The sequence below is a fragment of the Lithobates pipiens genome, unplaced genomic scaffold, assembly GCF_037356315.1.
Source record: "Lithobates pipiens isolate NorthernLeopardFrog02 unplaced genomic scaffold, aLitPip1_a1.2 Scaffold_16, whole genome shotgun sequence".
In the NCBI taxonomy this organism is placed as follows: Eukaryota; Metazoa; Chordata; class Amphibia; order Anura; family Ranidae; genus Lithobates; species Lithobates pipiens.
Genome location: NW_027507748.1, coordinates 457,217,271 through 457,505,628, shown reverse-complemented (window position 1 = coordinate 457,505,628; position 288,358 = coordinate 457,217,271). Strand labels below are relative to the sequence as shown.

At 41.8% G+C, this 288,358-nt stretch overlaps 2 protein-coding genes across 8 annotated transcripts in view; one reads left to right on the top strand and one right to left on the bottom strand.

Moving 5' to 3' along the window:
• Positions 1–91,562: 91,562 nt before the first annotated feature.
• Positions 91,563–243,535, bottom strand: TUBGCP3 (tubulin gamma complex component 3). Of its 2 annotated transcripts, none has more exons than XM_077482881.1 (22): positions 243,336–243,535; positions 228,475–228,582; positions 227,227–227,294; positions 207,273–207,350; positions 203,540–203,757; positions 196,978–197,153; positions 191,994–192,112; positions 189,032–189,157; positions 184,896–184,964; positions 180,925–181,057; positions 166,595–166,761; positions 160,848–160,958; positions 152,646–152,754; positions 145,906–146,095; positions 144,007–144,142; positions 134,798–134,866; positions 120,915–121,050; positions 113,572–113,660; positions 113,355–113,486; positions 101,212–101,352; positions 98,493–98,609; positions 91,563–93,711 (listed from the first exon to the last, which is right to left on the bottom strand). In XM_077482881.1, the coding sequence occupies exons 1-22, from the start codon at positions 243,409–243,411 to the stop codon at positions 93,553–93,555; spliced, it is 2,727 nt and encodes a 908-aa protein (XP_077339007.1). In that variant the 5' UTR covers positions 243,412–243,535; the 3' UTR covers positions 91,563–93,552. The 2 variants fall into 2 exon arrangements, with proteins under 2 accessions (XP_077339007.1, XP_077339008.1); XM_077482882.1 differs by having other exon boundaries at positions 180,925–181,051.
• A 21,776-nt stretch (positions 243,536–265,311) lies between these two features.
• The window catches only part of ATP11A (ATPase phospholipid transporting 11A), a 241,603-nt gene continuing 218,556 nt past the window's right edge, over positions 265,312–288,358 (top strand). For 3 of the 6 annotated variants that reach the window (XM_077482876.1, XM_077482878.1, XM_077482877.1), the window contains exon 1: positions 265,312–265,782. In XM_077482876.1, the coding sequence (XP_077339002.1) occupies positions 265,744–265,782 (39 nt within the window). In that variant the 5' untranslated portion in view covers positions 265,312–265,743. The remainder of the gene's footprint in view (positions 265,783–288,358) is intronic. The other 3 variants (XM_077482875.1, XM_077482874.1, XM_077482879.1) reach the window with 1 other exon arrangement.

Here is a 288,358-nt window from a genome sequence, read left to right as displayed (position 1 = left end):
CGAGTCATTCTGTGTATTCTATCAATTTTCAATGGGACTGTAACTTCCTTGTCCAATAGGGGGTTAAAAATCTGTTGAGCTATCTCTCCAAGGGCGGAACCGTTATATGACTCAGGGAGACCCTTTATCCGTATGTTCTTCCTCCTACTTCTATTTTCTTGATCCTCCAACTTATATCTGATTGTTCTATTTGATCTCCGGAGGGCTGTTATCTGCTCTAAAATTCCATCCATTTTACACTCTTGAGTCTCCACTCTATTTTCTATCTCCTCCACTCTCCCCAAGACCAAACCTATATCGCTTCTTATTGTTGCGATATCCGCCCTTAGAGAGATCTCCATTCTCGAAAACATCTCAGAGAGCATCTCCCTAATTTGTGGGGATTGGGGGGTTTCTTTGTGGCTACCCGAGACCATTTCTTCTGCCTCTCTGTTAACCATCTCCACCTCTCCCCGGGGATTACTCTGATCTACTTCTTCATTCTGTAGATTTACTCCGCTTTTTTTTTTTAGCTCACTTGACTTTATGGTAGGATTTTTTACCCCCCTACCCTCTTCCCCCTTCTGTCTACATGTACCCGAACGGATTGGTTTTTCTGTTCGGGGGCTACCGGTCCCTTCCTCCTCTCTTATACTAGAATTTGCAGCCAGGTATTTCTGAATTCCGACCGGACTTGTAGCCGGGGTGATCGTCTTGTTTACTTTACTTGTCTTCCCCCTCATTTTCGCAAAACCAAAACCCTCCTCCCCTTATCTATCTATCACCAGGTGTTTCTCTTTACTATCTTCCCGCTCCCTTTCCTATCCTTCCCCCGCTTCCCCCCTATCTCCACCCTAATCTAGTATACCTCCCTCCCGAACCGGACTCCCCCAGGAGTCAAAAACCACCCTTAATGAGGTACAATTGAATCAGAGGTATCGACAGCAGCGACTTGCTTACTTTTCCAACAAACAAGGGGAAAAAAAAAAAGGAGGAAAAAAAAGATGGAGCTTAGTTCAATTGCTTTCCGCGCCACAGATAAATCATTAATCCAAGTCCATACCGTATATCTCAACGGTTTATCTATAGCATAGTAAACTAGGCAACGGGAAGTCGTTGATATTTGATATTAATATTATTACAGCTGTTATACTAAATTCATCTTACACTGATGATAAATTAAACCACCCTAAGATCATAAAGCAAAGGCAATATCAGATATATCCAGTCCTTTAACTGTTGAATGAGGGCAGGCAAATCAATCACATAACCAGGGCAAGATTTAAATGAGTTTTCCCTGCAAGAGAAGCTCTTGCGTCAGATATCAATCATTAAGATGCACCCAATGTCTTTTATACAAAGCAGCACAAGCTTCATCCTTTGGTTATATAGATGTATATTCAATTGTTCTTTTATGTTCAGAAAAGGGGGGGGTTGGCAGATAAAACAGGTTCAGCAGCAAACAACTTATCACTTTTCCTCTTCTTGTCTCTTCCCCTTCTCCTCTCCAACTACATTTATAGCCTAGCTGCAGCAGGTTTGGGGTGTACAGGAGAGGATACTATCCTTCGGGGGTCCGCATACAGAAGCAGCCTTCTTATTCCGTAAGAGGGGGGAGTATACAGGAGGGGATACTATCCTTCGGGGGTCCACAGACAGAAGCAGCCTTCTTATTCCGTAAGGGGGGGGGGGGTAGACACACACGTGAGCCCAAGCTATAGCCAGGGGGATAGAAACCTCCCTATCTGGAATACTGTCCTTAGCCACCTCCAGCTTTGGGCTGCCCCCGACCCCTTCTGACTGCTTATCTTACCACTGTCCCGCCATCATGGACCGACCACCCAGCACCGCCAAGCGCAGGCACAGCTCCTTGGGTCCGCAGCTCCTCTCCTAGCGCCGGATTTCAGGCTCAGCTGTCATCTGGTCAGGGGGTCTTCCTCACCGAGGGATAGGCGTCCGCCGGACCTTCAGCCAATTAGCCGCACCGAACAGAAGCTGGCTATGAGCATTTACTTAGACCGCGCCGGCCAGCCGACTCGCACATGTGTCAGGGTCACGGGAACCGCCGCAGCTTAGCTCAAATCTGCGCGGCGTTGCTGGAGCTCTCCGTGAGCCAATAGAATTACACATAGCCCGGCGTCGAGAGCACGAGGAGGGGGAGACAGAGCGAGGCTCTCGGGAGATCCGGCGTGCGGCTTGCTCCTACGTCATGGCGCTCCGCCGGTGTTTATTGTTTAACCCTTTCGGCTAAAGTGTGTCCAAACGATCAATCCAATAAACTTCTCGTTTCTTTAAGGTCAGTTCCCTGTCTCCCCCTCGTCTATTTACGGATACTCCATCAATGACTATATATCTTAATTGGGGTATAGTGTGTTTTTTCTCCAAAAAATGCCTCAATACTGGTAATTATTACCATTATCGAGGCATTTTTGGGAGAAAAAACACACTATACCCCAATATCCCAAGGCACTGCAGCACGCTGTAACGCGTATATTGTGCGATATGGTACTCTGCCATGTTAAGAAAGGGTAATTTATTGTTTTTATAATGAACAGGTCACCTTAACTTAGCAATTACTCACTTTAATGCATTTAACACGTGTTAACTTGTGTGAATTAACCAACCGCAACAGAACAAGTATGAATGGCCCCCTAAAGTTAAATTATGTAAAAGTAACAATTCTAATAATATTTATGAATCTAACATAGTATACATAACCTGCTCAAAATGTAAGTATCTGACATTTACATACATTTTAAGCTAAATGAGGATTCCATTTACAGAATAAAGAAATATATTAAAAATAAAAAAAATTGAAATTAAAGAAATATATTAAAAATTCACTCATGTATGATGAATAAATCATAGAGCTAATTATTTTGGGATACAAGGAAACTAAAACTAGATAATATATGTTTTTGGGGATGGACTGTAATATGTTGATTTTCAGCAGTTCAAAAAAAAAAATTCTGTTTATTTATATACAGAAATTAGTTAGCTATGTTTTATTTGCAACTCATTTAGCAATAGCATCTCTTTGTACCTTCTGTGAAGAGTAATGCCCTGTATACACGGTCGGACATTCCGACAACAAAATCCCAAACTTGTCTTGCATACACACGGTCACACAAAGTTGTCGGAAAATTGGATCATTCAGAATGCGGTGACGTAGAACACGTACGGCGGAACTATAAAGAGGCCAGTAGCTAATAGCTTTCATCTCGTAATTTATTCTGAGCATGCTTGGCACTTTGCCCGTCGGAATTGCCTACACACGATCAGAATTTAAACGATCAGATTTTATTGTCTGAAAATATTAGATCTAGCTCTCAAACTTTGTGTGTCGGAAATTCCGATGGAAAAAGTCAGATGGGGCCCACACACGATTGGATTTTCCAACAACACGATCTGATCGCACATTTTCCATCGGAAAGTCTGATCCTGTGTACAGGGCATAACTTTCAAGAATAAACTGGAGCTTAAGTTTGGCAACAGTCTGGTGTAGTATACTGGGTGTAGTAGATGGATGGTGTAGTGTACTGGTGTACTGTGCCTTTAGCATCTTAAATGCTAATATACTCTTAATATTAATTTTCTTTAATATAAATATATTAATGCCTAGTTGAGTATTAGTTTGTTATATTTTGTGGGACTTGAGTTTTTCAATATTCTTCCATTATTATGTCTGGTATGCATTATTGTAGGTGTTGTGCTTTCAAATCTATCGCTAAATATGTGCAATTCGTTTCGTTTTGAATTTTTTTTTTAACTGATTTTGACAAATTAGTTAATTCTGAAATTTCAGAATTTCAGAATTTTTGAATTCCTAGATTTTGAAAGTCTAGAATTTCAGAATTTCACATTTTTGAATTACAGAATTTCTGAAAATTCTACATTTCAGAAATTTGAAAATTGGAAATTAGGAAATTTGAATTCAGAAATTCAAAATTTCAGAAATTCTGCAAATTCGAAAAACAAAATAAAAAATTTTGGAAATTCAAAATTTGGAAATTCAAAATTTGGAAATTCAAAATTTTGGAAATTAGGAAATTAAAAAAAAAATGTGAAAACCCCAAAATCTGAAATAATAACTAACTAGTAATAACTTAACTATTGCTAACTATTAAATTATAGGTATTGGATTTTCTTTTCAAATTTGGCTGTATAATAAATATACATTTATCTGAAGTTTACGAATTATCCAAAATAACGAATGCCATATCTAAATGAATGGAACATAACAATCTAATAATAAATAACAATAATGATAATAAAAAACGTTTTATTATTATTAGTTATTAATTTGTTCCATTCCATTTGTTTAGATTCATTATTTCAGATAATTCGTAACTTTGGATAAATTTGTATTCATTACATTCACTAACAGCCAAATTTGATAGTTATTTTTAGATTTTCATTCTTTTGAATTTTACAGATTTTCTTTCTTATTTTTGGATTTTCAAATTTCCGAATTTTCTATTTAACAAATTTTCAGATTTTCGAATTTTCTAATTCTGAATATCCAAAAATTCTGACATTCGAAAATGTTGAATTTCTGATATTACAAATTTACGAATTCTGAGTTTTTGAATTGTGAATTTTCGAATTTCCGAATTTTCAAATTTCCGAACAAAAAGAATGAAACAAAAACAAAAACATTTTTCAGCAGTGCACATGTCTACCTATCACTTTAAATATTTTGTAAATGTGTTATATTTTGAACTTTTAAAATTATCATTGTATTCATGAATTAATGTGTTATCAAGATTACCTTGAATATTCCATTAAGATCGTACTAATGCATTATGTGAGGCTATCACCTTGAAAATTGTATTAATAGGATGTGAAACAAATTTTACCTGGAATTTCACATACTAAAATTAATAAAAAAAGAAAAAAAAAGTTATTAATGTTTTTCCATGAAATTATGAGACAAGATATCAGTTGTATGTTAAAAAAAAATCACAAACCTGAGTATTCAAGCTGAGAATTTATATTAAAAATAAATACAAAATCCATACACACACACATATATATATATATATATATATATATATATATATATATATATATATATATATATATATATATATATATAATTGATCTACAAAGAACTACTCAAAAACTATATTATACCAATAATATTAGTATAATATATTTATAAATAAAACCATCAGTGTTTGCAGGCCTTTTTTTATATGTATACAGAAGCACTGACAGTGACTCTTTTGTTTATACGGGTGTGGCCATCAAGACTGCAATAAAATTGGGATCTTTTTAAAAAAATGACAGCCAGGTCCCAGTCTGTGTTGCTGGAATTGACTCCTGTATAAATAAAGTAGCTGCTGTCAGTGTTCCTGTATAGTTATAAGCAAAACCTGTAAACACTGTATACATGAAGAAGCCACTGTCAACACTTCTGTTTAAGTGTACAGTGGGCAAAGTCGGATAACACTGTTTTCAGCCTTCATTAATACAAAAGCCACTGTTACTGCTCCTGTACCACAGATTTCACAATATGCACCAGCTGTAGTGGTGGAGGACAGGCTTGGTATACATGGCCCCTATAGGCCCACAAGGCAACAAGATAGTTATGTAGCCAGGTGCTTGGCTAAGAATGGAGAATGAGATAAACACTGGCTGCAGCTCCTCTTTGCAGCTGCTGCCCTGCGGTGCTGAACTGGGTAACAACTATATCAGCATGAGGAAGGAGCACTGCACTGTGGGAACTGTAGTCCGGAGGAGAGAGACTCTATTGTTATCAGGAGCTTTTGATTTATATTTCCCAGAGGTAGAGTGCCAGGAGTAGAGGAAAGGGCTGCATTTTCTTTGGCTGTATAATGGCGGCCTGAGCAGGATCCAGAGTGTTGTGTCCAGGTGTGCCGACAACTATAATCACCTGGGTGCAGAGCAGTGAGTGGAGTAATCACTGTGTGTGTGACCAAATAGTGAGCTGCAATATAACTGAGACTGGTGGGATACTGCTGTGGAGATTTACTATCTGCTGTTAGAGAGACTGAGCCCTTTAGGAACTGACCATACAGCAATCTAGTAGCCTTATTGCTGCCTGCAAGTTTGACTGGGACTATTCTCGTGTGCACCAACAGTACAACTGGGCCCCAGTGCTAGCTGGGTGAAGAGATAGAGCTAAAGACTGTTTTTTATAGCTGTTACACAGAGACCTTCACCTATTGCTTATGCTAAGAGGTACCTCTCTGGAGACATTGCATGATATCCTAGCCATTCTCCTAGGATACACTCTAGACTAGTTGTAGTATTATTATTCACATTGCAGTTAATCCTTATATGCACTGTTTATTGTTGACTTTGCTGATTTATGTGTTTATTCCAGTCTAGTGGTACAGAACTCTATTCTATGTTACTTTGGCATATTGAGTTTACTGTGTAGGGGACTGTATCTGAATTTTTCTTCTGAGATTGTTCATTTATGCTCAAACCACCATTTATTCTAACCCATACCAATACATTAATTTACTGCTAAATGGTCTTGTGTCTATTTCCTGGTACTAATTAACAACCACGTTAAAAGTGCTTGCAGTAACTTTCAGTCAGCAAGGTGTGTTAGAGGAGCTGTTGTTTTTGAAGTCAAGAACAGAGAACCCAAATTACCAGAAGGCTCCTTCGGGGGTAGCACCACAATTAGATGGAGATGTGTGGTGCAAGTGAAACACTCAAAGTCTGTAGTGCTGGAACAACCTTAGATGCCCAACCATTGGTGCAACCTATAGTTACAAGCCTACCATATCTATTGTAAAATCTGACCATGCTTTTGCCATGTAAAACATGTTGATTGTTTTTCCTAAAAGATATTAAGTTCAATTGTGCCTATTTAATCCAAAATCATGTTTTTAACAGTTGATTATAGTCTGAACAATAAAATGCAAGCTGTGTATAGTTGTGTCACGTTCATACACATCACTGACTTTTTATGTCACAAATTTTGGTAGCATTTTTCAATTATTACCGTTAGTAACAATTAATAACACAGTGTTTTGATGTGTCCGCTACAAAAACAATCATAGTAGTAACCAACTTCTATCAACTCATTATGGTCAAATATATGGACAGAGACCAGCATCAAAGTCTACAAGAAATATGGCACCATTATCCCTTTGGAGATAGAGAGAACATTTTGGAGATATGGGACTTTATGGGTGCATTTCAACACAGAATTTAATAGGGAAAGGTATGATAAAAATACAATAATAGAAAACAATTGCTTTTAAGTTTAAACAAAAATTATAACAAATAGAAAAGGAGAGCTTTGAAATACTTAACGCTGATGTCTGACCACAGGTAGGTGTATCGTGGGTGTGTTATCCGCCCTGTTTAATTATGGTCAAATATATGGACAGAGGCCATCATCAAACTCTACAAGAAGTATGGCACCAACATCCCTTTGGAGATAGAGAGAACAAATTGGATATATGGGACTTTATGGGTGCATTTCAACACAGAAATCACTCAAAAATATATGTAAAAATTTATACAAAATGTATTATAAAATTAGCAATATCATAAAACCAATGCTTGCAATACAGTCATAGCCATAGGTGTGCACAAAAATCCTATTATTGACAAGGGTAGATAAGGATAAAAAGGGGGGATCCTTGTCATACAGCATTTACAGTGCAATACAATCTGTTATAATACTTGATTTAATATGCAAATGCGAATTTATTATGCAAATTAACTTGCCTCAATATTAAATCAAAGAAGCCCATGGGTCAAGTTGTATTCCAACCAGCAAAGAAAAAGACAAAGAGGAAAAAACACCCAAATGACAAACAGTGTCTACGCCTGTTAAAGAGAGACACAGTATGGGTATTGCACTGCTAACGCTTGCTATGTCAAGTAAAATACTGCCATGTGGGTCCTTAAATGCCCCTCCCCATTGCATCAGAGCACGGTGCATACAGTCTAGCATGTGTATATATATATATATATATATATATATATATATATATATATATATATATATATATATATATATATATATATGTATATATGTATATATATATGTATATGTATATATATATATGTATATATGTATATATGTATGTATATATATATATATATATATATATATATATATATATACTCTGCATTCAGTGTAGCCTATATATACAGTGCATTTGGTGGTGTATAGTTTCTAATACACTTCAGGTGGTGTACACACTATATAATACAGTGTAGTGCTGTGTTGCAAAACAAAAAGTCCATCATGTCCGGAGGGTCACCAAGGAGAGGCAGATGCTCACAGGTCACTAAAAGAGGGCAAGCAGACTCCGTGTCTACAGTCAACAGTGATGGTCCCAGACATGAGGCATCCTCTACAGGTAGCAGTGGAGCACACTTGTCCGTTTTTTCTGTTGCTGGCCGTGTTATTGAGCCACAACATGCAGAAGAGTTGGTGGAGTGAATAACAAAGCCGTCCTCATACTCTGTTACCCAGGCTCAGAATAGTTTGCCTTCCAACACAGCTGCCAAAGCAGCCTATTCCACCGGCTCCTTGTCTACAATCACTCCTTCCATAGCCTCACCATCATGCATGGAGGAGTCTGAGAATAATTTGACCAAAGTGTCGGTTATATGGTGCTGGAGGATGCGCATTGATTTGAAAGCTCCGATGTTGGTTCAAAGGTTGAGGAAGTGAGTAACGTGAGCCTAGAGAGAGGGGGTGCCACAGAAGGACAAGAAATTGGCAGTCATGTTCCCCCAGCTGCAGCATATTGCCAAGTTTGCTCCAGTGACAAGGAGGGAGGGAATGATGAGGTTACTGACTGTACTTGGGTGCCTGAGAGAAGAGAGGAGGAGGAGACAAAACTCCAAGGAGGCAGGATGTCCTCTAGGGGGCAGCTACCCCATTGCATCACACCACAGAGCTTCCGCAGGTGCAGGGCGCTGCTGACTCCCCATTGACTTTTAGAGGTTCCTTGGTGTGGAGCTTTTTCGAAAAGTGCTTTTTCGAAAACATACTGTTTGCAACCTATGTCTATCAAGCATGGCCAGAACAGCAGCCACTTGGGCACCACATGCTTGATCAGACATATGACAACCTGCCATGTAATCCATTGGTAACAGCACTTGAAAGACCCACATCATAGAAAAAGGCAGACTCATCCTTGCTCCTAATCTGTGATCTCAAACCTCGACTATACCTCCAATCCTCTCAAAAACCTGCACTGAGAGGAATGAAGTTATAGCAATAGGTGTCCCAAGTACTTGCAGCCAATCTGCTAGCAGTACACCACCAATTGATTTTAGTAGGCAAATTTCCCTACCCCAGTTGCTGAACTGTAAAAATTAATTCAGTCCCGGCCATCCACATGCTCAGCGTCTAAATGCTAGGTTGGCTAAATTGCTAGAACTGCAACTGCTGCCTTTTCAGCTGGTAGACTCTACCCCCTTTCGTGAATTTGTGGAATGTGCTGTACCTCAGTGGCAGGTTCCAAAACACCTTTTCTTTTCATGGAAGACCATTCCGGCTATCTACCGGTATGTGGAAGGCAATGTTTTGGCTCCATTGGACAGGGCGGTCAGGAATAAGGTTTATATTACCACTGACTCATGGTCCAGCAGGCATGGGCAGGGACGTTACCTTTCCTTCATGGTGCATGGGGTAACTTTGCTGGCAGCTGGGAAGGATGTAGGGCATGGTTTAGTGTTGTTGGAGCTTGATCCGCTACCACGCCTCCAAAATAATAGTGATGATTCTGCCACAGCTCTCTCTCCTCTTCTTCTTCCTCTATGACCTCTTCTATAGATTTGTCCTCTGAACCAGCAATGCTCTGTAAGCTTTCAAGGGGTTACACAAGCAGTAAGGCTAAAAGATACCATGCAGTGCTTGAGTTCGTCTGCCTAGAGGACAGGAGTCACAATGGGGCAGAGATTCTGTCAGCTCTGCAGGGGCAGGCTCGGAGGTGGTTGACGCCACTTCAGCTTCAACCGGGAATGGGACAATGACACCAACCTTCTCTCCACCCTCCGACAGAGACACTTGACCCATATTCCATGTTTGGCACTTGTCCTGAATTTGGTGGTGCAGCGGTTGTTAACCAGGTACCCAGGATTACAAGATCTCCTGAGGCAGGCCAGAAAAGTCTTCGGTAATTTCCGCTTGTCATACAATGCCAGTGCTCGGCTGTCTGACATTCAAAGGGAATGCAACCTGCGCACCAACCACTTCATCTGTGACATGCCCACCAGGTGGAACTCAATGTTGGCAATGCTGCAGCGGCTGCACATGCAGCAGAGGGCCATTAATGAGTACCTGTGCCAGTATGGCACACGGACAGGGTCAGGGGAGCTTGGCTTCTTTTCACCACACCAGTGGCTACTGATCAAGGATGCATGCACTGTTCTGTCACCATTTGAGGAGACCACAAGGATGGTGAGCAGTGACAATGCCTGCATCATTGACACTGTCACTCTAGTCTTCCTGCTGGAGCCCACGCTTTGTGGAATCATGGACAGGGCACTTGAGGCAGAACAGCGGGAGGAAGAGGAGGACTTCCTTTCCCCTCAAAGCCCACTTTATCCAGATAGCATTCCTGCGGGCCCGCCAAACACACAGGAAGTAGAGGAGGAGGAGGATTGTGTCAACATGGATATAGACGATAACACTCAGCAACAGTCTTCAAGGGATGGCTTTCAGTCCTCAAAAACCCAAGGAGTTGAATGTGGCTGGGAGGAGGTAGCCACAGATAATGTGATCCTTAGTGACCCATACTTACATAGTTACATAGTAGGTGAGGTTGTAAAAAGACACAAGCCCATCAAGTCCAACCTATGTGTGTGATTATATGTCAGTATTACATTGTATATCCCTGTATGTTGTGGTAGTTCAGGTGCTTATCTAAGTTTTTTGAAACGATCGTTGCTCCCCGCTGAGACCACCGCCTGTGGAAGGGAATTCCACATCCTTGCCTCTCTTACAGTAAAGAACCCTCTATGTAGTTTAAGGTTAAACCTCTTTTCTTCCAATTTTAATGAGTGGCCACGTATCTTGATAAACTCTCTTCCACAAAATAAGTTTTATCCCTATTGTAGTGTCACCAGTACGGTATTTATAATTTGAAATCATATCCCCTCGCAAGCGTCTCTTCTCCAGAGAGAATAAGTTCAGTGCTTGCAAACCTTTCCGCATATCTAATATCCTCCAGACCCTTTATTAGCTTAGGTATGATTGGTTCAAACAACCACCGCCAGCATCTGCATTATGTGGTGCAGGAATATCTAGGGGCAAGAGCAGACAGGGAGACCTTTTCAACAGAGCAGCCACTGGGTTACTGGGTCTTGAGGATGGACCACTGGCCAGAACTTGCTCAAATATGCAATCGAGCTACTGGCCTGTCCTGTGTCCAGTGTGTTTTCTGAACGCACATTTAGTGCTGCTGGAGGGTTTGTAACAGATCAAAGAGTGCGTCTGTCCACAGACTCCATTGATAGGCTCACATTCATAAAAATGAACCAGTCTTGGATCAGCAGCTATTAAGCACCTGATGCTGATGTAACTGATTGAATTTGCTGTGGATCTGGGATCCCTTGAAGACTGCCTATGCTTGCTGACTATCCTATTCCTCCTCAATCTTGATGATGCTAGCTTCCAACAATATTTTTGGTTTGGGGTACCATCACCACCACCCAAGGCCCAATTTTTCTGCCCCTGTTTAACAGGGGCATGTAATTAGATTTTGATATAATATTTCAACGTAGGGCCCATTCCTGCACCCAAGAAGAGTAACTGTGAGGGGTTACAGTGTTCTGGCACCACCAAAACTAAAGGCCCAATTTTTCTGCCTCTGTTTAACAATAATAAATATAATTTTTGAAATAATAGTTAAGCAGGTGCAAAAATCCAAAATAATGAACCGTACAAATCAATGACAATAATTAATTCAAAAAAAGTCCAGTATATCAATAATGCACAAAATATTCATATGATGATATATTTAAATAAGTGACATCAGTTCATACAGAATCTTGGTGCGTTGTAAGGTGAATCATTCAGAAATTGTGAAATAAGAACACTTGACCACATGAGACCACCACCACAGGTAAAACAGGAGGCTTATCAGAAAGCCGGTAACCAACCTTATTCAGGGGGGTCATATAAGGCTTGTTGGGTCTGTGATCCATTTGGAGACACAATTGAAGAATGGAATGATCATTCTCAAGCGTCTTTTCTCCAGAGAGAATAAGTTCAGTGCTTGCAAACCTTTCCTCATAACTAATATCCTCCAGACCCTTTATTAGCTTAGTTGCCCTTCTTTGTACTTGCTCCATTTACAGTACATCCTTCCTGAGGAATGGTGCCCAGAACTGGACAGCATACTCTAGGTGTAGCCGGACCAGAGGCTTGTAGAGCAGGAGAATTATCGTTTTATCTCTGTAGTTGATGCCCTTTATAATGCATACCAATATTCTGTTTGCTTTGTTATCAGAAGCTTGGCATTGCATGTCGTTGCTGAGCCTATCATCTACTAGGACTCCCAGGTTCTTTCCATCCTAGATTCCCCCAGAGGTTCTCCCCCCAGTGTATAGATTGCATTCATATTTTGCCAACCAAATGCATTATTTAAAATTTTTCTACATTAAACCTCATTTGCCATGTAATTGCCCACCCCATTCATTTGTTCAAGGTTTCCACATCCTGGGGAGAAGCTATTACCCTGCTTAGCTTAGTATCGTCCGCAAATACAGAGATTGAACTGTTTACCCCATCCTGTTTGTGAACAAAATAAATAAGATTGGTCCCAGCATAAGTGACATCAGTTCATACGGAATCTTGGTGCGTTGTAAGTTGAATCATTCAGAAATAGTGAAATAAGAACACTTGACCATGTGAGACCACCACCACAGGTAAAACACAAGGCTTACCAGAAAGCTGATGACCACTTTTATTCGGGGGGTCATATAAGGCTTGTTGGATTTGTGATCCATTTTGAGACACGATTGAAGCCTGGACCGATCATCCAATGTGCTTAGCTCTCATTTCCAGAGACCTGGAACGAACATCCAATATGCTGAGCTCTCACCTTTGAGTGACCCGTTTGTGTGTCATTTCGTTTTTATGCAGCAGTGCATTTCCCTTCAATAAAGCACTCTTTGCAGCATTTCTGCACTATTGGAGTTTCCCTTTTTTTTCTTTTATATTCACTTGCACTTTTCACCGTAGATTGGAGCAGAGTATCGCCCAGTATCATTTGGAGGTGAGAACTCAGTACATTGGATGATCGTTCCAGGCCTCTGGAGGTGAGAGCTCAACATATTGGATGATCGTTCCAGGCTTAAATCGTGTCTCCAAATGGATTACAGATCCAACAAGCCTTATATGACCCTCCTGAATAAGGGTGGTCACTGGCTTTCTGGTAAGCTTCCTATTTTACCTGTGGTGGTGGTCTCACATGGTCAAGTGTTATTATTTCACTATTTATGAATGATTTACCTTACAATGCACTAAGATTCCGTATGAACTTATTCCAACAATACATTACAGCCGCAAGCAGTTTTAAATGACATTTGTTTTCCTTTAGAAATGTCATTTTGCTGTGGTACTCTTATAAACGTGGGAAAGATGCTGTACTTTAAAGGCAGACTAAGGAGACCCCCCCGACATGATATTTAAAGTTATATTTCCTTTTTATTGTTTCACTTTAAGCATCATTACAATCACTGCTCCCAAAAAAACTGCAGTTTTTGAAACTTTTTTTGCATTGATACATGTTCCCTTGGACAGGACCCAGGTCCCCAAACACTTTTTATGGCAATAACATGCATATAAGCCTTTAAAATCAGAATGTTTGATTTTTCATGTTTGTGTCCCATAGACTTTAACAGTGTTGGCGTGTTCGCACAAATTTGTTTTGCCTGTTCGTATGTTCTGCTGAAAACCGAACTGGGGGGTGTTTGGTTCATCCCTACTAGTCATTAGGGATGAGCCAAACACCACCTCTCCCCCCCCCGGTTCAGTTCACAGCAGAACATGCGAACAGGCAAAAAATTGGTTCAAACACACAAACACTGTTAAAGTCTATAGGACCCGAAGTGCTCATTTTGAAAGCTTATATGCAAGTTATTGCCATAAAAAGTGTTTGGGGGCCCAGTTCCTGCACCAGGGGACATGTATCAATGCAAAAAAAAAGTTTTGAAAATTGAAGTTTTTTCAGGAGCAGTGATTTTAATAATGCTTAAAGTGAAACAATAAAAAGGAAATATTCCTTTAAATATTGTGCCTGGAGGGTGTCTATAGTATGCCTGTAAAGTGGTGCAGTTTTCCCATGTTTAGAACAATACCACAGCAACATTTATAAAGGAAAAAAGTAATTTAAAACTGTTTGTGGCTGTAATGTATTGTCGGGTCCCAGCAATATAGATGAAAATCATTGAAAAAAACAGCATGGGTCCCCCCCAGTCCATTACCAGGCCCTTTTGGTCTGCTATGGATATTAAGGGGAACTCTTCACCCAAATTTAAAAAAACAAGACATGGGGGTCCCACAGTCCCCCAGGCACTATATAATCTGAACAGCAGTATATATACTATACGGCCTGCCCTATATACTCTGCAGAAAATTGGGACTTAGGTGTTGGTGGTATCAGAACACTGTAAGCCCTCACAGTTACTTTTGGTGAGTGCAGGAACGGGACCTGCTGTGAAATACTATATTAAAAAAATTAATTACATGCCCCGGTTAAACAGGGGCAGAAAAATCGGGCCTTTGGTGGTGGTGGTGGTACCAGAACACTATAAGCCCTCACAGTTACGCTTGTTGGGCGCAGGAACGGGCCCTGTCATAAAATATTATATCAAGAGTTGTAATTACATGCCCCTGTTAAAAAGGGGCAGAAAAATTGGGCCTTGGGTGTTGGTGGTGGTGCCACGGCACTGTAAACCCTCACAGATACTATTGTTGGGTGCAGGAACAGGCCCTGAGTTGAAATATTATACCAAAAATTTTAATTACATGCCCCTATTAAACAGGGACAGAAAAATTGAGCCTTGGGTGGTAGTGGTGCCAGAACACTGTAACCCCTCACAGATACTCTTGCTGGGTGCAGGAACAGGCCCTACGTTGAAATATTATATCAAAAATTGTAATTACATGCTCCTGTTAAACAGGGACAGAAAAACTGGGTCTTGGGTGGTGATGGTGCCCTAAACCAAAAATATTGTTGGAAGCTAGCATCATCAAGATTGAGGAGGAATAAGATAGTCACTCAGCTTAGGCAGTCTTCAAGGGATCCCACATCCATAGAAAATGCAATCAGTTACATCAGCATCAGGTGCTTATCCAAGACTGATTCATTTTTATGAATGTGAGCCTATCAATGGAGGCTGTGGACAGGCACACTCTATTATCCGTTACAAACCTGCCATGGAGGATGTGGTTAGGCAGCTGGTATTGGCTAATACACAAGTGCAGGCCCGCCATCAGGAGGCCCAGGCCCACCACCAGGTATCCGGAAGCGGTCCCTTTAAGAAATTGCTCATCCAAGGTCATCGCACGGGAGTTGTTTCAGATGTTCATGAGAACAGGGCTCCCATCCGAGATCTTGACAGACCAAGGTACCCCGTTCATGTCAAAAGTGATGAAGGAACTCTGTAACCTGTTTAAGATTAAACACTTGCGGACTTCAGTGTATCACCCACAAAAGGATGGGTTAGTGGAGCGGTTCAACAAAACCTTAAAGGGAATGCTAAAGAAAGCAGTTGAGGAGGATGGTCGGGATTGGGATTGCTTGTTGCCTCCCTTGTTGTTTGCCATAAGAGAGGTACCCCAGGCCTTCACGGGGGTTCTCCCCCTTTGAGCTGGTTTATGGGAGACACCCCCGTGGACTACTGGATATAATTAAAGAGACGTGGGAACAAGAAGCTTCCCCATATCGGAGTGTGGTAGAACACGTGTCTCAAATGCAGGACCGAATAACAAAAGTCATGCCCATAGTATGGGAACATTTGCAGGTTGCGCAAAATGCCCAGAGTCGGGTATACAACTGATCTGCCAAGATTAGAGAGTTTAAACCTGGGGATCGGGTGCTGGTCTTAGTGCCTACTGTCGAGAGTAAGTTTCTCACCAAGCGGCAAGGACCCTTTGAGATAGTTGAGAGAGAGGGCAAGGTCAACTATAAAGTCCATCAGCCCACCAAACGTAAACCCTACCAGCTCGGTGGCTCTGGTTTTATCCCATAGTCTCCTCTCCACAGTCCACACATGTCTGACTTCTCCCATGGCCCCCATCCCGGTGGTGCTTCTACTCTTGACTCCTCTCCAGACAACCTCAGAGACTGCAGATATGATACTGGAGATGGTGTCAAGAAGGACGTCCTGACCGCCCAGCTGTTTCCAGAAGACCTATCCGGAAAAAATCCCGAGCAGAGGAGCCAACCGGCGCACACAGGTGCGCATTAACGCAAGTGGGAGCATGCAAGTGCACGAAGGCACAAAGGGGCGCATGCAGGTGTGCGCTAATGCTGACGGACGCACGCAGGTGCGCACTAACGCTAATGGGCAAACGCAGGTGCGCGAGGGCACTAACGGGTGTATGTGGGTGCGCGGCAACGCAGATGAGCGTGCACGAATGTGCATGAGGGTGCACTGATCTTGGCGCCAAAGGGGCTATTTAAAGGAACCTGTCACCTTGCCTCCCTGCTGTCCAGTCTACAGCATTCCCGAGACCCCCTGCTATTACCTTGTCCATTTATCTGATACCTGTTACCCAGCCTGTCTCTTACCATTCTCTGTTTGCTGCCTGCCTCCGACCACCGGCTTGTCTTGCCTATTCTCCTGCCTGCTGCTTTGGTACGGATCCTGCCTGCCTGTGTGTGACCCGGGTTGATTACGACTATGCCTTGCCTGCCGCCTTGGTACTGTTCCTGACTGCTAGTGATCGACCCGGCCTGCCTGAGTTTCGCCTGTGTCCTCTGCCTCCAGCTCCCAGTCTGGTTGTGCCTGCTGTTCCTGCTACATGGCCACACCATCCTGCTGTCTAAAGTCCACGGCTTATGGCTTCCACTCCTGGACTATGGTGCACCTGCCTCTCTTATCCGGTTTGAGTGTTCCTGCTGTTCCTGCTCACCACTGGTCCCAGTTCCAGTCCGCATCTGGGTCTTCTTCAGCTTCCTGGAGTCCGGACCAGCCCTTTCATCTGTGACCTGTCAGGCCTTTGTGCCCCTTTGCACTCCTGAACCCCTGTCCGCTCTATCAGGGGTTTTTGAGCCAGAGGGATACGAAAAGCCGCTCCCTGCATTAGTGGGCTCAACCATCAGGTATGTGACAGATGGTCAGAAACTGCAGACTTGATGCAAGAGCTCAATGCAGCCTCACTAGTGCCCATCAAATGCAGCCTCATCAGTGCCAATCAAATGCAGCCTCACTGTGCCCATCAATGCAGCCACACTGTGCTCATCAAATGCAGCTTTACTCTGCCCGTGAAGCAGTCTCACTGTGCCCATAAATGTGGCCTCACTATGCCCACCATTGCAGCCTCACTGTGTCCATCATTGCAGCCTTACTGTGCCCATCAATGCAGCCTCACTATGCTCATCAATGCAGCCTCACTGTGCCCATCAAATGCAGCTTTACTGTGCCCATCATTGCAGCCCCACTGTGCTCATCAATGCAGCCTCACTGTGCCCATCAAATGCAGCTTTATTGTGCCGTGAATGCAGTCTCACTGTGCCCATGAATGCAGACTCACTGTGCCCATCATTGCAGCCCCTCCTGTGCCCCATGTCCCAGTCTGCAGTCCCTGTCTGTGGGAAGGTGTGCTGTTGATGCTCAGTACGGTATTTTGCATCCAAGCAGGATATCCATGATGACCAGCAGCAAGCATGGTCTGTTCTTGTTTTGGATGGGGACAGTGTTCCTTCCAGAGGATCTGTTTGCTCTGAGATGGAGTGGTCCCTGGCCACCTGCACCTTCAGCCGTCCTAATTTTCTGGCCCCGGTCAGCCTGTCCTGGGGAAGTGGAGAGCACTGGGAGGGATCTGGAGAGAAGGGGGAGTAGAGAGTATTGACAGGGTTGGAGAGCACAGTGGTGGGGAGTGGAGAGTTCTGGGGGGAACTTGAGAGCACTAGGAGGGCCAAAAAGAACAGGGGTGGAGAGAATGGGAGGCTGAGAGCACGGGGGGGCAAAGAGTGTGGGGAGGCGAAGAGCACTGGGGGGCAGAAAAACAGGAGTGGAGAGCACGGGGACTGGAGAGCACTGGGGGGTACAAAGGGCAGGGGGGAGTGGAGAGCAATGGGGGGGGACTTGAGAGCACCAGTGGGGGCCAGAAAGAACAGGGGTGGAAAGCACAGGGGACTGGAGAGAATTGGGGGCGGAGAGCACTGGCGAGGTTGGAGAGCACATGGGTGGGGGCAAAATGCAGGGAGGAGTGGAGAGTACAGGGGTGGGGAGAGGAGAGAGTGCTGGGGGAGCTTGAGAGCACTGGAGGGGGAGCCAAAAAGAACAGGGGTGGAGAGCATGGGGCAGAGAGCACTGGGGGGTGGAGAGCAATGGGTGGAGCTTGAGAGCACCGGGGGGCCAGAAAGAACAGGGGTGGGGAGAATGGGGGGCTGGAGAGCACTGGGGTGGGGGAGAAAGAACAGGGGTGGAGAGCACTGGGGGGAGAAAGAACAGGGGTGGAGTGCACTGGGGGGAGAAAAAACAGGGGTGGAGAGCACTGGGGGGAGTAGAGAGCACTGGGATGGTGGCTAGAGAAGGATAGGGAGAGCTAGAGAGAGGGAGGCAGAAATAACAGGGGTGCAGAGAACTGGGGGGGGCGGGCTGGAGAGTGTGGTGGGGGAAGGAGAGCACGGGGGGAGCCAGGGAGCACAAGGAGAAATGGGGGGCCAGTAAAAAAAGTTGAATAGGAAGATCGGCAGGGGGGCTGCATATAGAGGAAATTAGCTTTCTATATTCCTCCATGCAGCCGCTGAATGCTTGATTCTCCTCCTCTCCCTCCAGCAAGCATTCATTAGCTGCATGGAGGAATATAGAAAGCTAATTTCCTCTATATGCGGCCCCCCTGCCGATCCTCCTATCCAGGCACACAGGGCAGGCTGTACGGGCAAACATTTAGTACTATGGATCATAGAGCTGGCTGGGTCTGCGTTTGGTCCCGTCCCCCTAGGCTCTTGTGACAGGTGGAACACTGATTCTATCAATTATCGCACGAGTCGATGTAGGGGGTGGGGCGGGACTGTGTTACAGCGCCACCGCCGAACACAGACCCAGCCAGCCCCGTGATCTACAGGAGCAGGAGAGAGAGGGGAGCACTGCAGCCGCAACTCAAAGTGGCCCCAGGGCAGGTGGCCTACCGGGAAATCTCCCGGTATCTCGTTAGGCCAGTCTGGCTCTGGCTGCACTGTATTGTGTACTGTGTACACCACCATAAGTGTAGTAGAAACTGTACACACTGTATTAGATACTGTGTACAAAACCAGAAATGTAGTAGAAACTTTACTACGGCTGCACTGTATTGTGTACTGTGTACACCTCCAGAAGTGTAGTAGAAACTATACACACTGTATTAGATACTGCGTACACCGCCTGCACCGTATTAGCAACTGTACTGTGGATGCACTGTATTTTATTTTATAAAATAATAATAGGGTCCTGGGTGCTACCTCAATGGGATATTTTATGAGCTACACCAGTAATTTATGGAAGTGTTCTGAATCCTCTCTACTGCATGACGGTCTATGACCCGCCTACACTGAGGAAAGGCCACAGAATCTTCTCCGGTAGTGAGATAACACTAGTATGTCTTAACCACTTTCAGACCGGACCAATTTGCTGGTCAAAGACCAGACCACTTTTTGCGATTCGGCACTGCGTCGCTTTAACTGACAATTGCGCGGTCATGCGACGTGGCTCCCAAACAAAATTGACGTCCTTTTTTTCCCACAAATAGAGCTTTCTTTTGGTGGTATTTGATCACCCCTGCGGTTTTTATTTTTTGCGCTATAAACAAAAATAGAGCGACAATTTTGAAAAAAACGCATTATTTTTTACTTTTTGTTATAATAAATATCCCCCAAAAATATATAAAAAAACATTTTTTTCCCTCAGTTTAGGCCGATACGTATTCTTCTACATATTTTTGGTAAAAAAAATCGCAATAAGCGAGTATTGATTGGTTTGCGCAAAAGTTATAGCGTTTACAAAATAGGGATAGTTTTATAGCATTTTTATTAATAATTTTTTATTATTTTTTTTTTACTAGTAATGGCGGCGATCTGCGATTTTTATTGTGAATGCGACATTGTGGGGGACCCATCGGACATTTTTGACACATTTTTGGGACCATTGTCATTTATACAGTAATCACTGCTATATAAATGCAGTAATTCCTGTGTAAATGACACTGGCAGTGAAAGAGTTAACCAGTGGGTGGCAGTGTAGGGGTTAAGTGTTCCTAGGGGAGTGTTACTAACTGTGGGGGGGTTGGGCTTTCATTTAGTGTACACTGATCTCTGCTCCAATCACATGGAGCAGAGATCAGCGTCACTAGTTGCTAGGCAGAATAGACAAATGGTGTTTACACAGCATTTGCTCTATTCGGCCGCTCCGTGAGACGATCGCGGGGATGCCCGTGGCGATCGAGTCCGCGGGTCCCGCGACCGGACTCACGGGGGTCTCGACCAGCGCGGGAGCGCGCCGCCGGCGGCGCGCTCCCGATGGCAGGGCGGCCTCGAATATTGGACGTACCTGTACACCAATATGCCTGCCCGTGCCATTCTGTCGACGTACATCGTCGTGCGCTGGTCGGGAAGTGGTTAAATAGGACTAAATAGTCCAATTGAGGCTAAGAGGGTTATGTGCACTATTCCCTTCTATTGTGTGAATATACAGCCAACACTAAGGATAAACCGAGAAAGCACCCCCATTCTCTATATACACCTTATTGATATAGAACAGTACTGGGTAATTGGGATGAGTTAGGCCAGTGAGATGTAGTGCATAATTAAAGCATAAAAACCGTTTTAAAGCACAGAGAAAAGATTCCTATATAAATCAAATTATAAATGTGAAAATCCTCAATCAAAGTGTTCCTATGCAGTTCATTAAATCCACAGTACGTGTCTCTAAATATACAAAAAATATCACTAATAAATCCAATGTGACATTGGATACTGAATGATATCCACAACCAAGTATGCAAAAATGCAAAAAAATTTGCAAAAAATACAAAAAGACAAAAAAAATTGCAAAAACAATGTGCAAAAATGCAGTGCTCAGAGTTCCTTAAATTGCAATGTGCAAAATATGCAAAGTTTCATAGGCTAAATAAATATAAAGTGCACAGTTTAGTTTAGTACTCATTCAAAAAAGGTCCAGTGACTTCCATGCTCGCCCCCTCGAATCCCCACTAACCAGATCCCTGTACCCCCAGGGGGTTGCGTGCATGTAGTGTCTCAGTCTCCAGCCGCTTTACAGCCAAATCCTCCACCTTCTTTCACTCCTTTATATCTCGGATGGTTCCCCTTTAAAAAAGTTAAAGGCGGGACAGTGGATCCTCAGAAGGACAAAAAACAGCTCCCATAGTGCAGTACATTTGTCACCAAAAAATTCATTTTATTAAAAAATTCTTATACAGATCAAGCCAGAAAAAATCTGAAAAGATCAAGACAAAAAATGTACAAAAATAAAGATAAAAATATGTAATATATATAAAAAATATAAAAATTAAAAATTAATTAAATATAGTGACCGACAGTCAAAATGGACAAGACCAAAACCAGTATAGTGCATGAGGGCAAAAATTAAATGCACCTATTGGGTCCCAGGTACATACACTGATAGCATCATATCTCAGCGTGCTCTACTGCTGGCCCAAGTGCTGGATAAAAAACTGTCCTCATACGCTAGCACTGTATTTTATACTGTATACACCACCAGAAGTGTAGTACAAAGTGTACACACCGTATTAGATACTGTGTACACCGGCTGCACTATATTAACAACTGTACTACAGCCGTATTGTATTGTGTACCGTGTAGTAGACACTGTACACACTGTATTAGATACTGTGTACACAGCCTGAAGTTTATTAGAAAACAGTAAACCTCAGAATGCACTGTAAACATAGGCTACACTGGATGCAGAGTGTACATATATATATATATATATATATATATATATATATACACACGAGACTGTATATATATATATGTATATATATATATATATATATATATATATATATATGTATATATATATATATATACACACAATCAAATACACTGCCACTAACTGAATAACCTGCCTGCTTTTTCTAAATCAAAATATCTCTCAATCTATACCAACAACACTACACAGGGCCACTGTGTAGGCAGCCTTATATAGTGTGGGGTGTGAACCTGAACATCAAGCTCATCCCTACTAGTCATAAATGAGGGACTATATAAATATAAATGGGAAGTACCCTATGACTATTGACATGGTGTTCTCTATACTGGGCACAAGTGAGGACAGGCCTTCCACTTGGTAACAATTAGGTTATTTTTTTCAAAGGGTACTCTGTCCCATATAAGTTTAGCTCACACAGTTTTTTCTTATTATGTGTAGAAAAATAAAATCACATCCTTATGAATACAGCTTTTTGGTTGTACCTAATGATATTTTATGGTCCATTCTGTATTTCACCTTTTTTCTATGTAATGGGAATGCCTTTCCTCTTTCCAAATAAATTATTGACATTATTGTTATAAAAATTCTCAACCCCCTGCATGCTTTTTGAATAAAGTCAAAACCAACTAAAGCAGAAAATAAATCCCCTTACCTGGAGTACTAAGGCAATAATCACAGACAATTTATATTTGCTGTTATTATTTTTATGTGCATTTATATAAGAGATTTTGCAAATAATTCAAACAATTAGAAGAAACTGTGAATATTTTTTAGATCGTTCAGAATATACATTTGTGTATTTGTGTGTGCTTGTATGTGTAAACCAACAACGTTGATATACAGTATATATATATATATATATATATATATATATATATATATATATATACATATAGATAGATAGATAGATAGATAGATAGATAGATAGATAGATAGATAGATAGATAGATATAGTATCTCCCAAAAATGAGTACACCCCTCACATTTTTGTAAATATTTTATTATATCTTTTCATGTGACAACACTGAAGAAATGACACTTTGCTACAATGTAAAGTAGTGAGTGTACAGCTTGTATAATGGTGTAAATTTGCTGTCCCCTCAAAGTAACTAAACACACAGCCATTAACCTCCCTGGCGGTATGATTCAGTCTGGATTTAGGTGCTGAAAGCGGTACACTTATTTTGCATGGAAATTTGGCGTTTTATATTGTAGTCCTGTAATTCTTAGGAATAACTCTCTTAAATATGTTCAAACCAGAGTCTAGCAGACATTCCGGGTATGATAAAGTTTATAATATAATAAAGAATAATAAAAAATATTCAATAATGTAATCAAATCCTAAAACACTGAAAAAGGGACACGTTTTGGTTGCTGTGGACAATCTCCAAATTTCAGGCAGAAAAAACAGTATTTATAATATAAAAGTGGATGCAGGGCACTGCACAGGCCACTAGGGACAATGGGGGTGTGTAATTTTGTAATACAGTACTGTTATCTGTAAGATTACAGTGCTGTGTGTGTTTTGTGTACTTTTACTTTTTTGAATTTGCCGCCGTTCTCCGCCAGACTCGGGATTACCGCTAGGGGGGTTAATGTCTAAACGAATGCCAAAAAAAGTGAGTACACCCCTAAGTGAAAATGTCCACATTGGGCCCAATTATTCATTTTCCCACCCCTGTGTCATGTGACTTGTTATTGTTACAAGGTCTCAGGTATGAATGGGGAGCAGGAGTAATAAGTTTGGTGTTATCCCTCTCACTCTCTGATACTGGTCACTGGAAGTTCAACATGGCACCTCATGGTAAAGAACTCTCTGAGGATCTGAAAAAAAAAATGTTGCTCTACATAAAGATGGCCTAAGCTATAAGATTGCCAAGACGCTGAAACTGAGCTGTAGCATGGTGGTCAAGACCATACAGCGGTTTAACAGGACATAGTGCATGTGTTCAGCGTCATATCCAGAGGTTGTCTTTGGGAAATAGAAGTTGAAGGGGTGGGGGGTCAGCCTGTCAGTGCTCAGACCATACGCCGCATACTGCATCCAATTGGTCTGCATGGCTGTCTTCCCAGAAGGAAGCCTCTTCTAAAGATAATGCACAAGAAAGCCAGCAAACAGTTTGCTGAAGACAAGCAGAATAAGGACATGAATTACTGAAACCATATCCTGTGGTCTGATGAGGCCAAGATAAACTTATTTGGTTCAGATGGTGTCAAGCATATGTAGCGGCAACCAGGTGAGGAGTAAAAAGACATGTAGTGGCGACACTTTGGACAAGGTGTCTGCTATGTACAAATTTAGTTTTTACCTCAGAACAGTAAAGGGGTTCTGAGGGCTGTTTGTGTAGGTTTAACTTTGACATCAGTTTGTCTGGGCTGTGTAAGCCCTTGTACACACGGTCAGACATTCCGATGGAAAATGTCCGATCGGTCCGTGTTGTCGGATAATCCGACTGTGTGTGGGCTCCATCGGACTGTTTCCATCGGAATACCCGACGGACAAAGTTTTAGAGCTGGGCTATAAAACTTTCCGACAACATGACCCGATCGGACTTTGTCCGATTGTGTGTAGAGAATTCCGATCGGACAAAGTGTCACGCATGCTCAGATCAAATTCCTAGACCAAAGCTCCACTAGCCTGAACGTAGTCCCGTCCTAACGAAATAACGTCATCATGCTACATACGATCGGATTTTCCGACAACTTTGTCCGACCGTATGTATGCAACACAAGTTTCGTACAAAATACGTCAGACAAAATCCAACGGATTTTGTTGTCGGAATGTCCGACCATGTGTACAAGGGCTTAGAGTTCTGCCTGGTCATGTGTACAGTTAGGTGCACATGACAGGCCCAGAACCAGGCCTGGTTGGACGTTTTAGGTATCAGTTTCCCCTGAACCAATCACTGGGAACGCCAGACCCCGCTTAGGAGTCTGGGGAAGGGTACTTAAGATGTTGAAGTCACGTGTTCAGGGTGCGTTCTTGAGGCGAGAGCTGCCTGCTCCTGAGTCTGGACTGGGGTAGCCCCGCGAGGGGTCCCGGTCACAGGAGCATGTGCCACCCGCAACATGGTCCATTTAACTAGCCCCAATAAACCCGCCTGGTCTGTGGTAAGGATCCATCTGTTGCCGAGTCTTGGAACCGGCTGGTCCGAGGAGCAGTAACTGAGGGAGGATTCAAGGCGTCCGGGTGTGCTCTCAGCTTGGAGGGGCACCACAGCTCGTGTAAGCGACCGGGGACTACTCTTCGGAGGAGGGCCAACAAGCTGGCATCCCAAGAAGTGCCTGGTTGCTGGGTTGTTAAGGTCAAATCCATGTTTTTCCAGTACTGCCAAGGAGACAGAGAACGTTCCAGGTACTGAGGAAAAGGTTCCTGTTCACTTTCCGTTACAAATTGTTCAAGGTCAGGGATTTTACAAGTTCCGGATCAAAGTACTGACTGCCATAATCTCTGGCTAGAGATTTGTTTGAAGCGCCCAGCTGCGAGTGGCTACTCTCTGGGTTGTATTAGAGACTTTCTGATGATTATCAGTTCAAGGTGCCTGAGTTTCTTCACCGTTGCCCTCTGTTCCCATATGAGACTTTGTTTGTTGGATGTTACCCCTGCAAATAAAAACCTTTCTAAAGGACTTTTATGGTGTCAGCATCCAAAGTTGTTGGGTACTAACCCTGGGAACCCCTAGAAATGGAAGAACAAGCCAAGCGGAGGTAACCGGTAAGCCCAAAAGTCAAAGCCACCCTATCGAGGGTTATGGCTGCTACAGACACAAATTACCTGTGAACCTCTGGTGAACTCCATGCCCAAGAGGGTTAAGACAGTTCTGGAAAATAATGGTGACCACACAAAATATTGACACTTTAGGCCCAATTTTCACTTGCCAGCAGTTTAGACATTAATGGCTGTGTGTTGAGTTATTTTGAGGGGACAACAAATTTACACTGTTATACAAGCTGTACACTCACTATTTTACATTGTAGCAAAGTGTAATTTCTTCAGTGTTGTCACATAAAAAGATATAATAAAATATTTACAAAAATGTGAGGGGTGTACTCACTTTTATGAGATACTGTACATTGTCTAAATTTGGACTTCAGCATCAGTCTGCCTGTACTATGAGATGTTCAGCCTGGCCACAGGGGCCACTGTCTCTTCTGGCAGGTATGGAACTATGGTCTGGTTGGGTGCTTAAGTTACTCTCTCTCGGAGTCCACCCAGCGGGAGTGGCGTTCTTGCTGTGCTTTCTGGGAGAGTGTATTTAAGAAGCGGACGTCACGTGGTTGGGGGGTTCTGGTCCAGAATGTTGTACTGACTTCATGGTCCTGGTCCTCCTGACCAGCCCCCAGGAAGGCTATGGCCTGGGGCGTGGATCCACCCAATCTTTATGTCTCGGGGCTGGCTACCCCAAGGCAAGGAAACTAAAGGAGGATTCTGAGGTGGTTGGGTGCCGTCTCCGGTTTAGGAGAGACCCAGTAGCTTCAAGCATTCCAGGGGAGGACTCTTCAGAAGAAAACCACGTACGGGTTGGTTTCTTAGTAAGAGCCTGGAAGGGCTGAAGTACCCAAGAGAATCTGGTCTCGTGGATATCGCCAAGCTGGCTGAAAGATCCAGGTATCCTACGAGTGTTCTTCAAGTTTAGTTTCCCAACGTGTTCTACAACAACGTCTGTGGCAGAGACATTATCTTGTATGTTCTACAACAACGTCTGTAGCAGAGACTTGTTCCTGAGTTAAGCACCTTGTTGGCTGCTAGGCCTTGTGAGAGAGGGACTGTCCAACTTGAGTGAACATCCAGTTGTGAATGGCTATTCTCTGGATGCAGTCAAAGTAAGCAAGTTCTTCAACATTTTGACTTTGACATTAAGAGTACCTGAACTTCCTTTCCAACCCTCTGATCCCAATTTAAGAGACTGTTCATTGTCTACGTTTTGCAAATAAAATCCATTCAAGTGGATCTGTTGTCAGTCTCTTGGGTTACTGGGCCATCTACCATGGGACACCTCCTGTCACGTATCAGATAAGACCAGAACTGTGTGGACTGCAACAGAGGAAACCCAAACGTGTATAAGTGAAATATGATTTATTAAAGAAAGTGAATAATATAAATACAACCACACAGTGCAATAAACCAACCAACAAGACCCCCAAACAACAACAGACAGATATGTACAATAAATGGGTAATGCAAGGACCGTAAACGATAGGCAGGCCAGGGTCATACACAGAGGATCAGCAAATAAACAAGGGCAGTCCAGAATCAGAGTCACAAGCCAGGCCAAGGTCATACACGGGGAGATCAGCAAATGGGGTAAGGAACACAGGACAGGGAGAGGATGGACGGATCAGACTGCAGGACAGGGATAATGGTAACAGGTGGGACAGGGTAGGGACCAGGACAGGGAAACAGGATCAGAACCAGAGGGCACAGGAATAGGTTCAGAATCAGGATCGCCAGCAGCAGGTCAGGGCACAAGGAACAATACCAAGGCGAGGTGTGTGTGCACCTGCCGGGTATTTATAATGGCTGCTGTCAGTCATGTGACGCCTGACTGTAGAAGGCAAAACCTGCTCCACACTGCCAGGATCCCTCCGCTGGTGGACACCAGTACTGCGGACCAAAGATTACATAATTCCAGCAGGAGACACCTGCTGGTGGATCGTAGTACTGCATGCCAAATGATTGATATTACCAGCGGAGGGAACCTTTCCTGACACCTCCAGATGTGAAGCGAGTGGAGAAGAAGGTAACGGTAAGCCCAAATCTAACCAGCAGCTCCTTCAGGGGTTAGTGCTATACTAGCAAAAAAAAGTATGATTTTTTTTTGTACATGTTGGATAGAAGTGTCAGAATTGGCCTGTGTGGCAAGTGGTTAATTACCATAAGTAAGTAATATACAAATAATTATTATAGATTGTTTCTAAGGTAATGTACTATATTTTAAAAAACTGTACTCAAGCAGGTGGCTTAACAGACAAGTTATTAAAGTTTGAAGTTATAACTTCAAACCAGTACTTTCACAGTAAAATAGATAAATAATAAATGATTATGTTATAACATATAGCATAATAATATATGACAGGGATATGCAATTAGCGGACCTCCAGCTGTTGCAAAACTACAAGTCCCATCATGCCTCTGCCTCTAGGTGTCATGCTTGTGGCTGTCAGAGTCTTGCTATGCCTCATGGGACTTGTAGTTCTGCAACAGCTAGAGGTCCGCTAATTGCATATCTCTGATATATGATTTAGGTTGATTAAAACAGTACCTTTTCAACAGCAGCAGATTCTCATTTTCCCTCGTAAGGCTGCATTCACACCTGAGCTTTTTCAGCTCATAAAACACCTGAAAAAAAGCCCAACAAGCAAAATCCCATTAATTTCAATTGCACCTGTTCACATCTGAACGTTTTGTCACCTGAAGCAAAACACCCTCAGCTCAAAAAAGAACATGAGCTACTTTGGGGCAGAAAAATCTGCAAAATTGTGGTAAAGGTGCTGTAAAAATGCATGACTTTGAAATGCTGAGGTGTGAATTCAGCCTAACTGTGTGAGAAAAACATGGGATTTTTGGGAAACGTGGGTAAATTTTATAATCATAATCCCATGTTTTTCCTTGTAGTTAAGAGGGCTGGGCTGGAAGGGAGCATTTGTCTTTTAGACACATCCCCTTCTATGACTCTGCATTAAGAGGCGTGCCTCCACTGCAGTATTTTTATTGGACAGCTGGGTTTAATGGTACTTTACCATTGGTCCAAGACTCCAAGCTGTCCATTGAGATCAATGCCTCTAACAAGAAGTGAGGGGAGGCACTCTGAGCTCATCCTCTCAGTCTGCTGCAAACAGAATGTGCCAGCTTGTATTTAAACTGGCCGCTCTGTATGTAGCTTCTGGCAGGCTGTGCAAGGAGACTTGTATCTCCAGAATCATAGGTTATATGAGCCCAGTGGTGGGGTAGGACATCAGCTACATACCCCTCCAAATGTGGGGTCTCTACGACCCCAGGTTGCCGAGCTACGACCCTCGAAGCTCAATTGTTATTTTTTTTATTTTTTTATATGTTCATGGCAGGTGAGGCTCTGCTGCACCTGCCTCCCCTGACTGCACATCCCTGGTCTGTGCAGCTCACTATACACTATACAAACTGATTGTACAATCTCCTTTAGAGCTGGCATCAACTATGTAGTACAAGGGCCTGCCTGATAAGATAGAGAGTGATTGGAAAGATGGTGTGCCCTCCTGTTACATAGGTTTGGTAAAGCTAAAGGAGATTGTATAGTGTATGGCCATCTTTATATACCTAAAATGAACTGGTCGCACTTTTGGGCATTAATTGTTAACAGCATCCCAAATGCACAAGCAAACACACATTTTGCCATGTGAAAAAACAGGTGACAAGCACAGTAAACACAAAATGCACATTAACTACTTGCCAACCAGCCTCTGCAGTTATATTGTGGCAGGTTGGCTTGGCTGCACAAATCACTGTAGATGTACTTCAGGCTTGTACACAGTGATCTGTGGACGCGTACTCCCATTGGCCAGCGGGGGAGCAAATCAGTGGGTCTGGCGGACTTGATGTCCGCCACCCACGATCGTTCCCCATCGTGACAGAACGGGGATCTGCCTATGTAAATAAGGCAAATCTCCATTCTGACAGGGGAGATCACACAGATCCTGTCTTTCTGCTATGCAGGAAGACAGAGCTGTGTGTTGTCCCAGTGAGCCCTTCCCCCATACAGTTAGAACACACAGTGACGGAACACAGTTAACCCCTTGATCGCCCCTGATGTTAACCCCTTCCCTGCCAGTGTCATTAGTACAATAACAGTACATATTTTTATCACTGATTACTGTAGTAATGTCACTGGTTCCCAAAAAAGTGTAAAAAATGTCCGTTGGGTGTCCGATCTGTCTGCCACAATGTCGCAGTCCCGCTAAAAATCACTGATCCACATCATTACTAGTAAAAAATAATAATAATAATAAAAATGCCGTAAATCTATCCCCTAGAAATGGTAACTTTTGCGCAAACAATAATAATATACGCTTATTGGGATTTTTTTTACCAAAAATATGTAGAAGAATACAAATTGGCCTAAATTGATGAATAAATGTATTTTTTATTTTTTGGAAATGTTTTATAGCAGAAAGTAATTTTTTTTTTTTTTTTTTTAATTGTCACTCTTTTTTTGTTCATATCGCAAAAAAAAACCCCAAAGGTGATCAAATATCACCAAAAGAAAGCTCTATTTGTGGGGGAAAAAAGGACATCAATTTATCTGGGTACATGAGAGGAGAGAACAGAATTGGGACTTTAAATGAAGCACACATCAGTAAGAGAATAAGTCAAGTGACTATAATAAATATTTATTTTGTATAGTCCATGATATGTCATACAAACATTTTGGGCATCAACCTCTAAAATGCTCTGGGCATACAGCCTCCATACAATGAATCATGGACTAATATTTCACAATAATTTACAATCCAAAAAACATTCTCATAAAACACAAAGAACAGTATGCATGTATATACGTTATTTTGCTGTGGTTGAACCCAAAATGGCCAAGATAACCATGGTAACTAAATAATAAATAAATCGGTTAAAAATGCCTAAATAATAATTTATGAATCAAAAAGGATCATATGAATCTTGATTTTCCATGATTGGGATAGAGGATAATGGTTAAAAGCTCTACGCGTTTCGCGGTATTCCAACCGCTCATCAGGAGCATACATCATGGCATAATTCTACAAAATGTATGAAAATAATTTTTTTTATTTAATATATAAATTAGGTAAAAATTAGCAAAATAATTTAATAGTTATAATTAATTTGAAGGCTAGGCGTCCAACTCACGTCTGCATCAGCGGGCCAGTAAAACGGCATCAGGGTCCGCAGAAAGAGCCGCAGTGCATAGCCGCCAAGCACCGGGGCAGCCTGCAGAACAGGTAACCACCAAAATGTTTGTATGACATATCATGGACTATACAAAATAAATATTTATTATAGTCACTTGACTTATTCTCTTACTGATGTGTGCTTCATTTAAAGTCCCAATTCTGTTCTCTCCTCTCATATAATATTCATAGGCATGGAGGCAGGCATTCCTTTAGTGCCAGCCTCATTCAAAGTCTCGAAAATCCTCCTTCTATTTTCCTTTAATGATTATCAAATACCCGGGATGGAAGCACACATCAGTAGTTTGCACATTATTTTTACTAGTATGTATGGGCTGTTGTGATAAATGGTCCTATTGTTACTATTTATTCAGTTATATCTAGGCAAATGCGTCCTGCTTGGACTGCATCCGCGGGCCCTTGGCGGTGATTCGGGTCTCGCAGACCTGTCCGCCATTGCCAGCCTCTATGTGCGGAGGTATGCTTTGTGGATTTCCTCCCCTCTCCCCGCCTGTTGGTCACGTGGAGGGGCGGATACTTGGTCTCTTTTCATGGACGTCATGCTATATGTGCCGGGCACTAGGCGTCCTCGTGGCGCACTGGTGCCGTCGGATTGCCATCCCTTAGCGAACACACTGGGGAGATGGACCGGCGCTAATCGCCAGACGGCTGAGCCGCCCAGGTGAAGGCGGTCCTACTCTCCGGTAGTATGGTCACCAGCGTGACGCCCGTGTCTGGAACCAGGATGGTTCTCCATTGTGGGCACTTCACAGGCTGGGCTATACACCTTTCCTTCCCCTTCCCAGCACATTCACATATAATTTTGACACTAACTTCACTTACCTAATCACATTAGGTTTCCCCATAGTTCTCACTCCCCATTCCTTTTTCCCCTTTTTCTCTTGTTATGGTGGTCTTTGTTCTTTGTAAGTTTGATCATTTCATCACGTTTTCCCTTTTGCCCCTTTGTCACTTCACCACATTTATTTCTAACACACATATCTTATACACAACACATACACAGATCCATATGTGGTCTGTTTCTCATAGATCTCTCACATAGATATCTTCATTCATTTCACAGACCTTGCACCCTCTACCCACCCTGGGAGAGACCATTTTGGTGGTTACCTGTACTGCAGGCTGCCCCGGTGCTTGGCGGCTATGCACTGCGGCTCTTTCTGCGGACCCTGATGCCGTTTTACTGGCCCGCTGATGCAGACGTGAGTTGGACGCCTAGCCTTCAAATTAATTATAACTATTAAATTATTTTGCTAATTTTTACCTAATTTATATATTAAATACATTTTTTTCTTTTCATACATTTTGTAGAATTATGCCATGATGTATGCTCCTGATGAGCGGTTGGAATACCGCGAAACGCGTAGAGCTTTTAGCCATTATCCTCTATCCCAATCATGGAAAATCAAGATTCATATGATCCTTTTTGATTCATAAATTATTATTTAGGCATTTTTAACCAATTTATTTATTATTTAGTTACCATGGTTATCTTGGCCATTTTGGGTTCAACCACAGCAAAATAACGTATATACATGCATACTGTTCTTTGTGTTTTATGAGAATGTTTTTTGGATTGTAAATTATTGTGAAATATTAGTCCATGATTCATTGTATGCAGGCTGTATGCCCAGAGCATTTTAGAGGTGATGCCCAAAATGTTTGTATGACATATCATGGACTATACAAAATAAATATTTATTATAGTCACTTGACTTATTCTCTTACTGATGTGTGCTTCATTTAAAGTCCCAATTCTGTTCTCTCCTCTCATATAATATTGATAGGGATGGAGGCAGGCATTCCTTTAGTGCCAGCCTCATTCAAAGTCCCGAAAATCCTCCTTCTATTTTCCTTTAATGATTATCTGGGTACAGTTTAGCACAACCACGCAATTGTCAGTTAAAATGACGCAGTGCCGTATCCCAAAAAATGGCCTGGTCATTAGGTGGTAAATCCTTCCGGGGCTGAAGTGGTTAAAAAACCTGGAAACTGCAAAACACCAAAATGTTCCATGAGCTATTTTGTCTTGCGTAGGGCAACACAATGAAATCAACAGGTTTCTCTATGCATGTAGCCGGAAAAATGAGCCAAAAAAAGTGCACTCCCACTACGATAGATGTGAATGGGGCCTGAAAAAGAAATTGGCTTGTTTACACAATGAGGCTCAATTCTCAACAGTGTGTTTCTGAACGCATGGCAAACTGAACAAAAAATGCATGCTTTGCCATGCATTTTAGAAATTCTGAAAATGTGCATTGTGTTTGCGTTGTTTGTGTTGTGTTTGTGTTGAGTGAAAACGCTCCAAAAAAAAAGCATGAGTTTTTGTTTGGGTGCAATGTTGCATGACCACGCAATTGTCAGTTAAACTGTCGAATCGTAAAAAGTGCCGTGGTCAGGAAGGGGGTAAAACCTTCCGGGGGTGAAGCGGTTAAAAATTAAGTGCTTCAGGAAAATAACCTGTTATGGACACTAGATGGTGCTAAGTATTTATTTTCCATGCTTAACAACTCTATTTAGTAGTCATAATGTGGTATTTTCCTGTTCATTCTACTCTGTATGAATGGTCAACATTTGACCTAACAAGCAACTAGCCTAGCAACAGTTGATTTACCCCTATTCGCATAGAACAAATGTACGTGTTTCATAAAACAAATAGCTCTGCACACTTTTTTTTTATAAATACACCCCATAATGTTTTTGGTTATTTATTTTGCTAACAATGCTGATTTTAGTTGTGTGTCTAGAGTCTAGAAAAGGCTTTCTCAACCTTTTCAACTCAGAGGAACCTTTGAAATATTTCTCCGGTCTCGAGGAACCCCTGCTAAAAATTAGAAACTTACAACTAATGATACATTAGTGTGATGGTCAGTAAGAGAAATGGTCTTTACACTTGTGGTCATTGGGAAGAATTACCTCCTTACAGATAGCTAAAAAGATCAATGGTGTCAGTGGGAGGTGAGAGGCAGAAATTGCCCAATGCTGAAGGAACCCCTAGCAACCTTTGGGGGAACCCTAATTGAGAATCACTAGTCTAGACCATTGAATACATTTGGCTTTATTTTTATGCAATAGCATATCTACTGTGAATATATCTGTGATTGACTAATTATAAATGTGCAAATTTGCCCCTTCTTTATTTCCTCTCCAATCATTTGGTAAACTTTCAGGGGCATTTACTATTCTGTGTCAACTGGTTTTACATATATTTCCTATACATAAGTTTAAAAATCTCAATAATTTAATAAGGTACCTTTTATCCATTATGAGATTATGGTTTAAGACCTGAAAGCATAAATGGCTTCAGATATATACATATCTATACAGCGTAATAAATGTGTGTGTGTGGGTGTGTATATATCTATATATATATATATATATATAGTATGTGAAACCGTAAAGCTTTTAGTAACATCCTATTCAATTACAACAAATGCATGTCATGACCCTCTATTGCACCTGTTAATTAAAATTGCTAATCACAACCAATTATCTTGCCAAGATTTATGGCCAAGTGAAACTGTTTGACCTCTGCTTCATTAAAAGAAAAATGTTTGCTGTCTATTGATGAAGTGCTTAGGCAAAGCTCCGATCTTTAAGTAGCTGCTAATTGAAAGTGAACAAAAGCTGAAGTCTGGCATATGTGTAGAGGCCTGGAAGACCATGCCTTTTAGTACAGATGTCTTATGTGCCCCTACAAAGCATTATGGGAAAGTAGCTGGTGGATGACAAAGCAAACCAAATATATTAATTGATTATTCTTTTTCCCCTAATCAACATGTGCAAAAACACTTTCATTTCATAATCAAATATATTCAAGAAATGAAAAAGTGTAGCTAAACCCAAAAACAGAAATGTAACCTATTCCAGTATATCAATTCTTAGATGTGGAGTTGCATTTGTTTACAAATTCGGGCTCTTTTTTCCTTTATTTTCACCTAGTGATCCTGCTGGTTATATACTTCCTGTCCTAGGGTGAGAACACTCAAGCCGCGTACACACGGGCGGACTGTCTGGCCAACTTAGTCCGTCGAAACACATTTCAGCGGACAGTCCGCTCGTGTGTGGGCTTCAGCGGACTTTTTCAGCGTGCAGTCTGGCGGACTAAGTATTTCGGAATTTCCGTAATATTGTCCGTCCAACTTTGGTTTCAGCGGACAATCCGCTCGTGAGTAGGCTAGTTCGATGGACTAAGTATGGCGCATGCTCAGAAAGGATTTACACGGCGAAAGGTTGCATTGCTGTGTATTGGACTTCCTATTTCTAGTCCCGTCGTACGTGCTGTACACGTCATCGCGCAAGCTTTCGACGGACTGTTTGTACATCCGTGTGTGGTCAAGTCTGTTCATTCGAAAGTAGGACGGACTGTCCGTCGGATTGTCTGACGGACTAAGTTGGCCATACAGTCCGCCCGTGTGTACGCGGCTTTAGGCTCGGTTCACACCTAAACCAGCCACAGATCGCACAGGAATGCTGTCCTTCCTTGTTCTCCATTTCAGGAAGGAATCAGGGCCAAATCCTTGCCTGAATTCGGCCCTGAAACAGAGCAAAAAACGCATAGCGTTTCTGCACAGTGTGTTCCGCAGCCACCCTGGAGATATGTGAATCCATAGAGAGCCGGTCACATTCTCCTGCTTTGCGAATTGGATGTGGAGAAAGCCACATTCAATTCACATAGGTGTGAAACCAGCCTTACTCATGGCACCATATCTATGGAAGAGTAGCATTGTCACCCTCCTGATTTGCAACAGTAACTAAAAAAGTTATATAAAAGGCCATTAAAACCCTAAGACCCCATTCACACCTGAGCGTTTTGTCGCTTGAAGCCTGAAGCTACAAAACGCTGGAGGGGAAAAAATCCATTATTCTCAATGGAGATGGTTCACATCTCCACTCCAAGTCGCCTGAAGCCCTACGCCTGAAGCTCAAACAAGTTCCGGACCCTTTTTTGTTGCGCGAATCGGGCTGATTTGGGCGTTTTTAGTCCCATAGAGACTAATGGAAAAGCTTGATTCAAGCGTTTAGCACGACAACAAGCGTTTCTATGGACGTTTTGTCGCTGTATCTGCTCAGGAGAAAATATAATTTACATAATTTACATAAGGAAATGACAGATGAAAAGCAGAAGCAGAAAAGGAAGCAGATGAAAAAAGAGATGAATATTTTTCCTATTGGCTGAAAAAAAAAACGCAGAAGTTAAAAAACGCCGCAAAACGCTGTATGCAAACGCAATACAGCGAATACGCACGACAAAACGCCGGTACGCTGAGGTGTGAATGCAGCCTTAACCACTTGACCACTGGGCACTTAAACACCCTTAATAACCAGACCAATTTTCAGCTTTCGGTGCTCTCACATTTTGAATGACAATTACTCAGTCATGCAACACTGGACCTATATGAAATTTTTGTCCTTTTTTTCACACAAATGGAGCTTTCTTTTGGTGGTATTTAATCACCGCTGGGTTTTTTATTTTTTGTGCTATAAAAGAAAAAATACAGAAAATTCTGAAAAATGAATTTTTCTGTGTTTCTGTTATAAAATTTAGCAGATTAGTAATTTTTTCTTGATAAATTTTGGCCAAAATTTATACTACTACATATCTTTGGTAAAAATAAGTACAAATTGGTGGATATTATTTGGTCTTTGTGAAAGTTATAGAGTCCACAAGCTATGGTGCCAATATCTGAAAATTGATCACACCTGAAGTACTGACGACCTATTTCAATTCTTGAGACCCTAACATGCCAGAAAAGTACAAATACCCCCCAAATGACCCCTTTTTGGAAAGAAGACATTCCAAGGTATTTAGTAAGAGGCATGATGAGTTTTTTGAAGTTGTCATTTTTTTCCACAATTCTTTGCAAAATCAAGATTTTTTTTACTTTTTTTTTTTTTTTCACAAAATTGTCATATTATCAGTTTATTTCTCACACAGCATATGCATACCACAAATTACACCCCCAAACACATTCTGCTATTACTCCCAAGTAAGGTGATACCACATGTGTGAGACTTTTACACAGTGTGGCCACATACAGAGGCCCAACATGCATGGAGCACCATCAGGCGTTCTGGAGCACCCAGGACAATTCTGACATTTCTCTCCTACATGTAAAAATCATCATTTATTTGCTAGAAAATTACATAGAATCCCAAAACATTATTTTGTGCTTAAAAAAAAAAAAAAAAAACACAGTAAAGTTAGCCCAATTTTTGCATAATGTGAAAGATGAAGTTACACTGAGTAAATCGATACCTAACATGTCACTCTTCAAAATTGCACAGGCTCGTGGAATGGCGCCAAACGTCGCTATTTAAAAATCCCCATAGGCGACGATTTAATTTTTTTTTACTGGTTATATGTTTTGAGTTACAGAGGAGGTCTAGGGCTAGAATTATTGCTCTCACTCTAACGTTCGCAGCGATACCTCACATGTGTGGTTTAAGCACCGTTTTCATATGTGGGCGGGACTTACGTATGCGTTCGCTTCTGCATGCAAGCACATGGGGACAGGGGCGCTTTAAAAAAAAAAAAATTATTGTTCATTTTACTTTATTTATTTTAGTTTGACATTTTTTTCCCCCAAAAATATTTTTTTGATCACTTTTATTCCTATTACAAGGAATGTAAACATCCCTTGTAATAGGAATATGGCATGGCAGGTCCTCTTTACAGTGAGATATGGGGTCAATAAGACCCCGCATCTCACCTCTAAGCAGGGAAGCCTGAAAAAAAAAAAAAAGATTCTGGATTTGATCGTATTGGCGAGTCAGTAGAAGCACCGGAGGGCAGCGGGAGGGGGGGGTGTCTATGGCTGGGTATTGCAGGGTATCACCGACTATGGCTGGGTATGGCTGGGTATCTCAGAGTATGGCGTTGCAGAGTATTGCGTTGCAGAGCATTGCAGGATATTGGAGGGTGTTGCAGAGCATTGCAGTGTTGCACAGTATTGGCGGGTGTTGCAGAGCATTGCAGAGTGTTGCATGGTATTGGTGGGTGTTGCAGAGCATTGCAGAGTGTTGCAGGGTATTGGCGGGTGTTGCAGAGCATTGCAGAGTGTTGCAGGGTATTGGTGGGTGTTGCAGAGCATTGCAGAGTGTTGCAGAGCATTGCAGAGTGTTGCAGGGTATTGGCGGGTGTTGCAGAGTGTTGGCGGGTGTTGCAGAGTGTTGCAGGGTATTGCAGAGTGTTGCAGGGTATTGCAGAGTAATGCAGAGTATTGCAGAGTATTGCAGGGTATTGCAGAGTAATGCAGAGTATTGCAGTGTAATGCAGAGTATTGCAGTGTAATGCAGAGTATTGCAGTGTATTGCAGTGTATTGCAGAGTGTTGCAGGGTATTGCAGAGTAATGTAGAGTATTGCAGAGTATTGCAGGGTATTGCAGAGTAATGCAGAGTATTGCAGAGTATTGCAGAGTAATGCAGAGTATTGCAGAGTATTGCAGAGTAATGCAGAGTATTGCAGAGTGTTGCATGGTATTGCAGAGTAATGCAGAGTAATGGCAGGGTATTGCAGAGTAATGCAGAGTAATGGCAGGGAATTGAGGGGTAAATTTTCGGTGAGCAGCGATGTGGGCACTGCAGATGCAGCCCACATCGCTGCTGACACCGATCTCTTCCCCCTCCGCTGTTCCAATCAGTACAGAGAGGGGGAGGGAGGAACCGGCGTCATAACATGACGCCGGTTTGTTTACAAGTGATCACTCCGTCATTTGAGCGGCCGTTTACCGTGATCCGTGATGCGGTCACGGATGCTCTCGAGTGCGCGCCCCAGGGGGTGCGCGAGAGCGGAATTCTGAGAGGACGTCATATGACGGCCTCCCAGAGATAAGAAACCGCCCTGTAGCCGTCATTTGGCTATAGGGCGGTTGTTAAGTGGTTAAAGTACCCAGGTGCAATACAATGAGGGTTTACTGCTTCTGTTGGCTCTTCCTGGTTACCTGGAGTTCCCTGGTTAACTTCCTGGTTCGAAACACCTTACATTACATCCACCTGAAGGGGCTTGGTCACTATTGACCACCTGGATGGGCGCCACCTGCTAGAGACTTATCAATACACTTTTTAATATCTTGTAAATGTGAATGCATATTTATTGTTTTTCTTTTCTTGAATATGGTTTAATAAAAGTTATATTTAGGTAGTGGTACTCTTCTGATTTTTACTACAAACACCTCTCCTCTCTCCATTACATACAGAGAGATGTTTTGTAGTTCAAAGAAAATTGCAGGTAAGGCTGATAACATTATTATTTTTTAAAGGATTTATACAGGATAACAATACAATATACAGTGCCTTGAAAAAGTATTCATACCCCTTGACATTTTCCACATTTTGTCATGTTACAACCATAAATATACATGTATTTTATTGGGATTTTATGTGATATACAACACAAAGCTGCACATAATTGTGAAGTGGAAGTAAATGATAAATGGTTTCCACAATTTTTACCAATAAATATGTGAAAAGTGTGGCATGCATTGGTATTCAGCCCCCTTTACTATGCTACCTCTAACTAAAATCTAGTGGAACCAATTGCCTTCAGAAGTCACCTAATTAGTAAATAGAGTACATCTGTATGTAATTTAATCTCAGTATAAATACAGATGTTTTGTGAAGCCCTCAGAGGTTTCTTAGAGATCCTTAACGAACAAATAGCATCATGAAGGCCATGGAATACATCAGACAGGTCAAGGATAAAGTTGTGGAGTAGTTTAAAGCAGGGTTGGGTTATAAAAAATGACCCCAAGATTTGAACATCTCATGGAGCACTGTTCAATCCATCAGCTGAAAATGGAAAGAGTATGGCACAACTGCAAACCTACCAAGACATGGCCGTCCACCTAAACTGATCGGCCGGGCAAGGAGAGCATTAATCAGAGAAGCAGCCAAGAGCTGACATGGTAACTCTGGAGAAGTTGCAGAGACACGCAGCTCAGGTGGGAGAATCTGTCTACAGGACAACTATTATTTGTGCACTCCACAAATCTGGTCTTAATGGAAGCGAGGCACGAAGAAAGCCATTGTTGAAAGAAAGCCATATAAAAACGTTACTAGACCTACTGATTACCAACAATACAGATCTGATCACGGATGTGGAAATATGGGACAACTTAGGAAACAGCGATCACAGGTCAATTAGCTTCAGTATAATTCACACAAATAGGAAACATAAGGGGAATACAGACACTGAATTTCAAAAGAACCAACTTCCCTAAACTACTAACCTTGCTAGAAGATGGGTTTGCTTTAAGAGCATATTAAATAAGGACATTAGCCAGTGCATACCATTCGGAAATACATTTAAAAGAGCGAACAAAAGTCCTGGGTGGCTTGATTTTAATGTAAAAATGCATATAAACGCAAAGGAGAAGGCCTTCAAAAAATACAAGGCTGAGGGATCATCATCAGCATTCAAATTTTACAAGGAATGCAAAAACAAATGTAAGGGTGCAATGAAGGCGACTAGGATAGAACACTAAAGACAAAAAATGGAGGAGAGCAAAAAAATCCCAAGAAAGGATTTAAGTGTATAAACAATAAAAGAGGGAGGACAGAACATATTGGCCCCATAAAAAAGGAGGAAGGGAATCTGGTTACAAAGGATGGTGAGATGGCAAAGGTGTTGAATTTATTCTTCTCCCCAGTCTTCACAAGGGAATCGGGGAGCTTCAGTAACCAAAACTACAGTGTTTAGCCTCATGACAAATCATAGGAATCACCCTAACAGAGGACAGAATTAGGAATAGACTTGAAAAACTTAACATTAACAAGTCACCAGGATCAGATGGCTTCCACCAGAGGGTCCTCAGTCAAGTAATTGTCAGACCATTGTTCCTAATTCTTACTGACAGTCTACTGACTGGAATGGTACCAGCTGATTGGAGAAAAGCCAATGTAACACCAATATTTAAAAAAGGGCCAAAATACATCCCTGGGAATTACAGACCAGTTAGCCTAACATCAATAGTATGCAAGCTCTTGGAGGGAATGATAAGGGACTATATACCAGATTTTAGTAAAGACAGCGGTATCATTAGTAGTAATCGGCATGGATTCATGAAGAATCGTTCTTGCCAAACCAATCTATTAACCTTCTATGAGGAGATGAGCTGCCATCTAGCTAAAGGAAAGCCCATAGACGTGGTGTATCTGGATTTTGCAAAAGCAATTGACACAGTTCCCCATAAACGTTTATTGTACAAAGTAAGGTCCATAGGATGTACACACGATAGGATTTTCCAACAACAAACGTTGGATGTGAGCTTGTTGTCGGAAAGTCCGACCATGTGTATGCTCCATAGAACATTTTTTTGTCGGAATTTCCGCCAACAAATGTTTGAGAGCAGGTTCTCAAATTTTACGTCAACAAAGCGTATTGTCAGATATTCCGATCGTGTGTAAATAAGTCCGCCACACAAAAGCCCACGCATGCTCGTAATCAAGCAGAAGAGCCGCACTGGCTATTGAACTTAATTTTTCTCAGCTCGTCGTACGTGTTGTACGTCCCCGTGTTCTTGACATTCGGAATTTCCGACATTTGTGCGTCCATGTGTATGCAAGACAGGTTTGAGTCAACATCCTTCAGAAAAAAATCCACGGTTTTGTTGTCGGAAAATCCTATTGTGTGTACAGGGCATTAGAAGAACAACAAAAAAAAAAACAAGAAATGAAAGGCATTTGAAGCCTGGCTGCTTTAATTCTTTCTCCTTTTATGATGAATGTAAAAAATGTGTTGGCTGGCGTTGGCCTTTAAATGGATATTTTTCTAGTGATGTAATGAAGTGATAACACACGTTCTCCATAAGAATTGAAAATGTTTGTGTCTTTCTCTTTCACTGCACTTGGGAAATTATTCTCATCATCATCATCATCCTGTTTTTATCAGAACATTCTTACATATTCTCACATTTCTATAGATGATGATGTGATACATTTTCCATTGAGGCATAGAGGATTTTAGCTCCTCTTTGACCAGATCTGCCATTAAGAGGGAAAGGAATGGAATTTGCTCATAGGCCCAATACTCTTGAAGTGTCCTGGAGATCGTTTGTAAGCAGAGGGGTGTAGGTGGTTGATAGCAGACCTTCCTCCATGTTCCCCATTAACTCATTGGGCCCCAAGTCTGGCTCACATAAGAGGACTACCCCCGGGGTGGGTTCTTCTGGGCTATGCTAGGCATCTGTAACAGGGTTAATCTCCTCACACATGGGGTATCTTTACCTGAGTAAAAACATGAACAAACTAGTAAACCCTCTTGATGTATTAAGCATCACCACGATCAACAATATCTGCATCTTGGGCCCTCGGAACAGGTCGAGGGTATTAAACCCGCTGAATATGCCTAGAAGCCTCTGACTGATCTATTTGTCCTCGACAACATGTCGCCTACCTTTGTAGTGGAGTGGGCCCACAGGATACCACCCAAAACTGGGGCTCCAGCACGTCCTTTCCTGCTGTGTCTGCTGAACTACCGTGACAGAATACTGGCAGCAGCCCGTTCCAAATCCGACATACAATATGAAAACAGCAATCTGCTTTTCTTCTCGGATAATTCCCAGGAGGTCCAATGACAGCGCACGTCATTTACAGAGTTTCGCAAGCGGCTATGGGAAAAGGATACCTGTTCCAGCCTTCTCTTTCCCAGCAAGCTGAGAATTACAGATGACACCCAAGCCTGCTTCTTTGACACCCTGGAGGCTGCTTCTGCCTGGCTGTACACCTGTTGAGGCTCCTGCTGATTTTCTGCTACTGCCATTGTATGCTGAACTCCAAAATGCCAGCTAGTAGTGTTCCTCACTGTTTTACTCCATCCTAAGTGAGGAGAGGTGTCCTGTTTTCTTTTTTCTTTTTTTATGTTTGGATATATATATACTACTGCAGTGATGCGGGGTCCCTCTCCCCTCCCCTTTTCCAGTTATCCTATTGCTCCTGCTTACACTAGGAGATCCAGTGATCTATTTACAGGATCCACTAAGTTTATTGTTTCCACCATTATCCAGTTTTTCCCCCTTTTATTACTTCCTCAGACGATTGTCTTGTCTCACGTGCTGAGATGGTGTCTCTGCGTCCTCCGTGGGCACCCCCCCTTACTCAAGGTCTCCAGTTCTCCCACCTATATTTGCAAAACTAAGGATTTTTTTTCAAGTTTAGTGGACATAGTACATTACTGTTGCCTGATACAGTTTATGTTTTTTGGGTATAGGCCCTATCTACACTCTCCTATGTTCTGAGAGGATGTTGCTAGAAAATGGCAGGGTGGCCACTACGATGCCCATTGTGGTTATTTGTGTTGTTTTGCTTATGTTTTTGTTTACATTTGTTTTTACTGCTCACTGGTACTGGCTCCCATGGCATATGCTGCTCCTGGGATAGCCCAGCTAGCACCACGGTCCCCGATATGTATACATAGTTTCCCAACTAGAATATGGCTACAGGTGACTACGCCTCATTTACACTCCTGTCCTGGAACATTTGTGGGCTGAGTTCTAAGTTTGAGAGTGGTACTCTTTTGTTATATCAAATCGCACTCCCTCATGTACCGTAGTACTTTTACAAGAGATACATCTCATGGGCAGCAAACTTATGGCTCTGAAAAAGCTGTGGATCCAAAAGGCCTTCCATGCATCTTACTCCACCTTTGCTAGGGGAATGATCATATTGATTAGCAAGTCCCTTCCTTGTGTGGTGGGACATATCCATATGGTCCCCCAGGGCAAATATGTGATAGTGATGTTTATTTTATGGGGTCAACGTTACGTTATTACTGCTGTATATATATGCCCCCCCCCATTTTCCTCTGCTTTGCTATATAACATTCTGGAGAGGATCCCCCCGTATTGCCCCACCAAATTGCTGATTATGGGGGATCCTAATGCCATCTTAGCCCCCGAACTTGACAGACCTACGCCTTCAAAACACTCCTCCATGGACCTAGTCATCTGGGCTCAAGCGGCAGGGGTGAGGGAGGCCTGGAGATAGAAGCACCCTAAAACCAGATCTATTCATGCTTCTCCACTTGATACAAATCTTCTTCTCAAATTGACCTGGCCTTTGCTAACGCTTCTATGCTATCAGATGTCATTTACACTGTTTACTTACTCATTGTTCTGTCAGATCATTCTTTTTTGGCCCTTTACCATCCTTTCTACTAATTCCCGTAATGTTGCAAATTGGCACCTGGGGCCACACTGGATTTCCCATCCTGACCTTGCCAACAAAATGCCCGCCATTACTTATGGAGTACTGGAAAAATATTGCAACTTCCTTTCCCCTGCTCCTAGCCTCTCTATATTCCCAATGTTTAACCAGTGGAGCCCTACCTGCCTCCGCGAGCCATGCCCACGTTATTTTAATTCACAACCCACCTAAAGATCACACCTATGTCCCTCCTCTAGGCCACTTGCATGCCTAAATGCTGATTTTAAAATTCTGACAAAATGAATTACCCTGTCACTGCACCCTCTGCTGCCAACATTATTGAGACCAAACTGGTTTTATGCCCCATGGGGCTACGGATATAAATTTGCATAGATTGTTTACCAATATTCATACCCATCATCTTAATATGGGCTCTAGGGAGGTGGCCTCATTAGACTTTGAAAAGGCTTTTGACATGATTGAGTGGCCTTTCTTGTGGGAGGTACTTTGGAAAAAGGGGTTTGCCTTGGTCTTTACTACATGATTACAGGTGCTGTACAAACACCCTATGTCACCTATCAAATGAGGGGGGTCTGACACTTCCCCCTTTTCCCTGTCCAGGGTTACCCGGCAGAGCTGGCCTCTCTCACTTCCTTGTTTGCCATCGTTATTGGTGGTGGAAGCCCTCTGTTATTTTCCCCACATTAAAGAATTAGGAATCGGCTGGCTGGAGGAGAGGGTGGCCCCGTACCCAGATGACCTCTTGCTGTTTCTTAATGATACGGGGCTCATCGCTATAGGGCTCTCCAGGTTCTAGACTTATTTTTTACTGTCACAGGTCTTAAGGTTAACTGGGCTGCTTCCGATTGACCCTGAGGCTCCCACCACGGACCCTCCTAATCTCCAATTAAAATGGGTTGAACTTCAAATACCTTGGGGTTGAGGTCTCTCGTCAGGCCTCATATTTTTTCCCTTTAAATTTGAGCCTGGTCTTACAAGATGCTAGACTGCGCCTGAAGGCATGGGAGTCTCTACCCTTGAAAATACTCCAAAAATGTACCTATTTATTCTGATACTTCCCACAATGGATCTCTAAGTCCTTTTTCACATGCCTTAACCAACTATTTTCTTTCTTCATTTGGGATTCACAAGCTCTCAGATACAAACTGTGCACTTTTATGCATCTTCCCTCCCAATGTGGACAAGCATTTCTGGACTGTAACAAATATTTTTTTAGCCACTCAACTAGTCACGGCTGCTTGGTGGTTGAACCTTAACGACCCCTCCACTTTGGTAGAGGTGGCCATTGTAAACCTCTTAGGAGGCTTTAAAACTCCTCTTATTTAGAGGTCCCCATGCACCATACACATTGATGCCCTCTATGCTCATCACCCTCTGTGCTTGGGGGGCCGCCCTGAAATGTGAACATTGCCCCACGCTTATAGTCTCCCCGAAAGTCCCTTTTTGGTTAAATCCCACCTTGCCTCAACTTTACATGCTGCCAGAGCCTTATGCTTGGACTAAATACAATATTACGACGATATTATGTATTTATTTATACAGATATGTATGTAATAAGTGATGTTTAGTAAAGATATGTTCTCCATTATTTATGTAAACTTTTTTTTAAAGAAATTTAATTAAGATATAAAGTTAAAAAAAATGGTGGGTGTGCTACTTAGGTTTTGGCACTAAATGCCTGGACGACGAGCAGCACCTCCTCTCCTTGAGAACCCTGGTGTGACATTGGGAGTTTACCTGTGATCAGCTGAGTCTACACAAACCATCTTCTTGGGGACACGCCACTCATCTGGGACATGTTGCACTACAACCTTAATTTTGTACATCCAATGTACCAGGAAGTACTTGCTTGGCGATTTTTTTGCTTTTACACTCTATACTTATTTTCTTTGTGTTTATTTTGATATTCCTCATGGGTGAATCATGAATCGAGTTCCTCGTGGGTGAATCATGCTCTGGTTTCTTACCCCTTCACACCCGTTTACACTTTTTTCTTATCTGGGTATAAATGGTATTCAATTACTATATATCCTCACTGCTCTTTTATGCTCCCATTGGCTTTTGAGCACTCTGGTCACAATTGTATTACCCTTATAATTAGTTCACTGCATCTCACTTCTTCGTGGAGCTCTTTTTTTTATCCCTTTCTTGGTTCAGTATTCAATTAGCAATCACATTGTTCCTGCCATTTGGCATGAGTCTATTCTATTTGCACCAATTATTTTACAATTTATATATATATTTTTCATAGAATCCTTTTGAGATTGCTACTAATCTTATAATGCAGTTCTGCTTTCTCTGTGAGGTCCCCATCTGTGTCTTGGCGGCCCAGGACTATACCCCACAGTTCCTTGTGCTGCCGTTCCCCAGCAACCCGCTGTCCATAACACATCCAGGGCCGTTTTTAAGGCAGGGCAAAAGGGGCAGCTGCCCTGGGCCCTGTTATTGTTGTGGGGCCCAAAGCAGCTGTCTCATACTTGCCAACTATCCCAGTTTAAATGTACTTGTCTCATGCTGTGTCCTGATATCTCAGTGTGAAGTGCTGCTACTAATGCTGCCCAGCTCTGCCCTATTGTTGTGTACAGATGACTCCCCTGCAGACCCTGTGTTTACATGTAAATAACCAGCATTCATATGTAAATAGCTGCATAGATATGTAAATAAAGGCGGCATCCATATGTATAGCATGACCCCGGGAGTGAGGAGATGATGTGCTGTAACCTCTAGCAACGAATCAGTGAGCAGTATTACTGTACAGTAATCTCAACAAGCCGAAATCATGTGCTGTAACCTCTAGCAACTAATCAGTGAGCTGTAATGTGTGCTGTAACTTCTAGCAACCAGTCAGTGAGCGGTAATGATACACTGTAACCTCTGGCAACCAATCGCAATAGCTGCCTGATCTGATTCAGTAAACTGATTTTGAGTCTAGCTGCTATTTATTGTATGTCTCAGAGCAGGTGGAGAGCAAAACTGCATGGGGGAGCCCCTAGAAAAAAGTTTTGCCCAGGGTCCAATCAATATTAAAGACGGCCCTGAACACATCCACGTGTCATATCTAGAGCTGAGCTGTGAATAGATTAGGGAGGGGTATGTTTTTTATTGGGGGATTCATCCTTCCCCCTCTCCCCCTTCTTATTATTTTTTTTTTATTCATAATCAGACTACAATGTTGTGTCTATATTTTTTCTTTTTACAGCTCTACTGCATCTGCTCCTGAGGAAGTGGAATATTTCCACAAAACGTGTCAAGCTTTTAGGATGCATTTTTTACCACAATCGTGTGTTTGATATTATGTAAGAATTTTCACTAAGTGTGTAATTGTAATGTATTGTTTTAATCAATTTACATAAAAGCCAGATCTTAATCCTTATCTATGGGTCATTGTGTTATGGTCCAACCACATTAGTTATCAACGTATTGTTATAAACCATGTGTATATTGTTACTTGCTTTTTATGCTCTTCGATAAAATCTGCTTTCAATATTTGACATAGATTGGTTTGCATCATGAACCCACCTATGTGAATGAATATATATATATATATATATATATATATATATATATATATATATATATATATATATATCTTACATTCTTATACTTTCCAACTATCTACATGCCCCTCATTTAAAGTCCCAATCTCTCCCCCTTTTTTGGCCACATAAGCTACCATCTTGGTCACTTCCCCATTACAGCTGAAGACACACCCGTGAGATATTCAGGCTTGCATGCTGTTACATTATTTGTTCAATAGATTTTAATTGGGTATTTTTTAAGGACATTGTGTTTCCAGAAAAAAAAACACATAGTATGTTCAACCATAGTAGAAAGCATGAGAAATTTGTCTTGTACACAATAAGTTCTATACTGTAACAATTACAGAAATGAATGGTCTTAAGGTGGTTGTAAACCCTTACCCAGTGAAGTAACTGCCCTCGGGTGATACCCAGAGATGAAACAAATTTCCTACACAAGTTGTACCCGTTTATTTGCTTCAGATTGGGAAAAGTACACACTATAGTGGGATATGCTTTGTTCGAGTTTCATGTTAGTAGCCAACTAGGTGGTTGCTACCCCTGGTTTTATGGAAAGGAATAGGGCATACTATTACATTTTTTGCATTATCTGTGTATATTACACAAGGCCTACACATTTTCATTATAAATTAACATATAACAAACTGATATTATCAATGCTAAAAGAAAAAAAAAACAGATCAACACCAAAGTCTATAGACTATATTAAATAATTTACCATTCAGTAAATGATTTATGCTTGAGGTCATTGTAGCCGTATCAGTGCACTTGTAAAAAAAAAAAACAATTGAGTGCTGTCTGTGATAATTTTTAATTTGCAAAAACATTTACATTTGAAATTAATTTCATCATCTTATTGCCCGTAGCAAAAAGAAATTGTAGCAGGAAAAAGGGCATCCCTTTGTGGCATTTTGCCCTAAGCCCCCATTTGGCATTGATTTGGAATATCCTAAACCTTGATCCTACTGTACTCATAGCAATAAAGAAAGGTATATTTCATTACATTCCTAAAATAATTTGCAGAACTTTGATTTTTATGTATATAGAATACGGATCAGTGAACTATCCAAACGTATCTGTCTCTTTGTTTGTACCTTTTCAAAGTGCATGACAAATATGTCACATAGCACAATACATGAAAAAAAAAAGTATACAATAAACTTAGCTCTTTCTACTTCAGTAGCGGCTGGTGAAACTGTTTGTGCTGTGGTGAGTACAAATAATAGCTATTACATATGTTTATTATTAATTTTTTTTGTATTTGCTTTTCACTGCTTTTCAAGTGATATTTTGATTTGTGGGCAAGTAGAAAATGTTTTTGCTCGTTCTATTTTGTAATTTACCAATTAGATTTTTTTTTAGCAAACCTTTTTTTAGGCTGTCAGAATATATTTTAGAGCATAAATAGTTTAAAGTTATTTTATGTTAGATCCCATGATTCAATATCTCTTGGGGTTTTCAAATATGTATGTGATGATAAATTTAGGGGACACTGGTAATACAGTATCTCACAAAAGTGAGTGCACCCCTCACATTTTTGTACATAATTTATTATATCTTTTCATGTGACAACAGTGAAGAAATTACACTTTGCTACAATGTAAAGTAGAGAGTGTACAGCTTGTATAATGGTGTAAATTTGTTGTCTCCTCAAAATAACTCAACACACAGCCATTAATGTCTAAACCGCTGGCAACAAAAATTAGTACACTACTAAGTGAAAATGTCCAAATTGGGCTCAATTAGCCATTTTCACTCCCCGGTGTCATGTGACTCATTAGTGTTACAAGGTCTCAGGTGTGAATGGGGAGCAGGTGTGTTAAATTTGGTGTTATTGCTCTCACCCTCTCATATTGGTCACTGGAAGTTCAACATGGTACCTTGTGGCAAAGAACTCTCTGAGGATCTGAAAAAAAAGAATTGTTGCTCTAAATAAAGATGGCCTAGGCTATAAGAAGACTGCCAAGACCCTGAAACTGAGCTGCAGCACGGTGGCCAAGACCATACAGCAGTTTATCAGGACAGGTTCCACTCAGAACAGGCCACGCCATGGTCAACCAAAGAAGTTGCGTACACGTGCTCAGCATCATATCCAGAGGTTGTCTTTGGGAAATAGATGTATGAGTGCTGCCAGCATTGCTGCAGAGGTTGAAGGGGTGAAGGATCAGCCTGTCAGTGCTTAGACTATACCCCACACACTGCATTTAATTGGTCCACATGGCTGTCGTCTCAGAAGGAAGCCTCTTCTAAAGATGATGCACAAGAAAGCCTGCAAACAGTTTGCTGAAGACAAGGACAGGGATTACTGGAACTACGTTCTGTGGTCTGATGAGACCAAGATAAACGTATTTGGTTTAAATGGTGTCAAGCGTATGTGGTGGCAAGCAGGTTAGGTGTACAAAGACAAATGTGTCTTGCCTACAGTCGAGCATGGTGGTGGAAGTGTCATGGTCTGGGGCTGCATGAGTGTTGCCGGCACTGGGGAGCTACAGTTCACTGAGGGAACCATGAATGCCAACATGTACTTCGATATACTGAAGCAGAGCATGATCCCCTCTCTTTGGAGACTGGGCCACGGGGCAGTATTCCAGCATGATAGCAACCCCCAAACACACCTCCAAGATGACCACTGGCTTGCCAAATAAGCTGAGGGTAAAGGTGCTGGACTGGCCAAGCATGTCTCCAGACCTAAACCCTATTGAGCATCTGTAGAGCATCCTTAAATGGAAGGTGGAGAAGAGCAAGGTCTCCAACATCCACCAACTCTGTGATGTCATCATGGAGGAGTGGAAGAGGAGATGGGAAGCTCTGGTGAACTCCATGCCCAAGAGGGTTAAGGTCATGCTGGAAAATAACGGTGGCCACACAAAATATTGACACTTTGTGCTCAAGTTAGACATTTTCACTTAGGAGTGTACTCGCCTTTGTTGCCAGCGGTTTAGACATTAACGGCTGTGTGTAGAGTTATTGTGACGGGGACAGCAAATTTACACTTATACAAGCTGTACACTCACTACTTTACATTGTAGCAAAGTAATTTATTCAGTGTTGTCAGATGAAAAGATATAATAAAATATTTACAAACATGTGAGGGGTGTACTCACTTTTGTGAGATACTGTACAGCACAGAATCATTTTAAAATACCTGTGCTCATTTGTCCCCATCATTCCTGCTTTTGGTTAAAACAGGAGAAATAGATCATTCAAATAAAACAGAACAATGTGTATAAAGAGACCATTTTTGCTCTATGTAGTAGTACTCCTTATGCCCCCCATAACTGCTAGTCAAAGGGACAGAGTAATTACTTTTTCCTACTAGTACTACTAGTTCCTCTGTTCTAGACAGGGAGTATTTCATAGTAGAATAATCATTTTATATGATCTATGGGATTATAGCAAACATGTTCTCAAAAGAAAGTATTTTAAATATTTAAATTGGAAGAGCTTTTGTCACAGAGTCCCTTCTGTATTTACTAGATTGCCAAAGTGAGTGAGTGAAGACACCAAATCACTAATAAAAGTTGGCGTTGACTCATGTCTTCATAGGTGGTTTGGGCTTACTATAGACCAGGAATATGCAATTAGTGGACCTCCAGCTTTTGCAGAACTACGAGTCCCATGAGGCATAGCAAGACTCTGATAGCCACAAGCATGACACCCAGAGGTAGAGGCATGATGGGACTTGTAGTGTTGCAACAGCTGGAGGTCCGCTAATTGCATATTCCTGCTATAGACATTACAAATTGGCTTCTTTAGATTTTCAAAAATCATGTTATATGAGACACCACATACTGTAACTATCCAGTCAGGTGAATCCTTGCCTTACAATGTTGGTTGTAGATCCAATTGAGATTTCATAGTCAGATTGTAATGTGTGTTCTGAGCATTAGATGTATTTACATGAGACTGTTCTAAAAACAAAGCCATTACAGTAAAAATTTAAGCCACGGGTGTGACAAATATAAGCATGTATGGGGAATGCAAGAAAAAACTTTATCAGATGTTTCACCTGTCAATGTCTACTCCATTGTATACATGAATCCAACATGTTTTAGGATGAAAACACACAACTTCATTAGAGCTATAGAGGATCCCAGATACAACAATATACAGTATTAAATATTTTAACTCTGATAGTACTATTAGTATAAAAACATCATAAGAGTATATCTTCATGTGGTAAATAAAACAGTACACTGTATAGTCTACTATCACAAATTACTTTTGGCAGTCCACGTACGAACCTGGAAATGTTTAGAAGAAGGTCAACACTAAGCAGGAATGGCACAGCCCTATTAGAATCTTGACCTGGTGATGGTCAGAACAATTCTATGTATTACATTTATTAAGAATATGTTTACAGTATGTTTATCCAACTTGAGTTGATAGGGATTTTTGGGTAAGTTTGCATTACAGTTTTTTACCAGTACAATTGTTTCATTTATTGTATCCCATTCACTTTTAGAGAGTTCCCTGTTAATTTCTATTCTAAAACATCTTAATTTTAGGTTAAGAGACTGATATTTTGCAATAATTCTAGACACTTTTTCCACCAGACATTCTCTGTAAACCATGTGACTACACTTACTCATACCCTCTTTCAGTAAAGGATATTTCAGTTATAGGCAGAACCAGTGAGCTTTCTCAGCCCCTATCTTTTGGGGTACTAAAAGAGCTAAATTTCTCTGCCACAACCACATATTACATTTATATATTCCAGAACTTCTATATAATCTATAAAAAAATCAACAGGGAAAGTGGGAATACCGGATAATGGTCATAGCAGCCGAGTTGACCCAAGAAGTCAAGCACAAAGATTTTACCATGAAAGTCCAGGAAGGATATAAGAACTATGAGGCGGTTTAATTCTTTTTTTGTGGCCCGAATATATAACTTTGTTCATGTACCTGGGAGTTTTAGAAATTCCAGAACTTCTGATTGCACTTTCCAACCTATAAAATAAAAAATCCAGCAAGGGAATACCTGATAATAGTAATAGAGGATGCGCTGACCCAAGAAGTCAAGCTCAAAGATTTCACCATGAAAATTCTTGAAAGGTATAAGAACTGGTGTTTTAATGTTTTTTTTGTTTTTGTAGTCTTAACATATATAAATATTTGGCTTCAAAAGTGGAAGATGGGAGACTTGAAGAATTCTAACAAGGCAGAACCAAAGAGTAGGAAGAACTTTGTCAACAACCCAAATCTTGGAATTGAAAAAAACAACATTTGACAAATGTGGAGATTTTCTATAGGTTGCTAGGAATCTTTTAGATTCTCAATTGCTTATGTGTCTAATGGTAACTTCCATTCAAGGACAGAGGCATGGTATTATGTGTCCCTTCAGCAGTGATTAATAGTATCTAGTATCTTTAAGCCAGCTTGTTAATAAGAGACTAAAAAACATTTCCCATAACGCAAATAATATGAGGTTGATTTACTAGTGGAATAGAAAGTGTTCACTCAGCAAAGTGAAGTGAGTGAACAAGTTGAAGCTATGTCCACTTCAATCATCAAATCATGTGAAAGCAAAAAGGCAAAATCCATTTTTTATTTTTGTTTATTTTTTTTTTATATTTCTTTGAATAAGGCATTTGGCATTAAAATGAACATAGCTTAACCTTATTTACTGGTAAAGCAAACATTCATTTTCCAAAATGAAATTGCATTTTCAAAATGAAACATAATGTTGTGTTCTTGAACCTTAAAAATGCTTTATTACCAGCTGCTATGAAGTAAAAATTCAAGGGATTCCTGACATAAATTAGAATAGAGTGCCTACTCTATTATGAGTAGGCCAACTGTTATTAGAGGAAATCATAAGTATTCTTAACATAAACAAAGGGACTGCCCATGAAGTTATAAAACTTTGACAGCCTGCTGTAACAACAAATCTCAAGAGAATTGAATTCTTCATACAGATTTTGAAATGTTTATAACCAGATTTGGCCATTTTTGCTATTGTGAAATTTGAAATTATTTTCATGTGCTTTCAGCTCTTGGTCCAGCCTGCAGATTGGTAGCTGGAGGGACCAATCCTTTCCCCAGGGCATTACAAATGATTTAAAAGGATTGTAGAGCAGGCTGGAAGGGGTTAGGGTTAATCTTTAAAGAAAATAGTTGTTCTTTGTGTTTTGTGTGTGTCCACCTCCACCTCACATACTTATATTTGTATGCTTTCTTTATAAATAGACAATACTATTCAATTGCCCTATATTTACGGATTTACAGTTAGTGCTAACATTTTCTGTTTTGGGGTTCAGTAATTTCAAATTATTATGTTTAATCCATTACATGTCTTTGTTTGTGGTTTGCACAATCAGTATGTCTCTTTCTAAAGGTGCACTTACTGTACATAGCAGACACCTTTAGGTACTTGTACAAAGAATTTCATCCTTTGTAGAACATCTCAAGCCCCCCCCCCCCCAAACCCAGGTCACTGTTGAATGCAACTAAAGACAAAGTTACCAAATTGCTGGCTTTAGCCATGCTCCTTCCCTGCTTCATCTGCTTACTTATTGGCCAATCATTGTGATGGGCTGCCCTCCTAACCAATAGTAATGCAAATAGAGCAATTACAGAGCTCACCAGATTTCAGGGGTTCTTGGGCTCACTGTAGGAGAACAGAGTTGGTGTGCAGGCATGGAAGAGTCTACAATTAATCTTGAGTGCTGTTTTAGAAATAATATTTCTCCCCCAGTTTCACATAATGTTCACAGAAGCACAATAGCTAACATAACAATAGGCTGCTTTCTTTGCAAGGTAATTTTCTTTTAGCTTAGTGAATGAGGTAAAGCTCTGCTGACTTTCATCATCCAATCATGTGCAAGAAAATATACAGTTTTTTCCATTATTATTTTATTTTCCTTGCACTTGATTGGGTATTCTTTATACTGTGGAATTTTACCACATTCACTAAGCAAAGGAAAAGTTCAGTTAATAAGTGAACATTCCTACGTAAACAGCCTATTTGCCTTAATAAATCAACCCCAAACTTCCAAATGCTTACTATTCTTTGGAAACACTCATTACATAATGTAATTAATCAATATACTAGAGTTTAAAACAAGAATATTCTGAATTTTCCGTAGAGCTCTCACAGCTTTACAAATAGAGGTGCAATGACTGCACCCTTGAATCTAATGTTGTGATCATGACTAAACTCCCCTGAACCAGACCTATACCACATACTGTACTTCTGTATATGTTCATCCAAGACATGGAACAGATTATAGCTGTGGTATCCACTATATAATGTAATATAATTTTATCTAAAGTTACATGACTACAATTTACATAACTTATAATATAAAATGTGACCTGTACACAAGCATTTAAAGTTTGAAAATTTTTTAAACTTTTTTTTAGATTCTTGCACTTTTTTTGGATGTAAATAGCATTAAGTGCTATGAGAAAAAAAAATTCTTTGGTCTCTAATTTTTTAAGCTTTTTTCAACCAACTCTATATAATGAGATTGCACTTTGCATATTATTGGCCATGAAATTACATGGATATTGAATTAAATTCACTATTATGGTTAAGGTTAGGCTCACTATGGTTACATGTTTACATGTTTGCTTCGTTGAAACTCGAAATAATCGAAACATCCAACATGAAACACCATTGCAGCAACACAAATTTTAAAATTGAAGCAATATTATTTTACTCAATTTTATAAGCTATTTACTAGGTGTACTGTATCCTATTTTCCACTTGCAGTTTTTTGACTTGTGATAACATAATATGATAACATAATATAAGTATTACAAAAAAAAAAAACGAAACAAAGCTATATTATTAGATATATTTAAATGAAACAGATCATGAAGTAAGACTGTGCATGGTCTTTCACATCAATGGAAGGTTATCTCAAGCTGACCCCATCACCCGTACTGGAGGCCTTCTCTACTACAGGCAGGAAACGTAGCAAATACCTCTATTACTGTAAACATAAAGACTTCACATATTATGGCATAAAAATATACAAGACCATGTCCAGGAAATGTAGAATAGATATTTTTTTTCTTTTTGTACCTCCATGAAGATATTCCTTCTTGCTATGAAAGGTAACAAAGTAATTTCTACATTCACATCATATACTCAAGGTAAACAATCTCAGGATAGACGTAGCAATGATGTCTCTATTGACAGAGTTTAAAAAGAGCTCAGTGACCTTGCTTAATTAGCCATGTAATAAAGCAGAACTAAAAGAGCCTATTCCCACAAAACACAGCTCAGCAGCTCTCCACCCCCTGCTTGTCAAAGAAGCCATGAATAGGAAGTCAGCGGCAGCAGCAATGCAGAGTGCGACCACTTAGCATTGTACCCCCTTCTTTTCCATATACTTGGAGAAAAGATTAACAAAGAAATCCAACTGCTGATTAGAAAGCTTTCCTTTAATACAGGAGCTCTATGGTTAATTCCATGTCTATGGTTTCCTTTATTTCATTTGTTGTTTTTTTTTTTTTTTTTTTTTTTTTAATATGGTGTGTGCGTATTAAAAAAAAAAAAAAAAAAGCTCAAAATATGCAAGTCTGCTTTAAAATCAGGAATCAGAATTTAATATCAATTTTAGTTTATCCAAACGCACTTACAAATTCTAACCAGACACTTATAACATAAATCATGCTAATTCTGAGTTTTTCTAAGATAACAGATAATTGTGTATCAGTAGTAGATGACAAATATCAGGCAAAGCCGAGTTCTTTTTTTCTAAAATAAAATATTAGTTATCAGTAAAGTGTAGAAGAAGTATTGGAATGAATAACATCCAGTTACTTCTATCAAAAAATTATGCAAATTCTGTGTGCTTTTTTGGCACTAATCTGCTTATTTTGTATCTTGGGGGAAAAATATGTTAATCACGCATCATCATGAAAGTATGAATAAATATATCCATGATCTTTATGAAATTGTAAATGATATGCAATTGTAAAATGTCTATTAATTTGAATTGGTTATTTATAAACAAAGTGCAGTTCAGTCATTTGTAACGTATGAGCCATAGTTATATATAAAAATGTTTCCCAAATTTGCTTTTGGATAACCATAGCACTGTTAGCCCTTACATAGACAATAAGCTGTCCCAGGCAGACTTTTCATTAATTTCTACTAGAATGTACTGCAGATCGAATGCATGTACTATAGAGTTCTACAATGCTCCAAAGTTACATTTGCAGTACACTTTAGACTTAAACATCCATGTAAGGGTTTAAAGCATATAATGGTAATATGAAATTATTTAAATTATTTATATATCAATATACAGTATATCAGAATTAAAATGGGGATTGGGAACGTAATGCAGTAATGGAGTTTTAAACCAACAATATTCCTATATGACACAATGAACATGTTGTATAATGAAACACTGGGGGTTATTTACTAAAACTGGAGAGTGCAAAATCTGGTGCAACTCTGCATAGAAACCAATCAGCTTCCAGGTTTTATTGTCAAAGCTTAACTGAACAAGCTGAAGTTAGAAGCTGATTGGGTATCGTGCACAGCGGCACCAGATTCTGAGTGCACCAGCTATAGTAAATCTACCCCACAGTGTGTGTGTGTATTTGTATGTATGTATATATATATATATATATATATATATATATATATATATATATATATATATATATATATATATATATATATCAAATAATACTTTTAATAATGAAGCAACGAAAAATGTATTTACCTGGACTATGCTATGGGGTTCTAGGTAAAAGTATTTTCACAAGATCCATACAACTTTCACCAAATATTCCCACATTTTAATTGGATGCAACTGGAAATTGTTTGAATCCCAGGTGAAAATGATGCAAATCTTGTAAAAGACTTTTGAAATAGATCCCCCAAATTTAAATACTTGAATTAAAAGTCCTATTTTTTTTAATTGATGCTACCTTTATTAAGTAATCAGCTGTAAGAAACTTTTTTTTGTTCATATAGCAAAAAACTGCCTGGTGTCCAGAGCTCTCAGTACTATCCTTGCACATCACAAACAATGCTAGCCTACAAAAACACCAAAGTAACACTGTCTAATAATCCATGTTAAAGACAAAGGGTTAGTTGCACACATTTGCACTCATTTTTAAAGTAGCAATACGGATGTGTTTATATTACACTGGAACAGTAGTCCAGATATATACAGGTTCAACAAAACATATAATTATTTAAATAGCAAATGCTGCACATTCAAGTATTATTTTCTTTCTTTTTCTTGGGGAATATTAGATTTTAGTTAAAATATCCACTTATTATACCAATCAATGGTATTGAGGAATTTACTCAACAATATCCATATACTTAAGTGTGCCCTGTCACCTTAATGTGTATTTTATACATTTGAAATATTTACTTGCATAGGTGATTCAGTATTGATGACAAAACTTACATATGGACTACTTTCTATATTTGTGAGACCCGCAGCTAGGAAAAAGCGTCTCCATAAATGCAAATATCCTGCTGTTCAGTAATAAAACACACAAACTAATAGTTGTGCTATGCTTCTTATTTCCACTCAATGTGATTTCAGGTTTTTTCCTCCTTTTCCTCCTAGTACAAAGCATGGAGAAGAGGGCCCTCTGCTGGTCAAATGTGAACATTCCATTAAATCAGAACTGAGTTAAACTACTTTAAACTCTTGCATGGAACAAGAGGTGATGAAGTGTGATCGATAACATTAACTATGAAGTCACTTGCTTCATTATCTTGAAATACGGAATCCGTTCTGAGTCCTGAGTAGTGCATCCGGAGTGGATTTTGGCAAATAGGTCATAGGTTAGCCTTGCCAAATAGAACCTAACTTTCCTATGTTAAAGAACTATTGAATTAAATTAAATGGCAAAATATTGTTTGATATATATCTATAGATCTCTCTCTCTCTCTTAATATAAAATATTAAAATGTGTTTATATATTTATATATATATATATATATATATATATATATATATATATATATATATATATATAAACACATTATTTTAGGCTTTGATATACTGTTATATAGAGCTCAATATCTGATGTATATATTACTCTTTTTTAACAGCCATTTCCAAACTTTATACTAAAAGGATATACATAAGCATTATATATAAACTTTTAAAAATCTCCTAAAACCAATTTACTTCTTGAAGTTAAGTAAATGTATTTGCATCTCAAGAAGGTAACTACATGTATTTGCATCATAAAAAAAGGCACAGTAGTGAAAACAAGCAGTGAACTCTCACCCTGAATTTAGTGACATTAGCAGTCAGAGGCAGCAGTACCTTAGATGGTCTTATACTGCAGATATACAGCTGAGAGGCTGGATACTGAACAAGAGAACTTAAGCAAATGTTAGAAAAATGTTGCACTCCTATTTTTCAGGAGGAATTCAGAACAAATGCACATTTTCTGGATACCGTTTAAGCACAATTAAAGTGGTATTAAATCCAGAAGCACTCTCTCTCTCTCCAACTTTCCGCCCCTCCATTTCTACAACACTTTTGCGAAAGTTGGCACTAGTCCAATTCCTTGATGGTGTCTGTGCTTTTTTCCACCACTATGACTAGAGCATTGATTGTTCGCCCTTGTGGTCGACAAACAACTTTGCAAACACAGTTTCCCCCTTTTTTTTAACTATGTTGCTGCCTTTTAGCTATGTATGCTTCTTGTTACCTTCTTCCTGAGACTGCTGTATCTTTGTCTGTATATTATTGAATTGCTCAAGTGATATATGCTGCTTTGCTTGTATGCTGCATTATATTTAAAAAAAAAAAATGTTACCTGTTAAAAAAAAAAAGCAAAGGTATTATATTGCACCTTACCGATTCTTAGATGTGATGGCCGTATTCCTTTTTTTTTTGCTTTCTTTCTTCTATTGTTATCGGGTGATCCAGCCAGTCTGGTGTTTTCCAAAAAAACAAGCTCTCTTGCAAATATCTCAGATACATAGATGAGAAAAAAAACATTTAACACTGGCAGAGGTGCTTACAATGATCAGCTTCTATTTATGTAAAACCTTTGTCCCAAAGGGAAAAAAAACAGTTTGCTGTAACTGCTTATACATTATATTGATTTAAATTGAAGTTTGATCTCAATTTGTTTATGTATTTCAATCTGCTAGTCCATCTAAGACACTCCCCTCCTCGACTGACAATGCTACTGTCCAAATGTGCCCCTGTGCTCATTCATCCAGAGTGGGGCACATTAACTCAGGAGGTATACTGCTTTAAAATTGAATTCCAGATAGATATTTAAAAAAAATACAATTTAATGCAGCTCTGCATTTATTCATAATTCATGTGATATTTTGGTATAAATATATATATATATATATATATATATATATATATATATATATATATATGGTATATGTGTCAATCTTAAGACTGGATACACAAAAAAATCTATTTGCCAGGTAAACTGGCTGTTTTTGCTGGATGTGATAAGATACCAAATTTAAGTCCACTTTAGGACAGTATTTCAGTTGACAGTTGTGTGGTTCCTTTTGCCCAATTGCCATTATTTTTTCTTTATCCAATTAAACTATAAAAAAAACTTGCATAACAATAATACCGGACAAGAATAGAACTTGAATGCAATAAGTATGATCAATGACAAGACAACCAAACTATTTACATTGTTTTAAATTGCTAAGTATATCAGACCAACTGTTGCTGCATGATAGAGTATACAGTTCATTAACGTGCCACTAAACGAAACCTATAAGGCATTGTCTAACTATTATGTATTTAACCTTTCATTGCTGTGTTTTGTCTGTAAGCATGTTTAGTTCTTTTACTCAACAATTTTAATAACAATGTTGAAATTAAGCAAAATTATTTCTTAAGAAACACAATACATTTTAGCTGCATTGATGAATTGTGTCTATATGGCGGATTCTGGGAAACTCAAACGTACTTTCACAGCAGGCATTAAATATAAAATATCTTTAAAAAGACTTTTCCCTCATGAGTCTGCATAAGAATGAGTATATTACAGTTTCTCCTAGTCTGGGGAAAAAAAAATCACCCATATACCCATAATATGCATTATTACCTTACTCAAATAGGGGGGGGGGGGGGGCTACTAAAACTGGTGCAGAAAGAATATGGTGCAGCAAGAATATGGTGCAGCTGTGCAGAGTAACCAATCATCTTCTAACTTCAGCTTAATTAAATTTAAAGTGTTACTAAACCCACAACAGTAAAATCAGTGTGTATATGCAGTAATGCATGCTTGTTATACTCACTGTGGAGCCAGCGCAGTATGATTGAAAACTCCTCCTACAAGCTTTAACCAGGCACTGATAGTCACAAGACTGCTCTAACTGCTGATGAGAAAAGGTATTTAGAAGTTTATATTTACTAAAATGATTGTGTTTCCATGTTCTGTGTACTGTGGGAGACCAGCTATAGGGTATGCAGGGTCCTAGGTTTAGTAACACTTAGCTTTGACAATAAAACCTAGAAGCTGATTGGTTACTATGCACAACTGCACCAGTTTTAGTAAATCTCCCTCATAGTGTCAACTGTCAAGCACCCCATTATGAACGGTCCAACTCTGATCTACCCCAAAAATTCACAGAACTTACTCCACCATATATGATGGGTGACTATAGGATAATAGCTTTCTCTTTCCTAAGTCACTTCTCTTCAAAATGGATAAATAACCAGATATTTTATTTCCTTTTTTTTTTATTGACTAGAAATTATGCTTTAAAGTGATATTAAAAACATGTTGTTGTTTTTTTAAATAACAAACATGTTATACTTACCTGCTCTGTGTAATGGTTTTGCACAGAGTAGCCCCGATATTCCTCTTCTCGGGTCCCTCGCCGGGACTCCTGGCCCCTCCCTCCTACCGAGTGCCCCCACAGCAAGCAGCTTGCTATATGAACACCTGAGCTGAGCCACTGCTCTGGGTGTCCAGTCAGAGATGGAGCCACTGCTCGGCCCCGCCCCCTCCCTCTCCTCATTGGCTCACTGACTTTGATTGAAAGCAGCAGGAGCCAATGGCGCCCACTGTTGTGTCTCAGCCATTCAGGAGGGAGAGTCCTGGACAGCCAAGGCGCTAGTGCAACATTGCTGGATTAAAATGTGTCTCAGGTAATTATTAGGGGGCTGAGGGGAGGCTGCTGCACATAGATGTTTTTTTTTTTTTTTTTATCTTAATGCATAGAACGCATTAAGATAAAAAAAAACAAAAAAAACAACTTCTGTTTTTAGAACCACTTTAAGACCCAAATGACATAAAATCTCTTTGTATGTCAGCACTACAATAAGTTATAATGTGTGTGGGTGTTTTAAGGCTGGCCTGTCATAATTTTTATGACAAAAGGGCCAGTTCATTCAAAACTGTTGCACAGCCCCTGTGATTGTTATAAGACATTTCCACTCTCTTCTGTTTGATCTATTTATTTCGCATTATGAAGTCTAATGCCCCGTACACACGACCGGACTTTTCAACATCCAAAGTCTGACGGAATGTTTCCAGCAGACTATTCGATCGTGTGTGGGCTGCAACGGACTTGATTCGCAAAAGTCTGACAGACTTTAGAAATGGAACATGCTTCAAATTTTTCCGCCAGAACTCTGCCGGACCCAGTTCCTACCGAGAAATTCGCTCGTGTGTATGCTAGTACGACGGACTAAAACCGACGCTAGGGCAGCTATTGGCTACTGGCTATGAACTTCCCTATTCGAGTCCAGTCGTACGTCATCACCTTCGAATCCGTCGGAGTTTGGTGTGATTGTGTGTGGTCAAGTCCGCTCATTCGTAAAGTCCGTCAGAACTCTGTCAGAACTCCATCAGAACTCCTTCGAAAGTCTGTCGGACATAAGTCTGGTCGTGTGTACGCGGCATAACAGTGCAAGTGTAATCCCGCATACACACGATTGGAATTCTCGTCGGAAAAAGCTCTGATGGTTTTCCCGATGAAATTCCGCTCAAGCTGTCTTGCCTACACACGGTCACACCAAATTTTGATCATTTATAATGTGGTGACATACAACACGTACGACAGGACTAGAAAAAGGAAGTTCAATAGGCAGTAGCCAATAGCTTCCTTCTCGTAGTTGAATCTGAGCATGCGTGCCGGAATTGCATACACACGATCGGAATTTCTGATAGAAAGTTTTTACATTTGGAAAATTGAGAACATGCTATCAATTTTTGGCTGGCGGAAATTCGGACAGCTAAATTCCGATGGAGCATAAAACACAGTCGCATTTTCCGATGAAAAGCTCTCATCGGTCTTTTTCTGGCCGGAATTACGATCGTGTGTACACGGCATAACAGTGCTGAAGAATTTAAAGGTAGGTGGGCACACCAAAATCTTGGACTTGGGGCTTGGGAATTATGGCAGAGAAAGCATGCTGTTGGAGTACCCAAGACATATAAGATGTCAAGAACTACCCACCATATAAGCAAAATAATAATATTTTAAAAACAACACACGTACAGAAAGAATAATAGGACATAGAATCCAAATTCTTACCTTTAATAAGCATGGGTTTAACATGTGAAAACTGGGGAGAATGCCAGGCCATAGAATCTGATACTTTTTCTATACCTCCCAACTTTTTCGTGCTTTTTTACTACTATTCCTTTATACTGGCTTTTGGAATTTACAAATGCAACAATTTAGAAATTGGATGAAAGGTTTAGCACTGGGAAACACTTTGTGAAAGAGAAGAAGTGCATTTTATATACAATTATATAGATCAGACCAAAATGAGGGACACATGAGGATGAAAGAGGGACAGAGGGACTTTGTTCCAAATCAGGAACAGTTCCTTTGAAATCAGGGACAGTTGGGAGCTATGCTTTCTCCAATTAGTCAGCAATCCTTCTATGCACAGAACTGAAAATTAATTAACGGGTCAGTAAAAGACAATTAAACAAGTTGGCCATAATGGCTAGAAAGAGGGAAGAAAGCTGCACTGTTATTCATTTGTGCTCTGTAAATAGGGTTGTTACACATACCCTATACTGCTGTGAGTTTATTTTTATTTATGTATTATCAGTTCAGGAAACCAAGGCTGTTCTTTTAAGAACCATGTAGATGACTTTTGTTCTTTTAAAGCTATATCAGGGTAGGGTCAATAGGTAGTTATCCGGAAACACAGAGCCCAAATAAAGATAATATATTGCAGTCTTGCAGTGTCTTTAAAAATATAATGCCAATTCTGACAGATCCTTCCTCCATTAATGACAGATTTGCTTCATTCTATCGAGACCTTTATGGCTCTCGAATGAGGTGCACAGACGAAGAGCTGACGTCATACCTCGACGGGTGGAGCTCCACTGCCTGACATCCACGTTTAGAGAAGCTTTAGATGGCCCCATTCAGCTGGAGGAATTACAGAAGGCAGTGGCTTCCTTACAAAATGACAAAACGCCAGGCCCTGATGGAATACCCGCCGAATTCTTTAAAACCTATATAGAAGAAATACTGCCCTCATTTAAATCAGTACTGAAAAAGGCCAAGGAGGGGGAGCTACTACCCCCGACAATGGCTGAGGCAGTTATAGTGGTCATTCTTAAGCCTGGGAAACCCCCCGAACAGTGTTCCTCGTAACGCTCGATTTCCCTCCTTAATGTGGATGCCAAGCTGGTGGCCAAGGTGCTGGCGGGCCCACTGAACACGGTGATTACGGCGCTGGTCCATGCGGATCAGTCCGGATTTGTGCCGGGCAGAGGGACAGATATAAACATCTGATGTCTCCTGACACATCTCTCCAGAGTGGGGGGAGGCAGCCCGGAGGTAGTCGCTTCTCTAGATGCTGAGAAAGCCTTTGACTCGATTGAGTGGCGATACCTCTGGGTGGTCCTTCGCAAATTCCGGTTTGGTCCACGCTTTATCAGCTGGGTACAAATGCTGTACCACAATCCCATGGCTAGCATACGAATAAATAACACTCTGTCCCTGCCGTTTCCCCTATCTAGAGGTACTAGACAAGGATGGCCATTGTCCCCTCGACTATTTGCGTTAGCCATGGAACCCATGGCAGCTCGTATTCGGTCTGCTTCCTCAGTGAAGGGAATCCAAGTCGGAGTAATAACAGATAAAATATCCTTATATGCCGATGATACCCTCCTCTTCCTTCAAGACATCTCCTCCCTCCTGCCAGCACTCCAAATAATAGATGAATTTGGCTCTTTCTCTGGCATCAAAGTTAATTGGGGGAAATCAATTCTTTTTTCACTAAATGCGTCGAGCCATCACCCGCCCCCAGGTACCCCCCTAAGCTGGACATCCGAATTCAAATACCTGGGGGTAAGGATTGGGACTCCGCTATCCTTATACCACGAGTTGAATCTTCAACCGTTACTAAAAAACTTCTCACAGAAATGTGTAGCCTGGAGGACCCTTCCCTTATCACCAGTAGGTAGGGTTAACCTAATCAAAATGGTCTATCTCCCCAAATTCTTATATATTTTTCGAAACGCCCCTTTGATCCCCCAAGACTCGTTCTTCGCCAAAATAAAAAGCATAATCTCTTTCTTTGTCTGGAATGGAAGACCCCCACAGCTGGCCATTACCACCCTTCAGTTGCCCTTCACCCAGGGTGGCCTATCCTTGCCTGACTTTCAGATTTACTTCTGGGCGACCGTCCTGGTTACGGTCAGATGGTGGTTCTCCCAACCACAAGACAACCCGGCAGGGACTCTGGAGGCAGCCATAATAGGTTCATATTCCTCCCTAAGCAATGTGGTGTTCAGGGGGTCGAGATCCCACCCTGGCATTACGGAACTGATGAGCACAACTATTAATATATGGAATAAGGCCAGGGCACATTTTAGCTCCCCTGAAACATTCTCTCCTCACATCACTCTTTGGGGCAACCCCAACTTACCACATATGCATACAGTTCCGGACCTACACATTTGGTCAAAGAAGGGTATAGTTAAGTTGAAACATATAGTCAAGGGGGGTCAGCTGAGGACCTTCTCTGATTTCAAAAACACCTATTCCCTGTCGGGATGGATGTTGTTCCAATATTATCAACTTCGCCATGCATATAGAAAGCAATTCCCAGTGCAGCTCATACTGAAGTCAGACTCTGTGGAGGGACTACTTACTGCCAAGACCATAGATAAACCCCTCTCCTCCCTTTTTCACTTATCTGTAACCCAAGTGAAAAAGTTGGAAAAAACCTTGGCAAAGTGGAAACTAGACATCCCAGATCTGTCAGAGGATGAATGGGAAGCATGTGTATCCTCCTTTGTCACCAATATGATCTCGGCAAGAGACCGATTCCTGAAGTTCCTTCACAGAGCCTACTACACTCCCAAACGACTAACAATCATGAATTCTAACAATCCGGTGGCCTGCCCCAGGTGTGACCAATACTCTGCCCCATTCTCTCATATGATATGGTCATGTCCCCGTCTGGGAGACTACTGGTCAGAGATAGCTGCTACCGTTGGTTGAACTACCTCCCTGGAGTTAGAAGCAGACCCCAAATTGATACTGCTAAATGTTTTTGGTCCCAGAATAAGGGGCAAATATACTAGACTGTTTCTGAGTTATGCTACCTTTTATGCCCGTAGAAAGATATTCCTGCACTGGAAGGATGCTGCACCTCCCAGGGTGTCCTCATGGCGCCTTACACTGAACTCGGTGTTGCCACTGTATAAGCTCACTTACACCAATCACAACTGCCCGGGCAAATTTGATAAAATTTGGTCTGGATGGATAGCTGCCTGGGGAACAGAACTGGCAGACAATTACTAAAACATCACCGCTGGTCCTGCCCCCCCCCCCCCCCCTGAAAACAAAACCAAGGCTCCACTGCTAGGCTCCTTTGTCCAATCATTGTCTGAACTGAGTGAACTTGGTACAATGTATGAGGTCCCTCCTTTGTTCCCATCCTCCCCCTCTCCCTTTATGCCTCATCCCCCCTCCTTTTCTCATCCCCATACCCTGTCGCCCTATGCCCTCCCTCCCCCTAGGACCTCCTTATTTAGTTCTGCTGAGCACTACCTTCTCCAGCCTATATCATCATGTACTATAGCTTAACAACCTGACGTACCTTCTACCTGCGATAATGTACAGCTTATTTTACCCATGACGATTTATGTATGTAATATACTCCTGTGAACAACTGTGTATATGCATCGCTTGTACTGTAAAGATCGAATAAACATTTCTTCTTGTTAAAAAAAAAAAAATATATATATATATATATATATATATAATACCAGCCATTAGTGTCAGTAAATGTGTAATCCAGTGTTAGTAAATGTAAATAAAATGTATAACTGTAACAGTGACATCCTCAAAAAGTCTATTATCTATTGTCATCCACAGAGAACATTTTCTGTACATACAATTCGTATTCCATTATTTCCATTCATTCAATTGCCAATTGTGGAAATTTCTTAGCTGCTACAAGAGATATGAAAATTCCTTCTGCTATATGGGCTGCCTTTGACTTGCAAGCTGTTATGGTGATATGGCTTCTACTCATGCCTGCAAGATGATAGGTAAGGAACAACAAGCAAGAATCCATAGCATTGCTAAGTTTCGGTCTTAAGATAACCACCCTCTTCATTGTTCCTCGAAGACCTTTCTTAGCCAACTTCAGCCTGATGGTATTGTTTTTGTAGTTTCTTGATACATGGAAGCCATGGTTTTACTGTGTAGGTATTATATGTACTGTATCCTCCATGCAGTGACTAGAGCTGTCCTGTGATTTGCATTTTGTTGGATTTAATGGGGACACACATTTTTTCATAAATATACTGTATGCCCTCCTGGACACTCACCGCACAAATCATTGCCCTGCAAAACCTGCATAGTAGCAGACTATATAGTAGACTGGAAGGAGGAAGAGTAGGTACTCTGAACTCTTCTGCTAGGCTCAGATGAAATAAGAAGGAAGAGAGTGAAAGGGAGGGGTGGGGGGGAGGTAAGGGTGGACATCATCAGTGTAATGCTTTTTAATGGTGCAGTCAGCTTGCTGGGATTGTATTTTTTTTTATTCTTTATTTAAATGTAAATGTAAAAAAAGCTGAAAAAAAAATAAAATGGGTGGGGTGGTATGTGAATTGTACAGGGTTACCATTGATGGAACTAAGCAAAGAGAGAGGTACACTGGGGATGTGTTTTTATGTGGCCCAATGCATTTTGGGTAGTTCTAAAAACATATATGCAATTTGAATTGGTATGCAATTGTTTGCCTGGAGTTCAGCTTTATTACACAGGTGTTTCATATTTCCAGCATGCCTTAGTAAAGTTGTCTGAGAAAAAAAACCTTAGCCAAGTATAACCAGTGGCAGTCAACCACCACTTAGATATATCCTAATTTTGTCAATTTCTGAACTGGGCTCTAGTCTATTAGTCGTGGATCGGAGGGCACTTCAATATCCCACTGGTGGTTATTGCCACCTATGAGTGCGAAAACAAAAGAAAAAATAACCTTTTAATATTGAACACAGTTCAGCTATTTTCTAAAAACTGAAGTAATTGTTACTGTGCTGAAAGAAGATAGAAGCTAGAATTTTGTTGCTATGGTAAACATCTCTACTGTCTTTTTTACTATTTTTTTTCTTTTTTAAGTTCCTTTTTTTAAATGTCTAGGAGAAACATTGTTTTGTTAGAACTACAATGCATATTGCTATAGATGTACCAAAGTTGGTCAGCAAAAACAATCTTTTTCCAGCAGAGTGTGTTTACTTTTAAATGTTCTCAAATATTCCAAAATATTCTCTGATCACATCACATATCATTATGGCCTCATGCACACTGTATCTCAAAGAAGTTGCTCTCACAGGCTTTTGAGCTTTTTTGAGCTCTAATTTTTTTCTGTCTGGAAATTCCCCTCCATGTTAGCCAATGTCTCCATGCACTTACAGGCAGGAAAAACCCCCACCAAACTCGCATTTTTGAGAGGGGCTTTCGAGCATAAAAGACGCCTAAGTGCCCAAAAACGTGCGACAAAGGGTGAAAAAGCTCAAAAAGCTAAAAAACACAATAAAAAGGAAAATTTGACTGAGGGGAGGGTTTGTGGGAAAAAAAAAACATTTAGGCTCAAATAAGCACAATAAAAACATGCAAAAGAACACAAAAAAAAAACAAGCTGGCAGAGAAATAAAAGCTCAAATGCCTGTAAACGCAGATTTTTTTTTTTGAGCCACAGTGTGCATGAGCCCTAATACATATGCAATACACCATCATCTAGCGAATCATTATGCACCCAACCCAGAAAAATATGGCATCCTTTAGGTTGTTAGACGGAAACAGAACACCAGTGACACAAATGTTGACACTGGCACTTATACTAATAGTGACCATTACAAGGACACTTCCATTGACATTAGCTTACGATGACAGGTACACTGCCTTGGAGTGACACATAGAGTACATGGATGGATACATAGCTAGTTTATATTAGATTGCATAACCTTCTTTGCTGGCCTAGATGATTGAGGTAGAGGGGCCCATATTGTAAATGAGGAAGTTCCAATCTAAGATAAAAAAGTAATACTCCCTCATAGCAAGATAAAGATAACTGCAATTTCAATGAAATCCACAGCCCTACCTTGATAATCTGTAATAAAATTCATTACATAGGCAAGGTCTTTGCAACACCTTCTGCTTTTAACCAATTCCCACCAAGGCTAATTCAGCAATTTTTCCCCTACATGAAAAATCATATTTTTTTTTGCTAGAAAATTACAGAGAGTCCCCAAACTTTATATATAAACCGAGGCCCTAGATAATACAAAGGTGGGTGTTGCAATTTTTTATTTCATACGGTAATTGCACAGCTATTTTTCATATGCAATTGTTTTGTGAAAAAAAACACTTTAATGAATTCTAATGCAAAAAAAACACAATACATAACACAATGTTTTGATAACATAAAAAATATGATGTTACGCTGAGTAAATAGATATCTACCATATCACCCTTTAAAATTGAGCATGTTTGTGAAATGGTGGTAAACTATAGTACTTATGGTACTAAAACTCTCCATAGGCAATTTATTTATTTTTTATCGCTTTTATTCCTATCACAAGCATGGGATAAAAAAAAAGAAGAAAAGGCAGCGTTTACATCTGCAAGAGCTTAAAGTGAGGTCATGACATCCTTCCGGTCCACAGCCAGCTCTGTGGTAACGCGGCGCTGCCGCCGGATCACATCCCGGGGTCCTCAATCACACAGGAGAGCCCAGAGAGGCGCGGGCGGCAGCAGGAGGAGGAGGAAGGGAGTCCCCTTCCTCTGCCTGTAAAAGCAATCCAGTGGCTAATCAACTGCTAGGATGGCTTTACATTGTAGGGAATTTCACCCATATATCAAATTCATACATTACATAATAAAGTAGCAATTAAATATTTCTAAAAATACTATGTCTCAAGATTTGGTCTTTGTTTTGAAGGCCATCAATAAATGTCCCAAAACATTGTAACAATTACAATTGAATTGAAACACAAAGTACTAACTAGTTGGTATAGTTTTCTTGATAATCCTCTCCCTTTCCTCTTCTCATCCCCTACATGTTCCCTCCTCTCCTACAATATTGTAGTATATGGCAAGGATCCAATGCATACAAAGCACTACACTGAAGCACTACACTGATATCTATGCAATTTAGCAAATTTATCTTTACAAATTTCTTATTTTATGCTTTTTCCAGGGATCATGGGACCCCTCATTTTTTTTTTTTTTTCAGAAACTTGCAGTGTTTAGGGACAGCTAATTTAAGGCACTTCCACATTATTCTTGTTACCATTTCAGATTACGGCTGCTCACTAACCACTCTCTAACACTCCCAGGGCTGGAGCGAGCCTAGGAGGAAGGAAGGAACTGTAGGCATTGTCCAGTGGTAGGCAGTGACAACACCTGCTCCAGACATGCCCATGCATTATAGCAGTCTGAAGAGAAGATGCTTAATTAAGCATGTGACAACTCTGCTGGAATTTGAGAAGTGATCTTACATTGTTGTCATCCCTCAACAGAAAGTGATGTCAATTGAGGAATACTGGCAGACCTAACTGGTAAGAAGTACAGAAAATAAACAAAGGTGCAATTCATAATTTACATGGCAGTGATGATCAAGTAATGGACTTTAATGTTATATATATATATATATATATATCTATATATATATATATATATATATATATATATATATATATATATATATATATATATATATATATAAAATTGTATCCTTATATGATGACATTTCACAGTTATCCTTCATTTTAAATGTTATTATATTATTATATGTCATATAAAGCTCTCCTAAAATCTACTGCATATTACACAACATATTGTCATAAAAATAAAATATTTTATTATCTCAGTTTCCTTGTAGTCATGTGAATTAATCAGTAAAAAAGAAATTGAAATCTACAGCCTTGCAATGAGAAATCCATATGCTGCAAAAGTCTAAATAAAAACATGTCCAACAAAGAGAAAAGAAAAAAAACAGTTATTACATGCTCTTTGGGGTTATTCCAGGAAAAAAATATCCAAGCAAAATATAGCCTATGTCCTATAGCTTTGGAGAAAACAAGTAGCGCAGCTCATATGACCCCTCAGACTAGAACAGTCCGCATAGCAACTATAAAGAGATATCAGAGACAACAGGGTGCCGACCTGGTATATTACCACAATAAAACATTTATTCAATGCAAGAATAAAGGGCTCTTACTGTAAGGGTATACACTTGTCAAAGTGTCTTAGCACCCAGATCTGCCAAAAGACAGCTGGTGAGTGGTGGCACCCCTGGGGCTCCCAGGCAGCCTATGTCCAGATTACAGGGTTGCCTGGGAGCCACAAGTGCTTCACCACTCACCAGCTCTTCTGGCAGGTGTGTGCTCACTCACAGCAGTTCTCAAAGATGCAGTTCCCTGGCTACTCACAGGCCTTAAATCATATATGTCAAATACAAGGCCTGTGGGCAGAATCTGGCCTGCCAGGCCTTGTCATGTGGCCCTTGCACCCAGTTTTGCAGCCAGAACATGGCAGGGCAGTTGTGGGGGCACACTGTTCATAGGACATCCCAAACTCTGTATTCTGTATGTAGTGTGCTCCTGAACTCGGCCATCTGTACGTGACGCATTCCTGAACCCTGCACTCTGTACGTAGCGCAACCGCAAACGCTGCACTTTGTACATAGTGCACCCCTGTACCCTGTACATAGCACTGCTCTGGACCCTGCACTCTGTACATAGCGCACCCCTGTACCCTGCACTCTGTACATGGCATACCCCTGAACCCTACACTCTGTACACAGTGCACCCCAAACTCTGTATTTTGTACATAGTGTACTCCTGAACTCAGCACTCTGTATGTGACACACTCCTGAACCCTGCACTCTGTACGTAGCGCAGCCCTAAACATTGCACTCTGTACATACTGCACCCCTTAACTCTGTGCTTAGGGCACCCCTGAAACTGCACTGTGTACATAGCGCACCCCTGAACTCTGCACTCCGTACACAGCGTACACCAACTACAAATGGCCCCTTTGAGGGCAACCATACTGCTCATGTGGCCCACAATGAAATGGAGCTTGACACCCCTGCCTGCACGCACAGCCCTGTCGCTGGTCATGGAACGTGCTATCATACCTCTGACTGCTAAGGCTATGACAAGCACAAATCCTTCCAGGGTTTTGTAAATGCATTTTTTCTATGATTTAATAAATGTTTTATCGTGACATTAGAACAGCTCATTGCCCCCTGTTGTCTCCGATTTTTCTTCATGGTAAATACAAGTGTGTATTTTTATAAAGCATAATATTGTCTTCCTATTGTCAAGCTTATAGGGGCCAGCATAATGTTTGCACCCTTGGTGCTCTTAAATAGCACTAAAAGCAGGTTTGCTTATACTGAATAAAAGCCAGATCTGATACAGACAATGCTTATTATTGTTCTCTCAGTCTACGTGTCTACTCCACAGAAACCTCTTCTAATATGTTGGCCATCAACGCAGACATTTTGCTAGCAACCTCTAATCCTAATTTCTTCTTCTCAATTCCTCCGTTTTTCAAACCCAGTCAGTTGTTACTTTCTTTCTCCTTTACGTTGTATATGGGCATGGCACCCTTTAGGCTTGGCAGTGTAAATCACCCTTACTATATGTATGCTTTTATAAGCATTTGTTTTTAAGCTAATTATTCTGGAAATAATGCACGGTTGTTGCTGTACATCCCACGTGGTTGATTTAATGCACCTTCTGATCCCTCTTTATTTCTGTGTTTGGCTTTGAACACAGCGCCAGATCTCTCACTGCCTCTAATAGGTGTTCAAATCCGAACTTCAGGGAAAGAGAGATTGTGGCATAGACACACACAGATGCTACAGTGCATGCTCATTTTAATGCAGGGTAAAGCAAACTAGTGCCTAGGTAAACTATTTGCCACCCTTCTGCATTGTACTTGTAAAAACAAACAGAATAAAAGAGAATGTGGAATCTGCCACTAACAACACCTAAAAATACAGTATGCATTCAATAAAAAGCATCTAACTAGGCTGAGCAGAGAAAGCATTGAGCTTTAATGTCCTCTTTAGTTAGCTAGCCAGCCTTTAATACATAAAATTCCACTAGTGATCGATCAGGACTATTTGAACACCTAAATCACATTCAAGCCACACCGAAGTCCTTAAAAGGATAGTTCACCTTTACAAAAAATCTGCCTATGCAGGAAAGGGATGTTTGTAGATTAAAACAAACAGTGCAGCTCTGACTAAAGATGAATGATACCCTTGTTATAGGTGTGCCTACACCCATAACAAGGGTATTATTCATCTTTAGTCATCTGGTCATTATGAAGCCTGACTGGAATAGTCCCAGGATTTTGCTAAGTGAGGCTTAGTAGTCACTGCTCACCTCCACCATCACAGGAGTGAGCTATTTCTCCGATTCAAATCCCCTCACATACACTTTCTTTCCCCCTGTTGCAGTAGCTCTGAGCTCAGCACATGAGAGCTCACTCCTGTGATGGTGGAGGTGACCAGTGATGACTAGACCTCACTTAGCAACATCCTGGGAGTATTCCAGTCAAGCTTCATAAGGTATGTAAATGGCCTACACCTATGCAATGGTATTATTCATCTTTAGCCAGAGCTGCAGAGTTTGTTTTTATCTACAGATGCCCCTTATCTACATAGGCAGTTTTGTGGTAAAGATGAACTATCCCTTTAAAGAGAAACTTCAGCCTTTGCCCTCCCCCCTAATATTTCCCCCCTGTTTACCTGATACTGTGTTCTGCACAGTAAGGATACTCACCTTGCTAGTGGATCCAGCACTGACCTGCTGGGATCCTCCTCTCTGCAGCCCCTGCATGGGTCTGGCACTGCCATGTTGCTTCCTGACAGCTGGCAGCTCTTCCGGGTGCAGACGCCGATAGGCCCACTCCCCTCCTCCTTAATAAATAGAACTGCATGTCATGCATCCCAAAAGGCACTGGGCTACCAGTGTCATTCACCTAGGCCAGTGATGATGAACCTTGGCACCCCAGATGTTTTGGAACTACATTTCCCATGATGCTCATCTACACTGCAGTGTAGTGGAGCATCATGGGAAATGTAGTTCCAAAACATCTGGGGTGCCAAGGTTCACCATCATTGACCTAGGCGAATGCTGGAAGATAGAGGGTGGGCCGAGGCTTTTATATGGAAAAAAAAAAGTAAGTAGAAAAATAAAACAATACAATATCTGTGCTGCAGAGGGGGGCCGGGATGAAGAGGAGGAGAATGCTACAGTAGGGTAAAGGCCCGCTTTAATAGTGTTTGGAGCCTTTATTTTATTTTTTTTCTGGTATGGAAAAATCAAATTATTAGTCTTAGCAGTTTGGTAGATTATCCTAACTCCTATCATTCACTGAAATGTTTGCAAGTTCTGTCCCATTTGAGATGTTATTTCCTGCACCTGTTCTTTTTGCAACTATCATTTTCATTATCTACAAGCAGTCCATGCGCACCAAAAAGGCCTAGAATGTGAAGGTTTAACATTAAAGTGATGACTTCTGTCAGGTGCAATATCAGTCTATTTGCAGACAAGAATTATAAATAACGGTGTCTAATCGAAGGCAGTAACTTAACCTATTTAAATCTCTATCAAATTCATAAATCAATAATTATAAGTGAGAAGTACTCAGTATTAACTCAGTGACATGTTATTTATTTCTAACAATCAATGTTCCATTGAAATGAAATGCCATTCACTTAAAGTGCCTAGGGGAAAATTTGACTAGTACATATGACACGCTATTTAGAGTTAATTATCCTTTCTTACTCACCATACTGGAAGAATGATCTTGACACATGGAATAAATATAATGTTTCTCTGGTGGATTAGTTGCATCCCAATTATCGTACTGTTTCTTGGTGCAGGTAGAGTTTATTCCACACCAGCAACGCTAACATAAATGTTACTGCAATCAGCAGATTTGCTTAGTTAACATGACACCGGGATAAAGGGTAATAAAAATAACTTTTATGCCCACCATAAAATTCTCTTCACATAGTCCAATGAGGAACACAGCTTGATGTAACCTAGGAAAATACTGCTTTTCAAAGGAGAAGTGGTCTTTGGGTAAATTAAAACTGAAGGCCTTCCCACCTGCTTTGTTGTAGGAAGCAGTCCAAAGACAGGACAAACGATATGAGGGCAGGTAGTGGTGTTCCTTATTGGACTCTAAAGGCCCATACACACGATCAGACTTTTTGACAACAAACATGCAAATTAGCTGTTTTGGAGCAACATCCGACCATGTGTACGCTCCATCGGACAAACTTTTTTGGCTTTCATCGGACTTTTGTTGGCTGTGCGAACGGACAAACTTTCTGGCAACAAAAGTCCAATGGAGCAAAGTCTGATCGTGTGTACAGAAAACCATAGGACTTTTGTACAAAGTACAAACAGGCATGCTCAGAACCAATGCAAAAGATCAGACAACAATACAGAAGTTGACCAAAGGTGGCGGTAAAGAGCAGAAAAAACACGTGATTTGGTGAAAGTCGGCTGAAAAAGTCCTGCTGTGTGTATGCAATACAAGTTCAGGGCCAACGCCCTTTGTACAAAAATCCAAGGGAAAGTTTGTACAAAGTCCTATCGTGTGTATGAGGCTTAAGAATAATATTTTACGATGAGTATGACTTTACAGCACTGTGCAAAAGTTTTAGGCAGGTGTGAAGAAATGCTGTAAAGTGAATGCTTTCAAAAATATATATTTTAATTGTTTGTTTTTTTAAATCTATTTACAAAACGCAAAGTGAGCAAACAGATTTTTTTTTTTAATCAAATCAATATTTGGTTAGACTAACCTTTGGCATCAAACCAGCATCAATCGTTTTACTCTTGTACCCAATGGGGTTAATTTACTAAAGCCAAATCCACTTTGCACTACAAGTGTACTTGGAAGTCCAGTCACTGTAGATCCGAGGGGGACATGCAAGGAAAATAAAAAATAGCATTTTTGCTTGTACGTGATTGGATGATAAAAATCAGCAGAGCTTCCCCTCGTTTTAGATTTTTCCCCTCAGATCTACAGTGAATGCACTTACAAGTGCACAGTGGATTTGCCCTTGGCAAATTAACCCTCTTGTATGCTACACTAAGGCCTCTTTCACATGAACGATCCGTTCAGGTCCGTCTGTCAGTTTTTCAGGCGGACCTGAACAGATGCTCCATAGAGGTCTATGGAGCGTCGGATGTCAGCGGTGACATGTCCGCTGACATCCGACCCGCTCTGATCCGAAAAGTGTGACAGAGGAAAAACCTACTTTTCCATCCATCATCAGATCGGATCAGGTGACGGACACTGCGGTCCGTCATCGTCCGATCTCCCATAGGGGGGAGCGGCGCTCTGACAGGTCCGTCCCTATGCAGTGTGCAGAGACGGACCTATCATCTTCCTGCTGAGCAAGCGGATATCCACGGGGTGCCCCGTGTGAAAGGACCCAAAGTCAGGGTTTTTTAAGGATAAGAGTCAGGTGTATGATTAACCAATTATACCAAGCAGGTGCTAATGATCAGCATGTAGATTGAAACACGTCAATGAACTGAAACGGTTTTGTAGGAGGCTTAAAGTGGTTGTAAACCCTGTTACACCACTTTTACCTAAAGATAAGCCTATAACAAGGCATATCTGTAAGTACCTTGGATATCTCCTAAACTTGTACAGTTTAGGAGATATTCAGTATATGTGCTACTGCCGACGTTACGGGTGCATGCGCCGTCATCGGTGCATGTGCACATGTGCACTGAAGAAATGGATCTGTTTGATAGAGTCTGTTCCGTCTAAAAGGGGTCTAAATGCATGCAGAGAGCTGTATTAAAACACAGCGACCAAATGAATGCTATTAAACCTCTGAAGGCATGCTGTGGTATCTGGCAACATGCTGTTAGTCGCAGATCCTTGAAGACCTGTAAGTTGAGAGCTGGGGCTACCACGGATCAGACTTCTTTTTTCCAGCACATTCCACACATGATTGAGATCTGAGGAATTTTGAGGTCAAGCCATCACCTAAAACTCATTGGGGCTGATTTACAAACGGTTTGCGCCATGAGTTGCGGTGCACGCCGATGCGCAACAGATGTTTTCGTATTCACAAAACATTTGCGCTTGTAACAGCGCAATTCTCCATTTACTATTATCTTGCCAGCGCACGGGACGTGGCAATCGGTGCACCGCTATAGACATGGCGCACACATTATTCAACTCAGAATTAAAAGAAGGTGGAAGTGCCAATATTATGGGGGCGATGTGAGGAAGTACAGTTATAACTGTCCAAGTAACAAATATGCCCAAAATAGAATGGAAAAGTAAATTTTCTCTGAACAAGCCTGCTGCGCCTGCAAATACACTTAGAACTGCGCGAAGGTCAATTTACACACTGCGCATGCGTAAGCAGCATTTGCGCACGTTCAAATGCTTTGGTTCACTGCACTGGCAAAATCTTAGTAAATGTCAAGCAATGTAAATGCATTTGCATAAGTTGAACAGGCGCCCCTCTCAACTTCAACTTGACTTTTTTTTTTTTTTACGCTGGTTCACTTTTATGTTTTTCTAAGGCTATTTGCACACAGGTCATGTTAGCATTAAGGAAAAAAAAAAGCGTGGGGGTCCCCCTCAAAATCCATTCCAGGCCCTTCAGGGCTGGTATGGATTTTAAGGGGAGCCCGCGCCAAAAAAATGGTGTGGGGGTCCCCCTCAAAATCCATACCAAACCCTTATCCGAGAATGCAATATGGCAGGCCGCAGGAAAAGGGGGGGGCGAGAGAGCACCCCCCTCCTGAACCGTACCGGGCTACATGCCCTCAACATTGGGAAGGTGCTTTGGGGTACATCCAAAAGCACCCCATGTTGATGAGGACAAGGGCCGGTGGTTTTGGGGGTCTACGGGCAGGGGGCTTTTCGGAATCTGGAAGCCCCCTTTAACAAGGGGACCCCCAGATCCTGACCTCCCCCCTGTGTGAAATGGTAAGAGAGTACAAAAGTACCCCTACCATTTCACCAAAGTGTCAAAAGTATTAAAAATGACAAGCGACCGTTTTTGACAATTCCTTTATTAAAGTCTTCTTCTTTCCATCTTCTTCGGGTCTTTTCCTTCCTTCATCCTTCGGTTTCTTCTTCCATCTTCTTCTTCCTCCGATCCTCTGCTTCTTGCTCTGGTATCCGGCATCTTCCTCCATGGCTTCTCTTGTTCCTCGCTTCATCCTCGAGCCGCTCCGTGCAATGGGAGGCTCCCGCTGTGTGACGCTTCTCTTCTTCTGACACTTCTTATATAATGGTGACTCTCCTCTGACGCACGGTTCCATTATATAAGTGGATGAAGGAAGGAAGAAGACCCAAAGAAAATGGAAAGAAGACTTTAATAAAGGAATTGTCAAAAACGTTGTGTTGTCATTTTTAACACTTTTTTGGTGAAATGGTAGGGGTACCCCTTACCATTTCACACAGGGGGGAGGTTGGGATCTGGGGGTCCCCTTGTTAAAGGGGGCTTCCATATTCCAATAAGCCCCCACAACCACCAGCCAGGGTTGTCGGGTTGAGGCCCTTGTCCTCATCAACATTGGGACAAGGTGCTTTGGGGGTACCCCAAAGCACCCTACCAATGTTGAAGTTATGTGGCCTAGTATGGTTCAGGAGATTGGGTGCTCTCTCGTCCCCCCACTTTTCCTGCGGCCTGCCAGGTTGCATGCTCGGATAAGGGTCTGGTATGGATTTAATTAAAAAAATTGGCGCGGGGTTCCCCTTAATATCCATACCAGACCTGAAGGGCCTGCTAGGCTCTTGGAAGGGAACCCATGCCGTTTTTTTATTTTAAATTAAAGTCGCCTGGCCTGGGGGCGACTTAAAGTCGTGTTGTAAGTCACGCTGTGATTCATACTCAAGTCGTGCCCAAGTTTCCCCTGTGAGAATGGACTGTTAATGATACGGCGTGCGCTATTATCAATGGCATATTATTATCGCGTGTGCCAGAATAGTATCTGTTGCGCCGCTCAATTAATAATTTATCTGGCACACAAATTAAGGTATGAACCGGCACAGCGCATTCATCTTAGTAAATTACCCCCATTGTGTTCCTCAACCCATTCTTGAACCATTTTTGCAGTGTGACAGGTTGCAATTTACTGCTGCCATCAGGGAATACCGTTTACATGAAGGGTGTACTTGGTCAGCAACAATGTTTAGGTAGGTGGTATGTATCAAAGTACCATCCACATGAATGGAAGGACCAAGGTTTCTCAGCAGAATATTACCCAAAGCATCACACTGCCTAGGATTTGCCTTCTCATATTGCACCCTGGTGCCATCTCTTCCCCAGGTAAGTGATACACATGCATCTGGCCATCTACATGATGAAAATGAAAATGTGATTCACCAGAGCAGGCAACTTTCTTCCATTGCTCCAGCTCTGATGATTACATGCCCATTGTAGGTGCTTTTTACATGGGTTAGCATAGGCACCCTGACAGGTCTGTGGCTATGCAGCCCCATGCACATCAAACTGCGATGCTTGTTTTTCTGCTTTCCACATATTCATTTCATGAACAACATGTTTACTTGCTCCTAATATATCAAACCAACTTTCAGATGCCATTGTAATGAGATAATGTTATTCACTTTACTTGTCAGTGTTCTTAACTTTATGGCTGATCAATGTGTGTGTGTGTGTGTATTAGATCTGTGCAAACTTGTAGGCAGGGGTGAAAAATGCTGTAAATTAAGAATGCTTTCAGAAATAGAATTTTTGATTTGCTTATTTTTATCAATGAACAAAATGGAAAATAAATGGAGAAGAGAAATCCAAATCAAATCAATATTTGATGTGACCACCCTTTTGCCTTAAAAAAAAATAATTTTAGGTACAGTACACTTGCACACAGTTTTTGAAGGAACTCAGCAGGTAGGTTGCTCAAAACATCTTGAAGAACTAACCACAGATCTTCTATGAATATAGGCTGGCTCATATCCTGTCTCTTCATGTAATCCCACACAGACTCAATTATGTTGAGATCAGGACTCTGTGGGGGCCAAACCATCACTTCCGCGACTCTTTGGGGGTTATTTACTAAAGGAAAATCCACTTTGCACTGAAAAGTGCACTTGGAAGTAAAGTTGCTGTAGATCCGAGGGGGACATGCAAGGAAAACAAAAAACAGCATTTCAGCTTGCACATGATTGGATAATAAAATCAGTAGAGCTTCCACTCATTTCAGATCTACCCATTAGATTTAGAACAACTGCACTTCCAAGTGCACTTTCAGTGCAAAGTGGATTTGCCTTCCGTAAATAACCCCCATTGTTCTTTACGCTGAAGATAGTTCTTAATGACATTGGCTGTAGCAAAAACAGTAATGAAGGCGGAAACATCAAACTAAACACCACATCCCTAATTATTGAAAACAAAGAAAAGGGCAGTGGGGTAAACAAACCCCGCGACTTTTAAGGATATTCTACAGATATCCATAAAGTTTTTATTATTACAAATCCCTCTGCTGATCAAGTGGATAAGAGGTCCTTGTCCACTCCGCTATGTAGAGCAGACACAGCCCACTCTTCTCTATGGTGCGGTCAGATGGAATCGGACCGCCTGTCCATTTCCATCTGACTGTCATCTGATCGGTGGATGGGGAACGCCCATCCGTCTGTTTTTTAGTGGTTTGGATCAGATGCAGGCAGGTGAAAATAGACACATGTCCGTTTACATCCACCTCCCCATAGAGAATCTGAAAAACGGACAGGCAGACCCAATCAGTCCACTGGTGTGAAAGGGACCATGTTCTCCAATTTCAAACTGTAATAATTCACTGACATTTGCCTCTGTCACCACTGGTTTGAGAACTGACTGACAGTGGCAATAGATTGTAAGGTTCCCAAGGCAGACACTGCTATACATGGTGAGCAGTTACTTTGTAAGGATGATATTTTGCATGTATTTTTCCAGTAAAGTGCACTGGGCATGTTAAAGTTCCAATGTTGTGCATTGGGGGAAGGGGAGGAAGTTAGGGGGGTAACAAGTATTTCAACATTAATTGAATAGCTCATTTTTACTGTGCAGTTTGATTGTAAAGTTGGAAGTGAAGCCTGCATGTTTAGATCTGTGAATAACCTTGCACAAATGCATTGAAATGCATAGGTGCGTCCTATGAAGTTGTGCTGAGAGCGAAGAGCCCAAAGATACATATTTACTTACATACATACATACCTAACATGCCTGAAAAACAGGCACGTTAGGTATTTATGCAGTGACAATGTTACTAGGTGAAACAGTAAATCTAAGGCTCGGTGCCACCACTTTGATGCAATTTACAGTGTGTATATGTGGTGCAACTTTCATGCGACTTTTTGAATATTCTATGGGGCCAAAGTAGTGCAGGAACCTTTTCTAAACGTGCACTGTTATGAGTTGCACCACTGAAAACAATGAGATTTTCCTAGTCATGCGAATCTGTGCAATTCAAATAGCACTAGGGTGAACCAGGACTTAAAGAGTTACATAATAAGGCTTACCTAATAGGTAGTGTAAATATCTCCTAAACATGCACCGTTTAGGAGATATTTAGTGTACATGAAGCCAGTGACGTCACTGGCGCATGCGCTCTGACGGAATGGCCACCCGTGCCGTTTCTTCGGAGCCCTGTGCCATAAACATCGGCTCCCGCATGCATGGGAGTGATGTCATCACAGCTCTGGCCAGTCGCAGAGCCGAAGTCCATAAACCCAGAAGCAAGATGGGTGAAAATGAGTGTGCCTGCAGCGCCAACAGCAAGAGCTTCTTTTTAAGGTAAGTTTAACATAATGTGCTAGTATTCGATGCATACTAGCACATTATGCCTTTATCATGCAGGTACAAAAAAAAAGGTCCAGCGGTTTACAACCACTTAAATTAATCTATATGAGAGCAATTTTATAATTATCAATTAACTGCAGCGCCTGTAGGGTTCTAATGAGGAAAGATGCATTGTCTGCATTCCTTTAGACGTGATTTCCTTTTGGGAGTATCTCACCAAAAATTCAATTTTTGTTGCAGGGGATGGTAAAAAAAACTTGTATCTTGGTGCAGACTTCTGAGGAAATCAGTAAGTCAATCACACAAGCAGCAAATTACATTTCTGGGGGGCTTTCTGTATACCATATGTGCACAGAACGCCTCCAGGCTGCCGTATTGCTTTGCATTTTACAAAAAATTACAACGCTGTCGATTGAAACGAAAAGGTAATTTTTTCAATTACAATGTGACTTGTGTCGCAATTTTATACTCTATAATGTTATTTTTTTGTGTCTTTTTTTTTTTTTTTTTTTTACACGAAAGTGGAGTCTTCCTTTAATCAAACCATGAATCTTTATTAAAAAAAAAAAAAAAAAAAAAAAGCCCCCAATATTATGCTTGATGCATCAGCTACTCCAATATGCAAAACAGTTCAAAGCAAAAAGAGCCTGTATGAAAACTATTCTCTAACTCACACATTTAAACAAAAGTGTTTTTTATATTTTTATTTTTACATTTTGTAGCAAAGTAGTTTTAGTGATGTGATTTGTGAGAGATATATAATACAAAGGCAGATACAGCTAAACAGCAATATATAAAAAAAAATAAAAATGCACAAAAATCAAACAGGCTTATTTGGGTCTTCCTTATTCAGAGACATTTCAGTCTTCATTCATAAACGAGCAAGGAGGCAAATGCACAAGTCATCTTTGTGGTGCACTCAATTTGAGCATTGCTTACAATCATCAGGCTATTAAGAGCTTGTGCCGGCAGCAACAATTAGGCTGCCATCACTGACGTGCTTCTGAAAATGCTAGTTGCCTGGGTGACCCTGGCCTCAATACTTTGAGTCACTGATCGCTGCCAGTGATGTTGGAACTCATGATCTACTTTAATCAACAGTATAATGTCAAAACCTTTAGCTTCAAATTAGGAGGGCGGCACATGTTAATGCACTAACATGCCCATGGCAATACAGCCCCAGCACACTATAATGTGCTATTGTTCAATCTGTGTGCATTGGCAGACCTTCCAGAATTGATAGGCTGTCTTAACCACTTGACCTTCAGAAGATTTATTCCCCCCCCCCCCAGGACCAGGCCATTTTTTTCCCACAAATAGTTTTTTTTGGTGGTATTTGATAACCTCAGTGGTTTTTATTTTTTGCGCTGTAAACAAAATAAGACCGCTAATTTTGAAAACACAAAAAAACAATATTTTTTACTTTTTGCTATAAAACATATCCAATGAAAAAAAAAAAAAAAAATATCTGATTTCCTCATAAATGTACGCCAATATGTATTATTCTACATATTTTGGTGAACAAATAAAAATCCCAATAAGTGTATATTGATTGTAGATGCTATAACTTTTGCACAAACTGAACTATGGAATATTTATTTTACTAATAATGGCAACGATCAGCGACTTCTAACGGAACTGCGATATTGCAGCAGACATTTTGAGACCTTTTGGGAACCAGTGACACCAATACAATGATCAGTGCTAAAAAATCTGCACTTTCACTGTACTAATGACACTGGCTGGGAAGGGGTTGACATCAGGGGCAATAAAAGAGTTGTCTGCCTGGCCTGTGCTTTACTAAACTGTGGGAGGTGCTTTCACTAGGGGAAGATATGGATCCTAGTCCCTGCTTTTCAGAGACTCCACTAACAGAGATTCCTGTGATCCATGCCTTCCGTCCTGTGCGAACGGTGATCTGTCTTGTTTACATGCCCGATTATCAGAGGGTGCAGGTGGACATCGAGTCCGCTGTACCCACCACTGGGCTCCCACTGTGTGTGATCACAGCGGAAGCAAGCCGGCAGCAGCACAACCCCTACCCAGAAGAGCCGGATCACGTGGTCCCGAAAAGGAAGAGACAAATATGCCTCATCTGTGCCCACCAGTACTCCCTGCCAGTGCCAGCTGCCATTTGCCCACCAGTGCCACCTATCAATGCCCATGAGTGCCACCTATCAGTGCCCATCAGTGCCGCCTCATCAGTGTACATCAATGAAGGAGAAATTACCTGTTTGCAAAATTTTATAACAAAATATTAAAATATATATATATATATATATATATATATATATATATTTTTTTTTTTTAAAGTTGGTCTTTTTAAATTTTAACAAAAAATAAAAACCGCAGAGGTGATCAAATGCCACCAAAAGAAAGCTCTATTTGTGGGAATTTTTTTATTTTTATTTGGGTACAGTGTAGCATGACCGTGCAATTGTCATTTAAAGTGCATCAGCGCTGAAAGCTGAAAATTGGTCTGGACAGGAGGGGGGTTTAATTTCCCAGTAAGCAAGTGGTTAAAGGCTAAATTCACCTTTAGAAAAAAAAAACAAATACACATATTTTTGCAGGAAAAAATGTTATATTTTTTTCACAGAAGCCTGCAGATCAGTGGATCACAGGTGCATTGTCAGGCTCCTGCACACTTTTCCTACAGCTTTGTGTCTGTACCTCTGTACAGGCTGTCAGTTTCAGAGCTGTAGGAAGTATCAATGGACTATGAGGGTGCTGATCAGCACACTCGCAGTCCATTAAAATGACAGTAACAGACTTGTAGCTTATTCATTCACAGATCGCTGTAAATACATGATGCAGCTTTGCAGGCAGAGCCTTGCACAGCCACACTGATTCAAATGTGACGCCACCTTAAATACGGGTGTAAAATGTTCAATGGGTGAACCTATCCTTTAACTTGTATTCATATTGAAGCTGTTGGATCAGCACTAACAACTGGGCAATTATTTCCAAGTTAACAGAGGAAGCCAAAGTATTTCATAGTCAAGCTTTCTTCTAACTAAGGGACGGCAACTTGAAGGCAGTTGGGAATATTTTTTTGCAAACGGATGCCAACTGAACAGTTACATCACTAATATTTACTAGGGTCAGAAATAAAAAACTTCACACTAATGAATAAACTTCCTTTGTCCATAAAACAATCCCTAAAAGCATGTATAAACTACATGGTTGTGCTTTACAATAAAAGCATATTTAAAGGCAAATCTTTTCTTTTCGGATAGCGTAGGGGAGTAGGGTTGCAACCCCATCCCTTTAAACCTAAACACATGAATTACACAGGTTCTGAGGCTAATTTTATGTAGATAAGGCACCGAGTTTAATTACCACCTTAATCAGCCACAGAACCTGTGTAATTCATATGTTTTCGGGTTTAAAGGGATCCCTATAGGGGAGGGTTAAATCCACTGTGTTTTTCATAACCTGTCGTATGAGGGAGATTTTCCTTAATTTCCTGCCCCACAGATTGAACATCAAGAGCATATGTTACCAATAAGAGAGGAATCCTCCTCTACCCAGTTGTCATAGGAATGATTGTCCCCATCAGAAGATTCAACCTCTATTCCTTTTCTGGTGGCAACTCAAAAGTGTGAATCTCTCTAACAAGGTTACAGACAGGAATAAAAATCTGACATTGGTTCTAACCCCTCACCACTCTATCCAAATCTGTAAAAAAAAAAAAAAAGTATCTCCAGCACATTGAATTCAATTTCAATGTAAGTTGAGTCTGTGGGTATAGAGGAAAAGAACAGGATGATGGTGTGACTGACCAAAGACCTTATGTGTGGCCTTCACAGCAGCAGCAAAGTTCAGGCATAGCCATGTTTATGGGATGTAGGGCTAAGACCCCTTTCACACCACACCGCCCATTGCGTTTGCGGTAAAACGCCACTATTTTTATTATTTGCAGCGCATTTCGGCCGCTAGTGGGGCGCTTTTACCCCCCGCTAGCGGCCGAGAAAGGGTTAAAATCACCGGCAATACGCCGCAATAGCACACAATGGTGCAGCTTCTTTAGGGCGGATTGCAGGCGTTATTTCTAACGCTATAGCGACTGCAAAACGCCCTGGTGTGAAAGGGGTCTAATAGTCACAAGAGTTCCCACTAACATTATGCAATTCTCATGAAACTGTGTTGGATTCACTTAAGGGATAAGTACCTTTGGGAACATGTTACATGTTCCACCCATTTTTTAGGGTAGAACATGTAACATATTCCCACTCCTGCATCCACTGCCTCCTCTACTACCTTTAGTGACAGCAAGTGGGGGGGGGGGGATCTTCTGCGAATGGGAAAAACAGGTAGGGACATAATTTGTGTGTGTCAGCTTGTAGTTCTCAATAAACTACCATGGCGCTGTTGAGTGCTCTGGTAGTTCATTGTCTCTGTGTCAATGTGTATTTGCCTGCCCATATGATATATACATGGACAGATGCCCTAACAAGTCTGCAGGAGACCTGCACGGCATCTCCAATGCTTTACAGGCTCCAAGTAAAAAAAAAAAAAAAATTATAAATGCACTTTTTTTTACCTTCTAAAAGATGTGCATTTTATTTTTTTTGTGAATGAGCAGCTGAAAAAGAAAGCATTCTTTTACAAAATGGAGTGCTGCAAGCTAAAGTGTTGAGGACACTAATGTATAAATGTTAGTGGAGATAAAAAATAAAAAAAAATCAGTAAAGGCAACTAACCCTTTAAAGGCTAGATTCACCTTTGCCTATGCAATTTAGGGGCCCCAGTGGATAGTAAACTCTGCTGCTGTGTAAAATTTTTATTCATTTTATGGTCATACCTGTAGACCATTTGGGGCCCCTTGGGAGCCTGGCCGGTGAAAAAAAAAAAACCCTAGTTACAATCCCCACATAGTGTCTTGTTGCTAGGATGTGAAAAACATTGGTTTTTCACTCCTGTAATGTTGGATGGGAACATTTAACATTTGAAGCAGGCTGTGGGGATTACCAACAGGCAATTTCTCAGCCAGGCTTCTATGAGGGTCCAAATGGCCTACAGGTATGACATAATAAGGACATTTTCAAATAGCTTGCTCGCTTTTTTTTTTTCTTATACATCTACTGGGGCTCCTTGACTGCATAGGCTATTTTCTCGAAAAGGTGAACTTAGCCTTTAACCACTTGGGTACCGCGCTATTGCAAAATGACGGCAATAGCGCGGACCCACATTTCCGGGACTACGTCTATTGACGTAGTCCCGGTTACGAGCGGCCTGCGCGCCCCCTGAGGGGCGCGCGCGGCGCGCTCTGTGATCGCCGAGTCCGTGAGACTCGCCTGATCACCGATCCGTGTAAGGGGTCGATCCCGACCCCTTATCACGTGATCAGCTGTCAGCCAATGACAGCTGATCATGTGATAGAACGGAGCCGGTAATCGGCTAGTATTCCTCCTCGCGCTGACAGCGCGAGGAGAAAAAAAAAAAGCCGATCGCCGGCGGCCGTGTTCGGGACATCAGTCCCGATCACGGCCAGCAATTTAAACGGACACCTGCCCCCTGCCAGTGCCCACCTGCCACCCGCAGTGCCATCCTGAAATAAAGTAAGTGCCCCCCTGTCAGTGCCACCCAGCAGTGCCCATAGTGCCCACAGTGCCACCCAGCAGTGCCCACAGTGCCACCCAGCAGTGCCCACAGTGCCACCCACAGTGCCACCCAGAAGTGCCACCCACAGTGCCACCCAAAATCTGCCTCAAAGGTGCTGCACCCCAGTGCCGCCCATCAGTGCCCAGCAGTGCCGCCCATCAGTGCCACCTATCAGAGCCACCTATCAGTGCCACCTATCAGTGCCCATCAGTCCCATCTATCTGTGGTACCTATCAGTGCCCATCCGTGCCACCCATCCGTGCCACTTATCCGTGCCACCCATCCGTGCCATCTTATCTGTGCCCATCTTTGCCCATCAGTGCCGCCTTATCTGTGCCCATCGGTGCCGCCTTATCTGTGCCTATTAGTGCCGCCTTAACTATGCCTATCAGTGCCCACCAGTGCAGCCCATCAGTGCCCACCAATGCAGCCCATCAGTGCCCACCAATGCAGCCCATCAGTGCCCACCAATGCAGCCTATCAGTGCCGCCTAATCAGCGCACTTCAATGAAGGAGAAAAATGACCCGTTTGCAAAATTTTATAACAAACTATTAAAACATGATTTTTTTTTTTTTGCATCTTTTTTTGTTTGTTTAGCAAAAAATAAAACTCCGAGCTGTAACTAAATACCACCAAAAGAAAGCTCTATTTGTGGGAAAAAAATGATAAAAATTTCATTTGGGTACAGTGTTGTATGCCCGCGCAATTGTCATTCAAAGTGCATCAGCGCTGAAAGCTGAAAATTGGTCTGCGACTGAGGGGGGTTTAAGTGCCCAGTAAGCAAGTGGTTAAAGGGGTTGTAAACCCTTACAAACCACTTTGACCTACAGGAAAGCCTAGATTAAGGCTTACCTGTAGGTCCAATAAATATCTCCTAAACCTATACGGTTTAGGAGATATTTCCAAAAAGACAGCCGCCGCTGTCTATGGCGCATGCGCCGTAGACAGCGGCGCGCAGGCACACTGGGCAAGCCGCAGATCGTGGTGATATGGCGCGAGTGTCGGCTCCCGTGCGCATGCGCGGGAGTGACGTCATCGCTGCTCCAGCGAATCACAGCGCCGGAGCAGCGAGACCCGGGAGTCACTCCGGGATCCATGGCAGCGGCAGACATGAAGGAGGACCGCTTCGGGGGCTTCGTTCTCAGGTAAGTTATTCATTATGAGCTAGTATGCTATGCATACTAGCTCATTATGCCTTTGCCTTGCAGGTTGCTCCCCCCCCCCCCCCCATGGGTTTACAACCACTTTATGCCTCCTTTAGGGCCCATGCATGTGGCCTTTTAAACAGGGTTACCAAAAGAATGATGTATGTTAAAGGCCACAGCACCGATATACTGTATAATTCAATATACATAAGAGTTTACATTTAAGCCCAATTAAGGCCTTTTTTCCTCCCGATAGTGGGAAAGACTTGAAAACCTGACAAGATTCATTTTGCCTGTGTCCGTGACTAAGGATAAGCTCAGGTGTGTTGCATGGACCACGTGCAGAGGCCGCCAGGAAGTCAGCACGGCGCTGCGCTAATCACAGGCAGTGAGACATTGCCCCGATGTGCGGCTGCAGAGATCGGGCAATGTCTCACTGCCTGTGATTAGCGCAGCACTGCGCCAATTACCTGGCGGGCTCTGCACGTGGTCCATGCAAACACGCCTGAGCTCATCCCTATCCGTGACCTAACTGGGGATATTTTCCAGTTTCCATGACACCTGTGGAAGAAATAAAGATTGTGCTATTCACCAGAAAAGGAAAGCAGGGACAGAATTAAAACAGGCAGAAGTTTTAGCTCCTCCCCACAGTAATAAAAATGTGTTTATATTTTTGTTTCTGTCCCCATTTGAGAGATTTCTCATGACTTCCTATCCTGACAGGGCTTTATTCTCTGTGGTAAAGGTGGCCTGTACAACAAACAAATCACATCTTTGCAGGCATCTGATCACATCTGTGCAGACTATACAGCATGAACTAGTGTGTGTTCACATAAGAAATGATACAGGCCCTGGCGTGTATCAATCTATTTAAACTTTAAGCTAAGAAGGTGAATGCACAGATCAAATGTCTTGCTTAGCCCTTAGTGTATTTTGTGTTCCATCCTTAACTACATATATTATTACAGAAGGGGGCAGGTGTTGTGAGCCACTGTTGAAATAATCATTTTGAGCGTACAGACTACTTTGCCGAAATGGTTGAATACATAATTAGGCACATATTTAAATTGGCATTCCTAGATTGTATAGACAGTTAATTGTTTCACTGCCCCCACATGAATCATAGCCAGACAGTATTCTGATACCATTTAGTCATCTCAATATAAAATATGGGGGCACATTTATAAAATGTTTCTTGACACTTCAGATGTACTGACTAATGTAGCCTCCTCACTATAGCAACCCCTGCTATTGATGCTGTAGAAGAGTGGTTTGGCAGCTAAAGCCACATAAACAAGGCGTTCATTCACGGACTGTGGGTACCTAGCTATATATGTAGGTGGAATGGTAATTAAAAACGACAGCTGGATGTAAGATAGATACAAGGGTTAATACAGTATACCGCCAGCATATCTAGTGCTTTGCACAGTCCCAAACTAGCTCTTGTAGACTGATATATTGATTTTCTGATTTCTGACACTGTTTTTTCAGGAAGAGCTTTTGGCACCAAAAACAAGGTTTGGTGTAACGTCCCTGATTTCTACCCTATCCCTAAACATGAACCCAGCCATAACTTTAAAATGAGACCTTAAACTTAAATGAAGCCTAATAATAAGAACACATAACCCTCGCTCTAAGTGAATAATGCAGTCAGAATTTAAAATTTAGCCTTGAGAATCATACACATACTTCTATATACTGGGGCCGAGCTATAGACATTCAAATATGTAAATATTTGTAGTAATTTAGCTTGAAAACAAGCTCTCATTGACCTTGGTTGCTTCAAGCACTACAAAGAAATGAATCTCAACATTCACAAAAGAGGCACTGAAACCGCAGATCATCTCGCCTTGCTTTCTCTGGCAGGAGGACTTTCAATTATAGGCAAACGGCAGATGCTGTAAGCTTGCAAATGCTTTAAGTTCGGTCTGTTTACAACCAGTTTCTGGAGTCATTTTTCTGATCTTATGATCAGATGGCTGGCAGCCTACCTGTCAGCCCCTACTGCTAGAGGAAGCAAGGTAAGATGAGCTGTGATTTCAGGTAGTACATTCCCAGTGATCCTGTGAGCTGCTCTGCAATCTGGTTGTAACAGGTTAATCTAAATTAAGCAGACTTTCTCATTTTAACATTCATACTCGGCGATGTGGGGAACCCTGCAAATCCACTGACTTCCAGTTAGTGTCAATACAAAGTTAATGACACCCCCAGAATGGTTCTCATATCGCAGTGTGAACTGTCAATTTGGACAGGAATTGGATCACATGGGCGTGAACACCCATACGATCTGTTTTTGGTGCTGACAAAAAAAATAAAAAAGGGTACTGCGCGAGTTTGGTCCGAATGCAATGCGAATTTAGCAATACAATCTGTATGGCTGAGTTTGCATCGAACAGACATCTCATGTGATTTGCGCAGCAGTGCAAATCAAATGCGATGTCTGACATCGCACCAATGTGAACTGAGACTCAGACAGTGTTTGTTGGATTCGACTGGAAGACAACTGGTTGCATTTGACACTTGGAATTCCAACATTAAACCTATCATTTACCTTAAATTTACACTGCACTCATCTAACAGCACTACAGCAGGTACCTTCAAGTGTCTTAGAGCACCCTGAAGGCCTCCAATCCTGAACACTCTTATGCAAAACACAGCTCAATCTCCCAAGCCTTTTTGTACAGTACCTTATAAGCAAGAGGAAGCCTGGATAGGCGCTAGATGGATACTTCCTCTAGGAAGTGAAGGTTTGTATAACAGAGTGCCTTAGCTTTAACAGTTCATGCTTTAGATTATAAAATAAGTCAGCTATAATCACTTTGATGTGCTTGGTATTTAATGATATTGACCAGATAAAAAATTTATAATGGACACAGTTTGCTTGAAAATACATTCTAAACCTGAACCCTGACATTATTTAACACATAAAGTCAATCTGTCAGCTTAGAAATACAGAATCTGCCATTTCTTTAGGGATGTCATTCTTATAACTCATTAGTTGGCGAATCCCTATCCATAGACAAACATGATTCAGGGTTCCAACACCTGATATGCTCATGCCTATTCTAGGTCAGTAGCACCAAGTAGTGTGGTAAGAATAATGACACAGCCTTGGAGCATACAACTCTATAATGGCAGTGGCCATATTTCTGTCCTGAAAGGTTTCCTTTAATCTTACCTCAATATTAAACTTGCACATAAAAATACAAGATTTCCTTCTTCGGTGTAGATCACAGATTCTCACATCAAGATCAGCTTAAAGTGATACTAAACACTCAAGGTTTAATTTATGTTGTTCTGTTTCTGGGTGATGACACTGTAATTATTAAATTTTTTTAAAAAAAAGCATATTTTTCATTAGGAAACAGTATCTTTTTCCTAACCAATATACAGCTGTCACATGACCCAGATCTTTCCCAGCCTGTCCGCAGGGACACACAAGCAGGAGGAGCACCTAGTCCTGCTGGTCACACGTTTAAAATAAAAAATAAAACAGCCTTTGGAATACATAAATAAATATCAATAAATTGTTTTCAAATGGCAAATATATGTCAAATCACTATTTTGTGGAAAGAACATGGTGTGGGCGGATTTTTGCCAGTCACAGACTGTAGCACGTCCCTTCCCTCCCTGTCTTTGAATAAGAGGGAAGTGAAGCCTCCATCAATCTACATGTAATACCCCACTCCCATTGTGATTAGCTGGTAAGTGGGGATGGAGGAAGAGGGAGTAGGCTGTCATTTATAGTCACATGGGCTCAGCATAGAAACTCACTGAATACGGATCATGTGCAGAGTTGCCAACACTGCTCTGCAAAATCCCTAGCTGCTTTGGGGACATGAACAGAAGGTAAAAATAGAGAGCAGCAGGATCAACCAAGTTTTTTGCAGAATACAGAAAACGAATCTCAGTGACTGAGTAAGAACAGAATATAATAGAGCATTTATTGATATTTTTTATGATGTGGGTTAAGTGATGCTAAGTTTTAAAATCTAAAGCTACAGAACCAGAAATAAGTACTTTTTAAAGTGATGGGGCAAATATTTCTGAGCTTTCTAGACATTACTTAAACCAAATAGAATACTTCAACAATAACAAAAAAGTAGAAGACAAACACATTTCATCATAAAAATATACAATGTTATAATTTACAGTGTAAACAGTTGCACTAAAAAAAAAAAGCTTTTATTTCCTGCAGCTCTGCTGTATACACACTGAAATTCTAAGGACAGCCTGGATAAATACAAGCAAAGCATAGCACATTTGGTTGGATTGTTTAAATTTAGAAAACAATGGGTGAGGAGGGATACAACTTAGAAATAATCTAGATTATGTCTTCTAAAGTATGAAAAAGCTATAAGTGCTTTACTGGAAAAACATATGCAGATTTCTCTTGTGTATATTTATAAAGCCGTGAATGTGGCATTTACCAAACATTCACAACAGATGTATCTTACTGGTGCACACATTTTATTTTTTTGTAATTGAGTTACATGCAGTAGATGTTTGGAGGAATGTCACATTCACTGCTTTAGAAAAATGCCCCTCTTTTGCCATTCAAAGAGATTTTCTGTCAGACAAACAAAAAATGCAAAGAGAAAAAAACCTGTATATGATTTTAGATATATATACACACATACATACACACACACAAACAGCTGTGCGTAAGGTAAGTAGTAAGGCTCATTTACAGAAATGTGGAAATTTGATGCATGATGGATTATTCCAGTGAAACCGAGAGAACCAAAGTAAAATAAAGGTGTTCCTGGATAGTGTTATTTCTACTTCTCCACGGAATTCCATTTTCCTCAGGCGTGTAAGCTGCGTCTTCCTCTGGAACCCAGTGACATACGTAGCCTTGGCTCTCTAGCTTTATAATGTTCATTGAAGTCCAATCTAAAGCTCAGAAACCTTAGGCTTTCATCTGTACTCGTAGTCAGCAAAACTAGAAACTGCTGCACAATACCCTAAAGAAAAAGTGATACAGAAGATCAATGGTTTCAAGCATAAAAATACATTTTTTTTTAGTATTTGCCATAAAATCTGTTTCATAGGAATTCACAAACAGCTGGGGTTATAGTGCCCCCCCAACAGGAGGTTGGAACACTGGCATACAGAAAATTGGTAAGCCTCTTTTGTTGACAGATAAGTTCACCTTTAGTAACATGTTACACCCATATTTAGGGTGTAACATGTTACTGAGCAGCTATCGAAAACTGTCCCCCTTGTGACAGTGGGCTGGGGATCTTCTCCCTGCACCCGCTGAACAATAATATCAAAAAAAATGGCTGTGCAGGGCTCTGCATCATGACTATCAGCTATTGCAGCTGACGGCTTGTAGTTCTTAATGAATTACCAGGGTGCTGATGACCGATCATGTTATTTCAATGATCTTTCCTGTCATTCGGTAACTGCCTGTCCATATGAGGTATGGGCAGACAGTAGAGCTGCACGATTCTGGCAAAAATGAGAATCACAATTTTTTTACTTAGAGGATAGATCATGATTCTTGCGATGTAACATCATCTTTACATTAAAACAAAAACATTTGGGTTAACTTTACTGTTTTTTTTTTTCATTCATTGAAGTGTATTTTTTCCCAAAAAATTGCGTTTGAAAGACCACTGGGCAAATACTGTGCGACCTAAAATATTGCATCAATTGATATTTTATTCCCTAGGGTCTCTAAAATATATGTAATGTTTGGGGGTTCCAAGTAATTTTCTAGCAAAAAATATTGATTTGAACTTGAGAAACAAGTGTCAGAAAAAGATTTAGACTTTAAGTGGTTACACTTCCTGCATTTACAGTTGTTTAAAAACTTGGCAGACTGCCTGGATTTTTTTCCCCCACATAGATGTTTATCCCTTTGATCTAAGAAGGGAGAGTTCTACAATGTTTCATTCTGAAAATGTAGCAGACTGCCCGGATGTTTTCTTTTCACAACTGAGTGAGCAGATAAGTTTCTCCACTTGTTACATGAAAAAAATCAGCAATAGAGATCGTCAGGGGGGTTGAATCGAGATCACGAGTTTTTTAACGATTAATTGTGCAGCTCTAGCAGACAGCTACACTGACAGTCTGCAGGAGCCTAAGATTGCACCGGCGAACTATCTTTATCGCCCATTGAAATAAATAGGAACTAAAACAATTGGGATGTTCAAAGGCAATCCAACTAAGGGGTGAGCCACCACCACTGCCAGATCAAAGGTTTTGGGAAGTACCTATCAGAAAAAAAGACGCACCTGGAGGATCAATGCCTAAATGTGAACCAGATAAGAACCTTTAAAAAAACTGCCACAACCAGGGGAAAAGCCAAGGATCAATCTGGTGCACCGGACCAGGAGAAAAATATCACTAGAAATGTGTGTAACAATACATAAGGAAAACTAAGTCTGCAATAGGCTGAATGAACTCACCAGAAATCTACCAGAAAAAGTGGAGCAACATAACCTGAAAAAATTTAACTAGATCAACAACGAGGTGTGGTCAACAAACCACTGGGCTAAGTCCCAAAATAATAGATCCCTAAAGAGAAAGGACAAATTAAAACAGGTCCATAACAATAGACCAGCTGGTCAATATAAGACGACTCAAGCCTCAAAATTCTAATGAATTTCCTTGAAATCAAGGAAAGGAAGTTCCACAAAAAAAAAAGCAGAAGTTGCCCTGGTTAGGCAAAAAAACTCACTAAAAATATCAGGAAATGTTAGAGCCCTCACAGCATTATATCCAATAGATAACCAAATAACTCTTGAGACTGGCAGAAAAACTCCCAAGGGTACCCGCTTAAGACCAAATGACTGAAGAAGGGTAAACAAGAGACACCAGACAAGTACAGGCATGGATGAGGGCATACTGCTTTTAAGACGGGTGTGCATGACATCAGAAGAAACATAAGGACGAGCATGGGCTCACCCAATTAAGAACTGTAGGTGTCACTGACAGAGTTTGGCAGAGGTACCCTGCAAACCTGCCTATCCTTGATCCAGAAGCATCAGCTTGTTTGGATTTAGTGAAGCATCCTCACCTGTGAAGGACAGGAATCTTAGCCACACTACTAAAAAGGTTGAACTGATTAGCGACAAAAATTAGTATGCAGTCTGGAGGAACTTACTCAATAGGCTGCATATTAGCTTTATACCCATCTCCCAGTGATCAGGCTCCACATGGACCTTCAAAAGCACTTCATCTCCATCAGGGAATACTGGCAGAAGGATCGCTGGGTGTTCAGCCTGTTGACAATCCAGGGGAACAATAGATAACTCCCTGCCAATCAGGAGAGGAAGAGAGTGCCAAACTTCAGAATCCTCCCTCTTCTGTGTTGAGTCCACCAGTGAAATATAGCCATATAACTTTGCCTTGTCTCTAAGGATGATAATGCTGTCAAGTGTAGCACACTTTGGGTCATCCATCGTAGAAACCAAATCAACTGAACAGTCACAAGAAAGTTCACAGACCTTCCCAGAGGTGAAGGCCCAGAGGTGAAGGCCAAGCAACAATTTCAAATGGAGGCCAGGTAAAAATATTAAGTTACGGGTGGATACCCTGGGGAAACAGAACAACTCACCAAAAAAAAATGAAAGGTAGCTTCAGAACTTTCTGGCCCAGAGAGACTATCTGGAAGTCTCACTCCAAATTCAGGCTCTCAGACAAAGAAGGGGAAACAGAAAGGACCCAAAAACGAGCCACTGTTAAAGCGGATGTAAACTCCATTCATGAAATTTGACCTGGGCACATATCTGCAGTGTTTACTTATCTCTCTCCAAAGCACTAAGTCATGTGTCTTTCTGCTGCTCCGTTCCTCTGTTATCAGCATGATGACTTCTAACAAGTCCAACACAGGAGATAAAAGCAGCTGGAAATTTGTGTTGGGGTGGGTGTATAGAGATAGATAAGCAGAGAGATGGTCTATTTACAGCACAGCTCTGCATGTTTCTCCCTTCCTCTGCCTATGTGGAGGGGGGGGGGGGGTGTCTTTCCTCCAATCAGCTTTCACACAGTGTATGCCAAGACTCCACACCCAGTGCTGGAATAGGAAGAACACAATGATCACTTTCTAAACAGTGTAGAAAGCTTAAGACAGCAGATATACATATAAAACTTATGTAGGGAGATTTGTTTCATCTCTGTGTATCATCTGAGGCTGTTCACTTCACTGGCTATATGCAAGGGTTTACATTCACTTTAGCATTTCTATCCACCTGATAAGCTTGGTCCAGTGGAAGCTTGAAGCGTTAGGCCCCTCTGAAGGTTTTAAGCTGCAATTGTCCAGAAAATTGACTCTCCTCAAAGGAGGTCACCTGAGCACAGGGTTGCCAGGATAAAACACTAAGATGCACATATCCATCATTTGTTTACAAAAGCATCTCCCCGTTCTACCTCTCCGTGAGACGATTACGGGCACCCGGCGAACATAGAGTCCACGGGACCTGCGGTCAAGGTGACCACGGTGGGCGTGCGTGTGCCTGCAGCACCGCTTCTTAAAGGGGACTTACACGTAAGCCCTTTTGCCCACCAGTACGCTGGTCTGCAAGTGGTTAAATTTAAAATAAAAGATGAGGCTATTGTTATGCTATCACTTGAATTTTGTGTCCGTTACTTGGCAGCTTTGTAAGCTGTAATTTTGTACATCTTAAGAATGCTAAAAAAGAAGTTACTAACAAAAAAAGAAAAAAAAGAAAGCTAAACAGACTTTTTTTTTAAGTTTCTGTTCTCCATAGTCCAACCTCATGCAGCCGGAGGTATAACCCCAATCGTTTCCAATTCTAGTGTTCTTCAATAGCCAATGGAGAAATATATATTAAACTTTGGAAAAAATGCGATTTACTAAAGGAATAGAGACTATTTGGCAAAGTAAATGCTATGAAGCTGCGTGCACTTTCATCATCCAATCACATGCAAGCAAACTTTTTTTAATTAGTATTTCCCTTTACATAACTGAATATTCTAAGTGAACACAACTTTACCTTGGGCCTCTATTAGTTTAGGATATCAACCCTATTACCTATAATCAAACAAGAATGTTAAGCACTATATCTCCAGCCCTTGTTTTAGTTTTGGATAGAGTGGGGAAGGGTTAAGCCTAGTACACATGGGAAAAAAAAAATAGTGGTGTGTACTAGGCTTTAGGCTCTCTTTATTTTTTTAATGCTACCTGTGTCTAGGAAGATTCATTACCCCTATTTGTACTGTGACCATTGTCACTGAGAACAATAGGTGAGGCAACATGGTCTAATAAAGATACCTGTTTTAGGGACTAATTTTTAAGAGGGGAAATTCACTTTGGGAGATTTCCTCCAATTCCCTGTTGTGATTCTGGGACAGGAAGAAAAGGAAAATGTACTAAATGTTACATAGATATCAACAAATAACCAGGCAGGTGTATTAACCCTTCCTTAATCAATCCAAAACCAACATAAAAAAATATCTTAAACCCTCTTATTATCCGAAATATATTTATTACTAATGTAACAATAGTAAAAGGTAAAACAAATACTGTATGCTTCTGAGATTGCCATAGTTGTCTCGCCCAAGCATCTATATATGTCTATAGGAAGGGAAGACAGATGAAAAAAGCAAACAGACAACTGCACTAAATCTGAGGGAAAGAAAAGCAAAGTACTCAATCTCGTCAGTTTGATTTTTGTTCCAAAAGCACAAAAAGTGTACTTAGATTAGTACATGATATCTACATAAATCAGTACATAAATATAAGATGTCATGTGTCTATCAAATGGATGCTTACCTGATAGAAATGAGTGAGAATTCGTAGTTGAGAACGCATTTTTGGTATTGATTCTTGAAATTCCAAAACCCGTTTATTTTCTTCTTCCTCTTCAGCTTCTGTAACTCCCCACTTTCCCTAAAAAAATAAATAAATAAAAATACAGCAACATAGTAAGTAACAAACAATATATAATACTGCTCAAGGTCGGTCAATCCTTATCCATCCAATTACCAAAAATCAACTTCATTACTGTAGTTTATACAAAGAAATCAAACACAATATAGCAGAAGTGAGACCTATTAATGCGCTGCACACTGTAGTGTGCATAATCACAATGAAGCGATTGGTAGGTCTCACTTCTGCTGTATTGCATTTGATTTTATTGATACAACACAACAAAGAAGTTGATTTTACTGTAGTGCGGTCATCCACGATTAATATGAAAGTAGGCCAGTAAATATAATTTTAAAATTATTAGAAATAGGTATAACAGGATTTTTGTATTCACTGTAAAATCTGTTACTGGAAATACATTAAGGGATACAGAATTCAGTTATCCAGGGACAACCAAGAAAAGCCATTAGCCAGCTAGGTATGGCCCTTTTCACTCCCATCACACTTCAGTTTTGTAGAAAAGCAGTTTTAGGAGTAGATCACATATACAGAAGGTTTTGGACATTTAATCAACCCCAAGAAACAGATTTTATGTACAAAAATGCTGTTTTCTTTCTAGCTAATTAGAGGACACAAGATTCAGCAATGCCCAGCGGGGGTCTTTGGAGACTTGGCTCTGTTCTAGGCAAACCACAGCTCTAGACCTGTACAACACCCTGCAGTTAGCTCTACCCAATTCACTATGTGCCAAGGGGATTGCTCACAACAGGATCCAAGTGCAACATTACAGGCCAACCCTGTATTTTCCAGAAGGGAGAGTCTGAGTATTGCTTCCCAAAGATCTGCTAAGGATTCCACAAATCTAGAAGCAGCATGAAGAGCTGCAGTGGATATGGTGCAGCCAAGTGATCAAGGACTCCTCTATGAATAAAATCATATCCAGAAAAACCTTGAAAAGGGAAGAAGAGATCCATGAGGCCATCTAGGAGTGGGAAGTGTTTTAAGGGTATGCCCCCTGTTTTTTGCCAGTGTGCAACCACCTGAAAGTGGCTGCATATAAACCCAGTTGTAGTGATTTAAAGAAGCATGTGTCCTGTACAGTAATATCAGGAAACGTGTTTTTTGAAGCGCTGACAGAATCAAATTTGAATACTACCAACTTGTCCCTCCATGGTATTTAAAACCAAATGCATTTCTTGGGGTGAAATTTTCATTCCCCGCACCAAGTGAAGTCAGTCTTTTATGTGCAATAGAAGAAGTAGACTTCCTAGCTTTTAAAAGAATGGAAATGACCAGATCAATGACCTGTCTCTCAAGATCCAAGCTTCAACAACTATGCACTATTAAAATTGGTGGCCATGAAGCAGGGTGTTAAGATCCAGTTCATGTGGAAAAGTCAACTGGGTCAGTGTACTACATCCATCTGGACCAGTTAGGAGTATGAACAGAATGCCTCCACCATCTCAATCCTGTAGAGTGGTCGAGGTAGGCATTTTAGACACAGATCACGCTGTGCCGATCCTAAGGAGTCACCAGAGCATTTACTGCTTTCATTTGAGGATCTCTGCATTTGGAGACAAATCCGCTCAGTCTGTTGCTGAACCTGGAGGCCAAGAGGTCTGTGTCCAGTGTTTCATACTTGTGACACAGGTGCTCAAACACTTCCAGATGTAGGAACCATTCCTCCGGGTCAAGTCACTGCCGATTGATAAAGTCTGACTGACAGTTATCCACAACTGGAATGTTAATGGTGGGCAAGGCTGGAACGTGGAGTTCTGTATGTCTAGAATCCATTCTTCTTTTTTGCTGTGGCAAGGCTTTTGGCCAACACACCCTCCCCCCCACTACTTTTGTGGCATTGTCCAACCGGATTCTGATTAGATGACCCCCAAGTTAGGTTGTCTAGCTTTGTAAGGAAAAAACAAAATCACCTGTAGCTCAAGTATGTAGATTGGGAGATGAGATTCCTGTCAACCAGGTCTTCTGCAACAACAAGCTGTCTAGGACTCTCCCAGCCCTTCAGGATGGCATCCATTGACATCCGTTGTGGCATCCGTTGTGATAAACAGAAGAGAGGTGCAAAGTGGATCAGAAATCCAAAAACCCATTTTGTGTTTACCTCTAGGTAAGTCTCTGGGCTGCAACAACAGTGTATTTTATGGGTTTTTGCAAGTCTGCTTCTAATGTAAATAGTAATCACAGGGAGATAAAGGAATTGTGACCTCAGTGAAATATTTAGACTAGCGTTGATGACATCTTCTACTGAAAATGGTAGATGACTGTAATACATTCTAACCAAGTGGCTTTAAAACTTTCCAAGTTAGCCGATTTGCTAATTTAATTTATTTGCTTGTTCTAGCTCAGCAACCCCTGGAGGACTGAAAACTGCGACAGTCAAGCAGCCAATTTTTGCTGAGGACTAATAGCAATTGTAGCCTCCCCATACTACAGGAACTTTTTAAATTTAAATTTTTTTAGCGTCAGTAATATTATAAAAACACTACTACCACTTGGAGAACCGAGACACATGGGGCCTTCACTTAGAATAAAAATACTAGGAACAGCCAAACTTTCTCCATAAACCATGACAAAACAGTTGTATTACACTTTCTGGAAGTCATACCTCTGATTCTCGCTCTTTTTTTCGTTCCTCAAATTGCAACCTTCGTTGCAACTCTTCAAGAGAAGCCCTATACATTGCATCCTGGGCATTCTGAAACTCAATTATCTGGTCAAACACAGCACGAAGTTGATTTAGGAGGGCCTGGAGGAAAAAAAAATTGGAATATAAATATTACTTCATCAAAACCAGAAAGTGTCAAGTCAATGAACATGTACATATGGGTGGGGCAATTTAAAAAAAAGATCAATAAATCATTTAATTCATGCTATCCAGCAAAGATAAGCTAAGGGCCAGTTCATACCACAATTTGTGTTCTGGATGCGTTCCTGCATGTGTGTTTTAAATGCGTTCCAGTGTGTTTTTTTCCTTTTTTTTTTTCTCTTGTTGAGGACAGTTGATGACGTTTTTTTGATGCAGAATAAAAATGCAATGGACTGGTGTGAACCAGCCCTAGTAACTTTTTGTTGTAAGATCAAATAAAATGTTTTAACAAAGTGGAACTCCATTCAGATTGTTTTTGTAGCTTTGAATAAAACTGAAAAGGTTTGTTTTTTTCAATGCTAATATTGAGCTCCAATAAACTCCATCACTATATAATTATATTCTGATATTGCCCCAGCTGCTGCATTACCACACCTGAATGCCATGCATGAAAAACTTTTCTGTACTGTTAATTGCATTACAGAAACACTATATAATGAAGCCCAATCTTAATAGAGCTATATGGTAAAAAATAGGATTTTTTTCCTCATACTTACCTGTAAAACCCTTTTCTTTGAGTACATTAGAGCTGCCACGACGCATCGACATAATCAACTACGAAAATACGTTGACGTGCGTGAAAGACATCGACGCGTCACGCTCGTCTCATCTCGTGGGTAAACGGCGGCTGCTCCTGGGAATGGGGAAAGTTCCGGTGCAGGAAAAGCCAGACCACGACTTTCAAAATGTATGGCAATTCTTTAAACAGAGGCCAGATAAAATGGTCCTTTGTTCCCTCTGCAAAACCGAAATGGCATACCACGGCAGCACTACTGCGATGCACGAGCACCTCAGAAGAAAACTTCCTGACGCTCTACGACCTCAAACAGACGAGCCATCTTTGTAAGTAGTATTTTTTTAGTTTTGGGAGACAATGGGAGTAATTATTACAATACAAATTGTGCTGTGGATGTGGTCAATTAATATATGCTGCTAGTAACGAATTACGGATGATACATCATTATTAGTGCATGCTCAGGGGTACCTATATTTGTTGCTGTGTTTTGCTAATTGCTTTTTTTGTAGTGGCCATCTCATGTTTTTTTTTAAATGTTTCACAAGGCACTTTGCACTGCACTGCACTGCAGCCCTCAGTGTCTTGCTGATCTGGGGATCCCTCAGGGCATGGTTGACATTGACAACTAACTGCAATGTATGACCAGCACACCTGAGAGAAGAGATGCCAAAATACGCAGAGCAGCAACAATATAATAATATTAACTTATTGTAGACATTTACTACCCTACCTGTACCCTCTTTGAAATACTGTGACAGTACAAGTACATTATTAGCATTGAGCGCTCATAGATTGATTTCATGTTGGTTAAACTTGGTTCAGGTTCCTAAATGTTAATTATTATTGTGTGTGTTTTGTTGTTTTTTCTCAGGAAGAGGCAAAGCTGTGTATGGGAGTTCTTCTTTCATAAAAAGGATGTCACTGTTTGCACACTCCAAATGGTCGTTGCATATACCCATTACATACTCAACATGATTGTAAAAGATATGAGACCTCTTTCTATTGTAGACGGTCAAGGATTTCGTGAAATGATCAACACGTTTTACCCAGGATACACACTTTCCTTCAGGTCCCATTTCACTAAGCTGATGGAGAAGAAATATGAGGAGAATTTTGAAAGATTGAAAGAGTCACTCAAAGATGTGAAATCAAAAATAGCTCTCACCACAGACGCATGGACCAGTATTGCCACAGGGGCATACTTGGGTGTCACATGCCACTTCATCAATGAAGACTGGAATCTTACATCGTACAATCTGACCACTATGCCACTTGAAGATCGGCACACAGCTGAAAACATTGCGAACTGGGTGGAAAAAGCAGCTGAAAAGTTTGAGATATCCATGGCCAATGAAAAATCTAGTTGTCCATGATAACGCTGCAAATGTTGTCGCTGCTCTGCGTATTTTGGAACAAAAGCATGGCATCTCTTCTCTCAGGTGTGCTGGTCATACATTGCAGTTAATTGTCAACCATGCCCTGAGGGATCCCCAGATCAGCAAGACACTGAGGGCTGCAAAGTGCCTTGTGGAACATTTAAAAAAAAGGTGAGCTGGCCACTACAAAGCTTAAAGCAAAGCAGCAACAAATGGGTACCCGTGAGCATGCACTAATAAATTATGTATCCGTAAGATGGAACAGCACTTTACACATGATCAGCCGCCTGCTTGAACAGAGGAGGCCTGTGACTGTAACTCTTTCTGATCCTGATGTCACACCACAAGAGAAGCGCTTCCTGGATTTAAAACATTATCAGTGGAGCTTACTTGAGGAAGTGGAACAAGTCCTGAAGCCTTTTGAGTGTGCTACTGTTTTCTTGAGTGGAGAGTCCTATGTGACTGCTTCCGCTCTACCTGCTCTGGTAAAGTGCCTTAAGAAATCCATACAGAGCACAATTTGCGAGACAGCAGCAGTCTAGGCTTTCCAAAGTGTTGCTGCACAGGAGATGACATCAAGATGGGAGCGGGAAACTAAATTCAGAGATGATGGTGGAGAAAATATGTCTTATTGCAGCAGCCCTGGACCCCAGATTCCGCAAACTAAAATTCCTGCCAGAAGGGGACAGTTTAAAAGTTCACATCAAGTCCCAAGTTTTTGCTCTTGAAGTGAAAAGAAGATATGAGGAAGAGCAAACGCAACATCGATGTGAGGAACAACAGTCCGTCAGTGCAGACATGAAATTTTCTGAGAAGAGGCAAGTGTCTCTGTTAGACACTTTGCTCGGTTCTTCAGATTCAGATGACCAACACAGTAATGGCGAGGATGACATGACTGGTCACATCCAAGATCAAGAAACCCACAGTGAAGTTGTGAGGAATTAGATACACATGCATTTCAGTGAGCAGGCTATTCCAAAGGAAGAAAATCCGCTGAAATGGTGGAAGGAAAATGAAGAGAGGTTTCCCATCTTGGCCATGCTGGCAAAGAGTTACTTGTCTGTGCCTGCAACATCAACCCCATCTGAAAGGCTTTTCTCAGTTGCTGGCAACATTGTGACTAAAAAAAAGAGCAAGCATAACTTCAGAGCATGTCGATATGCTAACCTTCCTCCATTGCAATGCTAAAATATTGCATTGCAATGAAGTAACACAGGCCCCCAACCTTTTGCACTCATGCACTGTTCTTGTTGGGCTGTATTAGTGTATTTATGTTGAGATGGCTGCCTTGTATTGGCCATTACTTTTGCAGTGTTGAGCAGTGCTTTTGTTGGGCTTGGTTCCTTCCTTCCTTGAAATCTGTTACCTCCTCTGGTATGTTTTACATTACAATTGCAAATAACACACCACAAAAATACTGTTCAATCGACTCTACAATAACACTATGTAAGTAATAATTAAATTACATAGTGTTATTATATGTTGACCAGCATTTTTGTGGTGTTACTTTATAAACAACAAGACTTTAGGTCAACAGGCATATAATGCCATATAAATGCTGCCTAACACTTTGCAAAATATGCATTCTGAAGGCATTATGTGGTTGAGTAGTAAGGTTACCACATAATGCCTTCTGAATGCATCTTTTGCACAGTGGTAGGCAGAATTTATATGGCATTTTCATGCCTCATGCCCTAAAGCGTTACCATTTTTTTTGGCACTTTATTTTTGTATATGTCTGTGTTTTTGCACACACCGTGTTGAGCACCAGTTCAGAGCAGCAGTGCTTTTGTTGGATATGGCTCCTTGAAAACTATGTTACCTCCTCAGGTATGTTTTACATTACAATTACAAGTAACACACCACAAAAATACTGCTCAATCGACTCTACAATAACACTATGTAAGTAATGATTAAATTACAGTGTTATTGTATGTTGAACAGCATTTTTGTGGTGTTACTTTATAAACAACAACACGTTAGTTCAATAGGCATAATGCCATATAAATTCTGCCTAACACTTTGCAAAAGATGCATTCTGAAGGCATTATGTGGTTGAGTAGTAAGGTTACCACATAATGCCTTCTGAAGGCATCTTTTGCAAAGTGTTAGGCAGAATTTATATGGCATTTTCATGCCTCATGCCCTAAAGTGTTACCTTTTATTTTTTGACACTTTATTTTTGTATATGTCTTTCACGTGTTTTTGTACACAATGTTGAGCAGCAGTGCTTTTGTTGCATTTTTATATGGCATTTTTTAATGCTTTTGGCTCTGAATTAATGGCAATGCCATTATTCGTGCCTAATGCTAAAGTGGTGTTTACATTTTATTTTTGGCACTTTTTTATACTGTAAAAACTTTACCACATTGAAGTACTTTTTGAAAAAAATTTAATAAAAGTTGAAATATTATATTAGAAGTTGTACTTATCATTTTTTGTAAAGTTATCCAAAGGATTAATTATCTAATCCCAAAAAGAACACACTAGAATAATAAAAACAAAATAAAAAAATAATCGTATAGTCGATGACTAATCGAAAAAATAATCGATAGATTAGTCGACAGATAAACTAATTGTTAGTTGCAGCTCTAGAGTACATCATGGGACACAGATCAGGCTAATATTCATTACCTGCTGGGTTATACTTCAACATCAGGTGAATGGACACTGCTAGACCAAAGGTCTTCAGACAGGAAGTGATCCCCTATAAAACCCCTCCCATTCAGAAGTACTTTAGTTCTGTAGCAAGTACACTGCGGCTTAAAGTCAAATCCTAGGCTACTCGAACATCCACTTGATAAAATTTTTGTGAATGTATGCACTGAAGACCAGGTAGCAGCCTTACAAATCTGAGCCACAGTTACCTGATGGTGAAAAGCCCAGGAGGTTCCTACACCCCTGGTAGAATGAGCGCTCAGCCTAATGGGAGGAGCTTTATGTTTCAGACCGTAGGCCTGAATGACCAATTGAAGGACTCAATTGGCAACGGAAGCTTTGGAAGATGCCTGCCCCTTCTTGGGACCATTTGGTAAAACAAACAAAAAAAGGCTTGAATCTCGGCAGATCTAGATGAATAAACCTTGACTGCCTGGACAACGTCCAAAGAATGCAGCTGTCTCTCTTCTGCCGAACGAGGCTGAGAGAAAAAAGAAGGCAAAATAATGTCCTGATTTAAATGAAAGGCCGACACCACATTTGGCAAAAAGGATGGAACAGGTCGTGACACGACTGTAATGGTGAAGGATCAAGTACGGTTCCCTGCATGAAAGGGCCGTCAACTGACATCCTTCTAGCCGAGGCGATAGCCATCATGAAGGCTAGCTTGCGTGAGCAAGTCTAATGGAATTTCCTCAATAGGTTTAACACATATAGCACCAAGTTCAAGTCCCAAGGACATATAGGTGACCTAATGGGGGGAAGCAAGCAAGTTGCCCCTTGCATAAAGGTTTGGAACAGTGAATGGGAGGCTAAAGCCTTTGGAAGAATACTGATAGGGCGGAAACTTGACCTCTGATTGTACTCAAAGCCAATTTGATTTCCACAGCTTTCTGTAGAAAAGAGAGAATTCTCCAAATCAAATATTTCAAAGGATGCCATTATCTGGCTTGACACCAAGCAATACAAGTCTTCCAGACCTTATGATAAATCTTCCTAGTGACAGAATTCTTCTTCGAGACACAAACTGCTGTAGCTGCTTGTTGAACCTGGATGCCAGTAGGTCGACCTCTGGCCATCCCCAACGTTGGCAAATTTCCTGGAACACCTCTGCTCTAGGGACCATTCCCCTGGGCAGATATGCTGGTGGCTGAGATAATCTGTCCTCCAGTTCTCTAATCCCGCGATATTTCGACTGCCGATACAATTGGCACATGTCCCCCTGCCCAGGCTAGTATGCAGTTCACCTCCTTCAGAGCTGAATGACTCCTGGTACCGCCTTGGTGGTTTATAAAGGCCACTGCCATGGCATTGTCGGACTGAACCCTGATGGGGCAGTCCTGAAGCTCCACCGTCCAGGACCGTAGGGCCAGACGCACTGCCCATAATATTAGGATGTTGATGGGCAGGGTCTGCTCTGTCCCTGACCATTTCCCCTGAGCTGTGAGCTCATCTAGGGTCACTCCCCAGCCAGAGAGACTGGCATCTGTAGTCAGTACTCTCTAACTTACTGGGAGAAAGGACTTTCCCCTTTGCAGGTTCTGATCCTGCAACCACCAGATTAGGCTTAAGCATGCCTGAGGAAATAAGCACATTGGATAATCCAAATGGAGGGTTGTCTGGTGCCCCTTATCTGAAGTACCTGTTCCTTCAGGGCACAGATCCTTAAGGGTGGCAAGAATACTCTTGCTTGGACCATGTTTAGGATCAGACCTAAATACTTTAGACTTGCTGGTCTTAAGGCTGACTTTTCAGTATTTATGATCCAGCCTAAGCTTTTCAAATACTGCAATGTGTACATTATGCTCTGTTCTAGAGCAGTGATCATCAAACCTGTCCTCAGGGCCCACTAACAGGCAAGGTTTGTAAGATAACGGAAATATATCACAGGTGATATAATTTCCTGCTCAGTGATTGCAGTATTCTAGTCTGCATCTCCCCAAGGTAATACATAAAACCTGGCCTGTTAATGGGCCCTGAGGACAGGGTTGATGACCACTGTTCAACAGCATGTAGTGAGTGATCTCTGAGCAGGAGTTTGTCCAGATACCAGAGCCTCAGAATCCCTTGGGCCCTTAAAAGACCTATTACCGGTGCTAGGACCTTTGTGAACGCCCGGGGAGCTGTAACAAGCCTGAAGGGTAGAGCCACAAACTGAAAATGACATTCCTCTATTGAAAAACGTAGGAACCTCTGATGAGGCTGAAGGATAGGTACGTGTAAATATGCGTCTTTTATATCGATGGAGACTAGAAAGTCTCCCTTCTGGAGTGTGTCTACTACTGAGCAGACACACTCCATACCAAAGGACTGGATCAGTTCATACTGGTTCAGGGATCTTGGGTCCAAAATGGGCCTTGTGTCCACATTTGGTTTTTGAACCGTAAACAGGTTTGAGTCCCCTTTTCGAATGCGAAAACCTCTACAATCACTCCTTGATGCACTAGATAATGTAATGTAAGAGGATCCGAGGGAACGCTGGATCTTAGAAACCTCTGAGGGGGGAACCCCCCACAATTCCAGCTTGTAACTGCAATATATAATTGAAGTGACCCATTTGTCCTGAATTGTTTTCCAAATGTCCGCAAAGTGCAGGAGCCTTCCCCCCATCCGATGGAGTGGGGGTGTCCCCTCAAAGGAGGGCTTGGTGCTGGGTTTAGATGAATTTTGGACCCAGGGCCTTTTCTGGCCCTGGCCTTGCAGCTTGCCCCTGGCCCTAGCGCCCTGTTGGGGGCAGAACTGCCCTGATGCGGAGACATTTGAGCAGTCGCTGGGTTTTTAAACAAGGAAAGTCTGGTGTTTTTCTTCACAGGATGTAGAGAACTCTTCCCTCCAGAATTTTTTTGGATATATTTGTTCAAGTGATCACTGAATAAACATTCCCCATGAAATGGGAAACCTGCTAATAACTTTTTACAAGGAAGCACGGATGACCAGTTCTTAAGCCATAAAAGTCTGCGCATATGTACAGAAAAGAGAGCCAGACAAGAAACCAGCTGTATTGCGTCCTTTAAAGAATCAACAGCAAAACACAGTGCTCAAGGAATATCTGTCTTCCTTTCAGGCAGATCATCCTCCTGGTTAGGCCTATCAGGCCGTTTGACCTGATCCTTTATGGACTGGCAAATACCAATTGCTGCAACAGCTGACTAAATAGCTGAACTGGCCAAAGAAAAGGAAGCTTTTAATAATGGACTTGTCAACAGGGTCTTTCAAGCCCTGTGCATTATCTACTGGACTTCTACATCTACGATTGGCATGCTCCATTTTTTAACAAACTTTTCATCCATTGAATATAAAAGGTAAAACCTCTTTGGAGGAACAAAAGTCCTGTCAAGATGTTCCCAATCAGCGTACACCACCTGTTCCAACAAGGGGTGTAGAGGGAAAGTCTGTGCCACCTGAAGAGGCCTCAGAGATCCCAAAGAGGACCACGGGGCTCAGTCACCTCCGCAAGAAGCAACTTAAAGGCAGAACAAACCATTTTGGTCAGAGTCAGGATTAAAAGCCTCTGCGACAGAGGCAGACATCGACTGAATATCTTCTTGTCGATTGCTCGGAAGCAGACTGCTCTGCCAGGCACTCCATCGAATTCTGAGCTTTAAGCTCTTCCCCATCCTCAACCCATTCCTGCTCCAGACTAGGAGACTCCGGGGAGGGGGGGGGGGGGGGGGTCTGTCACGCTTCCTGCCATCCTGCAAGATGGAGGCAATCATGCCAGCAATCCTGTGCTCTAACTTGGCTAGGGCTGAGGACAGTTCATCCTTAGTGATAAAGGGTGAAACAGCAGCGTTGACTGTAGGCACAATACCAGATAGGCGCAGCAGCTCAGATTACTTGGAAACCTCTGGTCCTTCAGTGGATACAACACTGGGGATATGACTACAACAGCCACTAAAGCCATAAGTAGGAAAATCACAGGATCACCAAGTACTTTATTAATCCCTTGGTGCCAGCTGTATGCAAATATGCTGCCTCTCGACACCTGGTCCTTAGTGCCAAGGGGCCGTATATTTGCATGAATTGCTGCCAGTACACTGTTGCTGAGAGCGTGCGCTCTGCACGTTCCCAGCAGTTACCATCCCCTAACCGAAGGCAGTTTCAGATCACGTGACCGCCATGACAGCTAATCACAGCAATCATGTGATCTTAAGCCTGGCGTCATAACCCTCTTAAAGGGTCAGGGGGAGCCGGCGCTAAGATGTTAACTAAGGCTAATTTAAGGGAGAATACTGTGAGTATACATAGATTATGGGCACCAAGAACAACAGAGTTCTAATTTTTTTTTTTGCCTGGACAGACACCGTAAACTCTACATCATTACAGGATATTTTTATTTGCCTCTGCGTTAATTTGCTCGCAAATGTTTATATGGGCAGAAACTACTTTTACCATAAACTGTATTGCTGTTTTTTCATAAACAAATTTTTAAAACAAAAAGTAAACCTAGTGCAAATATAAAGTGATCTTGTGCAGTAAAAAATCATTAAAACATACAGTATGATGGTCTAAGAGATAAAAAGAAAAAGAGCCAAAATATTATAAATGAATGTGTGTATAAATGCAAAAAATAAATGAGTGCAAAAATGAATGCAAAAAATAAATAAGTGCAATAATAAATATCACCACACAATAGTGCAAAAGATATATATATATATAGAGTCAAAATATTCAGCCTCCTGGCTTCAAACGAATGATAAAACCACTAGATGGCGAATAGCAGTGAATAAATGTAATACCAACTAAATGTAGTCCTTCAAAAAAATGATAAATAGACGTGTTGAAAAACACTCCAAATAAAGATCAGTGAGTCCTATTCATAGATAACCAGATGGGCAAATATATATATTAAATTGTCCATATTCCACTCTATATATCTTCTCTTCAAACAGTGGTTTCCCAAAACTCTCACCTTCAGCCAATAGGGTATAACGCATCAATATATAATTTGGATCATCCTCCTATTGCACCCTTATATAATAAGCATATATGGCTGGTATCATCCTGGGAACTTCTCCACCTGTATATAGATCCACCACCAAAACTTCCTAATTTACCCTGAAATTGTCACAATAAAACCGGGGGGAAGAGAGAGAAGATAACTCCAGTGCTGTCCAATCCCTATGCGTTATGACACGTCACGTGTCTTCATCTGGGGTGTCGTAGCGCGTAGGGATTGGATGGCACTGGAAATACACCGGAAGTGACGTGAGAAGGCGCTGAGAATGTCGATGTTACTATTCACATGCTTGCTTGTTTCATTTTTATGCAAGAGTCCATCTATATGGCACGCCAATGAATGCTATTTTAGTTTTAAACATACTAAACCAGTGGCGGTATCTTCTCTCTCTTCCCCCTGGTTTTACCGTGACAATTTCGGAGTAAATTAGGACGTTTTGCTGGTGGATCTATATACAGGTGGAGAAGTTCCCAGGATCATACCAGCCATATATGCTTATTATATAAGGGTGCAATAGGAGGATGTGTAGAATCTAAATGATCTATTGATGCATTATACCCTATTGGCTGAAAGTGAGAGTTCTGGGAGACCACTTTTTGAAGAGAAGATATAAAGAAGTGGAATATGGACAATTTAATATATATATATTTGCCCATCTGGTTATCTAGGAATAGGACTCACTGATTTTTTTTTTTTAATGTTTTTCAACACGTCTCTTTTTTTTTGAAGCACTACATTTAGTTGGTATTACATTTATTCACTGCTATTCGCCATCTAGTGGTTTTATCATTCGTTTGATGCCAGGAGGCTGAATATTTTGACTCTCTATATATCTTTTGCACTATTGTGTAGAAATATTTATTATATTTTATATATTTGCACTTATTTTTTGCATTTTTGCACATTATTTAGTTTTTTGCACAAATTTTTGCGTTTATACACACATTCATTTATAATATTTTTGCTCTCTTTTTTATCTATTAGACCATCATATTGTATGTTTTAACGATTTTTTTACTGCACGAAATCACTTTATATTTGCACTTTATTCATTTGTGTACTGTGAACTATTAGGTTTTGCTGCAGTTTATTTTAATCATCATTAACCCCTTCCCGCCGAGCGTACGCAGATCTGCGTACTCGGCTTCCGGGGGGTATACCGGGATGATGCCCGCACCTGCAGGCATCATCCCGGTGCCGTTTTGTTCAGCGGGCGATTGGCTTTCCAGCCATAACAACCGATGCGGCTAAAAGCCGCTCGGCTGTTATGCCGGAGGAGCGGGAGGGGACGTCCCCCCTCCCGCCGCCTCTCGCCGCTGTTACCGGTGCTCCCGCTCGATCGGGAGCACCGATCAGTGGTCCGACGCCTCCGGCTGCTGCGGAGGAACTGGAACGAAGCCGTAATCGGCTTCGTTCCAGTCTCCTCATCGTAAACACGGAAGCGACGTCATGACGTCACTTCCCGTTTATTCGGCTGCCAATGGCGCCGGTTTAAAAAAAATATCCGGTATTCAGAATCGCCGTTTTCGGCGATCTGAATACATTGAAGTGTAAAGGAGGGGTGGGGGTCTTTTAGACCCCCGATCCCTCCATAAAGAGTACCTGTCACAAGGGATGTTTACATTCCTTGTGACAGCAATAAAAGTGATCAAATATATATATTTTTTTTTAAAAACAATTTAGTCGTTTTAAAATAAATAAAAAAAATAAAAAAAAAAAATTTCAAAGCGCCCGCCGTCCCCGCGAGCTCGCGAAGCAAAGAAAACGCATACGGAAGTCGCGCCCGCGTATGTAAACGGTGTTCAAATCACACATGTAAGGTATCGCCGCGATCGTCAGAGCGAGAGCAATAATTCTAGCAGTAGACCTCCTCTGTAACGCTAACCTGGTAACCGTAAAAATTTTTTAAAGCGTCGCCTATTGAGATTTTTAGGTACCGTACTTTGTCGTCAATCTACAAGTGCGCGCAATTATAAAGTGTGACATGTTTGGTATCTATTTACTCGGCGTAACATTATCTTTCACATTACGCAAAAAAATTGGGCTAATTTTACTGTTTTGTTTTTTTTTTATTCATGAAAGTGTCCCTTTTCCCAAAAAGTTGCGTTTAAAACACCACTGCGCAAATACCGTGTGACATAAAATATTGCAACAATCGCCGTTTTATTCTCTAGAGCCTCTGCTAAAAAAAATATATAATGTTTGGGGGTTCCAAGTAATTTTCTAGCAAAAAATATGGATTTTAACTTGTAAACACCAAATTCCAAAAATAGGCTTAGTCATGAAAGGGTTAATACTTTGTAAGATAGGAATATTTTTCACTACTCGAAGTAGCGCAAAGGACACATCTTTATTCAAAAAGTAAACCTACCCTTGAGTCACTGTCAAGTAGACAGCGAGAAATGATTGTATCCAAAAACACTTCATGAGCTGCAATGATGTGATCCAAATCCTGTGCTTGCTGCACCTTGTTCCAAAGTTCATCCCATGAGCATTCTAGAACCTAAGGAATACACAATCAGGGTAAACCACAATTCAAAAAGGGGTGAACATTAATATCCAAAGCCAAACATAAAACAAAAATGTACCTCAAATGTGATGTAATACTGCATCTGATGAATGAAATGGACCATTTCTGAAGCCAGGACGTGACACTGATGAAGCACCCCAGATAGCTCTGTAATGGAAATGAATAGTAAATATATGAAAAATGAGAGTACGTACATGATTTAAAGAAGCAGGAAAATATGGGGCTCCTATTATTGACCTTCTTTTGAATGCTAGTTACCTACTGTAGCTGTTAACTCAGTGCTATTGATCCACAAGTATGAAGATAAGGAAAATTGGAAAAAAACAAAACCCTATATCTGAATGCTTGTTCTGGCTTACAGATGCCAATAATTAAAACAGGGTGAGCATAGCAGCCTGACAACTAGCATTTTCAGTGAAAAAAAAAAAGGAGTGGTAGCCTTCAAGTTAGATTTCATAGAGATCTTGAAAGTTAAAATTGCTTGATAGCTATATTAATAAATGCAGCATATTTAACAGCCTGGTATAATATTTCATTATTCTGTGATGTCCATTTTCTGAATTAAATTCACAGATCTCACTTAAAGGTCAATTAAATGAAGTGCCTCCTAGGCATATGCACAGTTACAACAATGGTTTTGTCTAAATGTAATCTTAATTCACGTTCCATCAGGCTTTCTCCCTCAGGACTGTGAACTAAGGTAAGTATTACTCTCAGTCCCCCGCAGACAAAAGAAGCATTATCAACTGCATATGCTTGGGAAAGGGAGGGGTACCCACCTTCAATTTTTTTTTCAATCATAAAGTTTCTTTATTGAATACTAAAATGTCAATAAAACAATTACAAAATACAAACTGTGCATCTTACGTTTGCTATACAGTCAGGTATATTAAGAGTTTCAGCATATGGGTAATGTATCAGAAAGCATTACAGAACAGAAAATAAAGTGTTCAAGTCTCAATGTATTTTGCAGCCTCATCTATTTTCAAGTCATCCATAAGGCCTAAGATACATACACTATCTCACAAAAGTGAGTACACCCTTTAAATTTTTGTAAATATTTTATTATACCTTTTCATGTGACAACATCGAAGAAATTACACTTTGCTACAATGTAAAGTAGTAAGTGTACAGTTTGTACAACAGTGTCAATTTGCCGTACCCTCAAAATAACTAAACACACAGCCATTAATGTCTAAACCGCTGGCAACAAGCGTAAACCCCTAAGTGAAAATGTCCAAATTGAGCACAAAGTGTCAATATTGTGTGTGGCCACCATTATTTTCCAGCACTGCCTTAACCCTCATGGGCAGGAAGTTCACCAAAGCTTCACAGGTTGCCACTGGAGTCCTCTTCACGGAGCTGGTGGATGTTAGAGACCTTGCGCTCCTCCAAACCTTCTGTTTGAGGATGCTCCACAGATGCTCAATAAGGTTCAGGTCTGGAGACAAGCTTAGGGCTTAGATGGCACCTACCCACATTTTTTTGGGCTTATACAGTATGTTGCCACCGGACATAATAAAATTGCATGTGCTGTTACAAGGTGTATTGCTGCTTCAACACTGAGAAGGGTTTAAAGCCCAACTACAGGCATTTAAATAAAATAAAAAAATCAACCCTTGCATTGGGTCCACCCCTCCCCCGCTTCCTGCTGGTGTGCAGAATAAGGTAAGCACTTCACCTTACTCCGGCACCACTTGAGATAATAAGCACTTAACCCTTGCAGTGGGATGGGATGGGATGGGGGGGATTCCCTGCAGGAGTATTACTTTTGTTGCTATGCCTGAAGTTGGGCTTCAATACTACCAATTTGAATACTTGTAGTATGTATTGTATGTAATGTCCCAGACTTTATGCATGAGAGTATATGTGGAAAACAATTTATTGAGCTTACAAAATCTTTAGGCATCAAGTCCAAACTTGTGTAGGTTAAGTGGTAGCATCAACCCCATCGGCTTCTGCCTGGCTGGATTGCTTAAGACCTACAAATAAGTTGTAGCTTGGCTGCAAGGTAGTAGAGTCAAGGGTTTTGGAGAGCAACTCCTACTACTTGGTAAGTTGTAGCTGCTCTGGTTTGATTTTAGGCTGCCATCACTAACACCCCAATTATGATATTTTTGGAGAATGTATAGCTTTCAAGGCAGACATATTTTACGAGATGTGCTCTCCTAATGAAAGATAGAGAGGGAGCTTACTCCAGATTTTAACCCGGAACCTAATTACCCAGCAAAAATGGCAGATGTGGCAATATTTAGTAATATCTGGGGTAATTTGAATGCCTAGGTAAGTGTGTTTGTGAGTGGTATTGCGAAAGAGGGGGTAATTGGTTGAGAGCATTCACCATCCAGAATGTAATGCAGATTTGGACCAATATATTAAACCAGAGTGGCTGTCAAAGGATTCCATTGCTTCCATCACCCTCTTGAAGGGAGGAAATGGTATCACCCAACAGAAGCAAGGTAGCATCCGCATATACCGGCATGATATTTTCATGCATATCACCATTGTGAAAAACAACATTATTTACAAAGTTTGTCCCAAAACCAAATTTCTTGAGCACTGGCCAGAGGTACAGATATTCCATGCTGTCATACAGTGGCGGAATTATCAGGGTCGCAACAGTCGCAGTTGCGACTGGGCCCTGGAATTCCATCACTGTGGGGGGGCCCCGGCGTGGTTGCTATTCACAGGGCTGTGAGTGAAGAGCGTGTCTCATGTAAACAGCAGCACAGAGACACCGGCACTCGGGAGTGAAGTTTCATTTTCCCTTGTCCTCTCGCAAAACACACAGCTGATCCTGCTCCCCCTTCGGCCCCCCCTCCCCTCCTCTCCTCTCCTGTGTTCTCCGCGGGCATTCAGGTGTGAAGCTAACAAGCTCACATTTCCCGCGGAGAACACAGGAGAGGAGAGGAGGGGAGGGGGGGCCGAAGGGGGAGCAGGATCAGCTGTGTGTTTTGCGAGAGGACAAGGGAAAATGAAACTTCACTCCCGAGTGCCGGTGTCTCTGTGCTGCTGTTTACATGAGACACGCTCTTCACTCACAGCCGTGCTGACTCCTCTCCAGTGTGTGCAGAGACTCAGGAAGATCCCGCCGCCCATCAACATCATAGAGCTGCTGATCGCTGCCTCCCCCCAGGTGCGGGGGGGGTACAGAGATCTGCTGGGGGCCAAGGTGCACGGCGGAGTCCAGCAAGGTACAGAGAAACCTCTTTAAGGGGGGTGACTGTCTAGGGACCCTAAAGTAAGGGGGGCTCTCTGGGGACCCTAAATTAAGGGGGGGTATCTGGGGATCCTGATGTCCAGTACCACCGCCACCCCTCCTCCAGTACCACCACCACCACCGTGCTACCCACCTTCAGTACCACCGCCACCCCTCCTCTAGTACCACCACCACCACCGTGCTACCCACCTTCAGTACCACCGCCACCCCTCCTCCAGTACCACCACCACTGTGCCACCCACCTTCAGTACCACCGCCACCCACCTCCAGGACCACCGCCACCCCCTCTCCAGTACCACCACCATGCCACCCCCTCTCCAGTACCACCACCATGCCACCCACCTCCAGTACCACCGCCACCCCTCTCCAGGACCACCATGCCTCTCCAGTACCACCACCCACCCTCTAGTACCACCACCGCCACCCACCTCCAGTACCACCGCCACCCCTCTCCAGGACCACCATGCCTCTCCAGTACCACCACTCACCCTCTAGTACCACCACCGCCACCCACCTCCAGTACCACCGCCACCCCTCTCCAGGACCACCATGCCGCTCCAGTACCATCGCCACCCTCCTCCAGTACCACCACCACCCACCTCCAGTACCACCGCCACCCACCTCCAGTACTACCATCCCCCTCCAGTACCACCGCCACCCCTCTCCAGGACCGCCACCCCTCTCCAGTACCACCACCCCCCCTTCAGTACCACCACTGCCACCAACCTCCAGTACCACCACCACCCACCTTCAGTACCACCACCACCCCTCTCCAGGACCACCATCCCCCTCCAGGACCACTATCCCCCTCCAGTACCACCACCGCCACCAACCTCCAGTACCACCGCCACCCCTCTCCAGGACCACCATCCCCCTCCAGTACCACCACCACCCCTCTCCGGGACCACTATCCCCCTCCAGTACCACCAACGCCACCCACCTCCAGTACCACCACCCCTCTCCAGGACCACCATCCCCTCCAGTACCACCACCGCCACCCACCTCCAGTACCACCACCAGCCCCCCTCCAGTACCACCATCCCCCCTCCAGTACCACCACCGCCACCCACCTCCAGTACCACCACCCCTCTCCAGGACCACCACTGCACTGGTGACACAGGTTCCACTGGGGACACAGGTTGCACAGAAATGTTTTACTTTGTTGTACAGTGGAAAAAAATATAGTATCAAAATCATGCTTTTCGGGGGGGGGCCCTTCCTAATTTCTTGCACCGGGGCCCTGAGGTTTCTAGTTACGCCTCTGCTGTCATATATCTTGGCGGCACTGAGAGGCAGCAAGGCCCTAGTTGCCAGGTTATCAGATGGTGTTTGCATATTCAAAATCTACAGGGTGGATCAATGTAGATTTTTGAGGCATGAATTCTGCCTAATCTGGGTGGATCACTGACATTATGACCTTGCTAGGTCTACTACCTGGAACGCTTCTCAAAATCTTGATATTACATGGCAGATGAGAAATAGGCCAATATAAGTGAGGGTCCACAGACTCTTTACCTGGTTTCAAATTAGCACTTTATTGGCTTGTCAAGGATGGTGATATTTCTATGGAGAACGTTACTAAATACCTCTTAAAGATCTGACAATATTTGGGAAGGAACGAGGTACAGATTGGAGTTCCTCAAGTGTAAAGGGGGAGGCTAGAAAGTCTTCAGGATTTTGAAAAAAAAGTTAACTATGGGAGTGGTGAGATTGTACGGGTCTAGTAATTTTGAAAGGTGTATAGTTCAGAATTAAAATATACCAAGTCCTGCAAAATAGCATCTTGTGTATTAAAGGATAAGTTCACCTTTCATAACATGTTACATGTGACACCCATGACACATGTAACATGTTATGAATGCACCAGCCCCCACGTCCGCTCCTGATCCCCACTGTGACAACAGACCGTGGATCTTCTCCCTGTGTCTGCTGCCATCATTTTAAAAAAACGGGGCCACTTTGAGCTCCGCCCACCTGGCCGCATCACTCATTCACAGTCCTCTTTGAAAGGAAAACTACACGGTTCAGCAGTCTTTGCAACTGTCAGCTTGAAGTTTTCAATGAACTACTACAGCACTATAATCCAGGGAATATCAGAATGCCTCCTTGGATGATCAGAAAGAAACAAATTTCCCCTGCTGTAGCAAATTGGATCATGCTTTGCTGGGGTTTTTAGCCTTCCTCTGGATCAACTGTAGGTATAAAATGGTGTATATGGGATTGTACGGTTGTGTTTTATGTTTATTGGTTAAACTAGATGGACTTATGTCTTTTTTCAACCTAACTATACAACAACTGGCACTATAGAGGGTCTTTATTAAAGCAAATCAGTAAGCAACCTAATAACCCCCTCACCCTCTGTAATTCTTTTACATAATCAAATATATATAGTAGAATCCCCCAATGTATTATGTAATACACCACAGAGATGTTATTGGCTACCCAGTCAGAAGGGGAAGACTTGTATCAATTCCATTTATATGTATCAGAATAATGTGATTGATCAAATATATGAAAAAAATAAAGATTTTGAGGGGCGTTAATGCTGAAGTCAGTTTGTTGGAATAAAATGTTGCCATTGATGTGGTGTGGAAACCTCCCTAATTCTTTAAAGCAGACTTACATTTTTAATATAGACTAAAAGGAAACTTTACAAAGCACAATTTTGCACTCAAAATGAGCACACACTGACTAACTTTTTAAATGCCTTACTTTCAGATGAGTCTTGTCAATATTCCTATTGCACACCTTCCTGGAAACAGGGCTCATCATTAATGGGTGCTGCAGCAATTACAGGCTGCATACCGGAAACACCAAGTTAATGTACATATTCACCAGCACATCAGGAATCTTCAGTTATCATTCAAAGGTTTTTATTACAGATAGATCACATCACAAAGACAAGTGCAATGTTTTGGAGCCACAGAGGACCCCTTTGTCAGGGATGTGAATAAAGAGGTCCTGCATGGCTCTGAAATGTTGCACTTGTCTTTGTGATGTGATCTATCTGCAATAAAAACCTTTGGACGATAACTGAAGATTGCAGGTGTGCTAGCGAATATGTACACTTACTTTCAGATGACTCTCTCATGCCTATTAACTACTCCGTAGGGGTATAAAAACTGAATGAAATGCTCTGTGGGTATACAGAATCTGAACTGAAATGTTATTCAAATGTTTTGTCAGTCTTCCACCAGTATTTTATGGCTGAGTATTAACCATGAAACAAAGGTTCTAGTGACACAGTGTACAGATTGGTCTGCTCTAGTAAAAGTGGGCCAAAGACCCTGGTTTATAGGTGTGAAATGCTGGTTTGCATAGTAGTTGCCCTCTTATTTGAAGGTCAAAATTATATCTAACGATTTTTATGACTGCTCATTTTAAAACAACAGTGTTTTCCTTTTTTAAATTAGACTGCAGGCAATCTTAAAAAAAAAAAAAAAAATCTAAAACCTTACAGAATGTATTAAAAACAGGTTTATGCTATCAAAAACTGTTCATGGCTATGATTTTCTAATGACACTTAATTAAAGCACTTTGCAGGATTTTGCCTTAATTAAGCACTTGTAGGATTTGCCTGGATAATTCAAAGATTTATTGGATTTGGCTGCACTCAGAATGAAATGAAAAAAAAGAATTGTAATCTCTTTTCAGTATATGCCCACTTCAGTTTCTTGCCATAACCTCCATAAAATGTAATATTACATATGCAATGAGATTTTTAAAAGCCTCTTGCATCCAATTCCATGTATCAATATGTGCTTTTCTTAAACACCAAGTACTACATAATCCACCACATCATGTCTTGCAGATGCCTACTGGTCTTGGAAGCAGTTATAATGTACCTTAACTAAAAGTCTATTTGAGGTTCAATAGATAACAACTTAAAACCCTGGGTAAAATCCTACAAATCTGAATTACAGGAATACAGATCCAAGGGATCTGCTAAATGCTTGGGATCCAAGAACTAAATGCAGACTCCAAGAATTTAGGAAATACCAGTATGGTCTTTGGAACCCTAGCAGCCTCTGCTTTTTAGGGAAAGGCAAGGGACTTTTCTCTGAAATCAATTTACAGTACAAAATCCCTACACGTGAGTAAATAGCAGAAACAAATTTAGTCAAAGTTATATGAAAATATTAAGGTGGACATTTATAAAAATATAACACCAAACAATTCACCTGGCATGCTTTTCAACAATTTTGCATTGCACATATGTCCTTTCCAAATGTCTGTTAGAATGTATTCCATCCTCTTAGCACGCCAAAGAAAGTTGAACACTCTCAGATAATGGCTCATACACTCTCTGGTAAAGACCTAAAAAAACAAAAAAAGGTGTTTGATAATGGACAAACTGATGACTTTGGAATCAATAAGCTGGTATTGTGGAATAATGCTTCAGATCATTTATTCTAATCTATTGGCTTTGTGCGTAGTCTTTGTGGCCAAACTGTGTAAGCAGAACACAAGCTGGGCAAAATTATTTTATTTCTATCGAAACAGTGAGGTAAATATTGTAAAATAATGGTCTACAGCAACACACAGTATTATAGATACTAATGGGTATCATTGTTATTCTAATTTAAAGATAATGAACAGTATCTGATGCTTAAAAAATAATTATAAAAAAGTGTTCTTGACTTAGACAAAGTCTGGAAACAAATCCTGAAGGACCGTCAGACCATGAGAAACAAAATTCTCTGGTCTGTTGAAAAAAAGAGATTGAACTCTTTAGCTTGAATGGCAAGCGTCACGTCTGGAGGAAACCAGGCACTGCTCATCCCTTGGCCAATACCATCCCTACAGTGAAGCATGGTGGAGGCAGCATCATGCTATGGGGATGTTTTTCAGCGGCAGGAACAGTGAGACTAGTCAGGATCAAGGGAAAGGTGAATGCAGCAATGTACAGAGACAACCTTGATGAAAACCTGCTCCAGTGTGCTTTGGATTTCAAACTGGTGAAGGTTCGTCTTCCAACAGGACAACGACCCTAAGCACACAGCCAAGATAACAAAGGAGTGGCTATGGGACAACTCTGTGAATGTCCTTGAGTGGCCCAGCCAGACCAGAGACTTGAACCTAAAAATGGCTATGCACTAATGCTTCCCATCCAACCTGAGAGGTCCTGCAAAAAAGAATGGGGGTAAACTGCCCAAAAATAGGTGTGCCAAACTTGCAGCACCATACTCAAAAGACTTTGTACATGGGATTTTTTTTCATTTTTTATTTTTAATACATTTGCAAAGATTTACACTCCTTTGTTATCTTGGCTGTGTGCTTAGGGTCACTGCCCTGTTGAAAGATGAACCTTCGCCCCCAGCCTGAGGTCCAGAGCGCTGTGGAACAGGTTTTCATCAAGGATATATCTGTACCTTGCTTTTCCATGTACAAACTTCTTTCACATTGTCATTACGGGGTATTGTTCGTAGAATTTTGAGGAAAATAATTAATTTTATCCATTTTGGAATAAGGCTGTAACATAACAAAACGTGGAAAATGTAAAGCGATGTGAATACTTTCCGGATGCACTGTACATAAAAAGAACAATTTGCGAATTTAATAAACCCATATTTTATTCCTAGTAAAAAATAGAAAATATATCAAATGTTTAAACTCAGAAAATTTACCATTTTAAGAAAAAAAAATGGTAGCGTTGAAATTGGTAGCAACAACACATCTCCAAAAAGTTGGAACAGGGCAACAGAAAGCTGGCAAAGTAATGCCGCGTACACACGACCAGACTTTTCAACATCAAAAGTCAGACAGAATGATTCCGGCAGACCATTCGATCGTGTGTGGGCTGCAGCGGACTTTTGATTTGCAAAAGTCTGACAGACTTTAGAAATGGAACATGTTTCAAATTTTTCTGCCAGAACTCCGCCGGACCCAGTTCCTACGGAGAAATCCGCTCGTGTGTGTGCTAGTCCGACGGACAAAAAACGATGCGAGGGCAGCTATTGGCTACTGGCTATGAACTTCCTTATTCTAGTCTGGTCGTACGTCATCACATTCGAATCCATCGGACTTTGGTCTGATTGTGTGTGGCCAAGTCCGTTCATTCGGAAAGTCCGTCAGAACTCTGTCAGAACTCCGTCAGAACTCCGTCGAAAGTCTGTCGGACCTAAGTCCGGTCGTGTGTACGCGGCATAACTGGTAGGAAGGAAGAACATTTTGAAACAAATTTGCTTTACTGGAAACAGGTTAGTAACATGAGTATAAAAGTTATTCCTGCGCCTAATCAGGGAGGGGAATGGTTTTTTGTACCGCTGCACGCACTGGAACAGGGGGTACCTGAACCCCAAGAAATCAAAAAAAGCAAGAGGGTAGTGGTGCGCAGTACTGGCTCAGGAAATATTGTCCTACAAGGTCTATAGATACCACAGATACAGGTATTTAAATGCTAGGTGTGTAGCCACCCAGACTAAAGGGGTGATATGTAGGGAGCTTAATATATATGTTCTATGAGGGAACGTGGGAGACCCTCGCCACTATAACGTAATAGTGTTTAGAATAAATATAAGAAGGATGGAGCAATACGCAGAAAAGAAGTATAGTGATTAAAACCTAATAATTTCTAATGCGATTTTTTGGAGTTTAGCATAAAAACTATCAAGTGAAAAATGCTGAACAGTAAGTAAGTTCGTATTTACGTATCTTACAACATCCCGTAGATAAAATATATATATAAACATGTGATAATCAATAATGCGATTTGTGGCGACTAATCCAATCGTATGAAAAGTGCTAGTGCTAAAATGTGTCACAATGTCTACTACACCATAAATAGTAATATATAAACAAACAATAATTGACTTAAAAACAGTAAAGAAATGGCTGATAGTGACTAGCGAAAAGAAATCGCATGAAGTGCCAGTATTAAAGAATATAAATTAGATACGTGTAGGTGTCTCTCCACCATATAATAAATAATAAATGCGGTGAAGTGGAACCGTCACACTGGGCATCGCTGAGCTACTACCTAAAGAGACTACACAGCGGAATAGGCAGGAGATGGGGACACAGTAACAAGACCTCGTGGGATAAAGACCACCAAAGAATCCTGAGGATACACATGTTACATGCTGTTACCTTACAGCTGTAAGGTAAGGGGACATCCATATCCTGAATACACAGGACCACGCGGGATACTTTCACCACCACCACCACCGATCAGATCGTTATAGTTTATATAGAACCAAACACCAGCACTGTATGCGATTTTTTGCCTTATGCGACTTTGGATATAATCGCTTTTGGTTGTTGCATAAGCTCTGAATGGACACAATTCTAACACATGTTATTGTGCAACTTATATGCTATATAGTTTTTAACCACTGAGCACTATTTATCCTTATCAATCTTAGCGCGCATTGTTTATTTTTATTTCTATTTTTATTTCTATTTTTCCACTGGTAACACAAATATTACTTATGCGTTTTCTATGTTGCGTTCTGTATTCATCTTCTTTGACAATTTTGCATGATCTTATTCCACTTCACCGCATTTATTATTTATTATATGGTGGAGAGACACCTACACGTATCTAATTTATATTCTTTAATACTGGCACTTCATGCGATTTCTTTTCGCTAGTCACTATCAGCTATTTTTTTACTGTTTTTAAGTCAATTATTGTTTGTTTATATATTACTATTTATGGTGTAGTAGACATTGTGACACATTTTAGCACTAGCACTTTTCATACGATTGGATTAGTCGCCACAAATCGCATTATTGATTATCACATGTTTATATATATATTTTATCTACGGGATGTTGTAAGATACGTAAATACGAACTTACTTACTGTTCAGCATTTTTCACTTGATAGTTTTTATGCTAAACTCCAAAAAATCGCATTAGAAATTATTAGGTTTTAATCACTATACTTCTTTTCTGCGTATTGCTCCATCCTTCTTATATTTATTCTAAACACTATTACGTTATAGTGGCGAGGGTCTCCCACGTTCCCTCATAGAACATATATATTAAGCTCCCTACATATCACCCCTTTAGTCTGGGTGGCTACACACCTAGCATTTAAATACCTGTATCTGTGGTATCTATAGACCTTGTAGGACAATATTTCCTGAGGTTAGTAACATAATTGGGTATAAAAAGCACTTTATAGTCTGATTTTTTCAGAAGTAAAGATGGGCAGAGGCTCACCAATCTGAAAAGCTGCATCTAAAAACTGCCCAACAAAGTCAGAATGATGTTCCTGAACTTAAAATTGCAAAGACTTTAAATAGATCTTCATCTACAGTACAAATTATCATCAAAGTGTTCCAAGAATTTCTCTGGTTCAAAGCTCATTTAAATTGTTGCGAAGTGGAAAACTGTTCTGTGGTCGGACGAATTGAAATTTGACATTCTTTTTGGCAACCATGGGCTCTGTGTCCTTTGGACTAAAGAGGAGAGGTACCTTCTAGCTTATCAGCACTTTGCACATCTGGAAAGGCACATTAATGCTCAAAGATATATCCAGGTTTTAGAGAAGCATATGCGTCCATCCAGACAATGTCTTTTTCAGGGAAGGCCTTCCATATTTCAGCAGGACAATGCTAAACCACATACTGCATCTATGACAACAGCACGACTTCATAGTAGAAAAGTCCAGGTGTTTAAAGCGGAGTTCCAACAATATACAGGCTTTTGTTTTTTTAACATGCATATCTTAGCATCATAATATACATGGCACTCATGATTCTTATAAATTGCGCCGCTACATTTAATATCTTAGATCAAAAATGACCTTATATTTTTTTATATGTGTTGGCAGCATGCACCGCCCTTTCTCGCGCACTATGCAAAGCTCACATCGCATAAACCTTCTCAGGTTATCATCACGACGGGCATCATCGACGTCATCGTAATCTTGCGATGATGAGCAGCGGCATTCCACACTGAATCCTGGGAAACATGACACAAAGCTCCCAGGAGACAGTGCGCTGCCGGATATGATGGAGAAGATATCAGCAGGCTGGAGAAGGTGGAAGAGACATGGAAAAGCTTACAATCTAGGTAAGCGGACAGAAAAAAATAAAAAATAAATGTCCATTACTAAAAATCTGGCCAGTAATATTTGGATTGAGAAAAAGTTTATAAAGTGGGTGGAACTCCGCTTTAACTGTTCTGCCTGCAGTCCAGATCTTTCACCAACTGGAAATATGTATTTGGGTCAAGCTTTAGGAAGGAACTCCTGAAGTCCTGCATCTCTCCATATACTCTTCAATTCTCACAAGTAAAACTAATATGTAGCAACAATGAAAGCACTGTATCCAGCTCCAATACTCCTCCATTGCAAAAGAAGCCCATCTCTAAAGGTTTTAAAATGCACCTTAGCCTTGTCTTTAGGTGTAGATATATGTATTAATATATTTGTGCACACTGTTGTACTAGCATTTGCAAGCCAGCATGTGAAAATGTATATATTTTTCTTAAATGGGCATGCAAATTACCTCACACTTCACTACAAACATTTTCAAGCATTTTAAAGAGATGCCATTTGCTTCTTGAGTAAAGTAACATAATAGCTTCATTAAGTAAAATACCGATTTTAGGTGATAAAACTCTTTTGAACAATAAACCAGCTATTTTCTAATCAAACCTAATGAATCCTTCATCATATTTTATTTTAAATTGTATAAATATGATAGTACTTAAATACATTCCACAGTGCCTTGCAAATTATTTCAAATTAGTTGATAGTCTATGAATAATGGAACACAATGAATGAACTATTTTATTAAGGACATGCTTAAATCTCAAAGAGAACAAGTGAATTATTAAATATATAAGATGAGGTTTAAATAAAAAGCCACTTATCTGCATATAACACATTAAAAGAAACTGACACTGTAACCGAAATATTCACTGCCATGCCTTAAAGGCTAGCTTCACCTTTTCCAGAAAATAGCCTAGGTAGTCAAGGGGCCTTGGTAATATTTAGAAATTGTGACGTTTTGTAAAATGTTTATTAATTTTGTTACACAAGCCTGGCTGAAACTCAGAGTTTGCAATCCCTATAAGCGTTTTTGCTGTTTTGGTTTTCACGCCTGTGCTATGAGTGAGTGTAATGTTTTTTACATTCTAGCAACAAGGCAGGATGTAGGGATTGCGAACTAGGAGTTTTTCAGCCAGGCTTCTGGGGTGGGGGTATCCCACGTGGTTTACAGGTATGATAATAAAATGAATGAACATTTTACAAGGGTGCAAAGTTTTTTAATACCTACTGCTGGGGCCCCTTGACTGCATGGGATATTTTCTGGAAAAAGGTGAACTTAGCCTTTATTCAGATTCTCCACATATCCCCTACAAAAAAATTTTTTTTGTAATTATTGTTACATAGTTAGTAAGGTTGAATAAAGACACCAGTCCATCCAGTTCAACCTGAGTGAGTGTCCACAATTGTCCCTATCCCTGTACATTGCACACTCACATTGGTCCCTACCCTCAAGGAGCCCACAAGCCAACGTCCCCATTCATATACTAGGGCCAATTTTGTACAGAAGCCAATTAACCTACCTGCATGTCTTTGGCGTGTGGGAGGAAACCGGAGTACCCGGAGGAAACCCACGCAGGCACAGGGAGAACATGCAAACTCCATGCAGGTAGTGTCGTGGTTGGGATTCGAACCAGTGACCCTATTAACTGCAAGGTGAGAGTGCTAACCACTACACCACTGTGCTACCCTTGTATTGTAAAATCCTACTCTTGGACTTCATTATTTGGGTTATTTCTGAGGCAAGAGGATTATACTGATACCAACAGATTGGACACTAGCAACAAATCATCCATATATATAACCTCTCAAACTCCCATCAAGCTCCAGTTATGTGGGAAAAAAGTAGACCATGAAGACAGAGGGCTAGGACCGGTGTCTAATAATGAACTCCGAGAAAAAGATTCTACGTTAAGTACAAAATTACACTTTTTGAACAACCAATAGAACCAGGCTGAGGCTCCATGGAATCACAGGTGGAAGTACAGGGACATTCATCAGTGCGATTGATGCCCTATAGTAAGGCTTTAGCCAAGGAATAAGTGGTAAGCAATATTTGAAAAGCCAAGATCTGACTTTTGTTAGTAATCAAAGCCAAATGTAAATCCAGACCAGACAAGGCAGCCCCGGGCATTCCATGGATTACCTACTGGGATGGAAATAACTTGCTTCACACCATGTGAATTATAATTGTGCCTTTCAGGTGCAATTGTAGACCTTTGAGAAGAGCATTTCCTAGCTTTTAGGAGTGCAGGAATAAAAAAAAAAAATCAGATTGGCCCCTATATTTTAGGACCTGGGCTTCAATTGCCATGCCAGATAAAACAACTGTGAACAGGGTGGTAAATTGGTTCTTGGGACAGAAAATTAGGATGATTTCGGAAAGCCTGCAGACTATGATGAGGTTTGAATATCACACCTGCCTAAATGTGAAGTTCTGACCAAGCTGGATGATCCCGCAGTCAAGAGGTCCAGCAGTAAAGGAATAACAATCACTCTGAATTCCACTATGTTGACTGAGAGATGAGATTACTGGTGGACCAAGTCTTCTACAATGAAAAGGCATCCAGGACTCCTCTCCAGCCTTTCAGGCAGGCGATTGCCGTGAGAATCCTTCAGAATGACAGAAGGTTTTCCCAACTCTAAGGATGGATTTGTGGGGCCACCAGACCAGGTCTTGGGAGTCAGGTTCATAGAACTGAACAGAAACTGGGATTTTCCTATGCAGCCAGAATGTTGAGCTGCAATGGTCTGAAGTGGAATTAGGCAAACAGAACCTTGATAAAGGAGGCACTCATCAAACCCAGACCCTGCTCTTGAATTCTTGACTCCAAACCTTGAATTGGAGAGTTAGGAGTTATATTGCAGAAGAAAAACCTTGGACTGAGCTGTATTTAGGAGAACTAGATACACCAAGCTATGGAGTATGCTTCAGCACTGGTCACTGGTTTTTGAAGGTTCAGGACCTAACCAAACCTCGGTGGAGTCTAAACAATTTGATGGACACTGTCAGACAAGAACTGTGCAGCCAGTGTCAGCCAGGTTTTTTTCAAAATGGAGATGTCCTGTGAACAAAGCACAGCAAGCACAGGAGCTAAGGAAGAGTGCCATTCAAGGGGAACGAGCTTCATCCAGTCAGTCTTCACCTCTTCCCATCAGTTTACTCCCTAAGGAGTCTTTACAATCAGGGTTCCACCAACAGGTGGTACAGCAGACCTGGATCTGTAAAGAGCTCTTCGGCTGACTCACAGAGTACAATAACTTATCTTGAAGAGTGCCTACAGCAGAGTCCAGCGCACTAGAGTCACATTACAAGCTGTCCCCACATCTTTGCATGGCAGAATCCAGGTAGGACCTCCATAGCTTTGCCAAGCATCTACCAGAATTCAGAAAACTGCATAAATCAGCTCTCTGTCTTTGCAGTAATAAAGGATCTTGACTACAGAACAAGAAGATATTGGCATATAGAGACAAAAAAGTAAAAAAAAAAAAATTGTAATACATATGCACAAAAACTATAAAAAAATAAATATTATAAACTCCCTAGCATCATTGTTTAAACTTCTAACCTTACTAGATACCTACTGTATTTATGGGCTTCATCTTATATAAGAGATAGTGCAGAGCAAGATTTTACAAGGCATCGGGAAAGCTTCCATCAAACTTTAACCACTTTCAGACCGGACCAATTTGCTGGTCAAAGACCAGACCACTTTATGCGATTCGGCACTGCGTCGCTTTAACTGACAATTGCGCGGTCGTGCGACGTGGCTCCCAAACAAAATTGACGTCCTTTTTTTCCCACAAATAGAGCTTTCTTTTGGTGGTATTTGATCACCCCTGCGGTTTTTATTTTTTGCGCTATAAACAAAAATAGAGCGACAATTTTGAAAAAAACGCATTATTTTTTACTTTTTGCTATAATAAATATCCCCCAAAAATATATAAAAAAAAACATTTTTTTCCCTCAGTTTAGGCCGATACGTATTCTTCTACATATTTTTGGTAAAAAAAATCGCAATAAGCGATTATTGATTGGTTTGCGCAAAAGTTATAGCGTTTACAAAATAGGGATAGTTTTATAGCATTTTTATTAATAATTTTTTATTATTTTTTTTTTTACTAGTAATGGCGGCGATCAGCGATTTTTATTGTGACTGCGACATTGTGGGGGACCCATCGGACATTTTTGACACATTTTTGGGACCATTGTCATTTATACAGTAATCACTGCTATATAAATGCAGTGATTCCTGTGTAAATGACACTGGCAGTGAAGGGGTTAACCAGTGGGTGGCAGTGTATGGGGTTAAGTGTTCCTAGGGGTGTGTTACTAACTGTGGGGGGGTTGGGCTTTCATTTAGTGAATACTGATCTCTGCTCCAATCACATGGAGCAGAGATCAGTGTCACTAGTTGCTAGGCAGAATGAAGAAATGCTGTTTACAACGGCATTTCTTCATTTGGCTGCTCCGTGAGACGATCGCGGGGATGCCCGCGGCGATCGAGTCCGCGGGTCCCGCGACCGGACTCACGGGGGTCCCGACCAGCGTGGGCAGGGCTGGCAAATTTAAAGGGACGTACGTGTACGCCCATTTACCTGCCTGCGCCATTCTGTCTACGTACATCGTCGCGCGCTGGTCGGCAAGTGGTTAAGCAGTTTTCATACAGCATTTAAAACAACCTTCTACTTGATATTTTAAAACATAGATCCATGCCCAGATTATGATCAAAGTATTTACACTTTTTTAGGAAGCAGTAAATGAGAAAAACAAGCCCTAACTGACCTTTGTAGTGGTCAAGACTGTGGAGTAACTCACCCTTTAAGCTTAACTGTGGGCTAAGCAAATATTGTCTAAATACAACCGTCACGTGTAACCTTAAGCCTCGTACACACAATCCAATTATTTTTGGCAGGTGATTGTCTGTTGACAGACTGTTGTCCTAAAATCCGACCGTTAGTATGCTCCTTCAGACAATTGTCAAACTTTTGGCCAAATGTTGGATGGCAGCTTAGTAAATTTTCGGTGGACAACGGTCTGTTGTCAGATTTTCGGATCGTCTGTACACAAGTCCGTCACACAAAAGTTGAAAGTACAAACGTGCATGCTCGGAATAAGTGCTCACCAAACACAAAATTAGCAGAATGTGCCCAAAGGGTGTCGCTCAAGAGCTGAAATTGCTCGTAGTACATCACTACGTTCGTGTTTGTTGGCCAACAATTGTGTACCGTTAGTATGGAAGACAAGTTCCTAGCACACACCCTTTGGACAAAAGACTGATGCTCTTTTGGCCAACAATCCGATTTGTGTGTACCAGGCTTTTTTCTTCTGTCTCTTTGCAGGAGCTTATGTAATAAAGATCAGTCGCTATCTTGTCTCTTTCCCCGCCTGTAGTTTTTTTTTAAGGCAATATGCGGGGTCTGCTGGCCTCTTTAAACACCTTTGCTCAGGCTATGTACAACACAGCGATGATGTCACTGCTATTTTTACAAAGTAATATCTGAGTTTGCAAAGGCATTTGATGTACACAAAGTAGATATATCTACTTTGCGGTTATGAACCACATGGCGACCAACCACCGTCATCGTTTGACAGTGGCAGAACGACTCACCTGTGCATATCACCGTAGCTGTACGGTGGCCGCTTTCGGGGTATAGGAGGCGCAAACCCGCCAAATCATTGAGGAGCCGATGTACGTGCCCGGTGGCCGAAATATCAGCCGGGCATCTGCGATAGCTGACAGGGGATGTGTGTGTGTGTGTAAACACACTTCAGGTTCTGTCAGGGAAGAGGAGAAAGATCATGTGTTCCTAGTATATAGGAACACCGGTCTCCTCCCCCAGTCAGTCCCATCTCCCCACAGTTAGAATGCACAGTGAGGGAACACATTTAACCCCTTGATCGCCTCCTAGATTTAACCCCTTCCCTGCCAGTGACATTTATACAGTAATCGCTGGCTATTTATATAGCACAGTATAAATGTGAATGGTTTAAAAAAAAAAAAAAAAGTGTCATAATTATCTGATCTGTCTGCTGCCATTACTAGTAAGAAATTAAAAAAAATAATTAAAATGCCATAAACCAATAACCTATTTTGTAGAGGATATAACTTTTGCACAAACCAATCAATATACACTTATTGCGATTGTTTTACCAAAAATATGCAGAAGAATACATATGGGCCTAAACTGAAGGGAATTTTTTTTTTTTTTTTTTAAATTGGGATATTATAGCAAAAAGTAAAACATATTGTGTTTTTTTCAAAATTGTCAAAATTGTTTGGGTACAATGGTGCACGAGAGCGCACGTGTAGAGTCCCCCTGTAGACTCCCCTGGTGCCACTCGCACACCATGCCTGAAAACACATCCAACAATCAGGCTTCCAGAAGCACAAGTTATCCTCAACCTATTTACCTCTCTATTCAATACTTGGCCATCCAGCTTTCCAAGGAATGCCATTAACATTATTGCATAATTTTTGTATGAATTTGTGCTGTGCACGATATTGATGCAGGGTACTAAATATATTGAGACAGATTTGCTTTTTTTTTGGATAATGTTTTTTGTTTTTTCAAAGAAGTACAAAATATAATCCAAGGATCAAGAAAAGAGAGGGGAGGAAAAAAATAATATATGTATGAAAAACACAAAATGTACAAAGTAGATTCATTTTATATATTTTAATATAAAGTGCCTTGCAAAAGTATACACCCCCATGGCATTTTTCATGTTTTGTTGCCTCACAACCTGAAATTAACATGGATTGTTTGAGGTTTTGCATCATTTCATTTACAGAACATGCCCACAACGTTGAAGATTTTTTTTAAATTATTGTGAAGCAAACAACAAATAGGACAAAATAACAGAAAAAGTAATTGTGCATAACTATTCACCCCCTACAGTCAATACTTTGTAGAGCCACCTTTTGCGGCTATCGAAGCTCCAAGTCGCTTTGGATAAGTCTCTATGTGCTTGCCACATCTTACCACTGGGATTTTTAACCAATCCTTCTTGCTAAACTGCTCCAGCTCCTTCAAGTTGGATGGTTTGCGCTTGCAAACGGCAATCTAAGTCTGACCACATATTTTCTATTGGATTGAGGTCTGGGCTTTGACTAGGCCATTCCAACACATTTACATGTTTCCCCTTAAACCACTCAAGTGTTGCTTTAGCAGTGTATTTGGAGTCATTGTCCTACTGGAAGGTGAACCTCCGTCCTAGCCTCAAATCACACACAGAGTGGTACATGTTTTGCTCAAGAATATCCCTGTATTTAGCACCATCTTTCCCTCAACTCTGACCAGTTTCCCAGTGCCGACTGCTGAAAAACATCCCCACAGGATGATGCTGCAACCACCATGTTTAATTGTGGGCATGGTGTTCTTTGAGTGATGTGATGTGTTGGGTTTGCGCCAAACATAGTGTTTTCTTTGATGGCCAAAAAGTTAAATTTTAGTCTCATCAGACCAGAGCACCTTCCTCCATACATTTTGGGAGTCTTACACTTGCCTTTTTGCAAACTCAAAAACGTGCCATTTTGTTTTTTGCTGAAAGTAATGGCTTTCTTCTGTTCCTAGGGATCATCAAAGATTTGGATATTTTTTTTTATAACCTAACCCTGACTTGTACTTCTCAACAACATTGTCCCTTACTTGTTTGGAGAGTTCCTTGGTCTTCATGGCAGCATTTGGTTAGTGTTGCCTCTTGCTTAGGTGTTGCAGCCTCTGGGGCCTTTCAAAAAGGTGTGTATATGTAATGACAGATCATGTGACACTTAGATTGCACACAGGTGGACATCATTTCACTAATTATGTGACTTCTGAAGGTAATTGGTTGCACCAGCGCTTTTTCATAACAAGGGGGTGAATACATAGGCACATGCCAATTATCAGTATTTTATTTCTGAAAAATAGTTTTATGCAAATATTTTCCCATTTTACTTCACCAACTTAGACTATTGTGTTCTGTACGGATACGTCACATATAATTCAGATTAAAAAAAACATTGAACTAAAGGCTGTAATGTAACAAAATAGGTAAAAAGCCAAGGGGGTGAATACTTTTGCAAGGCACTGCAAACCTAGCCTAACTTGACAGCACTTTGCACAAGGAGGAAATGAACCAAATACAGATGTAACTATGTTGTATTTTACAGGTATTTGTTTCTCTGGCTCCAATATTCTGCCATTTTAACCCATGACAGTTTCATAACTAAATAGCCTTTAGCACAAACTTGGTAAAACTCAATAATATATCCTTTTTGGCTATAAATTTACTCAATAATGAAAACACTCTTTACATCAGGCTTTTTCAACTAGGGTGCCCAGGCACCCTGAGATGCCTTCAGGTCTCTTCAGAGGTGCCTTGGCAAAATGCCTAAAAATTGCCCAAAACTGTATACAAGCCAGGGGTTGATCAAGTCTGCCTTTAGTTGCACAAAGCCAAAAGGTTTTCATTGTGCACCATTACAACCTCCCACCTCCCAGCTTCCTAACAACCAATGATGTCATTGGTTGATAAGGATGACGTCAGGCCCCTGCACAGCATCCTTGTTTGTCCCTTCTCTATCATTCTCCATCAGCACTGGGGTCACATTAGCTGAGTGAGGAAGAAAAACTGAAAGAGAAGAATATTAGTCAGTATCAGCATGCAAAGGTAAGTTTTCTTCGGAAGAATAAATCACCTCTAATGTTGGGATCCCATGTGTGGATGTTGCTGCAATATGTAAAACTATTAGATTTTTTTTTTTTACCTTTTAGAATGGGGTGCCTTGAGACTGTGTATAATTTTAAAGGGTGCCTTGACTGAAAAAAGATTGAGAGGCACTGCTTTACATGGCAGGACCCTTATATAAAGGCAGCTTTATGAGCAGTATGATTTTTGATACACACACTTGTGTTTTTGTGAATTCTCTAAAGACCTTGGGGTACAATTAATGGCACATTATAACAAGAAGCCAGTTACAGTTATCTAAAACTGATCCTCCACAAGCTAGAGAGGTGTGCTGCTTTGACTCTAGGATAGATAAACGGCGATAAATAGAACAGATATTAACTTACAGTGGCTATAGGTCCATCCACATGGTAATCTAGACTAAATACATCCCATCCAGTGTCTCCAGGAGAAACCTAAACAGCAACAGAGATAAAAAGGTTAAAAACAAAACGCTCTCTGTAATTCCTTTTTTAGAACAAAAACAAACATGTCAAAAGGCACAGAGGTCACTTTATGTACCCTTTCTGAAATATTTGTGTGCTTTTTAAGTCAAATTGTCTACAGATGAATAAAATGAAAGAATAAGGTTAAAATTGTTTCACCATCACTGAACCGCTATTTTCCTGCAGATTCTCTCTGGAAATCCTTTCTATAGAAAAATAATAGCTCAAGAACAGAAAATGATAGAAATAGGAACACAATTTGCTAACATTTCATTTTGCATTCGTTTGCTGAATGAATCTGGGATTTTAGAAAACATTTTAGCAGAGTCATTCCTTTTTGGATGAAATAGAAACCAATATTTGTTTTACCATGTTAATTTTGAACAGATTTTTGAATGGAAGGATCTGTCTATCCATTTTGCCCTGTTATAAAAGAGTGGGCAGAAAGCCCTGAGCAGAGACCAGTGCGACATATCCACTCTACTAAACTTGAAGCAGAACATTAGTGAATATGGATATTCAATCAATTACAATATCAACACATAACATTTTTTTTTGAAAATGAGAATAGAATTATCTGTATTAATGTGTGACAAGCAAAACCAAGAAAACACAACAACAATAGTATGTCTTTTGTATTCTACTCCCAATAAATTGCACCAGGTGTTACTAGGTACCTAACAATTCTGTAGCTGAAATTGTGGCCAAATTGCAAAAATAAAGAATTTTGTTTTTAGGGGCATAGCATTCAATGAATCTGCTTTCTTATTAGCAATGTTACTTGGCTGTATTCTAAAAACAAATTTAAAAAAATAGCTAATGTAGGAATGAAAACTTCAATGCTACATTTAAGTCCAGGCATAAAAAAAAAAATGTATTAGGGTCCTTTCACACGGGGCAGATCAGTTCTGATCCGCCCCGTGGATATCCGTTTGCTCAGCGGGGATCACTCCGCTGATCCCCGCTGAGCAGGGAGATGACAGGTCCGTCTCTGCACACTGCGCAGGGACAGACCTGTCACAGCTCCGCTCTCCCCTATGGGAGATCGGATGACTACGGACCGCAGTGTCCGTCGTCACCCGATCCGATGACGGATGGAAAAATAGCTTTTTCCTCCGTCACACTTTTTCGGATCGGAGCTGGTCGGATGTCAGCGGACATGTCACCGCTGACATCCAACGCTCCATAGAGCTCTATGGAGCATCTGTTCAGGTCTGCCTGAAAAACTGACAGGCGGGCCTGAACGGATCGTCAGTGTGAAAGGGGCCTTATACACAGGCTGCTTTAAAATAAATTGTTTTTTTAGGGTTTACGTGTTTAAACAAGTTTGGATGTTTTGTTACCACATTGTATCATTCTTATTTTACACAAAGGGGCATAGTTAATAAATGGCCAGTACATATAAAAAGGGATGTGTTACATTTGGAACTTTGCCATCATTTTTTTACATAGGCGTTTTTGGCTTTCTGTAATCCTTTGCATGTTCAGCACCTCCTTGCAATCCCCCCCAAGTATGAAATACATGGGGTGTACTGACTCAGACAACTCAAGCGCAGAGATCCCATCTACAGCCACGTCCCTGCAAGGCAACTGGAAGTAACATTCATGCACCACCTGAAGTGACAATCTGAGTATTTTGAACTATCAGATCAGGGGAGGAATAACCAATACCTTATGTCCGCCGTGATGGGGTATCTCTGGCATCTCCATCATATGAACGTGATTTTATCTTGCCTGTTTGTGAGTATATTACCATTGGGCTATGTTTTTTAATAAATTTTATTTAACCTCCCTGGCGTTATGATTATTTCAGATTTTAGGTGCTGAAAGCGGTATCATTATTTTGCATGGAAATTTGGCATTTTATATTGTAGTCCTGTAATTCTTAAGGCCCATACACACAATGAGACTTTTTGACAACAAACATGCAAATTAGCTGTTTTGGAGCAACATCCGACCGTGTGTACGCTCCATCGCAACTTTATTTCCGGATCAATGGAAAAAAAGATCACCAACAACAACTTGAAAACTGCCTCAAATCAATAGAGGACTGGATGACCACCAACTCCCTCCAGCTGAACCAATCAAAGACAGAGCTTCTTATCTTACACCCAAATCATAAGCCCGCAACCAAAACCTCCTGGTCTCCACCAACCGTCTTTGGGCAGACTATCTCCCCAAAGACCAAAGCGAAGAGTCTCGGGGTTATTTTAGACGCACAAATGTCAATGGATGCGCAAATAGGAGCAGTAGTCAGTCGATCTCACCATCTGCTGCGCATGCTTCGCAGACTCATCCCTTTTATCCCAAAGAATGACAAAGCAGTGGTAGTTGGAACAATCATTAATTCACGACTGGACTACGCAAACTCGCTTTACATAGGATTACCACAATATCAACTTGCGCGATTACAACTGATCCAAAACACGGCGGCAAGGCTGATAACAGGAAAAAAACCCTGGGAATCCATTTCTCCTTCACTGAGGAGCTTACATTGGCTAACCGTAAAAAATCGGATCACGTTCAAGACCCTTTGCCTCACCCACAAATGCGTGCATAGAGAAGCTCCGCAATACCTAATGGAGAAAATAAATCATTACACACCAAACCGCAGTCTTCGATCAGCCAACAAAAACCTCCTCCTCGTGCCCAAAGCCCGGTATAAATCCAAGGGGGATCGGAGATTCGCTGTCCAAGGGCCTCGGCTATGGAATGCTCTACCAATAAACATCCGCCTGGAAGAAAATCACCTGGCTTTTAGGAAAAAACTCAAGACCTTCCTCTTTTAGCAGATGATCAAAGCTCGCCACAGCGCCTAGAGGCGATTCAGTTCGCATTGTGCGCTATATAAGTATTTCATTCATTCATTCATCGGACAAACTTTTTTGGTTTTCATCTGACTTTTGTTGGCTGTGCGAACGGTCAAACTTTCTGATCGCGTGTACAGAAAACCATAGGACTTTTGTACAAAGTACAAACAGGCATGCTCAGAACCAATGAAAAAGATCAGCCAACAATACAGAAGTTGACCAAAGGTGGCGGTAAAGAGCAGACAAACCACGTGATTGGTGAAAGTTGGCTGAAAAAGTCCTGCTGTGTGTATGCAATACAAGTTCAGGGCCGACACCCTTTGTACAAAAATCCAAGGGAAAGTTTGTACAAAGTCCTATCGTGTGTATGAGGCTTTAAGAATACCTCACTTAAATCTGTCCAAACCAGAGTCTAGCAGACATCCCGGGTATGATAAAGTTTGAAAAATTAAATCATAAATTATAATATAATAAATAACTATAAATAATTATACCAAATAATAATATAACAATAATAAAAAATATTTAATAATGTAATCAAATCAAAAACACTGAAATTTTCTCAGTTGCAGAATTGTCACTGTCATTACTTTTCAGTATTTGATGACGGATCTCCCCACAAATCGCTATCGCTCAATTCTGCGTGTGATTCCAATTTATTATCGCTGTTTTCTAGCTGGTCTAAAACCATTTTTGATGTAAAGGGACAGTTTTGGTTTCTATGGACAATCTCCAGTTTCCAGGCATAAAGAACAGTTTTCATAATATAAAACTGCATGCATGATACTGGACAGACCACTAGGGACAAAGGGGATGTAAAAAATAATTACATACAGCAATGTAATCTGTAAGATTACATTATACTGTATGTAATGTGTGTGTTTCACTTTTTGAATTTGGCGCCGTTCTCAGTCCCCGTGCGTCGCAACGCTCACAGGGAACGGAGCTCGGCTTCGTGATAGATCGAGCGGAGAGCGGCTCGCTCATACAGTGGGGGGACATCACTAGATCCAGGGGATCTGGCTCGGGGTTACTGCTAATGGTGCAAAATTTTCACCCCCAGCCAGACTTGGGATTACCGCCAGGGGGGTTAATGATATCACACTATTTGGAGTCTTATTTCTCCTATATTACCCACTGGGGAACGTGCACTAACGGAACTCATCTGAACACTATGGTGGTTAACTGCTTGATTGCCAAAACACGAGAGTGTGAGTCAAATCTTTCTGATGAGTTTACATCCAGAAAGGGGAGTGGAGACACGTTTTGGTCACATGGTGGGGTGTTGGATGAAGTTATCAACTGTTGACCCAAAGATTTGACCCTATCAAGTGTGATTTATGGACTTTAACCATTTCATGACTAAGCCTATTTTTGGAATTTGGTGTTTACAAGTTAAAATCCATATTTTTTGCAAGAAAATTACTTGGAACCCCCAAACATTATATATATATATTTTTTTTTTTTTTAGCAGAGACTCTAGAGAATAAAACAGCGATTGTTGCAATATTTTATGTCACACAGTATTTGCGCAGCTGTGTTTTAAATGCAACTTTTTGGGAAAAGGGACACTTTCATGAATTAAAAAAAAAACCAAACAGTAAAATTAGCCCAATTTTTTTGCATAATGTGAAAGATAATGTTACGCCGAGTAAATAGATACCATACATGTCACGCTTTATAATCTCACGCACTCGTGGAATGACGACAAAGTACGGTACCTAAAAATCTCAATAGGCGACGCTTTAAATTTTTTTTTACGGTTACCAGGTTAGTGTTACAGAGGAGGTCTAGTACTAGAATTATTGCTCTCGCTCTGACGATCGCGGCGATACCTCACATGTGTGATTTGAACACCGTTTACATATGCGGATGCGACTTCCGTATGCGTTTTCTTTGCTTTGCAAGCTCGCGGGGACGGCAGGCGTTTTAAAAAAAAATTTTTATTTTATTTATTTTAAAATGAATAAATTGTTTTAAAAAAAATAAATAAAATTTGATCACTTTTATTGCTGTCAACAGAAATGTAAACATCCCTTGTGACAGTAATTCCGCGTACACACGAGCGGACTGTATGGCGTACTTAGTTCGTACTTAGTTCGTACTTAGTGGCGTACTTGACCACACACGGATACCCAAACAGTCCGTCGAAAGCTTGCGCGATGACGTGTACAGCACGTACGACGGGACTAGAAATAGGAAGTCCAAGACACAGCAAAGCACCCTTCCGCCGTGTAAATCCTTTCTGGGCATGCGCCATTCTTAGTCCGTCGAACTAGCATACTGACGACCGTACTGTCCGCTGAAACCAAAGTACGACGGACAGAATTTCGAAGAAACCAAAATTCTTAGTACGCCGGACTGCACGCTGAAAAAGTCCGCTGAAGCCCACACACGAGCGGATTGTCCGCTGAAATGTGTTTCGACGGACTAAGTACGCCATACAGTCCGCTCGTGTGTACGCGGCATAATAGGTGGTGACAGGTACTCTTTATGGAGCGACCGGGGGTCTAAAAGACCCCCCACCCCTCCTTTACACTTCAATGTATTCAGATCGCCGAAAACGGCGATTCTGAATACTGTATATTTTTTTTAAAACCGGCGCCATTGGCAGCCGAGTAAACGAGAAGTGACTTCATGACGTCGCTTCCGTGTTTACTATTAGGAGACTGGAATGACGCCAATTACGGCGTCATTCCAGATCCTCCCCAGCAGCCGGAGGCATTCGATTGTGAATTGGTGCTCCCGATCAAGCGGGAGTAACGGTAACAGCGGCGGGAGGGGGGGACGTTTTTAGCCGCTTTGGTTGTTATGGCTGGATAGCCACTCGTCCGCTGTAAAAAACGGTACCGGGATGATGCCTGCAGGTGTGGGCATCATCCCGATATACCCCCCGGAAGCCGAGTACGCACATCTGCGTACGCTCGGCGGGAAGGGGTTAGGGCCGGTTCACACAGGGGGCGATGCGAGGTGACACCGACTTGCCTCGCCGCGACCTGCCGCGACCTCAGCGGCGACTTGCAAATGACTTCTGTATAGAAGTCAATGCAAGTCGCCCCGAGGTCGCCCAAAAGTAGTACAGGAACCTCTCCGCTCCTCTCAGAACGGTTCCATTGTACAGAAGGGGGGCGACTTGTCAGGTCGCGGCACGGCAAGTCGTGTCGCCTCGCATCGCCCCCAGTGTGAACCGGCCCTTAATATTCTATGCACATTATCACTTTTTGGTGTGTTATTCAAATATCTTTGCTCGATTACCTTTAGCACTACTGTTTACCTGTAACTCATTTATATTTGGTAGCTTGTTGAAATACAATACATTACATCACCATCACTTCCGAAGTTGTATTCTGTCGTACGAGAATTTTCGTAACTTTTGTAGCCTCTACATTTTCAATTTGAGACTAGCATGCAAAAAAATGGATGACTGTTCATCCGATATTCTCATCATGTGTACAAAACTTAACTTGTGCGGAGTCTTTATTGTATCTCATACTGCTTGTCAATGCAAATCACAGGACAGCGGTTTAAAGTTTTTTTTTTAGTTTTATTTTGGTTGTGTTTATTATAAAGAAAATGCTACTTTTTGATATTGTAGAATGTAAAACAACCTTTTTGCATTCATTGTCTCCTAAATATTTCTGTAATTCTGTCATTGTATCTAATGTGCGAGAAACAGAGTTTACAAAAAAACTGAAATAGTTTTGAGTCGACAGACTAAGTGACAAACAATTGGTAAATCAATCATTCACCTGTCAGGTGGTTTGTCATGGTAACAATACATATTTGCTAGATCACATTCTATGATGGAAAATAAAATACTAATTATATTGTTTTGTATTCATAATATATAAAATGTATAGTTCTCCCTGACTGACTTTTTCTTTTCCGGGTGAGTGCAAAGTTATTTTTCTATGATTTGCCTAACAATTCCTATGGAGGACCTGCCATGTCCATTTACTGTAAATCAGATAAATTGTCAATGACAATACTAAAGTGGACTTCAGTTTCCACTGCTCCAAGCTGCTAGACCTATTCCAAAAATTTCAAATAGAGCACTAAAACACTTACCTGTCAACCTTTGTCCTGATCTGTGTCTGCTATATAAAGGCAGAGTCATTAATTGGCTGCCTTTATCCAAGCAGTTGATAAATGATGGTGTATCGGAGATGCATCAAAGAAGTAGACTTGCACAGCGGTCTGGTAGGCTTAGACAAAGCCTGCAAAGTCTGGCTGTATTTTCAGTGCTCAAATGGGTATTTTTAGAGTAGGTGCTGCAGCTTGGAACAGGGGACCTAAAGTCAATGTTTAAAACAAGGTCTAATTTAACCATAAATCATTTGTATGGTTCCCTAAATGTACATGGCAAATGGTCAGCAATTGAAGCTGAATCTAGGAGAGCCAAACCAGTCTAAAGTTGCTTGCTTTAATAAACTTGCTCCAAAAAGTTATTTGTTTTTTTTTTTTTGTAAAAAAAAAAAATATATATATATATATAGCCTTTTTAATTATAGCATTGATACAATCCATAATGATGTGTCACTAAATATTAGGAAAGCATCTAAAGAAAAAAAATCTAAATTATGACACAGTACATACAAAATTTAAAGTGCTGATTGCCAAAGTAAAAATCATCCATGCTTTGTATTTCTGTTCCCAATTTTAATGTGGCAATTTTTTAGGATATAACAAAAAAACACATGAAATTATTCAAATGCTAAATGACAAAAATATTCAAACAGCAAAGCTTTGGATAAAGAACAGGTTTTATATAATACAACAAAAACACATTTTCTGCTATTAATTTCTTCAAAACAGGATTTAAAAAAAAAAAAAAAAAAGTGTACTCAAAAAGCTGGAGTGGCCAATTAGATGGTAGGAATATATTTTTATTTTTTTTAAAATAGAAAACAAACAGGAAAAAAATCTTTGACAAAGCACAGCATAAACAGCGTTCACTGGAGGCACAGGAGGGAAGCAGATTGGTCCTATGACATATCAGTCTCTTTTTTGTTACAGGCCCGCCTGAGTTATTAGCTTGCAGGCACTCTCAATAACAAGAGAGTTTCATTTTAAAGAGGAAGCCTTGATTCGTATTTTGATTTTTACAGTGTGGATGAATGCAATAAATAATGTCTTCTTATTTCTTCTAAATGGCCCCATTTGAATCATCAAAAGAAAATTGAGGTTATTATGTGCTCTGTCTAGCAGCACTTTAGTTGCCAATTCTAAGGATGTTTGTTTATTACTTTATATTGGCAAGGGAGGTACTGCTGAATTAAACACTATAAATGTTTTAGGATGCAAGCATTTGTATGCAATTGCCTAGGTATTAGTCTAGTACATTTTCACACAGCGTAATACAAGAAAATTACATTTAATACAAGGGTATTCGGTATGACATACAGCCAATTACGCACTAAAACATACTGTTTCTGTTAGATTAATAAGAACATTCTTTACCATATTCTACTTTATAACAAATTATTTCACCATAGTGACTATATTGATGATATTTTATATAAACTTTAGCATTTCAAATACAGCTATAGGTAATGGACTAAATAATGTAGATAAAGGCAAGGATGGGAGTAATAACAGTGAGTTGCCAGTGCACAGATATAGGCTTAAATAAAATTGGCATGCTTAATGCACTTACAGCAGATAGCAAGCTCTACTTGTTCGTGAGGGTCCCCCACATGAAAAGGTAGACCAAATCTCATGAGAAGACACTAGTGCACTATGCAGTCATGTAATCTTGCAAAAAATGTTGGTACCCTTCATTCTCTGAAATCTTACCCCAAGGATGGTGATGTTACCCCCTGTAGTACAAAAGGTGTGGGATAGGCAAGTAGATGAAACTTAACTCAACTTGCTAGAATACTTGAGGCTTTCCTCTGCTGCTTGCTCCAGTTTTCAGCAACCTAAATCCCGAATGAAAGGCAGCATTTTTAGCCTAACAGAGGGGTAACTTCCTGTATACACAACCAATTACCCCAGCAGGCACTATGTGCACTGGAAGACAGGTCACATTAATGCCTTATTTTATTTTTTTGCCAGTATTGATATCACCAAGTGATCTGAGGCAAGGGGAGCCTTGTATTGGAAGACGCACTCTAGTTTCGGCGCTCCTCATTTAGAAACGCCCACCTTTATTATTCCAGCCCCCCTCTCTACTGCTCTACAAATCTCAGTGTCCTAGTTGCTAGTTGCCTCTGAGCTAAAGACACTGAGAAAGAAAATAACAGTCAGTCTGCTCATTCCTAACGTTGGTACAATAAATGCAATACATTGCCCCGTTACCTCTAGAAGCCGGACATCCAATCGCTTTAGTATCTCAGGATTGTCAAACTGTGCATTGGTTGCTCTCACAGCAGTTTCAAGTATCCCTGTAAGATTATGTTGGTACAATGTAGTTGCTGGACGAACAAGTTCTGGTCTAAGATATAATAAACAGATTTAATCATTTCAATTTTGCAACATCTCATAGACACCTTCCTTACGTGGACCTCCAAAATCCACATTATTAAAGGGTTACATTCACCTTTACCAAAAAGCACATTAAACTGTCCCATATGGGTATAGCAGCATAATGTGCTAAACCTACCATCCATCCAAAGAATGTAGGCCAAAACTACTTTTAAAGAGAGGCTTTTTTAAAAGTAGCAATAGCCTGTGATGGCTACATTCCACGTTATTGCAGAGATCAAGTATCCGCTGGGACCAGTGTCCCCTAGTACCACTGGAGGGAGTGCCGTCCTATCTCTTCAGGCTGCACATAAGCAGTTTGTACTCTCTCATGACAAAAGAGAGTACATGCTGTGCATGTGAGACCTGAAAAAACAAAATGGCACCCCTTTCTCTGGCAATGGAGGGTGCTCGTCCCAAATGCTGCCCTGTCCCTATAATAACTTGGAATGGTTGTACGAAGAAGGCTTCTATTTAAAGGTGGTTTTGGCCTACATTCTTTGAACTGAAAAGGAGCCCCAGCTGGAAGGTGAATTTAGCACACTATGCTGCTATACCAATAAAGAACAGTATAGTCTGCTCACTCTTTCTCGTCTCGCAGGACTCAGAGGCAGTAGTGGAAGCCATTGGCCCCTGCTGCTGTCAATAAAAACCGGTATGGAGGGAGGGAGCGGGGGCAGGGCCGAGCTGCGCTGTGTCAACCGAAGCTCAAAGGCCATCCAGTGATCAAGCCAGCATTAGTGCCATCCCCCACCCCATCAAGCGACCTGCTATGAGGGTACACAAAAGCGAGCTGAAGCCAAGTGTGCCAGCAAGGGACCGCAAAAGAGCTTTGTAGCCGCTCTATGTAAAACCATTGCACAGAGCAGGTAAGTATAACGTGTATTATTTGAATTAAAATTTTTAAAAAAGCAAACCTTTACAATTACTTTAAAGCGGAGCTCAACCCACCAACTTAACTGCTTCCCAAAACAGTAAAGCTGGTTTTACACATCTCAAAACCTGTTCACTCCCTGCCGAAGTAGACGATATTGGAGCCGTGGGAGGCATTGCTGGCACCACCCGCCTCAGCTAACTTCAAACAGACTGCAGGGCTGAACAAGAGAAATATTAAGGGGTATGGCAAGCCTTACAACAAAAGGCATGCTTCTGGTGATATACATCACAGTTGCCAGTCTGCTTACAGTATTGTCAGCTTTCAATTCATCTTTCAAGTCCGTAAACAACTGGTGTCATAACTGATCAGATGTCACCATGGCAACTAAAGATCTAAATACAGGGTAAGGTGGAGTTATCTTCCTCTGTAAATAATAGGAGGATTTACTTCCAATTTAATATATACAGTTGTTGTTTTATTTACTAATTACAAGCATTTAAATAATGCAGACAATATGTACAGCTCTCGACATACTCTACATTCACAATAGTTGCTGTCCTCAAGGACCTTACAATCTAAAGTCCCTTTCTCATATGCAAACATACGATTAGGTAGCAGCCAACTAACCTACCAGCAATCACAGGGACAATATACAAACTTCTGGTCGGGATCAAACCCAGGACTCCAATACTGCAAGGCAGAAGTGCTAACCACTGTGAATTTTTTACAGTTATACTTTTTTTTTTTACATATCTATGTTCTTAATGAAGCCAGTTTTTATATTTATTGGTGACAATGTTATCGGTGCTCCAAATATAAAGAAATGCTCAAGTTTAACTGAAATAAAAAAGTCTTACTTAAGTAAGTCCATTAGATGGCGTATAAAATCTCCCTGACCCAGCAGGAGGTAACGTCTCATGGCCTGCAAATGCTCAAGCAAGTTGTAATTCTTGTTAAGAACATCCAGTAAATATTTGCTGGTCTCAAAATATGCAGCATCAATTTTACTCTGAAAAGCATTTTCCAGGTCTGTGAAAAGATCTGCAACTAAAAGGCATGAGAAACAAATTAAATTAATTGTGCATGGTTTATTATACACAAAAATGCATTCATTTTAAATGTCTACTATGCAGCTTTAATATATATTTAAAGAAGGAACCGCAATCACAAAAAAACACTGTATTTTGACAAAGCAGTGTAGTTAAAGCTTACAACAACAGTATTCCACACATTATATTCCTTGTTTAACCGCTTCAGCCCCGGAAGAATTTACCCCCTTCCTAAACAGAGCACTTTTTTTTTGATTTGGCACTGCACCGCTTTAACTGACAATTGCTTGGTTGTGCGACATTGCACCCAAACAAAATTGACGTCCTTTTTTTCACACAAATAGAGCTTTCTTTTGGCGGTATTTGATCACCCCTGCGGCTTTTATTTTTTGCGCTATAAGCAAAAAAAGAGCGTTCATTTTGAAAAAAAACTTTTTTTTGTTTTTTTTACTTTTTGCTACAATAAATTTACCCCAAAAATATATAAAAAACTATTTTTTTCCCCCAGTTTAGACCGATATGTATTCTACTACATATTTTTGGTAAAAAAAAACAAAAAATCGCAATAAGCGTATATTGACTGGTTTGCACAAAATGTATAGCGTCTACAAAATAGGGCAGTGACACCAAGGTTCATCATCACTGAAATAGGGGATAGTTTTATGGCATTTTTATTATAATTTTTTTTTTTTTTACTAGTAGTGGCGGTGATCTGCGATTTTTATCAGGACTGCAACATTATGGCGAACATGTCGGACAATTTTGACACATTTTTTGGGACCATTGCCATTCATACAGCGAATAGCACTATAAAAATGCATTGATTCCTGTAAAAATATCACTGGCACGGAAGGGGTTAACACTGGGGGGTGATCAAGGGGTTGTGTCCCCTAGTGTGTGTTCTAACTGAAGGGGGGAGGAGACTGTGTAGGGGAGATGACAGATCGCTGTTCATACTCTGTATGAACAGACAATCTGTCTCTTCTCCCCTCAGAGAACAGGAAACTGTGTCTTTACACACACAGATCACGGTTCTCGGTGTGCCACGAGCGGTCTCGGGAGCCTGGCGCTGATCGCGACCGCCGGGCACTCGCATCGGCTCCGTGGGCAAACAGGGGGCAGCCATATGGCCAAGCGATGTTACATAACGTTGTTTTGCCAAGCCGTGCCATTCTGCCGCAGCACAACTGCGGCGGCTGGTCAGCAAGTGGTTAATTTCACATGACTTTTCATTTTCCCTACAAAGGCATGCATATCCAGGTAACCAGTAAATCTGGCTAGAGTTCAGATCATCTATACCCAGGAGTGACGGGCTGCATTGGAAGAGTCGGCTGACTTGATTTTTATGCTTTATATATTCTACCTAATTTTAAGTGCAATACTTTTTTACCTACCGTATATACTCGAGTATAAGCCGAGATTTTCAGCCTCTTTTTTGAGGCTGAAAGTGCCCCCCTCGGCTTATACTCGAGTCATCGCTGTCTGCCCGCTCGATCAGCGTGTCGAGCAGACAGACAGCGGCCATTCTATAATTCAAAAGCCGCGCCTCCGGCTCCGCCTTCGCCTGTGATAGGCGGAACACTGAATTTCCCAGCAGCCTGTGTTCCGCCTATCACGGACATCGTATCATCCTCGTACTACGGACGAGGATGATACGATGTCCGTGATAGGCGGAACACAGGCTGCTGGGAAATTCAGTGTTCCGCCTATCACAGGCGAAGGCGGAGGCGCGGCTTTTGAATTTTACAATGGCCGCCGAGGCGCCGACGAAGAGGGCACGGGACGGAGGCAAGGCAAGGCACGGCACGGCACGGGACGGGACGGGACGGAGGCAAGGCACAGCACGACACGGGACGGAGGCAAGGCACGGCACGGGACGGAGGCAAGGAGGCAAGGCACGGGACGGAGGCTCGGGACACAGGTAGGCTGGACACACACACACACACACACACACACACACACACACACACACACACGGATGGATGGATGGAGATACACACACACACACACAGGGATGAATGGATACACACACAGGGATGGATGGATGGAGACACACACACACAGGGATGGATGGATGGAGACACACACACACACAGGGATGGATGGATGGATGGATGGAGACACACACACACAGGGATGGATGGATGGATGGACACACACACACACAGGGATGGATGGACGGACACACAGGGATGGACGGACACACAGGGATGGACGGACACACACACAGGGATGGACAGGCATGTCTCACCCTCGGCTTATACACGAGTCAATAAGTTTGCCAGTTTTTTTGGGGGTAAATTGGGGGCCTCGGCTTATATTCGGGTCGGCCTATACTCGAGTATATACGGTATTAAAATTACCACAAAGATTTGTGGAAGCTGTTATTTCTTTATGGGGATCGTGTGGCAATATGTCCCTTTGAGTGTTGCAATCCAGGAAGACGCTGTGACCATTGCCTTGTTCATCAAAGGCCCGGGCTGGGTAATATAATTGCTACCTATAACATTCCCCACACATTCAAAGCAGGTACAGTGTGAAATTGCTATTCTGAGTCCCACTAAAGTAATGAAGCAGGTTGGATAAAAGATTGTGATTATTAAACATCAATGTGGTTTACTTACATAATCTCAACCCTTTGCTAGGCACATTTGACAATTTATTGTAGTAAACTGAAGGCATTTATTCATACTAAAAGTTATCTTGCACTATGTGTCCAGTGACCACTGTCACTCGGTTTGAAATGGTGGAAAAAATCAAAGGTTTTAAATGATCACCAGAAAAGGAATGGAAGAAAAATATTTGACTGTGGCCACCAGCTTCAGGGACAACAGAGATGAGTTCTCTCACTTTGGAGTGATCTTCTCTTTATTCCTGATCTGCTTTGAAGGAGGAAGTTAAAGTGAACCGGTGCCCTGACTATGCACACCAAAACAGGTAAGTTACGCAAACAAGCAGGAAAAAGCACTCAGAAAATACCCATATTCACCTTTCAGCCTCATGCACAAGGAAAAATTCACTTGCATAAATCACCCAGCATTTTCCTGTGCCAGGGAAGACATAGGTGGCACGTACTGTCAGCCATATAAGGGGATGGCTGTTTGCACCCATACCTGTGTAAACTATTTACTTGTGCATGCAGAGTGTAATTTCCAAATGAGACATTCGGGAAAGATGTCATACACCCATGTCTAGGTAAAAGCGATGCACAGAAAAATCAGTATTTACATGAGTACAAGCGCAACATAGCCATTCACTTATATGACCAGCTGTACCAGTGGCGGCCTCCAGCCCCAGCCCATTATTATGCACGATTTATATAGCGCTAACAGTTTACGCATTACAATGTATAAGGGGGGGCAACACAATGCCCTTTGCCGAATTTCAGCGGCTCCGCCTCCATGGTCCACCCACAGCCTAGCCAGAACTCCATTACTGGAAGCTGTGTGTACAGTGAACTGTGCTGCCTGTGGAGCCGACTGTGCTGATCCTGCAGTGTCACTCAATATCTCACTCCTGTAAGTGAGATTTTGGATACAGTAGGATTCAGAGTGAACAGCACAGGCCCCCAGGATGCTGAAGACCCCTTGTAGTGACCAATCCCTGCTGTGCCCACACTAGCAGCCCCACCCCCTGATGTACAGATACAGCATGGTGCTAGATAGGTGTGTGTGTAAAGCTGCAGCAGGACAAAACTTCAATTGGAGGACATAAGAGACTGCAAAATTGGTGAGTCCACTGTCATAACTTGGCAAATGCATGTGTCTCTCTCCTCTGATGCTCTGAGTCTCTTACTACTTACTATAAAAGACTGCCACTCCTCTGAAAAGCTGGCTGCTCTATACTATCTGTGTTGCTGGCTGCTATATACTATCTGCGGTGTTGATCTATCCAACTATCTGCGGTGTTGATCTATCCAACTATCTGCGGTGTTGATCTATCCAACTATCTGCGGTGTTGATCTATCCAACTATCTGCGGTGTTGATCTATCCAACTATCTGCGGTGTTGATCTATCCAACTATCTGCGGTGTTGATCTATACAACTATCTGCGGTGCTGATCTATACAACTATCTGCGGTGCTGATCTATACAACTATCTGCGGTGCTGATCTATACAACTATCTGCGGTGCTGATCTATACAACTATCTGCGGTGTTGATCTATACAACTATCTGCAGTGCTGATCTGTATACTATCTGTGGTCAGGATCTATATACTATCTGTGGTGCTGATCTGTATACTATCTGCGGTGCTGATTTGTATCTGTATACTATCTGCGGTTCTGATCTGTATACTATCTGCGGTGCTGATCTATATACCATTTGTGGTGCTGATTTACATACCGTACAGAATCTGTGATGCTGAGCTGTATACTCTGTCCTGTAATTCTGAGCTGTATACTCCTGACAATATGCGTGGAAGCAAGTTCAATACAGAGGACAGAGTGGGTGGATTCTATAAGAGGTGGGGCTTATGAGAAGTGGGAGGGTCAAAAAGGAAGCGCAGGGTCTGGTGCCCCCCATCCTAAAACTTCACCAGCCAACACTGAGCTCTATGCCCACAACTGTGCCCCCCCCCCGTGCCAGAAACTGCCAGGAGTTTCACGCAAATGCATTTTTCAGTCTCTCATCACCTGCGTGAATGGCCTTTTGGTTAAAGTTAGGAGCTATTTGTCTTCCACTGCTGACCATAGACTGAGGTAAAGAGCCAATCAGCTGTGTCCAAATTGTAATCAAAAGACGGTTATTGGCATTCCTTTCCTCATGCTGTTAGCATGAGAAAAGGAGAAGAGCGCTGATAACCGTTTTGTGTAACAGGGTCATGATAAGTGTCCTGATTATCAGTGCAGTCCCAACAGCGCCCATCAGTGTTGCCTATCAGTGCCCACCAGTGCTACCAAATCAGTGCTCATTAGTGCCTCCTCCTCAGTGTCACCTATCAGTACTGATCAGCAGTGCTTATTTTTTTGTTTATTTAGCAACAAAAATAAAAAACCCAGTGGTGACTAAATACCACCAAAAGAAAGCTCTATTTCTGTAAAAAAAAAAAAAAAAAAAAAAAAAAAAAAGATCAAAATTTTGTTCGGGTACAGTTTTGCATGACCGCACAATTGCCATTCAAAATGTGAAAGTGTTGAAAGCTGAAAATTGGCCTGGGCAGGAAGGGAGTAAAAGTGCCCAGTAGGCGAGTGGTTAAACTGTTAAAAAAAAAAAAAAAAACTGGAACTTTAGTCATTATTGTGCTCTATGACAACAAACACCACCACATTTCACACAGCAAGAGGTCCAAGATGGCTTACTTTAAAGCTCCCTTAGGGGCCATCCCAACCAGGGCTGCACTGGGCAACATTGCCCAATGCAATCCTAACACAAAGTAAAAAGCCTAGCAATGCCAGTTTGTGATTTTCAATAAAGTTCTAACAAAAATAAGGTTACAGTACACATTAGAGACTGTTCAGTGCTACATGTTGTGTAAATAAATTGACAGGGATTTTAACCTTTCCTTACGCAAAATTGAAAAACCTAAAATTGGCTTTATACTTTAAAAATATTACAAATCTGTAGAACATCTTACAATAGATAGTTTCATATTTTAATCTTTAATCGTCATATTAAGCTGTTCATATAAAATATCCATGTACCGTATATACTCGAGTATAGGCCGACCCGAATATAAGCCGAGGCCCCCAATTTACCCCCAAAAAAACTGGCAAACGTATTGACTCGTGTATAAGCCGAGGGTAAGACATGCCTGTCCATCCCTGTGTGTGTGTCCGTCCATCCATCCCTGTGTGTGTGTGTGTCCATCCATCCATCCATCCCTGTGTGTGTGTGTCTCCATCCATCCATCCATCCCTGTGTGTGTGTGTCTCCATCCATCCATCCATCCCTGTGTGTGTGTGTATCCATGTGTGTGTGTGTGTGTGTGTGTGTGTGTGTGTGTGTGTGTGTGTGTGTGTGTGTGTGTGTGTGTGTGTGTGTGTGTGTGTCCAGCCTACCTGTGTCCCGAGCCTTTGTCCCGAGCCTCCGTCCCGTGCCTTGCCTCCTTGCCTCGCCGCCGTGCCTTGCCTCCGTCCCGTCCCGTGCCGTGCCTTGCCTCCGTCCCGTGCCCTCTTCGTCGGCGCCTCGGCGGCCATTGTAAAATTCAAAAGCTGCGCCGCCGCCTTCGCCTGTGATAGGCGGAACACTGAATTTCCCAGCAGCCTGTGTTCCGCCTATCACGTACATCGTATCATCCTCGTCCGTAGTACGAGGATGATACGATGTCCGTGATAGGCGGAACACAGGCTGCTGGGAAATTCAGTGTTCCGCCTATCACAGGCGAAGGCGGAGCCGGAGGCGCGGCTTTTGAATTATAGAATGGCCGCTGTCTGTCTGCTCGACACGCTGATCGAGCGGGCAGACAGCGATGACTCGAGTATAAGCCGAGGGGGGCACTTTCAGCCTCAAAAAAGAGGCTGAAAATCTCGGCTTATACTCGAGTATATACGGTATATACATTCGTGGAGAAAAAAAAAAAAGATTATTGTGCATTAGTGGCATTTACCATCTTTTGGTGATTCTGCAGTTTTGGCCACTGCCATCATCTTAGCTGTAGGTGTCTGATCATGACACACTTGATGCAGAAAGTTTATAGACTTCCCAATCAATAGAACCTAGGAATTAACAGTATAAAGAATTTTCTATTAGTACCAAAATTGTTGTATCCCTGCAACTACTATGAAAAACGATTTTGACTTTTGAAGAATTCTGACTTGCTTGTAAATTCCTTGGAGAACAGTACAGGACACAGGTGGAATATTCATAGACTCAAAGCATCAGGTGATTTTGAGGACATGCCCTCAGCCACCTCCCCTCTAATTCTACCTCTGAGTCCGTGGTTTTGTAGCAAGCAATGCAGAGAAGAGAGGGTGGCCCGTGTCCTGTACTGTATTCCAAGATATGGATTTACTGGTAATTTTAAATCCTTCTTAGTTTACCCTTTATCACAGTACAAGACACAGGCTGAGTATTCATAGACCTTGAGACATCCCAATGCAACAAATGAGAAGGGTGAGCAACACCTAGGCAAACAGAACTGTGCCCTCCAACAAAATGGAAAAGACCAAGATTAAGAGTGGCGCTGCAAGAACCTTGAGGCTGAAAGCGGCACCTGCATATGACTGGACATCCACCTGGTCAATCTTTAAAAAGTTAACAGAGTAAAGCTAGCGGCCTTACAAAGCTGGGTAAGGAAGGCCAAGGAAGTCCCCACTGACCTGGCATAGTAGGCAGGGAAAAGCACTAGAGGAGATCCATCCCTTTAGGGCTGGTTCCCACTGGTGTGATGTCCGACATCAGATGTGATTCGCACCGCACTACAGTGCAAATCACATGCAATCTGTTTTATGCGATTTCAGCCATACAGATAGCATGGCTGAATTTGTATCGCATTCGGACCAAACTCGCACAGGACCCTTTTTGGTCCGCAGCAGAATCAGATCGCATGGGTTTTCACACCCATGCAATCTGATTCCTGTCCGAATTTGCCATTCACACTGCGATATGCGAACTGATTTGGGGGTGTCATTAACTTTCAATTGACACTCCCAGCAGTTTGCATAGGGCAGTGTGAACTGCCACCAGGAGACATGCAATATGGGAACCCCCAGTGCGTTCGCAGGGTTCCTGCATCACAGTGTGAACAGAGCCTTACAGTGATATTAAAGTCTTGTTTTTTGTCTTTTTTTGTTGTTGTATAAAAATAACAAACATGTTTTACTTATCTGCTCTGTGCAGTGGTTTTTCACAGAGCAGCCCAGATCCTCCTTCTCAGGTCCCTCACCGGCACTTCTGGCCCCTGCCTCCTGCCCCCACAGCAAGCAGCTTGTTATTGAGTCACCCGAGCCAAACCACTGCTCTGTGTGTCCATTTAGACATGGAGCCGCGGCTCGGCCCTGCCCCTTCTCTCTCCTCATTGGCTCACTGACTTTGATTAACACCAGCTGTAGCCAATGGCAGCCACTGCTGTCTCAGCCAATGAGGAAGGAGAGTCCCGGACAGCAAAGGCTCTTGTACAATATCGATGGATCGAGAGGGTGCTCAAGTAAGTATTAGTGGGGCTTCTGCACACAGGTTTTTTGACCTAATGCACAGAATGCATTAAGATAAAAAACCTTCTGCCTTTCGAACCACTTTAATACTATTTTAAGGTGAAGTTTTGGTCAAGTCCTTATTGTAGGAAGGCAAGAATAGGCTGCACAGAGTAATTTCTGGGACTAAAGATGCCTGTGTTCATACCAGGCAAAGAAGGATTTCCAGGTAGGACAACAGATGTTTCTGGAAGTGGCTTTTCTTGCTTTAAAGGGGAGTTCCACCTTAAGTGCCACATTTGGCATGTCATTTTTGTTGGGGATGGGTTGGAGGGCATCCTGTTGTGACAAGCTTCCCTTTACCCCTTCTCTCCCGGTAAATCTTCTGGGACACGTCACAGGTCCCAGAAGATTGCCCGGCCATTTACAGCGCGGCTCATGCATGCCAAGTCTGTGCTTGGCTGTGAAGCCAAAGTTGGGCGCCCACAGTAAAAAATTTTTAAGGTGGTCTCTCTCTTTCAACTATCCAAAACTAAAAAAAAAAATCTCTCCATAAAAAGAGAAAAGGTCCATCACCTTAAAGCATCTTTGACTGCAACTTTTTTTTTTCTATAAAAAAAAAAAAGCATCTTAGAGGGGCCTCATTCCTCCTCTTCTGGGACCCCCCACTGGCGCTATCCGATCCTGTTCTGTGTCTGCCACCATACCAAGCCACTTGCTTGGCCCTGCCCCCTGCTCACAAGATATGACTAACAGTAGCAGAAGCCAATAGCTCCCACTGCTGCAAGAACATTCTGTGAAAAGAAAGACAAGGAAGATGAACTGCAGAACACATTGCTTGATCTATGCAGCACTCAGGTAATTGTCTGGGGAAAGCGGGGTGGTATGACGCACATGTGGCAAAAAATGTTTTACCCTAATGCAGAGAATGCATTAAAGTAAAAAACGTTTAGCTTTAGGACAACTTTAACCACTTAAGGACCGCCGTATTGCCATTGTACGTCATCGCAATGGCACAGGCAGGCACAAGCACGTACATGTACGTGCCTGCCTTCCAGCGGGTGGGGGGTCCGTTCGGACCCCCTCCCGCTGGATACGGCGGTCCGGTTCGCTTCAGGAGCAATCCGTGATGAGGGGATGGCAGTTGGTTTCTGGCCACCCCCTCTGGATCGCTCCTGGCCAATGAGAAGCTTCCTCCCACTGTGTATTGTATACACAGGAAGGAGGAAGTGATGTCATTCTCCTCGGGGCAGTCTTTTTGACTGGACTACGAGGAGAAGACAAAAAGTAAGTGCACCAAAACACTACACTGACACATAGGTACACATGGGTACACAAACCCCCCCCCAGTCACAGTGTCACTGATTGCATTGATCATTTATTTACTGATCACTGCATTCAGTGTCAGTTGTAACAGTAAAAACTGTCAGGGCAGTTAGTGTTAGGTCCAGGGTAGCCCCCTACCCCCCCCCATAAAGGTTTAACCCCCTGATTGCCCCTAGAGTTAACCCTTTCACCCCCTTTTGCCAGTGTCACTAAGCGATAATTTTTCTGATCGCTGCATTAGTGTCGCTACTGTCACTAGGTAGCTAGTTATTTTTTTAGGTTCACCGCCAGGTTTTTATAGCGCTAGGTACCCCGATATACTACCCAATAATGGTTTTAACCCGCTGATTGCCCCTAGTTAACCCTTTCACCCCCTTTTGCCAGTGTCACTAAGCGATCTTTTTCTGATCGCTGCATTAGTGTCACTAGTGTCGTTAGGTAGCTAGTTATTTTTTTAGGTTCACCGCCAGGTTTTTATAGCGTTAGGTACCCCCATATACTACCCAATAATGGTTTTAACCCCCTGATTGCCCCTAGTTAACCCTTTCACCAGCGATCACAGTATAAGTGTCACTGGTGACGCTGGTTAGCCAGTTAGTTATTTAGGTTCGCCGTCAGGTTTTTATATAGCGCCAGGGACCCCCATATACTACCTAATAAAAATTTGAACCCCCTGATTGCCCCTAGTTAACCCTTTCACCAGTGATCACCGTATAAGTGTTACGGTGACTCTGGTTAGTTTGCTTTTTATAGCATTAGGGCACCCACCATTTATTACCCAATAAAGGTTTAACCCCCTGATCACCCGGCGGGTGATATCAATTAGGTTTTAGGGTCAGGGTCTGCGTCGCCCCAGGCAGCGCTAGGTTAGTGCCAGTACCGCTAACACCCACACGCAAAGCATAAACCTCCCGTAGTGGTATAGAATCTGAACAGACCAATATCTGATCTGATCAGATCTATACTAGCGTCCCCAGAAGTTTAGGGTTCCAAAAAAACGCATTGTTAGCGGGATCAGCCCAGATACCTGCTAGCACCTGCGTTTTGCCCCTCTGCCCAGCCCACCCAAGTGCAGTATCGATCGATCACTGTCACTTACAAAACACTAAACACATAACTGCAGCGATCGCAGAGTCAGGCCTGATCCCTGCGATCGCTAACAGTTTTTTTGGTAGCATTTTATATTTAAATCCGGAAGGCAGTGCTTGGTTTTCGAGGTCCCGTATGTGGCTAGGCTCCCAAAAAGTCCCCCACATGTGGTATCCCCGTACTGGGGAGAAGCAGCAGAATTTATTTTGGGATGTCATTTCACATATGCCCATAGCAATTCCACATATAACCATGGCATGTGTGAGCAATATATCATTTAGTGACAACTTTTTGTAAAAAAAAAAAAAGAAAATTTTATTTTTTGTCATTATTCAATCCCTTGGGACAAAAAAAAAAAATATTCAATGGTCTCAACATGCCCCTCAGCAAATAGCTTGGGGTGTCTACTTTCCAAAATGGGGTCATTTGGGGGGGGTTTTGTGCCATCTTGGCATTTTATGGCCTTCAAAACTGTGATAGGTAGTGATAGGTAGTGAGGAGTAAAATAAAAAATGTATGCCCTTAGAAATCCTGAAGGCGGTGCTTGGATTTCGGGGTCCCGTACGCGGCTAGGCTCCCAAAAAGTCCCACACATGTGGTATCCCTGTACTCAGGAGAAGCAGCAGAATGTATTTTGGGGTGTCATTTCACATATGCCCATAGCATGTGTGAGCAATATATCATTTAGTGACAACTTTGTGCAAAAAAAAAAGTTTGTAATATTCCCGCAACTTGTGGCAAAATATAAAATATTCTATGGACTCAACATGCCTCTCAGTAAATAGCTTGGGGTGTATACTTTCCAAAATGGGGTCATTTTGGGGGGTTTTCTGCTATTTTGGCATTTTATGGCCTTCGAAACTGTGATAGGTAGTGAGGAGTGAAATCAAAAATTTGCACCCTTAGAAATCCTGAAGGTGGTGATTGGTTTTCGGGGTGCCGTGCGCGACTAGACTCCATAAAAAAATATTTTGGGGTGCAATTCCACATATAACCATGGCATGTGTGAGCAATATATCATTTTTTTTGTCTTTATTCAATACCTTAGGACAAAAAAAATAAATATTCAATGGGCTCAACATACCCATCAGCAATTTCCTTGGGGTGTCTTCTTTCCAAAATGGGGTCATTTGGGGGGGGTTTGTACTGCCCTGCCATTTTAGCACCTCAAGAAATGAGATAGGCAGTCATAAATTAAAAGCTGTGTAAATTCCAGAAAATGTACTCTAGTTTGCAGACGCTATAACTTTTGCGCAAACCAAAAAATATACGCTTATCGACATTTTTTTTACTAAAGACATGTGGCTGAATACATTTTGCCCTCAATGTATGACTAAAATTTAGTTTATTCGATTTTTCTTATGACAAAAAGAAGAAAATATCTTTTTTTTTCAAAATTTTCACTCTTTTTTCATTTATATCGCAAAAAATAAAAATCGCAGAGGCAATCAAATACCATCAAAAGAAAGCTCTATTTGTGGGAAGAAAAGGACGCAAATTTCGTTTGGGTGCAATATTGCATGACCGCGCAATTACCAGTTAAAGCATCGCAGTGCGAAATTGGAAAAAGACCTCTGGTCCTTAAGGTGTTTATTGGTCCGGGGCTGAAGTGGTTAAGACACAACAGTGGAAAATTTTAGGAACCACAAAGTAGGGTAGGGTAGGGTTATAGGGAAGGCACCCAGAGGCATATACTCAAAAGCCTTGCCAGTGTCCTATTAATTGAAGGTATGAGCCTATAACCCACGGTATTCAAATTGTCAGCCTGTGTCCTGTACTGTACAAATAAGATAATCAGGTTGTGCAACAAATTATTGAGAAAAATAAACTGGCACCGCTTTTTTAACAATGAATTACATTTACAATTTGCTACATAAATTACATTTAAAAGGTTTTTTAAAAAAAAAAATAACAAACATGTCTTACTTACCTCCGCTGTGCAGTTTGTTTTGCACAGAGTGGCCCTGATCCGCCTCTTCTGGGGTCCCCCGGTGGCTCCTCCCTACATCGAGTGCCCACGTTGGAGAAGGCTCTCCTAAAGGTAGACACCCATGCGGGCTCCCTCCCAAGTCCTGCTAATGTGTCCATTCACTCAGAATGCAGGACTCAGCCCGTCTCCCTCCCCCCCCCCCCCCCACGTCATTTGATTTGATTGACAGCAGCGGGAGCCAACAGAAGGTTTTTTTTTACCTTAATGCATAGAATGCATTAAGGTGAAAAACCATGAGGGTTCATAACTTCTTTAAAAACAGCTTTCTTTTTTTTAAATATGCTATAATGACTACAGGTATTGCATTTACAAGAGAGTTGCTGATTTAGGTTATCAATAGCATTTCAAAGCCCTATGGTAGAGCAAGTTGCAGTGATGACTCATAATATATAGATACACATTTACTCTACAGTGCAAAGGGTCCACATAAGCCTCCCAACTGTCTGGCCACTTAGGTTGTGTTGGAGTAAATATGAGCTTTTATGCGGTTCAAGAAGGACTTTAGTTCTGCAAATGTGCAGTCCTAGCACTGCTGCTTGTATGGCCCTCAAAGGTTTGTGGACACTGAAAATCTGTCAAATTTGGCTATCCACACATCAAAATTTGTTGTAAAGCCCAACTTAACCACTTCCCATCCAGGCCAATTCTGACATTTTTCTCCTACATGTAAAATTCATAATTTTTTTGCTAGGTCTGCTAGACAATTACAACCCCCAAACATTATAAATGTTTTTTTTAGCAAAAAAATGGCCGGTGGATCCCGTCTCCGACTTACCAATGGAATCGGTGAGTCGGTAGAAGCACTGAAGGGTGGGTGGGGGTGTCCCCTCTCACCGCCTGTAAGAACGATCAAGTGGCGGAACAGCCACTATGATCATTCTTATGGTGTAGAGAATCGCTAGCTGAAAAAGCTGATATCTGAATATATGATGTATCTTGGGCGTGAAAAGGGTAAACTGAGCTGTACTTGCATGGGCACCAGAGAAGAAATAATAAATTGTCAATCTAACTTGATTATTACAGGTACTTATATAATGCTGTCAATTTACACAGAAGTTCGGACTCCCCCTCCTCCTTCCTCTGCCGCCTGGCCAATTAGAAAACCCAGCGTGCTTCGTGCATGTGCAGTAGGGAACCGGCCGTGAAGCCAAAGGGCTTCACGGCCAGTTTCTCTTAGCGGAGATGGCGGCGGCAGCACCCGACGAGAAAAATTGCTGGGGTGCCGACATGGCAGGCTCCCTGGACAGGCAAGTGTCCATATAATAAAAGTCAGCAGCTACAGTATTAGTAGCTGCCGACTTAATTTTTTTTTTCCCAGGCAGAACTCCCCTTTAAGGTCCCCAACTCACACACATATATATATATATATACACACACACACACAAGGGCCAATTTAGACAGGATCCAATTAACCTACCAGCATGTCTTTGGAGTGTGGGAGGAAACTAGAGTACCTGGAAGAATCCTGCACAGGGAGAACATGCAAACTCCAGGCAGGTAGTGTCGGCGTTGGGATTCAAACCAACAACCCTAGTGCTACTAGGCGGAAGTGCTATCCACTACACCACTGTACTACCCCTGTGACTTTACAAAGGCAATCTGCAATTTTCATGTAATGATAAAGCGGAACTAAAGTTATAAAAAAAAAAATTGCAAACAGACAGGGGCCTTACTACAGAAGAGATATTGCAATAAGATATACTTACAGTACTTGCCTGTTCACAATCGCCTGTAGAATGCACACTGCCTGCCGGCTTGCTGGGATGACTTCACTCCTACACATGCACTGGAGTGATGTCATCCCATGCTGGTCAATCAAGACAGCCAAAGACTAGCACCTGAAAGAAGCTGGGAAGAAGCTGGCACAGGCAAAGGACTTTTTGGGCATCAGACCATTGGACAAAGTATTTTTACTGTTAGTTGTGCTTCAAAATGTATGTTAGCCCAGAACTTATATCCGATATATAGTATATGTCTGTTTTCATGTTGTTTTGGATCAATGTAGCATGTTTTTAATTTGCACTGAAATACTTGGCGATCCTGCCAGTTCCTCTTCTTCCCCGTTTCATTCTAACGTCAAAGCACAGAAGCAGATCCCTGCTGAGATGGTCAGTTTGCGCATCTGTTCTTCCTGCTTGGAGGTACAGGACACCATGTCAATGCACGGTGTGCCCGTACTTCCCATGCAAGAAGTGTAGGAAAGGAAAAACTGTATGAAAAACAAAGCTTATTTTTCCGTGATTCGTAAATGGAAATACCAAAAACAATTCACCTTTCTAGACTGATCCATGGTTATGAAAGATGGGATCATTGATTTCCTAAGAGTATATTTGTCATGCCAAAGTCGGTCTGTTTTTACTGTTGGATCTGAAGCTACAAAAAACTAAAAAGACAAAAAAGAATGTGTTTACCTTCAGAAATTTAAAAGGGTGGAAATGCAAGTCAATAAAAAATATATAAAAAATACCCTTCTGTAAATATTCTAACCCAACAAAGTAGCTTCATGTTATGACCTTGATACTATTGCATGTTAAGAAATGTTAACAAAATATTAAACTCCCACCCCACAAAAGAAAATTGAGCTTGAAAAACATATGTAGGTAAAGAAAATGTAATTTACCTGCAGAGTATTAGCACCTAAGAACATACAGAAATCACATACAGAATTTACATGTTAAAAAAATAATTACATAGTGCCATCATTACTGGAAATGGAAGGAAACAAAAGAACAAAAGCAATCAAGGTCATTATCTGCTGATGTACTGATGCAATCCCTGTTCAAGGATCTGCGATTTCCATCATGACAAGCAGAAATAGTGAAGAGAAAAAAAAAAGAAAAAAAAAAAGATAATTGTACTATGATTTCTCATTAATTACTGGGTAAATGCCAAGGCTAAGTAAGTAAAATGTAAATAGCATTCATTTTTACATATGTTATTAGCTATTAAAGGCACCAAAATGATGTTGCTTCTTGACATGTTTATGGGAAATAATTTATGCTTGAAAAGATATTTATCCAGAATGTGTATCTGGAATCTTTTGTATTAGTATACCTCTTGTGCCCGATTCGGAACACAGGAGGATCTCTTGGCACCAGTTTGTTTTATCAGCAAAATTCAGTACGCAAAAGAGCAAACCAAGATAGTAATTAAATTATATCTGCAGTACAATAAATAACTTTAAAATCAAATATATTTCAAAGGCAAACCAAGTTATAATATGAAAAAGGAAAATCAAGCAAATTTCTCCAAACAATAATGAACTACCCAGCTCGACAGCAAACTTTTATTACATATTACCCTATAGCTTTACAGTCACAAAAATACATAGCTATGTCATACTAAAATTACCCAGCAAGATGATACCAATTTTAAAGTGCATTTCCACTTTTGCAACCAAACTGGAATAACACCTGCTTTATATGTTGTATGATCCCGTTCATATACATAGTAACTTAAAAATGTAAATAGTTTTTTTTTATTATTATTATTATTTTTTTTTATAACCACTCCAATAGTGGGCACTTTTACCCTCTTCCTGCCCAAGCCAATTTTCCTCTTTCAGCGCTGTTGCACTTTGAATGACAACTGCGCAGTCATGTAACACTGTAGCCAAACTAAAAACAACTGTTTTACTGCTTCCCTTCCCCATCACAAGTGTAAACAAGCCCTTAGCCTAGGTTCACACTATCGCAAGCACAAACATTGAATGTGATTCACGTAGCGTGGTATCAAAGAATATAGTGAGTTAAAAAGGGTCTTTAACTCACTATATTCTTTTGTTACCACACTACATGTTTTCCATGATTTTAATATGTACTTACCACACGGGTAACTGCATTTTTACTTTATTTTGAATAAAAGACCCTTTTTTTGCATTCTGATTCATGCACTAGGTGGAAGCCTTTTTTCTCTCCCTTTTTATGATCTGAAATCTTCAATTGGATGTCATTGAGAGTTCTACACATCCAGCTGTCCAGAGATTGATCTGCCTCAAAGGTTTGGTTACCTTTTGGAGTGACTAGAGTACCGTCGTTCATCTTTTATGATGTGGTCAGAGCAAGTTCCCATATCGTCGTCATCTCTGTTGAAAGATCTGCTGGATTAAGCAATCTAAATGCCCGTCTGACTCACTGCTATATAATGTGTGTGTCCATCATTTGGGGTAAGCATACCTTATCTGTTTATTGCTAGTGTTCATGCCTCAGGCAAAGAGCAACGCCATAAAAGAGCTGGTGCAGATGGTCAGGTCGAAAAGAGATCCCTCCATTCGCCTTTGCATGAGGTTGTTAGGAAAGATGGTGGCTTCATTCAAAGCGGTTCCCTATGCCCAGTTCCATTCAAGATTGTTGCAAAATAGCATCCTGTCTGCTCAGAACAAAACGGTTCAAGCTCTAGATCTGACAATGCGGCTGCCCCCAAGCGTGTCCCAGAGCCTCAGTTGGTGGTTGGTAACCCGGAATCTGCTGAACGGAAAATCCTTTAGACCAGTTATCTGGAAAGTGGTAACGACAGATGCCAGCTTTTCAGGTTGGGGAGCAGTACTAGAAAAGACAATTGTCCAGGGACAGTGGTCAAAAACCGAAAGAACTTTGCCCATCAACACACTATAGTGTTTCGGGCAACGTGTCTGGCTCCAAAGGCCTGGGCATTCAGATTACGGGGTTGTCCTGTTAGAATCCAATCCGACAATGCCACAGCTGTGGCCTATATCAATCACCAAGGGGGCACCAAGAGTCTCGCAGTGCAGAAAGGGGTGAACCATATTCTAACGTGGGCAGAAAGGAATGTTCCGTCCCTATCGGCAGTTTTCATTCCGGTGTAGAGAATTGGCAGGCAAACTAATTAAGGTCGCCAGCAGTTGTTGCCGGGGGAATGGTACCTTCACCCAACATTTTTTTGGCTGTTGCTGCCAAAGATGGGTGACTCCGGACGTAGATCTTCTGGCATTCAGGTTTCAACATGAAGTTAATCAACTTTGTGTCCAGGACAAGGGATCCACTCACATGCGGAACAGCTGCACTGGTGACCCCATGAGATCAGTTCTCACTGATTTATGCATTTCCCCCAATTCAGTTGCTGCCACAGCTTCTTTGCAGGATCAAGCTGGAAAGACAATTGTTGTAGCCCCACCATGGCCCAGAAGGTTCTGGTATGCAGAAATCATAAAGATGGCGGTGGGTGGGGAATCCATGGTCCATTCCACTATGTCCAGACCTACTCTCACAGGGGCCGATATTCCATCCTACCTTACAAACTCAAAATTTAACAGCTTGGCTATTGAAACCCACATTCTGAACAAACGTGGGCTATACGGGTCAGTTGCCTCTACCTTGATTAATGCAAGGAAGCCAGCTTCCATAACTATATATTATAGAGTCTTGAGGGCTTATATTTTCTGGTGCGAATCCAAGGGTTGGCACCCTTGGAAGTATAACATAGGCAGAATTCTTGCCTTTCTACAGTTAGGGGTAGAAATTAAGCTGGCCTTGAGTACTATTAGGGGCCAAGTCTTGGCTTTATCGTTCTTATTTCAAAGACCGCTTGCTTCGCATTCTCTGGTCTGGGTTTTTATGCAAGGGGTGATGCGGATTAATCCACTAGGTAGATCACCTTTGAACCCTTGGGACTTGAAATAGTTTTGTTAGTCTTGCAAAAACAGCCCTTTGAATCGATACGCACAGTGTTCTTGGTTGCTGTATCCTCAGCAAGAAGGGTTTCAGATTTGGCTGCTCTTTCTTGTAAAGAGCCATATTTGATTATTCACAAGGACAGGGTCGTGTTGCGTTCTCTCCAAGTTTTCTGCCTAAAGTGGTCTCAGGGTTTCAACTGAACCAAGATATTGTCCTACCATTTTTTTTTTCCAAAACCATGTTCTAGGGAAGAGAAGTCACTACATTGTCTTGATGTGGTGAGAACGGTCAAGGTCTATTTAGAGATGACTGCCCAGATCCAGAAGACTGATGTCTTATTTGTGCTGCTGGAAGGTCCTAGGAAAGGACAGGCAGTGTCGAAATCCACTATTTCTAAGTGGATTCGGCAAGTTATAATTTAGGCTTATGGTTTAAAAGGTAAGATTCTGCCTTTTCAAGTCAAAGCACACTCTACCAGAACAGTTAGTGTTCCTTGGGCAGTGCATCACCAGGCCTCCATGGCTCAAATCTGTAAGGCCACAACTTGGTCTTCAGTACATACATTCATCAGGTTTTATCAGGCGGATGTAAAAAGGCATGAGGATATCGCCTTTGGGCGCAGTGTGCTGTAGGCAGCAGTATAGGTCCTCAAGTCTGTGGGTGCCCTGTAGGTTGTTTCTCCCTCCCCTCATATAGCATTGCTATGGGACATCCCATATAGTTAATACTATGGCTCTGTGTCCCGTGATGCACGATAAAGAAAATAGGATTCTTATAACAGCTTACCTGTAAAATCATTTTCTTGGAGTAATCACAGGTCACAGAGGTCCCTCCACTCTTTTGAGATTTCTGTATATTGCTTTGCTACAAAAACAGAGGTACTCCTGGTAGGGGGAGGGGTTATATAGTGAGTGAACTTCCCGTCTTGGGTGTGCCAGTGTCCATCACCTGAAGGTGCCTATATACCCATATAGTTAATACTATGGCTCTGTGTCCTGTGATGTACTCCAAGAAAAGGATTTTACAGGTAAGCGGTTATAAAAATCCTATTTTTTCTCTTCATGTCCCTTTAAACAAACTGCTAGCAGGCTTTAGCACTTCTTGAAGCTTGTTGAAAGCCTGCTGAAGCCTGCTAGAAGCTTGTTTCTAATGACAGCCAGCACTCCCATTAGGATATGCATTCAACATTTACAAAATGGAGCTGAATGGTACTTTAAGACCTTGCTTGCTCTTGCTTCACATTGTGGCAGTAGAAACACTTGTAAAGCACTGCGAATGCCAAGCAAAGGAGCTCTATGAAAATGTTAACTTACAATTCTGTACGTACAGGTGAGTTTGTGCTGCTTAAATGTGCTTTGGTTCAATATGTATAGTCTGTGTCACTTTCATCATACTTTGCCGCATCTTAATGCCCCCATAAAAGTCTATGGCGTTGTTTAGACTTGCTTTGCTCAGAAAGCTACTTTAAGTTACTATATGAATGGGATCACCTCTCCATGAGTTCTTTTTTAAATTGGGACAATTTATGCTCAACCATTGCCACATGCAATAGGCTGTAGTGCCAATTTATGTGCTCTAACTACGGGAAGAATACAAAGACCCAGTAGGGAGGATTCCCCCAACCACCTTGAATGTTTGGATGGGCGAATTGGGTCATTTTTTTGGGTTCAATCTGCTGGTTGAATGAGAAAAAATAACTCATGTATAGCCAGCCTAAAGGTAAATAGACTGTACACTTTGCAAGTGCAGTTGCACTCTGCAGGGGGTATTTCCACCAAAACGTTGTGAATGTGGTGATGCTTTACTGACTTCCATCATACAAAAATGTTTTTTCTTCTTTTTTTTTTCTTGCATGTGATTGGATATTCCTTTCAAAGTGAAGCTTCACCATATAAACTAAGCTCTGAGGCAAATGTTGAGTGCAATTTCCTTTATTTGCCTTTAGTAAATCAACACCTAAAAAGCTAAAGTAGAACTATAGGCAAAACTTTTTTTTCCCCCATTTTGGATTTTTTATTTTTTTTGTCATCTATGTCCCCAACTGAGATATTTACCTTCACTTTCTGTTCCATAGCCAAAAAAGGAAGCGCGAAGAAAACCCTGCAGATTAAAAGGAATCCATTGCGCCCCTCCAGGTCACCAGAACTAGTCTCCCCATTTGAAGGTGTTCTCTCTATTACTGTTTTGGTGACAATCCAAAATTTATGAGTTTCTTTGACGGTTGATGATAGTGGGAAATTAGTGCAATAGAGATGGCTAATCTCCCCCAGAGCACATACAGCAATAAAAAGAGGTGTTTTAATTCAACTTCAAAAAAAAGTTTTGCCTTTAGTTTTGTTTTTACTTATACTTTAGACAAGCAACAAAAAAACAGTTCAAGTCATACCTCGTGGTAAGTATCTTCCAACTCTCCATCGTATATCCAGCGGTAAAGGAAGTTTACAATTGGATGTGACACTAAACCAAGAATATGCTGCACCAAGGACCGCATATATGGGTCTCCTGTTTTACTGTATGCATGTACTGCCGATGCCAACTCTCCCCCTTTTCTCCCTAAGAAATTCATAAAAAATAAAAGGTAAAACAATTAATCTTAAAATAATTTTTATATATAAAAAAAAAAAAAAAGAGTAAATGAAAAAAGCACAGTGCAGTGCTAAAGTCTGCATTCAACACAAAGAAGAGCTATTTCATTAATAAAAAAAATGCATACACACACACACACGTGAATGCTCATGGCTATGTATGAAATTAGGGAGTATGTTACATAATACGTATCGCTGCGTATGCCAGAGTGAAAGCAGAAATTCTAATCATTCACGGTTAACGCTAAACTGATAACCTGTTAGTGCTTTAAGCATCGCCTATTGAATTCTGAAGTTTGTTGCCACTTCATAGGTATGAGCATTTTAACATTCATGTTGGATAGCTATTTACTAGGAGCAAACGCTTTTTGTATCTCTTCCCATAAATTGGGTAATAAATTGTGTTTGTATGCACAAAAAATTGTCTTTCCTGTAAATTCCATATCTTAGGAGTATACAGGACACAGGTGCAATATTTATGAACTCTGAGTTATAGGCTGGGGCCTTCAAGTGACTGAATACTGGCAAGCTTTTGAGGACATGTCCCCTGGGCATCCGACCCCTATAACCTTTCCCCACTCAGAGTCTTCAGTTTCGTAGCAAGCAATGATCAAGCAATAGAGGAGTAATTGGCCTGTGTCCAAAACATGGAATTCACAGCTAAGTCATAACTGCTTTTATCCAAACCATATAGTACAGGACACAGGCTGAATATATATATATAGAGACCCTGGGATGACCCCAAGCAATGAATGAGAAGGATGGGCAACAGCTAGGCAAACAGAACCGTGCCAGCACGGGTCACCATACTGCAGAGTGCCAATGCAAGACCCCTGAAGCCAAAAGTTGCACCCACAGAACATTGGACATCCACTTGGTAGAACTTTAAATAGGTATGAACAGAGGACCAGATGGCATCCCTAAACAGCTGGGCAACAGAGGCTTGATGTCGGAATGCCAGAAAACACCCACCGACCTGGTGGATTGGAGAGCATAAAAGCCACAGAGTCTATCTTCCTGATAGAAGCTGATGCTTTGAGGTAGATTCTGATGGCTCTATGTCCAGGCGGTGAAGAGAAATTTCCTTTGGCTGCTTAGGAGCAGGGAAAGTGAAAGACTATGCTGTTACTGAGGTTAAAATCTGATACCCACCTTAGGGAGAAAGGATCGTCTTGGGTGTAGGACTACCCTGTCATTGTGAAGGAGGAGCTGTTCCTTACAGGAGAGCCGCCACATCTGTGGCATTCTCTGATTGCACTCTGATTGGGTTTCCATGCAGAAGAGGTATCCAGTGGTACAGCAACAACCCGTAATTGTTCTGAGCTCGAGGATGTTGCTGAGGAGCTTGGTTTCCTCTGAAACGATGATTAAGTGTAACATTCCTCAGTAGCCTGAAAGACTAGTATCTGTCATTATCACCAAGACTTGTCACAACTGGGTTGAAAATCCACTAAACTAGGAAATTCCCTGCTTGGCTGATAAGGGCATGGGTAGGTTGGGAGAAGGAATTTGCTTGCTCTATACAACCAATGTTGTGTTTGAGAGGTCTCTTTGATTTGAAGTCCAGAGTGTAAGTTCTAAAAGAGAGCAGCTTTTTCTCTGGAATGAAGACTTGGGCTGTGTCTAAACTTAGGCCCAAGTATTTCAGGCAAACAGAGAGTTGGAGAGCCTATTTTGGAAGTTGATCACCCAACCAAAAGCATGAAGAATGCGAGTTGTCCTGTGGTTGTTTGCCGATAGCTGGAAGGAAGATGGGTGTCTCAGAAGAAATTCATTTAGTTTACCTGCAACCAGGATGTCATGAGTTCTTAGAAAGGCAAGAAGAGGTGCAAGGACCTTTGCAAATACTGTGGGGGCAGAAGATAGGCCAAATGGCAGTGAGAAAAAAATGGAAGTAATTGTACTGCAAAGCGTAGAAAGTGCTAATGTGGTGAATAAAGAGGAAATTTGAAGATAGGCATGCTGGATGTCTACAGATGTCAAGTGGCCCCCTTTTTTCGGAGAGGCAATAACCGACCTTGCAGATTACATGCAAAATTTTGTAATTTGAAGGGATGTGGAGTTCAGCGATCCCCCGCACTGACAGCTCGTATCACCGCTGTACTGGTCCAGGGATTTAAAATCCCCACAGCATTCTCTCCTCTTCACCCGCAGTGACCAGACAGGCTACGGGGATTCTGATTGGTTGGCGCCATCCATGTGACAGCGCCGACCAATTAGAATGGTCCTAAACATATATATCGCCTGACGGAGTACATTTTGGAGATTAAGCTACAGGGGATTTCTAAGCCCCGGATGGTTAGGCGACGACCCAATGTCAGTGCGGGTGATCGCCACACTCCAGGTCAGTAGGACTGAAGGGGGGGGGGGGGTGAGGAGGGAGTCCTGTGTAAGTTCACCTTTTCAGTAAAGGTGAACTTACCCTTTAAGGTCTAAGATAGCAAAAAATATTGCTGTTGGGTTTTGACACCATGAACAGGTTGGAACAGAAACATTTGAACCTTTCCTCTAGAGGTACTAGAACTTCTCTCTGAAACAAGAGATGGTTCAGGGCATTCTGAAAATCCAATTGCACATTTTAATTGATTTGACAGAAGAAAGCACTGAGGGGATAGAGATTTGAACTCTATTTTTTACCCCTTTAAAAGCACAGATCGAACCCATGGGTCTGGGCCGTCTATGACCCAGAGATAGGCAAACTGTAGCAGACATGCTTCTTTATTGGGAAGGTTTAGTAGGTCAAGTCTTACACTGAAAAGGTTTGAACATGTGTTTAATTGAAGCCTGGGTAAAGCATTGAGATGCTCTGTGTTTTGAGGAGGCAGAAGATCTTGGGGAAGGAGATTTGGAAACATTTCACTGAGAAAGAACAAAACAAACTTATTTTAGGAACAAACTCACATCCTAGCGATGATTGAGAGAATTTGGTGCACTCGTTTCCCATCTACAGCCCTGGCCAAAAGTTTTGAGAATGACACAAATATAAATTTTCACAAAGTCTGCTGCTTCAGTGTTTTTAGATATTTTTGTCAGATGTTACTATGGTATACTGAAGTATAATTACAAGCATTTCCTAAGTGTCAAAAGCTTTTATTGACAATTACATTAAAGTGGGTGTAAACCAGATTCATGGAATTTGAGCTGGGCACATATCTGCAGTGTTATGTTAGCTCTCTTGAAAGCACTATGTCTCCTGCTCCATTCTTCTGTTATCAGCCTGATGACACATGACAAGTTCTCCATCACATATGATAAAAGCAGCTGGAGTTTTTTGTTTGAGAGGATGCTATAAATAGATTAGCAGAGCCCTGAGGGATTCAACACACAGAGCTGAAAGTCTATGAGGAAGGGGGTGCGTGCGCCATTCCTCCAATCAGCTGTCTTGACTATATGCCCAGCCTTTACTGCAGTGCTAACCAGGAAGAGAAAATCTAACACAATGTGTACATTCTAAACAGTACATAAAGATGAAGACAGCAAATATACAAGTAAAACTTATGAAGGGAGATTTGTTTCATCCATGTGCATCATCTGAGGCTGTTCACTTCACTGGGTATATGTGAGGGTTTACATCCACCTCAAGTTCATGCAAAGATTCAATATTTGCAGTGCTGAACCTTATTTTTCAAGACCTCTGCAATTCGCCATGGCATGCTGTCAAGCAACCACTGGGCCACATCTGGGGGGGGGGGGGGGGGCTTGGGGATTGTTGACCTGCTTCTTGAGGATTGACCACAAGTTCTCAATTGGATTAGGGTCTTGGGAGTTTCCTGACCATGGACCCCAAATTTCAATGTTTTGTTCCCCAAGCCACTTTGTTAGAACTTTTGCCGTATGGCAAGGTGCTCCATCATGTTGGAAAAGACATTGTCCGTAACTAAACTGTTCTTGGATGGTTGGGAGAAGTTGCTCTTGGAGGATGCGCTTGTACCATTCTTTATTCATGGCGGTGTTCTTAGGCAAAATTGTGAGTGAGCCAACTCCCTTGGCTGAGGAGAAACCCTTCATACGAATGGTCTCAGGATGCTTTACTGTCGGCATGATATAGGACCGATAGTAGCGCTCACCCTTTCTTCTCTGAATAAGGTATTTTCCGGATGCCCTAAACAATCAGAAAGGGGATTCATAAGAGAAAATTACGTTACACCAGTCCTCAGCAGTCCAATCCCTGTAGCTTTTGCAGAATATCAGTCTTTCTTTGCTGCCCTTCCTTTGGCATCTTCCAATTATTCACTACCACAAAACGTAGATAGTGCTGATAAGATGGAAAAATGCTGATCTGGGAGGAAGGCATCCTTGATGTCCACCAAGGCCAGGAATTCTCCCTGATGGAGAACAAAGTAATCACTGACCACACAGCTTCCTAACTTCTGAACATGCAAAAACTTGTGTAGAGTGTAGACATAGAACGTGCCACACATCACCATTTGGCTTGGAAAATGGAAAACAATTTGATGTATCAACCATGAAACCTTTCTGGCTGTGATTTTGGAACAGGGGCAATGACACCCTGAGAGCGTAACAGGTCCAGCACAGCAAAGAGTGCTGCTTTTTTGTCAGGTGCCACAGGCACCTTTGACGACATGAAGCATGCAGACAGCAAGACACACAATTCCAGCTTGCAGCTTCTGTGCACAATATTTTAAACCCAGACATCAGAGGTATTGTATTCTTAGGTCCATAAAACCCCAAAGGCCGACAGCCTCCCCTCCTTCTCTCCAACTTTCACTGTTAAGACTTGCAAACAATGATTTTAGCCACAGCACCTGCCTCATATGAACTGGCAGGTGTCCTGGGCAAGATAGTCATCAAGAGAGACTCTCCAAACCCATTCACACAAAATCATAATGCTTTAGGAAAGAGCTTCAAGTGCTGCCTAGCTGAGGAACCAGACTTTAAAGCACCAGACTCCTTAGCATCCGCTTTGCCCAAACGAAAAAGCTTGACAAACCCCCGTAAACACTATGGTAATTTGCATTGCTGCCCCTGCCATGGAGAAGGGCACCTTAAAGAGAGATTACATTTTTTATTCCACAGGATCATTAGGTGGAAGAAAACTAACTGTTCTGAAAAATGTTCCCTACCCCCTCCAGCTACTTATTCTGCCAAACCTGTATAAAAAATATGATTTTTATAACAGTTTATTACTAGAATTAGTATTATACACATATATATATATACTAATTACTATGTGGGATGTCCCAGAGCAATGTCAACTGAGGGGAGGGAGACACAACAAAATTAGGGCACCATGAGATCAGAGGACTTATACTGCTGCCTGCAGTACACTCGCCCAAAGGCAACATCCTCATGTCTTTTTACATCCACCTGATAGAATCCGGTAAATGTATGGATTGAAGACCAAGTTGCGGCCTTGCGGATTTGAGCCATGGAGGCTTGGTGATGCACTGCCCACAACAGCCCTAGAGGAGTGCGTTTTGATTTGAGAGGGTAGAAACTAACTCTTTAAACCATAAGGTAGAACGATTACTTGTCGAATCCATTTAGAATAGTAGATTTCCATGCTGCCTGTCCTCTTTTAGGACCTTCAGGCAATACGAACAAAACATCAGTTTTCTGAATCTGAGCAGTCGTCTTGAAGTAGACTGCTCTCACCACATCAAGGGAATGTAGTGATTTTTCTTCCATAGAACAGGGTTCTGGAAAAAATGAAGATAGAACAATAGCCTGGTTTAGATAAAAAGCTGATACTACCTTCGGTAAAAAGTTAGGATGTGGACGCCATACTACTTCATCCTTGTGAACAATAATATGGCTCTTTACAAGAAAAAACAGCCAATTCTGATACCCTTCTTGCAGCAGATATGGTTACCAGAAAAAATAGTTTCCTTGTCAAAAAAGGACCAAGGGAATATGTCGTATCGGTCCAAAAAAAAAAAAAAGCTGTTTTGTAATGCCGCCAAACTAAATTCAAGTCCCAAGGGTTCAGGGGTGACCTAAGCAGGGATTAAGCCATGTTACCCCCTAAATAAAGTTAGGAACCAAAAAAAGCAAAGCAAGTGGTCCTTGAAATAAGTGATAAGGCCGAGATCTGTCCTTAGAAAGCACTCAAGGCCAGCTTTATTTCTCACTCCAGCTGAAGAAAGTCAAGGATTCTACCTTTGACCTATTTCTTGGGGTCTAAACTCTGGTTTCACACCAGGAGACATATGCTTCCCAGACTCCATAATATATAATTATGGAGGCCGGCTCCCTTGCATTAACCAAGATAGAATCACTGAACCTGACAGCCCAAGTTTCTTCAGAGTGTGGGTCTCAATAGCCAAACCGTTAAATTTAAGCATTTGTAAAGTAGGATGGAATACCGGACCTTGCAAAAAAGGTCTGGCCGTGGCGGTAGGGTTCATGGGTCCCCTACTGTCCTCCTTACGATCCCTGCATACCAAGATTTCCGGGGCCCCACTGGAGGCCACAAGAATCACGACTTCCCTTCCTGCTTGATCCAGCGAAGAAGTCATGGATGCAGGCAGAATAGGAGGGAATGCATAAATCAGCGAGAACCGATTCCACAGGAATTGCAAGGCATCTGTTCCGCATGCTAGCAGATTCTTTCGTTTTTGACACAAAGTTGTTGATTTCTTTGTTGAACCTGGACGTAAACAGATCTATGTCTGGGATCCCCCATCTTTGACATATTGACAGGAAGATATCGGGGTGAGGGAACCATTTTCCCAGGAACGACTGCTGGCAACTCGGGTGCTAACCAGGCCCGACCGTGCTTACCCTCCAAGATCAGACGAGATCAGGCGCTTTCAGGGTAATGTGGCCGTAGGCTTTGGAGTCAGACGCATTGGGAACCTAGAGCTTGAACCCTTTGTTCCAAGCCAACAGGATAATGTTTTGCAGCAGTCTCGAATGAAACTAAGCATAAGGGACGGCCTCAAATGAAGCCACCATTTTCCCAACAACCTCATGCAAAGTTGAATAGAAGAATTCATCTTGCTTCGACCACTTAAATCAGTTAATTTAGGGCGCTGATGTTTGCCTGGGGCAAGAATACCCTTTTCTGGGTGTACCTATGATCAGACCCAAGTATCTTAGCCCTTTTCGTTATTTTTTTTTTTTGTTAACAAAAGTTTTATTTGACAGTTAGAATGTACAAATATAATGCATAATATAGAGTTTCAAAATGGATAGAGTAAAAAATAACAGTACAAATTGGGATTTAAACGAGAAGCAAATGGTACAATTCTTAGATAAGGTAGATAAAGTGATACATTTAAGAGATTTGCGAGTCTATGGATGGTTCCTAGAGAGGATGCCCAAAATACCAGCGTTAACCCGCAAAAGGCAAAATTAGGGGGGAATAATAATAAGTAATTAGGGCAAGGACCAGTATTAACACTTGATGTCAAAGATATGCATGCTATCACGTAGGGTGTGGTAGATCCTTTCTGAGATCTTGAGCATCTCCATACGATTCAAAACTTGCAGCCAAGGAAGAGAACTAGTTCTCCAATTGAGTGCTATCATCCATTGTATCGAGCTAATTAATGAATGAAGCAGTCTAGTACAGGGTATTGGAGTGTTTGGAACATTGGCATACAATATGCATATTTGTGGTGTGAGGGAGATTTTGTGTTTGGAGGATAGTTCTAATCTGGTAGTAGCTGCTTGCCAGATGGGTTTGAGATGGCAGCAACTCCAAAAAATGTGTGCAAATGTGCCTGGTTCTGTGCATCCTCTAAAACAGTTAGGGGATGCTTCGGGGTAAAAGGAGTGAATTTTGGTAGGGGTCATATACCATCTTGAGAATAGCTTGAGAGGGGTTTCTCTAAAGGCAATCGCACTATTGCTTTTTTGGAGATTACCAATCATATTGTTCCATAGTTCAGGGGTAAATGTACAGTTAAGTTCCTCTTCCCAGTGTAGCATTGGGGCAGATTTTTCCGGGATAGAGATGGAGTTTAAAAGGCTATAGAGTTGTGAGATGAGACCTCTGACTCGTGAGGAGTGTATGCAGATATGTTCAAAGAGTGTCTCCGAAGAGAGGGTTTGTAGAGTGTAGTGAAGGGAAAAGAATTGTTTTATTTGATTTTAATGTATAAGTTCAGAATGGGGTAGGTTGTATTTTAGTTGAAGTGTGTTAAATGTCGGAAAAGTTGATTTATAGATAAAGGAACCCAATGTGGTGAGTTTATTATTGGACCATAATACAAATTGATTATGAACATCATTTGATTGTGAGAATCGTATGTCCCCTAAATATGAGGCTAGTGGGGGAGTGGCAGAGGCAAGGTTAAATGGAACTTTGATCTTTGCCCAAATTTGAAACAGTTGAGCGACAATCATGTTGGTTTAAATTGCGAAAATTGCATTGATCGGACCATAAAAGACCTTGTAAGTATAGAGGAAAGATTGATGATGATTCAAATATTTTCCATGGGATATTATAGGTAGGGGCATGCCATTGGGAAATTTGTGAGAGCTTGGCAGCGAGGAAGTAGTGCCAAATGTTTGGAAGGCCTAGACCGCCAAGGCATTGTGGTCTGTGCATAAGGGAGTTGCTACATCTAGGTTTTTTGTTTGCCCATATAAATTTGTTTAATTCTCTTTGGAGGGATTGAATTCTAGTTTTGGGAACGTTTATGGGGAGGGCTCTGAAATAATATAAAAGTTTAGGGACTATGGACATCTTAATGGCACAGATTCTGCCTAGGAAGGAGATATGGTAGGTGGACCATTTATTGAGTAGGGAGCTAATGTGGGAAAATAATGGGGGGTAGTTCTCCTTGTAAAGGGATTTGAATGAGGGAGAGATATGGATACCGAGGTACCTGAAGGAACTTGTGGTCCACGAGAATGGGAAGTTATGTTGTAGAAGATGTAAAATGTTTTGGGGGATGTTAATGGGTAGAGCTGAACATTTGCTGATATTGATACTTAAACCCGAGAGTTTTTGGAAGTTCTTTAGTTCAGAGAGAAGGTTAGGTATAGAAATGAGAGGGTCAGATAGAAATAATAAGGCATCGTCGGCGTATAAACGTATCTTAAATTCATGGGGGCCTTTGGTGTACCCTTTAATGTTGATGTTATTTCTTAATGCTTGGGCAAGGGGTTCCATAGCTAAGACGAATAAAAGGGGGGATAAAGGGCAGCCCTGTCTAGTGCCCCTACTAAGTGGGAAAAATTTGGAGTTCATGCCAGGTATTTTGATCCTAGTATATGGGAATGGTAGAGAGCGTTAAAGCCGTGTAAGAATTTGTCAGGGATTCCAAATTTGGGGAGGAGATAATTAAGGTAGGGCCAGTTGACGCTGTCAAATGCCTTATGAATGTCTAGGCTAAGGAGACAAACTGGTTTAGAGTGGAGGTTGGCATCTTGTATGATATTGGTGACAAGTCTAATGTTATCTACTATTTGTCGGTTGGGAATAAATCCAGTCTGGTCTATGTGAATGAGATTGTTAATGACTGCTGCAAGTCTATCGGCTAACAGTCTGCCAAAAAATTTTAGGTCGTTGTTTAGAACAGATATTGGACGAAAGTTCTGTGGAAGGGTGTGATCTTTGTGTGGCTTAGGGATCAATGACATGTTGGCTAGGAGCATTTCTTCAGGAAACTGGTTACCCTGGAGAATATAATTGAATAGGTTGGTTAATTTGGGAGCTAAGAGGGGAGTAAACTTTTTGTAGTAAGAGGATGTGTAGCCATCAGGACCTGGGGCCGTGGTCGTTTTGAGGGATTTGATGATTTTTGTAATCTCGGGAACCGTGCAAGGGTCATTTAATGATTTAATTTGATCATTTGTAAGGGATGGGAGGTGTAGGTTGTTTAACCAGTCAGAGGGTGGGGTTTGAGAATGGGGGCTTGGGTCAGAGAGTAGATTTTTATAGAAAGACGTGAAAATTTCTAGAACTTCTTGGGGGTGTGTAACCAGGTTGCCCTTATTGTCGCATAATTTATATAGGTGTGGTGGGTTAATTTCTTGTTTGAGTTTTCGAGCAAACATTGTAGATGTGGAATTGCCATGCAGTAGGAATTTAGCCTTAGAATATCTTAGGGCTTTTTCAGTATTTGCAGATAGTATTGTGTCAAGTTGTTGACGTTTTTCTTGAATCTGACGATTAATTTCTTGTGATGGTGAAAAATTTATCTTTTTGTATAAGAGATCTAGATCTTTGGAAAGGCACTTTATTGTTGTAAGTCTTTCTTTATTTTTAGTTGCAGCTATGTGTATGAGGTGGCCCCTTAAAACCCCTTTTCATTATTTTAAAGAAGATCTCTCCTAGGCTCAGAAACCGACCTAGATATTCCAAGTAGTTGAATGTGGTGACTATACTTTGGTCTAAGCGGGCTACCGACTGGACTATGAAAAACAGATCGTCCAGGTAAACCATAATCGTTATACCTTGGGCCCCTAATCTGGCTAGAAGAGGGGCCAGAACCACTCAAGGTGCAGTAGCTAGACCGTAAAGCAGAGCTACTCAGTTGAAAATTAAGATTTTCCACCTTGAAAAGTAGATTATACTAGTGAGCGAGGAAACAGGCATATGGAGGTATGCATTTTTGATGTCGATTGATGCCAGAAGTTCTCCTCCTTGTAGGATGGAGGTAACTGATTGGATTGACTCCATGGGAAAAAAAAGAGTGGTTATATTCAAGAATTGAATTTAGATTTTTGAGATCCAGAATGTCCATTTGGATTTAACCAAACCCCAACCTCTGCTTTTACATGGGGGCCACCATGATAACTTTTTTCCAAAAGATGGTCCAACGCTTGAGAGAAAGATTACTTTTTCTCTGGATTATTAGGAACGTCTGATCCGAGAAAATGGGGACATGGGAACTCTTGGAGCTCCAGTTTGTATCTTGGAACTATTGAGGAAGTCTCCCATTCGTATTGACACTCTTCTTGCCAGATCCTTGAGAACTGCAGAAGAATTCCCCCTATTGAGCGAGCGGGGGCGCCTCCTCATAAGGAACCTTCAGTATCTTGTAGGTTTCCTCCCCCAAGACCTCTTTTGTCCCTGGGGTTAACCCTGAGGATTACCTTTTGAACCTGACGGCAGAAGCCGTCATGACTGCCTGGAGGCTGATGCCCCTGGCACAGAAGGAGCTTTAAAAAAAAAAATGGTGCTTAGCGAAGGGCACAAGGCCTAAAGGGTAGAATCTCTCATAGCAACTATTGCAAACATAAAGCTGCCAGATCCTGGGCCTGCTGAGCAGGATAGCCTTGAACACCTGTTTATACTGGTCTCTCAACGATTAAGCAATTACTGTCAGCGCAGGCTGAGACATTCAAACTGAGAAAACAGAGAAAAAAAGTGTGTTTTTTTTTTTTTTTAAATAGGAATTCCAACTTTTTATCCATTGGATCCCTGAGCATTTTAGCATTGTTTGCCGGACAAGTCAAACTCTTATTCACAGAGGATATAACAGCACTAAAGCGGTTGTATAGTCTATTTTTTTAACTTTTACCTGCAGGTAAGCCTATAAAAAAAAATAGCTCCTAAAACTGTACAGTTTAGGAGATATTCCCTGTGCAATGAGGTGCTGACTCACTCACAGTGCTGGAGCCGCGATACCCAGAAGACACGCCTATGCCTCGTACACACAATCAAACAATCCGGTGGAAAAGTCTGGAGTCCGCCGGACAATCCGCCCGTGTGTAGGCTCCGGCGGACTTTTTTTACCCAAAAGGACTAAGAAAGTATTTTTGCACTCCAATCTGGATAAGGATACGGATAAGGGTCTGATATGGACCTAGGGGGGACCCCCACGCCGATTTTTCGGCGTAGGGATTCCCATTTAAGTCCATACCAGGTGACGGGGCCAGCGACGCCTCCTTCGCTGGTCCTGGCTACCTGGAGACGCGCTCCGTGTGTGGGCGAGTCCGTTCATTTCAAAAGTACGGCGGATAGTCCGGCGGACTTAGTACGCCGTATTAGTCCGCTGCAAAAGTACCGTGTGTGGGCAAGTAGCTCGTTCAGAAAGTCCGGCAGACAGTCCGGCGGAAAGTCAGCCAGACTAAGTCCGCCGGATAGTCTGCTACATGTGTACGCGGCACAAGGCAACATGTCATCTCCCTCAGCGTGGACCAGGTGAGTTACCAACGCCTCGTTCTAAGGTATTTCATAATGAGCTAGTATGCGGTGCATACTAGCTCATTATGCCTTTTGCCTTACAGGGGTTTTAAAAAAAAAATCTTTGATGATCCCTAGGAGCGCCATCAAATCTATCATAACCAAATGAAAGGAAAATGGCACAACGGCAAACCTGCCAAGAGATGGCCGCACACCTAAACTCACAGACCGGGCAAGGAGGGCATTAATCAGAGAGGCCGCACAGAGACCTAAGGTAACCCCTAGAGGAGCTGTAGAGTTCCAAAGCAGAGACTGGAGTATCTGTACATACGATAACAATAAGCCGTATGCTCCATAGAGTTGGGCTTTATGGCAGAGTGGCCAGAAGAAAGCCATTACTTTCAACAAAAAACAATACGGCACGTTTTGAATTTGCGAAATGGCATGTGGGAGACTCCCAAAAGGTATGGAGGAAGGTGCTCTGGTCTGATGAAACTAAAATGTAACTTTTTGGCCATTCAAGAAAACACTATGTCTGGTGCAAACACATCACCCAAAGAACACCACCCACACAGTGAAACATGGTGGTGGCAGCATCATGCTGTGGGGATATATTTAAGAAGTCGGGACTGGGAAACTGGTCAGAGTTGAGGGAAAGATGGATGGTGCTAAATACAGGGATATTCATGAGGAAAACCTGTACCACTCTGTGTGTGATTTAAGGCTAGGGTGGAGGTTCACCTTCCAGCAGGACAATGACCTCAAACACACTGCTAAAGCAATGCTTCAGTGGTTTAAAGGGAAACAGGTGAATGTGTTGGAATGGCCTAGTCAAAGTCCAGACCGCAATCCAATAGAAAATCTGTGGTCAGACTTCAAGATTGCTGTTCAAACCATGAATGGTTATGCACATTGACTTTTTCTGTTATTTTGTCCTATTTGTTGTTTGCTTCACAAAAAAATAAAAATCTTCAAAAGTTGTGGGCATGTTCTGTAAATTAAATGATGCAAATCCTCAAACAATCAATGTTAATTCCAGGTTTTGAGGCAACAAAACACGAAAAATGGCAAGGCGGGTGAATATTTTTGCAAGGCATTGTATATGCAGCAGAAGCAAAAGGCCCAGTTTTCACGTCATCCCAGTCAGGCTACCACAGCAGACCACGACACTGGATCTTTATAGCACCCTACTGGCTATCTCACATGATGCCACCGCCTGTCAAGGCGAGTGCCCGATGCAGGCTCCTGTGCAGTCACAGCTTACAGACCTTCCCCTATCGTTCTTACTGGGGTCTGGGTAAAGCCCTGCTAGAAATTAGACATCCAAATGGTCCAATCTGGAAGACCGAGGATTAGCAGATAAATGCAGTTAGAATACCTTTCTCAGCAAAGAGTGACTGGTCCATTACTTACATACCTAGCAAAATACGGAAGCAATACTGATGCAGTGCTCGGAGTGGCAGCATTATGCAGGGTTTCAGTCAAGTTTTGCTATATGCCAGTGTCCAATCATCTGCTGGTAGAGCATAATTAACCCTTGTGGGTTCTGTGATGTATGATTACCAAACTATGCAGGAGAGTGGAGGCTTTAAGTGGAAAGGCACTTTTTTTTTTTAACCCCTTGGCATGCTTGCACACAAATATGCGGCCTCTTGGTGCTTGGTCCTTGGCGCTTAGGGGCCGCATATTTGTGTGAATAGCTGTCCATACAGCTGGGCCGAGCCTAACTGAAAGCTTCCAATCGCTGCATGTGATCGCAAGCTTTCGGATAACATGATCGCCGTGACCTCTTAAAGAGCCGGGAGGTGCCGGCTTTAAGAGGTTAAGGGAAAAAATACAATCAATGATAAAGGAAATTTACTTGCATACAATTGCATGCCATCTACCAAAGTAATATCTTACAACAGTGGTACAGAACTCCAGCCTTCAATGCATGCATACACGCCAGAAGATTTGGAAAGGCTAACATCTTTTAGCTGAATGAACCAACCCGCAGATAATTCCCTGCTGCCTGATAATTAGAAAAATTCTAAAAAGGCTCCTGAAAAGGGAAAAGTGTAAGAAAATATGCAATTACCAGCTCACCTTGACAGTGGTCAACAAGTGCTGCAAGTGTTTTCAATCTAATTTTGGGATCATATGTCCATACCAAAAGGCGACGAAGAGTTAAACTACTTTCAAGTCCTAAATTAACACCTTGGTCATCTTCTGCCTGTAACTTTTATAACAAAAGAACACATTTATTATAATTTTTAAATTTTCATACAGTCCTAAGCAAAGATTCTGGTTGAACTTGGTTTTGTTAAAACAACTTCTGAAGAGAATAAACTTAGAGAAAATATATGACAAGCATATGATAAGTACTATTCTATAAAATGTAATTTGTAGGGCGGTCAAACATTCAGTGCAAGCAAGATGACTTTAGCTGTGTTCAACAAAGAATGGGAACAGAATTTCGTAAAGCAAGAGCATAATAGAGACTAAGATCACAAGACCACAACCAGTGACTTCAGGATGGCAAATGAGAGAAGATTAGGAGAACATCCTAACATCCTGCACTTCCATGCCCTCTAATTGCCTTGATGATCATTCCTCCCCATTCATACAATCTCCTGTTTCTCTGGCGATTCCAACCATGCATGCTCTACTTCCCCCTATGATCATTCTTCTCCACATAGATCTTGGTTTGTACAACAAACAACAACCTATGCAGAACGATCTATATTTCAAACATTACAAACTAACAACAACTATACAAGAACATCACACTCCAAAAATGATCACATGTATGAACCGCTAAAGCCCCTTAGCATCCATCATTCATAGCCATTTTGTTAATGTGATACTGTCACACTGGAAAGGGTTAAACAAACGGATAGGTATATGGGTCATGAAAAACTTAGGCCAATTACAAATATTGCTTTTATTGTGGCTTATATTTACTACCCCTTATAGCTAACTGGGCTTCCTTAAATGTTTTTGTTTCCATCAACTTTACTGACATTAAGAGGGTACTGTAGTAGTCATATGCAATACTATTCATGTTGTGTCTTTTTCTAAACAAATTGGTGCAGGTATGTCAATCTTTATGTATTCTGGTTAAACATATGGGTATAATTCAAACAGTGCTGATATAACACATATAAAATGAAAACAGTGCTGCGCTGTAGATAAATAAGAATATATAAAATAAAGTGCAAAAGTGTTTTATACTAAAAACACTAAAAAGAGGTAATTTCTTATGGTAAAGCATAAATATGAAATCCTTAAATGTATAAATAAAATAAACATATCACATGTTAATCTTAATCTCCTCAGGTTAAAAAAAAACTGTGATAAAATGCCGTGGTGGAATATCCATAAAAATCCTTATTTTCTGTGAATAAAAATAAATAAATGTGCCCGTGGAAAGTTTTTTAAAACATAAAGTGCAGGATGTACAGTGACTGGATAATAGTATCAACAAACAGGAGTAAAGTGCTGGTGATCACTCTCTGCAACGGAGTGCTGGTGATAGGTGGCTTCTTGTCCTCTGTGTAGGGTAATATGTGGATGTCCTATCACCTTATCGCTGTAAGGTATCAGCATATGGGTATATCTTTGTTATGGAACCAGTGTGTGTCCCCAGGTAATCGTCCCGATCTGGTGTCTCCGACTCTGCTGGTATATATTGCTTATCTGTAATCAGCGTCCCCTTTGTGTCCCTGGTATGTCTGGATCAGGTGAACCTCGCAATGGGGGGGGGTTGTAAGGAACAGGAGGGATGCTCGATAGTGTGTAGTCATTTTTAAAAGAATTTATTTGATAGCAGCAATATAAAATAGGTACTCACATTAGCATGTATAGAACAGGTAACAATAAAAACGAGCAGCAAGCTCTCCTACGTCACTTCCGGTGTCTTGTATTCCCAACGCATTTTCGTCACAGTCACGTGTATATGAGACACCGGAAGTGACGTGGGTGAGCTCACTGCTCATTTTTATTGTTATCTGTTCTATCCATGCTAATGTGAGTACCTATTTTATATTGCGGTTATCAAATAAATTCCTTTTAAAAATTACTACACTATCGAGCATCCCTCCTGTTTCTTACATCCCACCCCCATGCCCCATTGCGAGGTTCACCTAATCCAGACATACCAGGGACATAAAGGGGATGCTGATTACAGACAAGGAATATATACTAGCAGAGCTGGAGACGCCAGATCAGGAAGATTACCTGGGGACACACACTGGTTCCATAACAAAAATTTACCCATATGCTGATAACTTACAGCGGTAAACAGAGCCGGAGATGCCAGATCGGGAAGATTGCCTGGGGACACACACTGGTTCCATAACAAAGAAATACTCACATGCTGTTACCTTACAGCGGTAAGGTAAGGGGACATCCACATATTACCCTACACAGAGGACAAGAAGCCACCTATCACCTGCACCCCGTTGCAGAGAGTGATCACCAGCACTTTACTCCTGCTTATTGATATTATCATCCAGTCACTGTACATACTGCACTTTATATTTTAAAAAAACTTTCCACGGACTCACTTATTTATTTTATTTACTGAAAATAAGGATTTTTATGGATATTCAACCACGGCATTTTAGCACTGTTTTTACCTGAGGAGATTAAGAGTAACATGTCATATGTTTATTTAATTTCTACATGTAAGGATATCATATTCATGCTTTACCATAAGAAATTGCCTCTTTTTAGTGTTTCTAGTATAGAGCACTTTATTTTATATATTTTGCATATTATTTATCTAAAGCGGAGCACTATTTTCATTTTATATATTTTACTTGAATTCTGACATTTTCTTCAGTGTTTGCAGCAATATTTATCACATTTATTTGGTTGGCGCAAGGATATTATTTTATTATATTTCTGATATAACATTTTATTTTATGCTCATTCACATGTCATCTAAGTGCATGTTGTACTCACTTAACCTTTAATATGTTTCCTGTGTAAAGTGTAGGTCTGAAATGCAGTCGCTTCCTAGGCGTACACAAAACACATCCAACGTTAGGAAACGTGCACTATGCTAAAGCTGCACAGCTATGGTAACTTAAAGAGGAAGTAAACCCTGATGAGTTTACTTCCTCTTTCATTCCCTGCAAAGGCAAAGCATAATGGACTACTATGCATCGCATAGTAGCCCATTATGTGTCACTTACCTGACACAGGAGCCAGCGAAGTCACTGCTGTCCCCTGTAGTCCGGCGCATCCATCTTCTCAGTGGGTCTCACAGCTCCGCCGCTGTCATTCGGCGAAGCCGCGATGACGTCACTCCCGCGCATGCGCACGGGAGCCGAGACGTGTGGCATCTTCGTTATCGAGAATGCCACGCTCAGTGCGCCGGCGCATGCGCCGTAGACAGTGGTACCTGTCTTCGGGCAAATATCTCCTAAACCGTATAGGTTTGGGAGATATTTCTTGGACCTACAGGTAAGCCTTAATCTAGGCTTACCTGTAGGTCAAAGTGGTTTGTAAGGGTTTACAACCACTTTAAATCAGCTTAGAACAGCCAACTCTAAACATAATTATTATTTTTTTAAACACAATTAGCCCGCCAATCAAAACATTTAGCTGCCCCCCACCCCAGGCTGGGGGATCCAAAGCCAAATGTACTCATGGACCCAAAGCTTATTTTGTAAAGAAAAAATAAGTCTTTAAAATATGACTTTTCACATTGTTTTGGGATAAAGTAGACACATTGGGGTTGGTTTACTAAAACTGGAAATGCTAAATCTGGTTCAGCTCTGCACAGAAACCAATTAGCTTCCAGGTTTTATTGTCCAAGTAAATTGAACAAGCTGAAATTAGAAGCTGATTGGCTACCATGCAGAGCTGCACTTCAGTTTTAGTACATCAACCCCATTGTGTTCTATGTTCATAAAGCAATGTCCCTTTTGGGCAGAGGTTTTAGATTTAAAAAAAATGGTCTAAAAGTCTAAACCACTGAATAGGCAACATTATTTGTTCAGTCTTTTTTCAGTAAAAGCAAATTATTATCTAACCATTTACTAAAAGTGTCCTGTAATATAATATACCTGAGAATGCAGAACTGAAAGAAGACGATAATATTCTTTAAGTTCCTGATGTAATGCAGCACAAAAACTCTGTTAAAAAAAGAGAATATTAATGAATTACGGCATCTGTATTTATGAAGAAAATAGAAAGTACAAAATAAGAGCTCAAAATATGACAATTGGGAAAGAGATTACAGGTGTCCCCCTCTTTTAAATTTTGCCTCTAAACTGTAACGTGATACAAATTTCTGCTGCAAAATCATCCTACGTAAAATCATCCATCCAGCTTAACAACCTCCAGACCGCCCACCGTGGATATACGTTGGTATTTTCACGTTAAATTACGTTGTTATGGCAGCAGATAGCTGCCATAACCCTGGTATTTTTCTCCACAGTGGTCAGTCCGTTATAAGAAAAAAATGGTCTCCACAGCAGGGTTGCATTCCATAGAATTCTTACTAGATCATGACCAGTTTGAGACATAAAAGGGGCAATCATAAATCCCCTTAGAACATTCCACCATCTTGACAGGGTATAGGGTCTAATGTCATTAAAAGATTTGCAGAAATCTGGTAAAGCAAAGCACAAATGGAAATTCGTAAACAGCAATAAACAAGAGACTTGTTCGCTGATCTCCTGCTGATCAAAGCAGAGCGAGCGGATCAGCCATTCATGTTTGTTCAGTTTCTGCAGCTCTATGGGTAGCCAGGAGTAAATGGACTCCGCTGTCTGTTTACACCCAACTACCCTCTGATCCGATCCACCTAGACGGTGGAGAATGGATCCCCTCGTGTTATGTACTATGTAGAGCTATACCTGAACTTCATTGTATGATCTGTGGTTGTATAATAAAAAAAACAGTTTGAGTCCTTGATTTAAAAGGTCTTCCTTCACTTCATTATTGTCAAAAATAATCTCAGAAATCTTGGACTCTATGCAAGCTCGAAGATGTCTTGACATCCATCTTCAATTTCTCTCCTTAAAGCGGAGCTCCACCCAAAAGGGGAAGTTCCACTTTAAGGTCTGGTCCCCCGCTCCTCTTGAACTATTGAGGAGTAAGGGGGGGAGCAGGTACCCGATTTTGACAAGTACCTGCTTCCCACTTCCATTCCGAGTGACACGGCACCCAGAAATGTAAAGTTCTCCTCCCTCCTTTCCCCCTTGCAGTCTTTTAGGATACTGACAGGTCCCAGAAGACTGCATCCACCACTCACAACACGCAGTGCAACTCGCACATGCGCAGTGGGCACCCAGCCGCGAAGTCACAAGCTGTCACGTCGGGGGCCCATAGTGAAGATGTCAGCGCCGGGGACCAAAGACGTGGATGAGCCTGACTGGGGTGAGCACACCACTGGATCAATGGACAGGTGAGTGGCTGTTTTTTAAAAGGTCAGCAGCTAAAGTTTTTGTAGCTGCCGAGTTTTATTTTTTTCATAGGTCGCTGGAACGCCACTTTAAATATAGTATATTCAGCAGCTGACCTTAACAGAAAAGAATAGGAATTACATCTACCTACTGGGTTTCAACAAAATGGGTAGTCCGTTCACTTCTATAGCAGGAAGAGTAGATCTAAGGTGTCCCAAATGCTGCCAGTAAGAATCTAAAGATGGTAGTTTAGGTAAATATATCTAGGAGGAGTTTTTCCAGAGCAAGAAGGCGCAAAGAAGGGAAACTTCAGTACCCATTTAAAGTGAACCTGTGACCAGTTCATGCAGATTAAAGTGTTTACGTATTCTGAACAAGTAGTAAAAGCACTTTAAATCAAGTTCTTATTTATCTCTGTATCTATAAGCATTGCAAAGAAATTACATTTTCAAAGTTCACAATACAAGTACTGTTTTTCTCTCTGAGAGCAGAATCTTGGCAGGTTACCAGCCCTCTGATGTAAACAACCAGCAAAGCTGTTGGAAACAGACTGAAAACAGAGTAGAGCAGGGATAGGCAACCTTTGTGAGGTGAAGATCTATTCAAACAACAAGTCTGATGCAGTAGTCAATCATGAAGGCAGAACTGGCACTGCAGGCTGACTTGCTCGACTAGTTTCAGGCCTGACATGTCTCGATTCTGGACCGCCTGTCTGGTCTGAGTGTGGCCAGTCAGTAGTATACAGGTCAATGTGCAGGGGTCAGTAGCATTTAGTGCAGTGTCATTAGTATGTAGAGAATTGTACAAGGGTCAGTATTATGCAGGGCCGTGTACAGGGGTCAGTAGCATTTAGGGCAGAGTACAGGGGTCAGAAGTATGCAGGAAAGACTAGAGAGGTCAGCAGTATATAGGGCATTGTACAAGAGTCAGCATTATGCAGGGCAGTATACAGGGGTCAGTAGCAATTAGGGAAGAGTACAGGGGTCAGTATTAGCATGCAGGAAAAAGTACAGAGATCAGCAGAATTTAGAGCAGAGAACAGAGATCAGTAGCATGCAGGGCAGAGTACAGGGGTCAGCAGTAGTATGCAGGAAAAAGTACAGAGATCAGCAGAATTTAGAGCAGAGAATAGATCAGTAGCATGCAGGGCAGAGTACAGGGGTCAAAAGTATTGCAGGGCTATAGTTTGTACGGCAGACTTCAGGGGGTCAGTTATTTTTAGGGAAAAATACAGGGTTCAGTCGTACATATGGAAGTATTAGGGGTCATTAGTATGTAGGGCAGTGTACAGTGGTCAATGAGGCAGAACACAAAGTTCACTAGTATGAAGGATAGAGTATAGGGGTCAGTAGTATGTAGGGCACAGTACAACGGTCAATAATATTGCAGAAAGAGTACAGGGCTCAGTAGTATGCAGGACAGAGTACAGGGGTCAGCAATTTGTAGGGAAGACTGTGGGCCTAGTTTGTGTGGGGCCTAATCTGTCACATCATTATGGCCATCGGCTGGATCACGTGGTGTTTTGAGTTTCACCGATTTAAAAGGAATAGTGTGTCCATTGCATTTTTTTTATATGTTTATTTTGGTCCTGTATTCAAATATTTAGTGTGCTACTTTTCCTCTTACGAGTTTTACATTTTATACAAAGGTCAATAGTTTTTAGGGCAGGCTAGAGTGGTCAGTTCTTTTTAGGGCAGAATAGAGGGTGTCATTAGTAGGTAGGTAGAACAGTTTACAGGGGTCATTGGTATGGAGACAGTGCACAGGGGTCAGCAGTACAGAGTATAAAGTTCATTGGTATGTAACAGGGGTCAGTAGGGCAGATATTTTACCCACATCCGGAGTGGCACTAGGAAATGGCAGTAAGACATTGCTATGTGGTGTCACATGCAACTGCCTAAAATGGATGTGAGATGAGGCTGACAGGGATCACTACACGGCATATTGGTATGTATTTTCCCTGCACCACTCTGCATATGGGGAGGAGCACTTCAGACAGAAGGATGGCTAGACAGGGATGCGATCTACGTGTCATCTGCCCTTGATCGGCCGGTAGTAGACGCAGTATTTCTTTTCCTTTGCAACAGTTAGTGGACGACTGGAAGGTTGCTGACCCCATTCTAGAGTCATTGCTGTGATCTTTGATAAAGAATAACTTCATTACAGGAGGAAAGTGAGAGCTTGTTTTAAAGAGTCTTTACTACTTGTTAACAATACGTATATATCGTTAAGCCTGGGTACACACTATAGCGATGCATGACCTACCCGCAGTTCCAGCGCAGGCTCCCGCACTGCATCTCCCCTGAAAGCAGTTAATACTGCACTCTGCACACCACTGTGGGTGTCAATACAATGTTAATGATACCCCCAGATTGGTTCACAGATAGCAGTGCAAACTGTGGATTCAGACAGGAATGCGTTCCGATTCCAGTGCAGTAAAAAAAGTCTCTGCACCTTTTTTATGCAAATCCAGTGTGAGGTCAGCCATACAACCGTATGGCTGAACTCGCATTGCACAGACATCACATTTCACTACAGCAGTGCGGGTGCGAATCACATGGGATGTCTGTGCTCGCAATATTGTGAACCCAGGCTTAATGTCCATAATCTGGGCACAGGTGAACTTTAAGGCTCGGATAGCATATCTGACACATGAAACAACATTAACAAAAAACTCTTTTTATAGTCATGCTCCACATTGCCATACATGTCTCTAAAGAAATGCAACAACATTTTTGATATCTTTTAAAATAAGGAAGCAGACTGTTTATGCATAAATAAATTATTCCTACCTGTCCAACAAGTCCAAAAGCTCGGTCTAAACTTCTTTGGTCTGTGTATTTTCTTATTTTATTATGAAGCCATCCTAACTCTGCAAGCCTTCCAGTGGTATCTTTAAGGGATTTTGATACAGCCACCTGTTATTAGAAAAAAAAAAAGTTAATAAAATACCATCACAGTAAGACCTCTTGAATCCAAAGTATGGACATAGAAAACAAGAGCTTTAAGGCTGTTCCGTATGAGAAACAAAGCATAAACATGTTCATATTAAAGATAGCAATCGTAAAATCATAAGGGAAAATAATTTAGAAACGCTACAATTTATATTTGGCTAAACTATACAATAAGAAACAGTTTATATTCTATTTAGAGGATTCTAATTGACTTCTCCTCTAAATGGAACACAGTCAAGCCTGGCCATCTTTTCTCATGATTTGTTCCTGCATTGTCACAAAAGTATGTTTAATTTAACCATCGCGTAATACTACATCTGTTGGTAAAAACCACAAAAAAAAAAAAAAAAGTACTCAAAAATGACATCACATTTTTAATGAAATGCACTTTGCAGTAATGCAATTATGATTGTTAAGTTTCAAATATCACTAAACCAATAATTAACCATGTACACTAGATGGCAGTAGTATTCCACAAAAGCAAAATTCATAACTGCTTCTCTATTTCTCAAACTGCTTTAACCAATATATATATATATATATATATATATATATATATATATATATATATATATATATATATATACATATACACACACACACACACAATATCTTACAAAAGTGAGTACACCCCTGACGTTTTTGTAAATATTTTATTATATCTTTTCATGTGACAACACTGAAGAAATGATACTTTGCTACAATGTAAAGTAGTGAGTGTACAGTTTGTATAAGGGCCGGTTCACACTGCAGGCGATGCGAGGCGACACGACTTGCCTCGCCGCAATCTGACAAGTCGCCCCCGTTCTGTACAATGGAACCGTTCTGAGAGGAGCGACTCGAGTCGCTCCGACTCAGAAAAAAGGTTCCTGTACTACTTCTGGGCGACCTCGGGGCGACTTGCATTGACTTCTATACAGAAGTCATTTGCAAATCGCCGCTGAGGTCGCGGCAGGTCACGGCGAGGCAAGTCGGTGTCGCCTCGCATCGCCCGCAGTGTGAACCGGCCCTAACAGTGTAAATTTGCTGTCCCCTGAAAATAACTCAATACACAGCCATTAATAGCTAAACCGCTGGCAACAAAAGTACACCCCTAAGTGAAAATGTCCTAATTGGGCCCAAAGTATCAATATTTTGTGTGGCCACCATTATCTTCTAGGCCTGCCTTAACCCTCTTGGGCATGGAGTTCACCAGAGCTTCACAGGTTGCCACTGGAGACCTCTTCCACTTCTCCATGATGACATCACGGAGATGGTGAATGTTAGAGACCTTGCACGCCTCCACTTTCAGTTTGAGGATGTCCCACAGATGCTCAATAGGGTTTAGGTCTGGAGACATGCTTGGCCAGTCCATTACCTTTACCCTCAGCTTCTTTAGCAAGGCAATGGTCATCTTGGAGGTGTGTTTGGGGTCATCATGTTGGAATACTGCCCTGCGGCCCCAGTCCCTGATGAGATGGGATCATGCTCGGCTTCAGTATGGCACAGTACATGTTGGCATTCATGGTTCCCTCAATGAATTGTAGCTGCCCAGTTTCGGCAGCACTCATGCAGCCCCAGACCACGACATTCCCACCACCATGCTTGACTGTAGGCAAGACACTTGTCTTTGTACTCCTCACCTGGTTGCCACCACACACGCTTGACACCATCTGAACCAAATAAGTTTATCTTGGTCTCATCAGACCACAGGATATGGTTCTAGTAATCCAAGTCCTTAGTTTGCTTGTTTTCAGCAAACTGTTTGCAGGCTTTCTTGTGCATCATCTTTAGAAGAGGCTTCCTTCAGTGTGCGGGGTATGGTCCGAGCACTGACAGGCTGACCCCCCCACCCCTTCAACCTCTGCAGCAATCATACGTCTAATTCCCAAATACAACCTCTGGATATGACGCTGGGCATGTGCACTCAACTTCTTTGGTCAACCATGGCGAGGCCTGTTCTGAGTGAAACCCATCCTGTTAAACTTCTGTACGGTCTTGGCCACGTGCTGTAGCTCAGTTTCAGGGTCTTGGCAATCTTCTTATAGCCTAGCCCTAGGCCACATAAGTAGAGCAGTAATTCTTTTTTTCAGATCCTCCGTTCTTTGCCATGAAGTTCCATGTTGAACTTCCAGTGACCAGTATGAGAGACTGAGAGCGATAACACTAAATTGAACACACCTGCCCCCCTTTCACACCTGAGACCTTGTAACACTAATGAGTCACATGACACCGAGGAGGGAAAATGGCACATTGGGGACTCACTTTTGCTGCCAGCGGTTTCGATTTTTGTGAGATCCTGTATTATATATATATATATATATACACACACACACACACACACACACTATATATATATTCCTAGGCTAGATTAACATATTGTGTACACTCCTAAATGAGAAAAATGTTATTGTATATTTATTTGTTAAAGCTCAATTCTAAGTTTGGGGGGTACATCCACTCCCTACAGCAATTTAAAATTTTGTTTAATTCCCAGAATGAATAGGTTATTCTGCGGGTGTCCTCTGGAGCTGAGTAACTATAAGTTGTCTATCCTCAATACTGTACAGCATTTATGTTAGGATGTTGGCGCCATGCTTTGCAGTAATTTACTGGGTGCCCAGGTTGAGATGATGCACCCCAGGGAATGTGTCCTTGATGATCTGGGTTCATGGGAAGGGGGTTAAACAACAACAGGAGAAGATGAGTTTTAATATTTTTATTGAAAAGTTTTCTTTCGGTAGCAAAAAATAGGAATGAAATGTTACCCCTGATATGGCTACCAAGGGGTTAATATATAAATAAACCGTGCAATTTTTACCTTGCTGTCAACTTTGTAGCAGTTTTCAGAATTACACATTTTAATGCACTTTCCATCTATGCCTTGGAAAACATAAAGAATATCTCTTACGAGAGAGGACTCCGTTATTTCAACAGAACCTATAAAAAATTAAGAAAGAGCACAAAATAAAAACGTATGAAAACCAAACATTTCCCCCCCTTCCTTGGAAAAAAGATCAATGTGTAACTATAATATAAAATATATTATCACAGACATCAGAGGTTTCCAAGTGGGCATGAAAAAAAATCCTCAAATACCCATAATATAAATTAAAAAAAACTTTTATTATTATTTCTAAATCGGAAATATTGCATTTTTCTACCTAGCCAGCAGATAAAGCTCTTCTCTTATTTTTACATATTTTAAGTGTCACTAAACCCACATCTGTAAATCCTGTATTACATTCTGTTCATGCTCACTCAGTCACAGTCATTATGAGATTGAGATGAGGTTGATCCTGCTGCTCCTTATCTCCCCCTTCTGTCCAAGTCCCCAATTCAGCTAGGGATTTGGCAGCTGCTGAGGCAACTCTGCACATGCTCAGTTTTCAGCGAGTTTCTACACTCGGCATTTCCTCACTATCACATCTGAGCAGCCCATGTGACTATAGTCAGTAACACATGTGGGCATATACACAGTGGTAAATGACAGCCCACTCCCTCTCCTCCTCCATGCCCACTAACCAGCTAAACACAAGGGGGGTGGGATATTACATATAGATTGATGGAGGCTTCACCTCTCTCTTATTCTAAGGCACAGACTGGTGGGGTGTGACACTGGGAAATTTGCCCACCCATGTTGTTAACAAAACTTGATTTGATTATAAAGACTTGATTTCAAATATATATTTGTATGACAATTTATAACAATTTATTAATTTATTTTAACGCTGTATTGCTGAGGCTTTTGTTTTAATTTTGAACATGTGACCAGCAGCAGAGGACTAGAAGCTCCTCCTGCCTATGTTTCCCATCAGATAGGCTGGGAAAGAGCTGGGTCATGTGACAGCTGTATATCGATTAGGAAAAAGGTACTCTGATTTTATTTTATTAAAATAATTACAATGCCATCATCCATATACAGAAATAGAAGAAACAATGTAAATTAAACAGTGTGTTGATTAGTATAACGTTTAGGGCTGCAACTAATGAATATATTTAGTTGGTCGATTATTGTTTCGATTAACAACCTTAAAAAAAAAAAGTGGGTCAAATTGACGTTCATTTTCAACCACAGTGACAGGAAAAATTTGGAAATAATAGAAAACATCTTGGTCATAGGAATTTTCAGACAGTGTATGTGTTTTTTGTTCAGAAATGAAGTGAAAATTTCAAACAAAATTCTTTCATTCAGCGAATGTACAAAGATTTTTCATCTGAATATACTCACCTGAAAATTGATCCGTGTGGCCAGCATAAGGCTCGGTACACACCTATGCAGTTTTTGCTTTTGATCTGTTTTTTTTTGGGCAGATTAAAAACCAGGTTCATTTTTTTACTGTAGAACTGTGAAAGTAATATTTACAGTAGTGATTATATTTTTTTACTATAAAGGGCTCATTTTAACACCATTATGTTACTGGCCGATTAATCGATTATGAAAATAGTAATCGATTCATTTCATAATTGATTAGTTGTCGATTAATCAATAAGTTGTTTCAGCCCTAATAACGTTAACCATTTTTTTTTTAAGTAAACTTGTCCTTTAGTAACATCCTTCTATGATCCTCCTACCCTGAGCAGAGTACCATGGTAAATAGTTACCTTTCTTTCTGTTCCAGTAATCTTTCCTGCCTGCCGCCACAAAAATATCCTAAGCCTGGTATATAGCTCACCAATACCAGTTAAAAAGGCTGATGCATGCATGCACATAGACAAGAGGGACAGGTTGGTGATAGTTATAAAAGAATGGAAGTATGACACCAGGTGGACCACACAGTGAGGATTGTTGGAATAAGGAGGAAGGTAAAGGCACTCTGCACTTACAGTGTGGGGAAATGTATTAAAGGGCTGGTTCACAAAAATAAAAGAAAAAAGACAAAGAAAAATGGCCCAAACCATTGTAATTTACCTTTAAGCAGTCAATATGTTTTAAACAGCAATACATCTGAGACCATTTAAAGTTCACAGCGTCCCCACTGACATGCACACATAAGAGCATAAGAGGTAACGGAGCACAGATCATAAAAAGACTGCTCAGTCCATGCCAGCAGCCCAGACATAAACCACCTATGGGCTCAATGCACTGAATTTTGTAAAGCTCAAATATAATAGAAAAAAAGTGGAATTCCTGATTTAACAATGCAGCCATGTTTCTGGGTAGTATAAATATTTCAGTAATTGACTTTGCTTTTTAACCTGGAATTGTTTTCCTTTGCAACACTGAGTAAAACCGCGCCATCTACAGTTACTGTAGAAACAGCTTTGCAGGTCCGTACCTAAAAAAGTCTTCCCTACCAGCACAGTGACTTTATATATAAACTGAAGTTTAACGCAAACCTATTCATCTCAGGTTTATTTACTATACTATCATAAACATGTTTATGCTTTATTTCGGGCTCTATAGCAGCCTCTCTCAAGAAGGAACCTTTGAAATAACTTTCAGGTCTAATAATACATCTACAGCTTACGAGAATATCAAGAGCAGTAAGTTATAGATATGAGAAAAAATAAAAGAATAAAGAATGTGGCTGTACTTAACATATTTAAAAGCCTCTAGAATACAAACATATTTTAAATATTCTTATTTTTATACAGGATTTATATCAAAAAGGTTCATTGATTTCAGTGGTAGCTTATCTGAGAGCCACAAATTGCCAACTGCTCATAGAACCCCCAGCAACCTCCTGATTGAGAAAGGCTGCTCTATAGGTTTTTAAGAAGCATTTAAAACATCCGACCGCGTGTACACTCCATCAGACGGACTTTTGTTGGCTGTGCGAACAAACTTTGATAACATAAGTCCGATGGGGCAAAGTCCGATCGTGTATACAGAAAACCATCGGACTTTACAAACACGCATGCTCAGAACCAATGCAAAAGATCAGACAACAATACAGAAGTTGACCAAAGGTGGCGGTAAAGAGCAGAAAAACCACATGATTTGGTGAACGTTGGCTGAAAAAGTCTGATCGTGTGCATGCTTAACAAGTTCACGGGCAACGCTCTTTGTACAAAGTCAGATGGTGTGTATGAGGCTTTACAGTAAATTTATCTTATTTGCTCTCTTATGTTCTGCTAAAAATAGCATTTTCTTATATCAATTCAAAAAGTTCCAGAAATAGCTGTTCATCCAAGCAGAAATCTTGTGAGCTAATAACTGTCCACAGAGGAGAGTCTAGGAAGTTAAAGCGGAACTTCAGTAATTTTTTTTATCTTTCCATCTATTAAATCCTCCGCCCTTGTTGTTTTAACGTTGGATAGTAAAAAAAAAAAAAATTCTGCCAGTAAATCCCTTATACATCCCACTTCCTGTTTCTTGTCTGGTAAGAAGCCTATGCTTATGACATCATGCACAACTCTCTCTCACTCTTGTGAGTTTTTTTTTGGGGGGGGGGGGCTAGTCATAAGAGGGCCAATGAGAGCTGCAGAGCTGGAGGTGTGCTTCTATGTCTGTGTAAATCCAGGAAGTGAACAGGCAGCAGCTTCAGCTGCCCAGTTAAAATGGTTGCAGCCAGACTTAGTGGAGGGAGATTTCTGCAGCATATTTGGCAAGTACAGAATCACAGTATATATAAAATAACATACAAAGTAGTTGGAGGGATGCTTCTGAATGGCAAAGATATTTGTATTACAAATAAATGAGCAGACTGCAGTATCTCTTTAACATTTAGTATAGTTCCCTTCTATCTCGGTTAACCTCTTCAATACATGGCACCTTTACCCCCCTCGTGCCCAGGCCAATTTTCAGCTTTCAGCGCTATCACACTTTGATAGACAATTGCGCAGTCATGCAATGCTGCACCCATATTTTTGTCATTCAAATAGAGCTTTGTTTTGGTAGTATTTAATTACCACTGGATTTTTTTATGTTTTGCAAAACAAAAAAGACCAAACATTTTGAAAAAAGTTTTTTTTTAGTTTGTGTCAGAAAATTTTGTAAATAAGTAATTGTTCTCCTTCACTGATATGCGCTGATGAGGCAGTATTGATGGGCACTCATAGGCATTGATGAGGCGCCACTTATGGGAACTGATAAGACAGAACTGATGAGGTGGCACTAATATGGCTCACTGATGGGCACTGATAGGCAGCATCAATAAGCAGGCAATGAAAGGCAGCACTGACTGGCATCATTGATGGGCACAAATTGGCATCACTGAATGGCCCTGACTGGCATCACTGCTGGGCACTGTTGGGGTTGCACTGATGATCAGTGCCCTGATTACCTTTATAGGTCTCTCCTGCGAGGAGGTACCGCTGATCAGCTCTTCTCTCCTCACACTCTGACAGTGTGAGGTGAGGAGAGCCGTTTAATGGCACTTCCGTGTTTACATGTGATTGGAGGTGATTGGATTACATCTTTACTGAGATCGTTCCACTGCAGGCACGCAAGAGCAGTGAGATAGGGACCACATCATATGACACTGTCCCAAAACGAGAGGGGATCCCGTCCGCCATCATTTGACTAAACGGTGGGCAGGAGGTGGTTAAAGTGGTAGTAAACCCAAAACCAAAAATGTAATCCAGTATATTGCCGCTTACTATAACCTTATCATTAGATGTGCTACATTTGTTTTTAGACTTTTTTCCTTGGTGATCTGACCAGTAACACACCTCCTGTATTAAAGTGCCACCACTCTGGGTGAGGGAGCACAGCAGACAGCAGCACTGTTAATCTGGGGGGGAGGGTAGTGTTAGATACTGTATACTAGCACATCTGCATATACTAACAAATGGAAGCCAAACTAATATAGTGTATAGAACGATACAAAAAAGGGCAGGTGTGAAAGAGAAGGACTCACCACTTGCCTCTCCTTCCCTCCTGGTTCTTGGCACATTACGGGACACTGTGTTTGGAAAGCCCTTGTTGGTGACATTTTGCAAAGCTGGCTGCTGACCAGTTGCTAAAGTCCATGCAAGACGCGTACCCAATTGTTGACGGAGGGAATCTCCAACCGCTGAGGTTTGATATGACTGACTGGAAGAAAAAATACAAAAGTAAAACAGAATGTGCATGTCCTCCTCGGATTTACAGCGACTGCACTTATAGTGCAAAGTGGATTTGCCTTTCGTAAATAACCTCCATATACTTATAAAACTTAAATATAGTCCCCCTGAACATCCCACAGGCATAGATCTTAATTAAAACTGCAAATGCATAACCATTTGTTCACCAAGTAATTTTGGGAGCGGTTTAATTTTTTGTGTAGTCATTTTGTTAGTGTGATTTTAACCAGTTGGTGTCACCTGTGCCATTTTAAAATGGTACTGTGATAGCAGCCATTTGCCCCAGTAGCATTTTTAAAATGGCACCCGGTGTCAGCAGCTCCTGCAGGTCCCAGAGAGGGTGCAGGCCAGAAATGCCAGCTGTTTGCAACAGTGAGCATCCAGCACTAAACCCAGGGAGTAAAAACGGTCAGCTATTTAGATTTTGGTGCTTTTACAGGTTGCTTTATAGTGAACAAAGCTGAAACTTGTCTTTTCAGAGTGCTTAAGGCCAAGTTCTGGTCAAGATCTTATTGTAGGAAGGCCAAAATGCAAGGCACAGAGTAATCTTTGGGACTGAAGTGTATGTATTCACAACAGGCAAAGAAGGATTTCCAGGTACGATGACAGATCTTTCTGATAGTGGCTATTCGTGCTTTTAGCAAGGTAGGTATGACCGAATCAGAGACTCCTATGTCCCTTAAGACTTGGGCTTTAAGAGCCATGCCGTTAAAGCCAGAGACTAGAACAGAAAGACAGAATGTCCGCCCTGTTAGGAAGAGGCAGGGGTCATCTCCTCGTAGTCTGATTATGTCTGTTTACAAGGTTCTTCTGGGTTCGATGCAATGACAATCACTGTCTTCTTAGCTTGTTCCATCTTATGGCGCAGACAAGGTAGAATTAAACTGGGGGGGGGGGGGGGGGGACATGGATTAGTCTGAACGAAGACTGAGGATCATCAAGGCATTTGGTGTCAGGGCAGCACAGTGGTGTAGTGGTTAGCACTTTCACCTAGCAGCAATAGGGTTGCTCCAGGTACTCTGGTTTCCTCCCACACTCCAAAGATGTGCTGGTAGGTTAATTAGACCCTGTCCAAAAAATAAAAAAATAAAAAATTGGCTGTAATATGTGTATGTTGTATGTGTTGCAAGTGTGTCAGGACCCTACAGGTTAAAGGACCACGTAAAAAGCTGCAGATGGACACCAGTGGCAAGAAAACGCCCTGAGGCGATTCAGTTCGCATAGGTAGCGCTATACAAGTCACTCATTCATAGTGCTAGAGGGTACTTGGTCCTCAGGACAAAGAGATAATTTGTTGTTGACACAGGAGGAAAGGGTAACCACATCCTAATTTCCCTATTTCCCTATTTCGAACATATCAGGTTGAAGATGTCTGAGTGAAGGGCCCATTCCCCTTGATACAGGTGGTGGCGGCTGAGATAACCAGATTTCCAATCATCCACTCCTAAGTAAGGATGAGCTCAGGCGTGTTCGCATTGTCCACGTGCAGAGCGTGCCAGGAAGTCGGCACAGCGCTAATCACAGGCAGTTAGACATTTCCCGATCTCTGCAGCTGCACATCGGGGCAATGTCTCACTGCCTGTGATTAGCGCAGCGCCCAAGGGGGTGGGAAAGGTGTAGGCATTAGTTCACCTTTTTATTTTTTCTGAAAATTTAAAGCCAAGAGTGATTTCTCCATAAGAAGAAGAGATCTCAGCGGTGACTTTACAGCGCTGGAGGGCTTTGTTCCAAGGTGAGTATGTCATAATGTGCTGGTATCCAATGCATACTAGCACATTATGCCATTGCCTTGCAGGTTTTTTTTTTTTGTTAAACTGGTGGTCAACAAGAGCTTTAATGATACATTCACATTTGTAGATTTCTTGCAATACACGCATTCTAGATTAGTTATCAATGCAATATATCAGCATGTGGCCAGCATATCGACCGAAACTCTTTTGAGATATTCTGAGATAAGCATTTTCAGTCAGACTGGGTAGACACAAAGACTTGCATTGAAAATGAATATTAAGCAGATACAGAAATCCAGATTATAAAAAAAAAAAAACTCAACAAAGGTAACTAGATTGGTATTATTGTTTAAAACACACACCAATAAGAAATAAGGAATAACTCCATTCATTTTTTTGTAGGGAACCTCTTCAGCTTTTTTTTATTGCTGCTTGTGTCTTATTATTAGAGTGAGGAAGGGTTAAGATCCTCTAAAGGAAAAGTTAGAAATGCTGTTTAAGATCTTGTTGGTGAGATTTTACACCAACTTTAAAAGGATAAGTACATCTTTGGGAACACGTTATATATTACACCCGTTTTTAGATCATTTTTGTCACATATTCTCACTCCTGCAGCTTCTGAACGATCTTCTATATCTAGTGACAGCAAGCGGGAGATCTTTTTGACCCGCTGGTTGACACTAGTTAAAAAAAAAAAGTTCTGTGAATGGGAAACTACAAGCACCAACAGCCTCTGTGGTTGTCAGCTTTGAGCACTCAACGGCTCCAGCTTTCTCAAGGAACTACCACGGGGCCGTTGAGTGCTCTACTAGTTCATTGTCTCTTCCTGTCAGTTTGTATCTGCTTGCTCGTACAAGCTACCAGCAGACAAACACACGAGAAGTCTGCAGGAGGCCTGCATGGCACCCACGATTTGCTGATCACGGGTGCAATGCTCTCTAGGCTCCTAATAAAAGCAATAATAAAAATATTTACCTACAAAAAGATGTGCATTTATATATATATTTTAAACGTGAACTTATCCTTTAACTACTTGCCTACTGGGCACTTATACCCCTTTCCTGCCCAGGCCAATTTTCAGCTTTTGGCGCTTTTGTACTCTGAATGATAATTGCGTGGTCATGCAACACTGTACCCACACAACATTTTTATACATTTTTTTCACACAAATAGAGCTTTCTTTTGGTGGTATTTAATCACCACTGGGTTTTTTGCTAAACAAAAAAAGGCCAAAAATTTTGATAAAAAATAAAAATAAAAATCGTGATACATTGGCTAGTTCCTATGGCAAGGTCAACCCTGCAGATGCCGGTTCGGTGCGGGGGACTGGCACTACCTAATTTGCAAATTTATTACTGGGCTGTGATGCTGGTTACGGTGAGGTGGTGGTTTGAACAATCTAGAGCTAATGTAGCTACATGTCTGGAGGTGGCTATCCTGGGCTCTTTGGGGGAGCTTGGTAACTTGGTGTATAAAGGACCCAGAGGCAGCAGCTGGGGGTGTAAACATTTTGTCGCTACAGCTGGAGGTATAGCCAGGGTGAAAGGGGCTGCACTGTAAATACCCTGCAATGGTGTGTATTGCATAGTTGTGATGTGGTGATGCTGTATTTACAGACTTAAAATCAGGTGGTGAGGAGGCAACATATTGCCTCTCTACCACCTGCCAAATGCCTCTGAAAAGCGATCTAAGCATGTATTACTTTTTATAGGAGCAGCAGTCCTTGCTGCTATCACATACAAGCCCTACAAAAGCAGCTCTGATGGTATAGGAATAGGGGGATTAAAAGTAACAAACACACACATATATATACAGACACACGCACAAACACAGGTATAAAGCTCTTTAAAAGCTTTCTAGCACAGTACCTTTTCTCATAGATGAAGGCAAACACGAACTTACAAGAAATGTATTTAAAGTTTGGGATATAAATTACAGGCAAGGGAAATGGGAGTATAATTCACCACTAATTGCACTTTCTGGGACAAATTTCTTTTTACCGGGTAAAGGGAAACTTTTTGGAATTTGGATAGGAAATGCACAATTAAGGACCAGAAGAATTTCCCCATTAATGACCAGGCCATTTTTGTGCGATACGGCATTGCGTCGCTTTAACTGACAATTGCGCGGTTGTACGACGCTGTACCCAAACAAAATTTACATCCTTTTTTTCCCACAAATAGAGCTTTCTTTTGGTGGTATTTGATCACCTCTGTGCGTTTTTATTTTTTGCACTATAAACAAAAAAAAGCGACAATTTTGAAAATAAATACAATTTTTACTTTTTGCTATAATACATATGAAAAAAAAATGTTAAACGAATTGATCAGTTTAGGCCGATATAAATATTCTTCTGCATATTTTTGGTAAAAAAAAAAAAAAAATCACAATAAGCGTATATTGATTGGTTTGCGCAAACGTTTTAGCATCCACAGAATAGGGGATAGATTTATGGCATTTTTTTTCTTACTAGTAATGACAGCGATCAGCGATTTTTAGCGCGACTGCGACATTGCGGCGGACAGATTGAACACTTTTGATACCACTGAAATTTATACAATGATCAGAGCTAAAAATAGCCACTGATTACTGTATAAATGTCGCTGGCAGGGAAGGGGTTAACACTAGGGGGCGATCAAGGGGTTAAATGTGTGTCCTAGGGAATGTTTTTAACTGTATGGGAATAGTAGGAACAGACGATCTGTCTCTCCTTTCCTATCAGTGGGGGACCACCGGCCACGCACATCGCATCCCCCACTGTGCAGTGGGCGCTATGGCCCTTAAAGGTGCTGACGTACACCTACGGCGATTCACAGGATCATGCTAACCTGCCACCTTATAATGACGGTGGCTGGTTGGGAAGTGGTTAAAAGATTTAGTAGGTAAAAAAGGAAAATAAAAATGTATCAGGAATTAAATCAAAAAAGTGACCTATTAAACATCAATGAATGGAGGTACTTACAGATGAAATATTTTGTGACAACAATGCCTCATCCAATTAGAACAGAAGAGAAAATTTTAATGCAATAGGACAGTGATGGCGAACCTTGGCACCCCAGATGTTTTGGAACTACATTTCCCATGATGCTCCACTACACTGCAGAGTGCATGAGCATCATGGGAAATGTAGTTTCAAAACATCTGGGGTGCCAAGGTTCGCCATCACTGCAATAGGACATCTTTGCAAGACACAGGAAGATCTCAGATCTATAAAATATTGACAGATCTTGAGGGAATGGAAAGACCTCCATTCTTTGAAAAATTGGAATGGGAGGTGGGCTCACGACTAGATGGGTAAGAGGCTGAAGCTATGAGGGGAGCTGTACACGATTACGTGACCCACATCAAAACAATTGAAATTGAACTATATTATACTTAGAGGGGGAATGTATGTGCTTTTTTTTTTTTTTTTTTAAAGTTGGAAAAATGTGATATGATGATAGCGGTTTTGTATATACTATAAAACCAAATACAGTGTATATATATATATATATATATATATATATATATATATATATATATATATATATATAAAAAATCACTCCACTTCACAATTATGTGCAACTTTGTGTTGGTCTATCACATAAAATACATTTATGTTTTTGGTTGTAACATGACAAAATGTGGAAAATGTCAAGGGGTGTGAATACTTTTTCAAGGTACTGTATCTTAAAGGGGTTTTAAAGCTTTGTTTTTTATTTTCTAAATAGATTACTTTAAGCTAGTGCATTGTTGGTTCACTTACCTTTTCCTTTGATTTCCTTTCTAAATGTTTTTTTTTTCTTTTTCTGAATATCTCACTTCCTGTTTCTCCTCAGTAAACTTCACACCATCATCCGATTGGTGTTTAGTCAGCCAGAACAGCTTACTGAGGAGGAACAGGAAGTGAGAAATTCAGACAAATAAAAAAAACATTTAGAAGGGAAATCAAAGGAAAAGGTAAGTGAACCAACAATGCACTAGCTTAAAGGAACCTATTTAGAAAATAAAAAACGAACCTTTACAACCCTTTTGAAGAGAAAGTGAACTTTGCTAATGTTTGTACCTATAGGTAAGCTTATAATATGGCCTACCTATAGGTACTGTAAATATCACCTAAAAAGCAAGTTTTAGAGATATTTACCGTATACAGTGCCGATGACATCATTGGCGCATGCACTTCTGAAGGAATGACAACCTGTGGCGTTTTGTCAGAGCCCTGTGCCGTGAACGGCGGCTCCACGCACATGCACAGGAGTGACATCACGCAGCTCTGGCCAGTCACACAGCTGGCGTTTGTGGATCCAGAAGGAAGAGGGGCGAAGATGCGGAAACGATGAGGGCTTCGTTTTGCAGGGAAGTTTCATAATAATATGCTAGTATGCGATGCACACTAACACATTATGCCTGTACTTTGCAGGGGACCAACAAAAAAAAGAGAGACCTTGTTTACTTCCTATTTAATGTAAAATTTAAAAATATATATATTGCCATTACTTCTTTTGTGACATTGGACCTGCTAGTTTTTATATCAAGATGTTTTATATAGCAGAAATCGCAAAAGCTACAAAATTATCTTTGTCTCTTATTTTTCCAAATGTGGACTTTTAGATGAGAAGAACACTGCCGTTAAATAATGTCAGCTTACCCAGGAACAAAGGACTGTGGTGGTGGAGTTGGCCCATTTAAAGAATACATTCCAATACTGCCAATCCCACTACTGCCCAAAGCAGCTGAATTCTGCACCGACTGAACATTTCGGTCCTGGTAATTCAGTTGGAGAGTCTGTGGCCTTGCGTAGTAGTATGGTGTTGAATGGGCATCTCTAGGCAAGGCCTGTGCAAACAGTGTTGCATAGCTGGATACCTGAAACAAACAAAATTATACATATAATGCTGCTGCAAGAACTCGTTTTATTTTTTTATTTAAAAATAGAAAAACAAACTGCAAATTCTAACTTTTCCCTCTGAAAACAGATTCCCTGTCTTGCTGAATGCCGACATGGAACAACCATGCAGATCAGTAGTCAGCACAAAGTCTGAAGTTTTTGTCCACATACTTTTTTTTAAAGTCAATACCTTACCTTACATTTTTCTTATGACAAACTATGGAAATAGCATTTAGCAGAATGGCTCAGTACCCTTGCCCAGTAGTTTTGAGTTCAAATCCCACCAGGGACACCCTGCGCAGAATGTGTATTTACCCCTAAAAAGTGTGTTTGAACATTTCTTGTTTCCTTCCACATTCCACAAATATACAGGTAGGTAATGTATTATACATCCCTCTCTCACCTCTGATATTGTTCCCTCATCTTTCAAAACAGCTGTAATAACCCCCATACTTAAGAAATCTGGTGCAGACCCCAGTGACTTTAGCAGCCTTTGGTCCATCTCCAACCTTCCTTTTCTATCCAAAATCCTTGAAAAAACAGTCGCTTCTCAGGACTGTACTTTCCTCTCTGACTGACCTATTAGATCCATTTCAGTCTATATTATATATATATATATATATATATATATATATATATATATATATATATATATATATATATATATATATATATATATATATATATATATATATATATGAATTGCACAAAACTTGCAAAGTGTTGTTTTTTTCCCTAGTTTGATTACTTTTTTCACTATATATATATATATATATATATATATATATATATATATATACACACACACACACACACACACACAGTTGAATTGAGTTTAAATTCTTGGGAGTAGCGGCACCTACACATGTTATATTTATCTTTTTTTTTTCACAGTTTTTACAACTAATTATAATATTAATGATCACATCACAACTTTGTTAAGCTTAGAATATTTAATTTATATATAGTACTGCAAGTGCCTTGGTTATAAAAAAAAAAATAAAAATCACAAATAATCTCCTAATGGCAGCTGACTCTGGTCTCATAACTATTCTCATCCTCCTCGATCTGAATGCAGTCTTTGATACCATTTCTCATAACATTCTCTTTGATAGATTAGCCCCCACTGGAATCACTGACACACCCCTGAACTAGTTTAAATCTCTCTGGCAGTACTCAATTCATCCAACTCAAATTTTTCAAATCACAACCATCTTTACTTTCTACTGGTGTGTCCCAGGGTTCTGTCCTGGGGCCCCTTCTGTTCATAAGGATCTTCTTCCTCCTAGTCCCATATTTCATGAATTTACCTGTCCACCTACTACTGCCCTTCCATCCAAATGCCTTACCGACTGTTTACAAGAAATTAAATCCTGGCTTTCTTCCAACTTTCTCAAATTAAACAATGATAAAACCGAGGGTTTCCTTATTGGTACGTATTCCGCCCTGCCAAAACGTAACAGTTCTTCAGTTAATACTGATAACGCCAGTTTTCCCTTCCCTCAGGCTCAGTTCATACCAGTGCGCTGTGCAAGATCACATTTGATTCGCACCACACTGCAGTGCAAATTACATGTGATGTCCTTGCGATGCAATTTCAGCCATACAGATAGTATGGCTAAATTCCCATTGCATTAGGACCAAACTCGCACAGGACCCTTTTTTATGGTACGCACCAGAATCACTGGCGTGAACACCCATGCGATCCGATTCCTGTCCGAAACGTCAGTTGATGTTTGCAGTGCGATATGTGCTGAAATGAGGGGTGTCATTTACATTGCATTGACACTCCCAGCAGTTCACATATGGCAGTGCCTTGCGAGTCGATGCGGGAACTCGCAGTGGATTTGCAGGGTTTCCGCATTACACAAGTGTGAACCGGAACTTAATGTTCCATCCGCCCCCACCTGACCACTAAGCCGCACTGCTCCTCAATTTTGGAACACCCTGCCTCCTGATATCGCCAATATTGACTTCCTTCTATCTTTTTTTAAATTACGTTTCAAAACTCATCTCTTTAAACTGGCATATTCTGTCGGACTTCATTGATTTGTCTTAGGAATTTAAAATGGTTCTAAAGCCTAAATTTTTTTTTACCTTAATGTATACCTTTTACCTACCTGAGCCTTCATTCGATCCAGCGCAGTGCACATCTGCAGCTGTTCTCTCCCCCCTCTCCCGAATCTCACTGGCTTTGCTGGGGCACCGGGACCAATTGTCTCCCAGTGCTGTCAATCAAAACCAGTGACGAGGGAGCAGGTGGTGGGGCCGAGTCCTCATGAGTGCCCCCATGGGAAGCGGCTCCCCATGGGGGCACTGGACACTGGAGAGAGAGGAGGGGACAGGAACACCGGCAGGGGAACCAAAAAGAGGAGGTTCGCAGCTGCTTTGTCCAATGGAACTGCACAAAGCAGGTAAGTATAGACATGTTTTGTTTTTACATTTTTACCTTTACAATCACTTTAATGATTATGTAATGTATATTTATGTATTTATTTTTTGTTGCTCTGTTGCTATCCTTGTGAGGTGACCTTGGATGTTTTGAAAGGCACCTATAAATAAAATGTATCATTAGTAGTAGTATTATTGCTATTATTAAACGTATATCAGACTTAAAGCTGAAGTACAGGTAAGATTATTTTTGCATAGTTACATTAAAACTGGTGATTGCCATTTAGAGAACACTTTACATTTTCTCAATTAATGCAAGACGTTCTGACTGCACACACTACTTGCTAGCAATTTTATTTTACATACAGTTCAGCTTTAAATTCTTTAAATTTGCAATGGCTTAAAAGTAATCAGGCATTCGCATTGTGCACGAAGTATAAGTGCCTGTAAGCTTTACTATATCACTTTACGAGAAGTTTACCAAATGAAAGCGTAATTCATTATTTTGTTTATAATTTATAATAGTATAACATCATTTAGTGTATGTTACCCTAAAACGGACAAGTAAACATTTGATATGTTATAGAAAACATTTAGAAATGTTAACCGTGCCTAAGCAGTACCCTAAAAAATGTATATTGTTTTTAAGTGGTCAGGAAAAATAGCAGTGCACTTCCTGCTATGTAAAGGTGCCTAGGCAGCCTCATAGTGGTATATTTGCAGTGAGATCGAAGGCACTGCTGCCCCTGACTGCTTGTTACTAGACAGTACTAACTATGCAAGGTTGAAACAGTGATCTCCCCTGCTGAGATGTGTTCTGAGAGGGGGACGCTCCCTGCCAGAACACTCTGATCAGCACTCTCGGTCATTGGCTGGGAGCACTGATCGGGAGTCTGTCGGCTGACGGCTTTCCAGCATGCACCTCCAACAGAAGCCGTTGGACAGGGTGGCATAAACATGGGCCAAATATCAGATTTTTTTTTTTTAACCAACCGACATTCGGCCCCTGTGTACGGGGCTTTACTTTGGACACAGCTTCCACAGTTTAGTTGCTTTTAAAAAGTAACACAATATATTGAAAAGCACGCTTATCTATGCTTACCTTGTTTGGTTGTTTACGTGGATCTTCACTAAGGCTAAGCAAAAGATAGAGAATTGCCCATCTGTTTTTCACCACTCCCTTAAACAACAAACAAAAGTAAATGTTTGTTAATTGACATATTTTAAAAAAATACACCACATTTTTAGGGAACGTCAGAAATAAATGCAGATGACCCAACGAAATGCACTTGTGTCTAGAATATGCACATTATTACATATTTTTAACAAATAGCTAAAAGGCTTTAAAAAAAGCTATCCATGGACAAAAAAAAAAACATAAAAGCAGAGCATAAGATGCAACTCAAACTCTGTGCATTAAAAACCCATTACAATTTAATAAAAAATAATAAAATGCACTCATAAGCAAAATATAGTACAGCAGCTTATCTCAAGCTTATGTGGCACTCTAAAGCCCCATACACACTATCAGATTTTCTGCTGAGTTTTTCCTTCAGATTTACCAAAACCATATAATATGAGGTCAAACCTTAGGAGTTTCAATGTATATGCAATCAGGCAGGCCCTCGTACTACATGGTTTTGGTAAATCTGAAGGAAAATCTGATAGTGTGTATGGGGATTTAGAATCCCTGAATCTTGACTTATAAGAAAGCCTTTTTAATATGTTGCACAAAAGCCTCTTGCACTCCATGAACATTGCATATAAACGCTCTAGATCAGGGGTCAGCAACCTGTCGATCGTGAATAGGTTGACGAGTAGACCGCGATTCTTCCTTACTGACCCCAGAACTTGGACAGGAGGGGGTGGCATTTACTGGCACTGATCCACTTTCCTCCTACAGCTGCTGAAAGCTGTCTCTTTTCCTTTCCCTCCCACCAGCAATCACTGGCTGCAGGAGGAAATGGATAGGTACCTGTAAGTGCCGTAAGTGTCCCTGTTCCTCCTCTTTCAGCTGCTGAGCACCCCGTGTGCTCCCCGTGTCCCCCTTCTGCCCTCCCTAGTGTTTCCGGCTTCCCTCCTCTCCTCTGCTGCTGGCTGATGTGAGAGATGGTTTCAGGGTAGAGAGAGGGGGAAAGGGACAGTAAATACGTCATTTACTGGCTATTTACTGTTATTTTCACTTTCTGCATGAAAACTGTGATCAGTATGACTTTACTGTTCACTATGCTTCAGTTTATGAATGATCAGGAAGCCACTGATCAGAGAGTACTTCCCATTCATTTATTGTCCAGTGCAGGTGTGGCTGCAGAGAAAGACTGGGGAATATATCTCAGTTCCTTTCCCGGTCTCAAAAGTAAGACATCAAGGGTCTCATTAGACCCCTGATATTCCACTGCTCCTGTCCACTACCCTACTGATACTGTCCACTAAGGATGAGCTCTGTTGTGTTTGCACAGCCCACCAGAAGTCGGCACTGTGCTGCGCTAATCACAGGCAGTGAGACGTTGCCCCAATGCCCGACTGCGTGTGATTAGTGCAGTGCACACTTCCAGGCAGCCTCTGCACATGGGCTGTGCAAACACGCCGGAGCTCATCCTTACGGTCCACACACCATCCACTGCCCTACTGACACTGGGGGGGGGGGGGTTCCATCTTCTTGGGACCCCTATGCCATGTATAGCTGGACTGTGAGGAATACCTGGATGCACCCTGTAGCCCTTGGGGAGGAGTAACAGCATGATGTATGGAAATGTATTATATTGATATGACTATTTAAGATCAATCTTGTCCCTCTATTTAGATGGCAGCAATTCAAGTTTCCTTTTCCTGAGGAACATGTCCCTGAAACGCATTGAGCGGAAAAACATTATAAATCAATGCAGTGGTTTTTAAAAAAATAACTGTTTTTTAACTGTGTTTTATTATATATCTACTATATCTACTACACGTTGAAAAACATTTTGTTAAGTGAAACGAAATAAAATTTTATAAAATCTTACTAAAGGAGTTGTGCCCCAAAAGTCCCATGTTACTAAAGATTTAATATGCCCTACTAACTGATTGTCCACAACTCTTCTGACATAACACTTTTAACATAGTGTCCGTGACATTTGTTTTAGTATATTTTTCCTTACTGTTTAGTTAGGCCTTGCTAGTTTTTTTTTTTAAATAAGGAGTACAAAACCTTGGTGATCTATGATGTCTTTCATGTTGTTAAGCTAGATCTCCGCCTCTAAAAGGTTGCCTACCCCTGCTCTAAATTTTGCCCAACAGTTCTATTTATCTTAGTATTTTGTAGCCTGTTTATGTTAATAAGGGGGGACCCCCCCCCCATCATAGCTGCTATAATAGATCCCTATAGTTACTGTAATCTGTAAGCTTGTTAAAGAGTAAGAAGTACCCGAAAACACATAGCCATTGCAAAGCCAATGCCTCCTCGCAACTTGAAAGTGTGAGCTAGCTCCAAGTTACGATCATACTGAGGACACTTTGATTTAATTTCTCCAGCATTTGAGAGGTCTAATAGTCTACATACAAATGAGAAGCTCCAGGATGGGCTTCCCTTTCCACACAGCCTCTATGTTGGCCATGAGATAAGCTGCAGTAATCCTGTTTGCTTGTGAGTGCATTTTATCATTTTTTTTTTTTTTATTAAAGCGTATATGGTTTTCAATGGCCAAATGTCATTGTGCCCTGTTCTCAGCTTTTTGGTTTTATTTAGTATAGGGATTTTCCCTGTCCTGTGTATCATAAAAATTTTAGGATTGGTCATACTCTTACTCTATACTACCTTGGAAACCCTGAAACACAAAGTTACAAGGTTTCCTTATTTGTGTGGACACATCCATGATCTCTCTAGCTGCTTGTACTGTAAATACATTTATCCTTGAAGCTTCTGAAATATCAAAAAGCTTTAAGTTTCAGTCAGGCTGAATTTACGCATTTGCATTATAGCTTGATGTGTTTTCAATAAAATGATTCAAACCGCATCTCGGTGCATAGTGTCCTAACGCACGTCCACAGCATAATGTAAGTTTATGCACAATAAGTGTGTTGTTACACATGTTGACATTAAATGCAAAGTCCAGTGCAACGCTCAACAACACACGTTAGCATGTGTTAATCTCTGTTAACATGCGTTTTAATACATTTCTATTAATCTTAATGGAAAACACATTGGAGGGAGGGGAGGTTGTATAGTTATGAATCCAGCCACAAAAATATAAATAAAATTTAGGGCTGCAACTAACGATTATTTTCATAATCGATTAGTTGGCCGATTAATTGGTTAATAACCTTTAAAAAAAAAGTTTGGTCACATTGACGTTCATTTTCAACCACTGACAGGAAAATTTGGAAATAGAATTCTTTCATTCAGTGAATGTACAAAGATTTTTCATCTGAATATTCTCACCAGAAAATTTACCCGTGAGGCCAGCATAAGGCTCGGTACACACCTATGCAGTTTTTGCTTTTGACCTGTTTCTGCAGTGCTTTTTGCGCACGTGGTTTTACTGAAATTTGCGGTTTTTGCATTTTTTTTTGGGCCGATTAAATTAGCTTCTCCATTTAAGTATATTGAACCAAAAAAGCAGTTTTGCGTTAAAAGTTCCGGACCCTTTCCAAAAATGTAGCGGCTGAAAAAAGCACAGATATGAACGTGTCCCATAGGAAACCATGAAAATGAACTGTAGTGCATTTCTAAAAAAAAAAAAAGCACCAATAAACACAGATGTGAACCAGGTCTAAGACGTTTAGTAACATAATGGGGTTAAAAAGACTAAAATTTGCCTTTTTATAATACAAAAAAGCAGATAATCACTACTGTAAGGGGTTCATTTTTTTACTGTAGAACAGTGAAAGTAATATTTACAGTAGTGATTATATTTTTGTACTATAAAAGGGCCCATTATGTTACTGGCCAATTAATCGATTATGAAAATAGTAATCGATTCATTTCATAATCGATTAGTTGTTTCAGCTCTAATAAAATTAAAACATTAACTGCAGCCTCATCTATATTTTTTGTATGAATCAGTTCCTATGTCAAAACTACAGTCAAGTCATGTTCCAAAAAGCTGTCATTCTACAGTACAGTATATATAAAAAAAAAAAAAAAAACAAACAAACACACACACACACACACACACACACACACACACACACACACACACACACAAGAACAAACAAAATTTTTTTTTTACTATCATCAACAGAAGCGGTCTTTAAAATAGCACACAAGTTCAGGGTACCTTATATACAACAAGCATATCCACATAGGCAAATGACGGTACTTAGATCCAATGGTGATCTAATTCCCAGAAAATGTATTATGGGTTAAACATGTAAAATTCCATGGAGTTTTGTAAACAAGGATTTAACCACTTCAATACTGGGCACTTAAACACCTTCCCACCCAGACCAATTTTCAGCTTTCAGTACTCTCACACTTTGAATGACAATTACTCTGTCATGCTACACTGTATCCAAACAATTTTTTTTATCGTTTTTTTTCTCACAATTGGAGCATTCTTTTGGTGGTATTTTATTTATTTTTTGTTAATCACCACTAGGTTTTTTTCTTTTTTGCGATATAAGGGAACAAAGAGTGAAAATATTGAAGAAAAAAAAACACACTTTTTTTTTTTAGTTTGTATTGTAAAATTTTGCAAATAAGTTATTTTTCTTCATAAATTTGGGCCAAAATGTATACTGCTGCATATCTTTGGTAAGAATAACCCAAGTTAGTGGATATTATTTAGTCTCTATGAAAGTTAGAGTCTACAAGTTAGTGCCCGTTCACACAGGAGCGACTTGTCAGGCGACTTAGCCGCCTGACAAGTCGCGCTCCGTTCTGTACTATGGAACCGTTCTAATAGGAGCAACTCAAATCGCTCCGACTTAGAAAAAGGTTCCTCTACTTTTTTTGGGGTGACTTCAGGTGACTTGCATTGACTTCTATACAGAAGTCGTTTTGCAAGTCGCTGCTGAAGTCGTGTGCAGGTCGCGTCTGAGTCTCGCTGCAAGTTGTGTCGCCCCTGTGTGAACCGGCACTTAGGGTGCAAATCACTGAAAATTGATCACATCTGATTACACCTAATGTACTGAAGGCCTATCTCATTTCAATACACACTAACAATCAAGGAAAGTAAAAATACCCCCAAAATTACCCCTTTTTGGAAAGAAGATAGTCCAAGGTATTTAGTAAGAGGCACGGTGAGTTTTCTGAAGTTTTAATTTTTTCCCACAATTCCCTTTTTTTTTCCCACAAACTTATTGTATGGACAGGTTATTTCTTGAACACAGCATGCGCATACTTGCAACAACACCCAAAAATAAATTCTGCTACTCCTCCTGAGTATGGCGATGACAACCTATCTCAATTTTCAAGGCCCTGGAGCACCAGGACAATGGAAATGCCTACAAAATGACCCCATTTTGGAAAGCATACACCCCAACATAAAATCTATGAGGCATAATTAATCTTTTGAACGATTAATTTTTTTCCAGAAGTTTTCAGAAAACGTGGGACAAAAATTAAAACGCTTTTTTTTTTACATAAAGTTGTCCATTTATAAGATATTTTCAACAGATAGCATGTACAAAGCAAAAATGACACCCCAAAATACATTCTGCTACTCCTGAGTTAAACGATACCACATGTGTGAGACTTTTACATAGCCTGGCCACATACAGAGGCCTAACATCCAAATAGCACCTCCAGTCGTCCTAGGAGCATAAATTACACATATAATTTCCTAGCTACCGATCACTTTTTTCAAGGCCCTTCATAATTCTATAACATAACATGTACATACCAAATAACAAAAGATTACCTGTGGTTTTAGTAGTGTACTGGTGCACAGAGGAGAGCATTGGTCAAGGCAGCAGGCAGGGATGTGGTCAGCGACAGCAAAAGCAATCATCCAGGCAGCAGGCATACAGTCCATAGTTAGTTCAGGCAGAGATACTGTCAACACAGCCAAAGCATTGGTCCAGGTAGCAGGCAGTGGTGTCCAGGCAGAAATACTGTCTATAGTCAGAGGCAGCAGGCCGAGATATGGTCAACACAGCCAAAGTATTGGTCCAGACAGCAGAAAGAAACAGTCCATAAAGTCCTGGGTCAATACAGGCAGCAATATGGTCAGCACAGCCAAAGTATTGGTCCAGGCAGCAGGAAGGCCATCAAGCTTGGGGACAGGGGGTAGAGGCTTCTCCCACCCATATCTCTTTGAAGCCTCCGGGCAACCAGACCCTGTTCTGGGAACACAGAAAACCAAAAACTGATTTTCTCTACTCAAAACGCTATTTTGAAGCCCCTCACATATGTGAGATCCCTGTGTACTGAAGTAGAAGGGCAAAAGATTAGTCCAAGTGGCAGGCAAAAACATTGTCGATTTAACTGGCCGAGGTCGGTGCATGTGGAAGTCAGAAACGTGGTTAAAACGGCAGGCAAAGGCATCGTCAGTAAACAGGCTGAGGTTGGTGCACGTGGAAGTCAGAAACATGGTTAAAACGGCAGGCAAAGACATTGTCGGTAAACAGGACAGGGTCAGTTAACATGGAAGGTAGAAACATGGTGGCAGGCAAATGATGCACACAGGTAATTGAAATGGGGAAATGGCAGTCTGTTTCTAATAAGGGGAACTAATAACTGATGGATTTGTGATAATTTTTGAAGCAATCACCGATACACAGGCCAGGTTGGGAGGGACATTGGGGACAATAATAACTTGTATCTCTTCTAGCTCCTCCACTTGATACACGGCATTTCTTTTGGCATCTTCTTCCGAATTCTGCAGGAGGAATGATATAGGGAAAATGTTGCTCATGAAGTCGACTCTCACTATCAGAGTGAATGCTTCCTGGGGCAGGTCCTTGCTGGTAAATAAGAGCAGTGACAATGTTTTCAATATATTTGAGGTAGGTGATGGGTTGGTTTTTGGGTGATTTTTGATAGCAGACAAATGAATTGAACATGGCCATATGAAACAGATGATATGCAACTTTTTTTATACCAATAATTGGACTTGCGGGTTGACAAATATGGATGCAGCATCTGATCATTTAAATCCCCCCCCACCCCATATACAGAGTTTAGTCATGGACACATTCAGGCTTTACTACTACTACGGGGCCACGTCTTCTCTTAACCTCCACCAAGGTGTCATTGTGAATGGTAGTCATCATGTGAACATCCTTCTTGTCCCACCACTTCATGGCCAACACCTCCTCATTCCTCATGAATGTGGCTTCCCCCTTTTGAAGCCGTTTTGAAAGTAAATTCTGTGGGAAGCCCTTCCTATTTTTTCGGAAAAGGGGCAAGCTGCTGTAATTATCTACATATAAGTGGTAACCTTTTTTGAATGTGGGGTATGCAAGGTCCCACACAATTTTACCACTGGTTCCTATATATGTGGGGCACCCACAGGGCTGGAGCTGGGAGTCTTTTCCCTCATAAATAGGAAATGAGCACACGTATCCAGTGGCTCGGTCACCTAATTTATTCAATTTCACCCCATACCTGGCTCTCTTACTTGGGATATACTGCTTGATATGCAGCCAGCTAATAAAGTGGATAAGGGATTCGACTACACAAATATTTTGGTCGGGGATAAAGACTTCAGAAAATCGTTTGGTAAAATAATTTATTAGGGGGCGAAGCTTATATAATTTTTCGTGGTTGGAATGATCTGGGGGAAGGCACTGGGAATTGTCACTGAAATGTAGGAAACCCATAATCATATTGTACCGTGTCCTGGACATAACAGAAGAATATATGGGCATGTGGTGGATAGGGTGGGTGGACCAGTAGGCATGCAGTTCGTTTTTCTTTGTAAGCCTCAAAGTAAGGCCCAAAAACTATTTGAATTTGTCTAGTGTGAGAAGTTGCCAATGGAACATACGGGCGTATGGCGAACTGGGGTTGGCATCAATAAATAGCCCTGCATAGAGATTTGTTTGGTCCGCCATGTACTGCAACAAATCTTTGGGGAAAAACAAATAGAAATAGTCCAAATGTGTAAAATTTGAAGTGTTGGGCTGCACACCTGGCTGTGCAGTGAAAGGAGGGATTGTAGAAGATCTTGAGTTGGCAGGCAACCATGAGGGGTTTGCCAGGGCATCAGAAAGGTAGGACTGGGCCCGGATTCTTTGGACTGGATGTGCAATTCCAGTACTTGTACCGGGCTCCTCTTCCTGGGGTCTAGCGCTGTTGGTGGTAGGCAGGTCTTCTGATCTTGGTCCTGATCTCCTTACTCTTTTAGGAGGGGCGGTTTCCTCCGCTGACTCGGACTCCGATCCACCACCCTCCACTGGCTCGTATTCCTAACCAGAATCGAATAATGAGAGCTCCCCGCTGCTCTCACCATCCGACATGGCAAGGATGTTATATGCCTTCTCAGCTGTGTAAACTCTTTGGGACATGATGGTGGTACTTTTGGCGGTGCTACTGAAAGCTCACTGATGGGGAGCCTGTTTGATGGTACTGGCAGGTTACTGATGGCCTGTGTGACGGTACTTATGGCTGGACTGTGCGGCAGTAGTGATGTCAGGCCTGTGTGACAGATGGGCTGTCAGATCCAGATGATACCGATGGCGGTACTGTTAGTGGTACTGATGGTGGCCTGTGTGACAGATGGGCTGTCAGATCCAGATGGTACCGATGGCGGTACTGTTAGTGGTACTGATGGTGGCCTGTGTGACAGATGGGCTGTCAGATCCAGATGGTACTGATGGCAGTACCGATGGCGGCCGATGTGACAGATGGGCTGTCAGATCCAGATGATACCGATGGCAGTACTGATGGCGGTACTGATAGCTTTAACGTTAGTGGTACTGATGGCAGCCTGTGTGACAGATGGGCTGTCAGATCCAGATGGTACCGATGGTGGTGCTGATGGCGGGCTGTGACGGGTTCTGATGGGCTGTGACAGCTTCTGCTGGGCTGTGACAGGTCCCGATGGGCTGTGACAGGTTCTCTTTATTGGTAAAGGAGGGAGTTCGTGTTGTGCCGACAGTAAACATATAAAAAAGTGTTTCGCTCACTGATCAGATCTCTTTCTCTCCCCTCACACCGATCGTGAGGAGAGAGAATGAGAGATCCCTGGAAACTGCCACAATGTTTATATTTGTGACTGGCTGTGATTGGACGCACATGGGTAAACAGCCATTTAATTTACCCTGATATGTCCAAGGGACACGCGTCATCTCCGATCGGCGTGCTGCGCGCCCCCAGCAGCACGCATTACGCGCGAGCCCGATTTGTTTGGACATGTGACCGGCTGTTATTGGACACAGCCGATCACGTGGTAAATAGCAAATTTCATTGGCCGTTTACCCTGATCAGGTGTGCGCTGTGTCCAAGGGACAAGCATCATCCCCGATCGTCGTGGTGCGTGCCCCCGGGGGCACGCAATAGTGGTGCATCCTGAAGGACGTCATATAACGCCCAATCAGGATTTGCAAACCACTTTGCAGCTGTCATTTTGTAATAGGGCGGGCGGCAAGTGGTTAAATATCTCCTCAGTCGAGCACCAACTTTATACTTTTTTTTATTACACAGCGTACATGAGTATCTCCAGAAACATGACAAGCACCGACTTATTCCTTTAAAGTGTTTGTGAAGCCAATGTTTTTGTTTATAGTTCCCTCTGATATATAACAGTGAGCTCCCCAGTGGATGTAATTTATAAAGATATGCAGTATAATAGCTTACATCAGAGCGCTGTTCAGCACTCTGCTGACTGTCCACTGGTCTCCTCTTCCGATGTGATAGCTGGGAAACCCCTTCTGACGTCAGCCGAGGAGAGGAGAACACTGGTAGGCAGTCATGTGAGCACTGAACGGCGCTCTGAAGTAAGCGATTACACCGCATATTTTTATAAAATGACATCCACTGGGGAGCTTACTGTTATATAACAGAGGGAAATATAGATGAAAAAACACAGTTAATTTTAATGCAGGAGGGGAGAATCGGGGAGCTGACAGGCAGGGAAGGGAGGGGGGAGGAGGACAGAGGGAAACACAGCAAAGAAGGGCTGCAGATGACAAAGGCAATGTACTCTGACCATGGTGTCAAGGCTCAGCAGCCCTGATATATTGTGGTCATTGTACAGAGAGAAAGGTATAGCCAGGCAGGGTAAGCTAGTTATTACAGGTGTTACAGGGGGCCAAAAGACACAGCACAAGCACTATGTTGTACAACATATATTTTCTTTTTTTTGGGGTTAACAAACATTTTAATCTGTATGCTACCAAGGTGGTGAATGAATGCATTACATTTCTTTTTACTGATGATTGTATATGCTCCAATTATACAGACACTGTCTTTGTGTCTATGAATCATTTGTCCTGTAGCGTATCACATTATGCCACAGAATGGATATCTTAAGCACACATAAAACCGCAGACACGGGCCATTTAAATTATTTATATCCTGGACTTATCTTCTTACTGTACATGCAGAAAACCTTCTGTGCTATACTGTTGCATCCTAGACAAGCTCATTGTTTAACAAGTCTGCAACCAGCATCTACCACACTTTATGTCCACATGTTCTGTGAAAAAGAATAAAGTAAATTCTTTTCCCATGCAAAGATTGTCAGGGTACTTAGCAATTCAGTTAAAGCATACAATCAGTGCTGCTGTGCTTATCTGGATTACATCAGAACCTTCACAAGTGTTCCGCAAATAGAACAGCATCCCTTCTTTTATCAAGCCCAAGCAGCAACACCTGGCAAGACAGTTCAATTGTTTACTGCTGTACTTATCTGGACAACAATGGAGAAACCTTGGTCTGTAATCTTTCCTTGTTGTAAACCAGACTTTGCTAACTTCATTATTATACATGATTTATATAGCGCCAACAGCTTGTGCAGAGCTTTACAATATAAAAGGGAGACAGTACAGCAACAATACAATTCAATACAAGATGGTTAGGAGGGCCCTGCTCCTGAGAGCTTACAATCTAATAGGGAGGGTAAACTGGAACAAAAAGGTAATGACTGTGAGGGAAGAACTGATGGGATAAATAAAAGCTTCAGTTGTTAGCTGAAGGCAGGTTAGGCTTCCCTGAAGAGATGACTTTTCAGGAATTGCCTAAAAGTGAACAGAGTAGGAGACAGCCAGACAGATTAAGGTAGAGAGTTCCAGAGGATGGGAGAGGCTCTACATATGTCCTGAAGATGAGTATCATGGGAGGAAGAGAGAATGAAGCTAGGGAGCAGGATGCCTTGGGAGGAGCGGAGAGGACAGTTTTGGTGATATACTGAGACAAGCTTGGTGATGTAACTTTGGGCAAAGTTGTATATGGCTTTGGGGAAATAAAGAAAAAAAAAGGAATTCTAAGAAAACCTATGGTTGGACTTTAAAAGGCACAAACAAACACTGGGAGTACAACAAATTACTTAATATTTATTGAAAAAAATACATAAGGTATATAACGACCAGAGACATGAAAGAAATAAAAATCACATATACAGATAAAAATCGATATATGATGTGAACCCTAATGTGTCTACGCGTTTCGTTGTACACTTCTTCAGAACACATATGGGGTTCAATGGTTGCAAAGAGGAGAGGGATCTCACCATCTTGCAAGAGGGCCACGTAAATACGTATTAGTCAATCAGCCATTAGACAAAAAATGGTTTCCAATAAAGAAAAACATACGGAATCTCAGGTGCAAAACAGCTCAATACCGCAGAAACACATAGAAGCCACCTGTGGGCTGATCATCATAACTTTATTGAACAGGAGATATTAGATGGGAGATGGAATATGCCATGGACCATGATGTACAAATAAAAGAGGATCCTTGAGTCACAAAAAAAAAGCCACAAAATAGATGCCTGACTGTCTATCCAATATGGTGGATCTGGATCCAAGCTACCATCATCCCAAACAAATAAGTATATGGTGGTATCACATAAATCCCCTGGGAGAGAGCGAAACAACTCTGCAGGTGCGTGAAGAGTTATTTCACTCTCTCCCAGGGGATTTCTGTGATACCAGAAATCTACAGCTAAGGTGGGAGAATATGTCCACAGGACAACTATTAGTCCTGTTCTCCACAAATCTGGCCTTTATGGAAGAGTGGCAAGAAGAAAGCCATTGTTGGAAGAAAGCCATAAGAAGCCTGTTTGCAGTTTGCAAGAAGCCACGTGGGGGGGACAGCAAACATGTGGAAGAAGGTGCTGTGGTGAGATGAGACTAAGGCTGGGTTCACACTGCTGCGGGGGGAGATCCGGATGTGATTCGCACCGCAAATCACATCCGATCTCCGTAGCGATGCGAGTACAGCCATACAGATAGTATGGCTGAATTCGCATCTCTCCCGCAGCAAACTCGCACGGGACCCTTTTTTTGGTCCGCAACAGAATCGGATCGCATGGGGGTTCACACCATGTGATCCGATTCCTGTGCGAGTCGGCAGATCGCACTGCGATATGCGGACGGATCTGGGGGTGTCATTAACATATCATTGACACTCCCAGCCGTCCGCATAGGGCAGTGTGAACTGCCGGCGGGAGTAATGCGATGCGGGAAAACGCCGCGGATTTGCGGCGTTCCCGCATCGCAGCGGTGTGAACCCGGCCTAAAGCCTCATACACACGATAGGACTTTGTACAAACTTTCCCTTGGATTTTTGTACAAAGGGCGTCGGCCCTGAACTTGTATTGCATACACACAGCAGGACTTTTTCAGCCAACTTTCACCAAATCACGTGTTTTTTTTTGCTCTTTACCGCCACCTTTGGTCAACTTCTGTATTGTTGTCTGATCTTTTGCATTGGTTCTGAGCATGCCTGTTTGTACTTTGTACAAAAGTCCTATGGTTTTCTGTGCACACAATCAGACTTTGCTCCATCAGACTTTTGTTGCCAGAAAGTTTGTCCGTTCGCACAGCCAACAAAAGTCAGATGAAAACCAAAAAAGTTTGTCCAATGGAGCGTACACACGGTCGGATGTTGCTCCAAAACAGCTCATTTGCATGTTTGTTGTCAAAAAGTCTGATCGTGTGTATGGGCCTTTAAATTGAACTTTTTGGCCTAAAAGAAAAACGCTATGTGTGGTGGAAAACTAACACTGCACATCTCCCTGAACTATTTTGCAAAGAAGAATGCACAAAAATATCACTCTCTAGATGTACAAAGCAGGTAGAGACATCCCCAAAAGACTTGCAGCTGTAATTCAAATGCACGCCACACTTTGCGGATATTTGTAAAAAATGTTGAAAAATATTTATGATTTCCCTTCAACTTTGCAATTATGTGTGCCACTTTGTGGTGGTCTATCACATAAAATCGCAATAAAATAAATATACGTTTTTGGTTGTAACATGACAAAATGTCAAGGGGTGTGAATACTTTTTCAAGACACTATACATTGCTCTAATTACTTTCAGTAAAGTGTAAATATCAAATCTAGTTGGTTACTTTACACAGATGTATATATTGTGTACCAAATGTTAAACATTTGGAGTATTAAAAATGCAAAAACAACAAATTACAGTTTACCAAACTTTAAAGCCTAACTCCAGTTTTGTTGAGAAATCAAATATTCCCCTCTAAGTTATTTATGTGCATTGCAAAGATTTAAAATATAGGTTCTGCACCCGTTTAGGCTTGAGTTTCCTTTGGAAATATCTCACCAAAAATGAAATATTTGTTGCAGGGGATGCCAAAAAATCAAACTTGCATCTTAGTACAGACTTCTGGGAAAATCAGTATGCCAATCAGGAAATTACATTTTTGGGGGGCGTTCTGTATACCATCTGTGTACAGAAAGCCTCCAGATAGCCATATTGCATTTTACAGAAAATGACAGCACTGCAGATTGAAAAGCCAAGGTCATTTTTAATAAGATTCAGTTGCAATATGACTTGTGTCGCAATAAGCGTATATTGATTGGTTTGCGCAAAAGTTATAGCATCTACAAAATAGGGGATACATTTATGGCACTTATTTTTTTTTTTTATTAGTAATGGCAACGATCTGAAATTTTTATCGTGACTGCGACATTATGGCGGTCACATCGGACACTATTTTAGGACCATTGACATTTATACAGCGATCAGTGCTATAAAAATGCACAGAGTACTGTATAAATGACACTGGCGGGGAAGGGGGTTAAACACTAGGGGGTGATCCTAACTGTGGGGGGGGGGGCTGGGCTACCCCTGACATGACAGCAATCACTGCTCCCGATGAAAGGGAGCAGTAGATCTCTGTCATGGCACTAGGCAGAACGGGGAAATGCCTTGTTTACATTGGCATCTGCCCGTTCTGCCACTCTGTGGCACGATTGCAGGACACCGGCGGACATTGAGTCCACGTGGCGCGCCTACAATGCCGCGTCTTAAAAGGGGATGTACAGGTACGGCCATTGGCGCAGCCGTGCCATTGTGTTGACGTATATCATTGTGCACTGGTCGGCAAGCGGTTAAAGAAAAAGTTAAAAATAACAGGTTTACTAGCTCGATCACCAAGTGAAAAAGTAAAAATGTCCAAAAAAAGAAAATCAAATGCACCCACCACATCTAAGAATTGATAATCTGCAATAAAATACATATTGGTTATTTAGTTTAATACCGCTGTAAGCCCGAGAAATTATATTTTTATCCAAAACACATTTCTGTTGAATTGTATTGAATACAAACACACACAAGGTAGTGCAGTTACGTCTAGGGAGTTTTTCTTATTTCAGTGCTACAAACAAACCGACAACTATCAAAATTGCAGCTGTGTCCATAGCATAAATAAATATGCCATTAAATAAGCAACATGAAAATGTGAAGAACTAGTAGTTATATATCCACTTTAGCCACTTTCTATAATCAATACCATCTTAACCTTCAACCAGAAAACACTGGCTACTAAAAAAGCTCCAAATGTGAGAAGAGTATTTAATAAATCAGTAACATAGTAAAACAAAATTACTCTAAAAATAAACTGTCACTAAAGAATTGAGCCTGTAATGTTCAAAATCAAATACAAAAATCTATCCCTTGCAAGAGGTTTCCTATGATCAAGGATGCTAAAAGGTTTTGATGGTTTAAAATAACAGCAAAAAAAACCACTGTGTTTATAATAGCAGAAATGCCCTTCCTATGTCTAGAGAAAAGAAAGTCCATTAGACTTACACAGCAGAAAGATACAGGCTATAAAACTTCCACTAAAATTTTTAAAATAATGCAATCAAGCTGTGCATTAAAGTGCGTCACCCAATCAATGTATCATTATGTTTCTCCCCTGGGAGTACAATATTGCAGAAAGGGGAGCCACTTAAAGAAAAACCCTGCCAAATATTTTTTACATCAACACTGCCAAACATATCTGTAATTTCCAAAATACAAAAAACATCATTTAAAAATATGCAGTTAGGATCTCAATGGACCTAAAAATCTGATATAAAAAAAAAACATTTGAAAAAATTCAATTTTTTTAAAAGGAGTGGGTCCCTTTAGTAGCTGGTAAGTCCGGGGAGGAAAGGAAACAAAGATAGGGGAAGGACGGGGTGCAAAGTCAGGGAACAGGAGGGAAGGAAAATAATAAGATATCTCTCCCACAGACTCAGGTCAAGAGGTCTGCTAAGTTATAGAACGCTTATGCTAGAAGGATTCAGGGGTGGCAGGCTAGCTACACCTTTAACACCATGCTACACATATATTTAGGGGGCAACATGTAACATGGTGCCTAGCGGATCCCCCTACCTCCATAAAAGGCCAATCCCCTCTTTCCCAGCGTGAGAGAGGGGTCTTCTCCCCTACTGCAGCTGTCAGATTTTAAATTAGCATGACTGTGCAGAGAGCTCTGTGAATGAATAAACTACAAGCCCGATCCCCCACAGCAACAGATAGAACACAAGTGCAGTGATTAACATGCTTGTAGCCCAATGACACTTTCCCGCAGGTCTCTAGCCCAGTGTGGATGGGGGAATGCCTCCGGCAGTGATATTATGTTCTGCCAGCGCATGGGGGAGGGCTAGAGGAGCCTTCCCGATCGACAGAGCACAGCGATTACTGCCAAGCAATAATCGTATGTAAAAAAAATTGACAGGCTGGTTTTACCAAAGTCAATCGATGGATCAACTTGGGTACAATCAGCCTGCCCATACAGTTGTGCTCATAAGTTTACATACCATGGCTAGAATGATTTCTTGGCCATTTTTCAGAGAATATCAATAACACAAAAACTTTTCTTTCACTCATGGTTAGGGTTTGGCTGAAGCTATTTATTATCAATCAACTGTGTTTACTCTTTTTGAATCATAATGACAACAGAAACTACCCTGATCAAAAGTTTACATACCCCATTTCTTAATACCGTGTATTGCCCTCTTTAACATCAATGACAGCTTGAAGTCTTTTGTGGTATTTGTGGATGAGGCTCTTTATCTTGCCAGATGGCAAAGCTGCCCATTCCTCTTGGCAAAAAGCCTCCAGTTCCTGTAACTTCTTGGGCTGTCTTGCATGAACTGCACATTTGAGATCTCCCCAGAATGGCTCAATGATATTGAGGTCAGGAGACTGAGGTGGCCACTCCAGAACCTTCACTTTATTCTGCTGTAGGCAATGACAGGTCGACTTGGCCTTGTGTTTTGGATCATTGTCATGTTGGAATGTCCAAATACATTCCATGATCAGCTTCCTGGCTTCCTGAATGAAAATGCTCCTCCAGTATTTTTTGATAACATACTGCATTCATCTTGCATCAATTTTGACCAAATTTCCTGTGCCTTTGTAGCTCACACAAAATCCTCTCCCCTCCCTAAATAAGAGCTCTAGCTGACAGTGTGGATATGGCAGCAGTCCTGGGCCGATTGCAGTTACTGCTGTGCTTGATCTCAGGCACGCTGACAGTTCATATAGGACTCAGGGACTTGATAAAAGGAGGCTGCGCCCTCTGAAACATGTTGTGCTAGAAACAGATCATACACCCCATCAGCAGTCGGCTCCTCACTTCACGTGCCCCTAAGCACAGTTTTGTGTGCATGTGTACTGTCAGCTTGCAGGGGATCAAGCACAGCAGCGACTGAAATTGGCCCAGGACTGCTGCCATAGCCACACTGTCAGCTGTAGCTAGTATTAAAAGCAGTGAGATGATTTTGGTGCACAGTACCATGGTGGGGAGATGCAATTGATTAGCGCTGATTCATTTTTGCTTGTGAGTGCATTTTTATCTATCATTTTACCATAAAATAAAGGGTATTGCACCAGAGCCTTTGTGCTCTTCTCTGGTTAGTGTTTTTGCAGTTTTCAGTGCCCTCTGGTTGTGAGAGCAGCAAAGTTGTGGTGCTATTGAAGAATAAGCATTTCAAGGCTAAATTGATATTGAACTTTTAGACCTTCTTCACGCAGGTCTCCTGTGGCATTAGCACAAGTACTGGTATATGTGTATACATGTTAAGACTATGTAAATGCTTTATTAGACATAGTTTGGGCACAACTGTGCTTTAAACAGAATTTTTCTAGCTGGTAGGCTGGTTATCCAAAGACACAGAGACTGAGTGAAGGAGTGGAGTATGGAACAGTCACATAAAAAAGTGTAACAATGTCTGGAAAAATAGGATGCTTTTTATAAATTGAAGACCATTCTCACACATGAAAAAAAACCGCTAGACACAAGCCATTAGTCGAACAACTATAACATCCCAAAATCTGGCAAGTGCCTACTGTGTAGCACAACCATCTCTTCTCTACTTGCTTTTTAAAGTGGTTGTATAGTCCTTTTTACAACTTTTACCTACAGGTAAGCCTATAATAAGGCTTACCTGTAGGTAAAAAAAAATATCTCCTAAACCTGTATGGTTTAGGAGATATTCCCCTCGCAATGCGCCGCTGACTGCAGCGGTGCATTAGCACAGGGGATTCTCGACTGAAAGTCCGGCAGACGCCGGACCCTGCCGGGTAGAAGTCCCCGTGCGCATGCGCGGGAGTGACGATATCGTGGCTCCGGCCACTCACAGCGCCTGAGCCGCGATACCCGGAAGACACGCCAAGGGAACATGTCAGCTCCCTCGGGTGCATCAGGCGAGATGTCGAGGCCTCGTTATAAGGTAAGTATTTCATAATGAGCTAGTAGGCGGTGCATATTAGCTCATTATGCCTTTTCCCTTGCAGGTAGGAAAAAAAAAACCTCAGCGGCTTTATTACCGCTTTAAACTGTTCTTTGATTTATAGTTTTTTCCTTCCTCATCTTTTTCCTGTTACAGCCCAGATATTTTCACCAAATTGTTACAAATTTACAGTTATTGAGTCTAACAAATACCTTTGTTACCAAAGATATATGCATTTTTTTGTAGCAACACTAGGTTTATTTAATATAAGCTATGTAAACTCTCTATTGGATGACTGGGCCTATGACAGCCATGAAATACACACAGACTAAATAAATATTTAAAGCGGGGCTTTCTAATTATAGTTGCAAAATAAGGCTGTTTCTCTTTATAGCGAATATGTAATAGAAATGTGAAACTAAATCAGTGTGGGGCACAGAAAATGGGATTTTTAGTTTACCTGTAAAATCGTTTCTTTGAAGTACATGATGGGGCACAGAGCATCTTCACATCCATTACAAATGTGTTATGTAATCATACAAAAGGGTTATGCTATCACCTTCAAGTGAATGGACAATGGCAAAAAAAGTCAGAAAGTCCCCTCCTAGGCATATTCCCTCATCAGGCAAAGCTTCATTTTTTTTTTTTGTACCAAGCCATAAACCACAAGACAGAGAAGGGAATCTCTGTGTCCAATGATGTACTCCAAGATAAGGATTTTACAGGTAAGCCAAAAATCCCATTTTCTTTATCATACATTGTGACGCACAAAGCATCTTTATATCCATTAGAAAAGGGATGTCCCAAAGCACTAAATAGGAGGGCAACACGGCAACAAGCCAATTGGCCCCAAACTAAACTAAACCAGTACAGGTTAGAACCTCACGAAGCAGCCTGCAAAATTTGCCAGCCAAAGGTAGTGTCCTCATGGGCCCCAACATCTACTTTGTAAAACTTTGTGAAAGTATGTATCGAAGACCAGATGGCAGCTTTACGAACTTAAGCTACTGGAGCCCCCAGGAAGCACCAACACTTCTGGTAGAATAGGCTTTCACGGAAAATGGTGGTACATTGCTCTGTAGACCATTAGCTTGAGAAATTAAAAAAAGAAATTGTAGACTTGGAAGCTCTTTGAACATTCCTTGGGCCTTCAAGAAGTACACAAAAGGGAATCTGACTGACGATTAGCAGCAGTCAACTTTAGGGAACACCTAGCAGCACATACTACATCTTGAGTATGAAGAGCCTTGTCATCTGGTGGCTCATACTTAGGACAGAAAGATGGCAATACAATCTCTTAGTTGAGATGGAACAAAGAAACCACTTTAGGTAAACATGATGGCTGAGGCCGTAGAACTACCTTATCGCAGTGGAGTACCAGGAACTGGGCCTCTACCTATTCTCTGAGAAAAAGAACCATGGATAAATTTATATAATCTTACAGATACAACCAGCCCTTTGAAGGCAACCATAATGCTGCTGGGGCCTGCGATTAAATTTAGTTTGACACCTCTGCTCTAGGGGGTCCAATCTTCACCATGGCCTTCAGGAGCTCAACTCTCCAGCTTGGGATTACTGCGTTTTGTATGTAGAGACTGTGCAGACATGACCATCAACTAGGACACCAAAGAAAAAAATGTATTCCTTAACAGGGAGGGATCATGCCTAGGAGGGGAGTCCAGACTTTTTTTTTTGCCAGTGTCCAATCACCTGAAGGTGACAGAACAACCCTATTGTAATGAATATCAAGTTGGTCCCATGTATCCCATGATGTATGAAAAAGAAAAAGGCTTTTCTAGCTCTTAAAAGGTAATAGCAGACCTCTGTGTATGTGTTCTATTCATTTTAAGTAAACTTTGTTGGCACTTAAGAAGATGACTAGAATATATAAAATTTTGCATACATACAGTGCGCATGCACGTATGCACACAAACACATACTGTGGCGTATTTACACAGCGTGTAAATTTACATTTTTGTGACATTCTGCACTTACTTGTGATTGGAGTTTCCTATGTAGCTCTGAAAACAGAGCACCATCTGCTTCTCTTCTCTGACGCACAACTGTAGAAAAGAAAAAAAAGATTACTGAACAGCCCTTTACAGAACATAAAAAAGTTGGGTAAATTACTTTTATATTACAATCGCAGTTGCACGTAACTGCTTTGCAATTGTCTTTAACCCCCGTTCGCTCCTGCAGATGTAACTATTATTGCCAGGATGTAAATAGAATCCGAACTGCTATACCAGCCAGGAGTTAGTTTAAATTTTTACCCTTGCAAAAAAAAAAATTGCAGTTTTTTTTCTTTTTTTCAGTGAGCCTGCAAAGCATTGCACCCATTATCAGTGAATTGCAGGTGTAATGCTAGCCTTCTGTAGACTCTTCTTCCAGCTCACTGTCCATACCAAAGTACAGGCTATCAGTTGGAGAGCTGGGGGGAAGTGTCAATGGACTAAAGCTGGCCACAAATGTATAAAAATGTGGCTGGTTCAGCAGGGACTGGCCAAATTTTGATCCATGTATGGGCACTGTGGTTGTGTGTGTCTAGCGATTAACTTCTTTACAACCATCTTGGCAGATTTCCCTCGCTTGATCAGCACCAATGTCTTTTTGGTAAGCAAAATCTGCAACTTTTTAATATTTATTAATAATGAAAAATGTAAACTTCTTTCAGATGCTTTGGGGCATTGGTGTTTCCTCTTTTGCCTTTTATGTTTCACTTTGCAGGTTTTCTGAAATTTCAGCATGCAAAAGTGAACACACTGCCAGTCTGTGTGCAAGCTTTTTGATCAGAGGAATGTACACAACATAAGGTTTATGTCCAAGTGCATTCTAGTCATGCACTGCATATTCCATCTTGAGGTATGAAGCTGTAATGTTATAGAAAACGCAGCATTTGGCAAGAAAAGGCTGAATTTGGTCCGCTTTGCTTGCAGTTCAAAAGGCACTTTAATAGGACATGCTGTGTCCAAATAAAAACAGCACAATGGAAAGCAGGTCAAAACGCAGCCTCTGTACTGCTCAATTGAAGTCAATAGGATTGATATGCATTGTATACAAAAGAAACACAACTCCCCTTTGGAAACCTTTACATTTAGTGGTATGGTGCATTAGGGCCAGCATGTGAGATTCATTAGCTAAGAGGTCAGAAACTATCAGGCATCAGGTGACTTTTTACCCTCAGATTGCCTTTCTTTTTGTTCTAAATTAAACAAATACTAATTTTTCATTATAAATACTTACATTCTTTTTTAATTTTCTCAGCAACAAGAAACTCATCTCTTTCAACGGTTGGGGCAAAATTACTGCCAATCACACGAACTGCATATTGGAACTGCTGGGCTACATCCGCTGGAAAAGTAAGAAGTGCAAGACAAATATGTTAATACTTTGAACAACAAATAGTTTTAATGAACCAAAAGTGTCACTTCCAAGTTCTTTATGGATACTTTTCTGGTGTTAGATCTCTCTTGCAATCCTTATATAGCAGCTGTAAAACTGTAAAAATCCACTTTCCTTTTACTTGAACTTTCTTCATCTCCCCTAGATTTTTTTTTTTACTGGCTGAATTCAGCTTAAAAAGAGAAAAGTGAGAGGAGGGAGCGGTTTAGCGGCACTGTGGGCTGGATCTGAAGTGCCCACAGCGCTGATCTGTGCCCATCCCTGGCTCATCCATCCACATTTATGCTCAGCCATCCTCATTCATGCTCCATCCCTGGCTCACCGATCCACATTCATGCTCATCTACTCTCCATCCCTGGCTCGGCCATCCTCATTCATGCTCCATCCCTGGCTCACCCATCCACATTCATGCTCATCTACTCTCCATCCCTGGCTCGGCCATCCTCATTCATGCTCCATCCCTGGCTCACCCATCCACATTCATGCTCATCTACTCTCCATCCCTGGCTCGGCCATCCTCATTCATGCTCCATCCCTGGCTCACCCATCCACATTCATGCTCATCCATGCTCCATCCCTGGCTCAGCCATCCTCATTCATGATCTATCTCTGGCTCATTCAAGCTCCATCCCTGAATCATCCATCCTCATTCATGCTCAGCAATGCTCCATCCCAGGCTCATCCATCCTTATTCATGCTCCATCCGTGCTTCACCCATCCACATTCATGCTTATCTGTGCTCCATCCCTGGTTCAGTCATCCTCATTCATGGGCCATCCCTGGATCACCCATCCTCATTCATGCTCCATCCCTGGCTCATCCATCCACAATCATGCTCAATCCCTGGCTCAGCCATCCTCATTCATGCTCCATCCCTGGCTCAGCCATCCTCATTCATGCTCCATGCAAGGCTCATCCATCCATAGTCACGCTCCATCCCTGGCTCACCCATCCATATTCCTGGCTCATTCGTGCTCCATCCCTGGCTCATCTATCCTCTTTCATGCTTCATGCCTGGCTCATCCATCCACAGTCATGCTCCATCCCTGGTTCATCCATCCACATTCATACTCCATCCCTGGCTCATCCGTGCCACATCCATGATCATCCGTGCCACATGAGTGATCATCTGTGTTACATCAGTATGGTTGTTTAATTTTCTTTACACATTTTCCAAAAACTTGTGGAAAAAAATGACACATTCAAAAGACTCATTATGCCTCATAGATTATAAGTTTGTGTGTTTACTTTCCAAAATGGAGTCATTTTTTGGACGTTTCCATTGTCCTGATGCTCCAGGGCTTTCAAAAGTGTTAGCCCTTGTAACGTGATGACGTTATTTCGTTAGGACTACGTTCAGGCTAGTAGCCAATAGCTTTGGTCTAGGAATTTGATCTGTGCATGCATGGCACTTTGTCTGATCGGAATTCTCTACACATGATGGGACAAAGTCCGAGCAGATCATGTAGTCGGAAAATTTTATAGCGCAGCTGGAAAACTTGGTCCGTCGGATACTCCGACGGAAACAGTCCGATGGAACCCTCACACTGTCGGATTATCTGACAACACGGTCCTATCGGACATTGTCCATCGGAATGTCCGACCGTGTGTACAAGGGCTAAGAGGTATATGTGTAATTTATGCCCCAAGAAATCCTGATGGCCTCCATATGTGGCCATTCTGTGTAAAAGTCTCACACATGTGGTATCGCCATACTCAGGAGGAGTAGCATAATGTATTTTGGGGTGTAATTTATGGTATGTATATGCTGTGTGTGAGAAATAACTTGTTATTATGACAATTTTGTGGGGAAAAAAAAAAAATCTAAACTCACCATGCCTCTTACTAAATACCTTGGACTGTCTACTTTCCAAAAAGTAATGGGGGGGGGGGGGGGGTATTTGTATTGTCCTGACTTGTTAGGGTCTCAATAAAGGAGATAGGCCATCAGACATCAGATGTGATCAATTTTCAATGCTCACATCTGATGTGATCCATTTTCAATGATTGGCACCATAGCTTGTAGACCTTATAACGTTTGCAATGACTAAATAATATGCACTTATTTGGGTTATTTTTACGAAAGATATGTAGCAGTATAAACTTTGGCCAAAATGTTTGAATTACTAATTTGCTAAATTTTATAACAGAAATTAAATGCTTAGCTCGGCTCTCCAGCTCTGGGAGGGAGTCTATATACGTCCTCCCAGAACCGCGGCTCCAGCACGCCCTCTAAGATCACTGTGTCCATTGGATACAGCTGATCACAGATCTCAGTAAAGGACCAATCACATGTGATCATGTGACCCAATCACAGCTGGTCACATGTAAACAGACTTACTGTGTTATTGGCATTCCTTTCCTCACACGCTGTCTCTGTGTGAGGAAAAGAGAGCAGATAACCAGCAAGGCTCACAGGGCACAGTGATTACATTCTTTACACCAGGGGTGCTCAACCTTTTAAAGAGAGAGGGCCACTAATGTGATCTGGTAACTGCTCAAGGGCCACAATGAAATGAAATGGTTCAGAATTTAGAATTTTTATTTTGAATAGCATAATGAACACTTTCCTCCTGCAGGTGTTTGGGAGAGGAGGAGAAGCTGTCTTTCAGCGGTTGCAGGAGGAAAATGGAGAAGAATGATTTCTGTATATGCCCTCGCAGCTCCTCCTGTCTAGGTGTAAAAGAGCATGTGACGGGGAGGCCACATAGGCCCCCTGGAACATGTGGTGGGGTAACCATTGCAACCCCTCACACTACACCAATGGTTGGGAGGGTGTGGTAAAAACAGGCTCACCTATGTGGTTTTATAGCTCCCCGATCCAAGAGTGTAAACGAGCCCTTACTGTCCCGAGACCCTTATAAGGCTGCTCTCACACTGATGTGTTGCTGTTTACAAATGCCGGCGAGTTGACTGTGCTTTGCCATACACTCCTATTATAATATATTTTATATATATATATATATATATCTTATATATTATATCGTTGTTTGGTGCACTTTCAGAAAGTACAGCAAGCCCGCAAGAAAAAAATAGAAGCGTGCTTCCCTGGTTTGGGGTTGAGGGCCACATCAAAGGGCTCCAAGAGCCACATGTGGCCCTCGGGCCGTAGGTTGAGCACCCCTGTTTTACTCTGATGATCAGTGCAGCCTTATTAGCGCCCATCAGTGAAGAAGAAAAATTACTTATTTGCAAAATTTTATAAACCGAAAAAAAAAAAAAAACAATATTTCTATTTTTTTCAAAATTTCCTGGCTTTTTCATTTGTTTCACAACAAATAAAAAACCCAGTGATGATTAAATATCACCAAAAGAAAGCTCTGTCTCAAAAAACAGCACTGTAAGCTGAAAATTGGCATGGGCAGAAAGGGGGTGAAAGTGCCCGTTATTGAAGTGTTTAATATATAGAATGCATTAAGGTAAATAAAATCTTTTTTTTTTAGAACCATTTTAAAGCGGGGTTCCACCCTAAAGTGGAACCTCCGCTGATCGGATCCCTCCCCCCCTCCGGTGTCACAATTGGCACCTTTCAGGGGGTTGGAGATACCTGTCAAAGACAGGTATTTACACCCACTTCCGGGCATAGACTCCCGTGGGAGTCTACGCCATTTCCTGTCCTGCCGCGCTGTCTGCTGGGACACACACGGGTCTCTTAGACAGCGCTGAGAATTCCTATTGCGCTGCGCGACTCGCGCAGTAGGGAACCGGGAAGTGAAGCCGATTCCCTTCACTTCCCGATTCCCTCACCTAGAATGGTGACGGCAGCAGCCGAGCAATCGATCGGCCTCGGCATCGCTGGAACCCGGGACAGGTGAGTGTCCATTTATTAAAAGTCAGCAGCTGTAGTATTTATAGCTGCTGGCTTTTAATTTTTTTTGTTGGTGGAATCCCTCTTTAAGTACCTTCAAAAGTCTGATGTCACCAACTTTTCATAGCCGCTATCTGGAGAGCTGTGATGTAAGACATGAAGCAATAAAAAGCACACAAGTGTCTGTGCACATGTCTATCTATATTTTCCAGTGCAGAAAATGGAACGTAAAATAAGTTGATTTTCCTCAGTATTCCTACTGCAGACGTGATGAGCAGAGGAATTCAAAATCTGTAAATTTGCATCAGTCCCTGCCCTCAAAGAGCATAAACTCGAAGGTCCCAAATCTCACATGCATACACACACACATTCTAGTGTCCATTTAGACAAGAGCCAATTGAACCGCATGTTTTTGGAGCACAGCAGAGAACTTGTAAACTCCATGCGGATAGGTTCCTGACCAGGATTTGAGGGCCCCAACACTGCAAGATAGAAGTGGTGATCACTAAAGCATTGTGCTGCCCACTATTTTGGTTGTATTTCCCTTACTACAGCTAAAAGCAATGTAGGCAACACAGATCAGTCTTTATTCTGATAATGTTTACAGTACAGATATATGATACACATCCCTACATTATTTATTAAATGTGTACCACTTTGCCAAACAGGAACAATTAAACCTTGATGTCAAATACGGTGAATGAAACTTAATAAAACAGACAAGACAAATGTAATACATTGTTTAACCACATCCCTACCGCCCGGGTTGTTTGACGGTGGCAGAATGGCTCCCCTGCATGTATCGCTGTAGCTGTACGGCGGGTGCTTTAACCAGTTGCCGACCGCCGCACGCCGATGTACGTCGGTACAATGGCACGGGCAGGCATAAGGACATACATGTACGTCCCTTGCCTCCCGCGGGTCGGGGGCCCGATCGGGCCCCCGCCCGGTGCCTGCGGCGGTCGGAATTCGTACGGGAGCGATCCCGGACGAGGGGACGGCCATTCATTCATGGCCACCCCCTCGCGATCGCTCCCGACGAATAGAAATCCCCGGTGACATCACTTCCTCTCCTGTAATGTAAACACAGGAGAGGAAGTGATGTATTCTCTCCTCCGTGTCGGTATTTTTCGTTCCGACACGGAGGAGAACGGATCAGTAAGTTGCACCAACACTCACACACACAGTAGAACATGCCAGGCACACTCACACCCCCCCTTTACCCCCCGATCACCCCCCCAATTACCCCTGCCCCCCAGTCACAGTGACACCAATGTCATTTTTTTTTTTTTTTTTTTTTTTTTTGCATTGGTGTCATTTGTGACTGTAATAACTGTTAGGGCAGTTAGAGTTAGCCCCCTTTAGTTCTAATGTACCCCCCTAACCCCCCCAATAAAGGTTTAACCCCGTGATCACCCCCCGTCGCCAGTGTCACTAAGGCTGGGTTCACATTGCAGCGGTTTATGAGAACGAATGTGATTCGCACCGCACTGCAGTGCAAATCACATCCGATCTCTGTGCGATTCGAGTTCAGCCATTCGCCGCACCCGCCGCACCCGCCACACCCGCCGCACCCGCCGCAAATTCGCACGGGACCCTTTTTTTGGCCCGCAGCAGAATCGGATCGCATGGGTGTTCACACCATGCGATCCGAGTTTGCAGATCGCACTGCGATATGCGAACTGATCTGGGGGTGTCAGTAACATTTCACTGACACTCCCAGCAGTTCGCATAGGGCAGTGTGAACTGCCGCCGGGAGGCATGCGATGCGGGAACCCGCCGCGGATTCGCGGCGTTTCCGCATCGCTCCAGTGTGAACCCAGCCTAATAAGCGATCATTTTTCTGATCGCCGTATTAGTGTCACAGGTGACGCTAGTTAGGCAGGTAGGTATTTAGGTTCGCCGCAGCTTTTTATAGCGCCAGGGACCCCCATATACTACCGCATAAAGCCCCCTGATTGCCCCCTAGTTAACCCTTTCACCAGTGATCACCATATAACTGTTACAGGTGACGCTGGTTGGTTAGTTATTTTTTTATAGTTTCAGGGCACCCGCCATTTATTACCTAATAAAGGTTTAACCCCCTGATCACCCGGCGGGTGTCATTTGTGACTAATAACTGTTAGGGCAGTTAGGGTTAGCCCCCTTTAGTTATAAGGTACCCCCCTAACCCCCCCAATAAAGGTTTAACCCCGTGATCACCCCCCGTCGCCAGTGTCACTAAGGCTGGGTTCACATTGCAGCGGTTTATGAGAACGGATGTGATTCGCACCGCACTGCAGTGCAAATCACATCCGATCTCTGTGCGATTCGAGTTCAGCCATTCGCCGCACCCGCCGCAAATTCGCACGGGACCCTTTTTTTGGCCCGCAGCAGAATCGGATCGCATGGGTGTTCACACCATGCGATCCGAGTTTGCAGATCGCACTGCGATATGCGAACTGATCTGGGGGTGTCAGTAACATTTCACTGACACTCCCAGCAGTTCGCATAGGGCAGTGTGAACTGCCGCCGGGAGGCATGCGATGCGGGAACCCGCCGCGCATTCGTGGCGTTCCCGCATCGCTCCAGTGTGAACCCAGCCTAATAAGCGATCGTTTTTCTGATCGCTGTATTAGTGTCACAGGTGACGCTAGTTAGGCAGGTAGGTATTTAGGTTCGCTGCAGCTTTTTATAGCGCCAGGGACCCCCATATACTACCGCATAAAGCCCCCTGATTGCCCCCTAGTTAACCCTTTCACCAGTGATCACCATATAACTGTTACAGGTGACGCTGGTTGGTTAGTTATTTTTTTATAGTTTCAGGGCACCCGCCATTTATTACCTAGTCTCACTAGTGTACCCCTAAATTTAGGGGTGTCTACTTTCCAAAATGGGGTCATTTGGGGGGGGTTTGTGCCATCTTGGCATTTTATGGCCTTCAAAACTGTAACGCCCTTAGAAAGCCTGAAGGCGGTGCTTGGTTTTCGGGGCCCCGTACGCGGCTAGGCTCCCAAAAAGTCCCACATATGTGGTATCCCCATACTCAGGAGAAGCAGCAGAATTTATTTTGGGGTGTCATTTCACATATGCCCATGGCATGCGTGAGCAATATATCATTTAGTGACAACTTTGTGAAAAAAAAAAAAAAAAAAAAAAAGTTTGTAATTTTCCCGCAACTTGTGGCAAAATATAAAATATTCCATGGACTCAACATGCCTCTCAGCAAATAGCTTGGGGTGTCTACTTTCTAAAATGGGGTCATTTGTGGGGGTTTTGTGCCATCTTGGCATTTTATGGCCTTCAAAACTGTAATAGGTAGTGAGGAGTGAAATCAAAAAATTACGCCCTTAGAAAGCCTGAAGGCGGTGCTTGGTTTTCGGGGCCCCGTACGCGGCTAGGCTCCCAAAAAGTCCCACATATGTGGTATCCCCGTACTCAGGAGAAGCAGCAGAATTTATTTTGGGGTGTCATTTCACATATGCCCATGGCATGCATGAGCAATATATCATTTAGTGACAACTTTGTTAAAAAAAAAAAAAAAAAAAAAAAAGTTTGTAATTTTCCCGCAACTTGTGGCAAAATATAAAATATTCCATGAACTCAACATGCCTCTCAGCAAATAGCTTGGGGTGTCTACTTTCTAAAATGGGGTCATTTGTGGGGGTTTTGTGCCATCTTGGCATTTTATGGCCTTCAAAACTGTAATAGGTAGTGAGAAGTGAACTCAAAAATTTACGCCCTTAGAAAGCCTGAAGGCGGTGCTTGGTTTTCGGGGCCCCGTACGCGGCTAGGCTCCCAAAAAGTCCCACATATGTGGTATCCCCATACTCAGGAGAAGCAGCAGAATTTATTTTGGGGTGTCATTTCACATACGCCCATAGCATGTGTGAGCAATATATCATTTAGTGACAACTTTGTGTAAAAAAAAAAAAAAATTTTTTTTTTTGTCATTATTCAATCGCTTGAGGCAAAAAAATAAAATATTCAATGGGCTCAACATGCCTCTTATCAATTTCCTTAGGGGGTCTACTTTCCAAAATGGGGTCATTTGGGGGGGTTTGTACTGCCCTGCCATTTTAGCACCTCAAGAAATGAGATAGGCAGTCGTAAACTAAAAGCTGCGTAAATTCCAGAAAACGTACCTTAGTTTGTAGATGTGACAACTTTTGCGCAAACCAATAAATATACAATTATTGACTTTTTTTTTACCAAAGACATGTGGCTGAATACATTTTGGCCTAAATGTATGACTAAAATTGAGTTTATTGGATTTTTCTAATAACAAAAAGTAGAAAATATCATTTTTTTTCAAAATTTGCGGTCTTTTTACGTTTATATCGCAAAAAATAAAAATCGCAGAGGCAATCAAATACCATCAAAAGAAAGCTCTATTTGTGGGAAGAAAAGGACGCAAATTTTGTTTGGGTACAACATTGCATGACCGCGCAATTACCAGTTAAAGCAGCGCAGTGCCAAAGTGTAAAAAGACCTCTGGTCATTTACCAGCAAAATGGTCCGGTCTGAAAGTGGTTAAGGGGTATAGGGGATGCGCGCCTGCCATGTCACTGAGGAGCCGATGTGTGTGCCCAGCAGCCGCGATGTCCGCCGGGCACCAGCAAACGCTCATGACAGAATAGGTGGATCTGTGTGTGTAAACACACAAATCCATGTCCTGTCAGGGGAGGAGACAGATTGTGTGTTCCTAGTATACATCGATCAGTCTCCTCCCCTAGTCAGTCCCATCCCCCCACAGTTAGAACACACAGTGAGGGAACACATTTAACCCCTTGATCGCCCCCTAGTGTTAACCCTTTCCCTGCCAGTGTCATTTATACAGGAATCAGTGGCTGTTTATAGCACTGATCGTTGTATGAATGTCAATGGTCCCAAAAATGTGTCAAAAGTGTCCGATCTGTCCGCCGCAATGTCGCAGTTCTGATAAAAATAAATAATAATAAATAAATTGCAGATCCCCATTACTAGTAAAAAAAAATAATAATAAAAATGCCATAATTCAATCTATTTTGTAGGCGCTATAACTTTTGCGCAAACCAATCAATATAGGCTTATTGCGATACTTTTTACCAAAAATATGTAGAAGATTACATATCGGCCTAAACTGAGGAATTTTATTTATTTATTTTTATTTGGGATGTTTATTATAGCAAAAAGTAAAAAATATCCCTCACTTTGAAGGGAATTCCTCTCACTTCCTATTTTGGCTATGGGACAGGAAGTGAAGGGATATAACCCCAATGAGACATAGATGGTAAAAAAAATTTAAAAAAAAGAACTTGACAGGGTTGATTACCCTACCTTACTCATACATTTTAATGATGTTGGTCTGAGGACATGCGGGCGTGCCCAATGCTATTACTAGGGGACTTATTGGCCCCCTTGTAAAGGCAATAAAGTTAATTGAAAAGAGCACATGATGTAGGCACTGATTGCACCACAAATGTGGGGTATCACCAAAAACATCAGAGTGAGAGCAGTACATTGAGGGTTAACTCCAAACTTGTAACGTCTTTTAAGGCTCCATGCACACTGTCAAAATCGCTGCTTCTACAGGAGTTTTGAGTTCTGCCTATAGAAGCAGCTCAATGTTCTCCTATGTGTCCATGCACATTAGGACGATTAAAGGCATAATTAAGCTCAAATTTTAGGAGGTAGGGAAAAAAAAAACCCTTCTGGTTTGCGCTTTTGAGAGATTTCTGGTAGAAAATAAAAAAACGCTAAACGCTCCCGAACGCCTGTACAAAAACAAACACTCTATATGAGAGTTTTTTTTCTACCAAAAGACGTGGCATCCAGTGTCACCTATAAAAAAGAATGTAGGTCCTGAAATGGATATTTTGATGATAGGCAACTCCTATCCTCATATTGATTAGTGGTTCCAAATTAATAACTACTGCAGTAGGGAACAGACACAAAAGATACGCTCAGCATCTTTCCAAATAACCGTTCTCCTTTATTATGACGCATTTGAAGGCTTTTATACACATGATTACGTAGGTATCACATTAAAGCGGAGGTCCACCCTTAAGTGGACCTTCCACTCATTGGAACCCTCCCCCCCTCCGGCGCCAAAATTGGCACCTTTCAGGGGGGAGGGGGGTGCAGGTAACTGTACAGTACAGGTATCTGCACCCACTTCCGGGATAGCTCTCTGCGGAAAGGGGCGTGAATCTACGCCCCTTTCCGAAAGTCCCCCGCTGCCTGCTGGGAAACACACAGATCCCAGAGGCAGCGGGTCCATCCTTATTGCGCTGCGCGACTCGCGCATGCGCAGTAGGGAACCGGGAAATGAAGCCGAAAGGCTCCACTTCCTGATTCCCATACCCAAGATGGCGGCGGCAGCACCCGAGAGACGATTGGGAGATCGGCTTCGGGTGCCGACATCGCGGGCGCACTGGGCGGGTAAGTGTCCTTATTTTAAAAGTCAGCAGCTGCAGTATTTGTAGCTGCTGGCTTTTTAAAAAAAAAAAACGGCGTAACTACCGGCGGACTCCCGCTTTAATATTACAATTGTACGTTTATGGTAACAAGGGGTGTTACATAGGCAGGCTAATTCTAATCAGGACTTGAAAGAATGCAAAACATGTACTGAAAACATTGTTAGTGCCATGTGCACAGTGAGGGCATCGTTCAATACATATAAAATAGAATACAATTATATACAGAACCTACAAATTTCCATTACAGTCCTGTAGTTTGTTGCCATTTCACGGCCACACTCATTTTTCATTTGTTCTGGCATGTTTGGTATCTATTTACTTGATATACCTCTTTTACATTTTTATGCATTATATTGTGTCTGTCAGCATTAAAACATATTTTAGTATATTTTTTTCCTGAAAATTTGCATTTGATAAATGGGTAAATCCAGCGTCTCACTGACTTCAGTGCAAAGTTACTCCCCACCGACTTCAGTGCAAAGTTACTCCCCACCGACTTCAGTGCAAAGTTACTCCCCACCGACTTCAGTGCAAAGTTACTCCCCACCGACTTCAGTGCAAAGTTACACCCCACCGACTTCAGTACAAAGTCGCCAGCCATATTAATTATATTTAAATACGAAAAATTTAAAACTGTCCATTTTAGTTTTGGTTTTTGGCCAAATGCATCCTGAATTTTTGGCTTCAGTCCAAGAATTTTCATTTGGTGCACCACTACAGGCTACACCTGGATCCTGGAACCTATGAGACATCCCTGACTACACCTGGATCCTAATCACTGCAGGACCTCGAGCGATACAGGATATCCCTTTTTATACCTGGACCTCGAGGAATACAGGACATCCCTTTTTATACCTGGACCTCGAGGAATACAGGACATCCCTTTTTATACCTGGACCTCGAGGAATACAGGACATCCTTTTTATACCTGGACCTCGAGGAATACAGGACATCCCTTTTTATACCTGGACCTCGAGGAATACAGGACATCCCTTTTTATACCTGGACCTCGAGCAATACAGGACATCCCTTTTTATACCTGGACCTCGAGCAATACAGGACATCCCTTTTTATACCTGGACCTCGAGCAATACAGGACATCCCTTTTTATACCTGGACCTCGAGCAATACAGGACATCCTTGTCTCTACCTGGACCTCGAGCAATACAGGACATCCCTGTTTACACCTGGATCCTGAACATTATGGGACATCCCGGACTACATCTGGATCCTAATCACTACAGGACATCCCTGCCTACACCTGGATACTAAACAATACAGGACATTCCTGGTTACATATGGTTTCCAAACACCATAGAACGGGGGTAGGCACTTTGCCGCAAGAAACACACAAAGCCTCTTTTGCCTGCACTCGACTTCCCTCTCCATCAGCAGAGCAGGGCAGGGAAGTGTAAGTGAGACACTAATGCATTCCAGTTTCAGAATTCCCCATGCCGCACCTGCACCGAGGGGGAGGCACTGTGCCCCCACACGCCGTAAAAGATGGGAAGCATTAGTTTGGTTCTCAAACTTTGCTGAAGCTGCAATCATCAGCTTTTGTGATGGGGAAGAGATTGGGTGCAGTTCTGCTGGGGGACGGTCCCTGTTTCCAGGAGGAAGACTGTTATTGGCCACTGCTAAAGCCAATCACAGTCCAGCTAGCCCCGTCCAACATCTGGGTGGAAGATGACTTGCCTGTTTGCCACTACCAATCTCAGAAAGCAGGGATTTCACTGTGAGAAAAACCACAATCAGGTGACGGTTTGTGGAATTACTGTTGAGCTTCTGAGAACTTTGTTGAAATTATCCCTGAATCTTAGCGTCACTTACTACTGAACCCCTACGCTCAGTGTCCCTTTAAGCCACAGCCAGTAATCAGCGCAATGAAAATCACATCACAGCCAACTTTTCCTGTGGTGCAGAGCTCCGCATTTTCTCAGCTGCGGGGGTTCCAACTTATGATCCTGCACACAGGCCCACTACTTTCAGAAAATGCCCCTGACCTGAGCTTATCATTGTGCATTCATTCCAGATGCTTGTATGTGACATTACATACAAGCATGTTGGCTGGTTGCGGGAGGTGGATCAGCAGGATAAGTATGTCAGGACAAGTAGATGTCTCATCTCTGCTTCCTTTCACCGCTCTGCATATCAAAGATGAGAAGAGGGTACAGTGGTGGAGCAGATGAGCAGGAGGGTACAGCTGTGGGCAAAATGAGCAGGAGGGGTTCAGAGGTGGGACAGACGAGCAGGAGGGTACAGTGGTTGGGCAAATGTGCAGGTTGGTACAATGGTGAAAGAGATGAGAAGGGGGTTCAGCAGAGCAGGGGGGTTTAGTCTTGGGGCAGATGAGAAGGGGGTTCAGTGATGGGACAGAAGTGAAAGAAGGTGTATTGGTGGGACAGATGAACAGGGGGTTACAATGGTGGGGCAGGAGAAAAGGGGCAACGGAGGCGGGGCAGAAGAGAGGGGGGGGGGGACAGATGTGAGACAGATGTGCAGGAGGTACATTGGTGGGGCAGATGAGTTTAGTTGTTAGGACAGATGAGAAGGCGATTCAGTAGTGAGACAGAAGAGCATGGGAATACGGCGGTGGAGCAGATGTGCAGGGAGGTACAGTGGTGGGGCAGATGAGAAAAGGGGACACGTTGATGGGGCGTATGATCACGGGGTTACAGTGATGGGACAGAAGAGCAAGGGGTGGGACAAATGTGCAGGAGGGATGAGAAGGGGGTTTCGCGGTGGGATATAAAAGCAGGGGGATACAGTGGTGGGACAGATGAGCAGGGGGGGTGGGGGGGTTCAGTGTTGGCGCAGAGGAGAAAGGAGATTACGGCGGTGGGGCAGAAGAGCAGGGGGTACAGTGGTGGGACAGAAGAGCAGGGGGGGACAGATGTGCAGGAGGTACAGTGGTGGGGCAGATGAGCAAGGTGGTTTCAATGGTGGGGCAGATGAGCAGATAAGTCCAGTGTTAGGACAGATGAGAAGATAGTTCTGCGGTGAGACAGAGGAGCATACCCCCATGCTCTTCTGTCTCACCGCAAGAACGATCTTCTCATCTGTCCAAGCACTGAACTTATCTGCTCATCTGCCCCACCACTGTAACCCCCTTTCTCATCTGCCCCACCACTGTACCACCCTGCTCTTCTGTCCCACCACAGAAGAGCAGGGGGTACAGCGGTGAGACAGATGTGCATGAGGCACATTGTTGGGGCAGATGAGAAAGGGGGTTACTATGGTGGGGCAGACGAGAAGATCGTTCTGCAGTGAGACAGAAGAGAATGGGGGTATGGCAGCAGAGCAGATGTGCAGGGTGGTACGGCGTTTTGGACCGAAGAGCTGGGTGGTACGGCGTTTTGGACCGAAGAGCAGGGCGGTACAGCGGTGGGACCGAAGAGCAGGGCGGTACGGCGGTGGGACCGAAGAGCATCCCAAACCTTCCGGGACGTCCCTGGACAGATCCAGACCCCAGACCTTCCGGGACGTCCCTGGACAGATCCAGACCCCAGACCTTCCGGGACATCCCTGGACAGATCCAGACCCCAGACCTTCCGGGACATCCCTGGACAGATCCAGACCCCAGACCTTCCGGGACGTCCCTGGACAGATCCAGACCCAAGACCTTCCGGGACGTCCCTGGACAGATCCAGACCCCAGACCTTCCGAGACGTCCCTGGACAGATCCGGACCCCAAACCATCCGGGACGTCCCTGGACAGGTCCGGACCCCAAACCATCCGGGACGTCCCTGGACAGATCCGGACCCCAAACCTTCCGGGACGTCCCTGGACAGATCCAAACCCCAAACCTTACGGGACGTCCCTGGACAGATCCGGACCCCAAACCTTACGGGATGTCCCTGGATAGATCCGGACCCCAAACCTTACGGGACGTCCCTGGATAGATCCAGACCCCAAACCTTACGGGACGTCCCTGGATAGATCCAGACCCCAAACCTTACAGGACGTCCCTGGATAGATCCGGACCCCAAACCTTTCGGGACGTCCCTGGATAGATCCAGACCCCAAACCTTACAGGACGTCCCTGGATAGATCCGGACCCCAAACCTTACAGGACGTCCCTGGATAGATCCGGACCCCAAACCTTCCGGGAAGTCCCTGGATAGATCCGGACCCCAAACCTTCCGGGAAGTCCCTGGATAGATCCAGACCCCAACTCTTCAGGGAAGTCCCTGGATAGATCCAGACCCCAAACCTTCCGGGAAGTCCCTGGATAGATCCAGACCCCAAACCTTACAGGACGTCCCTGGATAGATCCAGACCCCAAACACTTTGCATATTGCAGTTGTGGCTGTAAAGCAATTCGGTCATCACACAGTGCAAGGATGAGGTGACACCCTAAAGCCCGAGCCCTGGTGTCAGGACTGGTGTCACCCGGCATGCACACAGACAACAGAGCAGCATGGAGAGAATGAATCGGTGCGGGCCGCATTACCTTCCCCCTTGCCAAGTATACGACAGCACAGGTTCTGCAGTAAGACATTCGGGGACTTCTGCTCCGGTGTCGCCATTCCGGAAGAACACGGTGAACAGCGAAGCCCCTAGACAGTCTCCTGCATCAACCTCAGCCGTTAACCGTCACTACAGCGGCGCCATTTTAACAACCCGCCGAAAGCTCCTGTCACTTCCCACAATGCTCTGCTCTGTTGTTGTGACAGCGGAGGAGGCTGCACTGCATTGTGGGTGTGTATTCCCAGTCTGGGGTCACCGGCTTGGGCTGCCCGATCAGTGCTGCCAGTTGTCTCTCTCTCTGCCCAACAAGTTATTTACACTAGAAAGCCTGAAATCACCTATCATTTATTATTTAACAGAAAAAAAGGCTGCTTTTAGTAATAGAAGCTAAGAAATTAGTAATAGCAGCCTTTATTTTTTTAACACAAGGGATTTCAGTCTCCATTGGCCAACTCGGCTTTTTCTGACACTTTTTATTTACTTATAACCCTCAATTTATTTATTTTTTAACAGAGACCCTTGGGAATAAAATAGCGATCATTTACATTTTTTACGTCACACAGTATTTGCACAGCAGCTGTGCAAATACAATTTATTTGGGGAAAAAAACACTTTAAAGTGGTTGTAAACCCAAGAAAAAAAACCTGCAAGACAAAAGCATAATGACCTAGTATTCATAACACTAGCTTATTATGAATTACTTACCAGAGATCAAATCCTCTGCAGCGGCTCTTATACACCGCCCTGGCAGCCGACGTTGCTCCCGGAATTACTTCTGGGTATCGCAGGCTTCGGCGCTGTGATTGGCTGGAGCCACGATGACGTCACGCGCCCACGCGGGAGCTACCGGTAACAGCACAGTCACTGAAGTAACGGCACGTACATGACGTTGCTTCAGTTTGTGTCGGCGTGGTCATCAGCACATGCAGACACAGGAGATATCTCCTAAACCGTGCAATAGAGCTGCACGATTCTGGCCAAAATGAGAATCACAATTTTTTGGCTTTGAATAAAAAGATCACGATTCTCGCGACATAAATCTTTCATTTTATACAAAAAAAAAACTAACTTTACTGGTAAGGTTTTGTTTTTTTTATTCATTAAAGTAATGTTTAAAAAAAATGCATTTGAAAGATGGATGCACAAATACAGTGTGACATAAAATATTGCAACAACCACCATTTTATTCTCTAGGGTGTCTACTAAAAAAATATAATGTTTGGGGGTTCCAAGTAATTTTCTAGCAAAAAATAAAATAAAAATTATTTTAACTTGAAACCAATGAATGTCAGAAAAAGGTTTAGTGTTTAAGTGGTTAAACTTTTTTCACTTAGGCCCCTTTCACACATGCGGATGGTATGTCCGTATTTCACCCATCCGTTTGCGGATGAAATACGGGCATACATTCATCCCTATGGGATAGCGGGTGTCTGCGGATGAGCATCCGCAGACACCCGCTATTGTCCGCCTCCGCAACTGTCCGATTCTGCAGACGGAGGAAAATCCTATTTTTCTGTCCGTCTGCAGAGCGGATTGGATGAACACGGGCAGACGGTCCGTGCTCATCCGATCCCCATAGAGGAGAGCGGAGAGCTGACAGGGCGGTCCCTGCACAGTGTGCGGAGACCGCCCTGTCCGCCGCCGGCTCAGCGGGGACAACGGAGCGATCCCCGCTGAGCGAGTGGATCATCACGGGGAAAGGGGCCTTACACAGAAGTCTCTTCCATTCTGTGACTTCAGAAGAGCAGAGAGAATTCTTTGCATAGAAAGAATCACAAAACACTTTAGTCAAGATCGCGATAACGATTCTTGACGATTAATGTGCAGCTCTACTGTGCAGGTTTAGGAGATATCCAGGGTAGCTACAGGTAAGCCTTATTATATGCTTACTTGTAGCAAAAAGTGTGTTGTAAGGGTTTACAACCACTTTAATGAATCTTCAAAAAAAAAAAAAAACGTTACCCCAATCTTTTTGTATAATATGAAAGATGATATGACGCAGAGTAAATAGATACCTAACATATATACACAGTGGATATAAAAAGTCTACACACCCCTGTTAAAAATGTCAGGTTTCTGTGATGTAAAAAATGAGACAAAGATAAATCATTTCAGAACTTTTTCCACCTTTAATGTGATCTATAAACTGTACAACTCAATTGAAAAACAAACTGAAATCTTTTAGGGGGAGGAAGAAGGAATACAAAAATTAAATAATGGTGGTTGCATAAGTGTTCACACCCTCTTATAACTGGGGATGCAGCTGTGTTCAGAATTAAGCAATCGCATTCAAACTAATGTTAAATAGGAGTCAGTACACACCTGCTATCATTTGAAGTGCCTCAGATTAACCCCAAATAAAGTTCAGCTGTTTTAGTAGGTCTTTCCTGACATTTTCTTAGTCGCATCCTACAGCAAAAGCCATGGTCCACAGAGCTTCCAAAGCATTAGAGGGATTTCAGGTATCAGTAAGTTTACAAAAGCATTTCAAAGACATTAGATATACCATGGAACGCAGTGAAGACAGTCATAATCAAATGGAGAAAATATGGCACAACAGTGACATTACCAAGAACTGGACATCACCCCAAAATTGATGAAAGACGAGAAGAAAACTAGTCAGGGAGGCTGCCAAGTGGCCTACAGCAACATTAAAGGAGCTGCAGGAATATATGACAAGTACTGGCTGTGTGGTACATGTGACAACAATCTCCCGTATTCTTCATGTCTGGGCTATGGGGTAGAGTGGCAAGACAGAAGCCTTTTCTTATGAAGAAAAACATCCAAGTCCAGCTAAATTTTGCAAAAACAGGAGATGCCCTCGCAATCTGACAGATTTGGAGTGTTTTTGCAAAGAAGAGTGGGCAAATATTGCCAAGTTCAGATGTGCCATGCAGATAGACTCATACCTAAAAAGATTGAGTGCTGTAATAAAATCAAAAGGTACTTCAACAAAGTATTTAGGTTGCAGCCATATTATTTTAGTTTTTTAGTTTTATTTCCCTCCACCTAAAAGATTTCAGTTTGTTGTTCAATTTAATTGTACAGTTTATAGGTCACATTAAAAGGTGGGAAAAGTTCTGAAATGATTTATCTTTGTCTCATTTTTTTACATCACGGAAACCTGACATTTTAACAGGGGTGTGTAGACTTTTTATGTCCACTGTGTGTGTGTGTGTATATATATATATATATATATATATATATATATATATATATATATATATATATATATATATATATATATATATATATATATATATATATATGTGTGTCTAGCGGTACACTTTGGACAAGGTGTCTGCCATGTACAAATTTAGTTTTTTCCTCAGAACAGTAGCAGGGTTCTGAGGGCTGATTGTGTAGGTTTAACTTTGGAATCAGTTTGGCTGGGCTGTGTTAGAGTTCTGCCTGGTCATGTGTACAGTTAGGTGCACACGACAGGCCCAGAACCAGGCCTGGTTGGACGTTTTAGGTATCAGAGTTCCCCGGAGCCAATCAGTGGGTGCGTCTGGCCCCGCTGAGGAGTCTGGGGAAGGGTACTTAAGATGATGAAGTCATGTGTTCATGGTTCATTCATGAAGCGATAGCTGCCTGTTCCTGGAGCTGGACTGGGGTAGCCCCGCGAGGGGTCCTGGTCATGGGAGCGTGTGCTGCCTGCAGCATGGTTGGTGTGACTAACCCCATTTGACCCGCATGGTCTGGGGTAAAGATTCCTCTGTTCACGATTCTCAGAACCGGCTGGTCTGAGACGCAGTAACTGAAGGAGGATTCAAGGGGTCCAGGTGTGTTCTCAACTTGGAGGGGCAGCGCAGCCCGTGTAAGCGATTGGGGAAGCACTCTTCAGAGGAGGGCCAACAAGCTGGCATCCCAAGAAGTGCCTGGTTGCTGGGTTGTCAAGGACACTAACGAATTCACGCTTTTCCAGTACTGCCAAGGAGACAGAGAACGTTCCAGGTACTGGAGAAAGGTCTCCTGTTCATTTTCGGTTGAAAGCTTTATTCAAGGTCAAAGACTTTGTAAATTCTGGATCAGAGTGCTGACTGCCATAATCTCTGGCTAGAGATTTGTTCAGCCTTGAAGCGCCCAGCTGTGAGTGGCTACTCTCGGGGTCGTATTAGAGACTTTCTGTTGATTAGCAGTTCAAGGTGCCTCTGTTCCCATACGAGATTGTGTTGTTGGATGTTACCCCTGCAAATAAAAACCTTTCTAAAGGACTTTTATGGTGTCAGCGTCCAAAGTTGTTGGGTACTAACCCTGGGAACCCCTAGATGTGGAAGAACAAGCCAAGCGGAGGTAACCGGTAAGCCCAAAAGTCAAGGCTGCCCTATCGAGGGTTATGGCTGCTACATGGCCCTGCTGCATAGGATTGTAAACAGCCAGTAGGAAAAAAACAACAACCAAAACACCCAGTCACTACAACTTGAGCCATTTACACAAATAACAGGAGTTTAAAAACTCAACTACCCCCCCCCCCCCCTTGCTAGCAAGGAGACCCACCACATAATATGGGTTGCAAAAACACTTCTCTGTCTTTTGGCTAAGATCAATGTAGCTTGCTGCCTGGTCTAGGTAATAAGGGTAATGGCCGATGCCAGTCCCTCTCGGCCTTGAGTGTTTCCTTCAGGTGCACCCCATGCTGCTATTGGGGGGGGACACACCACCTGGAGTGTACGAGAGCGATGGCTCTCCCCAACTTGTCCTTGTTGCTTGTTTTGGGTAAGTGTAGGCAGAGACATGATGGCTGGTATTCCTGATGCACCTAATACCTTAAGGCTGGTTGTAGCCAAGCCTAGACATTACAAGGTTGGTTATATACATAAGTGGGTAATTAAAGACTTGTTTGGTATGGCAAGATAAAGCATCTTTTGCATGCAGTGTTTTTCTACATCTGCACTGTATGATGTTGCTGTCTGAAAAAAGGAGGACATGCAGGGCGAGAAGGCTGAAGACCCGCTGCTGGAGGGGATTACCTTTCTATGCAGTGTGTCTAATGCCGCATACACACGACCGGACTTTTCAACATCAAAGGTCCGACGGAACGATTCCGGCAGACCATTCGATCGTGTGTGGGCTGCAGCGGACTTTTGATTTGCAAAAGTCTGACAGACTTTAGAAATGGAACATGTTTCAAATTTTTCCGCCGGAACTCCTCCGGACCCAGTTCCCACCGAGAAATCCGCTCGTGTGTATGCTAGTCTGACGGACAAAAACCGACGCGAGGGCAGCTATTGGCTACTGGCTATGAACATCCTTATTCTAGTCCAGTCGTACGTCATCACGTTCGAATCCGTCGGACTTTGTGTGATTGTGTGTGGCCAAGTCCGTTCATTCGGAAAGTCCGTCAGAACTCCGTCGAAAGTCTGTCGGACCTAGTCCCTCGAAAAGTCGTGTGTACGCAGCATAAGCGGCAAGTCCCTATGACGATTCATATGTACAATCCCTCTATGAAGGATGAGAAAATTCAGGCGTTCCTACAATGGTAGTGATTTTTTATCGGCTGTGTTTGACACTTTCAATGGCCATAGAACCTTCTGGGCACAATTTTACTCTGATCAAGGTGGAGTGGGTGCATCACCCTCCCCAGGCATTTTCAATTGGCAGCAACCATGGCTATCTGTGATATGTTCAGCCTTCTTTTTTCTGTTCATATTACTTCTTTGGGATGAAGTCACATAGGTGCACTGAGCTTCTCATGGAATCCAAAGCACAGCTCACCCCAGAAGCCCCCTAGATCCGGCCTTGATTGGACTTGTTGCAAAAGGATGGATGCTCTTCTCATATACCCAACTCAGCCATCATAACTGGCTGGCACCTTTGGCATACAGAACCCTTTTTCCCAGCTGGTGAGGTATCGCCCCACAGACTTGACAGTCAAGCCGACGTCCATAGCTCATTAAATTGAGGAACATGAGATATGGATGGGGTGATTCATACAGGACCTGTTCTGAGCAAAACAAATTGCTGCACCTCAGCATGCTCTCATCAACAGGATAAACCATACTGTTCATACAGCTAAGGTTTCAGACCTCTGCATGAGGCTACTGCTTCCACGTACAGAGCAAGGGTCCTTCTCTGCACCATGTTTGTAGGGGATAGATCGTTTTACTCAGACTGCGTTTGCGATCTGTGTTACATTGATACGTCGGCACCCATATGCAGATTGCAAGAGCAGTGCATTCGAAAAGAGTGCGGTAAACACGCACAAAACTCGCTTTTCCTACACTGCGTTCTGGTTTGAACTGGCTCGTGACTTTCCATGTCTTTTAATTTGATGGACATTAGGTGATCTGAACCGAAAGTTCGATTTGGCCAGATCACAAAATACATCCTTATTAACCACTTAAGGACCAGCCGGCCCAGTTATACTGCGGCAATGTGGCTCAATCACCGTAGGTGTACGTTGGCTCGTACATGGTGATTTGTGGGTATGCGCTCCCATTGGCCAGCAGGGGAGCCAGTCAGCGGGTTCGGCGGACTCGATGTTCACCGGAGATCCACGATTGTTCCCCTATGTAAATAAGGCAAATCTCCATTCTGACAGGGGAGATCACATAGATCCTGTCTTTCTCCTATGCAAGAAGACAGATCTGTGTGTTTCCCCAGTGACCCATTCCCCCATACATTTAGAACACACAGTGGGAGGGCCACATGACAGGGCCTGGCAGGCCGGGCATGTTTGCCATATGTGCCATATTTAGAGTTGTCACCTCATCCCTTTAAAACTGAACACATATTAATTACACAGGTTCCATGGCTGATTAAGGTGGTAATTAAATTCACTAGCGTCTTACTTGCATTCAATTAGCCCCAGAACCTGTATAATTAATGTGTTCAGTTTTAAAGGGATGAGGTGTCAACCCTAGCCATGTTCGGACTCAAGCATGCACCCGCTCTCCATTTATAGAGGTTTTTCCTTGTAGGAAGCAATAGCACAGCTACTATGAATGGAGTAAGGGGGCAGAAAAGGTAAGCCTGTAACAGGTTTAGCTGCTCAAATTAATTACCGCAGTGTTGAAGATCAGAGGATTGAAAGTTTCAATGAACTCAAGCAGCCAATAGCATAAGGGACACTATTCATTCATTGTAGGTATGATCCCTGATTTAGGCCAGCGGTTCATATATCTGTAATGGAAAACTGGCAAGCATACTTTCTGAGTTGGCAAAGTATAAACCCTGGGGAACAATCTATAAACCAGGATTTGATTCTCTTCATCTGTTAAAGATGAACATAAAGAGAGTATAACCCCTTTGACAACCTTGGTCATCTGTGTCCCATTTAGGGGATTTACCTTCACTTCCTGTCCCTTAGCCAAAACAGGAAATGAGAGGAATTCCCTGCAAATTAAAGCCCCATTACACAGCCATCTTCTATGCTGCATCTGGGGGTCTGTAAGTTTGAGGGAGGGAGCTAGGGAGGAATTTTACTGGAGGCACAAGGGGTCGAGTAACAAATATGTGTACTGAGGATGATAGGATTTGTGCTTGAATGGGGAGGGGCAAGACAATTTGTGCTAGGAATGGGTATTTGGGGGAAGGTAAGAGGATTTGTGGTAGGAGGGAATTGGGGGGAGAGTTGTGTGGGAGAGGGCATTTTGGGGAACAATTTGTGCTGGAGGGGAAATTGGGGGGAGGATTTGTGCTAGGAGGGGGATAGGGGGTACAGGATTGGGATGGAAGAGGGGTATTTGGGATAGGAAGATTTGTGCTGGGAGGGGGATTGGTATGAGAGCGTTTGTGCTAGGAGGGAGGACTAGAGGAGGGGAATTTGTGCTTGGAAGGGGGATTGGGGGGATTTGTGCTAGTAGGGGAATTTTTTTTTGTTTACTTACTTAATAATGTTCAGAAAAATCTGCTCTTTTGTTTGGTGCAAAATGGAGGCAGCTCAGAGCATTAGTTCCCATGTTCCTCAACAAAATGTAAAATTTTGGTTTAAAGAAAAGATAATATTTTATGCTTGCAAACTCAGGTGTTAATATCAACAAATGATCAACAAATGGGTAAAACACTTTAAAGTCAAGTTGAAAAAAAATGTTACTTTTTTTTTAGTTTGCCAAACGTAAGGAAAACTTGAGCTGTACCCTTGTTTCTGCAAGCGCTTCCACTGCTAGATATTGTTTAATACACTCTGCATATTGTTCTTTAGGGATGAGCCGAACACCCCCCGGTTCGGATCGCACCAGAACTTTTGAACGGACCCCAAATTCGTACGAAATTTAGAACCCCATTGAAGTCTATGGAACTCGAACGTTCGAAATTAAAAGTGTTAATTTTAACGGCTAATATGGAAGATGCTGTCCTAAAAAGGGTTTGGGGACCTGGCTCCTGCCCCAGGGGACATGGGTCAATGCCTCAAATGTTTTTAAAAATGGCCGTTTTGGTGGGAGCACTGATTTTAATGACGATTAGAGTGAAAAAAAAGTGAAATATTCCTTTAAATATCGTGCCTGGGGGTGTCTGTAGTATGCCTGTGAAGTGCCACGTGTTTCCCGTGTTTAGAACAGTCCCTGCACAAAATTACATTTAACGGAAATAACATAATTTAAAACTGCTTGCGGTTTTAATTTTATATCTGGTTCCTGCAATATGGTTGAAAATCATTGAGAAAAATGGCATGGGTAGCCCTCCCTGCCCATTACCAGCCCCTTTGGGTCTTGTACGCATATTAATGGGAACCCCGTACCCATATTAAAAAAAGGAAATGCGTGTGGCCTCCAGGCCCTATATAGTCAGAACAGCAGTATACAGGCGGTGCAAACAAGACAGGGACTGTGTAGATTTGTTGTGTTAAGTTGAATCTGTTTGTAATTTTCAACTGGTAAATTTTTAAAGTGTAGCTCCAGTCAAAAAAACTATTTTTAAGCTTTTTGGAAAACATAGGGAAGGGTTATCACCCCTGTATAATTTGTTTTGTCGTCCGTCTTTTTTCATCTCACTTGCTGTTGTCTCCTTCCGTTTGCAGTAGGAGATGTTTGTAAGTTGGATGTTTGAAAGTAGGGGCCTGCCCTATATGCTCTGCAGAAATGGCGGAACAAGAATTTGGTTTTGCCACAACATTGTAAGCCCTCAAAGTGACTCTTGGTGGGCGCTGGAGCGCCCTGCTGTGAACGATTATATCAAGAATTGTAATTACATGCCATTGTTGAACAGCCCCTGCAGCATGGCCAACGTTGAGTTCCACCTGGTGGGCATGTCACATATAAGGCGGTTCTTGGGCAGGTTCAACTCCTTTTGGAGCTCAGCCAGCTGAGCACAGGCATTAAATGATCGGCGGAAATGCACACAGACTTTCCTGGCCTGCTTCAGGACATCCTGTAAGCCTGGGTACCTGCCCAAGAACTGCTGCACCACCAGGTTAAGGACATGAGCTACACAGGGCACATGGGTCAGTTGTCCCTGTCGGAGGGCGAAGAGGAGGTTGGTGCCATTGTCGCAAACCACCATTCCTGGCTTAAGCTGGCGTGGCGTCAACCACCTCTCGGCCTGCCCCTGCAGAGCTGACAAAACATCCGCCCCAGTGTGGCTCCTGACCCCCAAACAAACCAGCGCAAGCACGGTATGGCATCATTTTGCCTGCGTACTTGCGTAGCCCCTGGAACGCCTACGGAGCACCGCTGGTTCTGAGGACAGAGCACTGGAAGAGGCCATGGAGGAAGAAGAAGAGGAGGGGGTGGAGGAGAGAGGTGTGTCACAACCAATAGTAGCATTTTGGAGGCGTGGTGGCGGAACAACCTCCAACACTACTGCACCTTTTCCTGCATCCTTCCCAGCTGCCAGAAGAGTGACCCAATGGGCCATGAAAGACAGGTAACGTCCCTGTCCATGCCTGCTGGGCCATGAGTCAGCGGTAATATGCACCTTACCGCTGACCGCCCTGTCCAGCGAGGCAAGGACATTGCCTTCCACATGCCGGTAGAGAGCCGGAATCGCCTTCCATGAGAAAAAGTGGCGTTTGGGGACCTGCCACTGAGGAACCGCACATTGTACAAACTCACGGAAGGGGGCCGAGTCTACCAACTGAAAAGGCAGCAGTTGAAGTACTAGCAATTTAGCCAAGCTAGCAGTCAACCGCTGGGCATGTGGATGGCTGGGAGTGAACTTCTTTCGCCAGTCCAGCAGCTGGGGCAGGGACATTTGCCTGCTATAATCGGACGTGGGTGTACTTCTAGCAGAGTGCCCGGAAGCACTTGGCTGTGACACACCTAATTCTACACCTTCATTCCTCTCAGAGCAGGTTTCAGAGAGGACTGAAGGTCTAGTGGGGTTGGAGATGCCAGCTGATGAGGAGCAAGGAGAGGTCCGCTTTGTTCTTTGGTGTGGGTCTTTGAGGTACGCTTGCCAACGAGCTGCATGGCAGGTCAACATATGTCTGGTCAAGCATGTGGTGCCCAAGCGCCTGATGTTTTGGCCATGCGAGATACACTTGAGACATATGTTGCAAATAGCAGTGGTGCGATCTGATGCACTCGTCTCAAAAAAGGCCCACACCAAAGAACTTTTAGAATACCGCGCAGAGGCAGTGCCCTGCACAGGCGGAGCTCTGCGGTGTGATTCAGTCGGTGTGCTGCCCCTAAGCTGGCACCCGGAGGGCATCCTACCTCGTTGGACATGTGCCTCCTCCTCCTCCTCCTCCTCCTCCTCTCTCCTACCAGGCACCCACGTGGAGTCAGTGCCCTCATCATCCCCTTCCTCTTCATCGCTGGAGCAAACCTGGCAGTATGCTGCAGCTTGTGGAACATGACTGCCAGATTGCTGTCCTTCTTGAGCATCCCCTCTCTCTGCTTTCACGCTACTGCCTTCCTCTAGCTGAGTATCATCATCAGAGCCTACAAAACACTGGGCATCCTCCTGGAGCATGTACCCAACACTGTGCTCAAAGAGTTCAGGAGACTCCTCAGGAGGACGTGGTGGGTCTAGGGAAGGAGTCACTGATGAGGACATTGAGAGGAGGGAAGACGATGCGTTGGCAGCTGCTTTGCTAGTACCCTGAGACTGGGTGACAGAGGATGAGGAGGATGAAGAGGACTTGGTCATCCACTCTACCAAGTCGTTGGCATGTTGCGGCTCAACATGTCCAGCTGCCAAGAAGAAGGACAAGCGTGTCCCATGGCCATGTGCTGATGATGGCGATGCACCGCGTCCACGACCAGCACTGTTGTCTCTAGACACAGAGCCTGCTTGCCCTCTTTTATCGGCTCGCGCCTGTCTGCCTCTCCTTGCTGGCCTTCCAGACATGGTAATGGCCTGAAGGGAGTTGGGAAAAACAGCAATTGGGTAGTGTATATTGTGCTGGAGGCACACACAATTTCCAATAACTCCTGCAGATGGCAGATGGCTCAAATAGAGAAGAGCTATGTAGGTTGATATAGCGGTGTATACTGGGTTCAGAGCATGCAGACAGCACGCACAAGCTCCTACCGCTGACTGCAAGCTCTATTTAAAACGAGCAAGATAGTTTGCTATATAGGTGGATATAGCGGTGTGTACTGGGTTCAGAGCACGCAGACAGCACGCACAAGCTCCTACCGCTGACTGCAAGCTCTATTTAAAATGAGCAAGATAGTTTGCTATATAGGCGAATATAGCGGTGTATACTGGGTTCAGAGCACGCAGACAGCACACACAAGCTCCTACCGCTGACTGCAAGCTCTATTTAAAACAAGCAAGATAGTTTGCTATATAGGTGGATATAGCGGTGTATACTGGGTTCAGAGCACGCAGACAGCACGCACAAACTCCTACCGCTGACTGCAAGCTCTATTTAAAACTAGCAAGATAGTTTGCTATATAGGTGGATATAGCGGTGTGTACTGGGTTCAGAGCACGCAGACAGCACGCACAAGCTCCTACCACTGACTGCAAGCTCTATTTAAAACGAGCAAAATAGTTTGCTATATAGGTGGATATAACGGTGTGTACTGGGTTCAGAGCACGCAGACAGCACGCACAAGCTCCTACCGCTGACTGCAAGCTCTATTTAAAACTAGCAAGATAGTTTGCTATATAGGTGGATTTAGCGGTGTGTGCTGGGTTCAGAGCACGCAGACAGCACGCACAAGCTCCTAACACTGACTGCAAGCTCTATTATAAAAGATAGATATATCGCTAGCTATATAGGTGAATATAGCGGTGTATACTGCAGTCAGGGCACGCAGACAACAACCACTACAGAAGAGCAAGAATGAAAAATCGGCCGATAACGATCGGTGTATACTGTGTTGAAGGTACACAGAACACCCACTAACTGCTTCAGACGCCAACACACTACATAAGGCCGCCGTGCTGGCGGCCTTATATAGTGTGGGGCGTGTACTACACAGCCAGAGCTATGATTGGCCACAGGCATCCTGCCTGTTTCCAATCATGGCTCTCCTCGCTGCCGGCGCTGTGATTGGCCAAGCATGCGGGGTCACAGTGCATGCTTGGCCAATCATGAGCCAGCAATGCACTGCGCCATCGCAGTGCATTGTGGGCTGTGAGCGCCACACGAATTTGGCGCGAACGGCCCATTACGTTCCGAACAGGCGAACAGCCGATGTTCGAGTCGAACATATGTTCGACTCGAACACGAAGCTCATCCCTATTGTTCTTGTTGAAAAAGCCCAATAATCCCCTGTACACATGACCGGTTTTCCTGTCGGAATAAACTCAGACGTTTTTTCCGACATAGTTCCGCTGAAACTGTCTTGCATACACACGATCACACCAAAGTCTGATCGTTAAGAACACAGTGACATACAACATGTACGACGGGACTAGAAAAAGGAAGTTTAATATCCAGTAGCTGCCATCTCGTACTTGCTTCAGAGCATGCGTTGGTTTTGGTCCGTCAGAACAGCATACAGACGAGCGGTTTTCTCGATAAGAATTGGTTCCGTCTGAAAGATTTAAAACATGTTCTATTTCTAGGTCCGTCAGAATTTTCGTTAAAAAAAAAGTCAGATGAGGCATACACACTATCGGAATATACAATGAAAAGCTTCCGTCTGACATTCCGTGTGTACCTGGCATAAGTGGGATAAAACCTGTGTACCTGGTATAAGTGGGATAAAAGTTGTGTACTCGGCATGAGTGGGATAAAACGTGTGTATGCGACATAAGTGGGATAAAATGTGTGTAAGCAGCATAAGTGGGATAAAACGTGTGTATGCGGCATAAGTGGGATAAAACTAAGAATCGTATTAACATACTACATAATGTGTTTTTGTTTTTTTTGTTTTTTAAATATTTCAAGCTATTTATTTTAAAACACTGGAGTGGATACAACCTTTCTATGAATTTCTCCAAATTTATTCTCTGTGCTATTCCTGGAAATCTGATATATGTACACCGCGCCCTCTTAGACAATTTGCAAAGTTTAACAGTAGATGGCGCATACATATTATTAATGAAAGTTCACCGAAGCACAATTCCTTGTCCTATCCTTTCCCTATGTGATGATTGATCTAGAATGATGTCATAGTCTTATAGTTTCATTTGTCGTTGTTTTCTTCTGTCTTTATTATGCTGGCCACAATCAGGTCTTCTAAATGGGTCATTTTGTCTGCCATAAAATATGACAAAAATTCTGTGTCTAGTATTAGTGTTTAGAGGCAGAAACACTTGATCGCTATGACTTTTCTGTCACCAATATTACATTGGTATTGGAGTTTCTGTATGTACATTTTATAGAATGCTTCATGCTGAGGGATCAAGGCTTCTGATAATATTACACATTTATGTTTGATTCTTGTTTATCTTCTTACAGCTTTAAAGTAAAACTAAAGTTCACATTGAATAGGGTATAGGGTGTTTTTAACCCCTGTCGGTTTTTTTCCATCTGTGCGCCATTGCGGAGATTTTCCTTCACTTACTGTGCCCTTTGAAGACCATCGTTTTGAATGGGCTGCTAAAGGACCAGAGTGGACAGAAAAACCTACCTACACCTTTTATCTACGCAAAGCACCACACTGCACAGCAGTGCGTTACAATGCATTGCAACACAGGTACATTGTGGAGATGTGCTGCAAATAACGACAATTACCACGACATAGTTATGTGAATACAACATAAGGGTACAACATTTTAATTGAAAATGATCCCTTTCTGTTATATAAGAATAATTCTAATTCATAGCGCCCAAGTCCTTTCTGTTATATAAGAATAATTCTAAGTCATAGTGCCCAACTCCTTTCTGTTATATAAGAATAATTCCTTAATTCATAGCGCCCAAATCCTTTCTGTTATATAAGAATAATTCCTTAATTCATAGCGCCCAAATCCTTTCTGTTATATAAGAATAATTCCTTAATTCATAGCGCCCAACTCCTTTCTGTTATATAAGAATAATTCCTTAATTCCCTGATTTATTGGGACTGTCTCTGATTTGGAGCAATGTCCCTCTGTCCCTCATTTTTGTCTGATCTATATAGTTGTATAGAAAATGAACTTTTTATCTATGAAAAAGTGTTTTCCAGAGCTAAACCTTTCATCTGATTTCAAAATTTCTGTATTCGTAAATTCCAAAAGCCAATATAAAGGAATAGTAGTGGTAAAAAAAAGCACTTGTGGGTTTAACCAATCTTGTTTTTTTGTACAATTCTCCTTTAAGGGGGCATGTTATCTTTGCACCCACCTTGATGGTGGGCTTAATGACCACAGTTGTAGGCAGGACTTTCAAGCATGTCCCTTTACCTCCCCAATGGGCAGCATTCAGTATAGGTGATGGTAAAAAAAAAAAAATATATTAAAAGCCAGCAGCTACAAATACTGCAGCTGCTGACTTTTAATAAATGGACACTTACCTTTCCTGGAGTCCAGCGATGTCTGCAGCCAAAGTCGATCAACCGCTCGGCTCTCGGCTGCTGCCACCGCCATTCTCGGTGGGGGAATCAGGAAGTGAAGCGTTACGGGTTCCCTACTGTGCATGCACGAGTCGCGCTGCGCATCCTAAATGGCTATCTTATGGGACATGTGTGTTTCCCAGGAGACAAGGGGGGGTAATGTGTGGGAAGGACCGCACCCCCCCCCCCCCCCCCGAAAGGTGCGAATTGTGGCACCAGAGGGGGGGTGGAATCAGATGAGCAGAAGTTCCACTTTTGGGTGGAACTCCGCTTTAAGACATAGACCCAGTGAATGGTTCTTTACTTTTTCTTCACTGAGGGTCGGTTTACACCGGGAATGCACAGGAATGCACTGTGCATTCCTGTGTGATTCAAGTGCAGTTCTGAAAGTTTACGAGCAGCTGGCTGAAATGGGCTGAAATCGCACTGCACCACACCAAATGTAGTACATGTACTACTTTTGGAAACTCACTGCAACCGCATTGCATGGTACTTCTGTAATATGCAATCTGGTGCATGTGCAGCCTGTGTTTGGGGTGTCATTACTTTAATAATGACACCCACTACAGATTGCAAATGCAGTGCGGGAAACACTCACGGAATGCAGGTTTTCCGGCACCGTGTTCTGCAGTGAACCGGCCCCAAAAGAGAAATAATTAAATATAGAGCTCAAAAATCTATTTTCTGTATAATTGAGACATTTTGAGATCTAGAGGCACTTATTTATTGACCAATGTTTGTGGCTCTCTATATTCTGTAGAGTGCTCGGTGATTAGTAGCACACTCCAGGAAGGAAAAAAATGACAGTTGCAGTGGGGCCCCCACACCGCAAGGGTTAAACACTCATTAAAGTCCAAATCTTGGCACAAAAAACAAAACAAAAAACCTTGCAGAGCCCCAATTTCAAGGTTTACATGGACATTAAATCTGTGGGAGCCACACTGCAAGAGTATTTTTTTTATTTTGCCCAGAGTTGGGTTTTAAGGTGTCACTAAACCCACATCATAGAAGCCTATCAATAAATTGTGTATTTTTACATGCTGTTCATACTTACTCATTCACTATGAGATTTATTTTCTGTATTCTGCAAAAAACCTGGTTGATCCTGCTGCTCTCTGTCTTCCCCTACTGTCCAAGTCCCAAGTGGAGATCAGGATTTTGCAGCTGTGGTGGCACCTCCGATCAGTCCGCCGCAATGTCGCAGTCCCACTAAAAATCGCAGATCACCACCATTTCTAGTAAAAAATATAATAATAATAATCATAAAAATGCCATAAATCTATCCCCTATTCTGTAGAGCCAAAACCAATCAATTTTGCGCAAACCAATCTATATATGCTAATTTGCTCTTTTTTTGTTTATAGCGCAAAAAATAAAAAACCTCAAAGGTGATCAAATACTACCAAAAGAAAGCTCTATTTGTGGGAATAAAAGAACATCAATTTTGTTTGGGTACGCAATTGTCAGTTAAAGTGATGCAATGCCGTATTGCAAAAAAATGGTCTGGTCAGGAAGTGGGTAAATCCTTCCGGGACTGAAGTGTTACACAGTTACATAGTTAGGCAGGTTGAAAAAAAACAAAAGTCCGTCACGTTCAAGCATAAAAAAAAAAAAAATATCATACAATCCCATATACCCAATCCTACCCACAGTTGATCCAGAGGAAGGCGAAAAAAAACTCCAGAAAAGCAGGATCCAGTTTGCTAAAGCAGGGAGAAAAAAATCCTTCCTGATCCCAGAGAGGCAATCGGATTTTCCCTGGATCAAGTGTTGCCTATGGAAAAGTTTGTCACCATTTTACGGGGCGCACGCAGATATAAGGTTTGACATGTTAGGTATCTATTTACGCATTTCAACCTCTTCTTTTATATTTTACAACAAAAAAAAAATGTGTAATTTAGTGCGTTTGTGTGCCCTCAAATTAACATTGGTGTATTTTTTACTGCAATTTTGCATTTCTTAGACCTCTACTAATATTGTGTGACATAAAAAAATCTGGAACTACCACTATTTTATTCTCCAGGACAGTGATGGCGAATCTTGGCACCCCAGATGTTTTTGAGCTACATTTCCCATAATGCTCTTGCACTCTGCAGTGTAGTTGAGCATCATGGGAAATGTAGTTCCAAATCATCTGGGGTGCCAAGGTTCTCCATCACTGCTCTGGGATATCTGCTTTCAGAAAATGTGTTATGTTTTGACAGATTTTTGTAATCTACAGGCCTAAAATTTTTTTTTTTTAAGCATGTGAGCAACAAAATGCAGAAAAAAATGTCTCTGGCAGCGAAAGAGTTAAAGTGTGCTGGGGACCCACTTTGTACATTTTAGAAGTACTCAAATTTCACCAAGGCACATAGAAAAAGGCCTCCCAAGCCAAAAGTTCCCAGTCCACCCCTGACCACCCCACCCGATGCAGGTATTCGCTCGATGGCCTCAGAAAAAGCACAATAACTGGATTGCAGAAACTTGTTTCCTCCATGACAAGAAGTAACCAGACCTCCCTGTTGCAACAAGATCCAGACCATCCCCTGAGCGGAGATTAGATGGTGTACACAAAGACAAACAAGAGGTTGCCTGCCATGCCTGACTCATCAGCACTGCCTGTCAGTCAGGACATGAGCACACTGAGGAAATCACAAAAGCAGGAGGCGAATCGCTTCCAGAAATAGGCACATGACAGCGAACATCAAACTCCGTTGTATTACTATGGATAGGGACACAATCCCGGTCTGCAGGCATCCACGGCCCAGCTTGTTTACAAGTGTGCCATCCTGTCCCAGCTACAGACACTTTGGGATCGTTCTCATCTGCAGCAGCCCCTGCCTGTCAAATGCTCTCTGAAAAGCGATCCACAGCAGATCACTGTGGATCGCTTTTCAGAGAGCATTTGACAGACAGGGAGGTGTTAATGTGTTGCCTACTCACCACCTGTTTTAACCCTTAAAGTGGTTGTAAACCCTTACAGATCAATTTAACCTACAGGTAAGCCTAGACTAAAGCTTCCCTGTAGGTGCAAGAAATGTCTCCTTAACCTACACGGTTAAGGAGATATTTTCCTATAAATGGGCACCGATATCTACGGTGCATGCTCGCCATAGACAATGGCGCAGGCACACTGAGAATGGCGTTAGTGAAGGTGATCATGCCATCACTGACAGCTCCCCCACGCATGCGCTGGAGTGACGTCATCGCTGCTCTGGCCAGTCACAGCGCCGGAGCAGCGATACCCAGAAGTCACTCCGACGGAGGACATAAACGAGGGTCGCTTCGGGGGCTTCGATCTCAGGTAAGTAATTCAAGAGGGATTCCACCTAAAAAAATAATATTAAAAGCCAGCAGCTATAAATACTACAGCTGCTGACTTTTAATAAATGCACACTCACCTGTCCCGGGTTCCAGCGATGCCGGCAGCCGAGGCCGATCGATCGCTCGGCTCTCGGCTGCTGCCGTCACCATTCTAGGTGAGGGAATCAGGAAGTGAAGCGAATCGGCTTCACTTGCCGGTTCCCTACTGCGCATGCGCGAGTCGTGCAGCGCAATAGAAATTCTCTGCGCTGTCACTGGGACCCGTGTGTGTCCCAGCAGACAGCGCGGCAGGGCAGGAAATGACATAGACTCCCACGGGAGTCTATGCCCGGAAGTGGGTGTAAATACCTGTCTTTGACAGGTATCTCCACCCCCCTCCCCCCTGTAAGGTGCCAATTGTGACACCGGAGGGGGGGAGGGTTCCGATTAGCGGAGGTTCCACTTTAGGGTGGAACCCCGCTTTCATAATGAGCTAGTATGCTATGCATACTAGCTCATTATGCCTTCCTCTTGCAGGGTATATTTTTTTTTTTTTGACAGGCTTTACTTCCTCTTTAAGCTGGGTTCACACTAGATGCGGCGCAAATTTGTAGAGAATTCGCTGCAAATTTGCGTTGCATCTAAATTGCAAGTCCGTTCATGCAAACTGATTACAGGGTGTATGTTAAGTTAACGACACCGCCGCAATCAGTTTGCAAAATGCAGCGTGATTTGCAGAATAGGCTGAACCACCACACGTAGAGCATTTGCGGCAGGGGCCCAGATGGGTCACATTCAGTGGTGGTGGCGCCTACCAAATGTGACATGTGGGTTCATTTTTGTCAAAACATTTTGCCAAAGCATTATGTATACAGCCCTGAACGCATAGCTCCCAACTGTCCCTGATTTCGAGGGACTGTCCCTGATTTGGAACAATGTCCCTCTGTCCTACTCATTTGTCCCTCATTTTGGTCTGATCTATATAGTTGTATGTAAAATACACTTTTTATCTTTCAAAAAGTGTTTTCCAGTGCTAAACCTTTCATCCAATTTCTAAATTGCTGCATTTGTCATTTTTTAAAAGCCAATATAAAGGAATAGTAGTGGTTAAAAAAAGCCCTTGTGGATTTAATTAAAGGGGTTGTAAACCTCTGTGTTTTTTCCCCTTAATGCATCCTAAGTTGGGATGGTTGCTTTTACCACCACCTGACCGCCCGTGTGAACAAGCTCTAAGCCTAGGTTTAAACTAGTGCCGCTGCATAAGTATGCATCTTTCATTGCGTTTTTGTAGTGAGTTTAGGCACTTTTTTTTATGTTTTCATTAATCATTGTATTTATTTCTGCCAATAACTAGAAATATCTGCTGTGACATCGGATCAGGAAGAAGAGACTTCATTTTAAAGTGATGATAAAGGTAATTTTACATTTTTTTTAAATAATAAACATGGTATACTTACCTGCTCTGTGCAGTGGTTCTGCAGAGAGCAGCCCGATCCTCCTCTTCACGGGTCCCCCCCCCCACCTGCGCTCCTGGCCCCTCCCTCCTGCTGAGTGCCCCCGGAGCAATCATTTTGCAATCGGGGTACCCAAGCAGGCACTGCTCTGCGTGTCCATTCACACACATACAGCGGCTGCTTGCCCCCGCCCATTCTCTCCCCTCATTGGCTCACTGGCTGTAATTGACAGCAGCAAGAGCCAATGGCTTCTGCTGCTGTCTCAGCCAATGCGGAGGAAGAGTCCCCAGAGAGTGGAGGCTCTTGTGCACATCGCTGGACCGCTGCATGAAGGTAAAAAAGCCTTGAACAACCACTTTAAATGGGTTGCATTCAGCGGTGGTAGCGCCTACCAAAAGCGACATGTGGGTTAATGTTTGTCAAAACATTGTGACTGTGATATGTATACAGCCCTGAGTGTGCTGCATGCCCTTCTTTAGGTGGGCTGTCAGGAGGAGGTAAAAACGGTGGCTCAACCAGATACTTCTACCGTCACCCAGTTGCCCATGTGAACGAGCCCTAAGCCTAAGTTCAAACTAGTGCTGCTGCACAAGTTCTGATTAAGCATTATGTTATGTGAAACGCGTTAACATCCTTGAAACTCTCTGCTGTATTGCCTCATCTTTTGGAATAAAGAGGCATTTCTCAATACTCTGCTGTGGTGTGTGTCTTTCTCCTTCTCTCTGTTGCATAAGCACGCGTCTCTCAGTGTGATTTTATGCACATTTTTCATCTGTTTTCATGCGTTATGTGTATTTATCTGTGCCAATGACTCGTGATGTCTGCTGTGACATCATTGTTGCTAGGAAGAAGAGACTGGATTTTAAGCAAAAAAAAATAAAAATTGAGCAAAAATGCCTTTTTTCATGCACGGCGATTGAAGTTTATTATTATTATTGTACATGATTTATATACTGGTTTGCGCAGAGCTTTACAAAATGAAGGCAGACATTACAGTTACAATACAAGAGGAATCAAAGAGCCCTGCTCGTTAGAGCTTACAATCTAAGTCAGTGGCGGCTGGTGCTCCATTTTGGGGGAGGGGGGCTCTGCGCCCCGAACCCATGCTTTATGAAGCCAATTAAAACCTCTGGCTCTAATCACATGCTTTGAAAAAAAAAACCCTCATTGGAATCCATGCATCCGGTGCCCTCCCTGCGTGTAGATTAGAGGCCGGGCGTATGGATTAGGGGCCGGTGCCCCTGAGCCCCGTATGGACACTGACCTAAGTTGAGAACGCCAAACGCACTGTGTAGCACAAAAGAAAGCACTTGCACCTTTTCAAAAATCGCACCGCACCCTGTTGCATCGATGGGAATAAGTACCATAGAGAATAATGAGATTTCCATTGCCATGTGATGTACAGCAAATCGCAGCAGTGTGAATGGGGGCTCAGATGGGGATTTACTAAAAACTGGAGCAGATGTGCGTGGCAGTCATCTGTTTCTAGCTTTCGTTTCCACAAGATGACGCTGGGAGCTGATTGGTTGCTATACAGAGCTGCTCCAGTTTTAGTAAAAATAAAAGTGATCTGTAGAGTGCAAGCTGGGCTGCCTAGGAGCAGATGTGTCTGGCAACCAATCAGTTTCTAGCTTTAATTTCCAAAGCTTAAGTGAACAAGATGATGCTGGGAGCTGATTGGTTGCTATACAGAGCTGCTCCAGTTTTAGTAAAAATAAAGTGATCTGTAGAGTGCAGGCTGGGATACCTAGGAGCAGATGTTTTTGGCAACCAATCGGCTTCTAGCTTTAATTTCCAAAGCTTAAGTGAACAAGATGATGCTGGAAGCTGATTGGTTGGCATTCAGAGCTGCTCCAATTTTAGTAAAAATAAAAGTGATCTATAGAGTGCAACGTGGGCTGCCTAGGAGCAGATGTGTGTGGCAACCAATCAGCTTCTAGCTTTAATTTCCAAAGCTTAAGTGAACAAGAAGATGCTGGGAGCTGATTGATTATCATACAGAGCTGCTCCAGTTTTAGTAAAAATAAAAGTGATCTGCAGAGTGCACGCTGTGGTGTGACAATCCGAGCTCTTTTCTAGCCAGCTGGATGAGTAAGTCGCCCGGCGAGATATAAATAGCACAGGATGCCAGCACTGGAGCAGATTGATGAAAAGAAATAGGGAGGGAGGGAGGCAGGCAGGCGGGGGGAGGGGGCGTGTCCACTCACAGGGGAGGTGAGCAGTGTAAAGTGACAGAACTGACAGAAGGGGAGGCGAGCAGAGTAAGGGGGCGGGGCGTGCAGGCTCGGCAATGACTGGCAGCGAGGGATCAGAGACAAGGCGAAAAGGTAGAAGGGGAGGCTAGGAAGAGGGGAGGAGTGTAGACAGAGGGGCGTATCCCGAAGTGAGGGCTGGGAGGGGCTGTGTGACATGAGACGGGAGGGGTGTGAGTGTGTGGAAGAGGGAACTGATCATCAAAGAGAAACAAGCATCTAGTTGGAAATCCACAGGAAGGGGGGCAAAGCCGAATGATTCCACTGACACTGCCCACTCGAGACACAGCAACACCAAACACACACATCGGGCCAATCTCAGCAAGGAAATCCCCAATGAGAGAGCCAGCGATCAATACATGGAGTGGACATAATAGAAGCATTGACGATCGGCACTTGTTAACAAACACACAGCCCATGTGAAGCCTCCCCATCCATCCATCCATCCATCCATCCTGTAGATATAAGGAGACCAGCCTTCCATGTGTGACTACACACCGAGATAACACATCCTTCCCAGCCAGCCGGTGTATGGAAGGAAGGAGGCAGAGGAGGTGTCAGGACAGCTGTCACTAGCCATGGATTGCAGCCTGCTCAGGAGCCTCATCAACAGATATGTAAGTCCTCATCACTGATCTGTGTGTGTGTGGCCATGGCACCTTCCTATGTCTCTTATCTGTGTGTACAGGAGAACCTTATCAGTAAGAGGTGTAAGAGCTGATATAACACTGCTATAAACAGGGCAAATCCATTCCAATATCGCTCAACTTTTCCACATATGATTTATGAAGTGCGAGGATGGTGCTTGTTACTTTTATATGGACTAGAGCAATGTGTACATACAGTCATTATTACACTTTTTTTTTTTTTTTTTTTTTTTTAGCTCACCAGTGGTGACCGATGACTTCTAGTGCCCATACACAGGCTGATTTTATGATCTGATAGACGTGTGATTAAGTGAACAGATCAAGTTTGCAAGCGATCAAATAGTTTTATCTTCCATCTGATAGATTTATAGAGACCCTGCACACATCCGTTTATTTCTTGTTAATCCAATCAATGTAAAATTTGATCAAAATGATCAGATCTGCAAAACAATTGAATGACTGCTCTATCAATAGATTTAGACTACATTTCAATAGATTCAATCAGAATCGATCAGCCCAGGGAAGAATATTCTCAATTGCTTTGCATCAATCGGATACTGTATTAATGAATACTTTTAAGTTTCTATTGTATCTTAATTATTGATCAAAATCCACTTCTCTGTGTGTGGCATATCGATCAGATTTATATATATATATATATATATATATATATATATATATATTATAATATGCCACACACAGGGAAGTGGATTTTTAAGTGTATGTGTGTGTGTGTATGTATATATATACATATATGTGTGTGTGTGTGTATATATGTGTATATATATATATATATATATATATATATATATATATATACACACACACTTAAAAATCCACTTCCCTGTGTGTGGCATATTATTATATAATCATCTGATCGATATGCCACACACAGGGAAGTGGATTTTGATCAATAATTAAGATACAATAGTAACTTAAAAGTGTGTATGTATATATATATATATATATATATATATATATATACACACACACACACACACACACACACACACACACACACACACACACACACACACACACACACACACACACTTGCCTAAACTATTCAGTCAATCTCTGCCCAATCAAATTTGAGTGGGTTGGCCAGGTCCAAAAAATTATCGATCACTTTGCATTAGTGGGCAAACTTCCCTGTGTGTGGCATGCTGAGCAGATGGGTTGTCAACTGTATGTACTATGATGACTTACCTAAACCATCCAATCAATCAAATTGAGTAGGTTGGCCAGGTTCAAAACTTTATCGATTACTTTGCATCAGTAGCCAAACTTCCCTGTGTGTGTGACATGCTGATCAGATGGGTTGTCCGCTGTATGTATTATGATGACTTGCCTAAACTGTCCTGTCAATCGCTATCCAATCCAGTCCATTAAATTGAGTGGGTTGGCCAGGTCTGAAAATGTATCTATCACTTTGCATCGGTGGGCAAACTTCCCTGTGTGTGGCATATAGATCAGATGGGTTGTCAGCTATAGATTGATTGATTCTTATCGGGAGAAATAAATAAATTGATCAATTATCAATGTGTATTAGCCACCATTGGGCTCAACACATATTTACAATCTAACTGTACAATCAAATTTAGATCTACCTAGACTATGTAATATGATTATGACTAAACGATCCAATCAAGCTGTCTACAATCAAATTGAGTGGATTGGCCAGGTCCGAAACTGATCGATCGCTTTGCATTAGTGGGCAGCACTTCCCTGTGTTTGGCATGCCAATCGGATGGGTTGTCAACTATAGATCAATTATTCTTATCAGGAGAGATCACTTGGGAAATAAAGTGTGATGGCCACCATTGGGCTCACCCCATGCTTACAATTTAATTGTACAACCAACTTGAGATCTACCAAACCTATGTAATACGAGGACTTGCCTTAACTATCCAATCAGTCACATTGATTGGCCAGGTCTGAAAATGATTGATTACTTTGCTTCAGTGGACAACACTGACATGCTTTGTTCATTAATATGATCATATTTCGATTGATCAGATTGTGAGATTACATAGTGAAAATAGAGATGTGCTCAAAAACTTTTGATCATAAATTTTTAAGATTGTATCTTAAAGTGGTTGTAAACTCTTCCATATACTCAGTGAAGTGACTGGCTTCAGGTGATGCACAGACAGGAAACAAATCCGCCTACATAAGTTGTACCTGTTTATCTATAGCTGTCTATTACCTACATCCATTCAAAGTGTTCACCCATCTCCTACGCTGGCTACCTTTTAGGTGACCCCTGAAATCTCATCTCTTCATGGAAAAGCCTATCGCGCCTCCAACTAATCTTTTATCTCTTCCACCAACTCATCCTCCACAGTTATAACTTTCTGTACCAATTGCCAGTGTCACACCCTATTAGATTGTAAGCTCTTATGAGCAGGGCCCTTTGTGTACGGGCCATAACCCCTCTTGTATTTTAACGGTACTGTCTCCCCTTTTATATTGTAAAGGGCTGCGTAACGTTGGCGCTATATAAATCCTGTATGATAATAATAGTAAAGTGCAGAATTTACACAGGATCTCTCAGCTTTGAAAAGCAGGGAGTGGAGAGCTGTAGTTACACACTGTACAAGAGCTCTGAGAGCTGATTGGAGGAAAGGGACACACTTCCTGCACACAGGAAGAGAGCTGAGGCTGTCACTCACAGGATGTGCCCTCCCCTGTCACCTTTTTTCTTTTGGTGTCAGGAAAACTTGTCCGAAGTGATTCATGCTGATATCAGAGGAATGAAGTAGCGGACGGAAATGACACTTAGTGCTCTGGATTGCGACAAGCACACACTATATAGAGGGATATGTTCCTATTTCATGTCTGAGGCTTAGAACCGCTTTAATATTTTGATTAGAATAATTTCCCCCATGTGTGGCATATTCGTTGAATGAGTTGTGAACTACAGATTGTTTATTCCTTTCAGAAGAGATCAATTGGAAAAAGAAATCTCATTTATCAAAGTATATGGCCACCATTGGGCTCATCGCACACGTACAGTCTAATGTCGCGTACACACGGTCAGATTTTCCGACGGAAAATGTTCAATGTGATGTCAGAAATTCTGACCGTGTGTAGGCTTCATCGGATATTTTCTATCGGAATTTCCGACACACAAAATTTGAGATCTGGATCTCAACTTTTCCGACCAACAAAATCCGTTGTCGGAAATTCCGATTGTTTGTACACAATCCTGACGCACAAAGTTCCACACATGCTGGGAATCAAGTAGAAGAGCCGCACTGGCTATTGAACTTCGATTTTTCTCGGCTCGTCGTACATCACTGCGTTCTTGATGTTCGGAATTTCCGACAACATTGTGTGACCATGTGTATGCAAGACAAGCTTGCCATGGATTTTGTTGTCGGAATGTCCGATCGTGTGTACAATCCACTTTAGATCTACCAAAGCTATATAGTATGAGGACCTACCTAAACTAGCCAACCAATCACAGTAAAATCAGGTGCACTACACTACACTACATAGTTGTCGATAGAGCTGATGGAGATTGTACCATGTATGGTGAGTTTTATGTGTGGCTTTGATGTCCTGTTAATGTGTTTTCTATAGCTCATTACAGGCATTTATTACTCTTTGCTCTCCTAGACTTCTGATTGGTCCATGAAGAATCTATAGCCTGTACACATTCATCAAGAGACAAGTAAAAACATGTACAAATATGTCACAATATTCCTTCCTAGAGCTAAACAGCTGAAATAGTTTAACAACAGAGGTACGGATGTATATCATCTGTGTGTACGGCTTCCTGTGTGATCCACTTTCATGTTTACAGGAATAATATCAGAGATGTATGATCAATGTTCTTTATGTAAGGCTCAGGGGAACTAAAGCTGGCCATACACCATACAATTTTCTTATTCAATTTTCTGTAGATTTACCTTCAACTATGTAGTGTAAGGGCCTGCTTGATTGCATACAAATTGAAAATGTTTAGGTTTGACCTCATATTAGATGGTTTTGGTAAATCTAAAGGAAAATTGTACAAGAAATTTGTATAATGTATGGCCAGCTTAACCTTCTGGCTGCAGTGTGTGCCTAGGTAAGAATGTCATATATATATATATATATATATATATTATAATATCATTTTTTTTTTTTTTTTGGGTGATTTCCACCTGATGATGATGATTTTAAACACAGCAACAGTTCTATTTTCCTTTCTGACTTGGAGATCTCTGCAGACTTCCCCCCATTCTGGGCAAACAATGGTTTCCTTGTGTTTTTCATTCTGGCCGCTAAAATGTGATTCCTCACAAGGTGCCTCAAGTCTTATGATTTGTATTAACGTGACCGCTCTGCTTTCACCACTCTTCACAATCACCAAAATATTATTTTCATCATAATTTGCATAATCTATTTCCCGCAAATTGAATTTAGAGAAAGTGTCAGGCGTACCACATATACAGTAGTTTATTAATGAACTTTCAGATCAACGTAGTATAGTAAAAATTTAATTATTAATTGTCAACGAAACAATATATATTATATAGACGTGACGTGTAAAGATCGGTGTAAAAAGGGTGTATTCCTAAAATAGATGAGCATGCGTTCTTATTTAGGAAATATACTATTTCCAAAAGTATTGGGACACCTGCCTTTACACACATTAACTTTTTTTTGACAATCGTTTTTATTGAAATTTTTGTTTTTGCATACATGCAACAAAACAAACATAAAATAAGAAGAAAGAAATAAAAACTATATCAAGAAAATAGCGGTGTAAAATACACCTACACATGTTAAGTTTAATGGCATCCCAGTCTAAGGCTGGATTCACACCTATGCAGTTTTAGTGCTTTTTGCATTTTGCAGATTTGCTCTACTGTCCATTTAACATGGTTTCCTATGGAACACGTTCTGTAGTGCAAATCTGCAGAAAGAACTAAAAATGCATAGGTGTCAATCCAGCCTCCGGGTCCGTATACACGATATGAAAATCGGATGAAAATTTTTTGTACAAGCTGTCTGCTGATTTTTGGATCGTTAGTACGGTAATTTCGACAGCCGCTTTCGCTTTTTCATCAGACAAAAGCTGGATGTGCAGACTAAAGCCCCATACACACTATCAGTTTTTCTGCTGAGTTTTTCCTTCAGATTTACCAAAACCATGTAATACAAGGGCCTGCCTGATTGCATACACATTGAAACTCCTAAGGTTTGACCTCATATTATATGGTTTTGGTAAATCTGAAGGAAAAACTGATAGTGTGTATGGGGCTTTAGGCCCCTTTCACACGGGACGGATCAGTAATGATCCACCCCGTGATGATCCGCTTGCTCAACGGACGTTTGGTTGTCGGGAAATGTAAGCGTATGCACAATGCTTTCGTCGGTAGGGTTCAATATTTAGTTGGCCCATCCTTTGTAGCTCTACTAGCTTCAGCTCTTCTGGGAAGGCTGTCCACAAGGTTTGTGTCTATGGGAATGTTTGGCCATTCTTCCAGAAGCGTATTTGTAACGTCAGGCATGTTGAAGGAGAAGGCCTGGTTTGCAGTCTCCACTCTAATTAATTCATCCCAAAGGTGTTCTATCAGGTTTAGGTCAGGACTCGTTACAGACCAGTCAGGTTCCTCCACCCCACAGTTGCTCATCCGTGTCTTTATGGACCTTGCTTTGTGCACTGGTGCGCAGTCATGTTGGAACAGGAAGGGGCCATCCCCAAACTGTTCCCACAAAGTTGGGAGCCTGAAATTGTTAAAAATGTCTTGGTATGCTGACTGCTTGGAACTAAGCGGCCAAGCCAAACCCCTGAAAAACAACCCTTCACCATAACCCCCCTTCCACCAAATGATTTGGACCAGTGCACAAAGCAAGGTTCATAAAGACAAGGATGAGCGAGTTTGGGATGGAGGAACTTGACTGGCCTGCACAGAGTCCTGACCTCACCCTGTTAGAACACCTTTTGGGATTAATTACAGCAGAGACTACGAGCCGGCCTTCTCGTCCAACATCAGTGCCTGACCTCACAAATTCACTTCTGGAAGAATGGTCAGAACATTCCCATAGACACACTCCTAAACCTTGTAGACAGCCTTCCCAGAAGAGTTGAAGCTGTTATAGCTGCAAAGGGTGGGCAAACTAAATATTGAACCCAACGGACTAAGATTGGGATGCCATTAAACTTCATGTCCTTGTAAAGGCAGGTGTCCCAATACTTTTGGCAATATAGTGTAGATAGGGTGACAGATCATGCCGCAGCGTGGCCGGTTCTGGGGAGGACATATGACGTCCACCCTGAAATAGAGCAGCCTCGCCCAGCCATCATTGTACTACAGGTCAGACGGGAACTAGTTAAACCAGAGTTTAGTGTCACCTTAAAGCTAAAATAGTATATTGTGTATCAATCACCTTAGTCCTCAGTCTTGATTTCAAACCTCTCTTCCTAAGCCATCTGCAGTATAATGAACCAAAGTCACAGGTTCCTTTATGAGCCAAGCTCATTTCCTGCCCTGGCGACCAGACATTTTTCCCTGCTTGATATCTTTCTGGGCACTGGTCCTCTCACTGCCACCAAGCCTGTGGAGCCTAAAAGAGGAGCTGGCCACTGTAAGTGTATCTAAGCTGGGGGAAAATTCCCTAGTGGCCTTTAGTAAATCAATCCCTGTGAGTCATTGGCCTAGCCCTAGATTGAATACAGTGCATATAAAAAGTCTACACACCCCTGTTAAAATGTCAGGTTTCTGTGATGTAAAAAAAATGAGACACAGATAAATCATTTCAGAACTTTTTCCACCTTTTAGTGTGGCCTATAAACTGTACAACTCAGTTGAACAACAAACTGAAATCTTTTAGGTGTAATAAAAAAAACTAAAATAATACGGTTGCATAAGTGTGTACACTACACTAATACTTTGTTGAAGCACCCCTTGACTTGGCTCTTTGCAAAAACACTCCAAGTCTGTCAGATTGCGAGGGCATCTCCTGTGCACAGCCCTCTTCAAATCACCCCACAGATTTTCAATGGGATTCAGGTCTGGGCTCTGGCTGGGCCATTGCAAAACTTGAATTTTCTTCTGATGAAGCCATTCTTTTGTTGATTTGGATGGATGCTTTGGGTCGTTGTCATGCTGAAAGATGAAGTTCCTCCTTAATGTTCAGCTTTCTAGCAGAAGCCTGAATGTTTTGTGCCAATATCGACTGGTATTTGGAACTGTTCATATGTTTTTTATATATGTGTGTGTGTCTGTGTGTCTGTGTCTGTGTGTGTGTATGTGTATATATATATATATATATATATATATATATATATATATATATATATATATATATATATATATATATATATATATATAATATTATAATTTTTTTTTTTTTTTTTTCATATTCTCACACACATACGTGTGTGTGTGTATTATGAAAAATCATTATGCTAGTAGGTCAGTATGATAAATGATCCCTTATTCTAATTTTTTTTACTTTGGTCTTCTGCGGAATTGACATTACCAGGCCTGCACAGACGGATTTATGGAACAGACACTACAGTGAATGGTTATTTTAGGAAACTCTGCAAAGTAATTTTAAATCAATATTCCTCCAGTATTAAAAATAGCATGATGCAGAACTATGGCTAAAGCTAGCTATTGGTACCGACGGCATGTTTGGTAGAAAGGCACATGTTTGTATAACATAATAACTGTTTGTATAAACTGTTTGTATAACATAACTCATTTAATTACACAAACCAATTTTTATATAAGACATACAGAATTCACCATCGGTCAGGAGTCCAAAGGAGGGGGGTGACTCTTTAGGTAGGGGACCATTGTGTACAGATCCTTCCCCCTGGATTATTGGCCACAAAGCTGAAACTCATTACTACCATGGGATTGTCATGTGGTTGTCTATGCAATCATTGCCGATGAGTGATGAATAGGTTTTCTTGTTAGAAGCCTAGCAAATGTTAAAGGCAGCCTTACTGATTGTGGGATCTCCGCATTAATGGTCAGGAGCTTGTGGAGGAATTTAAAAAAACACATGATGTACATAGTAGACGTGAAGTGAATGTGGGTTTAGAAACCATTTAGAAAATGTCACAGATTCCATCCCTTCCTCGTTTCGTGGAAAAAGTGTTTTATTATTGGCCACATTAATTTTTGAGACATATTGCATTATCGCCCATATTTGTGCAGACAGGAAATGAGATGAAATCTCCTCAACTGTGTCACACAGAAAAATAAATAAAATAAATGACACACATTCTATCCTCACTTACTTAAAAAACTTTTTTTTTTTTTTTTGTATTCTTTTATATAACCAATTTTTATATTGGTCAGTGGCAAAAGTTTTTTACAGTGCCTGCAAAGCTGTAATATGGTTCAATAATCTTTTGCAGAAGTACAGTTATTTTCAACATCGTAACATACAGCACTTGCGTATACATGCAGGTATTCCGAAAGCTGAATTGTAAATTCTTTTAGTTGGCCTAACACTTATGCATAGTGATAATACACGGTAACATGCATGTTTTACTAGCTTAAAGCGGAGCTCCACCCTAAAGTGGAGCTTCCGCTCATTGAAACCCTCCCCCCCCTCTGGCGCCACAATTGGCACCTTTCAGGGGAAAGGGGGGTACAGGTACCTGTACAGTACAGGTATCTGCACCCACTTCCGGCATAGATATCTGCAGAATCTATGCCCCTTTCCGCAGAATCTACGCCCCTTTCCGCAGGTCCCCCGCTGTCTGCTGGGAAACACACGGATCCCAGAGACAGCGGGGACCATCCTTATTACGCAGCGCGACTCGTGCATGCGCAGTAGGGAACCGGGAAATGAAGCCGCAAGGCTTCACTTCCTGATTCCCATACCCAAGATGGCGGCGGCAGCACCCGAGAGACGATCGAGAGATCGGCTTCGGTTGCCGACATCGCGGGCGCGCTGGGTGGGTAAGTGTCCTTATTTTAAAAGTCAGCAGCTGCAGTATTTGTAGCTGCTGGCTTTTAAAAAAAAAAAAAAAAAAAAACGGCGGAACTCCCGCTTTAAAATGGGCACTGAGGCTTAAAGCATAACTCTTTTTATATTCCCAGTAAAATATTGTTTGTATAAAGTCAATAGTCACCGTGTGTCAATTCTGCTCATAGGGAACCTCCCTAATGACTTTATATAAATTATATTTTACTGGGAATATAATAAGGGTTATGTTTTAGGCCTCTGTGGTTTTGATGCGCAGGTGCAAAGTATCCCTGTGCTTTTTTTTTTTTAATTAATTTTTATTTGGTAGTTGAGTGTGATTCCCATGTGTAAGGTATACTAATCTATTCCAGCCTATCAGGCTTTTGAAATAATAGGATATAATAAATAAAAATAGGATACTTTTGTACCATTTTTATTTTTTCTGGTGCATTTGCAGTCCATTCAACATGAATGAGCATTCCTAATGCAACAGATGTCATCATGTTGGGCTATCATGTGAGCTCCTCCAAATCTGACTGCTTCACGCTATTGGATTTATGTACAAAAGAAAAACTTGCTGTTCACTTTGTAAGGGAATTTCCCTTAGATTAGTAAATATAGTGAAAATTCAATTTGCAAAGAATATCAAGTAATTTGCAAGGAAAAATATGTAAATATATATTTTTGATTGGATGATGGAAGATATCAGAGCTCTCCCTCATTCATTAAGCTAAGGATAGATTCTTTTGCAAAGTGATCAGCCTTTTGTCTGTGTGTTTGTGAAGCTGAGGCATTCATTGACTGGGCATTTAAACATAGCAAATCAGCAGGGACAGACTGACCATTCGGGTGCTCGGGCACTGCCTGAGGGCCCCATGCCACCAAGGGGCCCCACCAGGGTTGCCAGCCTCAATTAAACCAGGGACAGTATGTCAAAATCTTCTTTTTTTTTTTTTTTTTTTTTTAAATCCCAAGATTATAGCTGCCCCATCTCTCCAATACCTTTCTGTGTGTGTATATGGTGTGTGTATTCTGTGTGTGTGTGTGTGTGTGTATACTGTGTGGCCCCGTAATCTATTGTCTGGGGGCCCCATAATCTTCTCCTATTGCCCGGGGGCCCAATAATCTCCTATTGCCCGAGGGACCCCATGAGTTGTCAGTCCGCCCCTGCAAATCTGTACAGGTGAAAATTATACGCACTGTAAACTTTGCTGCTAAAAACACTCCACAACCTGTCCGTTTGCTATGCAAGCAATTTGGCATATACAGAAGCACCCTATTGCACCTAAAATCCTATTAGGGTCTATGTTGACAGGCTTTTGTTCAGTTTTAGAGGATTTTATATTTCCATACAGGTCTATGGGAAGGCAAAAACCTGCTTGAAACATGTCAAATGCAGGTAAGAAGTGGGGTCCACTGCAAATTTTTGGACAAAAATTTCTTAAAGAGGAAGTAAACCCTTCCAAACAACTTGGACCTATAGGTAAGCCTAGATTAAGGCTTACCTGTAGGTCCAAGCAATATCTCCTAAACCTATATGGTTTAGGAGATATTTGCCCGAAAATGGGCACCGCTGTCTACGGCGCATGCGCCGTAGACAGCGGCGCGCATGCGCACTAAATGCGGCAAATCCAAGAATGGATTTGCCAAATTTGTCGACTCCCGTGCGCATGCGCGGGAGTGACGTCATCGCGGCTTCGCCGTATGACAGCGGCGGAGCTGCGAGGCGCGACTCCCGTGCGCATGCGCGGGAGTGACGTCATCGCGGTTGCGCCGCTGTGATTCGTCGGAGCTGCGAGACGCCACAAGCAACATGGATGCGGCGGACTACAGGGGACAGCGGCGACTTCGCTGGCTCCTGTGTCAGGTAAGTGACACATAATGGACTATTATGCGATGCATAGTAGTCCATTATGCTTTACCTTTGCAGGGAAAAAAAGAGGAAGTAAACCCATCAGGGTTTACTTCCTCTTTAATAAGCTCAGAAGCATTGAAAATGATCCATCAACACAAAAGCAGATCCATCAACACATGCCCTTACAAAAAAAAAAAAAAAAAAATGGGGAAAAATTAGTGTAGTTTCTGATGTTCTGTATTAAGATACAGCGACAGCTTGTCAATATTTTCTGTAAGCATTTTGGCAAATACACAGGTACTCTAATGACTAGGCTGTTGATACAGATGCATAATATCACTTGTTTTTGCCTATAGCTGTGAAAATAGAAATGGCACTGGGAGCAGTTTAATGCTAAACTCCAGCAACCCATATTTTTTGCATACTTAGTTCGGTCCATATATATTTGGACACAGGCACAATTTTCATGCTTTTGGCTCTGTATGCCACCAGAATAAAATGAAAATGAAACAATCCAAATGAATTTGAAGTGCAGACTTTCAGCTTTAATTCAAGGGGTTGAACATAAATATCAAGTACACGTTTTAGTAACTGCAACCATTTTTATACACAAATGTAATCGGACGAATGAATATAATCATAAATAAAATGTTAATTTTAGGCTACTTTCACACTGGCGTTAGCGGTGAAGCGCTGCTATTTTAAGCAGTGCTTTTCGGCCGCTAGCGGGGGCTTTTAACCCCCGCTAGCGACCGAAGAAAGGGTTAGAAGGGCTCGTGTTCGTGTTGCGGCACTGCCCATCCATTTCAATGGGCATATTTTTAGCGCTAAAATGCCTGAAAAGCACCCCAGTGTGAAAGGGGTCTTAGTTTTGCCTTCAGCAAGTGAAATGCATACTCAATTGGGTTGAGATCAGGTGATTGACTCGTCCATTGCAGAATATTCCACTTCTTTTCCTTCAAAAGCTCATGGATTGCTTTTGCGGCTCATATCCATTTTAGAACTATAGCTTGAATATGTTTTAGTCAATACCTGAAAAAAAACTAAAATTGTGCCTGTGTCCAAATATATATGGACCTAACTTTATATTGAGCCCGCTTGGCTTGATGTAAGTATGCATATCTAATATCTTGAGGGCCAGGGGGGAATTCTGTACATTATTGTAGTAGTCTGTGCTACATACAGTGAGAGCCGTGATCTTCTTGGTTTTGTGAGAGTGGCTACCCCACTACACAATGGCCACAGTCGCTTCATCAATACATATGCCATGCCAAGCCTTGTATTTTTTCAGTGAATATAAGTGGTTCTCTGATTAGACAAGTTGGAGATTGCGACATCACCATCCCACCTCTTAGAACTCCTGATCTTCAATGAAAAAATACAAGGCATTCTATGAATGGCAGAGGTGCCAAGCTGGTGCCCCTCTGTGGTCAGCATGCAGAGGGGAAGCCGCTTGCATAGCACCTGGAAGATTTACAGCAAACCCAGCAGATATCAGCTATTCATACTCACATCAAGCCAAGCTGGCCCAATATAAAGCCTAGTACACACGGTGAGATTTTTTTGGACGAGTGATCATCCATTTTTTATTTTTGCATACTAGTTGAAAATTAATAGGTTACTAAAGGACGAAACGTACTGATTAAATGAAAGCCGTACTATCTGGTATCGTACAAGAAAAAAATTCATGTTTGCCCCTTTTGGATAATTTCATATGAAAGCTGTGTACGAACAATCTGATTATCGTACGATTGCTTCGAAAGTGGCATTTTTTTTGTACGATATTCTGATCATGCGTACAAACCTTTAGTCTACAAAAATATAACACCTGCAGTTCAGCTTTAAGTAGTGCATCAGCAGTATTTCACTCTTCCCAACTGTAACTGAAGCCAACTTACACACTGAGGCATATTTACTCCTTAAATTGAGTGATTACTTATTTCACTTATCCATCTGTTACAGAAGAAGAACCCAAACCGCTGTCTTGTGCAGTTAAATATAATCCAAATTTAAATGTATATATGTGGCACTTTGACAGCCAAAGGAAATTGCTAGATTGTTTACATTTCAAAGAAATATTCATTCCATTTGATCATGTATGCAAAGGAAGCTGATTAACATATGACAAACCCACTTATGCAACTCTCGAAACCTCTGGCTCCCAACCTGCAGCCCTAGGGCCGGATGCAGCTCTTTGGTATGTATGTGATGTGATCTTTATACCAGCCTCATATAACATGTTCCCAATTTCATATTGTCTTCTACAGTATATCCCCAGGCTGACTTTTTTGACCCGAAAGTACGGCGTACTTAGAAAGTAGTTTTGCACGCCAATCTTCCCGCCGGACTTGCATTTCGGCGGACAATCCGGCCGTGCATATGCCAGTCTGCCGTACTTTTGAAATGAACTGACTTTTCCCGCCGGAGAAAAGTCCGCTCATTTTGAGCACGTCTCCAGGTAGGCGGGGCCCGCGAAGGATGCGTTGCTGGCCCCGCCACCTGGTATGGACTTAAAGGGGAACCTCGACGCACGAAAAAATCAGCGTGGGGCCCCCCCAGGTCCAAATTAAACCCTTGTCCGAGCACGCTACCCGGCCGGCCAGGAAAGGGGGGACGAGCAAGCGGCCCCCCCTCCTGAGCCGTACCAGGCCGCGTGCCCTCAACACGGGGGTGCCTTGGGGAAGGGGGGGCCGTGCGGCCCCCCGCCCCAAAGCACCTTGTCCCCATGTTGATGAGGACAAGGGCCTCTTCCCGACAACCCTGGCCGTTGGTTGTCGGGGTCTGCGGGCGGGGGGCTTATCAGAATCCGGGAGCCCCCTTTAATAAGGGGGCCCCCAGATACCGGCCCCCACCCTATGTGAATGAGTATGGGGTACAATGTACCCCTCCCCCTTCACCTGTAAAAAAAAAAATAAATACAACACACAAGATAAAATAGTTTATTGCACAGCTCCGGGGGTCTTCCGTCTTCGGGGGTTTTCTCGCCGGACTCCTCCAATATCTTCTGCTAGCTCTTTTACTAGCGGAGGAGCCCGGCTTTCTTCCTTGCCGCAGCCCTCTTCTTCCGACTTCGGGGGTCTTGTCCCCCTCTTCGGTTCTTCTGCTGGGCCACCGCGCCTTCTTCTAGCTCTTTTACGGGCGGTGGCCCAGTCTTCTGTCGCCACTGTCGTCGCCGCCTTCTGTTCTTCTCTTCTTCTTTAGAGGTTGCCTCGTCGCGTCCTCCGCTCACAATGGCTCCGACGCGACGCGCGGCGACTTATATAGGGACATCACCGGATGATGTCCCCGCCCATTATGGTGTCACAGTCCCAGAGGATGATGGGACTGTGACATCATAATAGGCGGGGACATCATCCGGTGATGTCCCTATATAAGTCGCCGCGCGTCGGGTCCGTGCCATTGTGAGCGGGGATGCGACGAGGCAACATCTGAAGAGAAAAACAGAAGAACAGAAGGCGGCGACGACAGTGGCGACAGAAGACTGGGCCACCGCCTGTAAAGGAGCTAGAAGAAGGCGCGGTGGCCCGGCAGAAGAACCGAAGAGGGGGACAAGACCCCCGAAGTCGGAAGAAGAGGGGGGTGGCGAGGAAGAAAGCCGGGCTCCTCCGCTAGTAAAATAGCTAGCAGAAGATATTGGAGGAGTCCGGCGAGAAGACCCCCGAAGACGGAAGACCCCCGGAGCTGTGCAATAAACAATTTTAACCCTTGTGTATTGTGTTTTTTTGTACTTTATTGTACAGGTGAATGGGTAGGGGTACATTGTACCCCTACTCATTCACATAGGGTGGGGGGCTGGTATCCGGGGGCCCCCTTATTAAAGGGGGCTCCCGGATTCCCATAAGCCCCCCGCCCGCAGACCCTGACAACCAACGGCCAGGGTTGTCGGGAAGAGGCCCTTGTCCTCATCAACATGGGGACAAGGTGCTTTGGGGTGGGGGGGCCGCGTGGCCCCCCCTTCCCCAAGGCACCCCCCATGTTGAGGGCACGCGGCCTGGTACGGCTCAGGACGGGGGGCGCTCACTCGTCCCCCGCTTTCCTGGCCTGCCGGGTAGCGTGCTCGGACAAGGGTCTGATGTGGACCGGGGGGGACCCCCACGCCGATTTTTTTTATTTTTTTTGGCGTTGGGGATCCCCTTTAAGTCCATACCAGGTGGCGGGGCCAGCGACGTCTCCTTCACGGGCCCCGCCTACCTGGAGACGCGCTCGAAATGAGCGGACTTTCCTCCGCATGTGTGGGCGAGTCCGTTCACTTTAAAAGTACGGCGGATAGTACGGCGGCCTTAGTACGCCGTATTAGTCCGCTGAAAAAGTGCCGTGTGTGGGCAAGTAGCCCGTTCGGAAAGTCCTGCGGGAAGTCCGCCAGACTAAGTCCGCAGGATAGGCCGGTACGTGTGTACGCGGCATTAGTGATGTCAGGTGCCGCAATTGAGGCCCCCTATGGCTCATAAGTTGACAATCACTACTCTAGACCCTCAAGCTCTGTGAATTTCAAAAATACACTTTCATTGCTTAGTCATAACTAGACTCTCTTGCCTGTTCCCACATAACAAACTGTATTTTCTACATGTACACACATTCTTGTTTAACTCACTAAGTAGCTGGATGAGCTGAGGAGAACAAGACCATAACCTCCAGGTCTCCTTCTTGGTTTTAGCAGCCAACCATACTCTCTTAGTAATGACATGGGTACCAATGGATACCAATTGGCAATGAGTACTCCATACTCATACTTTTAGACCTCTCTGCTACCTTTGACACAGTTAACCACCCACTCCTCCTCAGCAAATTACACTCCCTTGGCCTCCGTGATTTTGCTTTATCCTGGTTGTCCTCCTACTTATCTCTGCGCACTTTCGGTGTCACTTGCAACTCCATCTTCTCCACTCCCCTTCCTCTTTCTGTTGGGGTACCCCAAGGCTCCATTCTTGGGCCTCTTATTCTCACTCTATACCTCTTTCCTGGGCCAGCTGATAACCTCCCATGGCTTCCAATACCACCTCTATGCCGACGACACACAGATCTATCTCTCCACTCCTCAACTCACCCCCTCAATCTCCCCACGGATCTCAAACTTGCTGAATGACATATCGATATGTATGTCACACCACTTCCTCAAACTCAATCTTTCGAAAACTGAGCTTGTTATATTTCCTCCTTCACGGTCCCCCCCCCCCCCCCCCCCCGTGACTTCACCATTAATATCAACAGCACAACCATTGGTCCCTCCACATATGCCAGGGTCCTTGGTGTAATCCTTGACTCTGACCTCTCCTTCAGCCCCCATATCCAATCACTGGCTAAATCCTGCCGCCTTAACCTCAACATCTCCAGAATTCGACCCTTCCTGACTAATGACACCACAAAGCAACTTATTCACTCCTTGATTATTTCCCGCCTTGACTACTGCAACTCTCTCCTTAATGGCCTACCCTTATGCAGGCTATCCCCCCTTCAGTCTATTATGAATTCTGCTGCTAGACTAATACACCTCACTAACATATCTATGACTGTTGCTCCTCTCTGCCAATCCCTTCACTGGCTCCCCCTACCTCATTGTGTAAAATTCAAAATGCTAACCATAACATACAAGGCCTTTCACAATATCACCCCATCTACATCTGCAGATATCGCCCAAATCATCCACTCCGCTCCTCCCAGGACCTCCTGCTCTGTAGCTTCCTTGTTACCTCCTCCCATGCTCGCTTCAAGACTTCTCCAGAGCCTTTCCCATCCTCTGGAACTCCCTGCTCCAGAAAAATTCAACGTGCTTGTTTTATCGATGGATTCACTTAGGTTCAATCAGCGTGCCCATACATGGTTTGAACCGTCTATGGCCAGTTTTAATCATTGAATTAAAAGGAGCCATTTTAGGGTGTTGTGTCATACATGTAATAAAGGATATCAAGAAGGACTAGGGATCTTTTGCACAAAATGGAAGTGTTGAGTGTTCTTAGTAAAGGATCCAGCAATGAAGAGGCACTTGGGGATGCAGGTCAGTTAGTGTGTGATGCAAACTCATTACAAGTTCAGTCAGTTCTCCACGAGAAAGAGGAGAACCGTGAAGAAAACAGAGTTCAGTCATTGAATGTAAAACATTATTAACTTCCTGAAAGGATACAGTGTAACAAATATGTTGGCTTCTCATTTTGACATTTTCATAAACTCATAACCAATATCACATCATCTCTCTCTTTTTTTTTTTTATTACCTACATTACCACTTGACCTCTGGAAGATTTACCTCCCCTTCATGACTAGGCCATTTTTTGCGATATGGCACTGCCTTACTTTAACTGACAATTGCGTGGTCATGCAACACTGTGCCCAGATAAAATTTATGTAATTTTTAATTAAAGTCATTTTAATTAAAGCGAATCTTCATAAAATGTATTGAAGATTCTCAACTTCTTCAGTAAATTAGCCTCAAGGCCTCTGCCAAACAGTAGCCACTACCCTTTTCCAACATTTTTTCCCAGTCCATGGACCATATGAAAAGGCAGCCTACTCCTATGTGTTGGTTTTTTGTAAGTTTTTATATTTTTTAAAAAGATTGGCTGCTACAGATGGCAAGAAAGCCTCGTTCAGAAGAGATGTTAAATAAGATGAGAGGCAACCACAATTTATCACAGTGAGAACATGCATGGCAGAAAAGCGGCATTAATCGCAGAGGCAAGAATTATTCATTATCTGCTTCAAGAGTCTCTCATCCCTAGTCATAGACTATAAGACTGAAAAGAGAAGTTTTCTCCTACTCGCTGGTAGTACAACCAATGATGCATGTACAGCAATAACTACATTGGGGACAAGATTACCTGATGAAGAGAATAGACAAGCCTGTGTGGAGATATCTTCCATGCTCCTACAAGTTAAACCAGTACCATGGCCTGTGTTTCTCTCCTTTATACGGTCAGTAGTACATGTGTGGTACATCCAATCATTCCTCCCCATAGAGTGAATGATAAAGAACCTGTTCTCTGGAACATTTTCCAAGTTGAAAAATTTCCCTGTACAATAATAAGCACCTCTTCCTGCCCGAGGCACTTGAGATCAGCCTCAAGTAATTCAGAAAAGAGCTTGATAATCGCAAAATGTTCAAATCTTGAGCAATGCTTGTGTTTATTGTGCTGTCTGTGGCCAGATGTTGTCATCATTTGACAGCCATTACTGTAAATTGTTAAAGTAAGAGTTAAAAAAAAAAAAAAGAAAAATAGATGAAAATCACTATGCTTTCTCAGTACTAATATAATTAATGTATATTAGAATACCATTACTTCACTTTCAGCACGTACGTTGTATATTGATTACAGCCATTACTGCACATACCCATCTTTATAAAACAACTATGGAGCAATGGACTTGTATAATGCAAAAGTATACATAACAAATATTTTCATGAGCTAGATTTTTTTATTTATTTTTTAAAGTAGAAAGTTAGGGGGATTCAAATGCTGAACAGGGAACTGAATCTATTGTATAAACTGTGTATTTGAATTTTGTTTACACTGGAAATGTCTGTTGCTTTTATTCTAATAAAAGTTATTTGATTTAAAAATAAAAAAAATGCTGAATAGTAAAAAGGTTAATTATATTTTTATGCAGCATACAATGTACAAAGAAGTTGCCCAATACCACACAGTTTATTTAGAATGTTAGTTTTTCAAATAAAAGCACCTATCTTGGTGTTCCCCTGTGCTGTATGTGTTCCTTGTCAAAATACCCGGCACTTGACTAAAATTCAGTCCCCCTACCCTCCCGGTAAAGTATTTATCACAGTGGTAATGGAGAGCCACAACTTTATATTTGATGATGTGTACTGGAGTACAGCCAAAGGCACACAGTTACAGGGCTTCATCTGATAATTACATGTGCTTAGTCTGGCTATTTAACATCATGTAAGGGTGAACCAGTGCTGTACCTCATGTAAAAGGGCAAACACGATCGAAAAAGGATGTTTATAAATTAACACATTGAGACTTGTTTAGATGGCAATAAGTAAGGCTTTTGACCTTCCTGTGAAAATACCATAGGGTTGATTTACTAAACACAAATCGACTGCTTTTTGCAAAGTACAGTTGCTCCAGATCTTAGTAATTGAGCAGAAGCTCTGATGACTTCCATCATCCAATCATGTGCAAGCAAAAATGTTTTTATTTTTTTTATTTTTTTCCATGCACGTGATTGGGTATTCTTTGGGAAGTGAAGCTTTACCTCATTTACTAAACTCTGGAGCAACTGCACTTGCGGAGTGCAACTACGCTTTGCAAAGTGCACAGTTTATTTTCCTTTAGTAAATCAACCCCTAGGTTACATAGTGGGTGAGGTTGAAAAAAGACACTTCCATCAAGTCCAACCTATGTGTGTGATTATATGTCAGTATTACATTGTATATCCCTGTATGTTGCAATCGTTCAGGTGCTTATCTAATAGTATTTTGAAACTATCGATGCCCCTGCAGGTGTCTGTCTTTTCATAATGATCCCCTTATTGTAATACTTTGTGAGACACTGACCCTGAAGTATGTGGCAAGTGAAGGTGCAAACATGAATATTTGCTTGCTTGTTCCAGGTCCCTAAATCAGAAAGTAGTGAAGCCATAAGGTCAGCATGACAGCCACACCACTAGCATTATCCGCAATGGTTGTCAACATGTTTATCGGAGAACAGGTTGAACAACTTTGTCGTTAAGTTAAATGAGAATAATAATTCACACAGGCTTTCAAGTATTCCTAGAAATCAGTCTTTCTGGAATCTGCCAGTGTTGCCAGACTTCAAGCCTAGAACTGCTAGAAACCTTTATCATTTTATTTCAAGCCAGCTGCAAAAATATAGTGGTTGAATGTTTGATTTCCAAACATTCAACCTTCACATGTGCATGTTCCAAGCATGTATGTACAATATATGTTCTAATTCTTAAACCTGATTTTTCTCCCCAGGAGGACCCTGGGGGGTGGAAATGAAGGCTACTGGTCAGGATGTTCAGACCCATCTCCAATCTGACAAGTGACAGCCACTTTGTGCTGAGTTTTTTGAGGTGTACTATCTGGTCTTCTCCATTTGCAACCTAACTATACAGCTAGCATGAAAGCCATCATCTCCATAGTTGGCCAGGGGGTGTCATGCTTCAGAATAGGGGATTGCTTTTATTAAGTAGTTTGGAGTGCTTATGGCCAGTTTCAGGTTGATCTATTTTACTGCTCATAAGAGAGGTGCTTAATGGTCACTAGAATACTATCACTAGAGGCTGTATTACTGCCTAGAAATTGCCCTGACTGCAAATGACTCTGTTCTTTGGACCTCACTTCTTCTATTTGCTTGAAGCTCCTCACCTGTTGACGGAGCCCTTCTACACTACTTTCAAGATATGGAGTCCCTGTGTGTTCTTAGGTATTATCCCACGTTACTCTTTCAGCGATGATCTCCACTGAATTGAAGGGGGAAAAAAATCATCAGTAGGCCTGGCAAGCAATCTGCAGCCAACGATGGCTATGAACTCCCAAGAACTTTGTAGTTTGGCCGAGATTAGAAGGCTAGAGTGAGGTCAAAACTACAATTCCAGTCCTTTCTACCTTGTCTGGAATCCTAAGAACCTTCAATTCCCTGATATCTTGTTAAAAAAAAAAAAAAAAAAAAGTTTATGGGAGTTTCATATTTTCATCATGTGTATAAGGTGTTCTTCACAGTACATTGCATCCTACTGCTGTATAATGTTTTCTATTACCCAGATAGCAAGAATAACTTGACAGAAATTTGTGGCAGTTTTGAATTGTAAGTCTTGTTAACTTGCTGCACATTTTCACAGGCATGTTTTACGCTTGCAGAGCACTTGAAGCATAAGTTCTAGTTGACACTTTTCCAATTTGAAGCAAATTTGCATGGCGAGTCTCTAGCAAGAGCAAAGTTTCAGTGATGAGTCTACAGCAAGAGCTCTACAAGTCACAGTGACCCCTGTGGTGGGATGGCTACTGCACAACCTAACTGAATCAGAATGCAAAGAAAGTTGATCTGGATTCATGCAATGTGGATTTGTTGCAATTGTGCAACAAACTTGTGAAGCCTAACAAGTCTAGCAATTAGCTTAGCAAGTCATTTTCAAACTTGCAGCTCAATTGCTATCTGGGAAGCTGCTGGATTTTACCTTGTTTAATTGTATATTCGTACCTTCTCCACATATATGCAGCACATTGATATCTATGTGTTCAACAATATTCATAAATTAAGAATTTTATTTAAAAAAACAAAAAACCCTGTAATTCCAGGTCAGTGCTTCAGAAAGCAATGAAGCAATTGGAATGCATACAAATCTATTGTCTAAAATCTAACCATACTGAAATCAATATTACCCAGTTCAAAGTTGCTGCTTATTGCATGAGTGAAGTTGTTCTCAACCTACAAGAATGATTTACATTTTGAATGTAAAAAGTATTTGAATATTCAATTTAAATCAGATTGCGCTTGAATTTGTTTTTCAAGTGTCATTGTCTGCCATTTTTTTTTTGTATTAGTATCTTTATATTATCTTTGTGATTCCTCTTTCGGGAGCGCTTATGAGTGAGACTTTTTGCTTGAGTTCCTGGTTCTGTTCAGCACATGTGGTCATTATAAGGGGTAACTACTCTCCTTTTTTGGAGTGTTGGATAGGAAACATTGGAGGAGATCTCAATGTTGAAGTATTCAAGATCTATAAGAAAAGCCAGGAGTTCACTCAGGAGCCAATCAGGTCCCACTTATAACTTAACTTGTAATTACTTTTGGGTGGACTGGTGATTTTATTTAAAAGCGCTGGAGTCTTGGGTAATAGATCGCTTTGTCGGGTACACAAGAGTGTTAAGAAGCCTCCAAATTCCAGCAGGAACTGAGCTATTAAGTTTGTGTTGACTTGTTCTTTAAAATGTAATTCTATTCCTTCCACTATAAAAGGAAATCTAGTACAATTCAATTTAATGGGTCGTTCTTGAAATGAAATTCTAGCGTTACAAAATCTATTGCAGCACAAACATTCTTTTAACAAGTGCAATTTGGGATTTCTTAATTGTATTGTGGAGAGCAATACAGAATAAGTGGATGATACATTTTATTTGCTATACTTAAAATATTTTTACAATGCCAAATTGGAGTTCAAAAAAGGCTGAGGGACATCAAGGCTGAAAAGGAGTGAGCAGCATAAATGTATGTCATCATTAACTCAAACCCACAATAAAATGGAATGGAATTCCAGTCTAACCCAAGTTTAAATTTTTTTAAAAAAAATTCCATTCTCTCTAACTTCTTATTTTATTTCTCATTTAACAGTAAGGGGCATATTTATAAAGGAGGGAAGGTGACTTTCACTAGACATTCACTGATGGGGAATCAATCACTTTAATTTCAAACTCCTGTACCAGAACAATTAACCTTTAGTGAACATTTGGTGAAAGTCAGCTTAACGGTGTTATAAACATGCCCTTAAATTTAATTCTGCTTTCTACTAAAGCTACATTTATTTCAAAAGAAGAAATTTTTATATTTTTTATTTTCATATTAAATAAAATTGCATTGATTATAATAAAAACCTGTCGACAATGTAAGCCTAGTATACCAAAGTTGTATCCATCACATTACAGCATAGTGTACAATTATACAAGGTTTCATAGTCCTGAAGTGGTATTCCCCAAATACTTGCTGTTCCACCATCGATATGCAGATGCTTATGGTTATTAGTAGATAGGGATATCAACGCGTTTCGAAATATATAAGCAAAATCTTCTTCAGGGATTTATACCACTTCT

Excerpts from the sequence above, each read along its gene's own strand:
- TUBGCP3 (XM_077482881.1), bottom strand. The coding sequence starts at position 243,411 with ATGGCGACACCGGAGCAGAAGTCCCCGAATGTCTTACTGCAGAACCTG. Across the intron at positions 160,959-166,594 it reads TGGAAGATACTTACCACGAG|TTTTTTGTAGCTTCAGATCC; the intron begins GTATGACTTGAA and ends TTGTCTTTTTAG. Across the intron at positions 144,143-145,905 it reads CATCTAATGGACTTACTTAA|ACCAGAACTTGTTCGTCCAG; the intron begins GTAAGACTTTTT and ends ATTATATCTTAG.